The sequence below is a fragment of the Dreissena polymorpha genome, chromosome 3, assembly GCF_020536995.1.
Source record: "Dreissena polymorpha isolate Duluth1 chromosome 3, UMN_Dpol_1.0, whole genome shotgun sequence".
Classification (NCBI taxonomy): domain Eukaryota; kingdom Metazoa; phylum Mollusca; class Bivalvia; order Myida; family Dreissenidae; genus Dreissena; species Dreissena polymorpha.
The window spans coordinates 118,847,022-119,090,814 of NC_068357.1; the positions used below are offsets into that span (position 1 = coordinate 118,847,022).

At 35.3% G+C, this 243,793-nt stretch overlaps 1 protein-coding gene and 3 long non-coding RNA genes across 10 annotated transcripts; all 4 read left to right on the plus strand.

Moving 5' to 3' along the window:
- Nucleotides 1-23,716: 23,716 nt before the first annotated feature.
- On the plus strand, nucleotides 23,717-197,180 carry LOC127871198 (uncharacterized). The gene is made up of 4 exons (XM_052413941.1): nucleotides 23,717-24,286; nucleotides 48,137-49,125; nucleotides 51,068-51,228; nucleotides 196,986-197,180. The coding sequence occupies exons 1-4, from the start codon at nucleotides 23,949-23,951 to the stop codon at nucleotides 197,175-197,177; spliced, it is 1,680 nt and encodes a 559-aa protein (XP_052269901.1). The 5' UTR covers nucleotides 23,717-23,948; the 3' UTR covers nucleotides 197,178-197,180.
- LOC127871201 (uncharacterized) lies at nucleotides 51,336-68,399 on the plus strand. Of its 5 annotated transcripts, none has more exons than XR_008045212.1 (9): nucleotides 51,336-51,426; nucleotides 52,291-53,126; nucleotides 53,340-53,601; nucleotides 55,432-55,563; nucleotides 58,017-58,083; nucleotides 58,291-58,512; nucleotides 60,445-60,632; nucleotides 61,170-61,318; nucleotides 63,403-68,399. It is a non-coding gene; the product is annotated as an uncharacterized LOC127871201 (long non-coding RNA). The 5 variants fall into 5 exon arrangements; XR_008045211.1 differs by lacking the exon at nucleotides 51,336-51,426 and adding an exon at nucleotides 53,908-54,002 and having other exon boundaries at nucleotides 51,887-53,126; XR_008045213.1 differs by lacking the exon at nucleotides 51,336-51,426 and having other exon boundaries at nucleotides 51,887-53,126; nucleotides 63,403-64,091; nucleotides 64,228-68,399.
- Nucleotides 186,532-192,808, plus strand: LOC127871202 (uncharacterized). Its single transcript, XR_008045214.1, has 2 exons — nucleotides 186,532-186,881; nucleotides 190,134-192,808. It is a non-coding gene; the product is annotated as an uncharacterized LOC127871202 (long non-coding RNA).
- Nucleotides 197,181-197,800: 620 nt separating the features above from the next.
- On the plus strand, nucleotides 197,801-220,326 carry LOC127871199 (uncharacterized). Of its 3 annotated transcripts, XR_008045203.1 has the most exons (14): nucleotides 197,801-197,859; nucleotides 202,499-203,340; nucleotides 204,597-205,135; nucleotides 206,909-207,108; nucleotides 207,915-208,027; nucleotides 209,280-209,343; nucleotides 210,520-210,665; nucleotides 211,741-211,852; nucleotides 215,060-215,205; nucleotides 218,001-218,562; nucleotides 218,651-218,782; nucleotides 218,827-218,914; nucleotides 218,959-219,002; nucleotides 219,047-220,326. It is a non-coding gene; the product is annotated as an uncharacterized LOC127871199 (long non-coding RNA). The 3 variants fall into 3 exon arrangements; XR_008045204.1 differs by lacking the exons at nucleotides 197,801-197,859; nucleotides 202,499-203,340; nucleotides 204,597-205,135; nucleotides 206,909-207,108; nucleotides 207,915-208,027 and adding an exon at nucleotides 208,048-208,941; XR_008045205.1 differs by lacking the exons at nucleotides 197,801-197,859; nucleotides 202,499-203,340; nucleotides 204,597-205,135; ... (2 more) ...; nucleotides 210,520-210,665; nucleotides 211,741-211,852 and adding an exon at nucleotides 208,051-208,941.
- The last annotated feature ends 23,467 nt before the right edge of the window (nucleotides 220,327-243,793 follow it).

The window sequence follows — 243,793 nt, forward strand, 5'->3', positions numbered from 1 at the left end:
TTATTATTTTCACTTTTTAATAAGCGAAATGGCACGTAATGCGCTTTAACAAATTATCGTTGAATTAATTACGCACAACTGTTAATGTTTCGTTCGATTATCAGATTATCATTATTAAATTTGTAATCCGAAACGCACTTCAGAATTTAATGCTTACTTGACCTTTGGCAAATTATAGCGTCAAATAAACAGTGCTAAAATATCCTTTGTTTCATAAAAAGCGCGCGAAAATTATGCAGACACTGTAGAACCTCGTTTGGAAAGTGTGGGTGTATTTTGTGTTGGTTAAATACATGAACATCATGGCGTAAATCGTGTGTTCAGCTGAAAAAAAAACGCCCTGATTAGACGTTATTTCATCATCTCTTTAAAAAGTAACAAATGCCAAAATGTATTTGATACTTAAGGAAATATGGAGAATGTTTATGTATCGTAAATATTTACCAGCATTTGCTTTAAAACTGGAATATACGGGATTTTCGGGTAATTAAGAGCGATATTAACTGTATAATATGAACAAAATAAAACGTGTTTATATACGCATATTCAAACAATAGTTCAAATTAACTGATAAATAACAAAACAACAAATACGTCTTCACCGTCTTGATTATTGATGTGGCTACAAACTGCTAATTTTCTCAGCTTAAATATAATAGCAAAATCAACATTCAATTAATTTATAAATCCACCATATGCTGGAGCCTTGACCACTTGTATGTGCGAAAACATAATTACGTTACCTTGTTTATGTGTGAAATACATTCACTACGGGCGGGAAACAAACTTAATTTGGCCAGACACATTAACTATGTTAACATGTATATGCTAATACAATCCACGCCCAATAAATTTATTATGATTTTAATTATTATTATAATTGTTCTTTCTAAATTTGTTAACTACATGTAACTAATAATTTTAAAAATATTTGTTAATTCATGATGCGCATCGACTAGGCATCATGTCGCTGATCGCGGCATGCCTCCGCGGACAGATGCGAAGCTTCACGGCGAAATGCGACTTGCCACCGCATACTGAGGCGGCTTCAACGACTGAAGCGGCATCGCCTCGTTTCGCCTTGCCGCCGCGGATCGCGAAATACGTTTGTTCCGCGTTGGCAGTACTGTACTTATAACTTGTTATTCTCTGAACCGGCTTGTCACTTAGGTTTCGCAAATTTATTTATAATGTTGTAAATGCATAGTGTCTCTCTACAACAGCGGTTTAAATTTGAATGCAGTTGTATAAGCTGGTCACAAAAAGAGGTTGACAAATTTATATAACAAAATGACTGTTAAATATTCTTTGCTTTAATATATTAATTTCATCTTGTATTTTGGTCCTCTAAAAATAGTTTTAGCAAATGTGGTTATTGGCCTGTCAGCTAACTAACTGACGGGATCGACTTATTTTTCGTGGGAATGTTACGAGTTAGCTATGTCGTGGGAACGGCTTACTTAGTACAGGGAAAAATCAATATAGAAAACAGAGGAGTGCAAAACTAAATAAAAGAGGAGTGCAGTATATGCAATTCTCCTTTTATTAATGAACTGCTCTTTTTTCATTGCATCACTCATGTATTTAGTTTTGCATCCCTCTTTTTTCTCGCGTTCTCTTGACTTAGTTAGACATTTCCACGACATAGCTAACTCGTTCCATCGAGTTATTATGTCGTGGGAACGATATAGAAAAAGAGGATTGCATTTAAAACAGAAGAGGAGTAAATGTCACATCTATGGAAACATACATCAGAGATCTAGATAATATATTTTTTATATGCCCGTTTTTAAAAACGGGACATATAATAGTTTCACCCTTGGCGGGCGGCGGGCTCTTCAGGTTGTATGCTGTTTGCTGATCATCAGTGGCTCATGGTTGGAATGAAGCCTTTAAAACTTAAAACTGGTAAGAAAGATAATGTATTAAATTAAACTTTCAAAGGGACTTCAAATGAGTCAAAATGTGCATCAAAGTGGTAAAGGGTTACTACATTCGGAAGCAATCATCTATACACAACATGTAGTACTTTTTAACGCAATATATTATTTGATTAAATTCTAAATTACTGACTGACATGGAAATTACATTTAATATAAATATATTTTAATATATTCATCAATAGGAACTAAGCATAAAACAGGGATGAAGTTAACATTGACTTATCAACGCCAATTTGAAGTTTAAAACACTGAACTTGTCAAATATAAAGAAGCTTTTAGTTGAATTTGCTATGATAACATTACCATTGTAAGGATTTAACCCTTTAATTTTGAAGGCCTGTGCAAACAGTTTGGATCCAGATGAGACGCCACATAACGTGGCGTCTCATCTGGATCCAAACTGTTTGCTATTCTGATAGTATTCTTTGAAAAACAATCGAAGAAAGTGCTAATTTTAGAAATTCAGCAGACGACATTTTAGCAGACGAAAAATTTCCCAGCATGCAAAGGGTTAATATTCACTCTCTACATTCACACCATCTACATACTGCAAAAGGAAGATTTTAATACTTAGTCATACCAGCACACTTAAACCGCTGCTTGAAAACCAATAGTGTTCTTCGTAACAAGGAAGATTATTGACAGCTGGCCTGTTGATTGTGAGAAGTGTTCAATCCTAACTAAGTGATGTAGGAAGCATATACAGACTAGAACAATACCCTCATTGTGAGTATGCACTAGAAAAAGTATTTTGCTTTTATCAAATGAAAACCCCAGTCCTGTCAACAACTTTGTTTTCAGAAGATTCAATGTGTACATTATTGTCTTATTATGGTAAAACACTTTTATAGTCAAGTTTATAGTTAATGTAAGCAGAAAAAATAAATTCCATTAACCAGTTTCAGTCGAACGCCTTGCAACACAAAGGACCCCAGCCTATTTACAAACTTGTTGAATAAAAACCCTGTTCACAGTGCTCTGTCAATTCTAATACAGATGTACCTAGCTTGTTTTCTTCTTAGCTAACATTAGCACAATGTGCTTACGTAGTGATTTTGTGATGACATTTATTCCCATTGTTAAACATGCATAGCCCGTTATCAAAAATTACACTGTTAAAACACTAGAGATTATATTTATTTCAAATATTCACGAAACTTTGTCAGAACATTGGTCTAAATAAAAAATATGTCTATTACAAAACTAGGTCCAAAAACTTGATCCCTACGTCAAATGAAAAAAAAAGTGCATTCTAGAAGTAACATGTTTACCCAATTTACCCCTTGATGGTCTTGTCTTCAACCATGGCATACCAATATTGTCATGGTTTTCCATTGTGGCTCTTTCCTGCTTACTACTCAGTACTGATTCCCGGCTCTTTCATGCTTACTACTCAGTACTGATTCCCGGCTCTTTCATGCTTACTACTCAGTACTGCTTCCCGATATTCTCATGGCTTTCCATTGTGGTTATTTCATGCTCACTACTCAGTACTGATTCCCTGCTTACTACTCAGTACTGATTCCCTGCTAACTACTCAGTACTGATTCCGGGCTCTTTTCTGCTTATTACTCAGTACTGATTCCCGGCTCTTTCATGCTTACTACTCAGTACTGATTCCCGGCTCTTTAAAGTTTACTACTCAGTACTGATTCCCTGCTTACTACTCAGTACTATTTCACGGCTCTTCCATGTTTACTACTCAGGTCTGATTCCCGGCTCTTTCAAGCTTACTACTCAGTACTGATTTTCGATATTCTCATGGTTTTCCATAGTGGCTCTTTCATACTTACTACTCAGTACTGATTCCCGATATTCTCATGGTTTTCCAGTGTGGTTCGTTCATGCTTACAACTCAGTACTGATTCTCTGCTCTTTCATGCTTACTACTCAGTACTGATTCCCGAAATTCTCATGGTTTTCCAATGTGTCTCTTTCATGCTTACTACTCATTACTGCTTCCCAGCTTACATCTCAGTACTGATTTCCGACTCTTTTATGCTTGCTACTCAGTACTGCTTCCCAAATGAAAAGTTATGCTGGTCAGAAAGTTCAAGTTTTTAAAATTGTACATGTTGAATATACATATATATTAATAATAAATAAAATGAACAAATATAATTGCTTAAAACACCAGCCAATAATACAGACACTCAATTAATCTGATAGATTATTAAAATATTATTTATATGATTTAATATATTATATCACATATCGTTACTATAAATAGTAACAAAATGACGTCGCGAGCGGGCCGTTATTCATATCCGGTGGGCCGATATAAATCATATCAGCCCGCTTAGCCGGGCCGATTTTTCATATCAGAAAAGAATGGGATGGCGCGGCTAATACTGAACAATATGGCGTCCACATTCAGTCTTAGCCATAAAGAAGTTAAACATCATCTACTGGTTATTGTTCTACTCACCGAAGTTGTGTTATAACCATGTTTATTTTCGTGAAATTTAATTTGCTTCCATGACGAATTAAAATCTGGACACATTTCTTCATCGCCATCCATCTTTTCCATTTAAAAGGACTGGATGTAAGCAGGCAATTCTTTGAGGATAGACATTCTTTGATCGACTGACAAAGGAAGGACTTATTCATCAAAGAAATCACCCTTTTAATTCAACCTCGATTTCCTTCAAACAGTTAAAGAACCATTCACTGACGCTTATCTTAAATTTAGACATAATCCATCAATTGTTCAACAAAACATCGCGTTATTCGAGTCGACATTTTAACGAAATCGAAAATGCAGTCTCCCCAGTTTCATTCACGTTTTTGATCCCAACACTGTTATTCACATTCATAATATTATATTAATCCATCGTACACATGCACATTCACTAATCGTTCGATGCTTAACAAAATATTTATCTGTTAAATAATTAATAAAACACTCCAAGTCCGATTTGTTGTTGTCCTAAAATCCAGAGAGTCTAGGTAGTTTCGTCATTGAAATGACGTCACATGAGGTACGTCATAAACTGCGTAATCAATTGAATGAAAATAAAAGTACGGAAAGCTGTTTCTGTATAAATGTTCGTGGAGGACCATAATAGTATGATATGTGATATAAACGATAACACACGACAGAGCTGGGCCGGGCGTCTACAATCGGCCCTTGCCGAATAATGGCCCTCGGGCCGTTATGTCGGCAGCGGGCCGATTATAGACGCCCGGCCCAGCTCTGCCGTGTGTTATTGTCTAAATAGCATTGATTGAAAAATGCATTAAAATTGAAATACCTGATTTCTGTGCATGTCCCTTGTTAGATTGTTAATGTTTTTTAACTCGACTATTATATATGAAATATATATGAAATATATATAGTGGAGCTATCCTACTCACCCCAGCGTCGGCGTTTGCGTTGGCGTTTAATTGCGTGCAAATGTTTAAGTTTTCGTACTACCCCAAATATTTTCAATGTCCCTTGATATATTGCTTTCATATTTTGCATACTTATTTACCAACATGACCCCAACCTATAAACAAGAGCAGACGACTGTATCAAGCATTTTGACATAATTATTGCCCCTTTTATACTTAGAATATGCACATTTTTGATAAATCTATGTTAATGTTTGCGTACTACCCCAAATATTTCCTATGTCCCTTTGACATATTGCATTTTGCATACTTTTTAACAACATGACCCCAACCTATAAACAAGAGCAGACAACTGTTTCAAGCATTTTTACAGAATTATGGCCTCTTTTATACTTAGATAATTAAACATTTTGCTTAAATTAATTGCGATAAATTCTTTATTTATGATCAGATTCTATTAATACTTTGACAAAACAACACTTACCTGAATACCACAATGGATTCCACCCAAACAATACCCCACGCCCCAACCCAGAATATCTGCCTCCCTCCCCTCACCTTCCCCCGCCCCATTTTTTTTCCTTTTTATTTTTGAAAGATTTATAAATGACCATACCCCACATTATACCCCCTTCTCAACCCCCCTACCCCCCCCCCCCTGCCAATTTTTTTAATTTTTGAAAGATCGTCTTATAAATGACCACACCCCACATTATGCCCCCTTCTCACCCCCCCCTACCCCCCCAATTTTTTTTTCCTTTTTTATTTTTAAAAGATCTTCCATTATAAATTATTGAATATAAACAATTTCTCCATGATGGCTTATGTTATACTGTCAAGCACTCGAATAGTTAAGAGTGCCCTGTCATCTGACAGGTCTTGTTTATAATTCTGATATGTATAATTTGTGCATAATGTTTTCTTAAAAAAAAGTTAAATACTCTACACAAATATCTCAGAAACTTGATCATGATCCCTATATGGTGAAACTGATCACAGTGTCCTGTTAGGGTGGACTTGTGCATATTGTCAGGTTTTTCCTTTACAATTTTTCTCAATGCAGATAGAACTAATTGTTCTGGCACATTGATTTGCACATATATTGCCTTTTTCTGGAACTCATTCTTTAAATAAACCCATATATTAACTTAGGGCATTATTGGGGAGCATTGATAAGTTTTAATAGCTTAATTACGTTACCTGCTATCATATGCTACTCACCCCGAAGGATCGTAAATCATCCGGAATCTTTCTGTCCAAAGAATTCCACACTTTTCATAAACCCGTCGGTCAGGTCAGAACGGTCACATAGTGCCGTGTAGCCGTATGGTTTATGTCATAAGGTAAATATTTATATCTTGAAACGGCAGGGTTCGATAATCAGAAAGATTTGTTTATTAGAAAATTTCTACCAGAACGGACGTGTCTGGATAAACGCAGGGTCACTGTACTACATTATTAATTGTGTGATGTTTTCTCAGACTTAACAACACCATTTCGAAGTTTAGAGCACAGATGATGCAAATGCTATTAAAAGTTTTAATTGAACAATTTGTATGGTCATATTACATTCTTGTAATTTAATATTTGCCCTCTAAATACTGCAGAAGGAAGTTTTTAATACCAAGTCATAACCACACACTTCAACCACTGCTTGAGAACAGTGAATGTTCTTCTTAACACGGAAGATTATAGACAGATGGTCTATTGATGGTGAAAAGTGTTTGTTGTTTTGGGATATAACTTTTCAGGGCTATATCTCAGATATGCTACAAGATTTAAACATGAAACTTCATGGCTGTGTAGAAATTAATGGGAAGATGTGCAATGCACAAGAACCATAACCCTGCACTTTTTTAAGAGTTATTGCCGTTTGTTGTTGTTATGTCCCTGGATCGAATGATCGGGGAATATTGTTAATGGCCTGTCTGTCTGTCATTCTGTTACTCTGTCATTATGTCACTCTGTCATCCCAAAACTTTAGTATTGGTCATAACTTTTGCAATATTGAAGATAGCAACTTGATATTGTTTGTCATACATATTTTCACATTAATCTGTGATAGTTTTATTTAATAATTCACTTTTAATTTTACTCAGAATAAAACTATTCACATTTACTTAAATGAGCCATGCTCTGTGAAAAGGGGTTTTAATGCGTGTGCGTAAAGTGTAACACAGATAAGCCTGTGCAGTCTGCACAGGCTAATCAAAGATGAAACTTGTCATGTTATGGTATGTTTCCTTTACAGAGAGTATCTTCTTTGCAAAAATCTAGTTTAGGCGGAAAGTGTCGTCCCTGATTAGCCTGTAGGGACTGCACAGGTTAATCTGGACCGACACTTTACGCACATGCATTAAACCCGCTTTTCACATAGCGGGGCTCATTTAAATTAATTAACAACAATCTGAGTAAAATATATCAAGCGGTTAATTCCATTAAAAGCAATACTTGTTTCTGCAAATGCATACCTATCTCACAGAATTGTCCCAGCCACCCATCCATAAAAATACTGATCTTTGCCACGGAACCAGTACACTCTCCTCTGTTCTGACATGTGCTATTGTAACATGGATCTTTAACTGAAAGACTCATATAGAAATAATCCCCTAAAACTTGGTGATCTGCGAACAAAAATGCCAATCAAAGAAACTGTTTATGCCCCGGATTGAATGATCGGGGATATATTGTTTTTGACCTGTCTGTCTGTCTGTCTGTCATTGTAAGTGTCTGTCTATAATAGTGTATGTCTGTCTGTCATTGTATGTGTGTGTCTGTCCCAAAACTTTAACCTTGGTCATAACTTTTGCGATTTTGATGATGGCAACTTGATGTTAGGTATGCATGTGTATCTCATGGAGCTGCACATTTTGTGTGGTGAAAGGACAAGGTCAACGTCATCCTTTAAGGCCAAATGTCAAATATATGGCTTCAAAGCAGCGCAGTAGGGGCATAGTGTTTCACAAACTCAGCTCTTGTTAAGGCTATATCTCATATAGGCTATAAGATTTTAATATGAAACGTTATGGGTGTGTAGATATCAATGAGGAGAATTGCAATTCATTAACACAAATTACCCTACACGTATTACTACCTTTTAATTATTACCCTACACTTATTTATTATACTGTATATCAAGGATCGATTTGCACCGATCCATAAACAAAGTTTATCAAATCAACAACTGTGGTTGTTTTCGAAAGATTCAATGTGTCAGTGTTTTTTTCATTCAAAATCGAGTCCTGTAATCTGACTTATTCAACATGGAAAAACGTATAATCGAAGGTTTCCAAAAAAGATTTTTTTTTTAGATTTCAATTAAACCAACTTGCAGGTAAATATAATACTGGAACACTTGTATCCTCAGTTTTGAAGCATTTTTTAGCAAAACAACATCAACACTATTTTCCCAATTTTAGTCTATATGCCGCTAGTTTTCCCAATCCAAAGGAACCGGGTCCATTCCCAAAACGGTGAAAAAGCACTGTGTGAATCAATCCCCACAAAATGCTATGCAAAGTAATTTAAGTTGACTAAAATGTATATTCAAGCCACATGCTTCATGGCTGTGCTGTGTTTCCTCCCCCACCTTCATGCCAAGAAGTACTTGTATATACCTGCGTACAAATTTGTGAGCATCATATGTCAAATATATGTAATATCTCGATATAAGAGTGCATTCCTCTTTTTCTTATTGAACTGGCTTAAACATTATGTTTGGTCCAAATTATAGCAGCATTTTAGCTGCTATAAAAGGTGCAGCATTCTCCTGCATATTGCTATATTATTCTAAGACATGCATTTAGCAGTTATAAGCATAGTAAATAATTTGCACATCTCTGGTTCAATCAAATAACAAGAGCTACTGATAAATGTTTTCACTATTCAGACCTACACCATTTGTATCATAAAGCAGCTGAAATGTGGGCATCAGGTTACAATATACCAAAAGTTTTCCTACACAAATTCAATGTAAAAGTTCTATTAAGTAACAGGGGCAGAAAGGCAGCTCAGATCAATGCAGGCTTCCTGAAAGAGGTTTCTAGTACATCTTCTGAGGACACAGCTTCCCGCAGAATTCTCAACACAACAAATATCATTGATCCATGTCACCTTTGTATGCAAAGACAAGCAAATAAGGTCAATACTTCCCTTAAATCACTGAATGAGAGAAGCATGTACCAAATAAAAAACTAAACTGGTTGCTACATTTTGGCAAAAAAGATCCCTCTAAGTTAAAAGATGAAGGGGACACTTGCTACAACAATCCTATGTTTAAGTCGGACGCCACATCCTTAAGCCGGGACCATGACTGTAAGCATATTGTGAGAAAACAATACCAAACACAAGCTAATTGTAGGGTTACAAGTAGCATATCAACTCAGATGCACTGCATACATGCTTAGGAACAAGGATAAACCTGTTAAGTGCCAACTTCTGCTGCCAACAAAGCACAAGCTTTACGTGTCAGGACGCGGAACTATCCATACAAACTGCACAGGGAATTGCATGACGGCAAGGGTTTGAGTGACCACAAACTTGATTATGACAGTATTTCACGCCTTTAGCATTATAAATATGCTTATTTGCTTGTGTACATGATAATAATTTAGTATTATTACCTGTTTTGCCATCAACAACCCTTATCCAGTGGCCCTCGGCTTAGTCGCAGACATTCCTCTACCTGAAAAAGTCAAAATTCCCAATAAAAATAGATAAAAAATGGCACAAAACATGCTTTTAAGTATTTTTAGTGTATTTCTATGAATAATACGAAGAAATAAACCTTGTTATGTTCATGATTGTACTAAATATGAAGGCTGCCTCAATTAAGTGTCTGCTGCACTGTCCAAACTGTAAAAATGTCCGCCATTCCATGTCGGTGAAATGGGGCTCTGTTTGAATGTTCATGCTTTATGCACAAGCTATTGTTGCGTTACTGGATCACGGAGTCCCTGGCGTTGAATTCTGACTTCATATAGCACACTAACGCTACACGGTCAACCAATATGCCTTTGAATCCAAGTCGGAAAGCAATTTAGCCCTTATTTGGGTATATCAGGGTGGGGGGTCAACTTGAAAAACAACTATTCCAGGTCAAATTATCTGAACTCATGCATTTAAGGCACTTATTTTCTTCTCTTTTGTTAAGAAATGACCAAAAATCAGCTTTCCCAGTCATATTTTGCACTTGCAGATGATATTTCATTTTTACCTAAAGCTAGTTTAGGTTACAATAAACCAAAAGATTTCCTACACAAATTCAATGTAAAAGCAATAACTTCAACAAAAAATAAAGTCAAACTTTTGCGCATAGAATCCCCCATAACCATACCTTTTCTTAAAGAGCAATTCCAAGCCGCAATGATTTAGACAATAAAAAAGGGGGGTCATGCGTTTTGCAAGAAAGAACTCGATGCGAATCAGCGGTCACTGTTTTACAGCCATCAATTTACCGGGTTCGTACCAGTGGATGAGGGTTTCCCGCCATCTGTCAAAGTCTCATGTAGTCTTTAACCTTCAAGCAAATGAGTGAATTTCTGTTAAACATCAATGTTTTCCCTACCACATGCACAAAGAAACATTCCAAAATAAAGTCATGGCAAGTGCCCACACAGAAAATTGTGTCTTCTTATAAATGATGTTCAGGTTTTTAAAGAGTATAGCATTGCACTCCCAAAAGATTTAGTATATTGTAACCATCAGTTAAGGATAAAGATTTGTATAGGGTGTTTGGAAACAGGGCATAGTATCAGGCTGCTCTTATGGAAGGGGATTTCCGCCAGTGCATGCATGATGTTAAATGACATTCTTATTTTAACAACTGTCATGTGCATTCTGTAACATGGTAGTTGCATTTCGCCTAGTTACATTAGCTGCACAAGCACTTCATATACTTGTGTCATATTGATAAATTGATATTTACTTCATATAAATCTTTACTGCGTGTGTGTTATTGACAACTGCAGTTAACCTTTTGGACTTTTTGTATGAATGCTAATTCTAACGGCGTTCTTTGTTTTACTATGTGCATTTGGCTATGTTGCTACTGAATTTAACAAGCTGTTAATGTCTTTGTGAATCTATATTTCTTCTTAAGTCGATTGCTAGTGCGTCTATGATTTAGGATTAGTTTTCGGTTTTGCATACACCGCCATTATAAATAGTTCACGTTACGAAAAGGAGAACCAGTATTCAAAAACATAATTCCAGCGCAAATTGCAGCGTAAATTACTATTCCCGGGAGATCACTCTAAACATAAAAATCAAAATCTTCGGTATCGATCGTGATATATCGACTATCTCTGGAATCCTCCGTAAATAAATGCCTCATTTAAATACAATGAATATTCATTATGTCGAAATACCGTCTTCCAATAGCCTCATTTACTAAAAAGCGGTGAGTGGGTAAAAACATAGCCGTCTGCAACATGCCTAATGCTGCATCACAAATTACTATTAGCAATTTAATGTTGATGTTTTTACTTTCATGACGCATATCAACTATTTTGTTGAGAATCTCGAACATGTTTTAAGAAATTGATAAGGAAACATTAGGCATTTTTCGTCGAAAAAAAATAAGACTATGCCTCACCCTTTGATATCATTTTTCTGACTGCGGAATGAGGACGGAAATAAAGGGTTGAAGGCGATTTCTTTGTGTAATAATGACACTTAATTGTTTCGTGTCATTGATCTTTAGTAATATTTGTTACGGATAAGTTTTGTTCTCGTTCACTAACTACCTCTAATTGTGTATTCATATTACATGTCTGCTATTTACACTATAGCTACCTACCCCCTAACTCACATATACCGATGTACTAATTTAGTAGTTTTAAAGACCTATTTGCTAATAAATAAGTAACACCGGAACCACGAGGCTCGACATGACTTTGTGAAACAAATGACTTGAGAGGTTTATTGTTTTGTATTACTTTGTTACTACGTTAGCCCTGTCACACCGGACTGGCGTCCTTACGGCGACCTAAGATTGTGTTTCTGGAAATTTCTGATTGTCGTAGTAAGGACGCCAATGACTTTTTCTGTAAAAATACTGTTTTTCGCCTTCCCGTCACACCAGCGTCCTGGTTTATGGCGTTCTGCCCATATCTTTCCCATCACACGCAACATTCATATTTGTATATGAGCTTCATTCTGGGAAAACGTGGCTTAATGCTTGTGCGTAGAGTGTCGTCCTAGATTAGCATGTGCAGAGCGCACTGGCTAATTAGGGACGACCTTTTCCGCCTAAACTATATTTTTGATTAGAAAAAAAACTAAATGAAATTCGATAGGTACTTTAAACGATACTTAATACACGCATTAATTACATTTGTAATGCACAATATTATCATATAAATTATTAAAGTAATAAACAAAAATTCCAATAATTACTTAAAAATTGAGAAGGCAACTTGTCATTCATATGACCCAGTGTATTAAAACTATTACCGAAAGTGGTTACAGCAGGCATTACAAGTATAGTCAATAATAAGCCTATACATGAGTGTCAAGCTGAATGAGTTATATGGCCAATAAATGGATACTAAATACACATGTTAATATAAACTATAACTGGGTTACCTTTGTTTCAACTCTATTTTGTTAGTTTAATATATATTAAACTAACAAAATAGAGTTGAAACAAAGGTAACCCAGTTATAGTTTCCCTTCCTTAATTGTATTGGCAGGTTTAACGCCTGGGAATTTATGTGCGAAAATATTTTTTTAGGATGCGGTTTCAAAAATATGCTACTTGACCGCATTTTAAATATTTACAGTTTTCCAGGAAAGATTTTCGAAACCGAAAAAAAAACGAAAGTCGTAATTTGATTGAAAATCTATCGACACGCCCTATTTCTCACAAGCGTAAAAGTGAGCCTTATTCTGGATTCACGTTCTTAAAGTGTCATCAGAGACTATGTTCTGAAGTGCGCATAGGCTAATCCGGCACAACACTTTCCGCCTTTATGGTATTTTTCCTTTAAAGAAAGTATTTTCTAAGCAAAATCCTGTAATGATTCAGCCCCTATTAGCCTGTGCGGAATGCGCCAACTAGTCTGGTTTGACACTCTAGGACTGCACAAGCTAGTCCCGCGCAACATTTTCCGCTTTTATAGCACTGTTCCTTTAAAGGAAGCAAACATCCAGTTTAGGCGTCCCAGATTAACCTGTGTTGCCTGAGTCGGCTAATCTTGAATAATACTCTAGGCATATGCGCTTTTGGAAAATGGGGTTTAATTAATGTGCGTAAAATGTCGTCCCATATTAGTCTGTGCAGTCCGCATATGCATATGTCCATCCGTACCTTCGGTCGTTCCTTCGTTTGTCCTTGCGCCATTTGTCCCTTATTTAGTCCGTCCGTCCGTCAATGCGTTCGTCCGTCCGTCAATTCGTTTGTCTTGAACACTATTTAAACTAAGCTTTTGGTTGTTCGTTCTGCAGTCGGATGTTTCCACTGACCGAGTTTCTTGACTGTTTTGTGCCGTGGAGTTCACAATGCCTTCGTTCATCCGTGTGTCCGTTCGTTTGTCTATTCTTTCGTCCGTCCGTTCGTTCGTCCCTTCTTCCGTTCGTCCGTCTGTTCGTTCGTTCATCCGTCTACAGTTTTCGCTAGCGGCTGACAGTTTGTTCATTTAATACAGGTTATTGTACCAAAGTTTAGTTTTTGGCAACTTTTTTGGCTACAGTTTCCACTCGCGGCTGAAAATTTGTCAAATTAAAGTAACATTACTATTCAAAATCAACGAAAATTTCGTACAATAAACTTAACCAATTAAAAATCAGTGTTCCTTATGGCAATTGCCGAAATTTCAACGTCAGATGTGGTCTGGTAAAATAGATGTATTTAGATACAAAATGCTCGTTTTTATTATTGTTTTGCATATCTATTCATACGACACATGGACACTAAAATGGTGTTAGTGTGTCGTATGAATTGATATATTCGTGGGAATTAATTGTGGCCACAAATAAATAAAAACGAGCATTTTGTATCTACAAAAATCTATGTAATCATACCACACATAGCGTTGAAATTTTGGCTATTGCTATAAGGAACACTGATTATTAAGGTGTTAACTTTATTTTACGCAATACTTCACAAATTTTTTGTAGATTTTGAGCGTTATAGAGACTGGAAATAGTCCACTGTGTTCTGTTTCTGGCTACCTTTTGGCTTGCGGCTTAGGTAGCCAGTACCGTCTATAGGTTTTGGCTATTCAGCCGCAACCTAGCCGCTACTGGCTGACTTTCGCTACCTCAAGGATACCCATTTCGGCTGCCTAGCAGCTAGTTAGCCCTACCTTTTCATTTCTGTAAGGGTGTCTTTAATGTTTCTTATTTATATGTGACAACATGCTTTTTTTTAATGTATCTAATGATTTTACCTGTATTATTTAGCATAGAACGCGTATATAAAATAATATATGGTAAATAAAACGGATTAAAAGGTTAAACAGTTCGTAATATTGTATTCAACGGGTTTTTAAAGCAGTAGCCAGGTGCCTGTGTATTGAGCTGATAAGATTGGGATCACCACAGCAGGTTGCTAATACACGGTGTAGACTTTAACTGTTTTGTGTAGATTTGGGAATATCATTATGTAAGTGGTGTGTAACCTATATGTATTAACGTAATTTTGTGAGAAAAATTACATATGGTCTCGAGTAAAGATGAAGCATAAAACAAAACAATAGTTGGGTAGATTTGGGTAGATTTGGGTAGATTTAGGTAATTCGTGTTGTCCCCGGAAAACACTACATCCAGATAATACTCGCTCAACACAACGTTTGTAACGTAAATGAAAACAAGTTTATAATCAGAGATCACGCCAATTTGCTCGAAAGCCAAATGAAAGCCTAGCGCTCGAAATGGAGAATAAAATATTATGCAATTTACGTAATAAACAATAATACTTGACCTTTTAGAATTGAAAGGTGTCCACACAATTAAAATGGCGCGATGAAGAAATTTGTCAGGGTATATATGTAACAACACCGTGCATAAAATTAACATTTTTACGTACACTACCGATAACTACCGAAAATTAATAGAAAACTCTGGTTCCCCGTCTCTTATATGAATTTAGTATTACTAATGCGTTCGTCTTAGTGCAGTTGGCGTTCGGCTTACTTCATGATAGCTGCTGCCTTGTGCTTTAAAGTCATTTTGCTTAGTAAAACTTACAATAAATATGCATTTTCACGCATAACTTAGTATTAAAATGATGATAGTTCAGCAACATGAAGATAGGCACATGAACTTTTTAACAGAAATGATTCATTTGTCATTTACTGGCAAGAATACATGATTTGCATACATCGAGTAAACATTAAAACGAAGTATGCAAGTAATGTAACACTAACTGATACAAAAAAGCATAAACACGCAAGGAAGACGCAGTTATTTTAAAACAAATAAAACAAAGCAAAATGCAATTGTCATTTAGCAACATGCATGTAATCGCGGGTATTGCCAATTGTAATATAATATATCAACATGGTGTTGTCATGAAGTAAACTACAATTGTCATTAAGCAAAATGAAATTGTAATTTAGCAGCATGCATGCACTGGCGGATATTCCCTTCCATAGCTCTGACTAGAATATTATGAATGGGCGCGTGGACTGTTGGATAAGTGTTCGTTATATTTTATCAAGCATGAATGTATCTAAAAATATCTGTGTGACTTGCAAATAACAGGTCCCTATGTCCCTATGTCCAAGACCAAAGTTCAAGGTCAAAGGTCATGTGCATTTAATCTACACATATCACTTTGTTTGCAGCAACAGTTTATGCAGCCTTATAATACATGTATATTCTCAAATTAGTTTGCATGGTTTTCCAGTGTTGTTAGACAGAGCGACTTGCACATAAAGAAATGCCCTTTGCAAGGTTGAAGTCAAGGTATTGTCTGGATTATAACCTTGTTATTGAAGCATGGATGGATTTAAAAATGACAGAAATAAGATTAATACAGAGTGTAAAACCAAACAACAATGTCCATCAATAAAAGTCAAGTTTTTTTTAATGAGAGGTCAATGAGTATTCAAAATTATTAAAAGCAATATGCTTCTCTGCATATGAAGGTCACTAAAGTGTAGTATTGAAATAAATAGCAAAAACATTAAATACATCTCCCTTTACAAATGCAAGGGTTAAGATTTAATATGTTTATGTTTCCTGATAAAAAGGAAGTTAAATAAATTAAGAATAAGACTAAACTACATATCTTTTCCAGAATTTTCAGAACACGAGCCAACATTGTTATCTTAACAAACCCAGTCACTATCAAACATCAATGTATGGGAATCTGAAGGGCTCCCCCCAGAATAAAATAATTAATAGCCAGCCACATAACGGGGGTTTAATAAGACACAGAGTTTATTCCTTGCTGTTCAGAACAAAAAAGTGTTTCAGCTTTATCACATTATAGACTACTTTGTTTTTTGTCTCAAAAGAACTGTAACTTCATGTTGACCTCATAAACTAATCTTTGGATGGAGGGGCATAGAGCCCTTTTTGGAGAGGTACATTTTGTTGATTTCGCTTGTGAAAAGCTCTGTACATAGCTGTTACAACGGTGGCTTTCATTTTTCTGCACGTGTTACGACCAAGTCGTTTAAATTGTATGAAGATAAGATTGGGTACCACTTCAAACCACTTCTATTATCGCTATAACTACATATCAAAACAAAAGCATATCAAACACACGGAAGTGAGTATATAGTAACCTAACATATCAAACACACGGCAGTGTGCATATAGTAACCTAACATATCAAACGTACAGCAGTGTGTATATAGTAACCTAACTTATCAAACGCACGGCAGTGTGTATATAGTAACCTAACATATCAAACACACGGCAGTGTGTATATAGTAACCTTACATATCAAACGAACAGCAGTGTGTATATAGTAACCTAACATATCAAACGAACGACAGTGTGTATATAGTAACATAACATATCAAACACACTGCAGTGTGTATATAGTAACCTAACATATCAAACGTACGGCAGTGTGTATATAGTAACCTAACATATCAAACACGGGGCAGTGTGTATATAGTAACCTAACATATCAAACGCACGGCAGTGTGTATATAGTAACCTAACATATCAAACGCACGGAAGTGTGTATATAGTAATCAAACATATCAAACTCGCGGCAGTGTGTATATAGTAACCTAACATATCAAACGCGCGGCAGTGTGTATACCTAAGTTTTGGTCAAAATCTGGTTTACACCAAAGTGAGATCTTAGGGTTACAACACACCGAAATGTTAATCATTATAGCCATCTGTATGGCTTATTAATTAATGAGTTCAATATTTCCCTGCTATTTATGCCCCCCTTCGATGAACGGGGGTTATATTGTTTTGCACATGTTGGTCGTTCACTTGGCCTGTCCGTCCGTCCACCAAATGATTTCCGGATGATAACTCAAGAACGCTTAGGCCTAGGATCATGAAACTTCATAGGTACATTGATCATCACTGGCAGATGACCCCTTTTGATTTTCAGGTGACTAGGTCAAATGTCAAACTCACAGTGACTCGAAACAGTAAAATGGTTTCCGGATGATAATTCAAGAATGCTTAGGCCTAGGATCATGAAACTTTATAGGTACATTGATCATGACTCAGGGTTTTTTTTACTAAGAAAGTGACGCCAATATTCGGCGTCTTCCCCTACCAGAATTTTTCCCCTAAAAATACCATTTCCCCTTCAAAAATATAATTTTTCACCAAAATATAATATTTTACCCTCAAAGAAATGTTTTTTTTCTTTTGGGAAGTCGACACTTATCCAATTTGTACCATGTGCAACGATCTCGCTCTCTCTCTTTCTCTCTCCCGACGAACACTCAAATCTGTGAATCCCAGTGATTCTATATATAGCTCTTAAATTACTCATGTAAACCGGGCAACTAATCGTATTAATCATGTGACTATTTTGCTGGATTCCGGTCTTGCGCGAGAAGGGTGTTTCGTCAATTAATTACTGGAAACCAGTCGAATTTTCATCCGGGTTATGTGAAAGCCAAGATATAAACGTTAAAACAGAAAAAAGTCTCACAATTGGCGTTCATACACAAACAAAATAATACGTTCGGACTCGGAAAATATTAATTGCGTTGACGCATTTTTTAAGAATGAATCATCAAAAACCGTTTAAACCCAGCAGGATTCGGAGGTATGTGTAATCAACATCGATTAATACTGACGGATTATTGTGAAAGTGAAAGTAGACAATCGGCAGCTGCCGCACCTTTCCCTTCCAATACTGTAGCAGATCTAGATCGTCAACCCATTCATCATGAAATTGAAATCGCAATATTGACATCGTTCCCTGGCCCCAGTTGAAAACATGTCCCATTATAAGATCTACCCCTGCAACTTTATTTAGGACTTTGACTTTAATATCATACTTGTTCATGTGTTTAAGAACAAAAAGGTCAGAGACATGCCTCTTTTTCAAAAAAAAAACCTGAAGTCTGTAGACGAGTTATAGACATTAAAATGAACAGTTTTTATTTTTTCCCCAAATATGTCTCTTTCGCACTCGATTTTCCCCTTTTACCCAGCGTCCAGCGTCTTCCCCTTTTTCTAAAAAAAACCTGTGACTGGCAGATGACCCCTTTTGATTTTCAGGTGACTAGGTCAAAGGTCAAGGTCACTGATCTGAAGCATTTAATTGTTTCTAACGTATTCACACAATGGCTGCCACTACAACTGACAGCCCATTTGGGGGGCATGCGTGTTTTACAAACAGCCCTTGTTATTTTTTTAGATCTATTAATCAATTATCAAACTGTGTATTTTAGAATGTTTATATGATATTAATATTTAATTGTTTTGTAAATTAAATTTGTATCAGGATATTGTATTCCTTGCCTAATAAGAATTCAATAGTCTGACGGCATATTCATGTGTTGATGATTGCATATAATTTTAATTTATTTTTAATGGTTCAAATAAAGCAATTGTCATCATACTTGCTATACTTTCAACAAGTCTAAAAAGAGAGCAGACCTGTTTACTTCTACAGATTCGCCGTAGTTACTACGGATTATTTGGCTAAACTAAGCACTACGGATTTGTACTGAAAAACTACGGACCCATCGATCAAAATGGTCAAATTTCAGTTTTTATGTCCCCCCCTATAGTAGTGGGGGACATAGTAGTGGGGGACATATTGTTTTTGCCCTGTCTGTTGGTCTGTACGTTGGTCTGTTGGTCTGTACGTTGGTCTGTTTGCGCCAACTTTAACATTTTGCAATAACTTTTGCTATATTGAAGATAGCAACTTCATATTTGGCAAGCATGTGTATCCCATGAAGCTGCACATTTTGAGTGGTGAAAGGTCAAGGTCATCCTTCAAGGTCAGAGGTCAAATATATGTGGCCAAAATCGCTCATGTTATGAATACTTTTGCCAAATTGAAGATAGCAACTTGATATTTGGCATGCATGTGTATCTGATGGAGCTGCACATTTTGAGTGGTGAAAGGTCAAGGTCAAGGTCATCCTTCAAGGTTAGAGGTCAAATATATGTGGCCCAAATCGCTTATTTTATGAATACTTTTGCAATATTGAAGATAGCAACTTGATATTTGGCATGCATGTGTATCTCATGGAGCTGCACATTTTGAGTGGTGAAAGGTCAAGGTCAAGGTCATCCTTCACAAGGTCAAGGTCATCCTTCAAGGTCAAACATCATATAGGGGGACATTGTGTTTCACAAACACATCTTGTTAATCGTACTTTCGCTTATTTTCGGTCTTAAAGGGTAATTTATCAATCATAATCATTTTGGCCCTTGCGTAGTAAAAAACGTTGGAATTCAAGCCTCCCGGGGAAGAGTGCTGAAAGAGCTTGTCGAGTCGTCACCGGACGACAACTGACTTGCGTATTGGTTCGCAAATTTAGCCGAATATATACGATTTTACGTTGCTATCCAGTATACACATCTCTCTCTCTATTGCGGAGAATACCGACGATAGTCGATGTATCCGGATTGAGCACGCCTGTTTTTACACACGTCCAAGATGGCGGCAAGCAGACGAGAAATTGCGATTAACGGCGAAAATAATAAATACCATTCAAATTAACAACGGATATCATATGGTCATTATGGAATAATGTAATGCGTGTGTCAATTAACGCAACATACTACGTTTGAGATTTAACAAAACATAAACAAATATTTATCGGAAATCTGCACAGTGAATGTGCGTCACGGAAACGAGTGTTGGAAAATTGGAGTTTAGTCTACTCACAAAGTTAAAGAATTTATTATAATAAAATGAGTATCGTTTGAAAATGGAAAGAGACAAATATGATTTGATTTATATGTTAGTGGATCTGTGAATAATCAGATGCATATGCATTTTCTGCTTTATTATGTTTGTTACGCTGTACAGTTTAATGAAATAGCATTGAACTGAGATCAAGTGCAAGATATTGAAAGGTAAACAAATAAAATATATTATTTTAACTCCATTTGATACATCATTAACACAACAAGAACACTAAAGGATGTTTGTCAATATTTGTTTATGTTTTCCCCTTATGGTATTTAATTTTTTTAAATACTGAATTAAATTAATAGCTACTCTTTAAGAGCTTATGATCAAATGGTGTATTTAAGAATCTATAGATTATTGCAAGTTTAATATGCATGTGGATGGATATTAACTAAATATTGTCTTCATTTAAAGAAGACATTGAAACAGCACTTTATAATATAAAATTCTGTCAAACATGCACTTAAAAACACTTTTCTTTTGTTACTTATAATCATATGTATAATGCTTAATGTCTCCCAATTTATTGGTTTATCGCGCTATTTTTTCCAATTTCATGGTTTATTTTCCCAATCCAAATGGCACAGGCTGTAACAAATCAAAGCAAAAAAAATCACTTTACAGATTTTATTATTAGCAAGTAAATTCATCTAATGCTTTATGTGCCGATAAACTGATATGTGACCCAGTCATGGTGTTTTAATGCTCAAAATGATTGAAAAGTTAAAAACTACTGACAACAGCCCAAAACTACTGAGAGATGCCCTCCATACTACTGAGAAGCAATCGGTAGGGTAAACAGGTCTGAGAGAGATGTTGATGTTATTTGTACTAACTTTTTAAGCCCACGGTAGGGTGGCATAAGCAGTTAATTGCCCGTCAGTCGGTATGTCTGTCTGTCAGTCTGTCCGAAAACTTTAACATTGCCGACAACTTTTGCAATATTGAAGATAGCAACTTGATATTTGGTATGTATGTGTATCTCATAGAGCTGCACATTTTGATTGGTGAAAGTCAAGGTCAAGGTCATCTTAAAGGCCAAATTAAATATATTGCTATAAAGTGGTGCCGTAGGGGGCATTGTGTTTCTGACAAACACATCTTTTGTTATCTCTAAAACATTCATAGACAGTGCTCAGACATCTCGACATTTGCTTGGGATCCCCATTTTTGCAGACAACATCCCTGAAAATCGTTGACCCCAGTCATGGGTACACCAACATTTCATATGAACTCTGCCCTAGGTCAAAAGTCAAGGTCATTGTACTAGACAAAATGAAACTACTTTCTCCACAGCAATTAGATTTTCTTATTATTGGGTAGAATAAACAAGCATGGTTTGAAAGAGTATTAAGTGCAAGAACCAGGCCCCTAGGTCCGAGGTTAAGGTCACTGTTCAAGGTCATATGTAAAATATGTGAAACCAGTCCATAAAACGCTGTTCTTTAAAGAGACCTTCTCAAAGATGTGTGCATGTATTGAAATTTGTCATTAAACGCTTTATATTGATAAATGTAACCATTGGATCTAAAAAGCTCTAGTAAAAAAACTAGAAAAAAATTAAAGAAATAAAAAAATTACGCTCAACTCCAGGGCTCGAATCACTGACCCCTGGAGTAAAAGTTTATCGCTTAGCCCACTCTGCCATCCATGCTCATTCTATGGTTGTTATATTTTAAACTGTATGTAAGCAATCCTTGTAGTTTCACAAAATATAACGACAGCAGCAGAACTCTGCAAATTATTCAATTGTTTTGCGTTGCAACGCTTGATAATGTTCACATTTTTAAATTGTCAAAAGTTGCATATAATGGATATTTTAGAGCACGGTAAATGTTCAGTATTACTGTTTCCTCATACATATCATAACTACAACGAAAATTTGCAAAACTGAAACATTTTTGTTTAATTTTGTCTATTTACCGAACGTGAAAATGTCCCTTTAAGTAAGTTTGGCTAGCATATGAGGCAGAATTTTACATTCTGTATAAGTAGTGACTATATTGTATTGTTTAACAAGTATTCTTTACAAAGACCCATGTCAAAGTCACAATTCAAGTTCAAATGTCATAACATAGCCAATCTGGAACTAGTTTTAAATAAAATGTACCATTCTTCATACATGCCATAATTTTTCAGACCAATTCCGGGACATTGAGTTAAATTGTCCGGGACTTTTGCCGATTTTCCGGGACATGTATAAAATGTAGCGATATTTATAGACATATGCATTTTTGGTACGTTTTTTTTTTGTTTCGCATCGTTAATTGCAAAAGTTCGAAAGCCTATCCAAAATACACTTGATCTATTAATGTCAAATTAAACATTAGTACTTCCGTTACTAGATACAAGCCACGTGTTTTCAGTGTAAGCGTTCTAAACATAGATGGTGACGTCACTGCGTTATTGTTATTAAGACCGGTGTGTAACGCGTAGTTGTTGATAAGCCTTTATTCATTTATATAATTAATTTAGGTTGACGTTTTTATATGCTTACTTGTTTACTCAACTTCTTTGTCGGTTAAACGTGCAAACATAAACTGCTTTAAATTTTTTACTCAGCGATGTTGGACTTCAGATGTGTGAACAACTATCCTTTGCCCTTACGCAGCGGGATAACAACCACATTAAACAATGCCGCCTTTTCGGTTTGACCGCGAAGGTGAGACAATCGATATGATAACAGGACCCCTGTTAATTGATCGATTTTGACACGTAGGGTAGTCTGCCTATTCGGGTAGGCATTGTCATGGTGACGCTGCAGAAATACACAGATTCGAGGTGCAGTTAAGCCTAAGATAAGGTACATGTATCTATGGATTTTGTAAATTTCCGGGACATTTGACAGATTTCCGGGACAGCGGGACAAGTTCTTCATTTCCGGGACTGTCCCGGACAATCCGGGACGTATGGCATGTATGCATTCTTATTAACCTGGCAGTAATTTGTACTTTATGTTTCGAAACTATCTTCATTGTAGACTTCTATGCTTTAAGGCAGTTTAAATTAGCAGTTTATGTATTCAATGCACTTCTTACAATTTCATTCCAGTAGGTTAAAAGTAAAGTGACACTCACTGTACATGTTCTCACGTGACAGTTTACATCATGACGTAGTGAGGCTGGTCACTAGTCCCACACAACTGTGTCGCAAAGAGCTTTTAGGGTTATACGTGGGACAATGTTTTACAAGTTCACATGCAATTTTCTGAGTCATGTTAAAAGTGTTAAATGTTGATCAAATGTAAATAGTATAAAATATATATGTATGTATATTATGTTTCTATACTGATGCAGGTTTGTTTGTAATTATAGTGTCAGAAAGTGACTTTGTTAAAACCAGTGAATTTATAAAATGGCAACAAGTTCTCAGTCTTCAGTTGAGCTGGGTTTGCATGAAGTGAAGGACTATATTTGTAATGCCTGTGAAGACCAGAATAATGTTGCGACAAGTGCTGATTTCTATTGTAAACAGTGTGAACGGTTTTATTGTGGAACCTGTATTGATCCACATGGTAAAGCCTTGGCTAAACATACTACATTTGGAAGGGTCGAAATAGATAAATGGCAAGTTTCAAAAAAGGTGGTGGATTTTCTACAAACTTGTGATGTTCATAAGGACCATAAAATTGACCAATTCTGCAACCTGCACAAACAGCTGTGCTGCCCTCAGTGTATATCTGATCAACACAGGTATGTAACTCTTCAGTTGTTCAGTTATTATTACAATATGATTAAACAAATATTATTTACAAAAAGTTAGGCTTTTAAACCCATACTCATCACGATGTAAATCCAAAGAAAGAGTCGTTAATTCAAAGTTCATGTTCATTTTCAAACCCACTAACGGGTCTTTAAATTAAGAATTATTATATATGATTATATTGGGAGATATATTTTAATGTTGAAACTCATCATTTCAAACAGAGAAAAAAATGCGGGAAGTATTGATGACTGAACTATTTTTCTGTGAAATGATGTTTTTATGCGCTCCTTCGAAGAAGAGGGGGGTATATTGCTTTGCACATGTAGGTCTGTCGATCAGTCTGTCGGTCGGTCCGTCCACCAGGTGGTTTCCGGATGATAACTCAAGAACGCTTGGGCCTAGGATCATGAAACTTCATAGGTACATTGATCATGACTCGCAGATGATCCCTATTGATTTAGAGGTCACTAGGTCAAAGGTCAACGTCACGGTGACCTGAAATAGTAAAATAGTTTTTGGATGATAACTTAAGAACGCATACGCGGCCAACAGGGCAAACTCTGAACAATATAACTGAAGCAACTGGTCTGTAATCCAAAATCTAAAATTATCAATCCAATGAAACATCATCATTTGAGAAAAATAAAGTGGATCAGTAAAAATATTATCAGAATATGAGATTTTTTTTGTATATTTTGTATAATAAATATTGTGTAAATGTTTAATTTTGTTGATTAATATAAATATAAGCTGGACAGGGGAGGTAATACACTATTATATCTTTCTCATATACAGGGGAAACATTTGCAATAAGTTTAAATTTCATGTTTAATAAATAGAGGATATGTGTTCATGTCAGTGTGAGGTCATTTTTTTTTCATTGTCCCTTGACATATTGCTTTTATATTTTGCATACTTGTTTCCCAACATCACCCCAACCTATATTTCTCCCCCCCCCCCAATCTCAACCCCCCCACATTTTTTTAAACATCATCTAATAAATTACCACACCCCACAGTATACATCCCTCTCACCCCCCATCCCCCCCCCATTTTTTTAAACATTAATAAATTACCCCACCCCACATTATACCCCCACTCACCCCCTAAACCCCCTGCCACCCACCCCCCCCCCCTCAATTTTTTTAAACATCTTATAAATTACCACACCCAACATTATACCCCCTCTCACTCCCCCCTACCACCCTACCCCACAATTTTTTTTAAACATCTTATAAATTACCACAACCCCACATTATACTCCCCTCTCACCCCTACCCCCCCCGTACCCCCTTAATTTTTTTTTTAAACATCTAAAAAATTACCAAACCCCACATTATACCCCCCTCTCACCCCCACTTACCCCCCCTCCCCCAAAAAAATTTTTTTTTTTTTAAACATCTAATAAATTACCACACCCAACATTATACCCCCTATCATCCCCACCCCTCCTACACCCCCACCCCCCTGAATTTTTTTTAAAACATCTAATTATTACCACACCCCACATTATACCCCCCCTCTCACCCCCACCCCCCTTACCCCCCCCCACCCCCCCAAAAAAAAAAATATTTTTTTTTAAACATCTAATAAATTACCACACCCCACATTATACACCCCTCTCAACCCCCACCCCCCTACCTCCATCCTCCTCCAAATTTTTATTTTTTTTATTTTTTTAAACATCTAATAAATAACCGCACCCCACATTATACCCCCCTCTCACTCCCCCTACCCCCAACCCCCCTCCCCCCCATTTTTTTTTAAACATCTAATAAATAACCACAACCCCACATTATGCCCTTCTCACTCCCCCCTACCCCCCCCCCTACCCCACACCCCCACCCCCCCCCTAAAAAAAATATTTTGTTTAAACATCTTATAAATTACCACACCCCCACATTATACTCCCCTCTCACCCCCACCCCCCCTACCCCCCGTACCCCCCTTAAAAAACAATATTTTTTAAACATCTGATAAATTTCCACACCCAACATTATACCCCCCTCTCACCCCCCACCCCTCCTACACCCTCCCCCCCGAATTTTTTTTTAAACATCTAATTAATTTCCACACCCCACATTATACCCCCCTCTCACCCCACCCCCCTTACCCCCCACCCCCCCAAAAAAAACAACATTTTTTAAAACATCTAATAAATTACCACACACCGCACATTATACACCCCTCTCAACCACCACCCCCCCTACCACCCCCCCCCCCCCCATCCCCCCTCCAAATTTTTATTTTTTTTATTTTTTTTTAACATCTAATTAATAACCGAACCCCACATTATACCCCCTCTCACTCCCCCTACCCCCCAACCCCCCTCCCCCCCCCAATTTTTTTTTAAACATTAATAAATTACCACACCCCACATTATGCCCTTCTCACTCCCCCCTACCCCCCTACCCCCCCCCTACCCCACACCCCCACCCCCCCCTAAAAAAAATATTTTGTTTAAACATCTTATAAATTACCACACCCCACATTATACTCCCCTCTCACCCCCACCCCCCCTACCCCCCCCGTACCCCCCTTAAAAAACAATATTTTTTTAAACATCTAATAAATTTCCACACCCAACATTATACCCCCCTCTCACCCCCACCCCTCCTACACCTCCCCCCCAGATTTTTTAAAACATCTAATTAATTTCCACACCCCACATTATACCCCCCTCTCACCCCCACCCCCCTTACCCCCCACCCCCCAAAAAAAAAACAACATTTTTTAAAACATCTAATAAATTACCACACCCCACATTATACACCCCTCTCAACCACCACCCCCCTACCCCCCCCCCCATCCCCCCTCCAAATTTTTTTATTTTTATTTTTTTTTAAACATCTTATTAATAACCGAACCCCACATTATACCCCCCTCTCACTCCCCCTCCCCCCCAACCCCCCTCCCCCCCCCCAATTTTTTTTTAAACATCTAATAAATTACCACACCCCACATTATGCCCTTCTCACTCCCCCCTACCCCCCTACCCCCCCCCCCTACCCCACACCCCCACCCCCCCCAAAAAATATTATTTTTTTTTAACATCTAATAAATTACCACACCCCACATTATACCCCCTCATTCCCCCCTACTCCCCTTTTGACTTTCAAAATGTCATGAAAAAGTAAATGGAATTTATTTCTTAATTATTTGATCAGTTTTGTAAATCAGAAATACATTTTAATGTCTTTTTCAAAAATGAGTTATTATTAAGCCGAAATATGATGTTCTATCAACTGTACATAATGTTTTCATACTGCAGGATTGGTACTGCAAGGAATGCAAGTAAATTTATTACACCTCAGGCTTTGTTAATAAATGTGCTCAATTGGCTCTATGTATTTGTTCCAAGGGTTATTATTATCTTCACATTTATATAGCTCTCTCTGTTATTATATAACCAAGAAAATTGCATTGCTGTTTCTCCTTAAAATAATACAGACAACACATTCCATAGAAATTTTCATTTGAACTTAAACTGTAAATAAGAGGGAAACAAAATAATGTGCAAAAGTTTACACCATTTTGTTTTGACAATACTTTGAGTCTTTTACGAAATTATAAAAATAAAATACTATTTTAAAAATATACAATTACATAGTTCAAAAGTTGTTTTCTATATATAATTAATCTTGCGAGTAAGTTATATACAGTCAGCAGAGTAATTCTACTAGAACAATTTAAATCCTTGTTACATGTACTATTTAATTCTTTATACGGCTTTCACTTAAGAAAATGTTCAATGAAATAAATCTAGGTTTCTAGGTATTTTGTGTCTTTTACCTCAATATTTTGTTGGGGCTAATGTGAAGCCAATGGACATGATACAAAACCTATGAAGATTACCGCCATACAATGTCACATACAAAATAATTATCACATAACCCATGCGTTTTGAGAGAATAAGATTGTTTAAGCTCTTTATTATATAAGTAAAAATTTATCATGTGAAACAAGGACAGGTTAATTTTTACTCCAAATGTATGATTTGATCACACCTAAAAGAAGAAAACACTAACATGTTTTACACCAAATATTGAACCCCTGACCCTTGCGGTTTCTGTGTTGATAGGGATTATCAAATAGTACATTTATCTATATAAATCAGTTGACCACTGAAGCGCAAACAGTTTTGACCACGGAGACATGCTTTGAGGAAACTTAGCAAAAGAACCACTATATGGTTGGCATGCAACGTAACAAACCAATGGGCCTTGAGGTTTCAGATAATGATTATATTATTTATATTTATAAGCAAAACTGTTGTGAGTAACCCCTAGTGAGGGCAAATTTTCTGCATGATTTGAACAAACTTCAAAGAGAGCCTCATAACGATGTTACACACCAAATATTGAGTCATGTCCCGTGTGTTCACTTTACAAATATAAACACTAACTCTCTCTGAATAAAAAATGAAATGATTTTATAAGTCTATAACTCTCGGTTTCTTAAATGAAATATTCACGTTTTATGTACTAGAACTTTCACTACACAAAGTTTGGACCAAGATCAATTCAAGCGCAGTCTGATCAGGATCCTACGTGTTCGCTTAACATCTTTAGAAGCACTGACTGAATGACAATTATGTTGAACATGTTGGATCAGCTGATCATACTGCTCTTTTGGAGCCAAAATGGTCTCAATCCCTAAAGTCCAATTTTCTGTTACGTGGCTCATTTTTTCTCATGATTGATACAAATTATCATGATATAAAGTCTGTTGTATATTAAAGAGTATTTTTAGTGTGCATATTCCACCCATGGATGAAAGTTACAAAGTTGGTTGTTATTTAAAGCTATTAAACAATGTAAACAGTTTTCAAGTCTTTGTTATTTAAGTCAAATGCATGCTATATTTGTTATAAACATACATATGATATACACTCAACAAAAGTTTTACGACCACTATAATACACTACACACCTGGGGACCGTTTCTTAAAACTACGTACGTTCAAAAATCATGCGTAAGTGCAAAACTTTCAGTTAGTAGCGTTTCTATAAACTTTGTAAAGTTACGTTTACCATATTTTTGCACGTAAAGTTACGTGTGCTCAAAGGCTCACGTAACTCAGTAATTAAGCGTAAATATGGCGGCGTATGCACCATATTTCGGAGAACCGAATGTCGACTACGAAATCTACGAGCGCAACATCATTTTAGTTAATTTAAACCTTTATCTATATTAAGATCGTGGTAGGGCATGGAAAGATACTGAAACGGAAATCCTTCGTTGATTGTGCAGGATATATTGTGTACGATGGTGGATTGGAGTTTTGCTAAAAGAGGAAATTTTACATGTTCGAATCGATTGTTGTTATGATTTGTTCGATTTTCCTTTTGACATTTCATTCAACTTTCGTTTTGAACAAGGCTTTACCCATCACAAGACGCCAAGTTGAACTCAACGAATGTGATGTTTGATGAGTGATAGAATTGATTCATTGTAAACAGGGGTAAAAGTATACTTTTTCTGTAAGAATTATGTATTAGCATTGTATAATCTATGTTTTTGTAAATAGTTGCATTTATATTATACTGCTGTGTCAATGAATGACAATTATACAGTAGTCTGTGCTAATATTAATTCAATTAATTTTAGCACAGATAACTGTATAATTGTCATTCATTGACACAGCAACATAATATAAATGCAACTATTTACAAAAATGTAGATTACTGTATACAATTTTAATTGATATGTCAACAGCGCTTCTTATAAATGTGTATACGATTGTCACTTTATTGTTGAATTTTGCACATTTGCAGTTTAAGCAGCAGTTCTGCATCAAGATCCATTTCTTTGGAAATAATATCATGCATATATCATTTTGTCAAAACTGCGTAAAATAAATTATACTGTAGAGACTGTGATATACAACCTGTCGACATGTTAGCTCAGTTGAGTTAGATTGGTCTTTGTCAGCTGTGGTACTACTTGAAAGTTACCTGGGTACTCTTATGAATGCTACAATATACCCTGGGTACAGAAAATATACTTAAACATACCCAGGAATACTTAGGCTAAATCTGCTGTTGTTGGCTCTATTTTCAAATTCACTACAGGGGAAACAAATTCAATAAGTTTAAATTTATTGTTACAGATTTGCCTCCCTTGTAATATATTTAAATTTTACCAAATGTAAGGCTAACTGCATTTTTGTAATGCATACTACTACTACTACTACTACTACTACTACTACTACTACTACTTCTACTACTACTACTACTGCTACTACTGCTGCTACTGCTGCTGCTGCTGCTGCTGCTACTACTACTATTACTACTACTACTTCTTCTACTACTACTACTACTACTACTACTACTACTACTACTACTACTACTACTACTACTATACTACTACTACTACTACTACTACTACTACTCTACTACTACTTCTACTGCTACTACTATACTACTACTACTACTACTACTACTACTACTCTACTACTACTACTACTACTACTACTACACTAACTCTACTACTACTACTATACTACTACTACTTCTACTACTGCTCTACTACTATACTACTACTACTACTACTACTACTACTACTACTACTACACTACTACTACTACTACTATACTACTACTACTACTACTACTTCTACTACAACTACTACTACTACTACTACTACTACTACTATACTACTACTACTACTACTACTACTACTACTATTCTTTTGCTACCACCACCACCACCTACTTCTACTACTACTCTATTACTACTACTACTACTACTGCTACTACTACTACTTCTACTACTACTACTACTACTTCGACTACTACTACTACTACTACTACTACTACTACTATTACTACTACTACTACTACTACTACTACTACTACTACTTCTACTACTACTACTACAACTACTACTTCTTCTACTACTACTCTACTACTACTACTACTACTACTACTACTACTACTACTACTACTACTACTACTACTACTACTACTACTACTACTACTACCACTACTACTTCTACTACTACTACTACTACTACTACTACTACTTCTACTACTACTACTACTACTACTACTACTACTATTTCTTCTGCTACCACCACCACCACCATCACCACCACCACCACCACCACCACCATTCACAGTGACAAAAAACGTATTCAGTGACAAAAAATGGACACATTAAATGCAGTTTGATTGATATGTTCAAATAAAATTGTTATGTCATAAGAAGTTATTTGGAACCTTTTTTCTTTATAGGTGGTCACACAGATTGACAGAAAACTATCAACAATCAATTTTTTTCCAATATCTTTGAACACATTTCTTTAAACTCTATACTGTGTTTTTGTACATACTGTAATGTCCATTTATACCATTCAAAGTTCTACACTAATGCAGTAAACCCACTTTATTTTATCTTATATTGTGAAAAGCAATGCTGCGAATTTTCTCATTTTTTGTACATTCAGTTATTTTATACCATTTTTTGTTGGGAAATATTAGAATAAGGTATACTGTCTTTATTATTATAAGTAAATGTATTTTTTAATGTTTTAAATCAATTAACTTGTACAAATAAATAAGAAACATAAAATAGACAATGTTTGTGTTGTGTAGAGCATTTACTTCCATTGCAATCAAATAATTTAAATACTATTAAATACCATTTTTGTTTCTTTACTTTTAACACCATAGTTATGCATAATATTCACATTAAGTTATTTGTCAAAAAGATAACTTATAAGACAATATAAATTCAAAAGAAGTTGTTTGTTTTGCACTAAATAAAGCTTTTTGCGGACATGTATGGTATAAGTGTATGTGTTAAAAAATCAATTGAAAAAAAAATATTGAAGATTTGAACTGAAAAAAAACAACAGATTTAACATATTCTCATAATAATGTATCTTTCCCAAACACATGAAAAAACATTTGAATAGCACAATTTTTACTGATTTTTAAAAAAATGTAATAGAAATTTAATATCAAGTATATGGGCACATATTTTTTAATAGCATAATTATTAGGAACTTGCAAGAATAAATTGTGTCATCCTGACATGATTCAACCAGTAAAATTTAACTTCATAAAAATAGGAACATTTAAAAATGGTTTGCTTTCTCCCTGTGTTCTATCTTATCTATCTTTGTATACTGCCAATCGCTCTTTCGAGCATTATAGGCAGAGGGACATAATCGAGTCCGTTTCCTGGGAAGAACCAGTACTAGGTGTCTATGGAGGATTTAATGAGAACGCACCCCGATTGGGGTTCGAACCCATGAACTCCCGATCGCTAGGCGGACACCTCATCCACTACACCACCGCGATCTTATATATGTTTTGTTCATATGTACATTAAGCCAGATGTGTAAAACTTTTCCATGAATTTGAATTGATGCATAAGTTTCCATTAGTGAATGGCATTATGTTTAAGTATATTATGAGTGACTGAACTTTTTCACAAATATTTCAGTCATTGTGTTGGTAAAGCATGTTAACTGATTCAGGTTTACACAAGTGCACGCTTTTCATACCAATTACTCCATACCAATGACCCAGGATGGATCCTAATTTCTCAAATTTTGTATTTATAACTAATCACAACTGGTACATACCCTGACATATATTTTACCAATCCATGCATTTTTTTTAAATATTGAACATAAAATAAAATATAATTATATATGTGAAGAAGCATACTTTATGATAATTGCAAATGCGTATTGTCTCAAATTAATAGAAGCATACATGAACAATGTTAATTTATCACAGAAAAAAGATTATCATTTTAAATGAATTTGTGAGTGAAAATCAGTTGTTGTTTTTTTTAATATTTTGCACACAAGTATAAATATAAACATGGTAAAAACATGATGTTGATTGTTATAAAATTATCTAGAAGTGCAACAAGTGAATACAAGCTACATAGTTTGTTAATTCTTCTAAAACCATACTGTACTTAACTGTACATTATCATTGATCAGTAAATATGGAATGAGTGATGTATTGGACGTCATCATTGATGACGTTCATTCGAACGAATGATAAAGGGGGCTAAGTTTCGTTAAGTTGAGGCATATAGCCGCGATTTGAGTTTCTTGAAAACTGGCCGAACACGTTTGCTGAAATTTGACATGTATATGGACCAGAATGCGATCTACCTGTTGGCGTAGGGGTTATACCTGGCAAAAATCAAGTTTTCGAGTATTTTGTGTTTAAACTTTTTTTGTGGGAACGGGCACGCGCTCAAATAAACATTGTGACGTCACTTCACAAACAGCGTTAGACATCCGCCATCTTGTAACGCGACAAAGAAACTCAGTGTCATTAATTCAATAAACACAGAAAAATATGATTGTGTTTAATAATCATTAATACAATATCTATATTTTGTGCAGCGGATGTTTATTCAGACAGATACGGCAGAATTATGTAAGTATCTTTGTGTACTTTACAGTAGATTTGATAGTGGTAAACAACTGCGTACCGGTAAAGTTCAATCTAGCCGATTTTACTACGCAAGAAATTTAAGTATCTCACTGGCAAAATGAGCTTGACACATAAACAACAACCGGATCCGATTTACATCCACATAATATTGTGGGAATCCGATGCAATGCAAATTACTCATGTTTGATAACGTTTGATGAATTCGTTATATCAATATGCATTAACATTCAAGGGAAATAATTTTTAATTGAAATGTGCGATTCAATGACAGTGTTATATTGGGATAATAAGTCGTTTAGCCGTTATCATGATAAGTATATTGTTTGTTGTGTTTCATTTTCATAAAAAACATACTTTTACTGTTTTTTCCTTAAAGTAAAACAGTTCAGTAGTCATTATATCTTGAATTTTAAATATTGAAATAGATGTCGGATATTTCATATTTTCGGACGTTGCTACGTAAGCTAGTTGTCAACATAATTATTAATATACTGATTTACCTTTTACGCATACAGTTGTGCAACTGTTGTCTACGTAATGATACGCTATTTAATGTCTATAATGTCTTCCTGCCCCTGATGATAATAAGTCTTTAACTCAACAAACCCCAGCAATGTCAATGGTCTGTCAACATTAGAAAAATATTAGCTAAAGAAACTTCAGCGTACAATTTATATAGTATTGACATACCTGTACGCTCAAGCCAACCCTGTATCGAAAGTCAACCAGAGTGGTAACATATTTATGTCACGCTATAAATCAAAGAATACTCATTTTCTTGGATACATTTCTACATATATTGATGAATGAATATAAATTACTGCACCGAGGAATATTTTAAGGTTCAAATGTTTCAAATGCATCTTACAATAGATGAAAATAACTCTCATCAGTCTGAAATTCACAATTTTGACACCATTGTCGCTTTGTCCAAGACTAGTTTTAATTTGGATACTTTCGAACGACCTTGACATTTTTTTGCTGAAATTGTAAACATCACTTTCGTTTTGTGAAATCTATTATTTGTGATTAACAACATAAGTCTGGTGGATTATAAAACTGATTTCAGTGTGAATCGGGTAGTTTTAAATATTTACTTTTAGTTTGTATTTACACTACAATTTGTTCACAAAACAAGCCAGAATATTCTAAAATACCGGGAAATGTCATTCTGAATTTGAAAACACTTGAGCACATGGTATGTTACTAAAAGTAGAAATACCATCATATGACCGTGAAATCTCGGGAGATTCGCATTTCAAAAAAGTCTGTCGCATCGCTGTTTTTCTCCATATGTAAGAGCATAATAGATAAATTTATAATGTTTAAGATAGTAGTTTGTGAAAGAATGTATCAGTTAAATGTGAAAAATGTCAATCTTTCCAATCAAGTGATTGATATGGGCCAATAACTGCATTTAAAAGCTGTTTTGGACCGGTCTTTGTTAACTGTCCACTTTTGGGCATTTTCTGGTTGACTTTCCTAATGGGGTTGGTCCATAACTATAAAGTCGCGCCAGTCAAAAGTCATAAAAAGCGACATTTAAAGTTATGGTAGCCAGAATTAGAAAAATATGTACAACTGAGCAATCAATCATGACAGACTGATGTCTCAGGTTAGTGCAGTGATTTTTCCACCAGATTCTCACCAAGGTGATCCCGGTTGATTTCACCACAATTGAATATATGTCAGTACACAAATAAATAATACAGCAGGTAATGACAATCGATAAATGTCTTAGTTTTAATTTAATTGTTCGCACAAATTTGGACACTCTTTGTGTCTGAGATATGTTGGGTTAAATGACCTTTACAACAAAACATACATCTCTGAATCTGCGATACATTACAGTTAAAGTTTAACACATGTAAAATACCAGTATTCAGATCTGAAAATATCCTTAAAAACTCGTATGGTATGAAATACATATATCTTGTGATGTATTTTCATTTTAAATCTTGAATTTGATGACTACTTCAATTTAAAGGGATCTTTTCACGCTTTGGTAAATTGACAAAATTGAAAAAAGTTGTTTCAGATTCGCAAATTTTCGTTTTAGTTATGATATTTGTGAGGAAACAGTAATACTGAACATTTACCATGGTCTAATATAGCCATTATATGCATCTTTTGACGATTTTAAAACCTAAAAATTATAAAGCGTTGCAACGCGAAACGATTGAATAATTTGGAGAGTTCTGTTTTTGTCGTTAAATTTTGTGAAACTACGAAGATTGCTTATATAACGTATAAAATACGTCTAGTATGTGTACTCGGCGGAATAGCTCAGTAGGCTAAAGCGTTTTTACTTCAGGACTCTGGCAGGACTCAAGGGGTCACTGGTTCGAAACCTGCTCCGGGCAATGTTCTTTTCCTTTTTTAAATTTTATTCTTGATTTTTTACTGGAGCTTTTACGATCCAATGTTTACAATTATCAATATAAAGCATTTAATGAATAAGTTAAAAAATGCCAAAATCTGTGAAAAGGCCCCTTTAATGACGACAAGTCGGACATGCAGTTAAATATTTTAATACGTCTATCGTGTGACATAATTTCATTTAAACTCTAGATTGTAACGACATTAGTCTGACGCGTGCGGCGTTATTTTGTTTAACAGTAAAACAAAAATTAAGTAGACTATCAAAAAAATACAAAAAGTGTACTTGTAAATAAAAACTCCTTCATTCCGTATAAAGATTGTACGTTACAGCAGAGCTCCAGATAACTTTTCTGAGTAATTTGGTTAATACCCACTACTTTTGAGTTCAATTGGGTATTTTCATATTCAATTGGGTACAAAAAAGTCGGTACCCACTACCGGGTACTTTAATTGACAATTGGGTACCTTTGTTTTAAAATTGGGTATGTTCATTGTCTTAAATTCTCACCTGCTTACCTGAATAAGCTGGTTGTAGTTCCACTCTTAATTGATTAGTTTCAGAGATTTTGTGTAATTATGTAGATGTATCCATAATATACAGTCTTGATTTTAAAAAAAAGTTCAACGATTTTTTCCACCAGTTTTCTTACAATGTTAGCACTGACAGCGATTGCCTCCGACATAATATCGTCAAGAATTAGTTTCACTATATTTTCCGCTTCTGATTTTGTGTTGCCTGCGGTTAAATATCTTAAAATTGAGTTTCTTTGTTCCTAGGATACGATGTTTCCATTTTTAAGGCCTCACGGTTTCGACATTTTCACAACAATAACACGTAGTCACAAAGACACTTTTTTCCGTACATATTATTGTGCGGAAGGTTATACTGAAAGCACTTGGACAAAGCGGAAAGAATCCGGGTATTTCTGACCAGGGTATTTCCGGGACAAATTTACTCGTTATGCAAAGGAAAAATATGATATGCGTAATCGGCAATTTCAATTGGGTTTCGGAACGCATGGTTTTATTTTTCTATGCGTAATCGGCAATTTTACATTGGGTATTTACACAAATGCGCACCTTATCTGTAGCTCTGTTACAGTATTCTGTGAAACAAAGTCATTAATAAAACAAAAAAATATGTTTGACCACAACGGTGGCTAATAATGTTTACGAAAAATACAAACAATATAGATTTATCTATTACATAACATGTTAGAATATTATCATGCATTTATAATCACTCATAAAGAGATTTCAATAAACAGTTACATGCATAGACAGTTTTTTTAAGCCAGTGTCTTTTGAATTCAGAAAATAATCAAGATAAACCATAAAATTGGGAAAAATAGATAGTAAACCATAAAATTGAGAAAAATGAGGCATTATTAATATGATTATAAATAACAGAATTACAATAATATTGTTTAAAAGTGCATGATTGAGTGCATTTTAAAATTTATATTATAAAATGCTGCTTGAATTTATTTTTACCTTTCATATGTAAAAAAAGAAATATTATCTGCTAATGCAAAATATGCGTAAGCTGGTTTATGGTCATTTCGTAGCAAAAGAGAAGAAAATAAGTGCATTAAATAAATGAATTCATATTTTTGTATCTGGAATAGTTGTACTTTAAATAGATCCTCCACCCTTTTATGGCCGAATAAGGGCTAAATTGCTTTCCGACTTGAAATGAAAAGGCATATTGGTTGATCGTGTAGCGTTTATGTGCAAAATTTGAGAGCCAATCGATAAAGCTTGTTGATGCCAAAACAGGTAATAATAATAATTTATTATCAGGTACATGTACACAAGCAAATAAGTATATTTAACCCTTTCAGTGCGGGAACCGAATTTTAAAGGCCTTTGAAAACAGTTTGGATCCAGATGAGACGCCACAGAACGTGGCGTCTCATCAGGATCCAAACTGTTTGCTATTCTGATAGTATTCTTTGAAAAAAAAATGAAGAAAATGCTGATTTTAGAAATTCAGCAGACGACATTTGAGCAGACGACAAATTTCCCAGCATGCAAAGGGTTATTAAGATGCTTAAGGTGTGGAAGACTCATAATCAGGTTTGGTGTCCCTCAAACCCTAAGCGTCTTGTAATTCCTTATGCAGTTTGTATAGATAGTGCCGCATCCTGACACGTAAAGCTTGTGCTTTGTTGGCAGCGTTAGTTGGCTGTTAACAGGTTCATTGTGGTTATCTCCAACATCAGTCTGTCCGTCTGTCCTAGCCACTATCTCCTACACCATAAGCACTAGAACCTTGAAACTTAAACACATGGTAGCTATGAGCATTATGTGCGACCCTGCACTATTTGGAATTTTGATCTGACCCCTGGGTCAAAAGTTAAAGGGGATGGGGTGAAGACGGGTCAGAGATTTTCACTTATTTTTAGCTCGACTAATATATATGAAATATATATAATGGAGCTATCCTGATCACGTCGGCGTTATTGTTAGCGTGCACATGTTAAAGTTTGTGTACTACCCCAAATATTTTCTTTGTCCTTTAACAAATTACTTTTATATTTTGCATACATGTACTTCTTTACCAACATGACCCTTATCTATAAACAAGAGCAGACAACTGTATCAAGCATTTTGACAGGATTATTGCCCCTTTTATACTAAGAATATGCATACACTGTCACTCCAATATAACGCGGATGACGGGGTCCAAGCCACTCAACAGCGTTATAAACGGAAAGCGTTATAAGTTTTGAGCTAATTTATTTAAGGGGCTATAAAAACAGGTAAAGTATAGCCTATAATATAGGTCTTGTGTATCTTCATGCTGTGTTGTCAACCGCAAATACATGCATGTAAACCGAATCAAGCGATAACAGCATAACAACCGCTTTTCTAATGTGCACATTTATCCGATAATCCAATATAATTACATCACTTACGAAAAAATAATGTTTAACATTTATGACAAGAAATATGTTTACGAACTTCGTAAACAAATTCATATGCCTACGCCATTTTTCAGAAAAATTAGTACAGTGCATTATGGGACACAGCTTTCATTGGACGAGCGAATTTAAATTTAGATTGAATGCAATACGAGGCAATACGATACATGTACAAAGAAATGTTTTATTGCGTCATACGCAGCATGTAAAAAACGTGCTTTCCGTGGACTTTCTGATAACTGGCAAAAATTTAAGTGCATCTCTGTTAACTATTACACTGCGTTAGCATGTAAATAAATCGTCAGGATTTTTAACCAGGTTTTCCAAAGGAAAAAAATGGTTATTAGATTGGCGAATGCGGGCGGGCTGGTGGAACAAGCTTGTCCGGGCCATAACTATGTCGTTCATTGTCAGATTTTATAATCATTTGGCACATTTGTTCACCATCATTGGACGGTATGTAGCGCGAAATAATTACGTCGATATCTCCAAGGTCAAGGTCACACTTTGAGTTCAAAGGTCAAAAATGGCCATAAATGAGCTTGTCCTGGCCATAACTATGTCATTCATTGTGAGATTTTAAAATCATTTGGCACATTTGTTCACCATCATGGGACGGTGTGTCGCACGAAAGAATCACGTCAATATCTCCAATGTCAAGGTCGCCACGACTAAAAATAGATTTAAAAAAAAAAAAAACTTATAAAGGGGGTTAATTTTGTTTGTTCATTTCAAAAGTTCAGTTTGACTTTTCTCCCTTTATCAGATTTTTTTTTCACAATGAAAACCTGGTTTTGTGACAATTTTGTCCCTTGTTAAATGTATTTTTCGTATACGTACTGAAACATTAAACACACACAAAGATAACTTTATTTATCAAGCATGTGTAGCATATAATAAACAATAACAAACTTACACAGCCATATTTTATACCAACGAAATACAGTACACGATAAATACGGAACATAAACAGGTAATAGTTTTAAATAACTTTAATTTGATAATTATTCCGCTTGCACTTGCCTTATTGAAATTAGCGCATCGAACCGCTCTGATAGGGAATACATGTAATAAACACCGACTCGCTTGTTTTCACACCTTTATTGACATTACACAACAGATTAACACCAATTAGCTGTCGAGTGTCGTTTAACCTCTAATCGATTAAAATCAGTTAAACGGGCGGATAAAGCAATCAAGCTGTGATCGCCAGCTTCTTTGAATTTATGAAAATACATGAAGTTGCATAACATGGATTTGAATCAGAAATGGAAGGTTGGAGAAAAAAAGGGATCCAAGGATCCCCCGCGTTATATTGGACACAGCGTTATAACGGACCGCACTATATTGGAGTTAAAGTGTATTATTGATAAATCTATGTTAAAGTTTGCATACCACCTCAAATATTTTCTATGTCCTTTGACATATTGCTTTCATATTTAGCATACTTCATAACCAACATGATCCCAATCTATAAACAAGAGCAGACAACTGTATCAAGCATTTTGACAGAATTATTGCTCTTTTATACTTAGAATATGCATATTTTTGATAAATCTATGTTAAAGTTTGCATACCACCTCCAATATTTTCTATGTCCTTTGACATATTGCTTTCATATTTTGCATTCTTCTTTACCAACATGATCCCAATCTATAAACAAGAGCAGAAAACTGTATCAAGCATTTGACAGAATTATTGCCCCTTTTATACTTAGATAATTGAACATTTTGCTTAAATTGCCATAACTTCTTTATATATGATCACATTTGATTCATACTTTGACAAAACAACACCTACCTGACATACCACAATGCACTGCACACCCAAACTATCCCCCATGCCCCACCCAAGAATTCCCCCCCCCCCAAATTTTATTTTTATAATTATTTTTGAAACTTCATCTTTTAAATTACCACCAACCCACATAAACCACCCCTCTCCATGATGGCTTACATTAACCTGTCAAGCACTCGAAATCTCATAAGACAATAGTTACGGTCAATCTCAACCATGCATGGCCGCATTACCAAACCTGGGGCGCCCCCTGGGTCAAACATGCGGCGTGGGAATACGCGTCGGCCTCTGCCGCACCATTCTTCACCAATTGACTTCAAATTAATACTAAAGATTTCTTATGACAACACAGTGTCTCGACCATCCATGTTCACATTACCCACCCCAGGGCCCCGCCCACTTTGGTGGTAAAGATCCCAAGCTATTTCAGCATAATTAAAATCCAAGCCATTTTTGTGGTCAAGACCCGAGCTTTCTCAACATAATTAAAATCCAAGCCAGTTTGGTGGCAGAGACCCCGAGCTATTTCAGCATAATTAAAATCCAAGTCAGGTTAGTGGTCAAAATCCTGAACTATTTCGGTATAATTAAAATCCAAGCCAGTTTGGTGGTCAATTTTTGTGGTAAAGACCCCGAGCTTTCTAACCATAATTAAAATCCAAGCCAGTTTGGTGGCGGATACCCCGAGCTATTTCAGCATAATAAAAATCCAAGTCAGTTTGGTGGTCAAGATCCTTAACTATTTCGGTATAATTAAAATCCAGGCCAGTTTGGTGGTCAAGACCCCAAGCTCTTTCAGCATAATTAAAATCCTAGCCAGTTTCGTGGGGGAGACCTTGAGCTATTTCAGCATATTTAAAATCCAAGTCAGTTTAGTGGTCAAGATCCGGAACTATTTCGGTATAATTAAAATCAAGGCCAGTTTGGTGGTCAAGAACCCGAGCTTTTTCACCATAATTAAAATCCTAGCCAGTTTCATGGCCGAGACCTCGAGCTATTTCCGCATATTTAAAATCCAAGCCAGTTTGGTGGTGAAGATCCTGAACTATTTTGGCATAATTAAAATCCAAGCCAGTTTGATGGTCAAGATCCTTAGCTATTTCAGCATAATTAAAATGCAAGCCAGTTTGGTGGTCAAGAACCCGAACTATGAGCATAATTCAAATCCAAGCCAGTTTGGTGGTAAAGATCCCGAGCTTTTTCAGCATAATAAAAATCCCAGCCAGTTTGGTGGTCAAGATCCTGAGCTTTTTCAGCATAATTGAATTCTAAGCCAGTTTGGTGGTCATGACCCCGAGTTATTTCAGCATAATTAAAATCCAAGCCGTTTTGGTGGTCAAGACCCCAAGCTATTTTAGCATATATTTTTTCGGCATAATTTTTTCTTACCCAATTGTTTTCGTACACACATTTTTTTGTACCCATTTTTTTCTGTTTTTTTACTGAATAATGCCCCCTTTTATAGTTAGAAAATTGAAAATTTGGTTAAGTTTTGTGTTCAGGTCTACTCTTATCCTATTTGTGTTAAGGTCTACTCTTATCCTAAAGTATCAAAGCTATATCGTCTACTTAATGTTATAAGTCATGTAACTGACATTTTTAAACATTTTATTTCTTTCCCATTTTTGTTTCTTTAGGCGACATACATCAACTGTTTAATAATAATTATTAAGTCTACCTTTTTGGTAAAAATAATGTTTTTTTAACCAAATTTTCAAAATGGACATTACGGACACATGTCATTTGCTGAATGTAAAAAGTAGCATAACTGATATTTAGTTAAATTTTCAGAAGAAGGAAAAAACTGCTTATTGAAATAAAATAGGGATACTAACAGAGTAAAACAAACACATGGGATATTTTCAGATTTGAATACTGGTATTTTACGCATCTTTAGGCAGTTCTGTGTACCAAGGATAAATACAATACTTAAACATTCATGTACAATGCACAATACTAAAAACCTGAATTGTAACTGTAATGTATTTCAGATTCGGAGATGTCTGTGTTGTTTCTAAGGTCATGTGAAAAATTAAGTTTATATGTTTATAGGTTTAAAATTGCAAATTGTCCTCTTACTTGCCCTTGTATTTCAAGATAGAATACTTTCCTTCCCAGAGGAAAGAGATCTGGGTTTGAATCCCAGTGGGGGCTTCAGAGGAAAATTCATTTTAAGAAAAATAAATATATTTGCTTTACTTTGTCTCTAACTTAACCAAATAACTCTGACAATGCCTTTACAAGTATGCAGTTTTTGATAATTCAATTATGCAAGAAACATGTATATATTTAGGGTAGACTAAGACAGCAAACTAAGAATGGGCATCCATTTTAGTTTTTTAAGTCAAAACAACAATAAATGCATATAGGAACACATATTTAAATTAAAAATGCAACAATCAGAGGACATAATCAATTAAATAGTAAATGACTACTTTAAATATTTTTGAGCACCGTTTGTTTTTCAGAGATTTGTGAATATGCTGTTTAATGTTCTTCCCATTGAACTAATGCAATATGTGATATGGAACTGGAATCATATAGTGTTGGAAAGCTGATGTTTCACGTCCAGAGGGTCCTTGCTTCCTGAAAGCTGAAAATTGTATATGATCTCCCCACTCATTCCATGCCGCGAAACCCTTAAGGTGTCGCAAGTCTAGTACAATTAAAAAAAATACTACCTTCTCTACAGAGGCCATTGCTGATGTTCTTCTCATTATAGGACATTACATTTGTAATTCAGTGATGCACTAAACATTATCAAAGATACCCTTCCAGTAAATTGAATTCCTGTCAGGAAACTCCTTGATTATGTTTCTGTCAATTCAGATGTGTAAGCTACAATACACATTCCTGTCTTCTCAGTATTATCCATCCATTTTAATCCAGTTTGCTCCAGCAATTCCAGTTTGAAATATATCTGACTAACCTTCGTGAAAGATTTGCTTCAGTAAGAATCATCTCTTATGTTTTAACAAAGAGCATATCCAGCACAACAAAGAATGGCCACACTTAATTTTTAAAGAATCAAAAGATTGAACTTTTTTTACAGTTGACCCCTTTTTTCATCGCTTTTTTGCTCTTTATAAGGTACTTTAGTCTACCGAAAGTTTGTTAGAGAAAGCAAATTAAATCTACTTTATGAATTTCTTCAAATGTTCTCTATAAGGTCCGCGCAATCACCATACTTCTGTTTAGAGATTATTCAAACATAGCAACTAAGTTTTACGCTACGTTCGGTTTATAGAAACGCACTTACGCATTCAGAAAAGCCTACGTAACTTTATACGTACGTACATTTTCGTCCGTAAAGTTACGCATTGTACCAGAAACGGCCCCCTGGTGTGTTTAATAGTCTCTATTGAAGCAATATAGTTAATTAATACATGCGAAAGGTGCCTTTACCTATAAATATATATAAAAATATGTTTACTTTTATTAGAAAAAGCTTCTACAACAGTGTAATGAGATATATAAAACACATTTAAAAAAATAATCGGTTTAGACAGTTTTATTTTTATTTTTTTGGTAGACTGCTCACTTTTCATGCTTTTCTTTTTATTTTTATTTATCCCCCCCCCCTACTCATTTTTTTTTTAAATTTCCCATAAAACAAATAATAAAAAAATGCTGGCCTAAATATCATAAGGGGACTGTGCAGGCAAAGTTATGTAACTCTGACTGGCATTTTGACATAATTATGTGCCCTTTTTATACTTACAAGTTTCTATGATGTTTTAAAACTTATCAATATTACGCACAAAATTTTAAATAGCTCAGCAAATGAGATACTCCTTAAAGAAAATTCCTTTGCGTGAAATAGACATGCTCAAATATCCACAACCATTAATTTGTATTATGTATCCTTTAAGCTGAATAATTTTCAATATGATATTTAAGCAAATTAGCCAATGCATGGTTTATTTAACCCATTCCAATAAGCATTGGAAATTTATAAATGTAAAAAAACATACAAAATGAGTGAAAATCTCTGACCCGCCCGCCCAAACCCCCATAACTTTTGACCCAGGGGTCAGATCAAAATTCCAAATAGTGCACGGTCGCACATATGCTCATAGCTACCATGTGTGTAAGTTTCAAGGTTCTAGTGCTTAAAGTGTAGGAGGAGATATTGGCCAGGACGGACAGACAGACGGACGGACAGGTGGACGGTGGAGATAAGCACAACATCCCCATGCTTTTCAAAAAGCGTGGGGATAATGAAAAAAAAAAAAACGAAAATATAGAGGTGCGCAAGCTCCCATGCCTTGTTACTGTACTCGTAAAATTCAGGAATACGTGTTGAGTTATATACGACAGAAAAGTCACGCGGATGGTTGGAAGAGTGCAAATCTATATACCCCTGTATTAAGCCAATAAAAAGCGTTCTTATATTTTCCATGATTGTTTTTAGCTCGACTATAATATATAAAATATATATAGTGGAGCTATCCTACTAACCCCGGCGTTAGCGTTAGCGTCTGCGTTAGCGTAAGCGTGCAAATGTTAAAGTTTTTGTACTACCCCAAATATTTTCATTGTGCCTTGACATATTGTTTTCATATTTGGCATACTTGTTAACCATCATGACCCTAACCTATAAACAAGAGCAGACAACTCTATCAAGCATTTTGTCATAATTATGGCCCCTTTTCCACTAAGAATATGCAGCAAATGTTAAAGTTTGCGATTACCTCGAATATTTTCAATGTCCCTTGACATATCGCTTTCATATTTTGCATACTTGTTTACCATCATGACCCCAATCTATAAACAAGAGCAGACAACTCTATCAAGCATTTTGTAATAATGATGGCATCTTTTCCACTTAGCATATGCAGCAAATGTTTAAGTTTTCGTACAACCCCATTTATTTTCATTGTCCCTTGACATATTGCTTTCATATTTTGCATACTTCTTTAGTAACATCACCCCAACTTATAAACAAGAGCAGACCACTGTATCAAGCATTTTACATAATTATTGCCCCTTTTATACTTAGTATATGCATATTATTGATAAATCCATGTTAAAGTTTGCGTACTACCCAAAATTTTTCCTATATCCTTTGACATATTGATTTTATATGTTGCATTCTTGTTTACCAACATGACCCCAACCTATAAACAAAAGCAGACCACTGTATCAAGCATTTTTACATTATTATGGCCTCTTTTACACTTAGATAATTGAACATTTTGCTTAATTTGCCATAACTTCTTTATTTATGATCACATTTTATTATTACTTTGACAAACAAACACTTACCTGAATACCACAATGGATTCCACCCAAACAATTCCCCACGCCCCTACCCAGAATCCCTTCCCCCCCCCAACCTCCCCCCCAATTTTTTTTAACATCATCTAATAAATTACCCCACACCTCATTATACCCCCCTCTCACCCCCACCCCCTACCCCCCCCCATTTTTTTTAAACATCATCTAATAAATTACCACACCCCACTTTTTACCCCCCTCTGGGTATAATTCATTTGAATATGAATATTATTTTCCAACTTTTTTTCCTTTAGACATTGGTCTGTGTATATTTGTGAAAAATGTGCAATCCACTCTGTTCAATATTAAGTACACGTTACTGTAAAAAATATGTGTTATATAATCATGAACGTGTTTTGTGAGTTGGAATTCATTAACATTGGGAAATTAACATTTAAATGTGAAAATAGCTCATGAACAGCGATTGGCTCTTGCTTTGCTGCCATTTAACTATTTATTTTTCAAATAATGAGAAAAAATATTATTTTTTTTAAATTGTTGTTTTTCTAATTTTGTGTAGGATAAAGTAAAGTGAAAATATTACACATACAGCCCAATATTTTAAAAAATCATTGACTCTAGGCTTGCTACTTTATGACATTTTAATATCACATATAAATAAACAATAGACCTTTCTCTTGGAGCCTCCTTATAAATATTTTACAATGGCGTCTTTACTTTTCCACGAATAGATAGTGTGACAACAACAAATGCAAAATAATCACAATAGGTTAAATAACATTAAAACATATTGTGAGATAGTAGACCAGGTTGCAATTGCCATAAGCCGCTCATTACAGGCTATAGTCTTAGATTGTTTATACTAAGACTTAATTAATAAATAGAGGACTTCCTGTAAGAATGAGTTGCGGGGTTATTTTGCTTTGCATCTGTCCTTTATCAGTTGGTCCGTAGACCAATTGTTTCCACATGATATCTAGGGTCGAATGCTTTGACTTACATCCATGCAACATGTTTTATGTTTACATCGAGGAAGATTCAGATGTAAATCCATGTGAAGGTCCATGGGTCAAAGGTCACGTAAGCTTATATCATGAAATTATAAAGGTGTAGTAGTCAGTTTCAGTACCTGTATTACCCATTATAACAATTGTTGAAGCAGATTATGATAAAACACTACAGGAATATTGGACATGTTACATTTACCCTATTATCAGATGAAAATCGATAGTATAACAACGATCGTAAACTTGATCTTTATCCAAAACTCACATAATATTCTCTATATATATTACAGTACTGCCATTATTAAATCTTTCAGTCATTGAATTTGAATCCACTTATGACAGGTGTTTGTGAACTATATATTGATTTTCATTGCTGGCTTATTTAAAAATGTTTGAGCATAGATATTAATTATAAGTCATGCCTGCTTTGTGTGGGGTGGCATCAATGATCTTTTCTTGCATGAGTTATTATTTATAGTGTGGTCAAGGTTTGCAATATTAAAAGTGAAAACAATGTAAACAACTAGAAATGTGTTCTTAGTACATGGATAGCTCTACAATCTAATTTGTTCCACAACTGCACAAATGTAACAAAAAAATGTGAACAAAAATATGGAGTTGCAAGAGTGTACCTGACGATTAATATGTTACTGTAGACGTATACCTCTAGCAACAATCCTTTTTGAGGTATGGTTCTCACTATTGAAAGAAATATGATTGTTTGGTTAAAGGGACATGACTCTTCTTATGTGAGAAGAAATTTCACATGGTGGGTAATACTTTTAGAATATTTCATCCCACTATCAGCTGTACTCTTTGAGTAACTCACAACACAATTTTATATGTGATTTATTTACTAAACAGTTGCCATAACTCTGGGTATGTTGAAAAAAGACAGGGAAAAGGGCAAATCTGTATACCCCCATATTAAGCCTAAGAAAAGAGTTCTTTTTGTCATGTTTGTTTTATTTTAAACTTTATACTTGTTTGAAGTATTACATAATATCGCTTACTATTCTAATCTTAGGTATGTTCATGACATTGTATTATTTCAGCCAGTGCAGTAAATTGACTCCAATTAATGAGCTGACCAACACTCAGCCCACAGACCTACAGGGACTGTCAGTGGAGCTCAAAACTGTTCTGGGAGAAATCAAAAGCCTTCATATCAGTCAGGAGGCCAGCGTTGAGTCATTGCAGAAAACATACAAGGAACATAGGGAAGTTATGATAGAGCAAATGTGTGGCAATTTAAATACTTATATAGATGAATGTGATAATAATTCTGTGGGTACATCAGGCGGAAATGAGCAATATTTAAAAGAAGAGATGTGTAGGAGTGTTCTCTCTATCGTGAATGAATTTGATAATATTACTGCGAAGGAACTTAACGAGATGAAAGATGAAGTTATCAGCATAAAAGAGTCAGTTACAAGTTCTATTAATAAATGCACCAGTATTCACAATGACTTGTCACATTTCCATGAATTTGTTCAGAAAATTGGAGATAATAAGGAGCTCTGCCTTATAGCCAGCATAAAATGTAAGCATATAATACAGCAGGCATTAACTCTGCTAGGAAAGTCAAGCAAGGTGTTTAATGTCCAGAGTATTACTAAGCACAATGTGAGAAAACCAAGTGATAAAGTTGTATGTTATATCGGTGGCATATGTGTTCTTCCCGATGGGCAGGTACTGGTTGTAGACAGGATATATCAGAATGTCAAGCTGCTGAACCAGCAATACCAGGTGGTGAGTCACTGGGATGTGAATGCTCGGCCAGTTGACATTTGTTTGATCATACCCAGTGAGGTTGCAGTGGCTGTGAATGACCATGATAGCAAGATACATGAGGTCCAGTTTATCACTGTCAACCAGGGAAAGCTTGTTTCTGGCAGGAAGTTTCAGTTACAACATGAATGTACATGTATTACCCATCACCAAGGAGACCTTTTTGTCACCTCTGGTCAAGAACTGTACAAATACTCATTGAATGGCAAACTGATCTGCAGACTCTACCAAGATAGATCAGCTGATTGGACAGGTAAGAATCATGGTGAATCCATCCTGATAACATTTGTAATATGTACAGGGATTTTTCTAGCCATTATGGAAAAAGGAGTCTAGTCGAATTTTGTTATTAGCTCGGCTGTTTTCAGAGAATACCCGAGGTATTGTCATAGCCAGCTCGTCGTCTGTTGTAGGCGTTGGCTAAAACCTTAACATTGGCTCTAAAATCAAAGTGCTTCCACCTACAACTTTGAAACTTCATATGTAGATGCACCTTGATGAGTTCTACACACCACACCCATTTTGGGGTCACTAGGTCAAAGGTCAAGGTCACTATGACCTCTTATATAAAACTTTAACATAGGCACTAAAATCAAAGTGCTTCCACCTACAACTTTGAAACTTCATATGTAGATGCACCTTGATGAGTTCTACACGCCACTCCCATTTTTGGGTCACTAGGTCAAAGGTCAAGGTCACTGTGACCTATAATATAAAACTTTAACATAAACCTTAACATTCTTTGTAGGCGTCGTGCTTAAACCTTAACATTGGCTCTAAAATTAAAGTGCTTCCACCTACAACTTTGACACTTCAAATGTACATGCACCTTGATGTATTCTACGCGCCACACCCATTTTTGGGTCACTAAGTCAAAGCTCACTGTGACCTTTAATATAAACTTTAATATAGGCTCTTAAATCAAAGTGCTGTTACCTACAACTTTGAAACTTCATATGTAGATGAACCTTGATGAGTTCTACACGCCACACCAAATGTTGGGTCACTAGGTCAAAGGTCAAGGTCACTGTGACCTCTAAAAAAAATCTGACAAGCTTTCGCAGCCGAGCGTTGGCACCTGTTATGCTGTGCTCTTGTTTTAAATCCATACAATGACAAATTTGGAAAGTTTTATCGACTTAATGAACCGAATTGGGATTTATTTTTTTAATCAACAAATATTGACCCATAAGGTTTGATCTTGTTTGTTTGTTTTTAAATCATATAAATTATAGTTATATACTTTGTGAGATGAAATTAAAATAAAATTCAGATGTCATAGCAGAAAACCCGCTGATGTATTATAAAAAAATTGTTCTATAATTCATATGTGCCCTTTGAATACTACAGTGCATTGTAGCCAAAACAAGATTCAGAAATTAATATTGATTTATTAATATGAGTAATGAAGTATTTTGACTGTCACTACATGACATGTCTATAAATAGAAACTGAGTTCCTGGGAAAGAGACACTTTCTGACCCTGTCTTAATTTTGTGGTTTTTAAATGATTGTACATGTACAATATGTTTGTTAAATTGAATAATTTCATAACGCCTTATAGCATAGGTACTCTTGTGGTTGTATTCTTTATGAAGTGTTCAAATGTATGTATTAATTTCATTGTAATTATAGTAGTATGTTCATTTAAACATTTTGCTGTTCAAATTGGTTTTGTATCTAACTAGCTAGAAAAGTGTCAATAACTGTTGTCTTGAATATTATTTTTCCTGTTATAAACACTTGAAAAACACAAATAACGTTGTAACACAGCACATGAATTATAACTGCTTTGGTCGATTTCACTTATTTCAGTACATAGTTATCACATGTATACATGTGTGGAAAATCTATTCATGCTGCACATAGTAACATGGTATAAACATGTTGATTGAACTGAGCAATTGTTTCTGTATGTGTAATTTTTTCAATCGAATAGACTGTGTAATTTTGCTTCAATTCATATCTTACTCACCAGTCGCATTTCAACATGTCAAACGTTTACACAATAGCTCTGCTACTGAAGTTTATTGTCACGCTTAACTATTGAATCATTGAAATGTATGCATATATTTTAGATGTGTAAAGGCCCCTTTATAGCAACATATGCGTAATACAATATCACTGCAGTACGTTTAATAAGATTATTTAACATTGACAGTAATTCAATATCTTGATGTTACTCTGTTTTGCAGTATGGAAGTGTGCTGTGAGTCCCACAGGAGACAGGCTGTACATCATCAGCTTCAGGAAGGACAAGCTTCTCACCCTGGCCAGGGATGGCACACTCCTGGCTACATTCACAGACCCAGCACTACGTCACCCATCTGGTCTACATGTGACCCCTGCAGGCCAGGTGCTGGTCTGTGGATGGGGGCCCCCCACTGTACTACAGGTGGGCTGGGAGGGGAAGAGTAAGCTGACTACGCTGCCTACTTGGGGAGGTGGAGTGAGGGGCCCAGAGTCAGTCTGCTACAGCAGCACTACATCATCCATCATTGTGGGACAGTGGAGGGACAACATCCTGGTGTTCAGAGTGGAATAGTGTGTACATGTATGTATTAGTTGTTGTAATTAGTGATTAGTATTTCAATGACAATGTGTTGGTTAGCATACAAACATTGAAGTGTTTTATATTTTAAAAAAATATATGTGTTTAGTTGCAGATGCAACATATATGTGTACACATATTGTGTTTTACTTATACAATTTTGAGTTTGTCTTTGAACATTAGAACTTAAATGTACTATTGGTGTTATATTGTTAAAATATTTGTTTCATTATTGCCCTTTAATTAACCATTTGTCATAAGCTGTGTATGAAATGAGAGGAGCATTTAAATAATTGTTTGTACATACATATACAGTCACATGATACTTGTGCTATTTTTAGACTACCATTTCTAGATGAATGTAAAAAAATGAATAATGAATAATAACTTCAAAACATAGCAAATGTATTTAACATTTTATAAAAACATTTTTTAAATATGAACAAGTTTAAGTAATCTTAAGATGAAAACACATGGATCTTTTCAGTAAATTATATTATAGATTTAGAACACATAGTGGGGCATTGGTTATTTTTTGTGCTGATGATACTGTATGATTGTAAATAATTACATTGTTAATTGTGTATGAATCTTAAATTGACAAACAGGATGGACAAAATCTGGCTATTCTGCTTTTAATATTAAGTGTATTTTGGTTGAGAAGTTACATAATGATTCCATCCAGAGACAATCTAATTGTCTATAAATAGTTTCCATAAAAGGCTGACATGGGAATTATTTCTGTATACTCTATGACACTCCTGTTGTACATGCTAAATCTGAAGACCTGCACATATGACTGGAGTATTGTTAAATGTTATTCCCTTTTATGTTGTGTAAGCCAACTAGAATCTTGTATTATTTCAGGTTATGTATGTGCAAGAAATTATGTTATGTGCAGTAACTATTGTACAAATATTTGTGTGCGGACTAAATATTTGCTTGTGTGTCACTCAAGTACCTCTTTATATGAATTCTTTTTGAAATTGGCCAGTCTATCAACCAGTGGGAATGCAAGAGAATACACATTCAATCTGCAATATGTCAGCAAGTCCTCATCCAGCTGTTCACTGAACAGGCTACAACTGATATTATAAGATTGTGGCAATTATTTCAACAGTAATGAATGTCATCATTGAATAAAAAACACCTTTGTTGTGAACATAATTGAAATGCCCCGTGCTTTAATATGATAATCTTGTATACGAGAAGGAAACTGCTGATTATGTGCCCTGAACGTTGATATAGACTGCTCGCATATTGATGCTCGTGCTGCATTGACATACAGGATAGATAAATAATCAGTTTTCTTACATGAAGAAAGGCCAGGTACTTTACAATCCATCTGAATAACAGACACCGCAAGGACAATATGCAATTCAGGTAGATACATCTCCAAGCTGTGGAGGTAATTTCCTTTCACTGCCAAGAACCATACATGAATTAAAACACAATACTGTTAATACGAACTATCAATGTGGATCCACGGTTACCAGTCCAGCCCTCATGGATTCATAGACAGCAAAGCCATCGGCCAAGTTGACCAGCTAAGCCACACTCAAGCCCCTGACCGGCTGTTACAGACTCATGTGACTCACGAAATGGCAGTGGACACCAAACCAGACTAAAAGACCAAACATGCACCGTCAGCTCCTGTCCCAACCCATGTCCCCAAAGTGAAATCTGATCAGGAAACGCATAAGGTTAGTAGGCTTATTTTAAGATTTGTGGACGGTGTAAGTGTGTTGTGTATTGCAGTCATGTATTTCCAATGTGTAATGTTTTGTTGTGTTAATCTTGATCACAGTTCTTAAATACAACATACATTAGGAGAATAAAAGTAAACTTCTCAGGTTGACGTAGGAAACACATCCGACATTAGATACACTCTATGATTTTTTTCCGGTATTAAACAGGTTTTAATCCTAGATGAACATAGTAAATCTGACAATCATCGGGGATACTTGGCGATGCTCTATTTCCGGACAGCACTAGTCCTCACATCCAGGACCCTGATAGAGCAAGCGCGACAAACCGCAGAGCACTTCAACAACAACAATCACCTCAGCAGGGTTTGCAACATGACAATGGAGGAAACTGAGTGCAACAATCTCCTGAAATTGCTATTGAGTCAATGATGATGCTTAGGGTGACATCCACAGAGGCGATGTTAATACGGTAAAATACAGTAGCTTCTCTTGTCTTGTGTATATACTTTGTTTGTTACAGCGTGAGAGCTAAGTAGTCTCAGTGTGCTTAAATAATTAGCTCCACTATTTACAAAATAGTCTGAGCTGTCTAACTCACGGAACTGTTTTATGAACGATCTAAACGGCACATTTCTATCACATGTATTTGATTGCAATTTTACACATTTAAGAGGTGTCATTGTCTAGTTCACTATCCAAGTTTTCAAAATTTGACTTGCACCGTAGCAGAATTATGCTTATGTTGCTGCTTAGTTAAACAATCTATTTATTTTAGTTTGATTGAATCGAAAGCCAAAGGCTGATTGAAACGCTCCCGAGCCCGTTTCCAGGATATAATCCAGATTTACAGGATATAATCCAGATTGACAAGTAAACAAATCAATCATAAGAGCTTAGTGAACATTGTGTTGCTGTGAATAAAAATTAGAAAATGCATGTATATTATGTAACATCTTTGTAAAATGAAAATACTACTCATATAAGGGTATGTTACCTATATGCTTAAAATAAAAAATAAATTGTATTAAGGATAAATATATCTTAAAAATGGTAACTCCTACTTATTGTTGGATCCATTGTTCACTTTGTAGGGATTTATCAGACACTCGGGTAAATTACTTCCACTTCAAAATGCAATGCCCTCCTAACATGAGTTTTATAATTGTCCCAGTTTAGATGGTTTCAAACTTTCCATTGTATATGGTTTGACAAACCATTAAAAGTCTACCGGGTATCATTGACAGTTCAATTGTAGATTGTGAAACGGATGTATCTACTGTACAAGTTGTTATCAGATAAGACAGTTTAAAGATCAGCCGTAGTTTGTATGTAAGATATTTGTATGCCCCCACAGTTGGGCATGTAGTGATCGCACTGTCCATCTGTCTGTCTGTCTGTCTGTCCGTCACACTTTTTTTTTAAATGCTCATAACGTCTATGTCAATTAAGATGTAACCTTCATAGTTGTTATGCATGTGTATATGGACAAGGCCTTTCCATACGCACACAAATTTTGACCCCTTTGACCTTAAACTTAGGGTCCGCGGTTAGGTTTTGAAATCTGCGTTTAGGTTTCGAAAAATGCTCATAACTTCTATGTCGCTTTAGATGTAGCTTTTATATTAAGTATGCATGTGTATATGGACAAAGTATTTCCATACACACACACGTTTTGACCCATTGACCTTGACCTTGAACTTAGGGTCCGCATTTATGATTTGAAATATGCTTTTCGAAAAATGCTCTTAACTTCGATGTCCCTTTAGATTTTACCTTCATATTTGGTACGCATGTGTATAAGGACAAGGCCTTTCCATACGCACTCAAATCTTGACCCCAGTGGCCATGACCTTGAAGTTAGGGTCGTCATTTAGGTTTTGAAAATTCGTTCTGTTATTTAGCTGTCTTACATAACTATCAACGCGTTTTTCTGGGGCATATGTCATCCTATGGAGACAGCTCTTGTGGTAAGCTGAGTTTGTTGAGCATTAGAAATTACGTTAAAATCTAAATGTGACCACATAATTTGTGTAGATATCGGTCATGAAATAATGTCTACGAGCATTCATGCCCAAGTTAGGCATTTTTCAGTTATTAGCACAAGTATGTATATTTTGTTTTCTTATAAACCAGTTTACCCAATACAAGGAAGAGAATGTAAACTTACTGACTGAATAACCATGACTGAAATACTGCTCTATTTGGTCCAAAAAACAACAACACATTAACAAATAAACAAATTGTAATGTGTGGAGTGTTCTATAAACAAAGAAATAAAAGTCTTGGATTTTCTTCTCAGAGTTATACAATCGAAGATCGGTTTCCCAGAACAGCAGACTCTCTTAACAGCTGAACGACTGGAAACTCTGTCAAGCACTGGACAGACATAAGCTGCAGTGGACTCTTGAGTGTGGACTTCAGGACAAACGAGGTTACCTTATCCACATGATTAATTTGTGATTTTTAAACCCCAGAAGGAGGGCATATAGTGATCGGACTGTCCGTTCTTCAGTCTGTCTGTCTGTCCATCACACTTTGCCTTTAGGTTTCGAAAAATGCTCATAACTTCTATGTTGTTTCAGATAGCAATTTGATATTTAGCATGCATGTGTATCTATTGGAGCTGCACATTTTGAGTGGTGAAAGGTCAAGGTCAACCTTCAAGGTCAAAAGTCACAAAAACAAATCCAAGGGAAGTTATGAGCTTCAAAGGGAGATAATTATCTGTACTTTCAAAATGAAAAAAAAATCAAAGCGGCGCAAAAGGGGGCATTGTGTTTCTGAAAAATAACATCTCTTGTTTTGTGTACTAGTATTTCAATCATAATAAACTTGTTACAAACAATATTATCTAAATTTCCGGGTCATTCATGTTCATTTTGGAAGCTAGGATTTTTATGCCCCCCTTCGAAGAAGAGGGGGTATATTGCTTTGCTCATATCGGTCGGTAGGTCGGTCGGTCGGTAGGTTGGTCGGTCTGACCACCAGGTGGTTGTCGTATGATAACTCAAGAACGCATACGCCTAGGATCATGAAACTTCATAGGTAGATTGATCATGACTCGCAGATGACCCCTATTGATTTTGAGGTCACTAGGTCAAAGGTCAAGGTCACAGTGACCCGAAATAGTAAAATGGTTTTTGGATGATAACTCAAGAACGCATACGCTTAGGATCATGAAACTTCATGGGTAGATTGATCATGACTCGCAGATGACCCCTATTGATTTTGAGGTCACTAGGTCAAAGGTCAAGGTCACGGTGACCCGAAATAGTAAAATGTTTTCCGGATGATGATTCAAGAACGCATACGCCTAGGATCATGAAACTTCATGGGTAGATTGATCATGACTCGCAGATGACCCCTATCAATTTTGAGGTCACTAGGTCAAAGGTAAAGGTCACGGTGACCTGAAATAGTAAAATGGTTTTCGGATGATAACTCAAGAACGCTTTTGCCTAGGATCATGAAACTTCATAGGTAGATTGATCATGACTCGCAGATGACCCCTATTGATTTTGAGGTCACAAGGTCAAAGGTCAAGGTCACGGTGACCCGAAATAGTAAAATGATTTTCGGATGATATCTCAAGAACGCTTTTGCCTAGGATCATGACACTTCATAGGTACATTGATCGTGACGCGCAGATGACCCCTATTGATTTTCAGGTCACTAGGTCAAAGGTCAAGGTCACAGTGACAAAAATCGTGCTCACACAATGGCTGCCACTACAATGGAAAGCCCATATGGGGGGCATGCATGTTTTACAAACAGCCCTTGTTAACCAGGTTTTCCGAAGGAAAAAACTGGTTATTAGATTGGCGAATGCGGGCGGGCTGGCTGGCGGGCGGGCGGAACAAGCTTGTCCGGGCCATAACTATGTCGTTCATTGTCAGATTTTAAAATCATTTGGCACATTTATTCACCATCATTGGACGGTGTGTCGCGCGAAATAATTACGTTGATATCTCCTAGGTCAAGGTCACACTTTGAGTTCAAAGGTCAAAAATGGCCATAAATGAGCTTGTCCTGGCCATAACTATGTCATTTATTGTGAGATTTTAAAATCATTTGGCACATTTGTTCACCATCATGGGAAGGTGTGCCGCACGAAAGAATCACGTCAATATCTCCAATGTCAAGGTCGCCACGACTAAAAATAGATTTAAAAAAAAAAACTTACAAAGGGGGTTAATTTTGTTTGTTCATTTCAAAGTTCAGTTTGAGTTTTCTCCCTTTATAAGATTTTTTTTCACAATGAAAACCTGGTTTTGTGACAATTTTGTCCCTTGTTTTCTATTAAAGTGGTCAACTTGTACCATCTGAAAGTGAATGTATGACATTAGTTGTATAATATATATACATGTTGTATTGCCTCAGGAGTAAATTAAGCAAGGTAGACTGTATTTGTACAAAATGTACTGTACATATTCATTTAACAAATCAATCAACACAATTAAAACATAATAAAAATGATTTTTGTGAAACAAATGTCACTGTCTTCCTGATGCCATTTTATTATTTTTATCTCCAGTCATAGGCGGAGGGATATTGTTTTGGATTTGTCCGTCCTTCCGTCTTTCCGTCCGTCCAGAGCCATATCTTGGACGTGCTTTGGCCGATTTCATTGAAACTTGGTATGAGTATATATATGAATAAGAGAATGATGCACGCAAAATGGCATTGTAAACCATCTGTAAATAACGGAGTAATGGCCATTTGTATCTTGAAAAAATGCTTTTTTTAGTGTCAAATATAACACTTTTGTGTCCAGAAGCATATTGGCGGGGGATATCAATTCAACAAATTTGCTTGTTGGTTATATTTTACTGGTGCTTGATTACATTTCTGAGATTTATGCAGATGTTTCTCATCTTTTCCCAGGCGCCTTACACTCACCAGTGGGGTCACCAGGTTCCCTCACTCTAAAACGGTCCCAACATCTCAACAGGTAAGCTCCCTTGGTAATTCAATAAAGGTTATAATCGATGCATTGTTCACGTAGTACTCAGGGGGTCAAGAAGAACAATCCACCCAGTGGGATTGTTATATTGGCATGGTTTATAAGCGCATGCATCAATAATTTCCCATACTGCCATCGCATCAACATAGACTGGGTGGTGCGAGGTTATTCAAATTCACATATATCTTTTTTTAGATCACTTGCATTCCCATAAAACAACGCTGGGCTAATGAACATTGCAACAACGCCAAAATAAAGGGTACTCCAGGCCCAATGTCACCGCGGTACCAATCCGGGCTCCTACAGCCGCCATCCAGGTTGAGCATTGTGGGTCCCAGCAGAAGGATAATTATGCCCATGGGCTCGCAACTATCCACGGACTTCTCACAGCAGCAGTGGAACAACATGGTGGCCAAGGTTAGCTATTGTTGTTTTTGTCTTTTTCGTGGCTGGTAATTGGTCCTAAATAAAATGTCAAAAATGTTTTTCACTTTTGACAGCCTAAAATTCACTACATAAGGTTTTCAAATTGGTTTCAAAATATGTTTGTTTTTTTGTAACTAAAAGGGAACATTTAGCTAATTTCCTATCCAGCTCTACAAGTTGATCCTTAATCAATATAATATTGAAAAGACGTATTCAAAATTTTAAAGTTACATAGATACTAAAATAAAGAATATCTCGCAAAATATTTGTATTTAAAAATTAAACCGCTGAAGGCATTGCACATTTAATACAACATTAGCTTATCAAAAGGAATGAAGATGTTTCAATTGAAAAAAATTTATAAAGACAGAAAAAGATTGTATGTCAGTCAATAGTGTTTTGGCTAAGAATTGGGATGTCCGTAAAACTGCGATTGTTTGCTCTTTGAAAGTATTTAATATTATTGACATGAGAAATGTATTTTTACTTGGTTAAGCATCTAATCAAACGGCCACGAAAAATTATTACTCTCTGCGAGAATAATGGTAACCTCATCAAATGCTTATAAATAATCGGTTTTCAATATGATTTGGTCTCCCAACTCATTCCATGCCGCGAAACTCTTACGGTGTCACAATTCTTGTTAATTATTAATATGGTCATGAGTGACACAGCTTTATCATTGTTTTGCATTTCTTTAAGTGTATAACTTAAGTAATTATTATTTCCAACAGTGACAAATCTTTATGCTTTTTTCTTTTGTTTTATAAATTGTAATTATTACTTTTGGTGAAATTGTGGGAAATGAAAAATCAATTTTTCATATCGCACACTCCAATAAATATTTTTTGAGTTGATAGGTGATCAATGAGCAAGTTATGTTATTAGTCGTTAATGCTTTTTAGGTGAGATGATTTTAGAAACATCTTTATGATTGTATATATCTAAAACAATTGGTTCAGTTCGTTATAAAACCTTGTAAGCATTTTTCAATTGCTTATAAACCGTCCATCTTTATGTTCTGTCTGCATCTAGTCACTGGTGAGTCATTTTATTATTGTAAGTGTATTTACGTGTATTATTGTTATACTAGTAATCATTATATTATTTGAATTATATTGTTTTATTCAGTTATCTGATTTATAATTTATCTTAAAATACTTTATGTAATTATATTTCAGACCATCAGACCATTATCATTTATATGATTAATTAAAATAAAAGTTGAAAATTATACCCACTTTTGTTTACTACACAAACCCCAGCTACACAACTTACAATTGTGAAATGCTTAATAACAATTTTCAGACTTATTTTGTTAATTTGTATGCCCCCGAAGGAGAGCATATAGTGATCGCACTGTCCGTCTGTCTGCCACTCTCTCTTTTCGTCACACTTTTGTGTTTAGGTTTCGAAAAATGCTCATAACTTCTATGTCGCTTCAGATGTAACCTTCTTATTTGGTATGCATGTGTATATGGACAAGGCATTTCCAAACGCACACAAATTTTGACCCTTTTGGCTTGGACCTTGAACTTAGGGTCAGCGTTTGGGTTTCAAAATATGCGTTTAGGTTTCGAAAAAAGCGTTTTTGGGGGTTCATATGTCTTTCGATGGAGACAGCTATTGTTTTTCCGGAAATCTGTTTTTAGGGCATCCAAAAGGTAATTTTGATAAGTTATCTAAATTTGATGAGATACATTGTAGAGTATTGGTGGAAAAGAAAATCTTATCAACTAAAAATACACGGAACTAAAAATAGACGCTTTGTAATGAATGTGAATAATGTTTTTAGTTGAAAGAGCTTCATTTCTGAAAGAGGAATCATTCCTGACATTGTAATCTGCGAGAAAAATGAAGTGGGATTAATGTGTATGACATTGTGCAATCTTTAATTTATATCTTTTCTATTTCCTTTCAAAGCAAGAGGCACCCCAATAAAACAATCGCCACAGATCATTGTCTGGTGACAATCAGCAACCCACGGTATCCTAGCAACCAGGCCATGTTCGCACAGCAACAATAACATCAGCAGCAGCAAGACTCGGTTCAGCCATCTTCAATGCTTGGACAGCAACCTAATTGCAGCAGTTTATAAAGACGCCAGCTCAGTATGGATGATTATAATATTTGTCTCGTCCTGGGAAAATGGGTCTTAATGCATGTGCGTAGATTGTCGTCCCTGACTTAGGCTAAGAAGAGACTTTCTTTGACGAAAATTACGATTTGAGCAGAAAATGTTCTCCATTTCCGTAGCCTTTGCTGACTCAAAACCAGGATCCTATTTATACTTCATGTTCACAATTTACACTTACATTAATTGTTCCTTTTGATATCATCTTGTACATATTAAATATTAATTATCCTATGTCTTAATGTTTAATCTAGAAACTATTCATATGGCAGTACAATTCATATATTTAATTTTAACATATTAATATAAGCTGATTGCATTGAAATCCTCATGCTTATCGAGATACTCCCATGTTCATTTTCTAGTAATGTAAGTAGGAAATGCAGAGATCAATACCTGAAAGGGCATTGAACCCAGGTCTCATGATCACTAAGCAGACTTAATATCCACTCTGCCAATGCACCTTATTAGACTTCCCTTTTGCTCATGTTGTGGGTCGCACTTCCCTTTCCAGAGCCCATTTGGTTCCCAGGGCCTTTGATGTGACCCTCTTCACATCTATCCCAGCGCCATGTGTTGCCCTGGTCTACAGCACCTTATCTATGGCAACACTATTCGCTACAGAATCCGTGATGTCAACCCAGTACCCATTTTGGGGTATAGGTAAGTTTCAGGGTCGCGTGGGTCTGAAAGGTCATGGCGATATGGACATGTTTGACAAGGAAGTGGGGCCTGTGGGCTTTGTTCCTTTAAAATTGATTGTTATTGCAAGATTTGCTTGAAATGGAAACAACGGAAAAAAATTAATGACCAGTAGAAGTAATTATCTACTATATAAACTGACCATACATGCCATATTTTTTCAGACCAATTCCGGGACATTGAGTTAAATTGTCCGGGACTTTTGCCGATTTTCCGGGACATGTATAAAATGTAGCGATATTTACAGACATATGCATTTTTGGTACTTTTTTTTGTTTCGCATCGTTAATTGCAAAAGTTCGAAAGCCGATTCGAAATACACTTGATCTATTAACGTCAAATTAAACATTACTACTTCCGATACAAGCCACGTGTTTTCAGTTTAAGCGTTCTAAATATAGATGGTGACGTCATTGCGTTATTGTTATTTAGACCGGTGTGTAACGCGTAGTTGTTGATACGCCTTTATTCATCTATAACATTTATATAATAAAAAGGATGACGTTTGTATATGCTTATTTTTTTACTCAACTTCTTTGTCGGTTAAACGTGCGAACATAAACTGCTTTTAATTTTTTACTCAGCTATGTTGGACTTCAGATGTGTGAACAACTATCCTTTGCCCTTACGCAGCGGGAAATAATGACGTAGTAGATTAAAGTCAATTAACAACCACATTAAACAATGCCGCCTTTTCGGTTTGACCGCGAACGTGAGACAATCGATATGATAACAATACCCCTGTTAATTGATCGATTTTGACACGTAGCGTAGTCTGCCTATTCGGGTAGGCATTGTCATGGAGACGCTGCAGATATGCACAGATTCAAGGTGCAGTTAAGCCTAAGATAAGGTACATGTATACATGTATATGGATTTTGTAAATTCCGGGACATTTGACAGATTTCCGGGACAGCGGGACAAGTTCTTCATTTCCGGGACTGTCCCGGACAATCCGGGACGTATGGCATGTATGAAACTGACTATGTATACATGTTAACAATAATTAAGCATTACTTAATGGTTACCTTTCGTTAAAATAAGCAGTCAACAATTTGTGGGGTTTCATGCTGTTCGGTCATTACTTTGACCCCATCTTAACTCAGTATTCCCTCTGTTACCAGCAAGACCCAGCGTAACAGTTGTCACAGTATTGATAGTTCAAAGTATTTTCTTTTGAGAACAATTTGACTGAACTCAAAATCTATTAAATATCTGTAGTTTGTTTCATAAGTTTGACATTGATTAACTAAGTCCTCATGTTAAAGTATTGCATTGAAGGAATACAATTGAGAATCGTTGGACTAATGATATCCAATGGCTTGCCCAATATGAAGTTTCAAAATGTGTAATTTTCTAAATATGTATATACCCCTATTGTACAGTGAAATATTGAATAACCCATCGGTAATTATCATCAACATAAAAAATACCACATACGGATAACTTGCACGATATCTATTTTTTAGGAATTAAACAATAAAATAAACATGTTTTATAAAATGATTGCTGTAGATAATTGTTAGTTCTACATTTAAATGTGAATATTCCGGGGTCTTCACAGTTTCAGTTTAACAAATGTCGGGTTGTGTGATTTTTTTTTTTAATGGAAAGAATGAATCTGCGCTAGCCATAGACATGTTTTACTTCTCAATGAATTCTGAAATAAAATTCAGTATTACTATAAAATCAACAACTATCTTTCCTTGAAAAATTATAAGTTTTTCATCGGCAAAGCTCACATGATAAGCATTCAATTTTCTTTATTAGGTCAGTAGCTTTTTCATTACCTGCAAGCAACGTTAAATGGCTTTGAAATAAACATGACCATGTCATGAAGTGTAGCAAATTATGTTACCGGTTATACTGTGGAAATAATGATACAAAGTAACATCAATTTATTTTATGGCTTCTTACTGATCCGGAACGATGTGGGTATACAATACAGGGCAGTGAATGCATATGTTGTTTCAGCAACACTATCTGCCTGTACATGGTAAGTAAGAAGTTACATGTATGTAACTGCAGATTATGTTCTTTCACAGCAATGTGCCCCTAGATACAAACATCGTCACAGATCTCTCTCCAATCGCTTGAAGCTTTACACATCACCAAACTGCTTCATATTTAGCTACCAGCAGTATCCATGCAACAGTATCCATGCAACAAACCCATTATTGCCCAGCAACAGCTTCATCAGCAGCAGTGGTCAGGTCAGCCGTCAACCATGTTTGGGCAGCCTAGGCGCAGTAGTTTGCTGAAACGTCAGCTCAGCATGGATATTTTTTTAACTAATATTTTGTTATGGAGTTAAGGATGAACATTGTAATTTTAAATGTTGTTTCTTCTTAATAATTGTTATTTTAGAAAGATATTTTTCATTTTGGGTGAAAGGTGATATTGGCGGTATTTCATCTAAATATAGACTCATATTTATGGCCCTCTTCGAAGAAGAGGGGGTATATTGCTTTGCACATGTCAGTCGGTCGGTTTGACGGTCCGTCCTCCAGTTGGTTTCCGGATGATAACTCAAGAACGCCTAGGATCATGAAACTTCATAGGAACATTGATCATGACTGGCAGATGACCCCTATTGATTTTTAGGTCAAGGTCACGGTGACCTGAAATAGTAAAATGGTTTCTGGATGATAACTCAAGAGCGCTTATGCCTAGGATCATGAAACTTGATAGGTAAATTGATCAGGACTCGCAGATGATCCCTATTGATTTTCAGGTCAAAGGTCAAGGTCACGGTGAACCGAAATAGTAAAATTATTTCCGGATGATAACTCAAGAACGCTTATGCCTAGAATCATGAAACTTCATAGGTAGATTGATAATGACTGGCAGATGACTTTATAGATTTTCAGGTCACTAGGTCAAAGGTCACGGTGACCCGAAATAGTAAAATGGTTTCCGGAAGATAACTCAAGAACGCTTATGCTGAGGATCATGAAACTTCATAGGTACATTGATCATGACTCGCAGATGACCCCTATTGATTTTCATGTCACTAGTTCAAAGGTCAAGGTCATGGTGACCCGAAATAGTTACATGGCTTCCGGATGATTTCTGAAGAACGCTTATGCCTAGGATCATGAAACTTGATAGGTAGATTGATCATGACTCGCAGATGACCCCTATTGATATTCAGGTCACTAGGTCAAAGGTCAAGATCACAGTGACAAAAAACATATGCACACAATGGCTGTCACTACAATGGAGAGCCCATATGGGGGGCATGCATGTTTTACAAACAGCCCTTGTTAACCAATAAATCACTCTCTTTATTCATTTAAGAAACAACAATATATTGATACAGGTACTTTGAAAGCAATACATAAAGGCAAGAATTATAAAGCATTATAACTAATGAAATAAGTAATGCAACATTAAAAATAAGAATTTTGTAAAAAAAATAAACTTATTATGAAAAAAGTGCATTGTGAAACAAAACTTACTAGTCTAATTAATGTATTTAAATTTGCTAGTATGTATTTGTGAACACTTTAACAAATATGTTATGTTGTGCAATATATTAACACATAAATATTTCACCTTGCCTCTCTTCTACCAAGGTTGACTCACACCGCTCAGAGCAGATCAGCGGGCTTTCATGTGGCAGCACAACAAATCAAAGAGATCCATGCGAGGTCAGCCCTCTCAACAGTGCCATACCCATGACGATGAAGTCCTCCAACTCGCCCCAGTACTCACCTTGGTGTCAGGGAAAGGTTCAAGGTCACATGGGCTTTGGTGACCTTTGCAAGATTGCATGTTGGACTGGAGTGATGAGACATTTTCCATTTCAATTAAGATTGTATTGCAATTATTTTCTCTTTAATCGATACTAAAAATGATTGTTATTACGAAAGGAATACTTATGCGTTCTATTGATAAACGTCTCCAAACATATTAACCTGAGATTGATGTTGGACCCTTGGATATTTCGTGTTTATTTAGTGTTGACATTAATGGAGTTTTTAGACAAAACTGGAATGTTAGCGCATTTCATATCCCATCCTATATCGCCAAATTGATGGTTTGACTTTTAGATATTTGGAAATGAGGAGGTGAAAAAGAAACAAACACTGTTACATGTCAGTTTTAATTCACCCAAAGTATTTTTTATTTAACCAACAGCCCCATGAACATCATGACCTTGCTTGTTCATTGCCCTCAGACCCTTTGTTAAAAAAAACAAACAAAATGACTAAGTGGAGTTAACAACAATGCATCTTCCTTTTTTTCAGACACTAATCAACAAAATTAAACCGGCCAATTAGAAAAACATCCTGTTGCATCAGTTAGTTATACCTCGGAAGATCAGTTATGAATAAAATTTAAACACATGCTACTTTCTAAGATCCTGTATTGGTCGTGTTATAGCCTTGCCTTCTGTTGTGAACAATAACTATAATTGAAGATCTCATCTTGGAATTGTGGGATGGGTCGGAAACGAGTGGCATAGTTTAAAATAAAATTGCAGAATGACAAAGTATACCAAGTCACGTGGCCAGCCATAAAGTCGTGTGGCATGTCACATTGTGGAATGTGACCAGCGAATACATTTCATGTAGTATGGGCATTATAATGCTGTCAATTATTTGATATATATGTTTTTGTGTAATGAAGTCAAAATTGGTAATACAAATTAAGTGAATGTTACTTGTTAAAAGCAGTTATATAAAGAATTATTTTAAGCCAAAATGAAGTAAGTCTTAGTTACATGTATTACTTAATATTCTGAATTATTACTCGAGATTTTGGAAAAACTTAGCATTAAGAGTTTGCATACGCTGACTTTATGCTTAAGCAAAGCTGTTTAATTAATACTAGTAACTTGTACAAAATGTCATATTTATTGTCTTCTTTTCATTAAATAAAACATATCTCAGTATTGTTTTATCAGTAATATAGCTAGACATGCTAGTTTTTTTAAAGAAAGATTAAACATTTTGACACTTCTATTTTGATCTTTCTGTATTTCCGTCTGTATACAATACTTGTTACTTTGCTCAGAGGAGTCAGTATTTTATCAAGAATCGTGTGTAGTCTCGTAAAATTAAAAAAGCAAAATATTAATTTATTACCACAAACTTGTTTTATCTTCGGTAAATTGTAAATTCTGTATTGACAATTGGTTTTATTATTAAATATTAGCACAAATGTATCATATTTTAAAAGCTGTATACATGTTCAAAACGCTGATAATAGGCCCGAAAAGCCTAAGTTGTCATCATTTAAAGAAAGATTGTTTGAAATGAATAAAATTTGAAAGGTTATCTTAACTAAAATTGCTATGGTTTGTTTAAGGATATGAAAAGACTATAATTCTATGAAATGCTTTCAATGAATTAATTTATAATGATGAGATTATTCGTGAATACTAACCAACGTTATAAGTGTTAATAGCTAATGGTGGATCCCAAACTTATTACTACCATGCTCATATCTAGTGTTGACGTATGTATTCGGACATAATAGTTCATGATACTTTGTAAACAATGTGCAGGCTCTAATAGACTAATAAAAACCAGATATTAATGTGCGTAAATGAGTATAATAACTTGACCAAGATATATATATATATATATATTTATTTATTTATGCTTTTGTTGATATATTACAAAATACATACATAGACGGTGTAAATAATTTATGATTTATGTTTTGTTTCAATTTGTGGAACCCCCTGTTTGGTGTTTAACGTGAATCCTTCAGGTGCAAGACAATAAAAATAACACTGTTTTTGCAAATGCTCATATGTAACTTGTAAGATTGTATAGCTATATCAAGACAAAAGATATATTATGTTATAGAAACACATTGTTTTATACGATACGTTTAACCTATCCAATTTAAATGTAAAAATATACTGACAATATTTTTGATATGAAGGAGGAAATCAAGTCGAAAAATATTAATATGTAGGAATTTGAAAAACAATAACATATCAAGGGAGAGCAATGTGATATGCTTGAAATTGTCAATAACTGCAATTTTAATTCATGCGTATTTATAAGTTTAGGTTCAATTGAATTCTCATTTCTCCAAAAACTTGTGTGTATTTGTTATAACAAAATTCATATTTAATGAAATTTGTAAGAAATCAATTTGATAGAATGACAATAGAGTCTTGAATTATTTTTGTAATTCTGACTAATATTAATGCATGGACTGCACAATATTTTATTTTATACTTGACATATAACTGACGCTTTAAAAGTTTTACACAAATCTTAAAGCCAGATTTCCCCATGAAATCTGATTGTTTGTATTCAAACTTGATTTCAAATCAAATGTTTTGTTTCTGTTGTTCAACAATTAAATAACCTTTGTGTATGTACATCTTGTTTGAATAACATATTGAATTGATATTTACAGTGAGAAGAACACTCTTATTTTATTTTATTTTTATCATTGTTTAGCTGAAATAAAATGGTAACCATACAAGTGTACACATTATGAGTATTGGGCTATATTGGTATGATTAATTCGTTTGTTCGACCAACACCAACGTGACAATTTGCTTTGGTAAGGCTCTGTTATATAAATAAAATTCTATGACGACGTCTCCAAGGTCTTTATGAAGAGCTTGTGTAACACATCATGATCAATTGCTTATCAATTGATTGCATCATTTTGTCTGACGTGCCTCAATATCTTCTAAATCGAAACATTACTGTTAATTTAATTTTAATTATTCATGTTTCGATATTTCTCTAAACTGTACAAATATACTTGCTAAAATAACTATATCATTATTTTACTGTCAGTGTAATTAAATTGAATATTTTTTTATAGTTTTTCAATAACTGTATTGCTTTTTTAAGACGCAAATTATACTAATCAATACCACTACTATATTCAGTGGTTTATTTGTAGAGGGATGTTCTAATAATGTGTATGTATATATGTACATTTGTTGAACCAAGTTTGTTGTTCCCCTGTCCTTGATGTACATAGCTATCCCTGCAGTGGAAATAATGTTGTATGTTGACAATGTGTTGATACCAAAATTAAAAAAATCATATTCGTTTTCTGACTTCTATATCACTTTTCATTATGTGAAAAAAGACCCCTCAACTGGGACACTCATGAATTTTGTTCGTAAGTCAGATAGTTCGCCGTCGCACTTGATTTCTGTTTAAAATCATGAGAATCATTCATTACAGAGCTTTCATATTTCATATAGTGGTTGGTCTGTATGGGTACAAACCATTGCTGATTTTGTTATCAGTAGGTCAATGTCACACGGGTCACCTTTATAAGACTTGATGCAACTTATATACGAACTATTAGATGATATTAACGCATCAATTTGACATTTTGATATAACTTCATACGATTGGTCAGCACCATCCAACAATGTCTTGCGTGCAATATTCACATGCTTAGTCATTCGTAGAGACATAGTATGCTGTTTCTCAGAAAGCAAACATCTAATCTGATTATATAATTTTTTTCACTCTTACGGTGACTTCAGTTTTTTCCACAAAAGTTTCAATCCTACAATTTCAGGAGGACGCATATAAAATTGCCCTATTGCCCTTGTATATTATGCCGTCCGAGCGTCAGATTATTGTGTATCATGTAACATAAAACGTACACATGTATTTGCTTTACTGATATACATTCATTTTTATCAGCATGTCAGCATTTTAATGGTTTTGGGACATACAATTAGTTAAGGCCCTCAGTCAACAAAAGTGGACATAATTAAGCAAATAAAATCACTTTTGAACTTTTCGTGTATACGTCAAATATACTTGCTGCTAAAGTGATGGAAGTTAATAAACATGTTGACCAGCATTTGAACTTATTGCGTTCAAATGTATTGTCTTCGGTATTATCGGAGTGAAAACCCAATTAAGCAAAGAAAGCGCTTTGAACTTGACTCGAAAAGTATAATTTCTTGCGTGAATAAACACAATATTCGTTTTAAAGACTTATTATTAAACAGTGAAACAAAACAAGGAGGTTATGTGCGTGAACATTAACAGATCGAACTCACGTACTTTGTTTCCATGTACTTCCCTCGGTCATTTCCAAAAATTACTACAGTTAAGTTGTCCGTTCGCGACATGTTCTCGCTTTCGATTAACGTGTTAATTAGGCTGTCTATTCTTTAAACTTTATAAATTAAATGTATAAATGGGTACGTAGCTAATTATCGCCTCAAATATCGAACAAATTATCTTCACACTGCATTTTCCATCATAATGCGACACTGTGTTTGAGTAATCCGTTTATTGATATAAATCATATATTGAATCGAGGAAATAATAACTTACTCGTTTTTATACGCCCGTCTATGACGGGACGTATTATGGTATACCCCGCGTCTGTCCGTCCGTCCGTCCGTCTGTCCGTCCGTCCGTCCGTCTGTTAATGTCGTACGCTACGTCAAATATCCTTTGACAGATTTTCTTCAAATTTTAACACAATCTTAATATTGATAAACCCTGATCCCCTTTCGTTTTTGACGGAATTCTGAATTGTCGTTCCAGAGTTATGGGACTTTGTTCGTCAAAATTTCGTGATTTCATTGAATGTCCTACTGTAGCTCAAATATCCTTCGATGGATTTTTTTCAAATTTCAACACAATCTTAATATTGATAAACCCTGATCCCCTTTCGTTTTTGACGGAATTCTGAATTGTCGTTCCAGAGTTATGGGACTTTGTTCGTCAAAATTTCGTGATTTCATTGAATGTCCTACCGTAGCCGTCCGTCCGTCCGTCTGTTAATGTCGTACGCTACGTCAAATATCCTTTGACAGATTTTCTTCAAATTTTAACACAATCTTAATATTGATAAACCCTGATCCCCTTTCGTTTTTGACGGAATTCTGAATTGTCGTTCCAGAGTTATGGGACTTTTTTCGTCAAAATTTCGTGATTTCATTGAATGTCCTACTGTAGCTCAAATATCCTTCGATGGATTTTTTTTTTTTTTTTAGTATCCCTGAAAAATTGAACAAGGTGAGCTTTTTTCTATTCCGATTGTACACTACCACTTACCCATCTACATTTATCTTTTATTATTGGTCAAAATATCTATAACAGGTTTACTTCAACTCCATATCCTCTAAAGAAATGCATACATATACTCAAAAAAAGATATGGTATGAATGTCAAGGAGACGGCGCTCCATGCTCATGTACTTATAAAATAAACCATGTATTCAAATACAAATAAACTGAAGTAAAAAAATGATTCAAAGGGTTATTTATTACCTTACTACTTCATTGGCGAACGACGAGCGTATCATGCGCTCATGGCGCAGCTCCTCAGTTAAGAATACGGAAAGTTTCAATTCGGCGCCGCTAAAATATGCCTCGAATTGTAAGACAATATTCAGTCGTTAGACATACCCAATAACAAACCATTTTCCTACTAAGACAAACACAATGCTGTGAAAAAAGAACTGTGCGGAACATCATCATCTTCTCAAAACACAGCATTGTGTCGATGCTCCGTGATTGCAGGGTATCAGGATCTGGCCATCTGTTAAGTGGTCGTATCAAATCAACACGACGTAATCCTTTAATCCATGCCGCTATTATTTCACTCATCGACCATCGTAAACACGACCTCCGGGAACCTTCTTATCTTCTCACAACACATTTTAAGTTATGACTGACATTTTGCTTATAAAAAGATACATTTTAAATCAATTTGATCATAAAAAGGGCAAAAGGAAGATGTGGATTAAAGCGAACGATAAAGCAAGAGTATTTGTGACGTTTGCCTTGTCGCTCCTTGAGAGTCGTGCGCGTCAACTCGTGCAGATCCACCCCAATTCACGCTGTACATGCGTAAATAGAACTCCGCAGTGCAGACATATACGTTATATATCATATTGTAGTCGTGGTCTAGGTTTTTGTCAAGTCTCATTGTAAGTATAAGTTTCGACTCTCGTGCTTCACGATCCGAATATGCATCGCCGCTTTTTACGATGTATTTGTGTGAAGACGAGTTTTACCCGTAGTGTATCTTGTTATGTTGTTTTCTTTCGCCTCATATGACGCATGCGCCTCTTTTGATGGTACATTTCCGGTAACAAATATATAGTCATTGCTGTGGTATATGATTGGTGTTTGGTTGTAGTGCTTTCTGACATACATAAGGAGCTATTTTTCGGCGTAAGCTGAATAAGCCAGCTTTTCACCCTGACTTGACCTTTGTAAGTGTCCAATAATACTCAAATAAAATTTCCCGCGGCTAGGTACGAATGAATACACTTCATTTATTCCATTGGCTGATTTGAGTATAACACCAGAACATTGGAAACATATCCGCGTCTTTGTAACACTGTTTTACTGCATGAAACAATTTTATCTCTAATGAAAAGGCCCAATAGATAGAACAGTTTTACAATCAATTTTCGACATAAATACAGTTTGTGCGTTCACCTTTTATTTTCAGAGAATTACCAGCGCAAAAGCGTTTAACTAAAGGCTATGTTGTCATATTTAGTACTTACTTGCATTGCATTTCAACCCGCGAGGTTTCGGGTCAATACGCGGTCATTTTGTGAAAGTCAGAGTTTATATACAGTTCATCACCGGAGTTCGCAAAAGGGGTTGCGATCATTGTGTCTTACTGACAATAACGTAGTGACTGTAATGCATTGCATTCCAATCCGCAAGGTATCAAGGTCAGTTTGCGGTCAGTTGCAGAAATCTTTATATAAACGCCGTCTCGTAAACTTTGTGCACTTGAAGTCTGTTTTGATCAGAAAGATACTAAATAAAGATATTCGGCGATATAATTGTGGTATGTCAATCATCGATTTTTAATATGGTTTAAAAATTTGCATGATAAGGACCAATTTTGATAAAATAAATTAGAAATATTTATCCATTTAGACCAGTTTATTTAGCATGACCACAATAATTCGCTATACTATAATTATGCAATTAAATAAGATTCGAGTATTGCCGGCTGACCTATATGCACTCGTTTATTTTCATGTTTCTTGTGTTTTTCTATTCTGTAAATATAGATATCTGAGTAATAATATCACATAAAGCAAAATAAGCCACGAAATCTGGCGCAACACCCCGTAATTGATTTGCTTATGATGTAGCTAACAACTGCGCAGAAAAAGGCATCCGCTACTTTTTATCTCATAGAGATAACTTTTGATCGTTCATAAACATCGACCACAATCAACGCCGTATATCTTTTTTAAAGATATTTCTTGTTCAACTTATGTGTGCCATCAATTTCCGAGTTATTAAATTGGTTCTTGGAAAGGTATACCGCAAATAATAGTTTGCATTTTTTTTTCATTTATAAATTGAACGTGATTTTTGCGATTATGGATGTAATCGTTTATTTTATGTAATGTTCCCAAGTTGACCGCTATTACGAACAGTTCGACTTGTTGTGTTCAAAACAGCGATATTGAGTAATAGAAACTAAGAAGAGACTTCATTCCAACGAAAATTACAATATAGCCGAAAGTGTTTTCTCTGATAAGCATGTGCGGACTGCACATATAATATTGGACGACAATTAATACATGTACTTTAAGCCCCATTTTCCAATAGTGCGGCTCCTTGTTGTTTTAAATAATATGCTCGGCTTCTCTGCTGGCGTTATTGCGACGAGAGGAAACTGTTTGTCGATCACTTTTGGCGTCTGGGCGGAATGCCAATCTTAGCCGGCCAATACACTTCCGCTTCTAGTGATGTTCCGAAAATAATAGAGAAGCGCTCGCTGGATTATTCACATCTCTGTGACAATTGCCTTATAAAAAGTTAACAGGCAAATAACCAGTTGTGATATTACTAAATCGTTTATCTTGTTTATTAATATCGTGACATGTATTGACAGCACACGAATATATCAGAAATTTTCTTTTGAGTCAATTTATTTATGGTTTTTTTCGGAAATGTATATATGCTTACACTGGAAAACAACCGACAATTATAACTAGTACGCTAGTAAATGAATTTGATACTTTACAATGTTTCATAATATATTACATATTTACTATTTGTTAACAATTGTTTAACGTAATGAGAAGGCTTATTTGATTCATTACTAAACAGTTAAAGCTGCTCTACAAGGTTATGTGTCCGTTATTTTAACGCATTGAAGAGTTATGTACATGACATGTAACTGAATTTGTTATTCGTCGATTTGTAATGATTTAAGTCTGGTGATTTTAAATCTTAACATTTGTCTAGGTGTCAATCTCATAAACTCAAACTGTAATGTCAATCCAAATGTTAAATTATAACTGTTACTTTGCGATTCAATTTGTTAATAATGCTGCATTTTGTAATATTAATGATGCCGTTCACAAATGTTATAAAGCTTAAAAAACAGTGCAAAATTTCTGGTAGATGTGAGCATGTTAATCGTCTAGCTGCTGTAGAAATGCATGTTAAAACGTACTCCTGCACTATATAATCTTGCATATTATATATTATTAATCAAGAGTTTCTTGATAGTTATATTTGTTCATCTAGATTCCCTGTATCAGTCATATATATTTTGAATGCACAATGCCGGATTGCCAATTAATCTTGAAACCTGAAACCGAAATATATCAAAGTAATACAATATGTTGGATGGCTTTAAATCTATGAGACGAAGGTTCTCAATATAATGCAACAGCCATAAGATATATATAAGAAATGAAACTCCAGTATCATAATGAGTATATAATTATGCGCAATTCATTTATTTAATGCAAATGACCTATTCATATGATCCTCACTATTGCAGAAAGGGGATTACAGGCTAATCAGGGACGTCACTCCTTTTCTATGGCATTGTTCGATATAAAGATAGTCTCTTCTAAACCGAAATCAAGGCTCATCGGTAAGTGCCGTCCTACATTTGCCTGCGCGGACTGCTAATCAAGTATCAGCGGTAAGTGCCGTCCTACATTAGCATGTGCGGACTGCTAATCAAGTCTCAGCGGTAAGTGCCGTTCTACACTAGCCTGTGCGGACTGCTAATCAAGCCTCAGCGGTAAGTGCCGTCCTACATTAGCCTATGCGGACTGCTAATCAAGTCTCAGCGGTTAGTGCCGTCCTACATTAGCCTGTGCGGACTGCTAATCAAGTCTCAGCGGTAAGTGCCGTCCTACATTAGCCTGTGCGGACTGCTAATCAAGTCTCAGAGGTTAGTGCCGTCCTACATTAGCCTGTGCGGACTTCTAATCAAGTATCAGCGGTACGTGCCGTCCTACAGTAGCCTGTGCGGACTGCTAATCAAGTCTCAGCGGTAAGTGCCGTCCTACATTAGCCTGTGCGGACTGCTAATCAAGTCTCAGAGGTTAGTGCCGTCCTACATTAGCCTGTGCGGACTGCTAATGAAGTATCATCGGTAAGTGCCGTCCTACATTAGCCGATGCGGACTGCTAAAGGAGCCTAATCTGGACACCACTTTACACACGTGCATTAAGCCCTGTTTTTTCAGAAGGGTTGCTTATTTACACATCCAGGAAATGCATACAATACATAAAACATAAACGAATTAATACAGCGGATGTGACTGCTTTTGAACAATCACTACATACATTAGTTGTGTTTAAACCGATTGATGACTTCACGCCATACTTGGCCCATAATTATCACAAAACGCAAACGCGTAAACAAAAATCAACCTGATTATATATCAATTTGCTTTATTCCGCATGAAATGTTGCAAGTTCAGTCTGGAAATGTCTCAATAGATTAAATTGGAACTTAAAATATGCTATGGCCATGAAGTGTAGATATGCAAAACGCACACATGTTTACTGATATGGCTGGAAAGTGAGTGTCATTTAAAAATTAAACATACGAAATAAAGGGTATAAAACGGTATGAACGTTGCCATTTTGACTATCGCGTGATATAACGCATCCGCTTCACATTTCATGACAGTCAACTTAATTGAACACGGCAATCATACATTAAATGTGCAATGATTCAGTTATATAAAATTGATGTATTAATTATATTAATGTCCTTTAAATAAATAAAAAACATCAAAAACATCTATTTAAGTTTTCACTAAATAATGGGTGCTTTTGTTGAAGAATTTCCTGATTAATTAACGTAAACAATCATTAAACGCCTGCACAAAAGACTTGTAGAGTTATTAAACACATAAATTTACGTATAATATAAGAACAAAATGTGAATGATAAATTTTACAATGCAATTCGCTTATGTATTGCATAATAAAAACAGCTGCCTTCGGATACAGAATACTCGGTAGTCGTCAGCGTCGACTCTTTGTTCAATTCCGATGACTGGATGCAGACGATTCGGGTCACCAAAACATACGATAAAGTATTGTAGCGCTACATCACCAAAAATAGCAATCTTATAATTACAGATACATGGGCTTTATAACTAAGCGCTTAACTAAATGGTTATTATTTAACTTTCCCTTATAAGAGTCATTATGTAAATGCCTTTTGATAAAACTACGTCCGTATACGTGTTACTATTATCACTCTCACGCATACATATATTGTTTAAAGAGACTGGATACATAGTCGAACCCTACCCGGCGAACGACATCGCGATACTGCGACTGGAAAATTCGGCCTTCCTCTCCAACTACAACCGCCCCGTGTGTCTTCCATCGCCGCTACTTCCGGTTAGCGGCGTGTCACATGTGACGTCATTGTCGACCGTGTATGATGCTAACGTTGATGCCGAATGTTAGGTTACTGGGCACGAAGCGACCGAAGACAAACTTCATCATCATCATCATCATCATCATCATCATCATCATCATCATCATCATCATCATCATCATCATCATCATCATCATCATCATCACCATCATCATAACGTTCTAAGTTTGAAACGGATACACTTGTTTGAAATGTGCGCGTTATTTTCTTCTGCGAAACGGCTTGATAACTGTTCACGTTTGGGTGATTCACAATACATGTACTATGCCATTTGGAATGAACTAATTTAAGTCATTCAAACTTAACAGCTGAAACCATAAAAATCTATATATAAAGGTGCGACAGGTCATGTACACTTGCCATATTTACATTTCCATTAAAGTAACACTTACTTGTATGATTATGATGAATGTATGTGAGCCTCGCCCTGTGAAAACGAGGATTAATGTATTTGCGTACACTGTCCGCACAGGCTAATCAGGAACGACACTTTTCACTTTATTGGATTTTTTTAAAAATAATTTTCTTCTCAACGAAAATCTAGTCTAGATGGATTAATATGCGGACTGCCCAGGCTAATCTGGGACGACACTTTTCATTTATCCCTGTTTTCCCAGAGCGAGGCTCATTTTTATTAAGGCAACTTCATCAATCTACATTAATGTACATTTAGGGGTGTTAAGAAAATGTTCGCATGTGACATAAGAGGCGCGCCGGTGGTGTTAACCATTCCATCTTGTTAAACATTATTCTATAACTTCATTCTAAAATTATTTTCCAATTTCCTCGAAACCGTGTTAAAATTGTGCGAGATATTAAAATAACACATATCTTTTTCAGACCCGTTTTCGTCCATGGCGCCTGCGTGGCAACTTCAAATGAAACGCGTGCATCTCGTGCTAACCAAAATCTGCCGAACCACGTGGCTTCAAGAAAACGGCTATTACAACTTCCGCAGTGAAGTCGTCTGCGTCGCCAGTGAGGGACCGGAAACGCCCACGTGCTTCGAAAGTACGACTGAGAACTGGAGCTAGTGGTTTATCAATCTCTTAAGGCTTTTCCGTGTAAGGTCTGTAAGTGAAACTGAGGCCAGAAATAGCTTCAAATGTAAAAAGGGGCTAGTGTTTATTTGACGCATTTTTGCGAAGCTTTTTCGTGTAAGCTTCGCAAGTGAAAATTTGGGAAAGTATTTGCTTCATGATAGAGACTGCCGATCTCGTACATTTCTATTTGTTTAACATGGTTGTAACAACGTTCGATATCCTGGCGCGTTTTAAATGCGGTTGGTAGGTGTTGGGGGGGGGGGGGATATTCGTCATTATTAGTGAGACTGCTCATTTCCAACTTACAATGTCTATAACACGAATGTAAAACCGTTCTACAGTGCAACGACATCCGGGTGTGATTACACACTCTCGTAAAGAATCAGATGAGAATGGCCCACATTTTAAGTTTATCAAGAATAAGATCATGAAAAACTAATTGTATGCATGCGGACCAATGAAAACAGGCTATTTAATAATTATCAGAGTCTGAACGCAAATGTCACCAAAAATTGTAAAATACGCTTTTGCTTTCGACATAGCAGCTCGCTTGTAGGCTATTAGTTTGTTATTTTTACAGAATAAAATATTGTTGTTGTTTCTATTTTTGTTGTTTAAATGAATACATGCTAAACCAAACTGTCTGACTTAACCGGGATGATTCTGGCGGTTCCCTGGTGTGTCGGCGGAGGACTGGAAGTTGGGAGCTGCAGAAAGAATCCGTTTCGGGTTCGTAAGCTGCCTGCACAATGTTGTCCCTAAGGTCACTGCTTCCGTGCAAGCTTATTACGGCTGGATAGCCGACGTCACCGGTGGGCTCAATATTTACGCCTCACTAGTTTATTAGCCGCCATTTAACGAATGAAAAGCAAAGTGATTTAGATTCGCGGAATATAATGATGCCATTTTGCCATTAGCTGATGATGTCTGTTGTTTTTTGTTTACTTTTCAGATGTGGTTTAAAACGTGTAAACTTATTATATTTTAACATACGGAATCCTTAAACCCCCTTGTTTCCAGTACACTTAACAAACGTGCGTTAAATCCCGTGTTACCAGAACACTTTACGAACATGCAGTAAACCCCGTGTTGCCAGAACACTTTACAAACATGCATTACATCCCGTGTTGTCAGAACACTTAACGAAGATGCATTAAACCCCGTGTTCCCAGAACACTTTACGAACATGCATTAAACCCCGTGTTTCCAGAACACTTTACGGACATGCATTAAACCCCGTGTTCCCAGAACACTTTACAAACATGCATTAAACCCCTTTGTTTCCAGAACACTTTACAAACATGCATTAAACCCCGTGTTACCAGAACATTTGTTGCTACAACATTTTACGAACATGCATTATATCCCGTGTTCCCAGAACACTTTACGCACATGCATTAAACCCCGTGTTCCAATACCACTTTACGAACTTGCAGTTAACTCCGTGTTCCAAGACCACTTTACGAACATGCATTAAACCCCGTGTTCCCAGACCACTTTAAGGACCTGCATAAAACTCCGTATTCCTAGACCACTTTACGAACCTGCATTAAACCCCGTTTTCTCAGACAACGTTACGAACCTGCATTTAATACCGTGTTCCCAGACCACTATATGACCATGCATTAAACCCCTTGCTCATATACCACTTTACGAACCTGCATTAAACCACGTGTTCTTAGACCACTTTACGAACATGCATCAAACCCCGTGTTCCCAGACCACTTTACGAACCTGCATTAAACTCCGTATTCCTAGACCACTTTACGAACCTGCATTAAACCCCGTATTCCCAGACCACTTTACGAACATGCATTAAACCACGTGTTCCCAGACCACTTTAAGAACCTGCATTAAACACCGTGTTCCCAGAACACTTTACAAACATGCATTAAACCCCGTGTTCCCAGACCACTTTACGATCCTGCAGTAAACCCAGTATTACCAGACCACTTTACGAACCTGCAGTAAACCCCGTATTCCCAGACCACTTTACGAACATGAATTAAACCCCGTGTTCCCAGACCACTTTAAGAACTGCATTAAACACCGTGTTCCCAGAACACTTTACAAACATGCATTAAACCACGTGATCTTAGACCACTTTACGAACATGCATCAAACCCCGTGTTCCCAGACCACTTTACGAACCTGCATTAAACTCCGTATTCCTAGACCACTTTACGAACCTGCATTAAACCCCGTATTCCCAGACCACTTTACGAACATGCATTAAACCACGTGTTCCCAGACCACTTTAAGAACCTGCATTAAACACCGTGTTCCCAGAACACTTTACAAACATGCATTAAACCCCGTGTTCCCAGACCACTTTACGATCCTGCATTAAACCCAGTATTACCAGACCACTTTACGAACCTGCAGTAAACCCCGTATTCCCAGACCACTTTACGAACATGAATTAAACCCCGTGTTCCCAGACCACTTTAAGAACTGGCATTAAACACCGTGTTCCCAGAACACTTTACAAACATGCATTAAACCCCGTGTTCCCAGACCACTTTACGAATCTGCATTAAACCCCGTATTCCCATACCACTTTACGAACTTGCATTAAACCCCGTATTCCCAGACCACTTTAAGAACTTGCATTAAACCCCGTGTTCCCAGACCACTTTACGAATCTGCATTAAACCCCGTATTCCCAGACCACTTTACTAACCTGCATCAAACCCCTTGTCCCCAGACCACTGTACGAACATGCATTAAATCCCGTGTTTCCAGAACATTGTACGAACATGAATTAAACCCCGTGTTCCCAGACTCTTCGAACATGCAGTAAACCCCGTATTCCAAGACTCTACGAACATGAATTAAACCCCGTGTTTCCAGACTATACGAACATGCATTAAATCCTGTGTTCCCAGAACACTTTACGAACATGCATTAAATCCTGTGTTCCCAGACCAATTTACGAACATGTATTAAACCCCGTGTTCCCAGAACACTTTACGAATATGTATTAAACCCCGTATTCCCAGACCACTTTACGAACATGTATTAAACCCCCTGTTCCCAGACCACTTTACGAACATGTATTAAACCCCGTGTTCCCAGAACACTTTACGAATATGTATTAAACCTCGTGTTCCCAGAACACTTTACGAACATGTATTAAACCCCGTGTTCCCAGAACACTTTACGAACACGTATTAAATCCTGTGTTCCCAGACCACTTTACGAACCTGCATTAAACCCCGTGTTCCCAGAACACTTTACGAACATGTATTAAACCCCGTGTTCCCAGAACACTTTAAGAACATGCATTAAATCCTGTGTTCCCAGAGCGAGGCTTACTTTTTACAGAATCAGCATCATCAATAATAGTCGTGATTTCATTTAGGTATCAGCATCATCAATAATAGTCGTGATATCATTTAGATATCAGCATCATCAATAATAGTCGTGATTTCATTTAGGTATCAGCATCATCAATAATAGTCGTGATATCATTTAGATATCAGCATCATCAATAATAGTCGTGATTTCATTTAGATATCAGCATCATCAATAATAGTCGTGATTTCATGTAGATATCAGCATCATCAATAATAGTCGTGATTTCATTTAGATATCGTGTAAAAACTTATTTTTTTCGATACAGTATTTTTTTAACTAGATGGACACTCAACGAACATGACTTAAAAGTGTAAACATTGGAGTTAGATATGACGTACGGCACACATGGGAAAAATAAACATGACTTCATATAAAATACACCTTAAAAATGACTGTAAGCGTAGTTAAAAGTACTTTTGCATATGAAATGTGCTTTTAATCGGCTGTTTGTTTTTTCTTCACTTTTGTTAAATGAGATGTTTCTAAATCGTGCAGATCGTTAAAGCAAATTAAATAAAAAATCAAATCTTTACGGATATATTTAAACGAGAGTTTCAAAAACTGAAACTGATCAAATGAGCGTCGCTTTGGGAAAACGGGGTTTAATGCATGTTTGAACAGTGTCGTCCCAAATAAGCCTGCATAGTTTTCTCATGCTAATTAGGGGCTACAATTTCGCCTTAACTGGATTTTCGCTAAGAAGAGACTTCCTTTAACCAAACAATATCATAAAAGCGGACAGTATCCACCCTGATTAGTGCACTTTTCACAGGCTAATCTAGGACGATATTTGTCGAGCATGCATTAAGCACCGTTTTCCCAGAGCGAGGCTCTGATGTGTACGTTCTTACCTCAGAAGGACAGCATTTTAAAACTTCAATTTAGCACGACTTAAGGAATATCCTCAGAACACTCGTACATTTCACCAACGAGCAAATACTATAGAATCATTTATATAAAACTCCTGGATGAAAAACTAACACCTTTGGGGACTCGAAAATTCATTGAACTGTGACCCCCCCCCCCTCCCCCCCATTTAAAACAAACAATAAAACCTAACAAGAACTAATTGGTCTTCAATTTGAGAATCGGTTTAGCCACGAAATTAATGAAAATTCATGCCACAGAATAATCACGATGTCACAAGAGTAATCACGATGTAGAACGAGAAATCACGATTTCACACGAGTAATCACGATGTCGCATAAGTAATCACGGTGCCACACGAGTAATCACGGTGTCACACGAGTAATCAAGATGTCACCGAATAATGACGATTGTACTGAATCTATGCATCCTGCGTATGTGTAGTAAGATAAATACCAAGGCACTCATTTATTAATAATAGTTTAAACAACAAAATCATAATGAACATTCTACATTAAATAGTAAGTGATCACAAATCATATACAGTATTCTTCTTGAAATATCCCCGAACAAACTAACGCACGCGAAGAACAACGTTTAAAGTGTTGTTAAACGAGCTTATAATAAAAACACAACAGACCGCGCTAGCAGGCGCCTACGTCTATAAATTGTGTCATGTCCGGTGCAACGGCCGCTTAACGCTGCCAAACTTTGTACATCATCTGCATCCTCTTCGCACGTGTAGGAGTCGTAGATCGGCACGCAGTTCCCGTAACTGTCACTTAGAAGGAAATTTCCGCCGCCGGAAAGCCCAATGCAGCACAGCGGTGCGTTTGAGCAGTATTTTGTATCGCGCGCGGAGCAGGAGTCTCGTTAGAAGACTGCACATGCTCATCAGGTACGACACATTTCCTACATGCATTTAAACCCTTTTTTCCTATAGCGCGGCTCGATTCGTTTTAACAGCTTTAACTTTTGCTTAAACACGGAGCAAACATTAAACAATTTCTTAAAATACAGACCACCAAGGTAACTGCAACAGACTTACGTGACACTGGTTCGACTACAAGCGCTTCACGCTGGTTTGAAATGTATTATGTACATGTATACGTAATGGCATAAAAATAACTTCACATAAGACTATATTAAAATTATTAAATAACTCACACCACCACAGACGTCCGTTGATTGATAAATATCAGCTACAATCCATGTTAAACTTGCGTCAAAGGTTGCAATTGTTATGTGAGAAAAGTAAGATTATCACTGAATAACGCGGACAAAACTAAAACGGATTGTAGTTATTGTTATTTGAACCTTCAATGAATCGTTCGTTTACCCAACGTTACCAAACTGGCCGGATGTGAATTCATAATCACCTCATGTCACCGTTTAAAAATAAAGATTAACATGCACTTCGTTGCAATGAGTATAACAAGTTCATATGTGATGCTCCGAAATCTTATATAAATTCTAATTTATATTTAAGTCACATATAGGCAACGTGTTTAAAGGGATGACTTAATCGGTTGAATGTTGTGTTTGAAATATCAGAGAGTTCCTGAGCTAAATGCACGTGCGTATATTACCTACACCGATTAACAGTCCGCTCAGGCTGTTCAGGACGACACCATCCGCTTTTATGGTATTTTTCGTTTTAAGGAAGTCTAAGCGAAAGTCTTGTTTAAGTCGAATGTATTTTTATGTCTGTGATATTCGATATTTGTTAAGACAAAATAAAAAATTTCAACAAACTATATATATATATATAGAAGACGTTCGTAAGTATGGCCTGCACCATTACTCTGTCACCCTCCCCCCCCCCCCTTGTTAGACCAGTATATTTTCACTTGTTTTTATGCCGGTTAGCTGTTTTGTTGAGACAATTGATTTCCGTGTTTACGGTTAACGCGGGTTTTCATATACATGTTAAGATATATATACTCCCGAAACGAAAGCGTGCTATTATTCAAACTGATAGCTACATATTAGATTAACGTTAATTGTATCAATAATGTGTAGGTTATGATATGTCATACAATGTTTCGTTTTGATAATACCATCTCCGACAATGTCCGTCAATATACCGAGATAAACCGATTGGTTACGAACGAAGTCGACATGAACCGATATTTGCCGATTCCATGATTCTGCTTCTACCTTAACGTAATACTGCTTTAAATAATTAAGAAAGCAAATTCTTTCACATGCGTTTTTAATGTTATATTGTATTCATACTCTTTCGTATACGTTGCACAGATACAACAATAACGTTCTTACAAGATTAGGTAAACGGTTCGAGGACTAAACTCGGAAAAAGTCTTTAGTTAATGATGTTTATCACGCATAATTATACCCATTGAAATGTACATAATTTTACGAAAATTACAACTTGTATTATTTCGACAAATATTATAGGGGAAATTGTGTTCTTTGGTAGGGATGTAAAACTAATACAGGTAATTCAGTGAAATCCTGTTGCAAAATGAACGTTTTTGTAAATGTGATTATTAGACTTACAAATGTATAACGACCATGGTTTCTCCAAATGATTTGTAATAAAAAAGTTTAGTTACAAGTCGACGCTAACTAGAATATCTCGTGTTTTATTATATTTCCGGGAGGTTTCGAATTGCCTGTGAATACCCACATAAGGACTTTTCGCATTCCGCTTGGCGATTCTTCAACATTGTGTGAATCAGCGAAGTCAGCGGCAGAGGACAAAAGACTAAAGAGATGACGGTACTCGCTTGATTTGCAGAGCCACTCGCAGAAGTTCCCTAACCGACCCTCATCAGACCCGCCCATCGACCACGAGCATTCGGCTCGGCTTCTTCCGAGAAGTCTCCAAGAAGATCCTCTGTGATTGTCACTTTCTCCGGTCGCGACGTGCACGCTTCAGCTTTTTGACCGAGAAACGACTTGTAAATCATTCTGCTGCGAAATTGATTTTGAAGTACAAGCACCGCAGGACCGCTGTGCTAAAACCTTCTAGGGAAAAAAACTGAGGCATGTAAACTACAAATCATTGGTGCCAAATTAAAATTTCACACGCATATTAAGTGACGTGTTTCCAGTTTGGCATAATACATATAAACAATAAAAATGTCATCAATTAAAAAAATAATATATGTAGATAACCAAGCAAAATAACACCCTCGACTAGAAAAACATTAAACAGATATTGATGAACATCATACAAAATAAAATAAAAATTTAACCGTTTGTAGCGCTTTTCATTGATAATTGAGCAAAAGCGTGTATTTCAAACGTAGGGTTTGAACAATGCTGTAAATGTTAAAAACGTGCTTGGTGTAATGGCTTCGTGTTAGCTCAAAGGTACCAGCTTCTATCCGCAGAACATGGTAATTTTTATTATATATGTTTCAAGCTGTTCCAAATAGTCCAGTTTTGTAAGTAAAATATGTTAATGCTATTTTTTAAACTAAAATATGTTAACAAGTCCCTTTCAAAGGGTTGTGTCTGTTGTGTTATGTCTGTTTTTTTTGCACCAAATTAACATCATAACATCATTCTTAAGCCGAAAATTCGTTCAGGTTAAATAATTAAAAAACGTGTCTACGGTCATCGCCTCTTTCAAACATGCGTGCCATGTTAACAAAATATATGTCACAAAACTAGACATTAACACTTTTATTACAAAACCAGATCAACAAAGCAATTCATTTATTTAATCGTGCTATGCCTAACCGCAGATAAACGAATTACGCAACACCTCTCTTTGATTTCCAATGAGAAGTTAAAGGGACCTTTGAACGTTTTGATAAATTGACAAAATGGAAAAGAAACTTAAAATTTGCAAATTGTCGTTGTTTTTATTTTCTTTCTTTGCTAGGAAACAGTAATACTAAACATGTACCAATAAAAACCATTATTTGCATCTTTTGACGATTTGAAAATATGAAAACTATCAAGCGTTACAACCGCAAAACGATTGGATAATTTGGAAAACTTGATTGTTATCGTTTTATGTTGTGAAAATACGAGTATTGGTTACCATGTATATAAAGAATAAAATACATGCACTGTTACGTTAGCAAGTGTGGCCGAGTGCTTTTAGTGCAATATTATTACTCCAAGAGATCGAGTCCATGTTTGAATTACTTTTTTTTTCTTTAATTTTATTTTCGTTTTATACTGGAACTATTTAGTTCCGATGTAAACACTTACCAATTTTAAGCATTAGATGAGAATTTTCAAAACATGCATACATTCTGTTAAGAAGACTCTTTAAACATGGTATTCTTTTGCAGATCAAGTAATAGAAAGTTTTGGTTTTGCCTGAACAGTGTAAACAACAATTAAAACAATTTGGCAGATTGTGCGATTCTGATTTATTGTACATATATTAATGATATAGTGTGAAGAGATCGCGCTGATACGTCACGAAAGTTTATTAACTGATTTATATTTTATAAAAAAAAAACATTGTTAAACATATCCATAAAACGTTCATTCAACCAACGTGCTCGCGGTTTTCTAATTCTCATCCCTAATCCGCGACAGGTCAACCTTTCAAGACTAACATTCACTCATTAATAATGGTACATTTATCCAAGATAAAGTGTAAATACAAATCTTATCCTCAGCGACATGTGTCCGGGGATTGTATATGCGTAGACCTGAAGTCCCGAGATGAAGGCTGTATGTTTGATAATAAAAGAACACGATTAAGTACATACTTCATAGACATTATAAAACAGAGTTTAAACGATGTGCATCGTAGTATCGATTTGAAGGTACACTTCAACACCGTTATTTCGAACACCGATAATCCGAAGTCACCGTTATTTCGAAGTATTATTCGGGTCCCGATTTTGGTTCTTCTTTGTTTTATGTAAAAATTCATTGTTAATCCGAACTTCGTTAAACCGAAGAAATCGTTATTTCGAAGGGATTCAGTCGGTCCCAACACTATAATTCGCACCTTATTATCAATCTTTAATCCGAAGTCAAAACTGCAAAATACTGAGCGTATTTTCACACCTTGTCGTGGCGCGTCAAAAGCCGATAATTACACCTTTGTCGTCTGTGCGAAAGCTGGTGTTCAGAGAGACATCGCGTATTAGTTAACAAAAGTTAATTCATTTCCGAAAATGTATTCATATGTTTGTATGTCTGATAATTTGTGCTAATCGTTATATTTTATATGTTCTGTAATTATACAAAAATAAAAACAAGAAAAAGAATCTTTTTATTCCTCCGTTTGTTACAAGTGGAAATCTATTGCTATATGACTAGTTTACGCTTTTAAGTAAGCGTGTCACCGAACCATGCGACTTCCACTTTTACAGAATCAAAGAAGTCTTCTGTCAAATGTTTATTTCGAATTATCGTTAATCCGAAGTTTTTTTTAACGGTCCCGACGACTTCGAAATAACGGTGTTGAAGTGTATTATATTATATATTAGTAAAAAAATATTCATTTTAGCTTGATTGCATAGAAAGCATAAAGCTTAATTGAAACGCTCTCAAGTCCGCTTCCTGGGACTAGAACCAACATTTGGTGTCTGTAGGGGAAATCTAAAGAAGGATCCCACAGTAGGGCTCGAACTCGTGACCTACCGATCACGAACACATAATTCATTTCGCCACTGCGACCTGTATGCATATATTTTTGTTTCGTGTTATAGCTTACACATATGTCTCATACATCGCGAATCCAAAACATCGCCTTAATGATATTTATTAAATTGCTAGGGCAAAAACGCACATTTTATGTTGAATAACTTTCCAAGGCAGTTTTACTTTTAATAAATGTTGATAATTAAAGACACGAGTGACAATGAATATTATATACTATACCTTGTCAGTGACTTCAGGACAGATTTCACTCTTTCTTCGGAGTCTTTATTCGCAGACACGTGATCTTAAATGGAATCAATAATTTAACCTCGTTGTGTAACAACTATTCTTAATGCATGTGCGAAATGTCTCATGCAAGATCAGCCTGTGTAGTCCGCACAGTCTCATCAGACACGACAAATAACATCATGACTGGATTTTCGTTTAGGAGAGACTTCCTTTAAACGAAAACTACGTACAAACAAAACGTGTCGTCCCTGATTAGCCTGCGCGGACAACACAAGCTTATTTTGGGCGACCCCCTTACGCAAATGCATTAAGCCCCGTTTTCCAAGAACGCAGTTCAATTTCATTACACGCATAGAAAATATCAGGCAAATACTGTTGACTTCAAAACTCTATGCAATCTAATAAAATCATCGCATGTAATAATGCATTTTTATTTTTATTTGTTTAATCTTAAATGTACTTTAGAGCAAAGACCTATAATATTATAGGTCTTTGTTTAGAGTAACAAGTTGCTTTTGAGTTTGAGAACAAAAGTGTTAGTTGTTTCATGTGTGTTTAAAGTTCTTTAACATGTTATTTAGCTATTCGAATGATGTCATACAGATTTGACAATAAATTTGGCAAACTGCAAAATGATTTTTAGTAATAAAAAAAATGGCAAAATTTTTCATGGATAAAGAAACAACTACAAACTAACAAGTACATTTCGCTTCAATGCAAATCTATCAATTAAATTATCAGCCTGTAAGAAGGTCCCTATGTACAGGCAAAACAGTTGTGTGTACTTTCTATATGTTTGATGATGGCATACTGCATAAATCATTTTTTATAATTGACAAAATTTTAATATTGTCAACTTAATTGTTTTAAAAATAAATGTCTATGTCAATAAAAATAAAAACTTGCTTAATAAGTCAATTAAAACTTTTCTTTTAATTTACAAAAAATAAATCTACATTCTCGACCCATCGGTATATTCGAAAGGTCTGCATACACTGTTTCAACTTGAAATGAACATCTTTTGAAATTACAATAAAACCTTACCTCCCAAATAACACTAACGTTATAATCAACACAGAACAAGTGCATATTGGAATTACTGATACTCAGACATTTATATTTAGATTGATAAAAAAAATCTCTTTACTCAACATCTCTTTTCAGCCTTTTGTTTTTATAGTATGAGCTAAATTTAAATCAAAATTCGCCCTAATATATATAACTTTATCGTGTGTGCTTGTTCACGCGCTAAAATGATAATAATTAAGTATATAACAGAAAGGCAAAATGTATAATAATTTGCAAATATTATCAATTGTAATATTTTCGTCACCGTTAAACAGACGAATATCATTTTGCGGAATGTAAGTATTCTGAGTCTGAAAACTGTTAAATTGTCTCATAAATTTGTTTTATTAAGTTTCTTAACTATACTAGCCCATGTGTGAGCGCCCCCCCCCAACCCCCCCCAAGTTCAAGCCCATGTGGGAGCGTTCCCCCAAAACACCCCATGTGAGAGCGTTCCCCCAAAACACCCCAAACACCCCGTGTGGGAGCGTTCCCCCCAAACATCCCGTATGGGAGCGTTCCCCACAAACACCCCGTGTGGGAGCGTTCCTCCCAAACATCCAGTGTGGGAGCGTTCCCCCGAAACACCCCATGTGGGAGCGTTCCCCCTAAACACCCCATGTGGGAGCGCTCCCCCCAAACACCCCGTGTGGGAGCATTCCCCCCAAACACCCCACGTGGGAGCGTTCCCCCCCAAACACCCCACGTGGGAGCGTCCCCCCCAAACACCCCGTGTGGGAGCGTTCCCCAAAAACACCCCGTGTGGGAGCGTTCCCCCCAAACACCCCGTGTTGGAGCCTTCCCCCCAAACACCCCACGTGGGAGCGTTCCCCCCAAACACCCAGTGTGGGAGCGTTCCCCCCAAACACCCCGTGTGGGAGCGTTCCCCCCAACACCAAGTACTAGCTCTTGGCCAAGGAAACGGACTCGAGAGCGTTTCAAACATGTAGAAAGCATTTTAAATGCAAGCGAGCTAAAATACATAGGTTTAAACTAAGTAATAATTTCTAAACAAGCACATTTTCTTGCATTTTTAAAGTAATGTTTTCTAAATGTGATAACTTTTTCTTTTTATTAACTTCAAACACTACAAACGGTGCTTCATTTAATACATGCATGTGCTATATATTATACACTGTTTCAGTATGAACTGCACCCCTACGTTTCTATCAATGCAACCAGTAAACTTTCATCAGATCCGACATGAACCAAAATTAAACGTTTACACTAAAATAGAACACCTCAGGCCAAGCAATATGATTAACCTTACTTAAGCTTGCAGAAAAGACGTCATACATAAAGATGTACCGTCTTGTCGACTGTTAGCAACTACACGATCGCGTCAGGCCGTAATTACATGTATTTCAGCGACCACTAACTATATATAATATCAACGTCGAAGGAATATAGTTTTCATTTGTGTGCTTTTTTAATTCAAAACATTGAAATATGCGTGATAGTAACTAAGTTGTTGACTTGTTTTAGGTTGAAATACAAGTCCGCACAGCCTTATCAGGCACGACACTTTCCGCTTTTATGATTTTTGTCGTTTAAAGGAAGTATCTTTTAAATGAAACTCCAGTTTTGGCCGAAATAGAAGAGCATGATAACCCAGTGAGGACTGCACATGCTCATCAGGTACGACACATTTCCTACATGCATTTAAACCCTTTTTTCCTATAGCGCGGCTCGATTCGTTTTAACAGCTTTAACTTTTGCTTAAACACGGAGCAAACATTAAACAATTTCTTAAAATACAGACCACCAAGGTAACTGCAACAGACTTACGTGACACTGGTTCGACTACAAGCGCTTCACGCTGGTTTGAAATGTATTATGTACATGTATACGTAATGGCATAAAAATAACTTCACATAAGACTATATTAAAATTATTAAATAACTCACACCACCACAGACGTCCGTTGATTGATAAATATCAGCTACAATCCATGTTAAACTTGCGTCAAAGGTTGCAATTGTTATGTGAGAAAAGTAAGATTATCACTGAATAACGCGGACAAAACTAAAACGGATTGTAGTTATTGTTATTTGAACCTTCAATGAATCGTTCGTTTACCCAACGTTACCAAACTGGCCGGATGTGAATTCATAATCACCTCATGTCACCGTTTAAAAATAAAGATTAACATGCACTTCGTTGCAATGAGTATAACAAGTTCATATGTGATGCTCCGAAATCTTATATAAATTCTAATTTATATTTAAGTCACATATAGGCAACGTGTTTAAAGGGATGACTTAATCGGTTGAATGTTGTGTTTGAAATATCAGAGAGTTCCTGAGCTAAATGCACGTGCGTATATTACCTACACCGATTAACAGTCCGCTCAGGCTGTTCAGGACGACACCATCCGCTTTTATGGTATTTTTCGTTTTAAGGAAGTCTAAGCGAAAGTCTTGTTTAAGTCGAATGTATTTTTATGTCTGTGATATTCGATATTTGTTAAGACAAAATAAAAAATTTCAACAAACTATATATATATATATAGAAGACGTTCGTAAGTATGGCCTGCACCATTACTCTGTCACCCTCCCCCCCCCCTTGTTAGACCAGTATATTTTCACTTGTTTTTATGCCGGTTAGCTGTTTTGTTGAGACAATTGATTTCCGTGTTTACGGTTAACGCGGGTTTTCATATACATGTTAAGATATATATACTCCCGAAACGAAAGCGTGCTATTATTCAAACTGATAGCTACATATTAGATTAACGTTAATTGTATCAATAATGTGTAGGTTATGATATGTCATACAATGTTTCGTTTTGATAATACCATCTCCGACAATGTCCGTCAATATACCGAGATAAACCGATTGGTTACGAACGAAGTCGACATGAACCGATATTTGCCGATTCCATGATTCTGCTTCTACCTTAACGTAATACTGCTTTAAATAATTAAGAAAGCAAATTCTTTCACATGCGTTTTTAATGTTATATTGTATTCATACTCTTTCGTATACGTTGCACAGATACAACAATAACGTTCTTACAAGATTAGGTAAACGGTTCGAGGACTAAACTCGGAAAAAGTCTTTAGTTAATGATGTTTATCACGCATAATTATACCCATTGAAATGTACATAATTTTACGAAAATTACAACTTGTATTATTTCGACAAATATTATAGGGGAAATTGTGTTCTTTGGTAGGGATGTAAAACTAATACAGGTAATTCAGTGAAATCCTGTTGCAAAATGAACGTTTTTGTAAATGTGATTATTAGACTTACAAATGTATAACGACCATGGTTTCTCCAAATGATTTGTAATAAAAAGTTTAGTTACAAGTCGACGCTAACTAGAATATCTCGTGTTTTATTATATTTCCGGGAGGTTTCGAATTGCCTGTGAATACCCACATAAGGACTTTTCGCATTCCGCTTGGCGATTCTTCAACATTGTGTGAATCAGCGAAGTCAGCGGCAGAGGACAAAAGACTAAAGAGATGACGGTACTCGCTTGATTTGCAGAGCCACTCGCAGAAGTTCCCTAACCGACCCTCATCAGACCCGCCCATCGACCACGAGCATTCGGCTCGGCTTCTTCCGAGAAGTCTCCAAGAAGATCCTCTGTGATTGTCACTTTCTCCGGTCGCGACGTGCACGCTTCAGCTTTTTGACCGAGAAACGACTTGTAAATCATTCTGCTGCGAAATTGATTTTGAAGTACAAGCACCGCAGGACCGCTGTGCTAAAACCTTCTAGGGAAAAAAACTGAGGCATGTAAACTACAAATCATTGGTGCCAAATTAAAATTTCACACGCATATTAAGTGACGTGTTTCCAGTTTGGCATAATACATATAAACAATAAAAATGTCATCAATTAAAAAAATAATATATGTAGATAACCAAGCAAAATAACACCCTCGACTAGAAAAACATTAAACAGATATTGATGAACATCATACAAAATAAAATAAAAATTTAACCGTTTGTAGCGCTTTTCATTGATAATTGAGCAAAAGCGTGTATTTCAAACGTAGGGTTTGAACAATGCTGTAAATGTTAAAAACGTGCTTGGTGTAATGGCTTCGTGTTAGCTCAAAGGTACCAGCTTCTATCCGCAGAACATGGTAATTTTTATTATATATGTTTCAAGCTGTTCCAAATAGTCCAGTTTTGTAAGTAAAATATGTTAATGCTATTTTTTAAACTAAAATATGTTAACAAGTCCCTTTCAAAGGGTTGTGTCTGTTGTGTTATGTCTGTTTTTTTTGCACCAAATTAACATCATAACATCATTCTTAAGCCGAAAATTCGTTCAGGTTAAATAATTAAAAAACGTGTCTACGGTCATCGCCTCTTTCAAACATGCGTGCCATGTTAACAAAATATATGTCACAAAACTAGACATTAACACTTTTATTACAAAACCAGATCAACAAAGCAATTCATTTATTTAATCGTGCTATGCCTAACCGCAGATAAACGAATTACGCAACACCTCTCTTTGATTTCCAATGAGAAGTTAAAGGGACCTTTGAACGTTTTGATAAATTGACAAAATGGAAAAGAAACTTAAAATTTGCAAATTGTCGTTGTTTTTATTTTCTTTCTTTGCTAGGAAACAGTAATACTAAACATGTACCAATAAAAACCATTATTTGCATCTTTTGACGATTTGAAAATATGAAAACTATCAAGCGTTACAACCGCAAAACGATTGGATAATTTGGAAAACTTGATTGTTATCGTTTTATGTTGTGAAAATACGAGTATTGGTTACCATGTATATAAAGAATAAAATACATGCACTGTTACGTTAGCAAGTGTGGCCGAGTGCTTTTAGTGCAATATTATTACTCCAAGAGATCGAGTCCATGTTTGAATTACTTTTTTTTTCTTTAATTTTATTTTCGTTTTATACTGGAACTATTTAGTTCCGATGTAAACACTTACCAATTTTAAGCATTAGATGAGAATTTTCAAAACATGCATACATTCTGTTAAGAAGACTCTTTAAACATGGTATTCTTTTGCAGATCAAGTAATAGAAAGTTTTGGTTTTGCCTGAACAGTGTAAACAACAATTAAAACAATTTGGCAGATTGTGCGATTCTGATTTATTGTACATATATTAATGATATAGTGTGAAGAGATCGCGCTGATACGTCACGAAAGTTTATTAACTGATTTATATTTTATAAAAAAAAAACATTGTTAAACATATCCATAAAACGTTCATTCAACCAACGTGCTCGCGGTTTTCTAATTCTCATCCCTAATCCGCGACAGGTCAACCTTTCAAGACTAACATTCACTCATTAATAATGGTACATTTATCCAAGATAAAGTGTAAATACAAATCTTATCCTCAGCGACATGTGTCCGGGGATTGTATATGCGTAGACCTGAAGTCCCGAGATGAAGGCTGTATGTTTGATAATAAAAGAACACGATTAAGTACATACTTCATAGACATTATAAAACAGAGTTTAAACGATGTGCATCGTAGTATCGATTTGAAGGTACATGTATATATATGTATGCAATTAGAGAACAACCTCTTTCTTTGCATTGACTTATTAAAATGAATTATAGTCTTATATCTGTGTGGTAATGTTTATGCTCTGTATGTCCCCATCCATGCCTTAATTAAACGACGTTGTGTAATATCTTAGTGCTTTTTTCAAGTAAAACGCTAACATTTTCAACTTATTTTTCAAAAGTGTATTTACTTGTATTTCAATTCATGTATGGTTGTATATGGGAGAGTTGCTTGGTCATGATTACAATTGACATCAAACATTCAAAACTTTATTAAGAACAGGCGAGGGAATTTATTTGCACACGAGTGACCATAAAATAATGCTCTCAGCCATCTGGTACTCTTCTACTTTATTGGCCCAGCCCCACTTAGTACTTTTTCATAATTAACCTAAATAAAGAACCATGTAATCATTTATTATAGAACGTGTGTGCAATTTGAGGTTTGACAGACACGTCATGGCGTTCACAATTCAATACCTCGGAAAGGTATGCCTGACATGCAACACTAGAAACATCATCATTGATAAACCACGCATATATACGGTATTTATATATATGCATTTTTTTTTATTCAGGTAAAAAGAAAATATGCCCATCATTCCACATATAACACAAGACATATACATATATAACCGGTTGATGGTGAGGCACGTTACGTCATGTGAGATATCTGCACACACACATAATAATGATAATTATGGTAAGTTGTTCACACAACAATAATTAGTTTTGGTGATAAAAATCGTTTGGGAGCAAAGGAAGAAAAAAAACAACATAATGTACATTTAGCATTGTCGGTAATTATACACGTGCTGTGTTTATTACATAGAAACGTTAACGCGGTAATGTTATCCTTTGTGAAATTGTGTACATATTCAACACAAATGAGACTCAATCTAGACAAACATGGCTTCATGGATGTGCTTAAAGTGTAGTCCCAGATCAGCCTGTTCATTACACACAGGCTTACCTGAGAAAACACTATCCGCTTTTATAAAATTTTGTTTTAATGAACTCTCTCTTTACGCGAAAATCTAATTGCGGTGGAACGTGTCGTCCGAAATAAGACTGTGTGGACTGCACAATAAAATCTTGGACGACACTGTACAAACAAACATGTATTAAGCCAGGTTTTCACAGAGCGCCGTTCAAAAACCTGACAAGGCATATTGCAATTTTGACCTTTATATTATTGCACATAATGTTGCTCTTAGTAAGCATGTAAACGATGGATTAAGACATGAAACATGTGATATGCAACTCAAGCTTTCATCTTCTGTGACATGTGTGGGTATAAAAAAGACAAAGCTAATGGACGACCTTGAGTTATACTCACTATATATAAAGTTGGTATGCAATGAATGCAATAAATCGTCGGCTGATACCGATTGCGATCGTCTTGGTTAAAGGTCTGATACGAACTACTTGTTACTGTAAGTTACACAGAGGGGGGAATCACGTGATAGTCGAGAAGGCGACGTCCACGCCGAGCCAGGTATGTTTCGCCCTTGTAAACCCTTTATTACTTGTATTGTTTTTAATGCCACTCACTTTCCAGCCATTGAGAACAAATTCTTTAAATAAAAAACCCAACATACTTGTTGTGTTTTTGTTCAAGAATGCGTTTCATTTTCGAGTTCCTGTACATAATATGCAAGTTATGACGTCATATGTAGACGAACTGTATTGAATTGACGTTAATTAAAGTAAAGTTTCTAAACAAAGTTGGTGCAAAAATAGAATTAAAAACTTTACGCAGCCGTTTACGCGTCAAATATTGCTTTATAAGATCCTCGTTCTGGGAAAACAGGGCTAAATGCATGTGCGTCAAGTTTCGCTCTACATTAGCATGTGCAGTAAACGCAGGCTAATCAGGAACGACACTTTCCGCCTCAATTGGATTTTTGTTTAGAAGGGTTATCCTTTAAACAAAACCTTCTATAAAGCTGAAAGTGTCGTCCCTGATTAGCCTGTTCGGACTGCATATGTGTACCGGTATTCGGAATGCCACTTGACGATAGTGCAGTAAAGGTTTCTCTTATAACGGGGCTCAAATCTTTCAACGCCTGGCATGATTCATGTTTGTTTTGCCATGGAATGCAAGAGCTTACAGCACCGATTCAAAACATAAAATGATCATAAACCTGTTTATCCCAAAATCAGATCGACTTTGTAATTTTTTGTTCACGCGTAGGCACAGATACAAACGAACAACGTACACAATCATCGTGACGGACAACTTGTAAAAATGTTTTAAATGTGACCTTCATGAAGTCCATGTAAAACGATGTATCAAATACAATTTAAAATCGATGCCTTTACCTTAAGGACGTGCATAAAATATTAATTATAATACGTATTTGTTTAAATGGCTTTACCCTAACGAAATACATTGTTCAATATAAAACATTATCTCTAGCCGCCGATGTTAAAACCCTTTAGGTGGTACTGAAGACATTTCAAACGGCAGTAAATGTGGCACCGGGTCAGTCAGTAAACGAAGCACCTTAATACAATATTATATTCCATACATGTACGTAAAACATAGCAAACATATGCGGTATGTTAATCGAATGATTATCATATTCGACCTGAACCAAGTTTTGTATTCAATAACAAAATAGCTCACTGACAAAACATGCCCATATTACACATAAACGGAAAACGTCCACTCCATAGCGTTAATTTTATCGAAATTAAATTCAGAGATGCATCAAACCTTTCTGTAGAGTGCACGACAAATTTACAGTATTAATTGTACCGCTTTAAGGATGTGCATAAAGTGTGCGTAAAGTGTCAATCTACTCCATCGAGAGTTTGCAAAGTGTTCACAGGCTAAGCAGGGACGTAACATTCCGTGACAGGAAAAGTCCAATGTTTCATGAATAAACTCCTGAAGCGTTTGGCAAAGAGGGGCCAGTTTCATGTTTAAATTCTTCTAATGGTGGGTGTATGCTCTCTTATATCCGTCATGAACTTTCTATGTAGTATCGTCAACGTGTTGCTGGTGGTTTTGAACTGTAAGAATTTTATTTCTTTAGTTAGTTAATTGTAACCTTTTCATTTGAGCTCGATTGCATCGAAAGGCAAAGGCTATTTGCATGCTTTCGAGTCCGTTTCCTCGGTAGAATCAGTAATAGATGTATATGGGGAGATATAAAGAACCAGTGGTTGGCGTATTTTGGGGGATCTAAAGAATGCTCCTACTTTGGGGATCGTACACGTGCCCTCCATGTCACTATGATACATTCGATGCAAATAAATATAATTATACATACAGTTATATATGCACTGTTATTTAAATGTAAAATAACCTCCATAATAATTAAATTTAAAACAATTGTTTGCATGTGTTAAAAAGTATCTTTTTTCAAACTAGATTTAGCAGTTTTAGAGTAGTGTACACACATTTGTTTGACGTATTATATTTCGATTCCTTCTTCTAAATTACTTTTAATTTTACATTGCCAATAATCCCCCATTTACATACGAAATCGAACATCTATTAAATCCGGTCGTCGACAATGCCAATTATTATAATAACATGACGCAATAAGTATTTGATATTACCGTATATAATGAAAATGTAACACTCGAAAACAACTTAGCGATATCAAAGATTAAACCAATTGAGAAGCAATCTATTAACATGACAAATCCGTTTGGGTAAATGTATGAATACCAAGTAATATCAGTATTTACTAAAGATTTGGTTATCTATAAATCTATCAGTTCTCTATTCACGTAAAGATTTTGGGAATCTGGGAACTATAGGTCCAATATTGAGGTAAATATTTGGAAAAATGGGAATAGCCGTTCCAAAAGTCAGGTAAATATTTGGGAATCTAGAAACTATAGGTTCAAATTACAGGTAAATATTAGGGACCTTGCAACTATCGATAGAATATTCATGATTATATTTGAGAAACTGGAAACTTTCGGTCGATTACACAGGTTTAGATTCGGAAACAATGAATTATCATCCGCTATTTATTAACTGACTTTGGAAAATGGGAACGATCAGTCCACTGTTCGAGAATATTTTTTTTTTGAAAAGTGGTTACTATACGTCCACTTTTCAGAAGTAGGTTTGAGAAACTGGGAACTGTCGGTCCACCAAGCAAGCTAAAAAGTACTTAACTATCGTTTGCGCATTTCTCTATTGATTATTCCACATTTCAGATGTGTCAGTCAATTAAATTCTGTAAAATAATCTATATTTGTTCGCATGGAATTTGTTTGTGTTTTGTGTTTACTTGTTCGTAGACACGTTCATTTATGGGTTTCGGATTTTGGAAAAAAAAAGTAATTTGCGTCGGTCACTTTCCTAGGTGTTTATGTTTTATTCACGAATTGGTCAACCGACAACATCATGGAACATTTATATCCCACCAATACGGTCAACCGACAACATCATGGAACACTTATATCCCACCAATACGGTCAACCGACAACATCATGGAACACTTATATCCACCAATACGGTCAACCGACAATATCATGGAGCACTTATATCCTACCAATACTAATGATGAACATAAGAATAACATCGTGCTTCCTACGCCGCCCGAGGCCAATCTTGCCTTTGCTCGTAAATTTTCGGATATCGCAGCGGCCGATTCACATGGAATATATTGTCACACTAAAAATAAAAACGAACATTTTGTATCTCGTTAAATGTATATTACCATACCCCATCTAGCGTTGAAAGTTTAGATATCGCTTTAAGGAACACTGATTTTTAACGGTTATCTTTATTTTACGAAATATTTGTTGCTTTTGAGTATTTATGTGGCTTTAAATATATCCCTTTCATTTGCAAGACTTCTTTGACTTATTAAACGTCACGTACCCATACGGACACTCTGGCGCATGTTTATATCAACATACACTCTAGTTAATTAATTGGTACACCCATTTTTTGTATATACAATTAAATCCGACACAGTATGTTGCAGTATGTTGCCGACATTAATACGATTTGTAAATCGTATTGTTTCACACGTAGCACATTTTGTTATTGACTAATACGCTCATTATTGGTTTGATCAAAATCAAATCAAGCAACACTTTTATCGAACAATAAAATCTCAAGTTAAAGTTACACATCAATAAAAATCTGTCAAATTGTAATGATCTCCTGCGTGTTCACATGTCTTGCAAATGGATATAATAATACACGCAACAAATAATGAAGGCAGTAAATTGATGAAAACAAAAACGGACGCTAGCGTGTGTCAGCTATGGAAATAATGTGACAAAGTCTAAATGGAAGTAGACAAAGTACATTAAAACAGTTACTTTCAAAATCCCAGTTCCTTCTTTGCTGTCACCATATTACAGTTTGGTTAATAATATCGCAACTGTAAATGACCGCCGTTTTTTAATTAAATTCAAATTAGTATTAAGCGATTTAGAAAGCTTAGCATAAACTGTTAAACGACGTGCTTCATAAACACCTTTAAATTTGAGCTGCGCCCCGGGAAAAGCGGGGCTATATGAATAAGAGTAATTGTTGTTCCAGATTACACTGTCCGCTTTTATGTTTTTGTGTTTTCGTTTAAAGGAAGATTGTTTTGAGCGAAAATTCCTGCTTACGCCCTTGATCAACCTTTGCGGACTGCACAGAGAAACCTGCGACACCACTTTACGCATATGCTTTAAACCCCGTTTTCCCAGAGCGTGGCTCATTAAATATTTATTAACTAGTTTTCTTGTAAAATATTATTATCGCACTTTGTAACGTTTACCACTTTCTTGAAACAAGCGGATAGCCTTATGTGCCGCTACCTAGTTTTGATTTGTTATATTACACTCATGAATATTCATACTGCGCAGACCGTTGCGAAAAGTCACACTTAATAGTGTCTTATTTTACAAGCAAATATGAAATACGATTGACATAATATTGACATTTAACTTTCTTGTCTCTTAAACACAGAACAATAAAGAAATGACGTTTTTGTAAAAGATTCCTCTCATTTTCATTAAATTATAAAAACATACCAAACCTATACTGATTCGATATCTGGAAAGATGTTTGCTATAATTGCATTGATAACTGCTGAGGGAGGTGCGGTTAAGATTTTTGTTTTATAAATAGGTTTAGTGGTATGATATTTGTATATTAGAACGTATATATATATATATGTATAGGTTTTTGCGCAGATCAATATTGAATTTCTTTAATGCATAATACTAGGTTGAAAACATACGTATAACAAACCAGTATCTCAACATTAACAAATACATCGCTAATTTCAATATTTCGTCGCACTTATTCTAATTGCAAGATAGTTCAAAAAAGTGATTTTGAAAAAATTGCTTCAAAAGTTTTGAAATAACAAACCATGTATTATAAAACAAGAAATGTTGAGAGGTAGTTGAGATGTATGCAATCTATCAATTTGCAAAATATAAAGACACTTGCTTTTAAAATAAAAAAAAGCTATATTAATTAATAAGTTGTGTTAATCTGTCGATTTGTGCATTTTTTGACATTCGCGACTTTATAATTGGCTGAATCATACACAAAGACATTCGCGATTTTAAAATTAAAATGAATAGAGAATTGCCACGTTTCGCCAATGTGAGGGATGAATAGTGCCTAATTTGAGAAAGGTACAAATATCCTTTGCACACCTGTAACATATTATAAGGTACACGTTTTTTTCTCTCCCCAAAACCGGTGCGATTTTTACAGTGAACGACTACAACGTTATAGAACGCATACAAATTTCGTTGTTTCAAAACCTGACCCCTATAAAGCGTAGGAACCCTGACACCTTTTTTTTCTTAAAAAAATACAAGTATCAATGTTTGTAAATGAACTGAAACTTAATCAAAGACAAAAAATTAAATAAGAGTGCGACGTTTGAATGTTCAATATTTTAATTTATTTCGATATTTTAAATGTAGCAAACGTGCCTCTTGTTAAGTGAATTTATGTGATTATGCAGCAACTGATATTAGTTGGCATTATTTTTATGGAAATTTAATACTTTTTCTATTATTCGGCATAGCAGCGACGCTATCACCGAGTTGGGATAAGAAATTTACTTACATTTTTGGTACGAAATTCGGAGGAACGAATTGATCTAACAGCAGCGATTTTCACGACCACATAAAATATCGACGCAGTAAACAACGCGGTAATAATTCGTGTATATCCAATAAAGGACTACAAATCTCCATTCTGCAACACCAACGATGCAAGTGTGGTAGGCCTTTTTATAATAAATTTATAGTGTTTGTATACCATATATTAAATCATAAAAAAATACATTAAACCACTAGTTCTTCTTGAATGCTCTGAGCTTTTATGAGTACATACGTACAGCTCATAGTTCTTCTTTGTAAAATTAAAATCAATGTAAAAAAATAATGCCACACATATGTTCATAAAATCGAGTTAAATCAACCTAATACATTGTTACAAACACAATACCTGTTACAATTGACATCAATTTGCGTCTACTTTGTTGAGAAATGCTCAAAACATAAAATTGATATCAAATTGTTTATGGCGGAAGTTGTTATTGTTGATTAGAGCAAAGGGAAAGAAAGGGTTACACTGCACAAATTGTTTTCACAGTGGTATCTGACAATCTGGTCTTATGGTAGCAGTTGAAATTGTATTGTGTATTACATTGTAGTTTGAATTAGGACACATTCTTATGACTGTAATTTCGCTGCGATCGGATAAGTGGCATGTTCCGTAAGTAAGTTGAATAATATCGGGCGTATGTTTGCATTGTAAACAAGTTGTTATTAAAATAAAGATACTATGTGGTGTTGGTGTAACTTTTACTATTGAGGGTTGAAATGCTATGAAACACTTTCTGCACCAATTAAAATATTTATTGAACATATTCCACATTTGTTTTCGGCTATTAGGCTAGATTATTTAATATACATGTATACATAGAAAATATTGCAGACATACACACACACACACACAAAGTATAAAGAAATGGAAAAAAGAAACACCATAAAAGAAACTAAAGAAACAAAACAAGAAAGAACAAAGAAATGAATATGCATTGTTATAATGAAATATAATTACATACAGCTAAAAGATTTACAGAAAGCGAAAACCTAAGCACAATCGAGGGACACCACACATAATCAATTTGTCACTGTCGGCTCAGGAACTACTTTAAAGTACCCCGTGTACCCTTAGGTAAACTAAATGTTCCCCGGGTACGAATAATACGTTTAAAGGCACCCGGCAATAAGACGGGGTTCTTTTAGTATATTTTCCGTACACCGGGAACAGTGTAGTAAACTTTAAAGTACCTGGGGTACCATATACATACACAGCTGACAAATTTACATATATTTCCCTGTGTGTGATCGTGCTTATTGAAAGCGAAAGCCTAACCACAATCGAGGGACACCACACATAATTTACGCTCAATTGGTCATTGTCGGCTCAGGTACTACTTAAAAGTACCCCGAGTACTCAGAAGTATTCTACAATGTACCCCGGATACGGAAAATACGCATCCGGTCATACTCCGGAATACTTTTTAAAACCGGTATATATTTTCTGTACCCCACATACTTTGCAGTATATTTTTTAATTACACCGGGTACTTGAAGTAGTATCTGAGCCGACAATAACCAATCGAGCATAATTTACTATTGTTTAATTAAATCATTTTATATTTTGAGTCCGCATTGAAGACGTACATAAAGTTGAAAGGCGGTAATGCATGTGTTAATTTGTTTACCATATGAGTGTTTTGGTAATTATGCATGTATTGAAATACAAATTGAAATAGATGTTCCATGCTTCGACCACTGACTTATCAAAGAATGGAATCCTGAACGAGTTTTCCGGGGATGGAAGTGTGAAGATCGTGGTGGCGACTGTGGCCTTTGGATTGGGGGTAAGTTACTGGACAATTAATAATGTGACCAACTACTCGAGCTTTCTGTAAATAGATTGACGAAACGTGTTTGTTTGATCTAGATATTACGGCATGGAGATGTGGTACATTGAATACATGAACCTTGTTGATAATCGAAGTCTCTTCATTTATCGAATTAATTATAAAGTTATTGATAAATTGATTGAGTACAGAGCGATTAATTCATGGCGTACAGGGCAATGCGTATGTAAACATTGGTGAACTTATTATGTGTCGATAACGTGGGCATTATGTTCCGTGTTGAAAATACAAATCTAACATCTGGTCATTTACAGATTGACATTGCGGATGTTCGTCTAGTCGTCCACTGGGGTGCACCAAGAAATCCTTTGTCATACTGGCAGGAGGTGGGGAGGGCAGGCCGGGATGGGAAACCGTCCCTTGCAGTTGTCTATCCCTACGGTCGTTCGTTAGTGGGAGACAGTGGACTGAGAGAGGCGTTTAAGAGTGTTGAGTGCTTGAGGCTGTCAGTATTAAAGACTTTGTTAACTAAAGAGATGGGTGAAAGTGAGTTATGCGTTAGGGAAGGTTGCGTTTTAAAGAATTGTTCTGTATGTGAGTGTGATCTTTGTCAGTGTTGTTCGAGGTGCTGTGCAAAATGCGGATGTGTTGGTGTGATAGGTGTTTCGGAGAGATTTTTTATTTGATAATTGTCACTGATGAGAATGTAATGATACACAGACAAGATTAACAAGCAAAAATATATATGTACTGGCATTTCCCTAGAAATTTGGTCAGGCACAATGGCAGGCGGTTGGTGTCGATTTCTTTATATACTTTCTAAATGTTATAAATCAAAATCCACACTACTTTGGAGCTACTAAAACACAAAATTTCATAATATTTATGTATTTGTCCTCAGTTCATTTCAGTCAAGTCATATATTATAAAATTAAATAACAACCAAAATAAACAGAAAGCAAAAAAATGATTGAAAAACATTCTGTGACCAATGGAAAATCTTGCTTCCAATTTCTTGTCGTTTATTAGATTGTATTCTGTCATGCACAGCGACTAAAGAAAAATGTGTTTTAGGTATATAGCGAATTCCGTAAATATGAAAGAAACTATATATATGTATATATTGTATCTGAATATATTAAATGTTGGTACTGTGAAGTTATAGTCGCCGTTAAGAAAATAGTGTGAACAAATTTTAAATGGTCGGGAGCAATCAAATAAAACGTTTGATTCCAATTAATTGTATTCATAACTTAAATTACGCACAACCGCAACACACATCAGTTACGGTTTATTTTTGAAGCAAGTTCTTTATACTTGTTTATTTTCTGCAATAGTCGTTAACAATTAAAATATTTAAAAGATCGCCGTGGCGTAGTGGATATGATGTCCGCCTAGCGATCGGGAAGTCACGGGTTAAAACCTCACTGTGAGCGTTCCTTCGATCTCCCCCAAAAGACACCAAGTACTGGTTCTAGTCCCAGGAAACAGATTCGAGAGCGTTTATAAAAGCATACGGCTTCCGATGCAATCGAGCTAAAATAAATAGGTTTAAACTAATTAAAATAAAACAAACAAACAATTTGAGCATATCTTTAATTGCTCTACCTCCACATGTACCGGTAATAATAGATCATTATCGACCATTATTATGATATTACGACCATAATCGATCCCCATTAACGACCCGTAAATCGTTCATACGTGTTACCTATGCCCCTTATGCACACACCGCTGATAAGAGCGCTGAAAAGAGCGTGCATGTTTTCATTGAACGTTGGCCGAATATAGACAGCATTTGGATTAAAGCTTGCAAGCTGTTGTGAAAATGTCAAGCGCACGCATTTTAGTCCGCTGGGGAAATCCCTGATTATATGTATCTATACATATGAATATATGGTGTTCGAATATATGTATGAATACAAGTTACACTTTGAATGGGTTGTTTTATATAAATCATTGTTCTTAAATCATGCTCCAGTGTTTTACTTATTGTTATAATGTATAATAATGTCTATCTCAGAAGTCAATGAATTACACTCAATATCAATATTAAAGTGATAAGTCTTATGTTACTAAGAAGTGAATTTTTAATTTATGTCTTACCTTATTAAAGTATCTGATGAATAAGTCATTAGCAATTGAAAGTCATACAACTTATGTTACTTATCAGTGATTACTTTTTGTAACTTCTATCAATTCCTAGTTTTCATAATTCTTATAATCCATGCACTACACTTTTGTTATTTTCTATTTTGTTTATGGCTAAAAGCAATTGTATGCTTTAGAGCTAATAAATGTTGCTGCTGTAGATGCTGTTGTGTTATAATTCCCTTACGGCAGATCTAAGGGTCATCGTTCCTTTTGTTTCTTTCTAATGTCTGTTGTCTGAGCGCTATTCATATACAATTAACATAAGTATTAATTAAAATTTGAACAAATTATATATAAAATTTCTGTCCATTTAAAACAAATATTTAATATTTGAAAATAACCTTTCTTAAAAACATAAATTGTATGTTCGGAGAAAAGCATAGGTAAACCGTTTATTAGTACATGTTGTTAACACACTGCATGCGTTCCTTTAATTTTTCTTTTGGTTAATAAAAACTGTTCGATATGCAAACAAGTTGACATTTACATTTACGCTTGACGTGTTTGAAACTTTGATTAAAATCTTTCTTCTGTGAGCACACCACATCATGTAAGTTATCTTAATTTGCTCATTATAGATATATTGACGATCTATTTGTGTTAATTCATGCCAGAAAATAGTTTATGTTGCTAATTTAACCAATAAATCTCCGCCTGAAATCCCGGCGGGGATTTTGCTATGGTAAATTGCGAAACCAGTTGCAACTCCCAGACCCGGAGGGTCAATAGCTGGGAGTTGGATTATTGCAACTACTTAAACCACATCATGACACTGATGATTGGCCCCACGAAGGTTCGATCCAGTTTGCATGGCCGAAGCTATAAAACTTCCGTTTGCATGTTTTAAAGTTCATTGATGCCGTGCTCTGAATTGCCAATACAGCACGTGGTTTCTGTTATGCAGGTTTAGTTTGATTAGTCAATATAAAGCAGTGATTGATCATTGTTTTGTTGAAAATTGCAGCCTCTTGCATCCTGTCAATGGAAAAAAGTATTTTTTGTTCCCGGAAGTCTGACCACAATTTGCCCCCAAAATGCCATGCTTTTCCAATAATCTCAATAAGATGGTTATACGGTGATTATGAATTCCTTAGTGCAGATTGAACATGTCAAGTTGTCGCTGAAAAACAATTATTGTACATTGCTTTGCTCATCTGTCGCGTATGTCATTATCATGAAAATGACAAAAACAATCAAATTTAATGATGGACATCATATAGTTATGCAGGATAAATGTAATGCGTATGTCAATTGATAATGGTGAAATAATTTTTATTTACAAACATCTCGTATTTATTGGAAATTTACACATTAAAGTATGTCAAGGAAATGAATGTTAGCTAATTGGAGTTCAGTCTTGTATAAAGTAAGAACAGTTCAGATCAGATTATCATTTGAAAAGACAAACATGAATTGACTTTTATATTAGCAGATCTTTGTATAATCAGATGCATACGCGTATTCTACTTTATTGTATTGTGCTTGTCACAATATACTGTTAACTTAAGTAAAAAAAAACATGGAACTTGAATGTGATATCATGTTGCAACATTTTTTTTTTCTGATTTGGGGGAAAGGGCCTGGCCTTTGTTGAGGGAAAAATCGCGCGAAATGCTGGATTTTGGGGAAAAATAAGGAATGTCCTAAATACTCAATTTAACATATTTTACTGTTTTTAAAAGAAATTCAAGGCAACTGATAATTTATTTATGCAATATTTTTGTATTTTCTACACTGAATCAAGTTAATTTATATAATTAAAGGTTCCCCAAAAAAGCTGAATATTTTTTTCTTTTTTTTTAGATACCATTGTTTTGGGGAAAATCTCTGTAAAAGGGGAAAAATAGGTCTTCTCAAAGATGGAGACAAAACCTGTTGCAAGATATTGAAAAGTACACATTAATTTAAGGTCAATATAAAATAAACTCAGTTTACTACATCAAAAACATAACAAGAACACTTAAGTGTATATATTTACATTTGTATATGTTTTCCAGGTAGTTTATTAAAAAAAATCATTTACTGTATTAAATTCATAACATTAAAAAGTAACATGTTAAAACTGTGTACTTAAAATTATATAGATTATTGCAAGTATAACGGGGTCTTTAACGTTTTGGTAAATTAACACAATTTAAAAGGCCGTTGTTTCAGATTCGCAAATTTTTGTTTTATTGAGGAAACAGTACTACTGAACATTTACAGTACAGCCAACGCGGCACAAACATAATCCGCGGCTACGCCACAGCCAGATTATTAGTACGCGGCGGCCGAATCATGTGTTCACGCGGTGTTTCGCCGTGGCACTCGGCATAGATCCGCGCAACGACGCTGAGTCTGTATTAACTTCGCGTACTTTCGCGGAGTAAATCCGCCGCATACGTATGCGGCAGATGGAGTGAAAAGATATCCACTTACATGTACTTACATGTATGTGTAGCGTAAAAACCAAGATTTACGCTGGTTTCATAATTATTATTTTCACGTTTTAATAAGCGATATGACGCGTAATGCGCTTTAACAAATTATGGTTGAATTAATTACGCGCAACTGTTAATGTTTCGTTCGATTATCAAATTATCATTATTACATTTGAAATGCGAAACACACTTCAGAATTTAAATGCTAACGCGACCTTTGGCAAATTATAGCGTCAAATAAACAGTGCTAAAATATCCTTTGTTTCATAAAAAGCGCGCGAAAATTATGCAGACATGTAGAACGTTGTTTGGAAAGTGTGGGTGTATTTTGTGTTGTATAAATACATGAACATCACGTCAGGCGTTTGACGATTTAAACACCTGAAAATTATAAAGTGTTGCAACGGCAAACGATTGAATAATTTGGAGAGTTCTATTGTCGTTATATTTTGTGATTCTACATGGATTTCTTACATAAAGTATAAAATACATCCCTAATTGTGTGAGCACGGATGGCCGGGTGGTCAAAAGCGGTTGACTTTTACTCTGGGTTTCCAGGGGTCAGTGATTCGAGCCCAGTTGTGGGTTACTTTTTTTCTTTTTTAATTGTATTCTTGTTTTTAACTTGATATTTTTAGATCCAATGTTTACATTTATAAATATAAAGTATTTAATGACAAACTTCAATACATACCAAAATCTGTGAAAATGCCCCTTTAACATGCATATGAAAAGCATATTATTAAGCAAAGATTGTCATAGTATTGATTGTAAGAAGAGATTTAAGCAGAACTTGTTTTATATGAATTAAAAAATGCTATCAAACATGCACATACAAACAATTGGGATACATGTTTACTGCTATTGATATTCATATAAATAACGTTAAAGTTTTCCCAAACTCATGGTTTATAGTGTTATTTTTTGCTAATCCAAAACGCACAGGCTGTAAAATATAAAGCAAATCAAAATCGAGCTATTAAAATAAACTTTTTTTCTTGTATTACTGACTAGACAATCACATGTTTGCATAAAATACCTCAGAGAATGAAATCAGTGTTTTTTAACCTTTGGGAGAAAGGTGGCAAGTTCTTCCAGCAGGCTTTTATGATAATAAGGGAAAGGTGGCAAGTATATAATTCAAGCGCGCTTAAATGATAATAAGGGAAAGGTGGCAAGTTATTCAAGCGCGCTTATATGATGATAATGGAAAGGTTGCAAGTTCTTCTGGCACCTGATTGTATAAACAGTTAAACCGGCGGTTAACCACATACCAGCGGTTAAAAGTCTGTAACATGTTGGTTACTGGTCGGTAAGCGTTGTATACAATTGGTTAGTTATACCGATCGGTTAAAACCCAGTTAAAACATACCTCGCTTCCCTAGGTGGGTAAGTACAAGTAACCGAGAGGTAACTTACACAAACTGGCCGCGGCGCGACACTATAAAAGCTAACCATCGACGACCTTCACAATGTCGACGAGTAAACAACAAATTGCAGCAACTGACACTTTATTTGACTTAATTTACAGAGCAATACGATTTCCGACTTCGGACGACGAATTTAAGGACGCACAGAACGTGTTTCTTATATTCTGTTATGGGTATGCCGTGTGTGATCCGATGCATCAATGGCGCCCATGTTAAAATCATTTCTCCAAAAACAGGGAACAACAAAAGTACAAACGAAACACGTTCGAACTAGTATCTTACCTTTAATAATCCCTTAAAATCCACAAATAATCCATTTAATTCAATAATTGACAAGTTTGCATCCAGGGTCTTTGATAATTATTTTAGCATAGTTAAATAAAGTCCCTTATGCCATCATATCATTATATTCAAATGAGAACTCAATAAACTTTCTTCTTCGTCACACGCTACATGTACGTCATGTACTCTATGTACATTACTGCTGTTTAAATGAACCGGAGCAGTTTATCAAATGTGTCCTGTTCTGAGAAAAATGGGCATAATGCATGTGCTTAAAGTGTCGTCCCATATTAGCCTGTGCAGTTTGCACAGGCCAATCAGGGACGACACTTTCCGCTTTTATGACATTTTTGTTAAAATGAAGTCCCTTCTTAGCAAAAATCAAATTTTGGCGGAAAGTGTCGTCCCTGATTAGCCTGTGCGAACTTAACAAGCTATAATTGGTGAACTCAGTTGCATTTGCAGATTTCTGCATACAAAGATATATTTCAACTTGAACAATGTTTTATTTGCCTATGGTAAATTCCTTGTACAAAAAAGTAAGTAAGTTTATTGTTAACATAAGCCAAATTAGAAGAATAGTCTAGCATGTTACGACGACCATGTATAATTTTTATGTTACATCTAGAACAACTAGAAGAATAGACGTCTTTGTAAGCACTCTCTTGCAGTTTGGAGGCACCAGGAATTCTGCTAAATGATGCAAATCCCGACATCAATATCAATTTGTCCCTGGTCATTTTGATGAACTCATAGTTAAAATTTACACTTTTTTATGTCCCCCACTATAGTAGTGGGGGACATATTGTTTTTGCCCTGTCTGTTGGTCTGTTGGTCTGTCTGTTGGTCTGTCTGTTTGCGCCAACTTTAACATTTTGCAATAACTTTTGCTATATTGAAGATAGCAACTTCATATTTTGCATGCATGTGTATCTCATGGAGCGGCACATTTTGAGTGGTGAAAGGTCAAGGTCAAGGTCATCCTTCAAGGTCAGAGGTCAAATATATGTGGCCCAAATAGCTTATTTTATAAATTCTTTTGCAATATTAAAGATAGCAACGTGATGTTTGGCATGCATGTGCATCTCATGGAGCTGCACATTTTGAGTGGTGAAAGGTCAAGGTCATCCTTCAAGGTCAGAGGTCAAATATATGTGGCCCAAATCGCTTATTTTATGAATACTTTTGCAATATTTAAGAAAGCAACTTGATATTTGGCATGCATGTGTATCTCATGGAACTGCACATTTTGAGTGGTGAAAGGTCAAGGTCATCCTTCACAATGTCAAGGTCATCCTACAAGGTCAAACATCATATAGGGGGACATTGTGTTTCACAAACACATTTTGTTTATTGTGAATTCATTTGTAAATGAATTTGAAAAAAAAATACATGTCACTGTTTATAAGCGTGACACTTCGCGCGAAAATTACGTCATAAGAAAATGCATTGTGGGAATGTTTTGGTTAAAGTTACCGGTGGTTAAATTCCACTATGGGCGGTTAGGTTACTTTGCGGTATATCGTGTTTATACAATCGAGTTACCTTGAAGGTTACTATACCTGAATAACCGCAAACTTACCAAGGTTTGAATGTTACCGAGCGGTAACTTTAACCAGCGTTTATACAATCGGGTGCGGAAGGCTTTTATAATAATAAGGGAAAGGTGGCAAGTTGTTCCAGCAGGCATTTAAGATAAAAAGGGAAAGGTGGCAAGTTGTTCCAGCAGGCTTTTATAATAATAAGGGAAAGGTGGCTGCAAGTTGTTCCAGCAGGCATTTATGATAATAAGGGAAAGGTGGTAAGTTCTTTCAGCAGGCTTTTCTGATAATAAGGGAAAGGTGGAAAGTTTTCATTATATTTTTGTTGATAAGCATGATTATACAGTGAAAAATCTTAATTATTTTATAACACTTTCATGCTTAAATTTTACTGGTCATTAGTTATTTATCAATGCTGTGCTAAGAGTGATGTAAATATTAAAAGTTGGTATTTCTTCAGCGATTTATTTGGCCCAATTGAATTGGGAAAAGTACCGGTACCATTCCAATTGGGAAAATCGTGCGCCAAAAACCCTGAAGTTTTGAAAATTCGCATCGTTAAGTTTTCATATTACTTTAAAATTGATAACTAAATGTTTTCAATATTATATTTACTAAGTTTCAAGACATAGAGCAGTGACATACATGCCAGACGACCCGATCTCGGCGGGACAGTCCCGCTTTTGGGCCCTTTGTCCCGGCGTCCCGATATGAGACGATTTGTCCCAACATTCGTAAAAAACGATGTTAGGTCTATAGGTTTCCAATAAAATTCGCTATTCAAGCTCTGTTTCGCTAACACTTACCACCGCTAATCCCTTTATTGCCCCCAATTAACAATCCGATTCTACTTCTCGTGTGTACCAGTGTTGTTTATGACACCTTATCAGCGATTTATCGGCTAATTATTGATTTTATCAGGCATTTACACCATGGTGGTCTTCAAGATAGTGGTCGCTTATTGCTATCGATAGTTGTATTATAATGAAATAAATGTTGAAAATGTGTTTGTTTTTGTCTTTGTTTGAAACGGTTTACAAAACAATTGTTTTGTAAAATTAACTCTACATCATTAATGAGTCTTTTACATTAAATTTTTAATTCCAAAATAGCAGGATAATCCAAATGTGCAATATACCAACATCGCAACAAACAGTCCAATAAGTGATACCCATCCTGTCTAGTGTAATTGGGGGTAATTGTAATAAAAACAACGAGGTGCTATGCATGACAGTTTGACCCTACTCCAATTAAGCTAAAAACAACGAGGTGCTATGCATGACAGTTTGACCCTACTCCAATTAAGCCGCGACAATTGACAAGTAAGTTTACTGTAACCCGTACTTTCAGTGTACTGGATAGCCTTCCCTGCGTTAATGTTTGCCATTGAAAGTAATATAATGAGTATTGCTGTCGTAATGTTCCAGATTTTGTACTCTAAAAAGATGAATATTATCTTCGTTGTTTGCTATTGTCTTATTTAATAAAACTGTTATTGTTATGTTTTAGATTTCATGCTTCATATCAGATGTTTTATGTCTTGAATAAAAGTATCAAGAGTTTTTGTTAGTACTATACTGACTACAGTAAAGGTGGAATGATAGATTGTTTTAGGTGTCCTGCTTTTTGGTCAAATGTCCCGACAATTTTTTATGGAATGTCCCGCTTTGGACCTAAAAAATTCTGGCATGTATGAGCAGTGATTCATTTTGCTGTGCATCCTGCGTGCCAGACGCATGTTTTTTTCTGGGGACGCATCATTCTCAAACATGTGCGTTTTCGGGACGCATTGTTTAAAAACTCTGATTTTCAACATCGCTTGCTATAAACATATTTCTGTTTTGAGCTGTAAAATTGCATAATTTAAAAGAGCCCCTAGCTAAGGTGTATCATGTAAAGTAGATTATTTGTAACGAATTTACAAAGACACAATCTGGGACCCATTGTTTTCAGTTTGGACCAATTGTTTAAAAATATGTGAGTCCCAGAGACTCATTTATGTAGATTTCAAAATGAATCACTGGTTACGTCCAAGACTGAGTTTATATCAAATAAAATTTGCAATCACCATTGTATTATATGAAAATTGTTGGAATATTGATGATACCTATCACACTAAGAATATAATTTCATGATGGATATGCCCTTTAGAAAACTTGTATCATTTTGACACCATAAACTATTTCAAATTATGCAAAGAGATAATTGATGAAAATAAATGAAAAATAAATCCGCGAGCAATACTTTTTACTCATGAATTAGGTAGTCATAAAGGCAGCGGCTGTTTACACGTACTTTGTTGTTGATGCATTATGTACACATGTTACCCTAGCAGTTCACAGGGTGTTAACCAGTCACTTACCTTTTAATAACATCGGTATAGAACACTTATGCGCTTTTTAGGCGTTGCTGATTTTTACCCTGCTTTTCATCTTTAATGACCATTAGATAAACATAACACCAGCAGACGTGATTGAATACATTCAAATATTTAATTGATTTATTTAATAGAGAAATCCCTTGAACTTTGGTCACATCATTTCCTCTGTGCACAGCGTAAAGCATGTTACACTGTTAAGTTTGAGGCATTTCGGACTACTCTCTGCATGTTGAAACGACATATACATACAAATTGTTGCCCAATTACAATTATGCGTTAAAATCCATCTTGCAGAATTTCAGGGTCTCTACTCGGTCACTAAATTGTCAGAAGAATACTTAATTGACTATCAATAAACGCAGTGTTGATAGACAAGATGATCTAAAAACACTACTGAAATAGTGTCTAGATAATAGGGAAATCGTTTAATTATCTAAACACAGATGTTTGCTGTACTTGGTCAGCACCTCTGGAAATCGTTCCGGAACTTCTGAATAGGCTACCCTATTTTTTAAGTTTGTTTTTTTGAATTCAATGTTATATTGAAAAGCATTATGCTAAAATGTGCCATTTACAATGCCCAATTAGATCGTTAAAGACTCGCATCATGCAAAATTTGGTTGTATTCCATATGTGCCCATCATAGCTATAGCCCTCCAGCCTACGCATCTTGCAGTCTGGTCAGGAGATACATAATGAGACCATAACAACTTTGAGTGATTTTAAAGCTTCGCCTCTGACCAGACTGTGCAAGTGCGCGGGATGGGCTTGACCTAGCCTGGCCAAAACGCCTTAAGCCCATGTTGCATGATGCGGCTATAAAAGTGTGATTTGAATGTATGACTATAATAACACACACTTCATGGGGTAAATATGCCAAATTGTCAAAGCACGCAATAGATGAATGTTTGTTTCCAATTTAATTTATTAGACACTTACATATTTAAATTTTATTTCAAAGTAAGCATTTTCGCCGAATATCTATTGTAAAGATATTTCTTGTTATATTTAGCTGTTTTTATACGCCCGTATAAAATACGGGACGTATTATGTGAAACCCCTTGGCGGGCGGGCGGGCGGCGGGCGGGCGGCGGGCGGAAGGCATCACTTTGTCCGGACTCTAATTCAAATTGTATTCATCCGATCTTCACCAAACTTGGTCAGCAGTTGCATCTAGTTGATATCTAGGCCAAGTTCGAATATGGGTCATGCCGGGTCAAAAACTAGGTCATAGGGTCAATAAGTGCATTTTCAAAGGGGCCACTTTGTCCGGACTCTATTTCAAATTGTATTCATCCGATCTTCACCAAACTTGGTCAGCAGTTGCATCTAGTTGATATATAGGCCAAGTTCGAATATGGGTCATGCCGGGTCAAAAACTAGGTCATAGGGTCAATTAGTGCATTTTCAACGGCGCCACTTTGTCCGGACTCTAATTCAAATTGTATTCATCCGATCTTCACCAAACTTGGTCAGTAGTTGCATCTAGTTGATATCTAGGTCAAGTCCGAATATGGGTCATGCTGGGTCAAAAACTAGGTCAAAGGGTCAATTAGTGCATTTTACTTTGTCCGGACTCTAATTCAAATTGTATAAATCTTATCTTCACCAAACTTGGTCAGTAGTTGCATCTAGTTGATATCTAGGCCAAGTTCGAATATGGGTCATGCCAGGTAAAAAACTAGGTCATAGGGTCAATTAGTCCATTTTCAACAGCGCCACTTTGTCCGGACTCTTATTCAAATTGTATTCATCCGATCTTTACCAAACTTGGTCAGTAGTTGCATCTAGTTGATATCTAGGTCAAGTTCGAATAAGTAATATCAGTACAGGAAATACTGCCATTCTATACCTATGTAGGTCTAAACAATTATGATTTAAATATTGTGTTTTAGAGAACAAATGAGACTAAGTGTACACTTATTGATATCAATGCATATATATGAATATATCAGTTATATAAGTTGTTGTTGTTTTTTTTGCTTATTTCCAAAACAAATACATCAATCATCAGTGTATCATCTCCAATGGCACACGAATCGGGCGTATATTGCTCCGTCATGCGGCGCTCTTGTTTTATATTTTGTTTTAGCGATTATAAAGCAGAATCTCCTGATGACATCACATTAATTTAACTGATGTATTTTGTTTTACGATCAATATAAGATCAATGAAAACAAAAACAAACGCAACAAAGCTAAAATAATCCAAATTTATTCATATTCCATACATTTTATGGCATTTGTAAGGTCCCTTCAAAACATGCTCTTAATCCATCAGCGTGCTAATAACGGTGATAATTGTTTATATTAAGAACTATAATCCCCCCAATTACTTCAACTCAATTAAATTGGTGTATTTTGTTTAACTGTGAATTGAACAATGAAACAAAAAAAAAAAAACATGAGAAAATAAAAAACATTATCAAATCGTACTTCAACTAAAATGATTCAAATGTGTTCATATTCCATACATGTTATCATTCGTTTGGTTTTCTTAAGAAATTCCCCCAAAAAGTGCATAGTGAAGCAGAAAACTGCACAAGTGTAAAAACAGCAGTGTTATTGTCAATCGCAATAGATTCATCTTCCTTTGTTGTGATAACACCTGAATAAGGTTGCCTATGCAAATTGTTTTCGCTCTTACAGTTTAAATGCTATTGCATGGCAAACAGTGTGTAATTAAACAAGTTTGACATGGATTTTAGGACAATTAAATAGTTCAATGAAGGTTTATCATTGAATGTTGCATTGTTTGGACTTAATGTTACAATTCCATTGATAAGAGATTTTAAAGTAGAAATAATATAGCACGTTATTGCATCTAGTAAATGTTCGACAACTCAATTCATTGATTTTTATTCAGCGAAATTTGTTTTCTTGCCAACTGTCTTTCTTTTTATTCAGCATTGTATTTATGTTTCTTCTTTAAAAAATAATAATAATGTTTTAATAAAACTTAATCAGATGTGCTGCGTGACATTGGATAGCTTATGAGAAGGGTGATTATGTTGCGAAGCATTCTGTGCACACTAACTTTTCATAATTATGCTCTGTCAAAATTCAAGCATGAAAATAAACAGAGTGAATTACCTCAAAAGCAATAGCGCCACTGATAAATGCAATATTTATATGGCTCTTTAATATCCAAGGACACACAAAACACAAGTATTTTTATAAGCTTCATTTTTTTCGTTCTAAAGCTTCGCAATTTTACACCTGTCTTTATTTCTATATCCTTTATCCTTGATGTCCATGTATTACAGACATAGCAACATATGTGATTGAGCTAAATGTTATTTGATTTCAGTTTTATACTTATATATAATAAACCTTTAATAAAACATTGAAATATATCAGTGGCTATGATAAAAACACTCCCCACACCCTCCCGAACAAAATCAGGTAGCAATATTGGTGACTTGATTTCAATAAGATGTTTTTATGCCCCAGGTAGGGTGGCATATAACATGTGTAACAGTTGAACTGTCCGTCAGACAGCATGTCAGTATGTCAGTCTGTCTGTCCATCCGAAAAAAACTTTAACATTGGCCATAACTTTGTAAATATTGAAGATAGCACCTTGATATTTGGCATGCATGTGTATCTCATGGAACTGCACATTTTGAGTGGTAAAATTTCAAGGTTTACATCATCCTTCAAGGTCTAGGGTCGAAAAAACAAAGTCAAGGGAAGTAATAAGCTTTAAATGGACATGGTTATCTGACCTGCCAACGTATATATTTTTGTTAAATAAATCAAGGTGGCGCAGTATGCGGCATTGTGTTGCTGACAAACACATTGTGGTAAAAGTGCAAGGTCATCCTTTATGGTCTACAGTAAAAAAACAGATTTAAGGGAAGTAATAAGCTTTAAAAAGGGAGAAAATTATTCAATATTGAACATAGCCACTTTATATATTTGGCATACATGTGTATCTCATGGAGCTGCACATTTTGAGTGGTGAATCTACAGTCAAGGTAGTGGCTTTTAATTATTTGCTACTAAAAATAGAGATTTGTTACAGACAATTATTTTCAAGGGAAGTAATTTATATAATTATAAATCTCATATTATGTATTTCCATACCAAGAATTGAAGTTCTTTTTACAGTTACTGTACAGATTTATTATTTTGATTATTTATAACCCAAATGATTGATTTTTTATAGTTGTTTTTTAAATGATATAATTATAATTTATGATGTTCATTACATACCTGTGGACTTATGTCCATAGATACATTATCAACTCTGACTATGATCTCTTTTAAACCACAGGCCTTGGTTGTCAGTGATGTTTGACATGGTCATACTTGACTGTGAGACCCTTGATGGCTGAACCGGTATTAAGGCATTAATAATATGTAATCACTGAGTTGTGTTCAACTTTTTGAGTAATAATTAATTAGCTTATTATGTTTCTCTTTTGAAAACACAGTTGATGTACAGAGGACACTTTGGCAAGCAAGGGGCTTAAGCTTTTTATGCAAGAGTAATATAACTTAAGCCAGACGCTGGACATTCATGGACCTCCCTCCTGTCTAGGTGGAAGTGACAAATGTTGGAACAGTTATATAGTGACCAGCAGAAATGTTACTCAAGCTAAACACTTGACACTATACTGGCCCCCTCCTGTGGAAGTGACAGTGGTTGTGATAGTTATTTAGTGAGTAGCAGAAACGGAATTCAAGCCAAACACTGGACCTGTACTGACCTTCCTCCTGTTAAGTTGGAAGTGAAAGTGGTTGTCTAATGAGCAGCAAAAATAAAATTCAAGCCATACACTGGACCTGAACTGACCTCCCTCCTGTTTAAGTGAAAGTGACTGTGCCTCGGATAGTTGTCAAGTCAAGAATCACCAGCCAAGTTGCGTCAGGTAAGATTACATTCATATCAATAACAGCCACAGCCTCAGTGGCATGCAGCCCAATCACAGTTTGCGTGTTCAAGTGAGGTTCAAATGCTATTTTGGTCAGTTATTGTCTGGTGTCAAATGTGCCTGTCATTTCAAGTAAAATTGTTTGACATCTTAATTGAAGCGCCAGGAAAGAAGTTAAAAAAACTGGAAAAGTGTCAGTCCTAACCCAATAAAGAAAAAAATCCAGATTTGATACTGTGTGTATGTGTAAGATGTTATCAATTTGTGTTTAAAATTGTAATTTTAGACAATTATTCATTGCAGTCAATCTTAAGTTGTCAAGTCATTATCAAGCTTTTATGTATAACTTGTATCCATTAAGTACAATTATTTTAAATCAGGTCTTTTTCATAAATTTCATTTATTAACTTCTAACATTCAAGCATCTCTATGGCATCATTCATGTCTTTAGTTCATGTCTAAAAGTATATGCAGTATGTACTTCAGTTTTATAAAGACATGAAAAACTTTAAAAATTCAATGAAGTGAATTTACTTATAATTCCTCCACAAACAGAGAAGTTTGGAACAATTTTTAATTTTGAGTTGTCTCTCTTGGACTTGCCGTACTGGTATTATATCTCACTTCCATTTCCAATGGTAAATGTTTGGTACAATTTTAAATTTTGAGTTGTCTTCCTTGGACTGTCATTACTCCAATATCTCACTTTCATTTACAATGGTAAAATAAAATAGTGTAGCCAATTCCTGAATAATGTGAATATGCCATAATGTTTGATTAATCTATATCCTGATCAGACTAGAATATTTTCATGTAATATAGACTGTAGCTGTATTCTCATGGTTTTCCATTGTGGTTCTTTCATAATTACTTTCCTGGTGTGTGTGTGAGATTAAAGATAGACACAAATAGTTAATATGTAACTCTTAAGAAGGATTGGCAAGAATGTTAAATACTGAGAACCAACTGATGATAATGCTTTGTTCAAACGTGATCTATGTAAGTTGAAGTGGGGTTGTTATAAAAAATGAATGATCATAATCATGCATTATGTGTGTGTATTTTGAACTTTATGAGGTCCTTTAGGGTTGCATTTTGTGAGTGTCCCAGCACTCCTACATAATCTGATTACTCACGAAAGTTGAAACTAATTTTAATTTAAAGCTTCAGTTTCGGCTATATGTGTATTTAGGTTTTACTGAAAGTTATTAGCTCATCTATTTTTTGAAAAAAAAAAATGAGCTATTGTCATCATCTTGGCGTCGGCGTCGGCGTTGGCGTCCGGTTAAGTTTTGCGTTTAGGTCCACTTTTCTCAGAAAGTATCAATGCTATTGCATTCAAACTTGGTACACTAACTTACTATCATGAGGGGACTGTGCAGGCAAAGTTAGATAACTCTGGCTACAATTTGACAGAATTATGTGCCCTTTTTATACTTAGAAAATTGAAAATTTTGGTTAAGTTTTGCGTTTAGGTCCAGTTTTCTCAGAAAGTATCAATGCTATTGCATTCAAACTTGGTACACTTACTGACTATCATGAGGGAACTAGGCAGGCAAAGTAAGATAACTCTGGCGTGCATTTTGACAGAATTATGTGCCCTTTTTATACTTAGAAAATTGAAAATTTTGGTTAAGTTTTGTGTTTAGGTCCATTTTATTCCTACAGTATCAAAGTTATTGCTTTCATACTTGCAACACTTACTAACTATCATAAGGGGACTGTGCAGGCAAAGTAATGTAACTCTGACTGGCATTTTGACAGAATTATGGGCCCTTTTTATACTTAGAAAATTGAAAATTTGGTTAAGTTTTGTGTTTAGGTCCACTTTATTCCTACAGTATCAAAGCTATTGCTTTCATACTTGCAACACTTATTAACTATCATAAGGGGACTGTGCAGGCAAAGTTATGTAACTCTGACTGGCATTTGGACGGAATTATGGGCCCTTTATACTTAGAAAATTGAAAATTTGGTTAAGTTTTGTGTTTTGGTCCACTTTACCCCTAAAGAATCATAGATATTGCTTTCATACTTGGAACACTTGCAAACTATCATAAGGGTACAGTAAAAGGACAAGTTGCATAACTCTGGTTGTCATTTTTACGGAATTATGGCTCTTTTTTGACTTAGTAACTTTGAATATATGGTTAAATTTTGTGTTTCGATCCACTTTACTTCTTAACTATCAAGGCTATTGCTTTCAAACTTCAAATACTTTCATGCTATCATGAGGTTACTGTACCTGGCAAGTTGAATTTTACCTTGACCTTTGAATGACCTTCACTCACAAGGTCAAATTATTAAATTTTGCTAAAATTGCCATAACTTCTTTATTTATGATTAGATTTGATTGATACTTTGACAAAAATTACCTTACCTGACTTACCACAATAGACTCCACCCAAACCATCCCCCGTGCCCTCCCCCCCCCCCCCCCCCCCCGAATCCCCCCGATATTTTTTTTTTTTAAAAGATCTTCTCACAAATGACCACCACACCCTCACACTATACCCCCCCCCCACCCCCACCCCCAACTATTTTTTTTTAGAAACGGTTAAAAAACACAAATATTTATTTTTATTATTTTATGTTTGAAATACCGTCCAACCATCGCACCCAAGAATCCCCCCCACTCACCCCCTCCCCCGATTTTTTTTCGCATTTTTTTTCGCATTTTTGGAAAATAATGTAATAAATGTCCACACTTCCACACTATACACCCCTCTTCACTCCACCCCTCCCTCCTTTGTGATTGAAAATGAGAGTCCCTTCACCTTTAAAAAGAAAATAGATGAGCGGTCTGCACACGCAAGGCGGTGCTCTTGTTTGTCTTAGTCACTATAAATTTTTTGTTAAATTTTGTTTTTGGATCCACTTTACTTCTAAAGAATCAAGGTTATTGCTTTGAAACTTCAAATACTTTCTCACTATCATGAGGGTACTGTACCTGGCAAGTTGAATTTGACCTTAACCGTTGAATGACCTTGAATCTCAAGGTCAAATTAATAAATTTTGCTTAAATTGCCAAAACTTCTTTATTTATAATCAGATTTGATTCATACTTTGATAAAACAACACTTAAACCTGACATACCACAATGGACTCCACTCAAACCATCCCCCACACCCCACCCCAGAATCCCCCCCCCCTTAAAAAATATTGTATTTTCCTATTTTTCTTTTGAAAGATCATATGATAAATGACCACACCCCCACATTATACCCCCATCTCGACCACCACCCCTACCCCATCCCCCACCAAAAAAAAAGATTTTTTTCAAACATGGTAAAACAGCACACAAATATTTATTTTATTTTTGAAGGACTGTCCAACTATCCCATCCAAGCTATTGCTATCAAACTTGAAATCAAATCTTTTAAGTTTATTTTAAGTCTTTACAAATGTTCAATATATTGTGGAAAATATACCTGAACTCAGAATCATCTATAACATTCAACTTCTTTAAAACATAAGCGATCAATATGTTAATTATGGTCCTCTTCTACTTAAAAAGATGACTATATTACCTTGATAGTGTTTTTCCCAGGCCATTTCAGCGTGGCGAAAAGCCACGTCGCCCTCCCGGATCGCCACGCTGCCCTTTTCAAAGGCAAAGTTTGCCACGCGCCCTTCTTTTCAAAGGCAAATTTCGCCACGCGCCCTTATCGATAACATCTTTACTACCTTACGATCAGGATCTCACTTGGTCCGCAGCGTCTTTGATTGTCTGTGACTGTGCTTGATTTACTCGAGAGACGTCAATGTCTAATCGACTATATTATTTGAGCAGATTTAATCTATTACAGTGCTCGATTTATAGGTAGACTGCTCCAAAGCTGTGAATTAGTCATGCGTGAATAACTCCGTGTCAGTATCAATCGATAATGCAAGAGGCTATGTTATACCAAGCGCACTTACTTCGGAGACTTTTGATGAAAAACTCGATGTTATGCTCGTGGCTATTGTGCATTGCATGCATTATTCAGTTATATCAAAACATATATTTTTACGCATAATTACATTTAAAAACACAAACAAATTTATTCTTTATCGCTTTTGTCTTTAAGATAATTAGATCTAATTATTGAAATAATTACTGAGACGTATAATAATTTAAAAAAATGCGAATCGCGTATACGATTTAACGTTGCCATGCGCACCTGTCGCTTATATCATTTGACATTTGAACAACATGGCGGACTATACAGAGTTAAATTGCGACTCGGCAAAAATGGCAAATAACGTCGAAAACGATCGAATTAACGATGGAGATTATACATTAAGAAGAAATTAATGAAATGTCTGTGATAATCAACGATGCATAAAAATGTTTTAGATAGCAACAAACATTATTTATTTATTTGTAATCTACTTGGTGGATGTATGTCACGGAAACGAGTGTTTGCATATTGTTAGCGATCAATTTACTCGCAATGTTATTTTAAACATCTGGCAATATTATTGTTATAAAATGGGATAAGACAAACATGGTTTCATTTATATGTTAGTGGATCTGTGTATAATCAGATTCATATGCATATATTGCTTTATTATGTTTGTCGTGCTGTACAGTTTATTGAAACAGCATGGAACTTAATTGTACATTGCAAGGTAAATATATTAATATAAATCATAGTAAGTTAAATGCATCAATTACCATTTAATGTGCTTGTTTATATGTTATATTTTCCACAATTGCTTCAGATGCGATTACATGTTTCCCCGTAATTCAGGTATTCAGGGAACGTTTTTGCCCTTTTTTGCCTAAACTGCGCGCTAAAATGCCTTTTTTGGAAGTAATGCGACATGCCCCTTTGCCCTCCTGGGAAAAACACTACTTGACCTTATTGAATGTGAACTATTCCCCCATGATGGCTTAGGTTATACTGTCAAGCACTGTCTTCTGCCAACTCTTGTTAAGTATAGCAGTTATATTTCCAAGACCCACTCACTGCTGGCATTAATGATTTTGATGGTAGTGATTTTGATCATGATGTTGTTGTCCTGATCAAGGCAAGTCTCAAACGTGCAAGACCAGCTCTCAAATACAAAGAATGATGGAAGTGGTGTCAATTGTTTTTTATGCCCCCCTTCGAAGAAGAGGGGGTATATTGCTTTGCACATGTCGGTCTGTCGGTCGGTCCGTCCACCAGGTGGTTTCCAGATGATAACTCAAGAACACTTGGGCCTAGGATCATGAAACTTTATAGGTACATTGATCATGACTCGCAGATGATCCCTATTGATTTTGAGGTCACTAGGTCAAAGGTCAAGGTCACGGTGACCCGAAATAGTAAAATGGTTTCCAGATGATAACTCAAGAACGCTTAGGCCTAGGATCATAAAACTTATAGGTAGATTGATCATGACTCGAAAATGACCGCTATAGATTTTCAGGTCACTAGGTCAAAGGTCAAGGTCACAGTGACCCAAAATAGTAAAATGGTTTCCGGATGAGCCTAGGATCATGAAACTTGATAGGTAGATTGATCATGACTCGCAGTTGACCCCTAATTATTTTCAGGTCACTAGGTCAAAGGTCAAGGTAACAGTGACCCGAAATAGTAAAATGGTTTCCGGATGATTACTCAAGAACGCTAATGGCTACGATCATGAAACTTCATAGGTACATTATTCATGACTGGCAGATGACCCCTATTGATTTTGAGGTCACTAGGTCAAAGGTCAAGGGCATGGTGACCCGAAATAGTAAAAATGGTTTCCGGATGATAACTTAAGAACGCTTATGCCTAGGATCATGAAACTTCATAGGTACATTGATCATGACTTGCAGATGACCCCTATCGATTTTGAGGTCACTAGGTCAAAGGTCAAGGTCACAGTGACCCGTAATAGTAAAATGGTATCCGGATGATAACTAAGGAACGCTTAGGCCTAGGATCATGAAACTTGATAGGTAGATTGATCATGACTCGCAGATGACCTCTATTGATTTTCAGGTCACTAGGTCAAAGGTCAAGGTCACAGTGACCTGAAATAGTAAAATGGTTTCCGGATGATAACTCAAGAACGCTTATGACTAGGATCATGAAACTTCATAGGTACATTGATCATGACTGGCAGATGACCCCTATTGATTTTCAGGTCACTAGGTCAAAGGTCAAGGTCACAGTGACAAAAACATACTCACACAATGGCTGTCACTACAGTACAGCCAAAGCGGCACAAACATAATCCGCGGTTACGCCACGGCCAGATTATTAGTCCGCGGCGGCCGAATCGTGTGTTCACGCGGCGTATCGCTGTGGCACTCGGCATCGATCCGCGCAACGACGCCGAGTCTGTATTAACCACGCGTACTTTCGCGGAGTAAATCCGCCGCATACGTACGCGGCGGATCGAGTGAAAAGATATCCACCTACATGTACATACATGTATGTGTAGCGTAGAATTAATTACGCGCAACTGTTTATGTTTCGTTCGATTATCATTATTAAATTTGTAATCCGAAACACACTTCCGAATTTTAATGCTAACGCGTCCTTTGTCAAATTCTAGCGTCAAATTAACAGTGCTAAAATATCCTTTGTTTCATAAAAGAGCGCGCGAAAATTATGCAGACATGTAGAACGTCGTTTGGAAAGTTTGGGTGTATTTTGTGTTGTATAAATACATGAACATCACGTCAGGCGTAAATCGCGTGTTCAGTGGAGAAAAAAAACGCCCCGATTAGACGTTATTTCATCATCTCTATAAATAGTAACAAATGCCAAAATGTATTTGATACTTAAGGAAATATCGAGAATGATTGTGTATCGTAAATATTTACCAGCATTTGCTTTAAAACTGGAATATACGGGTTTATCGGGTAATTAGTTGCGATATTAACTGTATAATATGAACAAAATAAAACGTGTTTATATACGCATATCTAAACAATAGTTATAATAAGCTGATAATTAACAAAACTACAAATACGTCGTCACCGTCTTGATTATTGATGTGGCTTCAAACTGCTAATTTTCTCAGCTAAAATATAATAGCGGAATCAACATGCAATTAATTTATAAATCCAACATATGCTGGAGCCTTGACCACTTTTATGTGCGAAAACATAATTACGTGACCTTGTTTATGTGTGAAATACATACGCTACGGGCGGGCAACAAACTTAATAATTGGCCAGACACATTAGCTATGCTTACATGTATATGCTAATACAATCCGCGCACAATAAATTTATTATGATTTTAATTATTATTATAATTGTTCTTTCAAAATTTGTTAACTAAATGAAACTAATAATTAAAAAAAATAATATTTCATGATCGCATCGACTCGGCATTATGTCGCGGACCGCGGCATGCCTCGGCGGACAGATGCGAAGTTTCGCGGCGAAATGCGACTTGCCGCCGCATACTGACGCGGCTTCAACGACTGACGCGGCATCGACTCGTTTCGCCTTGCCGCCGCGGATCGCGAAATACGTTTGTTCCGCTTTGGCTGTACTGTACAACGAAGAGCCCATATGGGGGGAATGCATGTTTTACAAACAGCCCTTGTTAAATTTGTGATCCCAAACACTCTTCCCTATTTAATTTTTACTCGACGTTATCACATTCTTTAAACAAACTGTAAATGTACAGTGTGTTTTAATCTTTTCTCTCGAGAAAAGCGCCCGCAAATTATTCCCTACATGAGCTACGTCACGTCAAACGCATGGAAAGCGTGCGTGCATTAAATTTCCGTTTAATGTTCCGTGGTAAAATTTTAACAGAATGATATAGCGAATGATTTGGAATTCGACATTTCCTCAAAATTAATCGCAAATCAAACACACACTGTATATTTATCGTTACGGACGTATACATAAGTCACTATATAAACAGTTATTGTACTATATACTGGTGCAACAGAAAATCCAGACAAAACTGGATTAAGTGTTGGGTGTTGTCAAAACGAATCCCGGAATAAACCCCCTTCGGAATAAACACCCTTCCCTAAAAATAGTAAAGCGGAAGAAACCCCCTTTCACAATTTGCATAAACGGAAGAAACACCCTTTCATAGCGAAACAAACCCTCTTCCATTTTTCAGACAGGCGGAATTACCCCCCTTCATGACTGTTATTCAAACTGTTCGAAAACATTGACACGTAATTCGATTCACAATTTTCCTGTTTGAAGCAATAATAAACATTTTGTATATTACATGCTCACATAAGTATCACTACATTATATATATCAGAGACAAAATATAAACTGTGCAGTGACAATCTTGTGTCAAGCTCGTATGTACCAATAGGGCTCGTCGTCAACCGGGTTTCATGTTTTAGTTGTATACGTATACCAGGCCACTTTTATCTACTGAAAAGCATTTAGAACAACAAAATTATGAAAAAAATAGTGGTTGATGTTTAACAACAAAAACACAAATAACACTATTAAAAAGTGTTATAAGCGGTACGTTGACCATATCTTGTGTCAATTTCATAGATCTGTATGTGGGCTTTTAATTGCTAATTATATATAAAAAAAACAGATTGACATAATTATACACCGAAGTTTGACAGGGAGTTATGTAGGAGTCACGCTGTTGGGCGGTCGGTCAATTGGTTGGTCGGTTGATTGGTTTGGTTGTTTGTCCGAAGCAAATGTTTAAAGTTTGTTGAGCGACTTCATTTGTCAAGCTATTGAATCGAAACTTGGAATATTTATTCCCCTATAAAGTGAAGATGTGCAAGACACGTTTTCATGAGCAGTGATCCACACGTTCTTGAGTTATTTAGCCTTGATAGTAAGCCTATTATGGCAAACGTATACAATTTTCTCCGTTTGTAATGTGATCTTTTTCCATATTTCTCAAGAAAGATAGAATTGAAACTTGAAATATGGCATTCACATGAAGTGTATGATGTTCAAGACACAATTTTGTTTGCTGTTTCAAAGTGGTGAGAGGGTATGTTAAGTCATGTTTGTGACAAAGCTGTAGTTTATGTACGTAAAATGCATCACGTATAACGATCATGAAGTTTAAACTTAATTAGTTTTAACCCAATTCCAAATCATGGAACAATTGTTAAGAGTTTAATGGGCAGATATATTGACTTTAATTTAACATAAATGAAATAATGCATATTGCCACTTTAAACCTGAACATGTTTTTAAATAAACCTTGTAAAATCTACTTGCAAATTATCTGATAACCTGTGTACTTCTAATATTATGCTTGCAAAAACTGTGCATATTTGTTTTAAATGAGACACTGCATAAATATATATCAGCACATGTAATTTAATCATGAATAAGGCACAATTCTAATATTGGGAGATTAATCTCCAAGTATAAACATGCTTGACATTGATGTCAATAGATGCTACAAAGTGGTTCACTTCTGCAAGATTCTACACATCCATGTTCTCAACAAGATATTGTTCCCAAACAGTCAATACTTACAGATAATTCTTACTCACTTTAAGATCAAAACCGTCCGTGGATACCTAATCCTGACAAGTAAACAAAGATGAGAAGCTATTTATCATACGTGATATGGAGAGTCCTCAGTTAATCTGCACTAATCGGAGCAAATTATCATCTACATTTGTTCGAGTGGACAGAAACCAACGCGTTTATCTTGTAATCTAAAAGTGCTCAGTTTAAAAATTATTATAGGGCGGTTAACTGCATTGCTTGTAAAACTTGGTTGACAAATTAAATTGTTGCAAAATTTTGTCCAGATCTTCAACTTCAATCTGAAAAAGCCATATATACATGAATATAATAATCTGCAATTCTGTCGTGTGTGTTTCTTTCCCTATAGTAATACTGTATTCGAATAGTAAAGCTTTATGCGAGTGAACTCGTTTATATTCAAGGGTGAAGATAGCTTACTTATAGCCCTCTACTGCTTGATAACCCAAGCTAAATAAGTCGTAGCTTGCTGATTCAAGCCGAAATAGGTAACAGTTTGCAACTTCGATGATACGCGTGTCACAGTACAGAATGCATGCTTAAATATACGTAGTACGTTTGAAAAAAGAGTTTTGCTAAATTATAATTAGTACTTATAAAACAAAGTGTATTTTATTTCATTGAAACGAATTTGGTTTGAAGAAAAAAAAATGTGTCTGTTCAAAAGCGCTTGGTTCGATATATATGTTTACTTATTTTTGCGTGTGTACTTAATCGATTAACTCTTAAGGCTTCTAGCGCAATCGCTTGTATAATTCTATCTGTGCAATTAATTATAGCAAATTGTTCGTTATTCTACCGATTACAATGCGTTTTTTTTTCAGTAAAGTGTTCATCTAAATCATTTTTTCCAAGTGTGTTTGGAATTGGATTAAAGGTAGATCCAAAAGTGTGCTTCTGCTTGTTGGCGCTGTTCGGCAAATGTTGCTGTAATTTCACCCGAATTATATTTTAAGTTGTGTCCAAATACATCCTTGCTTGAAATTAATTCCTGAGTCAGACAAAAAAATGTGATAAAAGTCATAAAACTTATCCTCGGCGGTAAAACAATTTGGCCGCCTGTGAGAAGTTTGTTTGAAAAGCTCTCCAAAAACAAGGGTATTATCATTAAGTGTGGGAAATCTTAACTCTTTACAAATGTAAAGACAATTATCCCCATCAAGTGATTTCTACTGATAGCATGTTCTGATTTCTTCGCCAAGCTGTTTGTTTTCACTGCTGATGTGTGCACAATCATTTTATCTTATCTGAGTACACATTGCTCACGAAGACCTTTTGTGACAATATTGTATGCGTTGTCTGTTCGTTATCATGTACCATATTAACACTTCAGAGCACACATGGATTGCTCAACTTTCATGAAACTTTTTCAGCACATTTGTCGCAATGATATTTCGGACAACGTCCCTAGGTCAGATTTAAAAAAAAAGGTCTTGTGAAAACTCTAGAAGAAACATGTGTTACACAATCTTAATGAAACGTACCCAGAACATGTGTTTTTATGATATATCAGCAGAGTGTTTGGAAACAATTTTTGTTCGTTAAAAACATGGCTGTCTGCGGGAGGGGGGTAGCAGCTGTTATAACATGGGTATAGTCAAACCTTGTGACACTCTTGAAGTCTGATGTTTTGCACATTCATTATGAGACTTGCATAGAACCTTTTTTTCAAATGATATATCAGCATTGTTTGAAAATGACCCTTGTCCTTTTAAAAACATGGCCGCCGTTGGGTAGGGCAGTTTTATGTGACTATAGTGAAACAAGGTGGTGAGGCTGTTGTTCGAGGCTATAGTGATATATTGTGCCAAATGACTTTCCACGAACCAGGAAAATGGCCACATAGCGTATGTAGTCTTGGTTACCATGATTACCAACACAATTTTAGGCATTTACTTTTGTTAAGAATAAAGCTTGTAAATGTGGCTATATAATAAAGAGGTTAGTTATCACAGCAAATGTAAAGCATTCGATTTAAAAAAAGAAAATGATATGTCAATACTCAAATTTTCGTTTATTTTTCCATTTTGACCATGAAATTACCTTGACCATGACCTTTGGTGACCTTGGTGATCTGTTTGGTAGACGCCCTATATCAATGGATTACTTTTAACATATATTAAAGTCAGTACATATAGGTGTTCAATAGACGAATTCAATTCATCTTTATTAGTAATTGAATCATAAAACGGCGGCCATCTTGGACGCCATCTCGGATTTCTAAGCCCTCCAGCACTTTCCAGAAAAACGACATCTTGTTCTGAAATCTACAGACCCTGACGAACATTTTATATTAAACCCTCTGTTTATGAGTTGTGGCCAGTTAGATGTTATAAAGCTTAACAAATTTGCTGCAATAATATCCTGAAACTCTATGCGCATAAATATCTCAAGTCTTCATGAAATCCGGACAACAAAAATGTTTTTAAGTCCTTAATTGACCTGGCTATAGTAATGAGATTATTATAAGCTCAATTACTCTATGTATGTCATATGCTTTGTGTTTTGTAAACATGCACACAATATTGCAGGTACATGATAGCAATAAATAATAACAAAGCCATCCATACTATTAAGGTCAATGGCAAAGCCTGTGAGAAAAATTTCAACGCATTGAGTGTAATGACACATTTACATGCTCATGGTGAGCTTTTGTGATCGCTTTATGGCTGTCGTGAGCCATCAACATTTGCCTTGTTAACTCTGTGGATGCCATGTTTATATTTCCAATCTTCATAAAATTTGGCCCGAATATAAGTCTCAATGATATCTTGGATCAGTTCGAAAATGGTTACAATTGGTTGAAAAACATGGCTGCCAGGGAGTGGGGCATTTTTCCTTATATTGCTATAATAAAACATTGTTAACACTCAAGAGGTCACATTTATTTTCCGATCTTCATGAATTTTGGTCACAATATTTGTCCCAATAATATCTTGTTATCTCAGGTGAATGACTTTGGGCCTTTCAGGCCCTCTTGTTTGTTCATCTTACCATTTGAAGAAAAGATATCATTGCACAGATGTCTTTTACTTTTAGAGTGAGTTATGTTGCATTTCTTATGTGGCTTGTTTGGGGTATATTGTTTAGCACATGTCGGTCAGTCCGTCAGTTTTTTACGGAAGATTTATACTCTGACACGATTTTTGCTGAAGATTTATACAATGCATATTATTTTTCTTGTGTACTATTTTATGTAAAGTTCCGCCCATAAAAATAACTTTTAGCTGTTCTGTCGATCAGATCCACGACTTTTATTTATTTATTGCCGAATTATTACGACAAAAATATGATCCCTGAAGTGGACCCCCTAAATATGAAATCAAAAGTATATAGCATTCAACTTGAAAATATATTTTATGTATAAATCCGTGTAAGTCTGTTAAGTCAATTAAACGTTAAAAAACGTATTGAATCTAGCAATTTTCTTAAACAAAAAGGAATAAATCAATGTTCCTTAGAAAGATAACGACAATAGCAATCTGTTTCGGCAGTCAAAGAGTCGGTTGGCTGATGACACAAGAATCACAGCTTCCCGAATGTTATGAAAAAGTTTTGTCATCCCTGACTATGACCTGTCTCACCGTAATTATCTAACAAATGCCAGTCCAAATACATTACAGCTTAGTTTCTTAACAAGATATTCAAAAATCCTATTATTAAATGATACACATATCTATTTGTGTGGCTGTTATTGCAATTGTAATTTCTATTTATTATCGTTGTCAATCGCACCGTCAAGACCTTTTTTACTGCAATGAAACCAGATTATTTTACAACTATTATCTGTAGCAGGTAGGTTATGTACAAAGTTTTCTGAACCTACTGTCCTGTACAAAGTTGAATAGTTTTGCGAAGACTGTAACGTTAGTCACATATCAATTCCTGTCAATGAAATTGCATTACTATTTTCACCACAAAATATGTTAAATGGTAAATGCAGTGTGTTTTATTCATCAAAACATAAAACAAACATAATAGTATGTTTACCAGTAAACATGAATGTGAGCAAAAAATATTGCGGTCATGTTTCAGGCAATATTTTGACGATATAATTGAATTTGTAAGAATTACTAAGTGTGTTCTGTTTTAGTATAGGAGTCAGTGTGCCTTAAGTGTGTCATACAAATCAACCCAAAGCTTGGATACAAAGGTACAACAATATTAATTGCTTTTTGTACAAAAATTGTGCAACCTTTATCTGTATATCATATGTAAGGGCAAAGTACAAATAGTTTAATCACCCCATGTTTTATTAATGGAAAACCAATTGATAAAGTCTGATACTATATTTAAATTATCTTACATTCACTTCACCTTTATAAATGATCTCGTTGTAAAACACCTGACATGATTAAACAGGTTAACTGTTCAAACATCGACAGGACATTTTGGATTATCGTCCTTATAATCATAGAAACATATTAGTTCAGATTGTTGACGTTAAATATTTATCTCAACCTAAGATAACTACAATATGGGATTGAATTTATCAGCTTAGTTAGGTATGAAAAGTCTTTGTACTGTGATTTTAAAAGCTCTGATTTGATTGTGGTGTATGCGGTCAGTACATGTAAAATTAAGGGCCCGTAAATGTTTTGATAACATGATTCATTTCATTCAAACCCAACAAACAAACAATTGTCAGCTCAATAGGAGCAGTTGATCATCTATTGCAGAATATAGTATATGATGCAAACTGATGATCGCTAAACTTTGGCTGACAAGAAATTCACCTTTTGGACCGACAGGCTCACATATTCCCAAAGACTGAGAAATCGCATCCTACATAGACATTTAAGGGGTCGAGAAAATAACATATAAATAAGCCATTTTCTGGGTTCCTATAACATTTGACATGACCTACACTGACATGATGCTACATTTATACTGAGTTTACCCTATAAAAGACAGAATATGACTAAAAGATAAATATTTTAAGTTAAAACACATACAGGATTTTAAATGGTGTTTTTACAAATGATTATGACCTCATCTTTCCAACCATACATACTTAAATATAAGAAAGTATGGTCATGCCGTTAATTGAAATAAAACTTTACACTCTCTTTATAGAAAGACATAATTTATTTGTTATTAATTGAAATAAAACTTTACACTCTCTTTATAGAAAGAAATAATTTATTTGAATATTTGTAACTTTTATGTTTTTATGCCCCCCTTCGAAGAAGAGGGGGTATATTGCTTTGCTCATGTCGGTCTGTCGGTCGGTCTGTCGGTTGGTCCGTCCACCAGGTGGTTGTCAGACGATAACTCAAGACCGCTTGTTTCAGGGAGTTTTCTCATATTGTGTCGTGTTTATAGAAATCAAGAGTGTATACATGCAATAATTATTGATATTGTATAAATACATCATTGAGTGTATTTCAAATATACACTTAATATATTTAAACGTACTTGATCATTAAACAAAAATGAGTATGTTTCGAGTAGTTTGTTGTCACATGGGTATCAGGTTGTTTAGCTCTCAACTAGTTTCACCCTAGGTTGTTTGCTTTTTAGCTCATCTATTTTTTTGATAAAAAATTATGAGCTATTGTCAACACCTTGGCGTCAGCGTTGGGTTAAGTTTTGCGTTTAGGTACACTTTTCTCATAAAGTATCAATGCTATTGCATTCAAACTTACTAACTATCATGAGGGGACTGGGCAGGCAAAGTTAGATAACTCTGGCTTGCATTTTGACAGAATTATGTGCCCTTTTTATACTTAGAAAATTTAAAATTTTGGTTAAGTTTTGTGTTTAGGTCCATTTTATTCCTTAAGTATCAAAGCTACTGCTTTCATACTTGTAACACTTACTTACTATCATAAGGGGACTGTGCAGGCAAAGTTATGTAACTCTGACTGGCATTTTGACAGAATTATGTGCCCTTTTTATGCTTAGAAAATTGAAAATGTTGTTAAGTTTTGTGTTAAGGTCCACTTTTTTCCTAAAGTAGCAAAGATATTGCTTTTATACTTGCAACACTTACTAACTATCGTAAGGGGACTGTGCAGGCAAAGTTATGAAACTCTGACTGGCATTTGGACCGAATTATGGGCCCTTTATACTTGAAAATGTGGTTAAGATGTGTGTTTTGGTCCACTTTATTTGAATTGCGTAGTAAGGCAAAACGCTTGTTATATATAGCCCTGGGACATGTTTAGGCCCCTGAAGTAGGGCACATATTAGTCACACTGTAAGTCCATGCCTGACTTCTTGTGTGTGTGTGAGTATTCTGTCTGAAATTAATATCATTTATGTAATTTTTGCACTCCTTAAAAGATTTTAATGCCACTTCATATTTTATATTTCCCTGACTACCAGACAATGTGTCAAACTAAATCCATGCTCTAGGTTAAAGTGTCTTATTTGTAACATAAACATGCCTGGGAGGATTTTCATATAACCTAGGAATATTATCTTCCTCAACCATACCGAGTCACTCATTAATACATAAGGCAAACAAAACACTGAACACATAAAAGAAAAGCATAGCATGAGTGCAACTGCAAGAAATCACCCTAAATAAATGTACATGTAGAATACAATTAACCCTTTACCAAATAGATACGTATTTTGACGCATGTGTAGTCCCTCAGAAAGTAAAATTTAATTTAAATCAGACCATTCTAATTAGATTCAAAATTTAAAGGCTTCATGTTCAATGGAGCACTTGGTAAAAAAAAATGACCATTCCCCAAGAATCACATGTATGGATTCATTTAGCATAATAACTTCTTCTGTTTAACCACAATGTCTACAACGTTGATATTTTGTATGTGAAATCCAAATGTGTTCCACTAAACAGACTGTTATAGATATGTTCCCCAGGTTTCTGAAGTGGAAATGCTTCATTGTCGCATAATTGATATAGATTTATACATGTAGTTGAATTATTTGTAAAATCCTCTCTATACAAGCCAAGTGAGAGGTGTAATAACATCATATAGTGTTCCTGTACCTACATACATGTAGTTGAATTATTTTTTAAATCCTCTCTACAAGCCAAGTGAGAGGTGCAATACTTGGCATGTTACATCATATAGTTGTCCTGTACTTAGTTGGATTAAATCATTATTTAGGATTCAAATTGACCATGTCTGTAGTTGTTTACACTGAAATATTTCATAGTGTACATGTATATCGTAGTATAACAACTTAACCCTTTGCATGCTGGGAAATTTGTCATCTGCTGAAATGTCGTCTGCAGAATTTCTAAAATTAGCATTTTCTTCGATTTTTTTCAAAGAATACTATCAGAATAGCAAACAGTGGCGTCTCATCTGGATCCAAACTTTTTGCAAAGTCCTTCAAAATTCGGTTCCAGCAGTGAAAGAGTTAACATACAAAAAACTGTTCAACACATGCCCCTGGGGTAAAATTTGGCCATGCCCCATTACACAGGTGAGCGATCAATGCCATTCTTTGCCCTCTTGTTTCAAAAAATAAATAAATATAACGATGTTCCTTTTTAAATGTCTGCTTGAAAAGAGAGAATATGTATTGCTTAAATAATTTTTATGGTAATTGGAAAATATTGTTGTTATACCCCTTTAAGCTACTGTAATCCTTTAGTTCTTAAACAATTTAAACAGCTTTATGGTAAACAAAATAATGTTCTTTGGCTGAACAAGTTGTTTCTATGATGTTTGAAAACTTATCAATATTCCGCACAAAATTTTTAGCTCAGCAAATGAGATACTCTTTAAAGAAAATTCCTTTGTGTGAAATAGACATGATCAAATATCCACAACCATTAATTTGTATTTTTTATCCTTTAAGCTGAATATTTAATATGATATTTAAGCAAATTAGCCAATGCATGGTTTATTTAACCCATTCCAATAAGCATTGGAAATTTATCAACATATAATGTTTATTACTTTTTGTGCACTTTGTATGTCAGATTTGTGTGAAATAGTAGTTTTGATATTGGCATTATTGAATTACTTAAATTTAAATTTAAAACTTACAAAACTTTTAAAATCAATGTTGTTAAGTTGCTATATATGTATTTAAGTTTCACTTGATTTGTCATTAATTTTCAGCTCGGGTACTTAAATCGCAATTTGCAACGCTGAACCTGTTATTTAAAAGCAATAGCATATCCAACGCGAATTCATTTATTTAGAAATTCTAATAAAACTTTGCGAATGTTGGTGTTGACACGAATTCAAAATGAGCAATGAGCTTGCAAAGTATGCGGTTGTGATAGATGAAACGGTTTCCTGTTTTGCTGTCATATGCATTCAGAAGAAGATGAGTGCATGTTTGCAACTGACAAATATGATATATTGTTACATGCAGTTATGCGCCTTCGATCGCCTTAGTTTCATTAATTGTGGAACAACTTGCTGTATTTTGGCATATGATTTGTATGGTGATTTCCGCGGAGTTTTTTCTGAAATACCTGTTAACTCTTGTTCTTCTTGAATGATTAAAGCTTTTTTGAGTACATTCGTTTACCGACCCTGGGTGTCATATAGCTGAGAGTTTGATTATTGCAAGTGTCCCGTATAATAATATTGTGAAAGTCAGTCATTGAGAATACGTGAAAGATTGATAACAATGCTCACAGGGATGGAAAACAAAATAATACACATCTAGGAATTCAACCAAATGAATACTGTTACATATGTAACCTTAATATGAGAAGTATAAGAAATAAAAAACGGTTTTTATACATATTTTGTGTTGAAAAGTCCCACTAGCAATACTAAGTGTGTGTATAAATTATGTCTGTTTTTTAAGATTTGTCACTAAGTTATGCACTAAGTTATGCATGTCTCTTTTCCAGAGTCAACGTACTTTGGCCCCCTGTGACTTCTTTGTGATCACACCTCTTCAATTTCTTTAAATTACAAGTATTTACAATAGGTTTACTGGTACCTCAGTACGTATACTTTTTCATTTGAAGTTATTATTTCCGTTTGTTTGTGAACAACTATGTAAACGGTATTGAAGATATTACAAAATCACAAACATATTATATTGATGTAGAGTATTTTTACGGAAGTTCAAGAATCATACCTCCTTTCAGTCTATTAAGACACAACTAAACGTTACAACACATGTTTATTTAAATGTATTGATATACACGAATCTACCATCATAGGTATGTTTTCTGTATATCAAGCTGATATTATCAGCAGCTAATTGCTACCTAGAATTATCCAGTGATGATTGAATCACGCGTGTCACCTATCACTCACAAGATGCGATTGACACATTTGAGGACATTAAATCCAAGGTCAATAAATTTAAATAAACTCTTGTTTACATCTATTGATTAAAATATGTTTAGTTTTGAAAAATATTGTTTTGTTTTCGCAAATAGCACGATACTAGACCTTGTCTGAAAAGTAAAGTAACAATCCTTATAACTGCGAGTTTATGAAAATTGAGTCGTAACGTTATTATGGAGTTCTTCACTAGGTTTTATATTTTGGGGTCAGCGTGTCATTTGTATACTGCAAATCAATGAAACAATTGAATATCAATGCACAACATTAAATGCTGACTTGGCTAATAGCTTGCAACCTTTATCTGAAAATCACATGTTATAGAAAAGGACACCTTGATTTTATCATCCCGCGTTTGATAAATTGAATATCTTAAACACAGATACTATTTGAATTATCTTATGTTTAGGTCACCTCGTCACATGAATGATCGCATGATGTAAAATCACCTGATATGCATATACAGGTTAAATGCTCGGACGTCAATAACACGTGTTTGGGGTTTTATCCGTCTTTATCTTGATAATGTCTATTGACGAGTGTTTACATCATTTATTTATCTCGAACTAAGATAGTTGCAATATAGATTGACATTTTATCAGCCAAGATGCATATTCAATATAAAGCAATCTTCTGACTATGAGTTTCATACTCTGCATTGATTGTAGGGCGTATGTAAACAGTACCAATTACAATAAAGTGCCAGTAAATGTCTTAATAAGATCATACGTTTAATCATACCATAGTAAAACACCTAACGATCCTTAAACAATATATGTGAACAAAGAAAGTTCATATACATTATAAGGAAAGAAGTTCTGAATAACCCTGCTAGTATTTCAAACTCAATTAAAAGTCAGTAAACAAGATTCATCGCACATAACTTAGAGTCAATATATATAAGTCTTCAAGTAATGATGTTGCACCTCTAGATATACAATTAACTATTATTAATAATCTTGAAGTTCAAGCTAGTCTTTATGACAAAGGTGATGATAGTGGTTTATATTGTGTTATTTTTATTTTTTGGAAGGTACTGTCCAACAATTGATACCAATAAATCCATAATAAGCGCAACCCTAGGTGTAAAATAGTTTTCTTTTTAAATGCTATATATATTTATTTATTCAACATGTTTAACACAGCTGTTTACGTGTGCCATACATGTGTGTGTATTGTCTTTATATTATAACTTAATTGTGATATATACATACATATGTGGTTCACAATTATTGTGCAAATTGCGACAATTTTGATACAAATGTACAATATTTCAAATCTAAATGTCAAAGAAGAATAAATTGTATCTTTTAAACATTCTTAACAACAAAGCAACCTGAAAATTTTTGTTTTCATTAGTCTCCGAGTGCAAATACCTTGATTTTCAATAAAAATTGTAAACACAATTATGCAGCCGCCATTTTGGAAAATGGCCGCCGTGTTATTTTTTTTGGTGGCTAACAGGTTTTTTGGAAAGAGCACATATTAAGGTACATTCATGGAGAATTTGGTGCTGGCTTACAAGTTTGTAAGATTTTGCTGATAAATGAACCTCAATCACCAAGCTATGATTTTGCGAGAAGAGAATTGATTATTGGTGACTTTGTATTCGATCAGCCTGACATCATTAGTTATTAAACGATAGTATTCTGAACCCATTTACTAAAACGATGATTAACATGCATAAAAAGTGCATAGTTCTGTGTCAACTTAAAACGTATTTAAGTGGCTAAGTCACACTAATCTGATAAGATTAACTCTGTTATGTATGTAACAAGTCAATTATGATTCTGAATATGCCACATTCTAGGGATCACATGCTTTGAAACATTTAAATAGCCAAACAACTACTTATAACTTGTTATATTCTGGAAAGACCTTTTACTTAGGTTTTATTAATTGATGCGTAATGATGTAAATTCATAGGGATTCTCTACAACAGTTGTTCAAATTTGAATACAGCGATAAAAACTGGTCATAAAACAAATGTCACATATTAAATTGTACCAAGTGACTGTTGAAGTCTTCTCTTATTTGGTACTCTCCTTGCATCTTGTATTTTGGTGTTCTATACCCTGGGGGTCACATTGTACATGGAATCTGTTTTCTGTATTATCTGTGGTTCTAAACTGGTCATTGGTAAACCTAATTCTGTGCTACAAATATAAGCTTCTTCATATGTATAAACAATTAATATTAATAAGAGCATATTTAATTATTGTAGTAATTAATTATTAATGTATAACCAAAAAACTGTTTCATTTGAACAAATATTCTAAGAATTATACATGTTCTGACGATGTGCATGCATTTTGTATATGACTGCATTTTATACTGTATAACATAAGGTTTGACGCAATTTTATTAAACTCTGATGTGTTAAATGTTTTGGCATCGCTTCTTTTATATGTTTTGATTACTTTCGTAAGCAAAAAAATGTGAAACAAAACAAAACACAAATGAACAACTACAAATAATTGTTTAAAAAAAGTGAAAGTAAATTTGTATGTGATTTTTTAAGCTCAGCCATTTTCGAAGAATACCCGCGGTATTGTCATACCCAGCTTGTCCGCCGTCCGCATCATGCTGAAAACCTTAACATGGGCTCTAAAATCAAAGTGCTTCCACTTTGAATCTTCATAATGACTAGTTTCATCTTGATAAGTTCTACACCCCACACCGATTTTTGGGTCACTACGTCAAAGCTTAAGGTCAATTTGACCTCTAATATAAAACTTTAAAATAGGCTCTAAAATCAAAGTGCTTCCACCTATGAAGATGCACCTTCATGAGTTCTACGCACCACACCCATTTTTGAGTCAATTTGTAAAATGTCACTGTGAACCACGGTAATTCATTTACTTTCATTTATTCAAAACTGCACCAACAGCCGAGCGTAACTTGGCACCCGCTATGCAGTGCTCTTGTTTTATCTCTTGTACATGTATTACAGGGACCGTTACCATTTTATCAACAGTACTATTACTTGCGTTTTTATTTACAGTTGAAAAGTTCATAATAATATGTCCAAACTGGAAAAAATAGTGCGTCTGCCATTTTATTTTTGACAGAGAGTAATGTATTTCCTGCAAAAAAAATTACTAGTTAATTAATTAAATAAATATTCCTAATGTTGATTATAAAATATATTTTTTAAATAAGTTTGCAACAAAAGTATGTTTTACAGTTTGGTTTGTTTTTGCTACCGTGGGCATATCAAGGCATGTTTGAATTTGGATCAAATGGTGTTAGAAATTTAGGATATGCCTTCAACTATGTATGTACCTTTATCTGTGAGGGCATCAGTAGTAAATGGCTCAGATTGGTGAAAACAAAACACACTTTTCAGCTCACCTGATTGCTCAGGTGAGGTTTAAGGATCGGTCTCAGGTGAGGTTTAAGTCTTTATCCGTTGCCGTCCGTCCACATTTGGTTTGTAGACACTCTAGTATTCAGATTTCTCAAGCATTCTTTTTCAAAGTTGCTGATAAGCTATATGGCCACAAGATCTCAGTCAAGTTTGATAACGGGCAAAATTGCAGAATTATCGCCCTTAGATTGTCATAATTTTCATTATATTATACAAAATCCTTGTAAACACTCTAGAGGTCACAATTTTGTTTCAGATTTTATGAATCTTGGTAATAATATTTATTTGTGTAATCAAAGTTTGATGTTTGGTCATGAAAGGTTAAAATATAGATCACCAGGTCAAATCTTACAAAAACCTCGTAAACACTCCATACGCCAGAGTTTTGGCTCAACAATGATAAAACTTGACTAGGATGTTTGTTTGGACAATATATAGGTCAAGTTTGACCTTTGGTTATGTAGGGACAAAATCAAGGTGATTGGGTTTAATCTTACAAAAACCTTGTAAACACACTAGAGGCCATAGTTTTAGTCCAATCATGAAGGTACTTGACCAAGATGTTTTTATGCCCCCGGTAGGGTGGCATATAGCAGTTGAACTGTCCATCAGTCAGTCTTTCCGTCCGTCCGAACACTTTGTTGGCCATAACTTTTGCAATATAATGAATATATCATATTGATATTTGGCATGCATGTGTATCTCATGGAGTTGCACATTTTGATTGGTGAAAGGTCACGGTCATCCTTCAAGGTCAAAGGTCAAATATATGGTGTCTGTACGTCCGTCCCAAAACTTAAACATTGGATATTTCTTTTGCAATATTGAAGATAGCAGCTTGATATTTGGAATGCATGTGTATATCATGGAGCTGCACAGTTTCAGTGGTAAAAGGTCAAGTTCAAGGCCATCGTTCAAGGTCAAAGGTAAAACAAAATCCAAGGGAAGTAACAAGCTTTAAAGGGATATAATCTCTATTTTTAATTTGCCAGGTACAGATCATTTTCACAAGGGAAGTATTATTTTTCAAGGGATATAATAAAAAAATCAATGCGTCACAGAAGGGGGCATTGTGTTTCTGACAAACAAATATCTTGTTCTTGATGATATGTAGGCAAAGTTTGACATTTGGCAATGGGGGGTCAAAATCTTGGTCACGAGGTCCATTTTTTATGCAAATCAAAGTAATAATCGTATCTGACTCATCTGGCTGAAACCTTGATCACTGGGTAATATTTTTGACAAAGATTGAATTAACCGACTCCTCTCAGGTGAGCAAACTAGGCTCAGGGCCATCTTAGCCCTCTTGTTTAGTGAGTTGTTGACTATGAATCATGGACAGACAGAGACAAGATGTCTTCTAACTATAAATGTCAGTAAGGGACAATACATTTGTAACATGATTCACAACAACAAAAACCTGATGAGAAACATTTATTTTTTAAATGTTTAATAATATATGCTAGCATCTTGTTTTTACATCAAATATGTAAAATGTTTATCAAATGGCCAGTGATTTATTATATAGAAATTGCTGTTGACCTCCAATCAAGGTAAAACAAAGACTAAAAACCATGAATGATTTTCATCATGGACAATCTTTAAACTGTAACAATTCCAGTGTTAATCATTTTATATAATTACAATATTACATTATTGCTTACACAATAAAAACCAGACACTTAAATTATACAATTCAATGCTTATAAACTTGATTTTGACAATTTTTTAAACTAACCATATTTCATGGTTCTTAAAACATGGTTTTTAATACACAGTCAGACCAATATTCAGTCATTGCTGATGATTGTTATGCTTGACCAGAGTCAAAGCCACAGTGAGTGAGTCAAGGGCACAGTCAACCATGTTTTGACCATGTTTAACATGCTTCAAGGTTTGAATTTTAACAGGGTCAATTTGCTTATTTTAAAACTAATTTATTCTATTATGGTTTTAAGTTTGATTTGTACTGCATACTTCATATTTGCATATACTACAAGAAGAACTGTTTATGAAATGGAATACTCTTATCAGATAATAATATCCGTTCATAAGCTATAGCTTCAATGGATTTTGATGTCTATTTAAAATCAAGTTCAAATAATAATGATTAATTATTATTACTGTGATATATGATTTCATAAGGAGGCTGAATGTGTAACTGTCTTTTCCTTTGCTAATGCAAATTTTGGAGAATACGAGTTACCCATTAACTTAATATCGATAATTGAACAAAACAAAGATATACAATAGCTGTATAATACTATACATAAGTGTACCTTAGTAAAATAATTATCAAAAGTATCAAATCGATTTTGACAGGAATAAGATGTTGAGAGCGGGATTTAAATCATTTTGGTCAATACAATAGACACTATGTAGACGGGGAAGTTTTTAACTGGCTTACCGCATTCCGGAGGATTTCGGATATAGCCGCTCTATCACGGTTGATATCAGAGGTCCGATTTTGATGTTTAGAGGGATCACCCGTCAATAGTAATCTACGCTAGAATTTGGGGGTTTTAATACTGGTTCCCTTTTTTGAAACGTGAAATATTTATAATAGCGGTGTATGCAGAAACAAAGACTAATTCTGAATCAGAGACACAATTACATGTATAGCAATCGACTTAAGAAGTACTACAGATCCACAAAGATGTTAACAGCATGCTAGATTCAGGAGCAACATAGCCAAACGCACATAGTAAAACAAAGAACCAACAATATCTTTAGAAATAGCATTAATGAAAATTTTGAAAGTTTAACTGCAGTTGTCAATAACACACACAAAGTAAAGATATAGAGAATAATAGGTTGGTGACGTGGATGGATAATCATGTGATCTGGCAAGTCAGAGGAATTTATCGGGTGAGTTGCAGGCGAACCCGTTAACATCCTCCGACGAGCCAGATAATAACCATTCTCCATCCACGTCACCAACCTATTATTCTATTTATCATGCCACATATATTTCTTTTTATGCCCCCGGTAGGGTGGCATATAGCAGTCGAACTGTCCGTCAGTCTGTCTGTCAGCCTGTGCGTCCGTACGAAAACTTTAACATTGGCTGTCACTTTTGCAATATTGAAGATAGGAACTTGATATTTTACATGCATGTGTATCTCATGAAGCTGCACAATTTGAGTGCTGAAGTGTCAAGGTCAAGGTCATCCTTCAAGGTCAAAAGTGAAAAAATTCAATCCAAGGGAAGTAATAAGCATTTAAAAGGGAGATTTCTAAACCTTCCAAATGATATATTGAAATTTATTTTATTTCAAAGCAGCACGATAGGGGGCATTGTGTTTTTGACAAACACATCTATTGTTATTTAATGCTTTTTTGTATCGTTTATTTACACTGTAAAAGAGTTTTAAGTGGAGAGTTTCGGTGGGATAATGACGTCATTTCGTAAAACAATGACTTGATTTCACAGTAAAACAGAACGACTGACAGATATTCAAGGTCACGTGGTCAACTAGCCTACTATCTTTTGGGATATTAGTTTACCTGGTCATCAGGCTGATTTAAAGACGCGTGACAGGATAAATATTAACTATGAAGTGATTATAAACTTATCAATATGTGGCAAAGAAGATTGAATGTTTGAACATTAAATGTAACTAGGACAAATGCAACTGCCATGTATCAGAAAGCATATGCCAGTAGTTAAAATAAGAGTATCATTTAACAGCAATTTGCATGTACTGGCGAATATTCCCTTCTATTTAGATCATTACATCATTGTATTTACTGTCAATTTTTAGCTCCACTGGCCTCTGGCTTATGTCATGGTCCTGTGTCCCTCGTGCGTGCGTGTGTCCGTGTGTGCGTGTGTTAACTTTTTCTGTAAACATCTTCTCCTAAACAACAAGTCCAATTCTGTTAAAACTCCTCACAAATGTTCCTGGGGTGAACCTCTTTCAAATTTGTTAAAAAAAAATTCCCTGGGGTCAAATTTTACCCCGCTTCGGGGGTCAATAAATTGAACATATGCTTATAAAAAGCCTATTTTGTGCAAACTTTAAAAATCCTCTTGTCCTTAGGGCCTAGAGCTACCAAATTCAGTATGTAAAATAAGAGACATCTAATAGTTTTCTACTTAATTTGTTCAAATTATGCCCCTGTGGTCACATTTGACCCTGCCCCAGGGGTCACAAAAATGAACATACGCTTAAATAAGGCCTATTTTGTGCAAACTTTAAAAATCTCTTTTCCATAACCGTATGGCATAGGGCTACCAAATTTGGTATGTAGTGACATCTAATAGTCTTCAACCAAGTTTGTTCAAATTAAGCCCCTTGGATCAAATTTAACCGTTCCCCAGGGGTCACAAAATTGAACATATGCTTATATTCGGCCTATTTTGTGCAAACTTTACAGGGCCCTCTCTTGCCACCAGGGGAAGCCACCCACAGCCTTCATGAGGGGAAAATTTAGCGCCAATTACCTTTTATGGGGGAATTTTTTACTTTGTATCTTATAAAATGAATTTTTGTGTACATGTTTGCACTATATCCATTGCTTTTTATAATTAAGTATATTTGACACTCATATTCGACTATACATGTAGTGTAATGATGTATTATAAAGTGAATGTCAATATAATAAAAGGTGAAATTTCTGTTGATCCAGCAGTATTTCTCTCCTATTGTACACACATACATGGTCCTTTAGTAATGGCAATATACCATTATCAGTGCACACATATATATTTTAAAGACACATTTTCTTCTCTCATCTCTTAACTTAAGTCAGCAAATATGTTTGTTTTTAATTTAAAATACAATCTGTTAGATAAAAACAATATTACAATACTTAATAAGGTATTGTGAATAAAATAAATTCTGGTGAAAAATACAGATATTCATTACTTTATTAATTTATTAATAAAACAAACAAAAATTATTTTCAACAATCACATGTTAACAATGAAGACGCCGCTGTCGCCGATGCAAGTGTTTGACAGTCTGTTTGTGTTTCATGATTTTGCACAGAATCATCATCTATCTCCATAGACTGATCATTTGATGACGTGGACGCGGTTTGGGTTATATTAATTCGATCAAGTTCAGTTTGTTTAAAGAGAATATCTATTTTTTTGCATGATGAAATCGTTTTGTTTTTTTGTAAGCTTTCTGCAGTAAGATAAAGAATTATGTATGACAATTTTTCCCGAAATAGATGATGACGTATAAATCATGCAGGTGTGCGAAACTTAATATTTCCCGTCTACGATACGATTAGGCTAGAAAACACTAACAGTATCTGTTCAGTGTTACGGGTTTTGTTTAAATTTTTTTGTTTTTACTTTTTTTCTAGGGAGATTTGTCCACAAAATAGGGAAAAAAAGTATACTTTTTTCATGGGGGAAGCCGCCGATATTCAGGGTTAAAAAGTGCCAAACGAGGGCCCTGTTTTAAAATAAAATCTTGTCCATAACCATTGGCCTATTTCTATCAAATTTGGTATGTATTAAAATCTTAAAGTTCACTTCCAAGTTGTACAAATTATGCCCTTGGGTCAAATTTGACCCTGCCCCGGTGGTCACAAAAATGAACATATGCTTAAATATGGCCTATTTTGTGCAAACTTTAAAAATCTTCTTGTTCATAATGATAGAGAATAGGGCTACTAAATTTGGTATGTAGTGACATCTAATAGTCCTCTACCAAATTTGTTCAAATTATTCCCCTGGGCTCAAATTTGACCCTGCCCCGGGGGTCAAAAAACTGAACATATGCTTATGTTCCATAACCGTAGGGCCTAGGTCTACCAAATTTGGTATGTAGTGACATCTTATAGTTCTCTACCAAGTTTGTTCAAATTATGCCCCTGGGGCCAAATTTATCCCTTTAAGGCTCCCATTAAAAAGTTTTAAGAAAATTTGATTCGTCAAAAAACATGGCCACAGGAAGTTTAACTTTGCATGTTTATGCGTTTTTGCTATTTATTCAATATGGGATGAATAAACTATTTTCGTCTCGAACTAAAAGTTTATCGAAATACACTTGGAATAACTTTTTAATTATAAGAGATCAATGCACACATGTCGAGCGTGAAAGGTAGACCAACATGTTAACTATCCATAAATGTTAACCCTTTACCAAACGACACATTTTGGACTGCCCCAAATTGAAAGAGATTGCAGACGAGAAATAATATTGTAAAGGACTATTTATAAAGTGGCTGGGTGGGATAAAAATCATTGTGATAAAAGGAGAAATTGCTCATAATGAGCAATTTCTCCTTTTTGAAACCGGAAGTCCTGTTTTCAAAACGAAAACAAACTCTTCAGAAGGAGTTATGGTCTATTGGAACGTCAGATGGAAAAAGAAAAGGAAAGTTAGGTCAAGCTAATTGTTTGTCATGATATCTCTTTAAACCTCACGCCATAATTATACAAGTAGTGTTGCCATGATCGCAACATCTTGATGAATTATAATTCAAGTTTTGTCTCATAAACATTTACTTTGTTTAACAAACAACCTCTACAAAGTTATCATTCCTACTGCCTTTCTGCACCTCATGAACCTGAACCAAAAAAACTTGTTACTTTATGTTTCCTCAGGCAAATATCTTCTTTGTACAATTAACAATTTTTTCACCACATTAACAATCCTGCTACACTCACTAATGCCTCAAGAATGAAGTAATCAGGTGATCTACGTCATTAGATATTTTGCATATGTCATGAACTATATAAGTAACAGAAACTTAGAAACCTACATATACTTTTTGGAATTTTGGAAAAAGATTCATGATTGAATAAAGGAACTTTCATTAATCTTGTAGAACATGCATAGATTTGATCTTCAGCATCTAAAAATATGTGAAATATAAAAAACAACAATATCTTTTTGGAGAGATAAATGTACCTACGCGATAAGCAAAGGACCTGTGCGACAATTCCAGGGCTTTTTAGTCTGTTTAGTTAACACCATAGTAACCTTTTCCATAAATAAAAATGCTCACCCTTCCAACTTTAAGAACCCAGTGGGACGAGGGATAGAAAGAGATAGTCACATGCTTGAGTACATTTCAACCCATGGGCATAGCACGCTTTTTTCTCATAAATAACAGTGGAGCGATTCAGGGCCATCATGGCCCTCTTGTTAATACTGTATGAGGAAAAGGATCTGATATTGTAATAAACTTGGTTTATGTAAGAACCTGCTTAATATTATCATTATAATTCCATGTTCATAACATGTCATTTATTAGAGCAATTAAAAATGTGGTGTGTTAAATAATTTGGTTTAAAGGTTTTATCTATGCAGCTTCGTTGGTACAGTTTAAACTCAAGCAATCAAAACACACATTACCGAATAGGCATGTGACAGTATGCACAGTTACACTGTTAACCTCTATCATACAAGCGCCATTTGACGGTTAACTTGGTTGCTGTTCAGTTAGAAATTTCATAGCACTTGTCTATGTTTAATAACATTGTGTGTGTGCGTGTGTATTGTAAACATATGCTTGGACATAACTATTTCAAGTTATTTCAGATTTTAAAATCTTGTTTGTTGAAAGTGAATTATCAAAATGGCGACATCTGGAATTTCTAGAAATTCTTATGTGGTTAAATATTATTGTTGTACAATCTGCAAAACAGAGCGGTCTGTAGAAATACATGCAGATTTTTACTGTAAGAAATGTCTTAAATATTTCTGCAGAACATGTATAAACTCCCACAGACAGCATGGTAGGTGGTTTTTAAAAAAATCTCCTTATGGAAAGGATAAAATAAGGAAGTGGCCACTTTCTAAGAAGATGGAGACTTCTCTTTTAATATGCATCATACACAAGGGTGAAAAGTTAAGAATGTACTGCACGGACCACAGTCATCTGTGCTGCTCTAAATGTGTTGAGCTTAATCACAGGTAGCTTAAATTATTGTTTATTTTATATCAGTATAAAATATTGCATTGTATAATTAAATTACCATCATCCATTTTAATTTGTTTGGATTATTGTAATATTAGTTATATAAGTATTTCCAAATCAGTGCATGTGTACAATTTGTTGTGCAGCTTTAATTTGTTAATTTGTGTTTGTTAATAAATAACTCTTCAATGGTTTGAGTATATCAAGATATTGGCCATATTTCAGCAAAAAACATAGTGTAAAAAGTCCTTCTCTGAAATGACTAAATTATAAACTCTTTCTTTGTTGTTTCAAGTCAAAATGGTAAATGCAATAATCATGATGGACCTAAAGCTGTGACAATCAACAGTTAATAAACAGTACATTTCTCATTAATAATGTAATGACTCCCATGCGGCAATGCGAGCTTTGTTTCAGAAAAACCTTAAATCAACCTGCCTGTATAAAGTCTGATGTATGTATTCCTTTACCCAATTTACATATATGAAGGATATAGGTCACACTTAATGGCTGAATGTTTGAGCCTGCATTTTTTAACTCACTTGAGCTTTAAACCTGCTCATGGTGAGCTTTTCTTAGCCTGATCTCTTTATGTTAATTGTTAGTTGTCTGTCATCAACAATTAGCATATAAACACTATAGCGGCGCCACATTTATTGCCCAATATTCATGGAACTTTGTAAAAACATTAATTTATTCTGTCCCAATGATATTTTTGCCAAATTTGAAACTGGGAATGTGAATGTGAGATAAAAATCAAAGCGCTGTAGGCGCTGACGGCCTGGGGCTAGGTTTAGTGTGACGTAAAATGCATTTAGGATGTTTTGTCCGAATTTTTATCTTTGTCCGAATTTATACGGATTGACCCTAGCGGTTGAATGCAGAAGCTCAGAGACTGCAAGAAAAGACAATAGTTGTGTATATACTACAGTGTATATAGACGGTGGAGGACAACACGATAATGGTTGTGGGAACGATAACCTTTTGTTCAACTCTACAGATCTGGTAGAGGTTCGTCTACATAGGCGGTGAAGATATACAACAACAACAACATGGCCACAAACAACAGTTATTGTTGGGCATCAAATAAATCACTTTCAATAGCCAAAAATAGCTTTCTATTACATAATTAACAGATCATGAAAACACTGGTATATTCGTGATTCGTATAAAAATTTTAACACGGTCACACTATTTCCCGGTGCTGCCCTGGTTGAAGCCGATCTACAGCCCAGAAGAGTCTCGGTCAATCCGGACTGGCTACGATTTATCCTGTTGAAGCCCTGGTTGTCGCCGGTAGTGCCTTGTTGAGCCCCGTTGAAAACCGGCACAGTCCCGGTATACCGTAACACCGCCGGCACTCTCCGGGGATATACCGGCATCATATCCTGGCAGAGCTATGGCAACGCCCCAGTTTCACTCTGGTTGTCGGCTTGTGGCCGGTAATGCCCCGTCATAGCCCCGATAAATGACGGTGGCATCCTGGCAGAAGGCCTGTTTAATTATGTACCATAGCTATACCGGGACTCTAACAGCATTCTCCTGGACTACACCGGGGCGTTGCAGTAGTTCTGCCTGGGTCTGTATGGGCCTCTGGTGGAGCTACAGGGCTATCCCGGTTTTTCCTAGTGCCATTCCGGTTGTTCCCGGTGCCGCGCCGGTCGTTGCCGGTCCTTCCTGATGACTCCCGGTTCATCCTGGAGATATTATACATTTTAATACTTTCCCGGTGGAGCCCCGATCGTCCCCGGATCAGCCCTGGTTCATCCCGGTAGAGCTCCAGTTCAACCCAGATAGATCACGCACCATGGCTCTGCCGGCATCATAGTGAGACTGGGCCTTTACCCTGAGAACAGTGTATAGATTGTGTAGGTTGTCTCATGTAGTACTTTTCATGCTCGATTTGCGTGCTTGATTTGCGCAGTGAAATATCATATCCGGTAACTTCGTATATTTCCCAGGCTTCCTGAAAAGGCCGGACCTCCGGTCTTGTCCGGAAAAATTTTTTACGGTCCGGCGAAGTTTCTAATATTGCCGGTCCTTATGACAGGCCAAACAAAATATGACTAAATACCGAAAAGTCTAATAGTCTTGCCAAAAGAACGATTACATCCAATTGGAATCATTCTTTTCATGAATTTCAAGCCTTTTTGTCATTAAGAACACTAACGCGTTACTTGTTCCTAAGAGTACTCTCCCTTTGTTGTTGTTTTTCGAAAACGTCAATTTCATTGTTCCGAAATATTACCATCTATCCAATTACAAAGGTTGTAACAAAAAAACTACACATGAAAAAATGCTTATACAAATGATCGAAATCATCAAATTTGAAGTTGTCATCATCATATATAATATAAGCAATGTTTTGCTTTATGTTTCGTCGGAACGCATGAAATAACACGGAAATGTGCTTATAATTATATCAGTGTAATATCGCATTATTATTTTATTTTTGATAATATAAAACAGATAGTTTTGTAAAAGATTGATATTGTACGGAGAATATATAAGAGTATATTTTGTACAAGTTGACTTCATAATTACATATTATATTGAATGAATCACATATTTTGAAATTACAGTGATTTACATTTGCATAAGAACACATAATGATTTGATGTTATATGTTCCAAAATCAATTACTTATAGTTGTCCAATACTTATACGCAGGCTGCACATTGCAATAAATATGAGTTAAACTTTACTAAATTCTTCAGTTATAAACTCACGCTGTTCGGTCAGGTGAATTTTTGTCCGGACAGGCTTACTTTTCCATCAGCCTGTCCGGTTGACAGGCACTGTTTGGGACTTTTCAGGAAGCCTGTATTTCCGAGAATGATCATGAATATTTGTTGTTGTTTTTTTCATTTTCTTTTTTCTTGAATGTCTCGTGAATGCAAAATAAAATAACAATATTTTAAAATTTAGGTTTATAAATACCAAATATAATGTCTTCAAAAATCTATCAGACACAAATTCTTCTAACTGTCTCCGTAGACACTCATATCTTTTCAGCCTAAACTGTCAAGTGAGGAACTTATTCTCGCATGAATATGCAAACAGTAAAAACTCGTAGCCAATGCTTAGCAACTTTGCTTCAATAATATTAATTTTTATTACAACTTTAATGACATGGTCATGTCATATAGTGAGGTTCTGTATTGACAAGGCAGGTTATTGAGAACTACTTTTATTGCGCATGAATTAAGGGGTATATCGGAACTTTGGGGATTAAGATTTTGGCAGCCAGCCAATTCAGATAGGCTCAGAAATTTGTATCATTAGTATGGCCTTGGGGCTTCGCCCCAGGCCAAAAACTACAAATGTAGGTCGCATAGTCAAATTTAAGAAAATGTGTTTCAACTCTATAGAAAAACACATTGTTCGCAGACATTTCCAAATGTGCCTGACCGCCGGGCCTGGCCGATGCTTTTAAGACAGTACAGTTTGAAAAAGCTATCTTGTTGGTGCAAATGTCCATTAAATAATTAAATAGCAAAAGTTCTTTTTTCATAGATCTGAATTTATTTTTGTAATATATCTATACTACAAGCTTAATATGCAATTTTCCATGACTTTTTCATTAACAGTGATTGTATATTCATCATTTTTACTTTTATTTTTTAACTGTGTCCATGCGCCGCATGGACACAGTTTCATTTTATGAGGATTTAAAAAAAATCAATAAACAATCCAGTTGTGCAGTAAAATTAATTTAAATGGTGCTATTACATATGCATTAGTATGTGTTTAAATTATTATTTGTCAAACTTAATATATACAACATATAAAACTGCATATTATGCACTTTTGAAAAAACACAATTTATTCCCAAATTGATATCTTATTCCAACTTCACATTATACTGTGTTTTTAGGTACTTCTTTGATTCCTAACTGGAATAAATGCGATTTATTTTTACATTCTTCAGTCATTGTCACGCTTAACTACCGGTATCAGCATTGTAATTTGTTTTTACAGCAATTGGATGCCAGTATACACTAAACAGTATTACACTTTCTGAATTTTCAATTGAGAAATTGCATTGTTTTTAACTTCTTTTCGGTTTAAATATTTTTCTTTTGAATACTGTAAAATTGTTGTGATTTCGAAGAGTTATTTTTCAGTGTTGTGTTTCAACGGCATTTATTGGCAAATCTCATAAAACTTTGTTAGAACATTTTGTCCTAATGATATCTCGGCAACGTTTCAAGTCTAGTGGTCATGTGAGGTAAAAACTAGGTGACATGAAATAACAATCTTGTGAATGTTTTAGAGGACACAATGTCATTAAATGCCCAATTTTGTTATCAACTCTTTGTCAGAACATGTGTCCAAATGATACCTGATGCATTTAAAACTAGGTTTATGTATATTATTGGTAACCAGCAAATCATTTGTTTGTATGAATCACATTACTCACATGTATTTTTAAATCTGCATGAAACTTGGTAATAACATGTGTTCCAATTATATCAGTGGAGTGCGAAAACTATTCCTGTTGGATGTAAAACTAGATCAGTAGGTAAAATTTAAGAATAGGTTTGTGAACATACATTTATTGCACAATGTTTTCATAACACTTGGTAAGCTTTTTCCCAATTATATCTTACACTAAATCAAAACGGGGTCATCTAGGGTTAAAATTAAGTCACAAGGTTTGACTGAACAAATTCTGATAAAACTCTAGAGGTCACACTGATTTATAATCCTGTTGAGAGTATTTTGTTTCAATGAGATCTCAGCCGATTTTACAACTTTTGAAGTTATAACATTTGTTCAAATGGTGTCAGGGCTGAGTTCAAAACTAGGTCAATAAATCATATGAAAAAAAAATATTATGAACACTGTAGAAGTAATATATGTTCCCTCATTATTAATAAAACGTGGTTTGATTTGAGTAATTTCTTTGCAAAATAAGATATTATTAAAGTCAATTTATAATCATGTATTCAATGCGGCAGAAAGTTTTGCTTATGGCGCTTTAGTAAAATCATTTTTACAGTCAAAAAGTCACATTTGTGGCCAACTTTTAATGAAACTTGAAATTTTAAAGAGTTTGATATCAAGATATATGTTTTTAATTAAAAAATGATTGTATTTTGTTAAAAAAAAGACCACCAGATGTTAGGGCAGTTTTTATTACCCGACCAGGAAGTGCTATTGTAATCACCCTTTGTCAGGCATCCGGTGTAGTTGATGTGCAGCATGCAGTGTTAGGTGTCCGATTTGCACCGTTTTGATACCACTCTAGATGCAACATGTGTAATGTATTATCAATGAAACTTGGTCAGAACGTTTATCTAGACAATATTAAGGCCAAGTATGAATCTGGTTCATGTGCATACAAAACTTCATCATCGAATACGCCTTAAATCAGTGCCAAAACTTCACGTTTCATGCAGCACAACCATGTATATGAATCCATTACAAATCAAATGGTTGGCTAAGAACGCAGGCTTATTAAATGAAGTAATTCTGATGTTTTTCACATATCCATTAACCACATAAACTTGTCTTTTATGCACTAGTTGAAATTCTTCTGAAAAATGATTTTAAAAAGTTATATGGAAAAAAGCACCACTTACCGGTGTGTTTACATCCATTAACATCAATTTGTGAACCCCATAAAGTCCTGTAATCCTGCATCCTGAATATGTGTCAAGGCTGAGTTCAAATGTTTGTGTCATGTGCGTGTAGAAAGTAGATTAGCAGATGAACAATAACAAATAATTTGTGCCACTACAGATACCAGATTTTATGACTCAATCTGGACAAAACACAGAATGTGTATGTTCACAATATCTAGGCCAAGTCTGAAAGTGGATCACATGCGTCTAGAATCAATGTCACCGGTTAAAATCTTTCACTAAATTCTTACCACTCTAGTGGCAACATTTATGACTCATCCTTAATGAAACTTGATCATAGTGTTTTTGTTGACAATACAATTTTAATGTTTGAATTTGGGTCAAGTGGAGGCAAATAATAGACCCAACAATTGAAGTATTCCACAATGCATGTTCAGGAACTCAGATGAGCCCTTAAGGGCAATGATGACCCTCTTTGTTCATATGTAATATGTTTGACATTAATTTCAATATAACATGAGGCTTACATTTGTCATACACAAAAGAAAGGCAAGTGTGGGCTATTATGATAGGAACTTACCAAGCATTTTTGCAAAGCTCACATTTTATGGAGTCGTTTGCAGTCGTCATATGTTGAAGTACAAAGCCACGGAAACAGTGCTTTTTATTCGCATGACGTTTTGTCCTTCACTTTCTGGCTGTCATGTTTCTTTTTAGCTCACCTGAGCACAACATGCTCATAATGAGCTTTTGGGATCGCTTTTTGTCCGTTGTGCGTTGTGTGTCGTCAACATTTTGCCTTGTGAACACTCTAGAGGCCTTTATTGTTCAATCTTCATGAAACTTGGTCAGAACACTTGTCCCATTGATAGCTTGACTGAGTTCGAAACTGGTACAAAAACTAGGTCACTAGGTCAAAAAAAAGAAAAACTTTGTAAACACTGTAGAAGTCACATTTGATGCCAAATCTTCATGTAACTTTGTCAAAATGTTTGTCTAAATCATATGTTAGTTTTGTTCAAAAATGGTTTCAGTCCGTTGAAAAACATGGCCGCCAGTGGGCGGGGCAGTATTCTTTATATGGCTTTAGAGAAACCTTGTGAACACTCTAGAAGTCACAATTTTGCCCAATCATCATGAAACTTGGTTGAAACATTGGTTTCATTGATATCTCGGACTAGTTTGAAAATGGTCCAGATCGATGAAAAAACATGGCCACCAGGGGGCGGGGCATTTTCTCTAAATGTATGTAGTGAAAACATGTGAACATTCTAAAAGTCACATTTTTTTGTCCAATCTTCAGGAAATTAGGCCAAAACATGTGTTTTCTGGATATGACGGTTGAGTTTGAAATGCTTATGTTTACTTGAAAAACATGGTCACAATGGTGCAGGGCATTTTTCCTTATATTGCTATATATGGCTATAGTAAAATCTTGTTAACACTCTAGAGACCACATTAATTGTCTGATCTTCATGAAACATGCATGGTCAGAAGATTCATCCCAAAAATATCTTGGACGATTTCAAAAATGATGCCGGTTGGTTGAAAAACATGGCTGCCACAGTCTCAGTCAAACATTGCCGGACCGACGGTCATGTCCTGTAAAATTTTGTAAGGTCCGGCCTGTCAGTCAAATATACAGGGCCGATTACCTGGTAAAATAAAGAGAACCAATTATTTGGTTTGTAGATCTATAGGTTTAATTGTTAACGGCTCTGAAAGTTTTCTGAGGTGCAAAAATAGCGATAGCGTCTTTATACAAGTGCTTTTCCATACTAACGCTTTTTTTGCTGACAGAATTTTCCGAGGGCATTTAATTGGTCCATTTTAAGCTCACCTGTCACAAAGTGACATGGTGACCTTATATGACCGTGTGATGTCCGGCGTGCGTTGTGTGTGCTTGTGTGCCTGCGTCTGTCAACAATTTGTTTGTGTAGCCACTCAGTAGAGGTGACAGTTTTCATCCAATCTTTATGCAATTTGGTCAGAATGTTTATCTTGATGAAATCTGGGTTGGGATTGTATTTGGGTCATCTTGGGTCAAAAACTAGGTCACTAGGTTAAAAACTAGGTCACAATAGGTCAAATAATAGAAAAACCTTGAGTAGACAATAGAGGTTGCAGTTTTCATCCAATCTTTATGAAATTTGGTCAGAATGTTTATCTTGATGAAATCTGGGTCGGGAATGTATTTGGGTCATCTGGGGTTAAAAACTAGGTCACTAGGTCAAATAATTGAAAAATCATCAACAATGTGTTTGTGTAGACAGTAGAGGTCACAGTTTTCATCCAATGTTTATGAAATTTAGTCAGAATGTTTATCTTGATAAAATCTGGGTTGGGACTATATTTGGGACATCTGGGGTCAAAAACTAGGTCACTAGGTCAAAAACTAGGTCAAATAATAGAAAAACCTTGTGTAGACAATAGAGGTGGCATATTTCATCCAATCTTTATGAAATTTGGTCAGAATGTTTATCTTGATGAAATCTGGCTTGGGAATGTATTTGGATCATCTGGGGTCAAAAACTAGGTCATATAATAGAAAAACCTTGTGTAGACAATAGAGGTCGCAGTTTTCATCCAATCTTTATGAAATTTAGTCAGAATGTTTATCTTGATGAAATCTGGGTTGGCATTTAATTTCCGTCATCTGAGGTCAAAAACTAGGTCACTAGGTCAAATCATAGAAAAACCATCAACAATTTGTTTGTGTAGACAGTAGAGGTCACAGTTTTCATCCAATGTTTATGAAATTTGGTCAGAATGTTTATCTTGATGAAATCTGGGTTGGGATTGTATTTGGGTCATCTGGGGTCTAAAACTAAAGTCATGAAACTTCATAGGTACATTGATCATGACTGGCTGATGACACCTTTTCATTTTCAGGTCACTAGGTGAAAGGTCAAGGTCACAGTTACTCGAAATAATAAAATGGTTACTTTTTCTTGTTTATCAGATAAAGCCCACAGTTTTCATCCGATTCTTTTCAAACTTGTTCAGTGTCTTTATATAAATGAGGACTCGAATCCTATTGATTTTTGGGTAACTGGGTCAAAGGTTAAGGTAACAGTGACTCGAAATAAGTAAAATGGTTTCTAGATGTAATCTCGAGAATGCTTAGGCCTAGAATCATGAAACTTCATAAGTGCCTTGATCATGACTGGCTGATGACCCCTATTGATTGTTTGGTCAATAGGTCAAAGGTCAAGGTCACAGTGACTCGAAATAGTAAAATGGTTACTTTTTCTTGTTTGTCTGATAAAGTCCGCAGTTTTCATCTGATTCTTTTCAAACTGGGGTCTAAAACTAAAGTCATGAAACTTCATTATAAGGTACATTGATCATGACTGGCTGATGACACCTTTTCATTTTCAGGTCACTAGGTCAAAGGTCAAGGTCACAGTGACTCGAAATAATAAAATGGTTACTTTTTCTTGTTAATCAGATAAAGCCCACAGTTTTCATCCGATTCTTTTCAAACTTGTTCAGTGTCTTTGTATTAATGAGGACTCGAACCCTATTGATTTTCAGGTCTCTGGGTCAAAGGTTAAGGTCACAGTGACTCGAAATAAGTAAAATGGTTTCTAGATGTTAACTCAAGAATGCTTAGGCCTAGGATCATGAAACTTCATAAGTGCCTTGATCATGACTGGCTGATGACCCCTATTGATTTTCTGGTCAATAGGTCAAAGGTCAAAGTCACAGTGACTCGAAATAGTAAAATGGTTACTTTTTCTTGTTTGTCCGATAAAGTCCACAGTTTTCATCTGATTCTTTTTAAACTTGTTCAGTGTCTTCATATCAATGATGACTTGAACCCTATTGATTTTCAGGTCACTGGGTCAAAGGTCAAGGTCACAGTGACTCGAAATTGTAAAATGGTTTCCGGATGATATCTCAAGAATGATAAGGCCTAGGATCATGAAACTTCATAGTTACATTGATCATGACTGGCAGATGACCCCTAGTAATTTTCAGGTCAAAGGCCAAGGTCACAGTGACTCAAAACAGTAAAATGGTTTCCGGATGATAACTCAAGAATAATAAGGCCTAGGATCATGAAACTTAATAGGTACATTGATCATGACTGGCATATGACCCCTGTTGATTTGCAGGTCACTACGTCAAAGGTCAAGGTCATGGTGACAAAAAAAGTATTCACACAATGCTGCAACTACAACTGACAGCCCATATGGGGCATGTTTTACAAATAGCCCTTGTTTAAAAAGAGCAATATCGAAGCAATAAGTCCAGAATGACTTCCCCTTCAATATGAGAAAATTTTGAAATCCCGCTTGTTTACGTAATTAATTCCACAGTTTTCATCCAATTATTTCCAAATTTGCACAGTATCTTTATATCAATGAGGACTTGAACCCTATTGAATACGAGCAGTATCGGAGAAATAAGTACACAATAATCTCCCCTTGAATTTGAGAAAATTCTCCTTGTTTGCACGATTAAGTACAAAGTTTCCATCTTATTCTTTCTAAACTTGCACAGTGTTTTAGCAGTAGAGCAATTCAGGCCCTCATGGGCCTCTTGTTTATTTAAGTCCATATCCAGCGACATAAAATTATACAAATATTTTATACAAATAAATACAAACTGACAATAATTATGCATGTTATTGGTAAAAAACAAATCATTCATTTGTACGAAGCACATTACTCACATGTATAGTCCATCTTCATAAAACTTGGTAATAACATTAAATTTTGTTCAAATGATATCAGTGGAGATCAAAACTGGTCATGTTGGATGTAAAACTAGATCACTAGGTAAAATTGAAGAAAAGGTTTGTTGACATACTTGAAGATAACATTTATTGCATATTTTTTTCATGACATTTGGTAAGAACATTTGTCCCAATCATATCTCAGACTAGATCATAAATGATAATTGGGTGCTGTAGGGTGAAAAACTAACTTAAAGTCACTATGTAAAACTTTATTGTAATAATTATAATATGACATGATGCCTATATTCTTTATACTCAGAAGAAAGTCAAGTGTGGGCTATTATGCAACCAATTATGATGGGAGCTAAACATTTTGAAACTATTATATTCAAAGAAATGGTTTCATAAATGATAACATGTTTAAATGCAAGATCAATTTGCCATGTTGGTGCAAAAATTGCTATGTGCCTTCTCATTTCAATGTCGTATGATACCTTTTTGCACCAAGGGGGTAAATTATACTTTTGAAAAGTATCATGAATCAGGATCATGAAACTTCATAGGTACATTGATCATGACTCGCAGATGACCCCTATTGATTTTGAGGTCACTAGGTCAAAGGTCAAGGCCACGGTGACCCGAAATAGTAAAATGGTTTTCGGATGATAACTCAAGAACGCATACGCCTAAGATCATGAAACTTCATAGGTAGATTGATCATGACTTGCAGATGACCCCTATTGATTTTGAGGTCACAAGGTCAAAGGTCAAGGTCACGGTGACCCTAAATAGTAAAATGATTTTTGGGTGATAACTCAAGAACGCTTTTGCCTAGGATCATGACACTTCATAGGTACATTGATCGTGACCCGCAGATGACCCCTATTGATTTTCAGGTCACTAGGTCAAAGGTCAAGGTCACAGTGACAAAAATCGTATTCACACAATGGCTGCCACTACAACGGACAGCCCATATGGGGGGCATGCATGTTTTACAAACAGCCCTTGTTTCAATTTGAAACACTGAAAACACTGAATATGTCTTAATAAAAACACATTTTGTCTTGTGGCACTTCAATGAGTATAATAATGATGAGTTAAATATACATAACTTTATGTTATACACATGTATTCTAGTGCATTACTTAAGAGTGGTAATATCATTATAATGAATAAATGCACAATTTGTTGTTCAATGTGGTTTGCATTATTTCCCAAACACACAGTAGATAGATACATATTTATTTATATATTTTTATTTTAATAATAATCAATATAGTATTGCCTCTAGAAAAGTAACATGTGAATTGATGTAACATATGCATTGTTATTGTATGTGCCTAAATATATTTTTTTGTTAAAATGCCCCTTTTAATTTGTATTCTAATTAATATCCTTTCGGGGTACACAGTTGGTTATTGGTCAGTTGATTACTATTCAATCACTTACTGTCTCCCATGTGGTTGTATTTCAGACTATGTGTACAAGTAACTCCATTACCTCAGGCTGCCGGAGGGAAGTCAACCAACTTCAAGAACCTGTCTGTCAGCACGGAAAATACTCTTTCACAACTGAAACAATGTCAGACGTATCAGGAGGACAGAATCAAGTCTCTTAAGGTTTCATACAAAGAACATGAGAGGCTTATTGTGGATGGTTTGCGTGTGAATATAGTATCATATTTACGTGAATGTGAAACCAGCACAGTTAATACAACACATAAACATATGCAATACCCAATCAGTGAAATGCGTGAGGAAATCAAATATTTATTAGCAGATTTTGAGAAAAGCACTATTAAGGAGAAGAAAGAAGAGCTAAACCTGAAACAAGCTCCTCTCAAGGTTGTGAGAAACAGCTGCATTAGACTTCACTATGAATTGTTCCATCTCCATGTAGCCATACCGAAAGTACTGGGTAAAGAACTCTCTTTTATTGCCAGTAAAAAATGTCTGGAAAATATACAACAATCTGATATATTTATAAAAGAGAACTTTTCAAACAAGGTTTTCACTGTGAATGGGAAGTCTGTGCACAATATAAAAATGCCAAGTGAATCACACACATCCTCGATCACAGCAGTATGTGCTCTCCCAAATGGACAGGTACTGGTTGCAGACGGCAATAATTACAAAGTCAAGCTTCTGAACCAGCAGTACCGTGTGGTGAGCCACTTGGATTTCAGGGATAATCCACAGGACATGTGTCTTATCACACCCACTGAGGTTGCAGTGGCTATGTCGAATAAAGAGGTCCAGTTTATCACAGTAAGCCAGAGCCAGCTTGCCAAAGGCAGGAAGCTTAAGTTACAACAGTATTGTAAAGGTATTGCCCACAACCAGGGTGACCTATATATCTGCTCTGGTACTGCTCTGTACAAGTTCACATTGAGTGGCGAACTGGTCTGCAGACTTTATGAAGATTCATCAGCTGGTTTAACAGGTAAGAATCATGGTGGATTCATTCTAATAACATGTGTGATATGTACAGAGATTTTCTAGCCATTTTAAGAAAAAGAGTCTCGTCAAATTGATATTTTTAAAATCGATAAAATGGCTCATTGGGGAATTTCGTTATCGACTAAATGGACCGATTTTTTCTTAACAACAAATATTCGGTCTTTTCGAAACTAAGGGCAAACAAGAGTTGTCTCGCATTCAGGTAGGTATCGGGTAACAAGTAAACGAACCAAACGAAAACAAGTTATCATATGCTTCTCAGATCTCTGAAATCGTAATATTTACTGTTCATTTCAATTTACGTATACAGTTATTTCTTTATTGATTGATATACTTATATACTAGTTTGTGTACATTAGTATTTTAATGCTGTATTGCCATATAACTTTGCAACCAAAAGCTCTTCATCAGTAAAAGTTAAGCACCACTGATAATTAAGCTTTCTGCTTTTAAAACTGTGCCTGTTGCATTATTCAATTGATTCCAAACATTTATTACGTTCCTGTCAAGTATTTCATTGATTCATTCACCTCAGTAATGTGGGTTTATTTTAAATATTGATTGATATTCTTCTGTCACTGTCACACTTGACTATCAGTTTCTGAAAGAAAAAATGTTTTAACAGCAATTTCATACCAGTTAACTTAGTACATTATTTTCTTGATTTTACGATAAATACTTTATGATGTTTTTTAACTGATTTTTTGGTTTAAATATCTTCTTGATAATACTGTGTGAGAGTGTTGTGATTGGTCATAGTTCAGTGTTGTGTTGTTTATTTTGAATGTCCACTGACAAAATTAATTGACCGGGTTCTTTTTCGAATACAGCACTCCTTCTAGCACTCTCTTATGCTACGGTTCATTACATTCACCTCTGTCGTGGGCTCACGGACTACTTTTTACCGCACGTGACTTTAGTCACATGATCATAGTTGCATATTCAAAATGGCCCCGCCCATCGGCTTTGCTTTATCTGATAGTATTTGAAGTTTATAACTGGGCGCATGCTATTCAATTTTATTCCATGCACATATTTAACTAAATGAACATATTGCAATATTAACAATGAGTCAAAGCTGTATATCTGTATTGGAAAATAATATAAAATTTTACAGAAGCATCAATAAGTAGTTGCTGCTTTGACAAGATTTTGAGTGAATGAGAAATATTGAATATAAATATTGACCAAAGTAAACAGTCTGTTAATGTTTTACCAATGCAATGCCAGTTTGGTACACATAGACCCTGAAGATGTTTACTCAAACTAATTCTATGGTAAAATACACATCTTAAAATAAATTGCAGGCCAACATCAGTACAGTTGTTTTGTTATTGTTGTTTTAACAATATACATTTCATTGTCCCATGCTTATCCTGAAAGGGGACAACTGGAAGCATCTATCATACACTTACAAGTTCATTCAGGAATATGTTTACAAATACAAAATTATATAAGAGAAATATGACAATCTGTCAAAGAAGAATAGTATCAAAACTTCACAGAATCAAATTATGCTGCTATAACATAAATTCAATTCTTTACATGATCTTTTAACTAAATAATAAATTGCAATACTAGTAATACTCATGCCTTTTCCCCGGCTCTTTAAGCACCTTAGTGCCTGAATCTTTAATTTATTACTTTATCTCACCAATTTGTGTTGCTGTAATTCTTCAATATCATGAAAGACATTAAAGATTCATCAGGTTTTTAAAGGCTGATTAGTTTACTTATATTTGTTCAATTATTGCACTTTCTTAAGTACAGTGCCTAACATTAAATTAATTCAAAGGAGTAACCCAGTACACTGTAAATCACATATTTTCTCCTGTGAAAATTTCTGGAAAAAGATCTGCATTGCTGATTCAGCAGTGCATGTCCTTGTTTTGTTCAATGTCAATATCATTATTCTGGATATTCAGAAGGTTCAGAAATGCATCAAAGTACACACATTTAAACAAACATGATTACACATAACAGGATTTTTTAGGTATTCTTCTCAAGTGTAGAGGATGAGTTTAATAATAGAAAGCAATACGAGAAAAAGGGACGGTGGGTTGTAAATTTGAATGTCCTTAATTAATACTTTTTATGCCCCTGGATCGAAGGATGGGGGGTATATTGTTGTTGGCCTGTCTGTCTGTCTGTCTTTCTGTCTTTCTGTCTATCATTCTGTCCCAAAACTTTAATCTTACAGTAAAGTTTTGCAATAACTTTTGAAATATTGAACATAGCAACTTGATATTTGGCATGTATGTGTATCTCATGGAGCTGCGCACTTTGAGTGGTAAAGGTCAAGGTCATCCTTCAAGGTCAAAGGTAAAAAATTTCAAACTTTTACATAGTAAAGTTTTTCAATAACTTTTGAAATATTGAACATAGCAACTTGATATTTGACATGCATGTGTATCTCATTGAGCTGCACATTTTGAGTGGTGAAAGGTCAAGGTCATCCTTCAAGGTCAAAGGTCAAAAATTTAAAACTTGACATACTAAAGTTTTGCACTAACTTTTGAAATATTGAACATAGCAACTTCATATTTGGCATGCATGTGTATCTCATGGAGCTGCACATTTTGAGTGGTGAAAGGTCAAGGACAAGGTTATCCTTCAAGGTCAAATGACAAAAATTGAAAAATTTAATATAGTAAAGTCAAGGTCATCCTTCAAGGTCAAATGTCGAATTTAAAGGGTCTGTCCATCCGAAAAACTTTACCATTGGTCATAACTTTTTCAATATTAAAGATAGCAACTTGATATTTGGCATGCATGTGTATCTCATAGAGCTGAACATTTTGAGTGGTGAAAGGTGAAGGTGAAGGTCATCCTTCAAGGTCAAATGTCAAATATATGGCGTCTGTCCGTCCGAAAACTTTAACATTGGCCATAACTTCTTTAATATTTAAGATAGCAACTTGATATTTGGCATGCATGTGTATCTCACGAAGCTGCACATTTTGAGAAGTGGAAGTTTAAGGTCAAGGTCATCCTTAAAGGTCAAGGTCATCCTTTAAGGTCAAAAATAAATTCAAAGCGGCGTTATCATGAAGCTGCACATTTTGAGGAGTGGAAGTTCAAGACCAAGGTCATCCTTCAAAGTCAAGTTCATCTTTCAAGGTCAAATGTCATTTTTTTATTGAAAGCAGCGTTATCATGAAGCTGCACATTTTGAGTGGTGGTAGTTTAAGGTCAAGGTCATCCTTCAAGGTCATCCTTCAAGGTCATCCTTCAAGGTCAAAGGTAAAAAAATATATTCCAAAACGGCGTTCTCATGAAGCTGCACATTTTGAGTGGTGGAAGTTCAAGGTCAAGGTCATCTTCCAAGGTCAAAAGTAAAAAAAAATAATGAAAAATTTCAAAGCGGCGCACTAGGGGGCATTGTGTTTCTGACGAACACATCTCTTGTTTCTTTCATACACTTGCATACTTTTCCATTTATAATAAATGATTTAAAAAAAAGGAAAACACAACTTGTCTTTTAATGTTTAATCTCTCATGTTCAGCTTTATTTATTTTTCAACATACAGTACCATACCAATAGCATATTTTTGAGTCTTTTTTCAATCTAAACAATAATAAATATACATGCACATGCAAGCACTTCAAGAAAAAAATATTCTAGCATTAAAATTTGATCTAACCCTTTTATCTATATGAATGCTATTCATAATCATGAATTCTATTATTATGAATGGGTACATAATATTGCACTGATAAATGTAAACATTGATTGAAGTGAAGTTTATTTATTAAACAATAACTGTGATAATTTACTAATTACTATTATATTGTAATAATTATAATTAACTAATTAAGATAATACATGTTTATGGTATTTTTGTTTAAAAAATATAATTTATATTGTGAATAATTTGTATATGAGGCCTATTGTACCACAAGCTGTTTCAGAATATCAACTTGGTTTGGAAATATAAAAGTTTAAACAAATTTCATGATTCATGTACATTACATTAAGAATGGTTCTAAATGTAATCTTAGTTATTTATCCAAATTAAAGATAGCACATATATCCTAGTAAACCTGTTTAAAGGAAAGTGTAAGAAAATTTGACCTCTTTCCAAATGGGTTGACTGGAAAGTATTCTATCTTGAAATACAAGGGCAGGAATTAAGAATTCAGCAACGTTAAGCATTTCATTTATCATAATTTATTATATCTGTAAGTGGCAATAAGACCTAGAACTGCAGTTTATACATTGATAGTTTTAAGCATTGTGAACAGAAACAATCATCTACTATTCTACATGTACATGAAGGTTAGTCAATTTACTCAGAACTTGATATAAATGACCAATAGTATGATCCCACAATGGTGGCAGTTCCAAATTAGCAGGTTACCGGTAACCATTAATAGTGATCAAGAAATTAACTACATGTTTATTAATTGTACACATGTAAACAGCATAATCCTAGACACTGGCCCTGATAGCCAGGGGTAAAAGATTCGAGTGCCGGATTGGCTGTACAATTGTCCCATCCTGCAACATTTGGTGCCCAATGTGGGACCATGGCACAATCCATTCTCAACAAAACCTGTTCATGGTTTGAATGGATCAGGTTTACAATGATCCCCGTGACTTGAATTCTCGAAAAAAATCCAGCTTGGCAGAGGAGAATGTTAGTGCACAAACTTAGTGATTGTCACTAAATAGGAGATGTTTTTTGGCATATCATTAGCTCAATCAGAAAAGCAAGGGGTCCCTGGTTAAAATCCAGGACTGGCTGCACAATTTTCTCATCCTGTGTCATCTAAACATAAAATACCATAGAATATTTACAATGCCCAGTATGATTTATGCTTGAGCATTAATTATGTGTATAATTTTTACCACAGGAGTTTGAAATTCTAAACATGAAGCCTGCATGGCTTAACACTAACTTTTTTTCAACTAGCCCATTCGGGCTAGTAAATGCAGAACCTACTAGCCCTGACCAATCTTTCATGTGCCCCGACCAAAGTATTATCAAAACCTTTATATTTATCATTTAACTTGTATTTTCTTGTGCGTGGAGATGCTCAATTATGATTCAATCATTCTTATTAGCTTGCCTTACTAATGCTAATGAATTCAATATTCATCTACTTAAGACATCTATTTGTAATCTTCACGCAATTTCGGGAGAAATTTCCTTTTTTTTTCCTCATACTTTCTCTTACTTTCCTCCTTCCCTTTTCTTTTTTTATCCCAGGAACCCCCATCCCCACTATAGGTGGTTAGCGTGTGGCTATGATATTAATTAGTGAAAACAATTTTGAATGATAAATAATCATATTTTAACGAAAAATTAACTTTTCTGAAAAAAAAATATTTCACTATCAAATATATATATAACAAGGTATGCAACTCAAAATCAGCCCAAAACGGGGTGCATCGCTTTGAACAGCCATATCTTCATCAATTGTGCAGCTATTTTTACGATCTCGGTCTTATTCAAAGCAGAAATGAATTTTCTTTCTGGAAATGTATATGTCTTGCAATATTTTTACAAATGCTGGGTCAACTTTTAAGAAATAGTACGATACACAACTCGCATGACCCAGTTGACAGTGATCATGCTGTCTTTAAGACTGAAATCTTCACGGAGTAAAGGGCAACTTCCCTACAAAGTTTATGTAGTTCGATACCATAATTCAATAAAACATATGAAAAAACATTATTACCGTTCTTGTCGTTACATTCTGCATCAAGACTAACTGTCCAGCGCCGTTTGAAACCTTTGTTTACATACATTTCAACTAACTGACATTTTAAACATACGAGTGATTTCATTGGTCCAATCCGGAGGTGTGTCTTTACAACTGGAGATTTCATTCATAAAGAATGCATGATCACTGTCAACTGGGTCATGCGTGTTGTGTATCGTGTTATTTCTTGAAAGTTAACCCAGCATTTGTAAAAATATTGCAAGACATATACATTTCCAGAAAGGAAATTCATTTCTGCGTTGAATAAGACCGAGATCGTGAAAATCGCTGCACAATTGATGAAGATATGGCTGTTCAAAGCGATGCACCCCGTTTTGGGCTGATTTTGAGTTGCATACCTTGTTATATATATATATTTGATAGTGAAATATTTTTTTTCAGAAAAGTTCATTTTTCGTTATAATATGATTATTTATCATTCAAAATGATGTTTTCACTAATTAATATCATAGCCACACGCTACCCACCTGTGATCCCCACCCATAAAGCCAAACTAAAACAACGACATGAACGTTTAAACCTTTTTACATAGATTGCCGCAGTTGCCGTCTGACAACAAACGGTAAGTGAATCTTAGGTGTCGCAAAATAACGTGTTACAGTAGTCGTAACAATTGTACAAGGTTTACTCTCTACTAAAAGCCGGGATCGACCATTAATATAAGTTTTGCTAATTGAATTGCGTAAAAAAGATTGTCAAAACACTTCTAATCGATCAATCAAATTAAAATAATTTAAAATTGATCAATAAATAATAATTTTATATTAACTTTGTGTTAATGTCGAGTTTTATACCTTCATCGATCCCGGACAATCCTGGGCGATCCCAGCTTTCAGTTTAAAACGTATTTTTAGCGAGAAAATACGTCACTTCGAGGAAACCAATCAAAAACGTATCTATCGGAATTCCGTTTAAAAATAGGTACTGACGTGTTTTACCAGGAAAACCGCCGGGTACTTTATGAATTGTTAGCCTCTTTTTGATTGCCATCAGGGGGTTCCAAATCTATTTCGAGTTACGATCTGTTTGTAGTCTCTGACTTCACTCTGGGATTTAATTGTCATCTGATCATACTGTATTTAGATGTTTGCATCTTTCAAAAGCTTATTTAAAATGCAGTTTATTGATATAGAACACATAATCCAGCCCAAAATACACACGACCGGTCGGGCATGTTACTGGGAAATTGGCTAGCCTGGACCTAGGTACAGGCAGTGAATGTTGTTCCGTCGTGCCTTAGTGTTAAGCTCTGGAAGCTAATCTTGTGGCAAAATAATAAAAATAGACCCCTATATAGTAAGTCTATATACTATATTAGTATATAGGGGTCTAGTTTTTATTATTTAGCCATTTGATTATTAGCTTCATGGAGAGAATTTCAAACTCCTGTGATTTTTACTGAAAAGCATTAAAAGCAAAATATTGAACAAGCACAGAAGTAACATTTCTAAAGTAATTAATAGTGCTTGGTAAGTATTAAAGGGGCCTTTTCACAGATTTTGGCATGTTTTGAAGTTTGTCATTTAAAGCTTTATATTGATAAATATAAACATATTGGATCTAAAAAGCTCCAGTAAAAAATCAAGAATAAAATTTAAAAAAAGGAAAAAAAGTAGCCTGCAGCAGGGCTCGAACCAGTGACCCCGCAGTCCTGAAGTAAAAACCAATTAGACCGCTCGGCCATCCTGCCAAGTATACAGGGTAGACATATTTTATACTTTATATAAGCAATCTTCGTAGGCTCACAAAATTAAACTACAACAACAGAACTCTCCAAATTATTCAATTGTTTCGCGTTGTAATGCTTTATAATTTTCAGGTTGTTAAATTGTCAAAAGATGCCTATAATGGCTATATTAGACCATGGTAAATGTTCAGTATTACTGTTTCCTCTCAGAATTCGAGGGCTGAACGGAAAACTGTCGTATCTCCTTCTTTATTTAATATGAGTTACAACAGTCTTCCGTTCACCCCTCGAAATATCGTAACTAAAACCAAAATTTGTGAATCTGAAACAACTTTTTTCAATTTTGTCAATTTACTTAAACGTGAAAAGATCCCTTTAAGACACATAAAATGAATATATATATATATATATGGAATAAAACATAAAACTAAATATTTGTGCTAATCTAGACCTTAGGTCTACAAATAAATGAAGACAATTTAAAATAATAAATAAGCATGGCAGAGGCTTAGGCCAGCATTTTTTTACGGGAAATTTTTCAAAAAAAATTGAGTCGGCTGGGGGATAAATAAAAATAGAAGCATGAAAAGTGAGCAGTCTACCAAAAAAATAAAATAAAACTGTCTAAACCAATTTATATTTTTTGAAAATTTAAAATTCAGCCAATTTAACCTTATGTATACATGCATTAACCTTTAAGTGTTTTATATATCTTATTACACTGTTGTAGAAGCTTTTTATAATAATAGTAAACATATTTTTATATATATTTATAGATAAAAGCACCTTTTGCAGGTATTATACTATATTGCTTCAATAGAGACTATTAAACACGCAAGTTGTGTAGTGTATTATAGTGATCGTTAAACTTTTGTTGAGTGTATATCATATGTAGGTTTATATTAAATATAGCATGCATTTGACTTAAATAAAAAAGACTTGAAAACTTTTTACATTGTTCAATAGCTTTAGATAACAACCAACTTTGTAACTTTCATCCATTGGTGGAATATGCACACTAAAAATACTTTTTAATATACAACAGACGTGCTTTATATCATGATAATTTGTATCAATCATGAGAAAAAAATGAGCCAAGTAACAGGAACTGGAACCTTAGGGCGATTGCGACCATTTTTGCTCCAAAAAGAGCAGTCTGATCAGGATTCAAACTGTTCAACATTTAGTCAGTACTTCTAAAGAGTTTAAGCGAACACTTTGGATCCTGATCAGACTGTGCTTGAATTGATCTTGATACAAACTTTGTGTAGTGAAAGTTCTAGTACATAAAATGTGAATATTTTATTTAAGAAACCAAGAGTTATAGACTTATAAAAACATGTGCTGCATTTTATTTTATATTCAGAGAGAGTTATAGTGTTTATATATAAAAAGTGAACACAGGGGGCATCAGACTACAATATTTGGTGTGTAACATCGTTATGAGGTTCCTTTTGAAGTTTGTTCAAATAATGCAGAAAATTTGCACTCCTTAGGGGTTACTGTTTTGCATATAAATATAAATAATATAATTATTCTCTGAAACCATAAGGCCCATTGGTTTATTACGTTGCATGCCAACCATATAGTGGTTCTTTGCTAAGTTTCCTCAAAACATGTCTCCGTGGTCAAAACTGTTTGCGCTTCTGGGGTCAACTGATTTATATGGATTAATGTATTTTATTATCCCTAACAACACAGTAACCGCAAGGGTCAGGGGTTCAATATTTCGTGTAACATGTTAGTGTTTTCTTCTTCTAGGCGTGATCAAATCATACATTTGGAGTAAAAAATAACTCTTCCTTGTTTCACATGATTAATATTTACTTACATAATAAAGATCTTAAACAATCTTATTCTCTCAAAAAGCATGGGTTAGGTGATAATTATTTTGTACTATAGTTACGACACCTTTAGGGTTTCGCGGGATGGAATGAGTGAGGACTAAAAAAATACGAAATTTTTGGGTAAGAAAAATGCGGGAACGAAAATTTTGGTTACGAAAACAAATGTTGATACGAAAAAATTTTGGCAGAAAAAATTATGCCAAAAAAAATTAGGCACAAATAAAAATTTTGGTGCAAAAAAAAACATGTTGGTAAGAAAAATATTAGTACGAAAACAAAATGTGGGTACGAAAATTTTGGGTACGAAAAAATTTATGCCAAAAATAATTTGGGTACGAAAAAAAATGAGCTTGGGATCTTGATAACCAAACTGGCATGTATTTTGAAAATGCTGAAATCATCTAAGCCCGGGTCTGACATTAAAGTCTTTAACAGACTCATCCGGTCTGTGATCCCTTTATTGAAAGCGTTCCTTTGTCACTAATGGTCTAGGGTTGAAGTATTTCTGCAACAGTTCACATAGAACTTAATAGGTCTTTGTACCTGGTTTGTCTGGGGAAGTCAAATCTCTTAAAATCTGGTAAGTTCTTCCACCGACTAATGACAGAAGAGATAGCTTTTCGTTGACTATCTCATTAGCAGTAAAATATTCCTCCAACCTTTCACTGTAACAGTTCCGCGACTCCGTACTGTCATAAAAAATATCAAATTTTCCAATGAATTTCGCCATTTTTCAGTGAATGTTTTAACCAAGACACCAGTTGAAGACAAACAAATCAAATTTTTATACTTGAAAATGCCGAGTTGACGTTCAAAACTGTCAGCCAACACTCGCCTATCACAAATCATTGTCGCCAATGTTAATTTAAGGGTTCGCAAGACGATTAAACTATTATTTTAAGGCTGGAATTGCCAAAACAAACTGCAACAATTTATTTCGTGTGCGTACCAACCCAGGCTAACAAACACACTTATGCACTGTTTTGTTCTGTGGTATCTTTTGTAACACCCATCCGCTTCACAAAATGCAGTCATTTGTATTGATGCTATTTAAGCAGAACAATTTCATCTTTGTATATTGAATTTATAACGTGTAACGTCAGTTTCTTTGTTTGGTAGCAAGATGGAAGCTAGCCTAAGCGCTTTTCATGACGTGACGTCACAATGTTTATCCGCGCGCGTGCCCTTTTTCAGAAAAAAAAATTTAACATAAAATACTCAAAACTTGATTTTTCCCAGGTTTAACGCCTACGCCAACAGGTAGATCGCATTCTTGTCCATATAAATGTCAAATTTCAGCAAACGTGCTGGGCCAGTTTTCAAGACTCTCGAATCGCAGTGATTTGCCCCAGCCTAACGAAACTTAGCCCCCATTTTCATTCGTTCAATGATGACGTCCAATACATCACTCATTCCATACTAGAGTTGCGACACCTTAAGGGTTTCGCGGGATGGAATGAGTGGGGAGATCAAATCAAATTGAAAACCGATTATTTTGAGAAAAAAAATTGGTACGAAAAAATTTAGTTAAGAAAATATTTGTGTACGAACAAATGGGAACGAAACAAATTTTGGTACGAAAAAAAATTGGCTATGAAAAAAAATGTGGGTAGGAAAAAAAAACAAATTTGGGTACGAAAACAAATTACAGTACGAAAAAAAAAATTGCGAAAAAAAAATACGAAAAAATATTTGGGTACGAAAAAAATGGGTACGTATAAAAATGTGGGTACGAAAAAATTTGGGTACGATAAAAATTTGGGTACGAAAAAAATGGGTACGAAAAAAAAATTTGGGTACGAAAAAAAATTTGGGTACGAAAAAATTTGGGTACGAAAAACATTTTGGTACGAAAAAAATTGGTACGAAAAAAGATGGGTATGAAAAAAATGTGTACGAAAAAAAAATTGGGTACGAAAAGAATGGGTACGAACAAAATTGGGTACGAACAAAATTGGGTACGAAAATCATTTGGGTACGAAAAAAATGGGTACGAAAAAAATGGGTACGAAAAAATGGGGTACGAACAAATTTGGGCACCGACGGACAGACGAAGCGGCCACTATATGCTCCCCCTAAAAAATTTGGGGGGGGGGAGCATAATAAACAAGTTATGGCAATTTAAAGGTGGTACACAAACTTTAAAATAGATTTATCAATTATATGCTTATTCTAAGTGACAAAAAGGCCATAACTGTTACAAAATGCTTGATACAGTTATCTGCTCTTGTTTATACATTGGGGTCATGTTGGTTAATAAGCAAAATACATGGTGTATGAACGCAATATGTCAAGGGACATGAAAAATATTTGAGGTCATATGCAAACTTTAACATAGATTTATCAATAATATGCATATTCTAAGTGAAAAAGGGCCTAATTCTGTTAAAATGCTTGATACAGTAAATGAGTTGTCTGCTCTTGTTTATAGATTGGGGTTATGTCGGTAATGAAGTATGCAAAATATAAAAGCAATATGTCAATGGACATAGGAAATATATTTGAGGTGGTACGCAAACATTCCAATGCGCACGCCGACGCCCGGTTGTTTAGGATAGCTCGACTATATATATTTCACATATAACAGTCAAGCTAAAATGTAAATATACTATAAACAACAAGCTAACCTCAATCACAACTTTAATGCAATGCTTATAACAATAGAGATACAATGATATGCCAGGGATTGAAACTAACTGTTTACTATTGTGGGCAACCATCTTTAGTATTTTGGTTGCCCAGATAAAGAATAACGAGCCCAGAAATATGAACATGTGAATATAATACATTCTTTTAATAAAATAATAGATAATTAAATACATTTGCTGACAACACATGTTCAATGCATGATGTTTTATTATGAGCCTGAATTGAATCATGTCCTATTCCTAAATAATGAATGTTATTTAACTAGTATTGATCCATGGTGATCAAGTGTTTTACAATTTTTATTGCAGTGCATTGTTTTAAGCTTTAAAAAAAAGAAGTTTACCAACTTTTGAAATTGAGTTGCCCAGGCCAAAATCTACTTGCCCCGGGCTCACGGGAAACCACTTATTTCCATCCCTGTATGCTCTTCATTTTCTGTTCTTCCATCCCATTCTCAAAATTAATTTTAAAGCACAATATTTTTTAATTACATTTGTATGAATTACTAACCATTATCACCCAAAAAACAATTTTACAAAGCTGTAATCCTGTCGTAGAGATTTAGTTAACTATTATCAGTGTTCTCTTTAAATACCGGCAGCCAGCGATTTTGCCGTATACATTTACTCTTACATTGCCGGCTACTTTTCCCTAATATATCAAGTAAATGTCATAAATGCTTTTGTTTTACTGCATAGTTGCCGGCCATATAACTGACTACTCAATTTTTTCTGGAAAACACTGAATTATGCATGACAAACACACAATACTTAAAATCTTAGATTTGTTTTTAAAATAAATTGACACTTCCAGCTTGTTGTCATTAAAATCCAAAGATTCAAATAATTTTCCACGAGATACGTCAACAATTGCGTAATCAAATGAATGAAAAATAAAAGTAAAGAAAGCCGGATTTTACATAAATTCCAGGTTGATAAACACAACAAGGTAAAAGTACCTTGTAGTCGGTGAGATATAATAATAATACAGTTAGTAAGGCTCGTACCCTGGGTACGGTAAATATACTAAAACATACCCGGGAATTTTAACACTAAATCGGTTGATGTTGGCTATTTTGTAAAAATTAATTATGGTCACATTTATGTCAATTTTCTGTTAAATGGCATTTATATTATCAAAACTCTTTGTTAAATCATTAATGTGATTTAATTTTAAATCTTAAATTGTTTAAAGTCGCATCATTGTATGACGTCGTCAAGTATAATATTTTCCGCGACGTTGCACGTTCACTTTTTACCGCCATAGATTTTTTTAAAGAAACATTATTTGGTTTGCGAGGTCCGTTAAATGGGGAACACCATGTTCGGTATTTATATTATGTTTTAACAATTAATTCATGCTGTGTAATAAATATTGTATAAGATATTTCGATATTGATTGAAAATGTTTCAAATTGTTATTTATGAAACCTCTTATTCTAATGAGTGTATGCTTTTATATTATACTTTAAAAAGCTTATCTGTTGTACTATAATCTTATTATTCATTTTTTATTGTTAATTTCATTTATTGTAGAGAATCGTCAATGTTACATCTAGTCGCCAATGCTTGTTGTCAGTGTTAGTCGTAAATGCTTGTGATCATTGTCGTCAATGTTAGTCGTCAATCGTTATCGTCATTATACATGAAGGAAATTAAAGCAGAAACAGAGACGTATTCTTGATTACTTGCTTATTCCTACAGCGTCCTCTCAACACTCATACTAAAAAGCATGTTGATGCAGATTTTTTAAAGGAGAAGTTTGTTTAAGGTAAACAATATTGTTTTACTTTAAGGTAGTGCACCTCTAATGGGCACATATCCAAATATAATCTAATTAATTATTTTCTTAATCAGCATCATTTCACTGAACTACATGCAAATTTGTAGGTAGGCTTTCCATGCTTTTTAAAAAAATATACCGATTTTTTCAAAACCACCCCCACGCTCGGCTTTTTGTCCAGTTTGTTTTCACCCCTGGGGTATATAAAAGTTCCATAATTCATTCAAATTTCCGAATATGGGCATGCAGTTGGTGTGTACAGATGCTGTAAAGGTGTTTAAAGTTTAAACAAGATGAAATAAGTATTCTTTTACAGACATTTATTTTGTACAAATTTTTATCTATGGAAGAGCACCATGAAATGTAAGTGATTTCAGCCAAGTAAAAATCGGGTCGGTTAAAAACAAAGTGTCATAAAATTCAAAATAGTATCATTTAAGTCATATTTTAAACTTAGTTTTTATAGAAACACTATATACAGCAAAAATACCAAGAACTAGACAGATTTACCGTTTACTTTTGGAAATAAAAATAAAAATGCAACATGCATGGTTCGTATTTTCAACAGTAAATCACCCAATTTCGCCATAACGTTGTTTTAATTTTAATAATTGAAAAATGTGCATAAAAATTGCAACATATTTAACAATAAATATAGCTTATATGCCATATTAAATCAAATTACGTTAGAAAATAAATAAAACGCGTCGCACAAAAGTATACGTCGTCGGCAGGATTCGAACCTGCGCGGGAATATCCCAAAAGATTTCTAGTCTATCGCCTTAACCACTAGGCTACGGCACCTAATAGTAGGCTCTTCAACCTTCGAAGAAATCGCGGGAAATCATTAGAGGTGCACTACCTTAATCGGCAGCATGTTTAACAACATCGGATTTTTGGCAGATATACAACTCGGATACAATCTAATATTTGCGGGTATGTTTAAGTTTATTTACCGTACCCGGGGTACATGTAAGTTAAGTTAAGAGTACCCGGGGTACATGTACGGGTAAGTAGTACCAGAGCCAAGAATGATCAATCGAGCCTTAGTAAGTGAGTGATGGTGTATGGGATAACATGCACTGAGGGTGTATATTTTTCATGAACTCAACAAGTCAATTGAAGGTGTTAGAGATGCATTGATCCATAAGATTAAAAAGGGTCATTAACCACGGGCTTATTAAAATTAAAACGATGACATTACATTGTACCAGCTGTTTATTGTTGTATACTGTAAGCTTGCAATATTTTAAATAATGCAAACAACTTACCATGTATTAAGTAAGCACATTGTTGTCAGGTGTAGAAACTTTTTATACTTATTTCTGATAAGTGGCACTGGCTGAACCAAAAGAATTATGTAGTCGTTTCTAAATAATCCAAAAACAACCTACTAATGCATATATGCTTGCCAGTTACTGAGTTTGTGCATTTCCATTCATTATACTATCGGCCTTGGCAAACAGCGTAGACTCAGTCAGATGAGACGCCGTGTGATGTCTGCTATTTCGTTACGCAGAAGATTTCCATATCCCCGGGTGTTTTTATGTCAAATGTTGGTTTTTCAATAGATCGTATACTTATCTACAAAACAGCGAATTAGCGTTCACTTTACATCATTTTGAATTATGTTATTTTGTTAAAACTTTCTCGCGTTCTTTTCGAACCTGTATTGGCAGCCATTGGTCGACGCCGTCTGCTATTTCGAACGCTGAAGATTTCCATATCCACTGGCGTTTTTTTATGTCAAATGTTAGTGTTTTCCAATGGATCGTATACTTATCTACAAAACGGATGAGTAGCGTTCACTTTACATCGTTTGTGATGATGTTATTTTGTAAATACTTTTTAAGCGTTCTTTCGAGATGACGAAGTCGGCCATTTTGACGGGTGTGAAAAAATTCCCACATTCCCGCAATTACCAAAATCCCCAGGAATCCCCGAGATCCCACGAAATCCCCATTAATATTGATTATTTATCGAAAAACTGCGTATTTTAGTATAGATTGTTGCGAAATACACTGAAATAACTAATGAAACATTGTTTTTATCAAAGTTTGATTTCGGAGTTTTCGGTAGGGATTTTGGTATATCCACATACCGCATTTTGTAAGTCCGGTTTTGTAAAACTTGCGAAACTTTTTCGTGATTTAATCAAAAACTAGATTTTTCCCAGGTATAACGCCTACGCCAACAGGTAGATCGCATTCTTGTCCATATACATGTCAGATTTCAGCAAACGTTACCGACCAGTTTTCAAGGCGCTCAAATCGCAGTAATTCTCGCCAGCTTAACGAAAGTTTGCCCCCTTTATCATTCGTTCGATTGAACGTCATCAATGATGACGTCCAATACATCACTCATTCCATATGTGACATTGTATGGTGGTAATCTTCGTAGTTTTTGTATCATGTCCATTGGCTTCACATTAGCCCCAACAAAATATTGAGGTAAAAGACACAATATACCTAGAAACCTAGATTTATTTGATTGAACATTTTCTTACGTGAAAGCCGTATAGAGAATTAATTTATTAATGTAGCAAGTATTTTAATTGTTCTAGTAGAATTGCTCTGCTGACTGTATATAATTTACTCGCAATATTAATTATATATAGAAAACAACTGTTGAACTATGTAATTGTATATTTTGTAAATAGTATTTTATTTTAATAATTTCATAAAAGACTGACAATTTTGTCAAAATAAAATGGTGTAAACTTTTGCACATATTATTTTGTTCCTCTCTTATTCACAGTTTAAGTTCAAATGAAAATTTCTATGGAATGTGTTGTCTGTATATTTTAAGGAGAAACAGCAATAACATGTGTTGGATATATAATAAACAGAGAGAGCTCTATAAAAGTGAAGATAATAATAACCCTTGGAACAAATACATAGAGCCAATTGAGCACATTTTATCAACAGAGCCTGAGGTGTGATAAATTTACTTGCATTCCTTGCAGAACAAATCCTGCAGTATGAAAACATTATGTACAGTTGATAGAACATCATATTTCGGCTAAATAAATACTCATTTTTGAAAAATACATTAAGATTTACAAAACTGATCAAATAATTAAGAAATAAATTCCATTTGCTTTTTCATGACATTTTGAAAGTCAAAACTTTGGTTTCATCTGTAGAAATTCAATTAAATGAACTGATCCAAACTGCGTAACTTGGTCAAAAGGTACAGGGAAAATGGTTAAAACGTTGATATAAAAATAGTTATACAGTTTAATATATGGAAAAAATGTTTTGTTTTAAGTTAATGAAGAATAATAAGCATGTTAAATTGCTAAGAAAAATAATTATAAAACTATCTTGTGACTTTGACAGACATACGGACATCCGGACCCAATCTAATTTTTTTCAGAAGCTGTGTTGAACACTTTTTTCTAAATAAAGAATATATATGGGTGGGTGGAGAATGGGATTATTGATGCAAGTACCTATTGTTCAGTCCTCATGTTCATTATAAAGAAACGTGAAGTAGTACTTCTTGGACATTTTCGGGATGTTGATTTTTATCTATAAAAATATTACAGGATCTACATTTTAATAAATACGCTTATTTATTAAACCTACCCAAATCGTTTAAACACACTGAAAGGAATCAATGGTGACACCTCTGCAAAAACTCTAATTATTCTTAATTTTGTATCACATAATATAGACATGATATCAACAATGGTGTTCTGAAGATTAACTTTTCTAATTGAAATTATTTCTGCTCCGTTTTTAATTAATTTGATTTAAAAATATGCTACATTTGTCTCGTTGTTGTTAATGTCCGTCATTTCGGAAATGCAATATGAAAATCATTTGTTAAATACTCACCGATTGGCTAATAGCTTGTGGTATTGGCTGCAATAGCCAATGAAAATCGCTGACGCTTTACAGGTCGACTTGGCACAAAGAAACAACCTGTATTATAAACAAATTTTGAACAACACTTTCGGCAATCTCCGCAATTTTTTTTTCTAGTTTTGAATAAAATACCAGGTCGGCTGTAATACAAATAATTAAAAAAATGCTGGCCTTAGAAGCACATAGTATATATATATATATATATATATATATATATATATATATATATATATATATATATATATATATATATATATATATATATATATATATATATTTATATATATATATATATATATATATATATTAGTATATATATGAGGTTGAGCAATAACCAAGACCAGCCTTGCCAAATAAGCAACACAAAGCAAAAGATAAAGCAACATGATTAGCAACTAATAGTAATAAATAATAAATAATAACTGAGAGATTTGCGCTAATCTTAACCGTAAGCTTACAAATTGACATGACGCCTTATTAGTGATCGCTCCGCCCACTTAATCACGTGGCTCAGCGGGAAGAAAACCTAGACAAGCTAACACCAAAATGGCTTCTTTGCCTATAGACTGCATATAGATTTACGCGATATTCTGAATGATTTTATGGACTTGTTTAACACCATATTACACTTGTAAAGGGGTTGATGCCATTTAGTTATTCTGCAAATGCAAAAAATATACGATTAAAGAGAACATCAGCTATTTATAACAGGTAAGTCGGTACATTAAACACGCTCTCAAACGCTTGCGCGCTTACCGAAATCGAACCCGTTATTACGTGTAATGGTGGTATTTGCAATAAATTAACACTTCACCGGTATTTACCCGTGTTATGAACAAAATTATTACCGAAACATTCCCCCCTACCCGTGTATTTGACACGAAATAGCGCTTTATCAATGGAAATTCGGTGAAGTTTTACGCGCTTTCTGACGCCGGGTGGGTACCTCAATCCAACATGTTATTGCGTATAAATGTGATATTAATCATATGAAACATTGCTTATGGGACATTTATCAATCACTATAATTTAAAGCGCAAAAACAACACAGTAAGTTTGGACATTGTCTGATATAAAATTAGCGTTGTACGAAATGGAATATGGTCAGGCTATTATAAATTAATAAGGCTACCAATATCAGACGCTCGCGCAGGTACCGACTTCCCCGAAGTTACCGCATTTATTGGTTAACTTATATCAGTAATAATAACTCTTTTATAATAGCATTTATCGATACATCTTTATTAAAATAATAACAAAATGGTTTTCACTTGTTTGTGACACACATACAGAAACGCGATTTTTAACGGGGATTTCGTAAAGTTACACGAATTGGGTACCAAAATTCTGAATTATTTTACATGCACACATTACATAATACATACTTAATAATGCTTAGTTATTGCTTATACGACATTTTAAGTTTGTGAAATAAATTAATGTTCTATAAAGGGGATCTCGGTAATTCTTGAAGCTTCCACTCGCTCTTGTCAAGACCGCATTGCCGCGTTGGAATGGTATAAATTTAATTCATCTAACTCATCTTTCTGGATAACAAATGTCAGAGTTGCATTAACCCTTTTTACACCGTTTTTGCCATATTTCATTTCCGTTTTTTAATCCGAACAAAATAAACGAAACTCGTTTAAAAATGAGATCTAGGCATTCGAGCTCCTAGTGTGGATTAAAAGCGTTTATTGGTGACACCACATGAGTGCAAATGTGTAGATACCGTTAATAAGATTATATATCACATGTCACCTTCAAATAACATGTATGATGTCAATTAAGTGCATTACTATCAGAGTATTAAAACACAGCATGAATTAGGTTTCATGCTGGGTTTCAGTTCTCATAAAGTAATGCAGATGAACATGTCTATGATACGGTTAAGCGATATACCCGATGATTTTGGTGAACATTTTTTGCCGTATAGATGCTCTCTACGTCAACGAATCCAAGGAAGAAAATTTGCTAATGAGCCGTACATTGACTCTGTCCGAATTTTTAGGGGAAATAACGATGAAATGGACGTCAAATCCCTTATTTTCAGCATGACTTTATCCATCTCTTACACTTCTCAAGATCTTTTTTCGGCTTTGGAAACGAAATAAATTCAATGTCACCAACTAATCAGTCCGGATATCGATTGTCCGAGTTACAAAATCCCCATTGACACCGTTTAACCATTTTTAATCGTTTTTTTAAAGAGGAAAACAAAAGAAACTCGTTGGAATAAAAGTGAACCTAAACATGTAGCTTGTCTAGAAAATGGCGGACAGGTCGTTGCTAACGAGTGCGCCCGATTAATCGATCGCTGATTGGTGGATCAATTCTAGTGGGCGGAGCGATCATAGATAAGGCGTCATGTCAATTAATGAAGACAATTAAAGACATAAAATAAGCATGGCAAAGAGGCTATTAAGCACATGGTAGTATACAAATATATGACAGAGCAATAACCAAGACCAGCCTAGCCAAATAAGCAGAACAAAACAAAACAAAAACATTGATCATTATCTTCATACAATGACACACTATTAATTATCAAAAATAATTATTATCTATCAGTCCAAATTGCAAACTTACGATATGTTCCCATAATTAGCTATTTCATTTGATTACACATTTAACATAAACATACACAAAACTTTCAATGTGTTTGTAGATTAACACTTGCTTTTCATCACCATTTCGGCCTTTGTTTACATTTTAGCGGAGTGATGTCATCTGCGTAAATGGGCACGAAAATTGTTCTTTTAATTGTTATTAAATATCTCAATAAATTAACAATATATGCAGTTTTTAAAGGTAATTATAAAATATTATGCTTGGTGTCCTAGATATTTCCATGAAAGAGCGTAAAATTACATTGATGTGTTTCGCCAAGATTTCTGGAATTGAGCCCGCTATAGAGATGTTGTACGTTGAGGCGCGAACGACAACTCTGCTAGGAGAATGTCTTTCTAGATCAAATGTTTTGTGCCTCCCAAAAAGAGTTAATTTATTAAGTAAGTGCCTTATTCGTCTGCTTGCTTTAAGATTCTGATTTAATTTCCAGTCGGTTAATGTTAATGCTTTTTACTGATAATGATTTAATCACGTGAAATTAAATTGCTTGGATTATGAATATTTTTCTTCATTGTTCTTCATATATATAGTAAAACCATCAATAGAGATACAATTAAAATTAGGAATAATTGTGGTAAAAGTGGATAATTCTAAAAATGAGCAATATCTCTGTATCCCATAATTTTTAGAAATGTCTGCAAAATTATGTAATTAGATATATGCTCATTTATAATGAACCAAGAAAGTTTCCAACAGTATTTTTTACAGATACCTGAAGAGTTTCATTTTGACATCAAAGAAATACACTTATAAATTCATATGGGCACAGTAACAATAAAAACTATTTTCATATTATTCTTCAAGTCTTTGTTGGTTCATTATATAAACACATGGCCAATTGTTTAGTTTTAATCAATTGGGAAATAAATATGGACTGTTGTGATAAATATATCAATCTATACTTATATGGCCTGTGATATATGTGATATGAAAGTATATGTTACTGTCACATGTGACTGTACATAGCACTCAAAGAACAACAATACAATGAAAAGATACAACTCATTAAAAATTAACAAATGTTTTATTTATCAATACAGTACTTGCAATGAAGAGGTTTTTTTTCATTTTGTTGAATCACAATTCAAATAACTTGTTTATTTATTTTATGTCATTGAAACTCATCAACAGGTCAACTTTTTTTACGCCCTTCTCAATCTTAACAGTTTTCAGTTTTTCAGAACATAACTCGTAGGCACCAAATTCAATCGATGTCAAAAACAAAGAATTAAAAAAAACGAAAGTTGGCAAGCCAGTATAAAACATGATTTTATCGTCTGAGGCATTAACATATTTGATGGTTATTTCTGATTTTTGCCTCCATTGGTCAAAGGCCAGCGGGGCTTATATCATGGTCCTGTGTCCGTCGTGCGTCCATCCGTGCGCTAACTTTTCCTTTAAGCATCTTATTCTCCTAAACAACTGGTCCAATTCTGATGAAATTTCTCAGGAATGTTCCTGAGGTAAACTTTTTTCAAATTTGTTCAAATTATGCCCCTGGGGTAAAATTTGACCCTGCCCCGGGGTCACAAAATAAAAAAAAATCTTATATAAAGCCTATTTTGTAAAAACTTTCAAAATCTTCTCGTCCATAACTATTGGGCATAGGGCTATCAAATTCAGTATGTAGAGACATCTTATAGTCCTCTACCAAATTTGTTCAAATTATGCCCCTGGGGACATATTTGACCCTTCCCCAGGGGTCACAACATTGAACATCTGCTTATATAAAGTACAGCCAACGCGGCACAAACTTAATCGGCGGCTACGCCACGGCCAGATTATAAGTACGCGGCGGCCGAATCGTGTGTTGACGTGGCGTATCACCATGGCACTCGGCATCGATCCGCGCAACGACGCCGAGTCTGTATTAACCTCGCGTACTTTCGCGGAGTAAATCCGCCCCATACGTACGCGGTGGATCGAGTGAAAAGATATCCACCAACATGTACATACATGACTGTATGTGTAGCGTAGAATTAATTACACGCAACTGTTAATGTTTAGTTCGATTATCATTATCAAATTTGTAATCCGAAACACCCTTCCGAATTTTAATGCTAACGCGACATTTGGCAAATTCTAGCGTCAAATAAACAGTGCGTAAATATCCTTAGTTTCATAAAAGCGCACGAAAATTATGCAGACATGTAGAACGTCGTTTGGAAACTTTGGGTGTATTTTGTGTTGTATAAATACATGAACATCACGTCAGGCGTAAATTGCGTGTTCAGTGGAAAAAAAACGCCCCAATTAGACGTTATTTCATCATCTCTATAAATAGTAACAAATGCCAAAATGTATTTGATACTTAAGGAAATATCGAGAATGTTTGTGTATCGTAAATATTTACCAGCATTTGCTTTAAAACTGGAATATACATGATTATCGGGTAATTAGTAGCCATATTAACTATATAATATGAACAAAATAAAACGTGTTTATATACGCATATTTAAACAATAGTTATAATAAGCTGATAATTAATAAAACAACAAATACGTCGTCACCGTCTTGATTATTGATGTGGCTTTAAACTGCTAATTTTCTCAGCTTAAATATAATAACAAAATCAACATGCAATTAATTTATAAATCCACCATTTGCTGGAGCCTTGACCACTTGTATGTGCGAAAACATAATAACGTGACCTTGTTTATGTGCGAAATACATACACTACGGGCGGGAAACAAACTTAATTGGTCAGACACATTAACTATGCTTACATGTATATGCTAATAAAATCCGCGCACAATAAATTTATTATGATTTTAATTATTATTATAATTGTTATTTCAAAATTTGTTAATTACATGCAACTAATAATTTTTAAAAGATATTTTATTTCATGATGCGCATCGACTCAGCATCATGTCGCGGATCGCGGCATGCCTCGGCGGACAGATGCAAAGTTTCGCGGCGAAATGCGACTTGACGCCGCATACTGACGCGGCTTCAACAACTGATGCGGCATCGACTCGTTTCACCTTGCCGCCGCGGATCGCGAAATACGTTTGTTCCGCTTTGGCTGTACTGTAGGGTCTATTTTGTGAAAACTTAACAAATCTCCTCGTCCATAACCATTGGGCCTATAGGGCTACCAAATTCGGTATGTAGTAGCATCTTATAGTACTCTACCATGTTTGTTCAAATTATGCCCCTGGGGTCAAGTTTGAACCTGCTCCGAGGGTCACAAAATTGAACATATGCTTATAAAAGGCCTATTGTGGGATTTTTTTTAAATCTTCTTGTCCATAACCATATGGCAAAGGGCTACCAAATTTGGCATGTAGTGACATATAATAGTTCTCTTCTTAGTTTGTTCAATATGCCCCTGGGGTCAAATTTAAAACTGCCCGGGGGTCACAAAATTGAATATAAGCTTATAAAGGGCTTGTCCATAACCATTGGGCCTAGGGCTACCAAATTTGGTATGTAGTGACATCTTATAGTCCTCCACTAAGTGTGTTTATATTATGCCCCTGGGGTCAAATTTGACCCTGCCGTGGGGGTCACAAAATTGAACATACGCTTATATGGAGCCTATTTTGTGAAAACTTTAAAAATCTTCTTGTCCATAAACATCGGGCCTAGGGCTATCAAATTTGGTATGTAGTGACATCTTATAGTTGTCTACCAAGTTTGTTCAAATTTTATCCCTTGGGTCAAATTTTACCCTGCCCCGGGGTCACAAAGTTGAACACATGCTTATATAAGGTCTATTTTGTGAAAACTTAAAAAATCTTCTTGTCCATAACCATCCAGTCTAGGGCTGTCAAATTTGGTATGTAGTGACATCTAATAGTCCTCTTCCAAATCTGTTCAAATTTTATCCATGGGGTCAAATTTGATCCTGCCCCGGGGGTCACAAAATTGAACATATGCTTATATAATGCCTATTTTGTGAAAACTTAAAAAAAAATTATTGTCCATAACCATTATGCCTAGGGCTACACAATTTGGTATGTAGTGATATTGTATAGTCCTTTATTTAGTTTGTTGAAGTTATGCCCCAGGGGTCAAATTTGACCCTGCCCTGGGAGCCACAAAATCGATTATATGCTTATATAGTGCCTATTTTGTGAACACTTAAAAAATCTTCCTGTCTTTTAACCATAAGGCTGTGGCACTTCTACCCTTATTTGAATATATTAGTGTTCAAAGGTTCGTTTAAGTCGCGTTGTGTAATTTTTTGTTTTGACTTAAATGTTCCAGGTTTGTTTAACTACTCATCATTTTGCGAAAGAATGCAACAAGTCTTTTTATAGCATGATAGGGCTACCAAATTCGGTATGTAGTGACATCTTATAGTTCTCTACCAAGTTTGTTCAAATTATGCCCCTTGGGTCAAATTTGACCCTGCGCGGGGGGTCACAATACTGACCATACACTAATGGGGCCTATTTTGCGAAAACTTTAAAAATCTTCTTGTCCATAACCATTGGGCCTAGGGCTACCAAATTTGGTATGTATAGACATCTAATAAACTTCTACCACATTTGTTCAAATAATGCCTCTGGGTCAACTTTAACCCTGCCCCGGGGATTCACAAAATTGAATAAACGCTTATAAAGCGCCTATTTTGTGAAATCTTAAAAAAAATCTTCTTGTCAAAAACCATTCGGAGCATTGCTACCAAATTTGGTATGCAGTAACATCATTCTTATAGTCCTCTTATACCAAGTTTGTTCAAATTATGCCCTTTGGGTCAAATTTGACCCACGGTTCACAAAATTGAACATCATATACGCTCATATCTTGCTTATTTTGTGAAAACTTTTAGAATATTATTGTCTTTAACTCTAGGACCTAGGGCTACCACATTTTTATGTAGTGAGATATAGTGGTCCTCTACAAAGTTTGCTCAAATTATGCCCCTGAGGTTAAATTTGACCCAGCCCAGGGGGTCACAAAAGTGTACAAGTGCTTAAATAGGGCCAATATTTAAGTATTTGCACATGCCAAGAATATTTGTTTCAGCCTTTTCTTCAGCAGTGGAGTGATAAAGGGCTTTCATGGCCCTCTTGTTTGTTATTTGTGGAGATTTCATTCTCGTCAGGACATGCCTGCCCACCGACACTTCCAGAGCTGCCATCACCGACACTGGTGTCATCAGCATGTGACCTGGCATACATGAAATACATAAATCTTATATACACAGTATTTATTTATTTATTTATATATTGTATCGTTTAATAATCTTGTTGTGGCATTGTAGATATGGTGCCTGTCTAGCCATTGGGAGGCCACAGGTTTGATCCCTACTTGGGGAGGGTTCTCATGATCTTTACAAAAACACTATGTACTGGTTCTTCCCAGAAAACAGACTTGAGAGTATCTCAATAAGCCTAAGGCTTTGGATGCAGTCTAGCTAAAATGAAGAAGTTTATTTTTATACATACATTAATCTTAATGTTTATTTGAATGGTTTTCAATAAAGTAAATATTAATTTCCTAGTCCTACCACATAAAGCATTTTATGTTTTGTTCTCACAAAAACCATTCACGTCCATATTCAAAAAGTGGTTGTTAATCTTAAAAATCTTTGAACTAGAGGCATGTTACTGTTGAGTTAAAATTATATCTACATAAATATATACTTAAATGCCAAACCCTATAAAGAACAAATAGCCAATTTTGGAGACGATATATATTGATATCATAACCCATGAAATCATTCAATCTGATCCCTGGAATTACTCTAACTTGGTGGACTTGAAGAGTCATCATGACTGATAAGCAGTTTCAAACACCTATATAAAAGTAATAGCAAGATATAAATGCATGTTTCTTTTATATAAATACAACAACACACAAATATACTGATTAAATGCAAATAACAATACAATTTATATTCAAAGGAGGTACTTCATACTCAAATTCTAATAACCAAGTGCCTAAGTGATAAGCTAGAAATAAAGGTCTGATGTTTTGAAATGTAATTGAATAATATTGCTACATACATATGAAATTATTCTCGGTTTGATAAATACGGTATAGTATGGTTTAATACGTGCTATTTAGAAGAGAGATTATGGTAATGGTTTAGCGCGTATAATGCACGGGTTTTGTGTGCATGTTTTAGCGCGAAAGCGCACGAGTTTTTCGTTTTGGGGTATATATGATTTGCACATCTAGTGAGACGCCATTCGAGGGTTGTTTTTGACAGGCAAAGTTATGGAGCAAGAAAACGAAAGGGTGATAAAGTAGTTTAGGCGTTCATTTGCGAAATACATAGTATTCGGAAGGAGATTTTCGATGCGAGGACTGATTCTCTGCTAGAAGCGGAATGGTGAGCTGGAACTTCGGACAAAGGTCAGACTTGTTGGTTCTGTTAATTGTAATAACACTGGCAACAACATTCCGATTGAAATAACACAGGTTGTGTTCCTTGTTAACTTTTATGATAAGTATATTCAATAACATGCTCCATATCTTTATTTGTGCTGTTGTTTTTGTTTAGTTCCAATTATTCAGATACATCAATTGATTTGATTTTTGGGTAAAAATGAAACTATTTAAGTTTAAAAAGAGGTCGCAAATGTAATGGTCTTGTAGGATTATATATAGGTAAGGCCACATAGTGTGTCACTCCAGGTTGTTTTGATAGCAGAGTTAGATCACTCTCCCTCTTGTTTTTACGAACACCTTGCTTTATTTTTATTGTTTATAAGATATAACACCTTATATGGTAATACATGTGTTACAAGTTTGTGTTTTAGTTCCAAGCGTATAATTCAACAAACGATTAATAACAATTAAATGCCGTTTTCCTTATAATTCAGCGAGATGGTTGTGTGCGATATATGACGTGGTATGATAATGAGTGGATAAAAATTTATGCGAACATATCTCTAAACTATTCAGGTATTCCAATTGTGAATTAAGAATGAAACATCAAAAATCGATACATTACGGAAATATATATTCTATTCATCTATGAAACAGCTATAGAGACTTGTCTTGTAAACTTTTTTCGAAACATGTTTGTGTTTTGCATATATTACATCTCGTTCGCTGGATATCGAATAAACAGTTTATATGTTATTGTTGTATACAATTAAAAAAAAAAATCTCTAAATTGAATTAAAACATTTTGAGTTATTATATTTTTCATAATAATTTAAGACGTTAAGTTTTCCCTGCAAGGTTGGTGTCAATAATGGTGCATGCATATGTGCTAATTAATTTACGATATTTTGGATAAACTGTGGTATAAATTTGGTTTGAAAAAAGCGTTGACCATAAGACTGTTGTTTTAAACTTAGATGAAAGGCATTTATCGGTTTTGTTAAATTTAGTTTCGTCATAGTTAAATGCATTTTTAGCTCATCTATTTTTTGAAAAAAAATTATGAGCTATTGTCATCACCTTGGCGTCGGCGTCGGCGTCTGCGTCGGCGTCTGCGTCGGCGTCCGGTTAAGTTTTGCGTTTAGGTCCACTTTTCTCAGAAAGTATCAATGCTATTGCATTCAAACTTGGTACACTTACTTACTATCATGAGGGGACTGGGCAGGCAAAGTTAGATAACTCTGGCGTGCATTTTGACTGAATTATGTGCCCTTTTTATACTTAGAAAATTGAAAATTTTGGTTAAGTTTTGCGTTTAGGTCCACTTTTTTCAGAAAGTATCAATGCTATTGCATTCAAACTTGGTACACTTACTTACTATCATGAGGGGACTGGGCAGGCAAAGTTAGATAACTCTGGCGTGCATTTTGACAGAATTATGTGCCCTTTTTATACTTAGAAAATTGAAAATTTTGGTTAAGTTTTGTGTTAAGGTCCATTTTATTCCTTAAGTATCAAAGCTATTGCTTTCATACTTGCAACACTTACTAACTACCGTAAGGGGACTGTGCAGGCAAAGTTATGTAACTCTGACTGGCATTTGGACGGAATTATGGGCCCTTTATACTTAGAAAATTGAAAGTTTGGTTAAGTTTTGTGTTTTGGTCCACTTTACCCCTAAAGTATCATAGATATTGCTTTCATACTTGGAACACTCGCAAACTATCATAAGGGTACAGTTAAAGGACAAGTTGCATAACTCTGGATGTCATTTTTACGGAATTATGGCCCTTTTTTGACTTAGTAACTTTGAATATATGGTTAAATTTTGTGTTTCGATCCACTTTACTTCTTAAGTATCAAGGCTATTGCTTTCAAACTTCAAATACTTTCATGCTATCATGAGGTTACTGTACCTGGCAAGTTGAATTTTACCTTGACCTTTGAATGACCTTGACTCTCAAGGTCAAATTATTAAATTTCTCTAAAATTGCCATAACTTCTTTATTTATGATTAGATTTGATTGATACTTTGACAAAACTACTCTTACCTGACATACCACAATAGACTCCACCCAAACCATCGCCCGTGCCCCCCCCCCCCAACCCCCCCCCCACAATTTTTTTTTTTTTTTTTTTTTTTTTTTAAGATCATCTCACAAATGACCACCACACCCTCACACTATACCCCCCCACCCCACCCCCTCCCCAATTTTTTTTTTAAATGGTTAAAAAACAAAACTATTTATTTTGATTATTTTATGTTTGAAATACCGTCCAACCATCGCACCCAAGAATCCCCCCCCCACCCCCCCCTCCCCCCACCCGAATCCCCCCCCCTATTTTCTTTTTTTTTTAAGATCATCTCACAAATTACCACCACACCCTCACACTATACCCCCCCCACCTCACCCCCCCCCCAATTTTTTTTTATGAAACGGTTAAAAAACACAAATATTTATTTTTTATTATTTTATGTTTGAAATACCGTCCAACCATCGCACCCAAGAATCCACCCCCCACCCCCCCACCCCCCCACCCCCCCCCCCCCTCCGATTTTTTTTTCCTTTTTTTCGCATTTTTGGAAGAAAATGTAATAAATGTCCACACCCCCACACAATGCACCGCTCTTCACTCCACCCCTCCCTCCTTTGTGATTGAAAATGAGAGTCCCTTCACCTTTAAAAAGAAAATAGATGAGCGGTCTGCACCCGCAAGGCGGTGCTCTTGTTAAAGATTTGGTACTGTAATGATAACAAAAGTAGACCGGATTTATTTGCAATATAAGTCATTTTGTTTTCGTGATAGTTTTTGTTCTTGTTTGGTGGCCTGTTGGCTTGATGTGTAAAGACATTTTGCTTTTATGGTGTTTGGCCGTTTTTTGAATGCCAGTTAACATGTGTAATTTGCTTATCGTTTTGGTGAAAGTCAGTTGACCAGATGTGGATAAACCCAGTTAGCGCGTGTAGTTTGTTCACCAAATTTGTTAAAACGTGCGTTTACATTTACATTTTTGTTTTTATTTAATGTTAAGATTGTACTGTTCGAAGGATATTATATAGCTCTATATTGGAGAACATTAAATGTATGTTATTAAGGGCCAGATTGGCTTACGTAAATTAACCGGTTGTCTCGGGTTGTCCGTTGACAGTTTGTTGAAAGCAAATTTTTTCAGATGCGTATAAGCCAGTTTGCTTGCGTGTCAGTTCACAAAAATGTCTCAAAACACATGTTGAAATTGCTTTTACACATGTTTGCGAAGTTTATTTTTTTCAGAAGCTGCACAGTTCGAAGAATAAATAATGAATAGTGTAACATTATAGTTAGAGGGCAGCTCGAAAGGTATAATTTGTTTGTTTTTTTGTGTAATTATGTGTTAGAAAATAACTTGTTAAGATTAATAATGATGATTTTATTGATGATGATGTTATAAATGTTGATGATGATGCTAACGTTATTGATGAGGAGGAGGAATAGTTGACAGCATTTTGTGAATGGATAATACTACATTAACGAATTTTTAGTGAATGAAATTATTTTAGGTTTGATAAATACCGAATGATGTTGGTCTATACATATTATTTAGAAGAGAAAGTGAGTATGGTTATGGTTTAGCACGTAAAAATGAATGAGTTTCTAGGTTTTGCGTTTAATTGAACAAAAACAAGTAACGGTTCAGCAACAGGGATTATTCTCAGATGGTACATGTATTCCTTTTAGAGTCACAGAAATTCAACTTTGCATCAATACCGGTTCTCTTTGAGATTTGTTTGATGGGTTAAAATTCCAAAAATTGACGAGTTTTGCAGCCGACCAAGTACCTATAGCTTTGTATTTGAGTGTGTTAAGCATTTTGTTGTTTTCAAATTAGTAAATCAAAATTAATACGGTGTTCTAGTATATCAATTGAGCTTATGCTATTGCCATGGAAATTTGAGCCAGGGTTCGATCAGTAGCTTAAAGTTTGTCTGTGTTGGTGAATTGAACCTTAAAACAAATGTCAAGTCGGTAGTTTTAATTTTAAGAGCAGAACATACGTATTGATTTTGAGAACATTAGTAAAATGTGTTTGGTATTTGTGCATGTCTCTTGTGGTCATTGGACAAAGTTGTTTAAGGCCAATTGGCCTGATTTTGAAAGCCAGTTGGCTTGTATGGTCAGTTGACCGTTTTTAAAGCCAGTCTATATGGTGTGTGAAAGCCTGTTGGCTTGTGTTGTCAGGTTACCGAACTTTCTTGGAACGAAAGTCTCATAGAATTTACAATATTTGCAAAATTATTGTTTGCAATGCAGTAACTGGACTGTTGGAATAGTATATTAAGTATTGAAGAACATAAAGGTATGGTTTATGTAGTATGTTATTATTATTACTATGATTATTATGATGTATTTTATTTGTGTGCATTCGGAAAATTGCAAAGCCTGTAGTTAAAAAGGAGCCTATTACATCAGATATATTAAAGAAATTTTATCACACTTTTGTTTCTGAGAGCGATTGTTCTTTGGGGTATTTAAGAGGCGTTACAATCTTTTTCTTATTTTATGCTGGTTTTTTAGGTTAAGTGAAATTTTGTCTGTTAAAAGATCAAATGTTGTATTTTTAGATACGCATTGTGATATTAAAGTTGAAAAGTCAAAAACGGACATTTTAAGAGAGTGTAATACTGTTCTGATTGCAAAAACTAATACAGACACTTGTCCTGTGAAATTGTTTGAAAAGTATTTGTGTGTTGCAGATATTGCATGTTCATCTACTGATAATGTGTTTAGACCAGTTTATTTGTGTAATGTTAAACACTGTTTCAAATTGATTTCTAATAATAAGCATATAAGTTATTCTACTATAAATGATAGTTTAAAGAAGAAGTTAAGTCTATTGGGTTATGTTTCTTCTAAATATGGACTTCATTCTTTTCGTGCTGGTGGAGCATCTATAAGTGCCAATAATAAGACTGTGGATAGACTTTGGCAAAGACATGGTAGATAAAAAAGTGTTTCCACTTAGGACGGATATGTTAAAGATTCTTTGAAAGACAGATTATCGGTGTCGCTAAATTTAGATTTGTGAAAAGTCATTATTAATGTATGTGTGATTTGAAATGTATGATGTGTTGTTCGTAGCACATTTAAAGACACTATAATATATTATTATATAAATGGTTTGGAAATGCTTTTGAGTATTATTAAGTTCTGTGTTTGTGTTGTGTGTATGTTTCCTTGTGGTCATTGGACCAATTTGTTTACGGCCATTTGGCCTGATTTGGTAAGCCAGTTGGCTTGTATGGTCAGTTGACCGTTTTTTAAAGCAAGTTGATCTGATGTGTGAAAGCCGGTTGGCTTTTGTGAGTTGAACTTATTTTCTTAAAAAGCATGTTCACATGGAATAAACAATCTTTGCAAGTTTATTTTTTGCAGTGCAGTAACTGGACAGTACGAATGGTATATTAAGTATTGGAGAACATAAAGGTATGGTTTATGTAGTATGTTATTATTATTATAAGGATTATGATTATGATATTTTTTATTTCCGTTTTAATGTTTATCATTAATTTTGTAAATATTGTTTTATTATATCTGTTTAATTCTCTTTTGCATTATTCGATTGGTCATTTGACCGTTTGTGAAGGCCAGAGTGTGCCTGATGTTGATTAGCCGTTTGGCTTGTGTGGTCATTTGACCGTTTGTGAAGGCCAGAGTGTGCCTGATGTTGATAAGCCAGTTGGCTTGTGTGGTCAGTTGACCGTTGTTGAAGGCCATAGTGTGCCTATTTTGATTGAATTAATTTTATTGCTTTTACAAATGTTTATAATTGTATCTTTTCAGTTAAAACACAGTTCGAGAGGTATATAACGTGGTTGAGAATATTTAGGTATTCATTTTATGTTTTATATTATTTGTATTCTCTCTTTGTTTTATTCGAAAGTCCTGTCAAATACAAGCACTCACTCCTATTTTGTCTTTGGTTTATTATTTGTTTGATAATGATAATGATGATGATATGGGTTATAAAGATGATGAGATTTTAATAGTATTTTGAGAATAGAGAATAATAAATTTACTCATAACTATGAGTAAATGAAATTATTCTCGGTTTGATAAATACGGTATAGTATGGTTTAATACGTGTTATTTAGAAGAGAGATTATGGTAATGGTTTAGCGCGTATAATGCACGGGTTTTGTGTGCATGTTTTAGCGCGAAAGCGCACGAGTTTTTCGTTTTGGGGTATATATGATTTGCACATCTAGTGAGACGCCATTCGAGGGTTGTTTTTGACAGGCAAAGTTATGGAGCAAGAAAACGAAAGGGTGATAACCCCGCCCGCCCGCCCTTAATGAACATATGTATGGTTAAATAATTGGTTACATTGCTTTTATGTTTATAATTTTGCAATTATAAAGTCTATATTTAGTATATTTTCAGTTCGGTTTTTAGTCCATGTGAGATGGGATCTTAACACAAACCGATTCCTTTACTGGGAAAGACGATGGGTGTATTTTCATTTAAGGCTGAAGCAGCTAAGTTTTCTTGATTATTTTGACTCATTTTTTACTTAATATTGTGTTTGAATGAGGTTTTTTAAGTTATGGGTGTCATGTTTTTCGAGACTCTCACTTCCTGGAGATAGTACCTCCAGCATATTTATTGAAATATTGGTATGTTTAAATTTCAGTGTTATTATTTTTTGTTGTCTTTCGTAATGAACGTTTAATTTTAAAGACATTCTTATTGTACGATTACTCAATATTTTCATTTTGGTGTGACTGGTTAGATGTTGAAGTCGGTTTAATATAGCTGTTCGTCATATGCATTTATATATTTCTCGGAATACTTATGATTTATCAACATTCTTTTTAGGTGCTTTATGGATTTTATGGTTTGAGTTATTTGTTTGTTTTTATGTTGATGTCCGGGGTGTGTGCGGGATGCTTTTGATGTTTGTTTGTTATGTTAAATTGCGCAATGAAATTGATAATGTTTTAATTACATTTTTTACTAAATAATACTTAATGTTTACAGTATAATAATAGCTGCTTATTTGTAGATTTCTCAAAAATTAGAGGTTTCGGGAGGTGATGAAGGCACCTAGACACCGGTCTCGAGCAATGGGTCCTCATACGTCCCCCTGCCATTAAAAGAAAAAATAAGAAAACAAAAATGGCAGTAGGGTTGCGTATCCCGCTCGCGGTTTTACCTGAATCGTTTATTACTACTGATCATTGTATGGGGTGTACGTGAAGTCATGTACACTTCTCTTGATTGGTGGTGATGGATGAATCTTGCAGATATTAGCAGCTTCTTTGAACAAATGAATGTTTCACAATTGTTAATTTATAATATTTAAGCAAGTTAGCGTGATTGATGGGCATTGTGGGCGTCCTGTGTGCACTTTGGGCATCGGCCGGGATCAGTTTATTAAAACAGTAACTCTTTATTTGAGATATATACATGACGTCTAATTGTTATGAATAAATTTGCATTTTTTCACATGACACACATGTGCATGTGAAGAATTCATAATTACATGCCCTACAGCATTTAAATAGTATCGTTTCAGTTCTTTATACACCTGAACAAAGATGTTACACTGTTTCCAGTCGTCTCGAGGCTCATCAATTGAGCGGTGCCGTTGAAGTCTATATCCATTGCACATACAACACATACGGGCGTCAGAAGAATTGTTTTTTGCATTTATATGTTGAAAGTCCTGTCAAATACAAGCACTCACTCCTATTTTGTCTTTGGTTTATTATTTGTTTGATAATGATAATGATGATGATATGGGTTATAAAGATGATGAGATTTTAATAGTATTTTGAGAATAGAGAATAATAAATTTACTCATAACTATGAGTAAGTATAAATATGCATGCTCTGAGTGTCATAGAACATACATTTTTTAACTGTTGTTGTTTTTTGCACTATTTTGTAATGAAAAGTTTTAGTAAAAATGCATGGTCTATAATTAATTAACTTTGATTGCATATATGATTATGCCCCCCTTCGAAGAAGAGGGGGTATATTGTTTTGCACATGTTGGTCTGTCGGTCCGTCCACCAGATGGTTTCCAGATGATAACTCAAAAATGCTTAGGCCTAGGATCATGAAACTTCATAGGTACATTGATCATGACTGGCACATGACCCCTATTGATTTCAGGTCACTAGGTCAAAGATCATGGTCACAGTGACTTGAAATAGTAAAATGGTTTCCGGATGATAACTCAAGAATGCTTATGCCAAGGATCATGAAACTTCATAGGTACATCGATCATGACTGGCAAATGACCACTATTGATTTTCAGGTCACTAGGTCAAAGGAGCTGCACATTTTGAGTGGTGAAAGGTCAAGGTCAAGGTCATCCTTCAAGGTCAGAGGTCAAATATATGTGACCCAAATGGCTTGATATTTGGCATGCATGTGCATCTCATGGAGCTGCACATTTTGAGTGGTGAAAGGTCAAGGTCAAGGTCATCCTTCAAGGTCAGAGGTCAAATATATGTGGCCCAAATCGCTTATTAGATTGGCGAATGCGGGCGGGCTGGCTGGCGGGCTGGCTGGCGGGCTGGCGGAATAAGCTTGTCCGGGCCATAACTATGTCGTTCATAATCAGATTTTAAAATCATTTGGCACATTTGTTCACCATCATTGGACGGTGTGTCGCGCGAAATAATTACGTCGATATCTCCAAGGTCAAGGTCACACTTTGAGTTCAAAGGTCAAAAATGGCCATAAATGAGCTTGTCCGAGCCATAACTATGTCGTTCATCGTCAGATTTTAAAATCATTTGGCACATTTGTTCACCATCATTGGACGGTGTGTCGCGCGAAATAATTACGTCGATATCTCCAAGGTCAAGGTCACACTTTGAGTTCAAAGGTCAAAAATGGCCATAAATGAGCTTGTCCTGGCCATAACTATGTCATTCATTGTGAGATTTTAAAATCATTTGGCACATTTGTTCACCATCATGGGACGGTGTGTCCCACGAAAGAATCACGTCAATATCTCCAATGTCAAGGTCGCCACGACTAAAAATAGATTTACAAAAAAAAAAAAACTTACAAAGGGGGTTAATTTTTTTTGGTCATTTCAAAAGTTCATTTTGAGTTTTCTCCCTTTATCAGATTTTTTTTTCACAATGAAAACCTGGTTTTGTGACAATTTTGTCCCTTGTTTTATTAATACTTTTGCAATATTGAAGATAGCAACTTGATATTTGGCATGCATGTGTATCTCATGGAGCTGCACATTTTGAGCGGTGAAAGGTCACGGTCAAGGTCATCCTTCATCTTGTTTTAATCAACAAATATTGACCCATTAGGCCATTATCTTATTATTTAAAAAAAAAATCTTATAAATTATAGTTATATACTTTGTGAGATGATAATAAAATAAAATTCAGATGTAATAGCAGAAAACCCGCTGATGTATTATAAAATATTTGTTATATAATTCATATGTGCCCTTTGAATGCTACAGTACATTGTAGCCAAAACAAGATTCACTATTATTGATTTATAAATATGAGTAATGAAGTATTTTGACTGTCACTACATGGCATGTCTATAAATAGAAACTGTGTTCCTGGGAAAGAGACACTTTCTGACCTGGTCTTAATTTTGTGGTTGTTAAATGATTGTACATGTACAATATGTTTACCTGTTGATTGAACTGAGCAATTGTTTTAGTATGTGTAATTCTTTCCATCTCTGTAATTTTGCTCTAATTCATATCTTACTCACCAGTCGCATTTCAACATGTCAAACGTTAACTAAATAGCTCTGCTACTGAAGTTTAATGTCACGCTTAACTATTGAATCATTGAAATGTATGCATATATTTTAGATGTGTAAAGGCCTCTTTATAACAACATATGTGTAATACAATATCACTGCAGTATGTTTAATAAGATTATTTAACATTAACAGTAATTCAATATCTTGATGTTACTCTGTTTTGCAGTAGAGACGTGTGCTGTGAGTCCCACAGGGGACAGGCTGTACATCACCAGCTACATGGAGGACAAGCTTCTCACCCTGGCCAGGGATGGCACACTCCTGGCTACATACACAGACCCAGCACTAGGGTGGCCACGTGGTCTACATGTGACCCCTGCAGGCCAGGTGCTGGTCTGTGGATACATGTCCGACACTGTACTACAGGTGGGCTGGGAGGGAGAGAGTAAGCTGGCTACGCTGGCTACTCACAAGGATGGAGTGTTGTACCCAGCGTCAGTCTGCTACAGCAGCACCACATCATCCATCATTGTGGGACAGTACAGGAACAACAACATCCTGGTGTTCAGAGTGGAATAGTGTGTACATGTATGTATTAGTTGTTGTTATTAGTGATTAGTATTTCAATGACAATGTGTTGTTTAGCATACGAACATAGTAGTGTGTGATGTTACAATACAACATTGTTTGTGTAGTTAAAGATACAAATAATTTATGTGCACATATTGTTATCTGATTATACAATGTGAGGGTTTTTGTTGGAACATAAGATGTAATGCATATTATGTTATGTTGTCAAAACGTTTGTGTCATTATGGTCCTAACATTTAGTTCTTGTAAACTTTGCATGAAAAAACAAAGCATTTCAACTGAAAATTTAATATTTCTACATATATGCACATGTACATAGCAACTGAGGCTATTTTTAGACTTTCATTTCTATAAACACCATGCCATGTAAGAAATGTATATGGATGAATACTTTTTTAATAAAATATGAAATTGTTTAAGTTATCTTTGGAGGAGTATATACTGATATTTTACGCAACGTTTACAGAAAGGTTACACTTGATGTGAGATTTATTAATTTGCCATATTTTATGATGTTGAACATGTCTTATTGATTGTTATTAAATTTATATCAGTGTGTGTGAGTCCTAAATATACATACAAGAAATACATCAAGCTATTCTGCTGCTTTAGTTGCTGCTGGGTTGGGACAATGATGCTGAGGATGTGGGGGACAAGCATGACGCAGAAGGTAAAAGAGACGCTTTGTCAGGCCTTTTCTTGGCCACTTTGGGAAAAAATGCAATTTTGGGATTTTGAATTTGTTTTGTGCTAAAAGTCCATTGATTTGGGAAAAACACATTTAATATAAGTTTTAATTATAATTCAAATTATAGGAATAAAATCCTATTATAATAGTTATAAACTTTGTTAGATCTAATTGAAACATAATTGAGATATAATTTTCATAAGGAACAGCATATAACACGCTTTGAGTATGGCTCCGTTTAACAGACCCATGAATACTCAAGGAAGAGCCCTGCTTGTGTATTTCCTGTTTATTAAGATGAGGTGGCAAAGAATGGTATGAATTTACATAAGGTAAAATATCCTTTTAAATTGTTTGTTTATTGTAAAATCATATATATTCGTCCGCATGTTATTTCGTGGTTAAAAAAAGACTTTCATGGACGTGGTAGTTAATGCATGACTTTCTCAGTTTGGAAACAATAAATATGGAATTTGTGTAAGTTATTTTCCAGTGTGTTTGTATTTAATTTGTGGATCGTTTAACCCTTAAAATCAATAAAAAATAATGTCCCGCGAATAATAGTGTTTTTGCAGTGTATAAATAAGTGAAGTGTACGAGAATGATATGATATGATTTCACAGGAGGTAAAATGGCGTCTATTCTTGTGTATATCGTGTTTTCAATACAACTTATTTTACTTGATGATCAATAACTCAAACCCTTTTCCAGCTCGATGCTTTATAACTTACCGATACAGACACCTCAGAAACACAACACCGCAATAATTTCTGTCATCCCCATGCAGGCCTTGAGTTTTTGTAAAGCTGTAAGATATTTAATTAAGCCTATTTAATTGGAATCTATTCCCTCTAATGCCGTATAGAGTCTTATTGTGAGGAGGTGTTAAGTTTTCATTGAGTATACAGTGTTTTTTTTTTAGTCAAAACAGGCCCCGTCACAAAGGAGCATGATTTACATAAAACCACCATTTTTTCACAGGATATTATGCGTTCTTGTTAGTTTCATGGAATAAATGCGTTTTGTTTCATGGAATTAACGAGTATTGAAAAGTGTAAAGAAAAATAATTAAATTGGAAAATTTGTATGGGAAAATAATTAAAACAAGCAAATTCGTTGAATTGATAGCACACGCCAATATGCTTCTGGACACAAAAGTATTATATTTGACACTCAAAACAACAATGTTTCAAGATACAAAGGGCCAAAACTCCGTTATGAACAGATGGTGTACATTGCCATTTGGCGTGCATCATCCTCTTATCCATATATATTCTCATTTCATATTTCAATAAAATCGGCCAAAGCACTTCAAAAATATGGCTCCGGACACACAAAAAGCATTTTCAAGATGCAAAGGGCCATAACTATTATTAACTGATGGTGTACAATGCCATTTGGCGTGGATCATCCTCTTATCCATATGCATACTCATACCAAGTTTCAATGAAATCCGCCAAAGCACTTACAAGATATGGCTCCGGACAGACGGGCGGACGGACGGACGGAAGGACTGACAGACAACGCAAAACAGTATCCCTCCGCCTATGGCAGGGGATAATAAAAAGTACAGAATCTCGTATTGAGCACATCTAAACTCACAAATTCTCACTGAAAGAAGCCCAAACACGTTTTAATAATATTATATTTATTCTTCGATATAGCATAAAAGAAGTTTACAGTATATTTACTGTATTCTGTTATATAAGTTAATATTATTTGCTCTTGAAAGCCCTTTATAAATTTAAGCACCGACAATGGAAGCCATATGTCTTATCAGGCATTATTATAATAATTTTCATTGTTCAAACATTTTTACGTAAAGGATCAATCTGAAGTTTGGCATGCACATTGAGGATAGATGAAAAATGATAAGGAAGTGCATATTTTTTGCGTTTAAAACAGTTCAGGTTGTCTTATAGGTTACATTATACTAAATAATCGTTTCATGTAGGGCTGTACTGACTAAAAAAATCATATTTTACTCGAAGCCATGTTTTACACTTTAGACTGGTGTTCTGACTTTATCTCTTGGATATATTGGAAGGGAAAGAAAAGGTGCTCAGTATTTAATCCCTGACATATGATCAAGTTAGAGACTAAAGTACAAGTTTGACCTGAAAACAGTTACATTGCACTAGAAAATGGCCGCAAAATTTAAGGCGCAAAAGAAGTAGAGTTTGATTTGAGTAAAGTAAATGTTTGGTTTAACATGACATACCTTTTTTATTGCTTAAATCGATTCAGCTTAGAATGAACTTTCAGAAAAAGTATCGTTATGGTGGTCTCTATGTTCAAAATGTTGCATTTATTTTCTCTTTAAGTTGTAGCGTTTACATTGAATTATATAGGGAAATCATTAAGTATATTGTGGCCTTTAATAAATTTAGCTTACACTAACAAGGGAGAGAACTGTCAATATGTACCAGCAGTGAGTTGTTGCCATTAAATTGTTTCATATTTATTAACTTGTAATATGTCTTACAACTTTTATGACATGATGGTTTACTTTGGAATTGTTGTCTAGTGTGAATTTAAACAGAGTTTAACACCAAAGACCTGTAAAGGCATGGTAAAAATGGTGTGTGTGCAGAGCTACAGATAAGCTGCGTATTTGCGTAAATACGCAATAAAAAATAGGTGGATACGCAATTTTTTCAAAATCTGTGCGTACCGGTACGCAAAACAAATCGCCGATACCCAATTCGAGCTGCCTTCTATGCGTAATGAAAAATTCCGTTTTGTTTTGGCCGTCTTGAATCGAGTCTTAATCGACAAGCGCTTGTTTTTATCTGGTAACGTATTTACCAATCGTTTAGATGATAACAAATGGGAGTCAAACAAAATGGCGTCTCGAGGCAGACGAAAAGTTTCGCAAAAAAATACAAAAAACATTTAGATTCCTTTGTCGTGGTAAACCAATCTAAATATAAAACAATTGCAAAGGGTATAGTTGATAACTATAATGAATTTTGTTTGGGGCATTTTAGGTCAAAATACACTATATTATACTACCACAATACCGTTCCAAACCCCTATGATGGGACACAGGTACTTGAAACAATTTTTTGGTCCTTATATATATAATAAGAGTAAAGGTACCCAACGATGATTTCACAGATGTATTGAATAACACAATGCAACAGCATAAAAGATCAAACAATGCACACATATGTCGTTGTGGTTGCCAGCAAACTTAGTAAATGAAAAACATTTGTGGAGTTTATAGCAAAGTTCTTGTTTAATTGTGAACAATCGACCGAAAATCGCCTTCATTCATTACTGACAGCTGGACGTCAGGAATTACACACTTTGATTTTGGGGTGCTATTTGTGAAACTTTTGGCTGTTTTGGACATACTTGGACGATTTTCATCAAATAAAAGGTGTTTTATCATATATAGACGCTTCCTCCTGGCAACCACAACGACATATGTGTGCATTGTTTGATCTATTATGCTGTTGCATTGTGGGGTGTGTTGGGTTTCTAAAACAAAAGTACTGGCCCATATTATTGGAACAAAAACAAGTAGAAACACATTCGATGAGTGGGTTGAGAAATTCCCTTGTCTTCAGATTGTTGAATCTGATATCAGAAAGATGGAACAACCTATACTGCGATTGAATACATAACAGTGACTTTATGTAGGTACGGTTTTGAGAAGCTAAATTCACGTTTATTGCAAATACCCAATTCACTTGTTTGTTTTGGTACAAATACCCAATTATTTTTTTATATGAGCGGGCATCATACTTTTGGATACCCAATCATTCATCTATTACCCTATTCATTCTTATTTTGAAGGGTATTACCCAATTACCCCAAAAAGCTTATCTGTAGCTCTGTGTGTGTGTTTTTGTTACTTTGGGAATACATAAATATGAAGTTGTTGCCTCCCATTTATTATTATCCCCCGCCATAGGTGGAGGGATATTGTTTTGGCGTTGTCCGTCCGTCCGTCTTTTCGTCCATCCATTCGTACGGAGCCAAATCTTGGAAGTTCTTTAGCGGATTGCATCAAGATGATTTTCCTTTTGTTTTTGTTGTTATGCAGGAAAAACTGGCTAAAAACATCAATGAGCCACGCTGTGAAAAAAAGGGCTTAATGCATGTGCTTAGATTGTAGTCCCAGATTAGCCTGTGCAGTCCGCACAGGCTACTTAGGGACAACAATTACCTCTTTAAAGGTATGTTTTGTTGAAAATAAGTACCTTCTTTTGTGAAAATTCAGTATCGTCAGAAAGTGTCCTCCCTGATTTGCTTATGTGGATTTCACATGCTAATCTGGAACGAAAGCTTCTAATATTGATGAGCGGCAAATTGGCTTATAAAATTACACTGAAAGTAAAGTAAGAATAATAATTATGAATTTACAGGTTATTAAAGCATTAGCCAACACTTTTAATGTTTTAATATGAAATGGTTTAATTGCATTAATTTTCATTAATTGCTATTTAGGACAATGCACCAATTAAATTCCAAATTAGTAATTCAGATAATTATGTTTTGCTGTTGAAAACCTTCACATCCAATCAAGAGGCATATATGTAGTGTATTATACATTGTAATGTAAAAATGTATTACAAGTTCATATCCCCCACTCTAGTGTTGTTGTTTTCAGGAGAGCACCAGCATTGATATCGAGTTGGCCAAGCAACAGCACAAGTCCGGCCTGCAGGAGCCCAAATACAGAACCATCCTTTCCCTCCCCTGATCCCTAGCTCCTCCCACTGGACGACCGGCCTCAAAATCCCTAGCTCCTCCCACTGGACCTCCGGCCTCAAAGGGTCAGCATCGTTACACAAGTCTGTTCTGCAATAAATCCTCAGCATGTCAAGTTTTCGCGCGCTGTTATGAACAAACAAAATGTCCGTGTCTAGATTTCCCCAAGCATGCCCGAGTAGTTTTGTTTAGCTCTAGTGCCCGAGTGGGATGAGTGTTACAGAAGCGAGACTTGATAGCAGTACTTATGGTAACGCTAACAGTTAACTCTAACAGTTAGTTCTTGCTGTGGACATCACGAAGAATTAAACGTTGAATAATTTGTTTCATTCTTTATAAGACAGCTATATATTCAGCGAGGAACGAGAGCAAATCAAGGAACAATCGAAACAATTCATTCAGAAGTGTATCTGCTGTAGATAGTTAGGACAGTAGAAGCATTATGGACTGTCCTCAGCGCACAATATATTCATGTGGTGCGCCTCAGATGTGAATTCCGCCCATTATTGAAAACAAGTTGCTTAAAGTAAACACGTCCGGTTTTGTTACATGCACTTTGCACTCCGAGCCCAAAGGGCATCGCATTGAATTGAGACTAAAGAAGGCTTAAAAAGAGGACACCAGTTTTGTTGTATGGTCCAGTACGCCCTTCGACTCTCAACCCGAAGTTAATCAGAACTCAAACTTGGCCCTTAACAATATCTGCGAGGCCAGCATATCAGCTCAGCTTCTGAGCTTCAGGTGAGACCTTACAGTGTTATTAATTGTGTCAAAGATTGGGCCTAAATTCAGCCCCAGTCCTCAAAAACTCTGTTTTTTTATAAATATTTACTGGTTAAAATTTACAATGCAATATTTGCCATAAAAAGTGTTTGATAGGTTGCAACAATGAGTTACTTGCCTTATTAAGCTGCATAAGTTGAAACTTAGTACAATTAAAATACAAATAAAAAATTCCCCATAGACTTTCATCTGTTTTTGCATTTCTGTCTAATCCATAGTCAAAACGTGTGTGATCAAGTACTCATATACTTACAGTATTGTGTCTTATGACTTGTTGTATTGTCTAACATTTAAAGTTGTTTAGTCTTGCGTAATAAGTTGTGCACATTTAAATGTGTACAGTCTCATATTTTAAGTTGTTTAGTGTCATGTTAAAAGTTGTATTGTTTTTCAGTTAAAGTTGCAGAGAATCACATTTAAAATTATATAGTCATACATTTTAAGTTGTTAATTTTTACATTTAAAGTTGTAAAGTTGTTTTAGTCAAAACTATTAAGGGGGACAGTCTCGCACTTAAAATTACTAAAGTCATGTCTGTTTTTTTAAATTTATTTTAATGCCCCCGGTAGGGTGGCAAAATTGCAGTTGAACTGTCTGTCAGTTCGTCCGTCTGAAAACTTAAACATAGGCCATAACTTTTGCAATATTAAAAATCGCAATTTGATATTTGGCATGCATATGTATCTCATGGAGTTGCAAAATTTAAGCGGTGAAAGGTCAAAGTCATCCTTCAAGATTAAAGGTAAAAACAAACCAATCCAATGGAAGTAACACACTTTAAAGGGAGATAATTCATATTTATCATTGGGCAGGTACAGATCATTTTTACAAGGGAAGTAATATTTGTAAAGGGTTATAATCAAATACAAAAATATACAATCAAAGCGGCGTAGTAGGGGCATTGTGTTTCTGACAAACACATCTCTTGTTAAAAAAAGTATTACACATTGCTATGAACTGTACTTTACTATGTATTTTTTGCGGTTTAAAACCCAAAAATTTAAATATTAAGTTTTTTGGGCATAACAAATTGAAACAACGCTATTCTGAGTTCTTATTGGTGAAACATTAATTGCGATGTTCTAAATATCAATTATAGACGCAACGTTTGGCATTAAAAAGCAGGTGTGTAAAGTATTTTGTTGCAGGGCAAATTCATTTGTCACTAAGTCTAAACCATTCGGGTTTTAGTTTACTTTCTATTTTCTTTTCAGCAAACACTATAAGCCGCCAAGATAAAAACATCGTTGAAGTTAAAGTTGATGACAATCCTGACCCCTTCGCTTAAATAATTCAGCACAAAAACGTCTTGCGTCAGAGTAGCAAGCCTCAAAACATCTTCTCCCATGTTGGCTACTTCAACACTTCTTACAGCGGAGCCTTGGGGAGTTTGACTTCCATCCCAGCATCGATGTTGCTTAGCAACAATCTAATGCTGTAAATCGACAAATTGTTCCAGACGAGTCGCTTACACAGAAACTACTTGATCCAACAGATAGAGCAGGTGTTGCGTGACTTGTTCCTTATTGCGACTGACCTCGATAAGTTGCTCTCGAATAATTTGAACTTTATGCCAGTATGGAATTGACACCATTTAACAGCAGTTGTTGTTGAGAATTCCCGGGTTTGAGGTGGCAACTTTGGCGTCGGGACTCGCTCCATCTCTGTCTATGGCCCGGTCAAAGCAGCAGCAGCAGCAGCAATAAGAACAACAAGTAGTATCTGAGCGGTGCTCTGGGATACGGGGCTTCATGTATGTGCTTAAAGTGTCATCTCAGAATATCCTGTGCAGATTGCACATACATCAAGTCCTATTAAAGTGTCATCCCAGAATATCCTGTGCAGACTGCACATACATTAAGTCCTATTAAAGTGTCATCCCAGACTAGCCTGTGCAGACTGCACATACATTAAGCCCTATATAAGTGTCATCCCAGATTAGCCTGTGCAGATTGCACATACATTAAGTCCTATTAAAGTGTCATCTCAGATTAGCCTGTGCAGACTGCACATACATTCAGTCCTATTAAAGTGTCATCCCAGATTAGCCTGTGCAGACTGCACATACATTAAGTCCTATTAAAGTGTCATCCCAGATTAGCCTGTGCAGACTGCACATACATTAACCCCTATTAAAGTGTCATCCCAGATTAGCCTGTGCAGACTGCACGTACATCAAGTCCTATTAAAGTGTCATCTTAGATTAGCCTGTGCAGACTGCACATACATTAAGCCCTATTAAAGTGTCATCCCAGAATATTCTGTGCAGACTGCACATACATTAAGTCCTATTTAAGTGTTATCCCAGATTAGCCTGTGCAGACTGCACATACATTAAGCCCTATTAAAGTGTCATTCCAGATTAGCCTGTGCAGACTGCACATACATTAAGTCCTATTTAAGTGTCATCCCAGATTAGCCTGTGCAGACTGCACATACATTAAGCCCTATTAAAGTGTCATCCCAGAATATCCTGTGCAGACTGCACATACATTAAGTCCTATTTAAGTGTCATCCCAGATTAGCCTGTGCAGACTGCACATACATTAAGTCCTATTAAAGTGTCATTCCAGATTAGCCTGTGCAGACTGCACATACATTAAGCCCTATTTAAGTGTCATCCCAGATTAGCCTGTGCAGACTGCACATACATTAAGTCCTATTTAAGTGTCATCCCAGATTAGCCTGTGCAGACTGCACATACATTAAGCCCTATTAAAGTGTCATTCCAGATTAGCCTGTGCAGACTGCACATACATTAAGTCCTATTAAAGTGTCATCTCAGATTAGCCTGTGCAGACTGCACATACATTAAGTCATATTAAAGTGTCATCCCAGATTAGCCTGTGCATACTGCACATACATTAAGTCATATTAAAGTGTCATCCCAGATTAGCCTGTGCAGACTGCACATACATTAAGTCATATTAAAGTGTCATCCCAGATTAGCCTGTGCAGACTGCACATACATTAACACCTATTAAAGTTTTATCCCAGATTAGCCTGTGCAGACTGTACATACATTAAGCCCTATTAAAGTGTCATCTCAGAATAGCCTGTGCAGACTGCACATACATTAAGTCCTATTTAAGTGTCATCCCAGATTAGCCTGTGCAGACTGCACATACATTAAGTCCCATTAAATTGTCATTAAGTCCTATTTATCTGAGAATGAGGCTCATATAGTTCACTTAACGTCAGTCCTTTTTCTGCCTGATTGAGGAAAAGTTCCTAGCATAAAATGTGAATTATTCGTTTTTAAGTTGATCAAACTTGGTAAATAAAAAGCAAATAAAAGTTAATCTGATATCAGTTTTAATCATAGGTCAGGGCATAGTTGTGTCTATTTTACTGCTGAAAATTAGCCCTTGAACAACAGTTTCTCCTTCCAATAAAAAAATCCACTTTAATTATTAAATTCTTTTAAATTTAAGTAAAACAATTATTTAATGCCTTCAGCACATAATAATAATATTATCTTCATTTATTTTCAATATTTATTTAAATTGCCGATTTTTGTTTTAAGAGCTAGTTCCTAGCAATCATAGATCGGTACCCTGCTGAAAAACAGGATCTCTGGTCAGCTGGGCCCAGATGCCCAGCAACACTTCCTGGCCCAGGACCTTGGGGCAAATGCTCAACATGTCCTAGCTGCATGGTGAAGCCAGTCTAATTCTTGGGCTCCAAACTCTCCTGATGTGGCGCCAAGTTTACCTCATCCATAAGGTACATTGGTACTGTCATTTACCATGTATAATGTTCAGTTTTTATGCCCCCGGTAGGGTGGCATATAGCAGTTGAACTGTCCGTCAGTCAGTCTGTCCGTCCGTCCGAAAACTTTAACATTAGCCATAAATTTTGCAATATTGAAGCTAGCAACTTGATATTTGACATGCACGTGTATCTCATGAAGCTGCACATTTTGAGTGATGAAAGGTCAAGGTCATCCTTCAAGGTCAAAAGTCAAAATATACAATCCAAGGGAAGAAATAAGCTTTAACAGGGAGATAATTTCTAAACCTGCCAAATGATATATTGACATTTTATTTCAAAGCAGCACAATAGGGGGGATTGTGTTTCTGACGAACACATCTCTTGTTTACTTCAAATTTCAATTTAAATAGTTATTGCGTTTTATACATTAATAAAACTCTTTCATGGCTGCTAACTTAATAAAATCATTATGTTATCGTTAATATTCATAATTGCCTTGAAATGGCAAAGGGGGGTGCGTACCGATTTGCCCTTGTCTGTTGTAATTCTCTCCGTCCTTCCTTCCATTCTTCCTTATGTCCGTCCCACCTTTTTGCTGTTGAACTGCACTTAATAAATATTGGTTTCAGATGGATGAAAAATGTTTGCTTCTAGTGTACAGTATATAGTAGTCTATGTTTGTATGTTTGTATGAAGTGTTTAGTGTATATCTCATTTGTATCAAGAGTTTTCAAAAATAATGTATTTCTTTTTTACTCAAACAAACTTGATTTACATCCAATGTAATTGATGACATTTTTGAATTATTTGATTTACAGGGACACAGTTCTGGAATGCGCTAAGGTCCTTTTATCTGTTCACAGAGGCCTTATACTCACAAGTTCAGGCCCAGAGAACGGTGTTCCCCAACTACAACACAACGTCTCAATAGGTAAGCCCTCTTCCCATCGCAAAAGGGGTCACTGCGGCATTGCCTTAATACTTTAGATGGAATCAAGTTTTAACAAATAAGGTTAAACCCTATGCAAACTGAGGTTTCTCCTCTTCAATTAATTGACCAGTTTATCTTATCTAAGTTTAAGGGTTCAGCCACAAACTATTGTATTGTATATAGACATGTGAAGAAAATGCATAAGGTTCAAGCTTGACCCTCAAATTTGTATTTTAAATTGAACATCTATAGCTATGGCCTTACTTATTTCTGAACATCTCAATAAAACAGCAATTGATGTGAATTAATGATAATAAGACTCCACAAACCACGTTTTGGAGATTGTATATTGGAGTCAATTTTCTGTAAGTTGTTTAGTCAATGCAGCATTTTTTGCATATATTATAAAAAGATTTGTGTCAAATCTAAATTTCTCAAAGGATTAAATTGCAACTTAAATTGTGTGAAACCGTTGAACAGTAAGTGATAAGTGATGATTTTGTTGCATGCCAAGCCCCATCGTTTCATTGGCCAAGTCACTCTTTTACCCAGTATTATTTTACTTTCAGTATCTCACCATACATGGGAAATCAGAAGATATGAAACTTATATTCTAATCAGGGTTTTAACTAACATTTTGCCCACAGTTGCGCTGTAACCTATATGCAATTCTGGGTTATAACTAACATTGTGTCCACAGTTGTGCAAAGTTGTTTGAATAGTAGTGTCTAAAAACAAATAAAGCATAGTCACTTGCATCCCTTGTAATCAATCATGTTCATGAAGGAGCCATTGTGAAATATTATGTTGCATTTCGACAAATTGCCAAGCATATGTCTTTTAGCTTATCTTGTTAAGTGTTTGGCAGTACCAAGCCTAGTCGACACAGCAGCAAAAACAACAGTAGCAGTCTAGTAAGCTGTCTTACACGTTTGAGCTACCTAGTTGTAGCAGTTTTCAGCAAGGTTGTCAAAATATGGATTGTTTTAATAAAACCTAAAAGAGTTATAAAGCATAATTACTGATTCTCGTGTAAGATCGTACTTTTATAACGCACTTTCATCAACAACACTGATGCATATGCATGACAGCTGATACAAGTATTAATGCACAAACTAAAGTATGAATTTCTTGATAATTTAATTTATTCGCAAACATTAGTTTCAAAACATAATTAAGCATATCAATATTTTTTACTTTGCTTTAATTTATTGTTTGATTTTTATCACTTTGCCTCTCTTTTCCTAACAAGGTCAAGGGTCACCCCGCAATGTTTAGTGCCTAGCGATGAAATCATCCACCGTTACATGTAGTTGGTCAGTAAAATGAGTGTTTTGTCTGCATATAATGTAAAAAGATTTTATCAAACAACATCTACATTTCTCACAGGATTAAATTGATACTTTAGTTGTTTGATCCCCATGAAGTCTTGCTTTGATTGGTAGATGGTCATCTTGTGACAAAGCCCTAAATTATCATTGGCCAAGTCACTTTTGCACAAGATCAAATTAATAACACTGTATCTCACCACACATGGGAATTCAGAGGCTGTGTAACTTATATTCTATTCAGGGTTAATAACTAACATTGTGCCCACAGTTGTGTAAAGTTGTGTGAATACGGTCTGTTGCAAAGTCCACTCAACATGGATTGTTTTAATAAAAACAAATGGAGTTAAAGAACATATTTGCTGATTCCTGTGTATGATCTTAATTGTATATGAAACAATACATGAACAACACTGACGCATATGAAAGGTAGCTAATACAAGTATTCATGCACAAATTAAAGAATGAATTTCTTTATAATTTTTAGTTATTATCAAAAATTCGTTTCCAAACATATTTAAGCATATTGATATTGTTATGCCGTATAACAAAATAAAACAAAGGGTTCATTCAAAATTTCTTATTTTACTTTCAATTTCAGTTTCATTATTATTTTCATTACAACAAAAGCATATATCCAAAAAATATCATATACAATCAATAATAAAATATTCGTACCTGCATCTTATTCTGTATCATAATCTTTTTCTTGTTTAAATAATCTATCTTAACCGGATGTTTTTCGTTTAAATCTGTATTCCAAACTGATACTTGTTTACTTTCGAATCCGCTATTTATACTTTTTTGGGCATGACATCACTGACACTAGTGACGACCTTTAAAGTAAAATATATACCAATAAACGTAATGTGAAATGGTGGATTTATTTAATGAATGAGAATCAAGTTTGAACAATAATATTATACAAATACAATGACAAAAACGTAAGTTAAGCAATATACATCAATGGAAATCAATAAATATGATGTTAATGAATATAAATTTATTTAGATAATTAGCATTTTAATTTAATAAGGAGTGTTTGTTTACATTACACCATGTATTACGGAATGGCCAATGGGAGGAGTAACGGCCTAGCAATATATTGACTATGCTTTGATTTATTGTTTGATTTAATCACTCTGCCATTCTTTTACTTACCAGGTTCAGGGTCTCCCAAAACCACCCAGTGCCTTGCGATGAAAACCTCCAACGGGACTGTGACCTTGCCTTGTACATACCTAATGGTCAGGTTGATGATCACTTGGGCTTAGATAGTCACTGCAGTAAGAACGTGTAAGATTTTAAAGGTACTTGTTCACAGATTTTATGAGTACTTTGACTGACCCGAATGACATAACTAAAGCACATTTAACTACACAGTGTATACCAATATTTTGCAGTATGTTATTGTAAATTGCTTTTACTGCTTTTGATACATAATAATATCAATAATCTCAGTTTAGAACCTAAAAGAAGGCAGCTTTTATGATTTTTTTTTATATTTTGTATTTTTATTACTTTAGGTTATTCCATAAACTGTGTTGATGTGGTTTTAATAATGTTTGAAAAATGATATTTAAAACTCGATGATCAAGCTATTTTATATTGTTCCATCTGTATTTGTAAACAAAATGACTGCAGAACAGGGCATCACTAAGTAAATCTATTAACATTTACCTTTAAATTTGTATTTTTTACATGTTTGTAATTTGTCAAAATGACTATAAAACAGGGCATCAACCAAACCATCTATCTGTATTAACATTTTCATTTAAATATTGCTCAATCACTCACAGTAAACGGAATTTCTACAGAAAGAAAAAGAAACAACAGGACTATATCTTTAAACATTTCCCTTAAAGCGGGTATATACGATTTTTATATGTGCTGAATTGTAAAATATTGATACAAATATGTTATAATAACACACAATATGCAAGAAAAATGATACATTTAAGACGAATTTCATAAAATACAGCAAATACAAATTAGCGCCCCGAGCCGGTTGTGACGAAGATAATTCGTAATTATTTTCCTACAATAACCGATGCATTCGTCTTTTTAGTAAGTGTTCGTGTGTCGTATGAATCGATATCGCTGCAGGAATTTCAAATGAACCGTTAAACTAAATTTAGATTCACATTGTACATGCATGATATACATGCTGGCGAATTCGGCTGTACAGCCTTTTTCGATTTCAGAATTAAATATCTGGCTTATTTAGAATTTTTCGACACATGTTCTTCTTTACTTTTATTTTAGTTTATATTGAAATATATGTATAACAAGTTTTTTACACATTTTAAATTTATTAACAAATATTTGACAAGATCGTATATACCCGCTTTAAAATAGTGTATACATGTATCATTTTCAATAAAGAAGATGACTTCACAATAGGACATCCGAGACTGCAATGACGAAATGAGTGTCCTCACTTCAGCAGTGGAAGCCAATACACAATACGAGAGTTTCCAGCGGCTTACCTTATCTGGTATGTGTGGGTTTATTTTAAACCTAATTATTATATGATTTAGTTAGGTAAGAATATATATGTACGTAGTTTAAATATAGATTAAATATTATTCACTGAAGTAAAAATATAAGAACAATTATAACAATATTTGTGTTCAACATCTGTCAGCCAGTAAATTATTTTTTTATTCCCGCCGAAAAAAAAATCGGATGGGATATAGTATTAGTCTCCGTCCGTCCGTCCGTCTGTGTGTCTGTGCGTCTTTCCGTCTGAAACTTTGTCCAGAGCATAACTCCAAATCTATTCAATGGATTTACTTTAAACTTATAATATAAACCGATGGCAACTAGGAGAATTGCAGTGATTAAGAACCATAACTCTGTCTACCTAGGTTTTTGAATGATCTCCCCTTTTATATAATTTTAAATTTAATTTTTTACCGGAGCATAACTCTAAATATACTGAACGGATTTACTTGAAACTTGAAATATAAACAGATGGCAAGTAGGGAAAGTGCAGTGACTAAGAACCAGAACTATATCTATCTTAGATTTTGAATTATCTTCCTTTATTTAATTTCAAAGTAAATTGTTGTCCGGATCATAACTCTTAATTTACTGAAGGGATTAACGTGAAACTTGAAATATAAACAGATGGCAAGTAGCAGAAGTGCAGTGACTAAGAACCATAACTCAATCTACCTTACGTATGGAACTATCCCCCTGTATTTAATTTCAAAGTAAATTTTTGTCCGGAGCATAACTCTGAATCTGCTGAAGGGATTAACTTGAAACTTAAAAAAGTAAACAGATGGCAAGTAGGAGAAGTGCACTTACTAAGAACCATAACTCTATCTACCTTAGTTTTTGAATTACCTCCCTTTATTTTATTTAAAAGTAAATTTTGGTCCGGAGCATAACTCTAAATCTACTGAAGGGATTTACTTGAAATTATAAATATAAACAGGTGGCAAGTAGGAGAAGTGCAGTGAACATGAACCATAACTCTTTCGGCCGTAGTTTTTTAATTATCTCCCTTTATTTTTTAAATTTATTTTTTTAAATTATTTTTTTATATTATATTTTATTTATTTATATTTTTTAATTATATTTAATTAAATTTTATAGTATATATTTTAGCTTTTCAATTTTTAATATCTCCCTTTATCTTATTTTACAGTAATATTTTAATTTGAACAACGAAGAATTCACTGTAAAATAAATAGATGAGTTTAAGGAAAAATACAGTGACAAAGAACAGTAACTGTTTATAGTCCTCTTCTTTAATTACCTCACTTTCTTTTATTTCCTTATATTTTATTCTCTACTGCATATCTCAAAAACTAATTGATCCTTGAAATATAAATGGATGGCAACGTTGCCATGTTTTACAAATATTATTCTACTCTCTAAAACAAATGTTGTCATACACGCAAACACATGTCGGCAGGGATTTGGCACTATTGTGACAAGCTCTTGTTTTTCTAAAAAATGCAAATGTGTGTCGAATATCAATAGGACACTGTGTTTGTCATAAATCAATTTAAAATATTAAATTAATATACAACAGTGCACTCATTCTGACATGTTTTTTTCCACCACACTTTTTGTCGGTTTGTAAGGGTGCAATTAAACAAAGTGTGTATCCGACTTTGCATCAGACCCCTATTAGAAGTAGAGCCCTGCCTATAAAGAGACTAATCCAGTACCGACCTGTGCACATGTCTTTTGCAATAAACAAGCTGTCATACTTGCACTTGTCTTTGGCGTATTCTCAGATGAGTCACTATATCAATGTAGTCAAGGTTAATTTTTACTTTAAAAAATAACAGTGCGTAAATGTAAACCCTGTAAATTCAAGTTATTTCAAAATAAAACACAAGTAAATTACTTTTAAACTGTTCTCACATTAGTTTTTGTTATTGTACTGAAACATAAAAAAGTGTTGCATTTGGTAAATCTTCATATATGTATAACACTTTTTCTAGAACAAGTATATTTAAACCATTTCTTGTTTACCCGCCACGTGTATTTTATGCCCCACTTCAAAGAAAAGGGGGTATATTATTTTGCAGGATGTTTGCCAGTCTGTCGTTGGGTGTGTTGGTAGACCAGTTGATTTCCTATAACTAACTCATCAACAAATTGATCTATTGGCTTCATACTCCACATGTGCATTGGTCTTGGACAGTAGATGACCTCTATTGAAATTGGGGTCACTAGTTCAAAGGTAAAGGTCACTGTCACAATAATTGTGAAAATCATCTGATCAATAACTCGTCAGCAAATTTACCAATAGGCTTGATACTTCACATATGCATTTGCCTTGGACAGTAGATGACCTCTATTTAAATTGGGGTCACTACTTCACAGGTAAAGGTCACTGTCACAATAATTATGAAAATCATGTCAGATCAATAACTTGTCAACAAATTGACCGATTGGCTTGTTACTTCATATATGCATTTGCCTTGGACAGTAGATGGCCTCTATTGAGAATGGGGTCGCTAGGTCAAAGGTCACAGTCACAATACGTGTGAAAATCCTTTCTGATCAATAACTCGTCAACAAATTGACCTATTGGCTTGATACTTCACATGTGCATTGGCCATGGACGGTAGATGACCCCTATTGAAATTGGGGTCACTAGGTTAATGGTCAAGGTCACTGTCGCAATTATAAGTGCAAAAATCGTGTCCGATTAATAACTTGTCAAAAAAATGACCAATTGGCTTGATACTGAACATGTGCATCGGTCTTGGACAGTAGAGGATGTCTATTGAAATTTGGGTCACTAGTTCAAAGGTCAAGGTCACTGAGACATTAGGTGTTAAATTGGTATTCATTTGATATGTCATGAAAGGATTGAGTGATGGGAATCAAAGATCTGTTTTGGGAGGCATCTGTCTCGAACTGCGGAGCTCTTGTTTTTATTGAAACATTCTTAAAAAAAAAGTTTGGTGATAAATCAAAATGAACTTATGTTTCCTCTCTAATTATTTTAGCTTCATTGCATTGAATGCGTTTACATTTTCAAGTCGCTTTACAACTCTAGAACATCGTGGGCACAATGTAGGCTCTAGTTAAATCTTTTGACATTGCATTGTCGATATGAAAGGTCGAAACACTGACAAGTGTTTTGTTGGGTTTAAATTAGTTTTGTTTGTCCTTGAAAACGCTAGTATTGTCTTTAATTTGCTTGACGCACGATTTACTTTTATTCCAGAAAACCTGGGTAGCAGAGCAATGAGTATATCTCAGGAGCATTTGCAGTCACAGCAAGTGAACCAGCGGCAGTCATCGTCTCTAGATTCCGAGATCCCCATGCTTCACAACCCTCAGTCTATGAACATCATGCATAGCAAACCTTGGGTGAGTTTTCGTGTCATATGCATGCTTTTTCGTGGCCTCACTTTCAGAGATTGGTGGGTGCATGTAGATTTACCCTTTTGTGTCCATACATCTTTCAATCCAGCTGTGTTTTTTTATGTCCCCCACTATAGTAATGGGGGACATATTGTTTTTGCCCTGTCTGTTGGTTGGTCTGTTGGTCTGTTGGTTGGTTGGTTGGTTTGCGCCAACTTTAACATTTGCAATAACTTTTGCAATATTGAAGATAGCAACTTGATATTTGGCATGCATATGTATTTCATGGAGCTGCACATTTTGAGTGGTAAAAGGTCAAGGTCATCCTTCAAGGTCAAAGGTCAAATATATGGGTCAAAATCGCTCATTTAATGTACACTTTTGCAGTATTTCAATATTTAAGATAGCAACTTGATATTTGGCATGCATGTGTATCTCATGGAGCTGCACATTTTGAGTGGTGAAAGGTCAAGGTCAAGGTCATCCTTTAAGGTCAAATATATGGGTCAAAATTGCTCATGAAATGTCAATTCTGCAATATTGAAGCTAGCAATTTTATATTTGAAATGCATGTGTATCTCATGGAGCTGCACATTTTGAGTGGTGAAAGGTCAAGGTCATCCTTCAAGGATAAACATCATATAGGGGTCAAGGTCATCCTTCAAGGTCAAACATCATATAGGGGGACATTGTGTTTCACAAACACATCTTGTTTTGTCATGTGTGACCTAGAAAAGTATTGCTTCTTGTGTGATAAAATCAGACATATTTACAATCATGTGAACTTTTCTTCTTGTTTATTATACCCTACAAACGAAGTTTAGGGGTGTATATAGGAGTGAGCTTGTCAGTCGGTCGGTTTGTATTAAGTGTCCACTCTCTAATTCAAATTGTTTTCATCCGATTTTCTAGATCAAGTTCGAATATGGATCATGCCGGGTCAAAATCTAGGTCACTGGATCACTAAGTGCGTTTTAAACATTAAGGATGGTGTCTGCTGTTTTTTTGTGAAGGCAACATGCAAAATATTCAGTGTCAATGCAGCAGGTACAGGAGTATTAGTCACGTCTGTGACGAAGCTCTAGTTTTGGTTAATTTTTAGCTCGGCTGTTTTCTGAGAAAACCCGAGCTATTTTCATAGACAGCTCGTCGTCCGGCGTAAGCGTCGTGCTAAAACCTTAACATTGGCCTTAACTTTTTAAATATTGAAGATAGAAACTTGATATTTGGCATGCATGTGTATGTCATGAAGCTGCACATTTGAGTGGTAAAATTTCAAGGTGAACATCATCCTTCAAGGTCTAGGGTCGAAAAAACAAATCCAAGGGAAGTTATAAGCTTTATATGGACATAGTTATCTGACCTGCCAACGTATATATTTTTGTTAAATAAATCAAAGTGGCGCAGTAGGCGGCATTGTGTTTCTGACAAACACATTGTGGTAAACAGTCATGGTCAAGGTCATCCTTTACAGTCTACGGTAAAAAATACAAATCCAAGGGAAGTAATAAGCTTTAAAGGGCGATACCTAATCAATATTGAACATAGCAACTTGATATATTTGGCATGCATGTGTATCTCATGGATCTGCACATTTTGAGTAGTGAATCTACAGTCACGGTAGTGGCTTTTAATTATTTGCTACTAAAAATAGAGATTTGTTAGAGACAATTATTTTCAAGGGAAGTAATTTATTTAATTATAAATGTCATATTATATATTTCCTTACCAATAATTGAAGTTCTTTTCACAGTTACTGGACAGATTTATTATTTTGGTTGTCAGTGATGTCTAACATGGTCATAATTGACTATGAGACCCCCCCCCCCCCCCCCCCCCCGGTTGGATTGGACAAAATTCAAGGGAAGTAATAAGCTTGAAAGGGAGATGATTTCTATACCTGCCAAATGATAAATAGCAATTTTATTTCAAAGCGGCGCAATAGGGGGCATTGTGTTTCTGACGAACACTTCTCTCATTTTAAATGATATAATAATCATTTCTTACCTGTTTTAATTTTTAAATGCTAGTTTTCATTAAATACCAGTGGACTTATGTCCATAGATACATGATGAACTCTGGCTATGATTTCTTTGATAAACCACAGGCCTAGGTTGTCAGTGTTGTCTGACTTGGTCATTTTTGACTGTCTACAGACCCCCCCCCCCCCCCCCCCCCCCCGGTTGGATTGGACAAAATCCAAGGGAAGTAATAAGCTTTAAAGGGAGATGATTTCTATTCCTGCCAAATGATAAATAGAAATTTAATTTCAATGCGGCGCAGTAGAGGGCATTGTTTCTGACGAACACATCTCTTGTTGGGTCACTAGGTCAAAGGTCAAGGTCACTGTGATCTCTAAACAAAAAATAATATTTTCTGACAAGCTTTCGCAGCCGAGCGTGGCACCCGTGATGCCACGCTCTTGTTCTTTCATAGTAGTAAAGTTTTCAGTCAAAAGTAAAATGTGGTTGCATCGGTGACTTTTTGCCTACTTCACAGCAGACATCTCAGAAAAACTCTTTTTCAACATGTTTTATTTTCTATTGGCTAGTTGGCCCTTTCTAAATTGTTGTCAATGATAAGGAAATATTTTTCCAAAGGAAAAATGTATGTTTATGGAATATCATCCCATATTTCCTGATTGATAGAGAAACTTAAAGTTAGTTGATAGTAAAGTGGTTATAATTAATTTTTAATGTAACTCAATGTATAAAAGTGCTATTATTGTTCTTGTTTATCATGGGTAACACACATAAAATGAAAAACTGACATTTACTGTTATGAATCTTTCTTTATTTCAGACGTCCATTGACGAAATCAAACCGGCAAATCAGAAGGACAGCCTGTTGCTACAGTTGTCATCATATTAACCCCAGTCATACCGAAGAAGCTCAGAGATATAAATGCTGTTTAAGATGTGCTAGTTTCTGCATACTCCATGTCTGGTGTGAACATGTACAAATGAAAGTCTCTACATACCCCATGTCTGATGTGAACATGTACAAATGAAAGTCTCTACATACCCAATGTCTGATGTGAACATGTACAATTGAAGGTCTCTACATACCCCATGTCTGATGTGAACATGTACAATTGAAGGTCTCTGCATACTCCATGTCTGGTGTGAACATGTACAATTGAAAGTCTCTACATACTCCATGTTTGATGTGAACATGTACAATTGAAGGTCTCTACATACCCCATGTCTGGTGTGAACATGTACAATTGAAGGTCTCTACATACCCCATGTCTGATGTGAACATGTACAATTGAAGGTCTCTACATACCCCATGTCTGATGTGAACATGTACAATTGAAGGTATCTACATACCCGATGTCTGATGTGAACATGTACAATTGAAGGTCTCTGCATACTCCATGTCTGGTGTGAACATGTACAATTGAAAGTCTCTAATTACTCCATGTTTGATGTGAACATGTACAATTGAAGGTCTCTACATACCCCATGTCTGGTGTGAACATGTACAATTGAAGGTCTCTACATACCCCATGTCTGATGTGAACATGTACAATTGAAGGTCTCTACATACCCCATGTCTGGTGTGAACATGTACAATTGAAGGTCTCTACATACCCCATGTCTGGTGTGAATATGTACAATTGAAGGTCTCTACATACCCCATGTCTGATGTGAACATGTACAATTGAAGGTCTCTACATACCCCATGTCTGATGTGAACATGTACAATTGAAGGTATCTACATACCCGATGTCTGATGTGAACATGTACAATTGAAGGTCTCTACATACCCCATGTCTGGTGTGAACATGTACAATTGAAGGTCTCTACATATCCCTTGTCTGGTGTGAACATGAACAAATTAAGGTCTCTACATACCCCACGTCTTGTGTGAACATGTACAATTGAAGGTCTCATCTTTGAATTTGGGACAGGTGGAAAATTAGTGACTTGATTCAGACAAAAATCGCATAATGACAAATCCCAACAAAAAGTGGAAAGCCAGAAAGTCTTGTGGCCAGCCATGTATTTATGTGACCATCCCAGTTGTGTTCAAGGAAAAACAAAGGTCATGTTTTATTGGAACTATTATGTTGTCAGTCATTTTATGTTGAAGGCTTTTATTAACTATATTTAAATTTAATAAGATTAAGATTACTTGATAAAAGCAATAATGTAAGATATTATTTTTAAGCGCAAAATTAGCTTTGTACTTTGTCTGTTTTGTGAAATTTTATTTTGGAAATGTTAAGGAAAATATAATGCTAGTAAATATATGTCTATGCATGTTGAATTTAACATTTGTCAAACTGTTTTAATGATGCTGGTAACTTTGACAAAATTGAAAAAAATGTATTGTTTTCATGTAATGACACATGTTTTTTTTTGCTAAACCTGTACTATAGAGGTCATAGTTACAAGAATTGTTCAGACAGGTGGAGAATGTTTATGCTATGGCTTTGATACTCTTCAGTGTGCCCATTGGTGTTAGTGTTTTTATCAATAATGTTGTTTATTGTCTTACTATTTCTTGAAAATATTGATTAATTTCAGACAAAAACATTTAATCTTCCTTAAATTGTCTATTCTGTATTTACTACCAGTTATTTAATTATTTGCTTGAACATGATTTAAAAATGACTTTTTTTTTACTTAAAATGCTTTACATGTTTTGAAACTGAGTGTTTAAAAACGAAAATATGAGATGTGGGGATAATGGCAAAGTTATGATCTGATTATTTTTTGTTTTTGTAAGGTTTATTATGCTTTATATGTTTGTGTATAGACGAGATTAACTTGGCCAAGAAATCTTCATCACTGTATATATTGGTCAGTACATTTGTCATTTGTATTTGTATATAGAGCGATAGCGAAATGGTTGTATTTACAATGTAAATCATGCGTTTATTGTTGCCATTTTGACTTTCGCTGTAAACATTCATTTGTACAAACAATTTTCATCATATACATCTTTTAGATGCCAGATAATATAAACAAACATTGCTTGTGGCGATGCTCATTTGACACTTTCTAAATGATACAGAACAACACATTCTGAAGAGGCAAATATCCTTTAGACAATAGGAACATCTTGTTACTAGTATATGTAATGCTTTTCACTAAATAAAGTCAAGCAACTATTGAAAGATTGGTTTAACTTTGTTTTGCATTATCTTAAGAGAAATTAATTTATTCAACTTGGAAATCAGTCAATTGCAAATCAAGCGAGAGTGATGTAATATGCTAACACTTGTCAATAATTGAATTGTCTCTCTTTGTACGCAAGATAGAGGGACGTTATTGCTTGAAAAATAAAGTTGTCTCCCTTGTTAGATAATACTTTTGTTCATCTTTCAACATAACAAGTACATTCAGACAGTTATTAAAAATATGACGCACTTTATACTCGGCCATCAGTTTTTATTAGGATTTTGTGGAATATTTACTAAACTAATATACGTCTATTTAATAAATTAATAGTTATGTGTGGAATTCTGTCTTAAATATGGCATGACCTATCTTTTGTTTCCTTAATTCGGATCGGAATAATTTTAGGAAATGGTATGGTTATGAGGGTCTCTACGTGCAAAATGTTGCTTTTTGTGTTAAAGATATGGCTTGTACATTGAATTTGTTATGTGACTTAAAGAGATATACATGTTTATGTTAGTGATGTGTTTTTGCTGATCCAAGTCTGTTCCTGCACACTATTTAAAGTAGATAACTACAAGTGATCTCATTTAAATGGAAATAGTATTGTACTGTGGAAAAGTGTTGTGAGTTCAAATAAAAATATTATGAACCGTTGTATTAGTACTATATTGGTTCCCCTATTGAAACTAGGAGACACATATTGATTTTGGCCTATCCGTCCATTAGTTCGCGGTCATTCTTTGGTCGACATTGGTTTCCAGTCAATATCTTAAGAACTATTCCGTTAAGAGCTTTCAAATTTCACATTGTGATTGGCGTTCTTGGAGGTTTAGTATCGTTTGATTTTGGATTCCTCAGGTAAAGTATTAAGGTTGCAGGGGTCTCTTGGGTGAAATGGTAACAATGTCGGGATTAAGACTTGAGCACACCATCGTCTTTGCATTCAGTCAATACTTGATGTAACGTTTATAAGGAAATCGTTCAATGAGACATCACTCGGACGTATGCACACGTTTCCTCATGGTGAAAGAGACGTTATTGAGACGTCGTCACACATTATAATTTTACAAAATCATGCTGGTAAAGCCTTAAATTTGATAACTGCTGCGATGCGATTTGATGCTGACGAAGTCATGTCGTCAGAATATCTACATGCTTTTGGTCAAGGCAAAATTAGCAAATGCAGACTACTCTCTGTTGATAACACAGTATTGTTTTCAATATATCAAATAACACGAATTTTAGGGAAAAAAATTGATGAAAACCTATCGGTAAATGCCATTTGTCTTGTATTGTGAGACAGAACTACCTAATAGTAGAGTGCCCATGATACATGTAGAAGGAAAATCGTTTAATTATCTAACCACACTTTTCTATCGGCAAGTATTGTGCTTAGATGTTCTATTTATAAGACGCAATGAGATTTGTACACGGGTCATGCAAAAATTGATCTTATGCAATATGATCCCAACGTAGCTTCAGCCAGGCCTGTGCAATCGCACAGTCTTGTAAGAATATGAATACTGAATAAAAACACTGTATTATTTATTAGATGATGTTAAAACACTGTATTATGTGAATTGGGAATAAGACATCAAACTGGGAATGGACATCATTTTGGTGATTTTCTCAAACAAAACTATTCATTTCATGATCTACATATATTTGTGTAATATATTATCTATAATTTAAGCTTAAAGAAATTTTCCATGACTTTTTCATTAACAGTGATTGAATTTTTATCATTTAAAGTGTATTTTTAAACTGTGTCCATGCGCAGCATGGACACAGTTTCATTTCATGAGGATTTTTTTTTAATTAATAAAAAATCCAGTTTTGAAGAAAAATCAATTTAAATGATGCTATTATATATGCAAGTATATGTTTTAATTATCATTTGTAAAACTAGATAAATACAACATATAAAACTGCATATTATGCACTTTAAATAAAACACAATTTATTCCCAAATTGATGTCTTATTCCCAATTCACATAATAAAGTGTTATAAACTACTCTGGAGTTATTACCAAACCTTGCGTGCCTTTTTTAAAGCGAAAAGCCTAGCCATTGATGGGAAAGTGCGCAGGCTTGGCTTGAGCTACTCTGGCCGCATATGCCATAAGACCGATTTTCGCATGACGCGGATGATATAGTTTTATTTGAATATGGGGAAAAACTGCGTCTCAAAGCCAAACAACTTATTTGGCATAGTAAATATAAATAGTAAGTATAAATAAGAAACATGCAGTTCTCTGTTTTGGAACAGCTTGATGCGCAGAGGAGATTTGACAGGACCTTCGCGGAAACGTCGATTGCAGTGCCAATGTGAACATATCCTTGGAAAACCGAATAACGTGTGCCTGAAGACGAGAACATGTCAAAACGTGAACGAGCATTTGTAATAGGATTTGTTTCTACATTTTGGATATGTTTTGACTGCGGCATCATCGCTTTCTACTGTCTTCTAGGCACTAGTCAGTTAATACATGTATCCTAAAATATAAATGTACGTGTTTTTTTCACGTAATGTGCCTGTTCCAACGCCGACCAGTTGCATATACATTCTGTATTTTTCAATATGAAACCGAGAAATAATAGTTTTATAAATATCTTAAAAATTTACTTATTACGCAACCTACCATTGGCTGCAGAGTACGGAGCACCTTCCACCTTAACCTCGCACAGAGTGAGTACATCGTTAGGGGTGCTACGCGTAATCCGTACCCACTGACCGTACACCGGTGTAGCTAGCTCAAACGTGTATGAAACGCCGACCTCTCCAGGGTGAAACCCTTCAAGAGATTGAAAGCCGGCCTCCGATAACCCGACATAAAGCTCGACGTCTCTAAGTCTAATACCTTAAATACGTGTATAACAACTGAAGACTTAGCGGCCATAGACTTAGAGGTCTCAGTGGTTTAGTGGATATGGTGTCCGCCTAGCGATCGGAAGGTCACGGGTTCGATCCCCACTATAGGAGCGTTCTTTAGATTACCCCTATAAACACCAAGTACTGGTTATAGTCCCAGGAAACGAACTCGAGAGCGTTAATTACTTTGATATCAACTCGTCCAATAAACAGCTAATACTCAAACTATGGATATGCCCGATACACTGCCCTTTGATGCTTTAACGTGAGTATATTGTCCATATATGGACAATGTTTGATTCAATGCATATTATTTAGTATTATTTTGATATTTTATTGACACGCGCAATGATGGACAAGTCCTGAGTATAGGAATTATCACTATATGCAGATGCTTACTCGTGACAGAAATTATTGTAACCATCCGCTTTTGTTTTATTTTAGACAAGTGACGAATGTCCTACACGACGCATATAAGAACCGCGTTCTGAGAAAACTGGGCTTAATGCATGTCTATCTATCTTTCAATACTGCCGGAACCCCCTTGCGGGTACTTTTGGCAGGTGCGCGTGTCAGTGCAAGAATAAAAGGTTTAAAAGCATCGAAAGGGAGACTTCGAAGCATGAAAGTGAGGTGAAGATAAAAGTGTGATAGTGTTAAACAAGAAGAAACATATTTATAGGTTAAAAGTTGTTTAAAAATCCCTGTTTTGTGCATTCAGGGACGACTGGGGAGTAGAGTGGGGCTAAGGCAACGCTTGAACCCCTCTAGGTCTGCCTGCTGTACAACTGAGGCCGGTAGGCTGCTTGTACCCCTCTAGGTCTGCCTGCTGTACAACTGAGGCCGGTAGGCTGCCTGTACCCCTCTAGGTCTGCCTGCTGTACAACTGAGGCCGGTAGGCTGCTTGTACCCCTCTAGGTCTGCCTGCTGTACAACTGAGGCCGGTAGGCTGCTTGTACCCCTCTAGGTCTGCCTGCTGTACAACTGAGGCCGGTAGGCTGCCTGTACCCCTCTAGGTCTGCCTGCTGTACAACTGAGGCCGGTAGGCTGCTTGTACCCCTCTAGGTCTGCCTGCTGTACAACTGAGGCCGGTAGGCTGCCTGTACCCCTCTAGGTCTGCCTGCTGTACAACTGAGGCCGGTAGCTGCTTGTACCCCTCTAGGTCTGCCTGCTGTACAACTGAGGCCGGTAGGCCGTTCCAAAGAACTATGGTGTAAGGAAAGAAGGAATATTTAAAGTAGTTGGCTGATGTATGGACTTGTCTGAATGAGAGTGGGTGCATATGACGAGTCATCCTCATAGGCCTCTCAAGATATGATGGCGGCGAAATGGCTACCAAGCCATACACAATTTTGTAAAAAAGGGTCAGTCAGAAGAGGTCACGTCGGTCCTTCAAAGTCTGCCAGCCAAGTTCAGTCTGCATACCGGTTACACTGCTGTAGAATGAGAAGTCGTTTTTCACCAAGCGGACTGCTCTACGTTGTACTTTTTCTATTTTGTCACTATTTTCTTTTGTATGTGGACTCCAGACAGAGGACGCATATTCTAACTGGGGTCTAACTATGGTCTTATAGGCTACTTCTCTGATGTTTTCATTTTTAGTCTGTATATTCCTGCGGATGAAACCAAGAGATTTATTAGCATTCGTTGTAATGTTGGTAATATGTTTGTTCCAAGAAAGATCATCTGAAATGGAAACACCTAACTATTTAGCACTGTCTACGACTTCAAGGATTTGTCCATGTAGCCTGTAATTGAAGATGAATTTATGTTTTTTTCTTAGATGTGCGTTAAGTGTCGTTCCAGATTAGCCTGTGCAGCCCGCACAGGCTAATAAGGGACGACACTTTACGCCTTAATTGTATTTTGCTAAGAAAAGACTTCATTTAAACGAAAAATGACATAAAAGCGGAAAGTGTCGTCACTGATTAGCTGTGCGGACGCACATGTATTATGCCCGGTTTTCTCAGAACGCGACTCATATGGTTAGGGTTCTTGTTAGTTGTCTATTACTAGACATGTCTGAATTCCATACGCCGAAGAGAGTTGTGTAAATATGCATTACCAAACACGGCATTGTTTGACCAAACATATTGACTTACAACACATAAAAAGATTCTGATACGAAACATTATATTTTGACAATCTTTTTATATAAACGATTGAACGGTTTTACATTTTACAATATATTTTCATAACGATTTTCCACACGAGAAATGACAACGCACGACAAACCCATTCATTATGAGTTTCATCAAATTAAAGGTTCACACTTACGTCATACATTCCTCTTGTAAATCTTGACGCTTCGGATGAGGAATATCTGCTCGAGATTCACCCATCATGAGACGTTGTGAGACGCTGTGTGGGTGCATGACTGGTCTTCAATCAAACGCGATTTCGTATTTTCGTCAACGATACGGTCCGCCGTATATGGACGGTTGGTGTCTGTTTGGTAGGCAGGTTTACCAAAGGCAACGTTAACGGCGTCTGTCTAAGAAACAAGGTTGGGTGAATGTAAATGTAGACATTACTACATTGGCTTTGAAATATCGCTTTAATCGGTAAATCCTCCGTGAAAAGGTAAACGGTGAAAAAACACGCCAATGAAATATATATGTATATATATATATATATATATATATATATATATATATATATATATATATATATATATATATATATATATATAAATATATTTATTTATTTATACAGTCATCCCAAAAACACACATCGCTTTGAACATCCATAACTTCATCTATAGTGCATCGATTTCCATGAACTCGGTCTTATTCAACGCAGAAATGAATTTCCTTTCTGAAAATGTACATATCTAATGTCCATGTAAATGAACGTAGGTCACGCGAATTGTGTATCGTGTTATTCTTAAAATTTGACCCATCATCTGTCAAAATATTACAATACATGTACATTTCCAGAAAGGGTAGTTATTTCTGCATTGAATAAGTCGTGAATCCTCAAATTTGGATTTTCTCAGGCAACCGTGTAGGTCAAGTTCACGGGCGGGTTCACACATTAGAGAATTGTTATGTTGAATCTGAAATTGCAAACAAACCGTATTATCCATAATCATGAACAACTCTTGTTGGGATAATTTGACGCTTATCAATGGCCTTAGGACTTTTTAAACACGAAATGTGATCATTGAGCATGTTGATATAACGAGTTAAGATGGCAGGTTTCTATTGCAGAGTGATGTATGCCCGTGCGATCTATAACATTTAATAAGTCTATGGAAAAAACTGTACTTTGGGATTCTGGAAAAAATTTTAAAAAACGGGATTTATTTAAAGAAAAACGCCCAATGGTATCACGTGTCAAGTACTCGAAACGTATTTAGACGGCACCTACTCATGCCAGCGTGGTGGTACTCTTAAACCCTCGATGAATTAAGAATCTCTACCGTGAATACTGGAATCGGCGGACTGCGCGGAGGAACCACCAGACGATCAACGGGCAAGAAGGTGATTCTCAGCAAGGCGTTGTGGCACGCTACGGGCACGACAAGACACAAAGGAAATCGTGGACGTCCACTACATCCGTCTCTGTCTCAAGCCGTCTCGACCCTGTTCGTCGACGAACTGCGAAAATCTTCCTCACTCAAATCTAAGTCATCACACAAGTCATTCTGCCATCATCAACCTCGCCCCATCGATCAGAACAACAAGTGCTGTGGCGACGGGCGAACGACGAACCGGCAGATGCGGGCACACTGGAAGCCGTAGGCGTAATCCTGCACGCAGGCGGTCTAGGTTATTGGTTCCCCCTTAAGTTACAAGGAGCAGCAGTGGAGTCCGGCAGATCCATAAACGACTGAGCAGCCCTCTTTAAGAATGCACTGCTCACTTACAGGTATGAGGAAAGGGCTAGAAAAGGTGTCATAAAAATTGCTCGCTCAAACCTTCCCAAGACTGCTTATCGCGGCTGGAAGGGGGCCCTACACCAGCAGTCGGAACAAAAAGAAAACAAATAGAACGAGAACAGTTCTTCTCACGTTAGACGTATTTTACGTGCGCAAACCTGTGCGCAGGTACCATACAGACATACCACACTAGAATAGCTCTGATATAGAACGAACTCGTCAGATACGGAAATGACATCGTAGACTTCCCAGTTAGCTCCCATTTATGAAAGGAAGGAAGCATCGTACTATGCTCAGCTCCTAAGCCTTTACCCAGAATAAGTGAAAACAAAGTTCTACGCAGACCTTCATACCGTCATTACAGAGTCCTTGGGCACAATGAAGTGGGCCAAAGCAACATGAATGGTCTTCTTTTGCCCCAAACATGCGCGAAACAAGAACCGCTGATCACAAACACGATCTTCCGCCAACCAACCCGTAACTGAACGTCATGGATGCACCCTCGCTCAATACACTGGCTCTTATTTACTATGTTTCCGTGAGATAGAGGGATTTATACTAAAGCCACAGACCCATACATATGAGCCGTGCTCTGTGAAAAGAGGTTTTAATGCATGTGCGTAAAGTGTCGTCCCAGATTGACCTGTGCAGTCCGCACAGGCTTATCAGGGAAGACACTTTCAGCCTTTATTACAATATTAGTTTGAAGAAAGTATATTCTTAGAAAAGTCCAATTTAGGCGGAAAGTGTCGTCCCTATTAGCCTGTTAGGACTGCACAGGCTAATCTGGGATGACACTTTACGCCCATGCATCAACCCCCTTTTTCCAGAGCACAGCCGATATGATACATACGAAACGAAAACATACTTAAGAAATGCTTTCACAGGATTAATGGTTAAATCCCGGCAATAAGGTTTTTAAAAAACCACAAAAGTTCTCATTTTGCAACAAATATTTTGTGTCAGTCGTTCCGATTATGTGCTTTAAAAATCTTATGTAAGTTTAAAGTGTTTGCATGTAATTTGTTACTGTTTAACCAGTTTGTTCTGTTTTGCTGACTGCCTCGTGAAGTTCGCGTTTTGCATCGCGTATTTTGTAATTTTGATAAATCTTTTTTTTCAGTTTTCATGACCCACATACCATTTAAATAGCGAATGCTTATAAAATAAACAACTAAGGCTTTATTTACTGAAAACAGCAAATAGCGTACTATGTAACTGGCAATTTAAACGTTAATTAATAATAAGCTTGAATACAAGTTCAGAAGAAACAGTCCCTGAACATCGCGACACTGAAAGCTTTATACCCTTGCATATATTGTTTGTACAGTCAAAACTTGCTGAGGACTTACGCGTATATACGATCGTATTACTATTTTTAAAACGATAAAACGATATTGTATTAACGACTTTAATACATTTCAAACGAAGTCGAGAATAATAACGTAACGTTTTTTTTCAATGGCAAATAATGTTTTGCTTTCTTGTACTCAAAACAGGTACTCAGTTGTGTAATCCCAATTTGTGCAAATTCGTTCATAGAAAACATGGACAAATTGTGATCAATTATATATCAAACACGAGTCAATTTGTCGGTATTGGCGTTAATTTGCTCGTGAATTTTCCATGAAGTAAGAACATATGAAGTATTTGATGTTTTATAACATTTATCAGTCATGTTCATAAATTAATTTGATATTGCAATAATAATATAATTCGTGTACTGAGAAAACTGGGCTTAATGTATGTGCCTACAGTCCGCACATACTTATCAGGGACGACAATTTCCGCTTAAGCTAGATTTTTGGTAAAAAGGGACTTCCTTTAAGCAAAAAATTCTGTTAAAGCTGAAAATGTCGTCCCTGATCAGCCTGTGCGGCTACAAAGCTAATCTGGGACGACCATTAACGCACATGCATTATGCCCAGTTTTCTCAGAACACGACTTATATATTCACATTGCAATCGTGTAGGCTCTCGTTACGCGAGCTTGATTATTTAAACTATTTGTAAAGAGGCAAATCAACTGTTTTTTTTTATAAGAAGAGACTATCTGCAAACCAAAAATACCGTAAAAGCGGAAAGTGTCGTCCCTAATTAGCCTGTACGGACTTTACAGGCTAATCTGGGACGACACTTTACGCACATGCATCAAACCCTCTTTTCACAGAGTACGGCCCGTATTTAATCTTTGTTAGAATGCCTTTTAAAATGTGGTCTCATGGGATCTTTCGAATGAATCGCAGCACTTATTAGTATTGGTGTGCGCAAAATTAAAATAATCTTGTACATTTAATGTTCAATTAAGTTATAAATTAACAGATCTTATCATTCAGAGCTTCTGTTATCGAGATACAATTCTTATTCGGAACATCACTTACAATAAACTGCAATAATGTAGCGGTAGAAAATAGCGTTTCATTAGTAAACGAATAATTGAGCATAACCTGAAAGAAAACGTATTTCGTGAAACGTATTTTGTGCCCATAATATTGAACAGGAGGAGTGCAAGCTGGTACTTTTTTTTAATTCGGCGGTCGAAAATGAAAATGCGAGGAAATGAATGTGTCAACCAGATACTTCAATAACAACAAAAGTTTTGTTTTAGTAACGTGATGATGTCATGAGGGAAAGCTGTCGATTTTAATAATTTAAGAAGAATCGGAAATCAAAGTTATGCTATTGAAGCATGTGGGAAGGAGAAATGCGGATACAATATCAAAGGAAGAACATTTTGTCATATGAAAATAGTGTTTACAATAGGGAGTTTAAAGCCATAGCGCAACTAAGACCAATGGGACTTTTAACCCATGTATGCCCAGTGGATTCTCCCATCATTTTCAATTGGATCAATTTCATTCCAAAATTAGGGATGTCTAGTATTTTTATTTATATATTTAGAATATTTCTTACAGAAATTCCTGTAAGCAAACAGCGCGGACACAGATGAGACGCCTCAAGCGGCGTCTCATCTGGGTCTGCGCTGTTTGCCAATGCCTTTTTTTTCTAGACGCTAGGCATAAATGGGTTAATGCATGACATATTTTAAATACACATACAATAATTTTTTGAACGAAAACACTTAAGTTTCAAGTCATAAACAAACTGTTGTTTGTTTTTAAGAAGCTTATAGGAATTTCAATATACCGAATTAATATACGCGCCAACGTTAAAATAATGTTGTTGTTTTTTTTTGTTATAAAGCTGCATTTACTTTTTGTATAGATGATAACTATCTTTTTTTGGAAATGAGTAATGAAACTTAAAAATAAATAAGCAATTATATTAAGAGTCTTATTTCATATTTCTCTTTCTGACGTTTAACAACATACCGGTATAATTAACGGCTATGTTTTATTTATGTTTGTTTTATGAGAACAACAAAAAAGAAAATTATTTGGTTTTCAGTAGTTGTAAGTTGAGGTTCTTTCAAAATCGGTAAACGAATTAAATATGTGTTTATTTTCGTATTAAGGTTGTCAAATTTAAGACGAAAAACGAAAATACGGTATATGGACGGACTCTGTATCCACTGACCATTGCCCATGAGTTTGCAACGACTGCATTTAATTTTACTCAGTGTTCTTTCATGAATATTATGCACATTACACGGACTTTGTTTGAATCTAAATATTTTTTCTTTTTTCAATGTTGTATTTGCTCTTATAATCAGAGTGCATTGTCGTCTATTTGCTTAGCGACAGCTTAGGTAGTTTGTTAAATGTACTAATTACTTCAAGTTCTAATTGACCTACAATTTCGCTGCGTACTCGTTCTATCATTTGGAATTCCGCTGAAAATTTATGGAAACAAAACAGGAGAAAACAAGTAGTCCATAACAGAAGTTGGTACTTTGAAATTCTAAATTATGTCTGAAAACACTTTAAAAAAACAAACAATTCTCTTTCTTCTTCTCATCCATATCACATAAAACCACACCGGGTCTCTGCGCAAAGGTAGGATTCCAAAACTTCAGAACTAATCTGTAATCTTCCGTTTTGAAATTCATTACTTATTCAATGTGCAGGTAATGTAGACAGAAGATTTTATCGCGAAAAAATGGACGATAAAACTCTCTTTTTAGAGACCTCTTGTGAACTGTGAAAATTATCTGTAATTTCCATAAGCGGAGCGTATCAACTTTTAGTCTCCTCTAATATTCCCCTGATGATCTAACAACTACGTGATGGGTATATATATTAAATATTCCCTTACTTATAGACTTAAATCATCCGTCCCAGTGTCAGCCTTTGAATCTTGCAAGTCATAGTTAAAAACAAAACTTGGCATGGGTCAACGCCAAGGTTTCAAATAACACTCGTGGATGGCAGACCAAGAGCAGATTATAAAGGGGTCATGCTCCGTAAAAAAAACCTTTTTCACAGATCACAGTCAATATAGTTATTTTAACAGTTCTGATAATCTGTTAACTTTAGTAACCTAACGCCCATCATCAGCAATCTTATGCCCTTACTTAGCCGACCAATCATAGGCAGTATTTTCAGCTGAAAAGTCAAAGTAGCATTAAAGGATCAGTCTTTTATCAATTTCATTCGCGTGCGCTTCATTGCTTATTTCGACCAATGGTGCAAAAAGGTACCTTGTGTACTTTAAATTTAACGGTATGTGGTACCATTTTGCACCAATGGAGCGATTTGATATATACCAACAATACAATTTTACATTGAAACCATTCAACCGATATTTCATAGTCCTGAGTAACTGGACTAAATGAGTCTGAGAAAACTGGACATAATGCATGTGCGCAAAGTGTCGTCCCAGATTAGCCTGTGCAGTCTGCACAGGCTAATCAGGGACGACACTTTCCGCCTTAATTGGATTTTTGCTAAGAAGAGACTTCATTTTAACGAAAATGGACTGCACAGGCTGATCTGGGACGACACTTTACGCACAAGCATTATGCCTGGTTTTCTCAGAAATAAATCTGTTAACAGGCTGATTCAGATTATAAATAAAAGTGGGATGCAATCACGTGACAGACAATTTGGCGACGTCCATTCCGAGATTCGTATTTTTCGCCATTGTATGACCTTGAATACCTTTTTTAATGCCGCTCACATTCCAGCCATATAAGCGAGAAAGTGATAAGAACAATAGTAGATTGCAACACTATCTGATTTGAAAAAAGCAATGTATCTAACTCGGCCGAACTACAATTTGATTATTGCCAATGCGCGTGCGTGAGCATTAGGATAAGATGTTTTTAAATACTTTTTATTAAGTTAGTTTTTTTACTTGTAAAAAGCTTTTGTATTTGCTGAATTAATCCCGTATATATCAACCACGCAGTATAATATTAAACCCTCTCCGATTCAGAAGCAAAGTGAAAATGACTATGTGCAAACAACATAAAACCAGAACAGCCTTGGAGTAACTCGCAATTTGTTCAGGTTTTTATGCTGTTTGCTACTCACCAATATCTAAGTGTTGGAAAGGAAGCCTTACAAACTTGAAGAAGGGCCTTTAATTTAAAAGTACTTTCTAAGGGACTACACATGCTTGAAAATACGTATCTAAGTGGTAAAGGGTCAAAACACTCATAAACGCATTTCAGGCCATGGTATGTTAAGCCTAGCCGATTCGATAAATTATGCAATAATAGAATAGTAACATATTCTCTGTATGAAGTGGGCATTACAACATAAAACAAGCAATAGACGAGTTTTACATTCCCAAGTTGGGGGATGATCACAACGAGGAAATCAGGTTTAGTGAGATATGCCATCGAGATCTTTCCGCCAAACCGTGCTTTATTATTTAGGAAATCGTTAAATTGTTTGATCATAGAACCACTTTATGAACATATAGTGTATACGTGTAACAAAAATTGTAAGAGTTCACGTGACAATTACGTACTCCACATGGCACCAGACACACTTCGGCGTCGTTTTATTATAAAAAATATGATAACGTGATATTATTTCAGTATTTTTCTTTCTCTGCAGCTTGGAACTATAGCGAGAAGAGAGAGAAAAGAAGAGTATACCACTTTTATAAAGATCACATGATGAAACTATTTGAGCCTTGTTTGGGGATAACTGGGCTTAATGCATAAGCTTAAAGTGTTATCCCAGTTTAGCCTGTGCAATCCGCACAGGCTAATCAGGGACGACACTTTCCGCCAAAACTTGATTTTCGATACGAAGGGACTTTCTTGAAACTAAAAATACCAAAAAATCGTAAAGTGTCGTCCCTGATTAGCCTGTCCAGACTGCACATGCTAATCTCGGACGACACTTTACGTATATGCATTAAGCCCAGTTTTCTCAGAACAAGACCCATATAGTGTATACGTGTAACAAAATTGTAACAGTACATGTTACAATTAAGTATTCCACATGGTACCATGGTAATCAGTGCAGTAACTCAGGTGTCATTGTTTCGACATTGACTTCATGAAATGTGGATAAAATAATAAAATAGACATTTAAGTTTAAGGTAAATAAAACTTCACATAATATAACATAAGATTGATATTAATAAGATCAACATTACATATTTATAAAAATAGTTTCTAGAGAGCATAAAAGGCGCATGACTGTATAGAATGACAATTAACACTTTCTTGTTGAGTTGTTTGGTATAAATTGTTAAACTTATGTGTTTATCTATGCTTTCTTATTTTATTGTTCTTACTAGTGATCTTTTAATATATTTTGACCGTGCTCTGTGAAAAAGGGGTTTAATGCATGTGCGTAAAGTGTCGTCCCAGATTAGCCTGTGCCGTCCGCATAGGCTAATCAGGGACGACACTTTCCGCTTTTATGATATTTTTCGTTTAAAGAACGTCTCTCCGTGCTCAAAGTGAGCTTCTGTAATCATTCTATGTCAAGCGTCCAGCATCATTTGGTGTGCGGTATGTGTGTATCGAAATATTTCAGATCGTTACAAATCTAGAGGCCACGTTTTCCATCTCATCTTAATGGAACTTAGTCAGAAAATATTGGACTGTTTGAACATTATATAAAGATAGAATTTTAGTCACGTGTTTAAAACTAGGTCACTATGTCAAATCATAGCAAAATCGTGTAACCATTCTTGAGTCCACAATAGTGGTCTAAAACAGTGTATTCCTAAGGGCATAAGGAATATACTGGACTGGACATTCCCAGGGTATGACACGCAGAGCGTACGTAAGTGTTAATATAGTATTGTATTGACTGTTACTATCATTAAATACGTATTTATAATATGAAATTTGACTATACTATTATACAAAGTTTGTATTAATATTTAATTATAATTAGCATTGCACCTATCACTCCAATAATTATAAGAATGCGGTACCATATTACTAGAATCAGCCCGGGTATGTTTCCGCGCAAGATGTATGATACGTTGGTGGGATTTACTGCCTCTTTCCCAAAGAAACAAAAAAGTAACCCTCCACTGGGCTCAAACCACTGACCTCTGACGTTAAAGTCTAATGCTTAGACCACTCGGCCATCCGTTCTCATACAATGAATGATGTATTTTATACTTTATATAAGCAATCCTCGTAGTGTCACAAAATAAATATAACGACAACAACAGAACTCCCCAGATTATTCAGTCGTTTCGCGTTGCAACAATTTAAAATTTTCAGGTTTTTAAATCGTCAAAAGATGCATAAAATGTATATTTCAGAGCATGGTAAATGCTCAGTATTACTGTTTCCTCACAAAAATCATAACTTAAACGAAAATTTACGAATCTGAAACATTTCTTTTTAATTTTGTCAATTAACTAAAACGTGAAAAAGTCCCTTTAAAATGCATTCCTTAATTACGTTAGTATAAAATAAAATATTGTAGAAATCGCTCCTACAGGACATTGTTTTTCAAATCAAAACAACATACGGACGCATCGCTTTTGAGAAACAATATACATGTATCATAACCCATTTATGCCTAGTGGACTCTCGCATCCATCTAAATTGAATCAATTTATTTCCAAAATTAGGCATGTCTAGTATATTTATTTCTATATTTAGAATACTTCTTACGGAAATTCCATTAAGCAAACAGCGCAGACCCAGATGAGACGCCGCATGATGCGGCGTCTCATATGGTTCTACGCTGTTTGCAAAGGCCTTTTTTCTAGACGTGAGGCATAAATGGGTTAAAGTCATGCGACAGCTTAGGGATGCCTTGTACTTTGATTGTTGTTAAACTTATGATAAAGTATTTCCTCGTAAACTAATGATGATCGTGTCGAAACACAAAAAGACATTGACTTTTGCAGTCGTTTCTGTCAAATATCGTTTTATGTTATATATCTGCTTTGCTTCTACTACCGGTATAGCATGTTTCTTAATTTCGAACTTTTAAAGACATTGAAATGATAAAGTTGGTAAGGACATTCAATGTAATGTGAATAGGACTTATCTAACTTTATAGGTCATGTATGGTTTTAGAAGTTGGTTTAATAAACCCAAATCAGTCTGTTAAAACCCAAATGAAGACCGATGCGGAATATCATGTCCTTACTTTTGGTCTTATCAGGTGTTTTTCAGATACACCGGACTCAGCATGTATTCTTCTACGAGATAAACGAAACTTTTATGAACGTATCTGTTTCAATAATCTACTAGTTTTAAATGAACCGAACAAACTCTTGTCACGTGGTTGAATTAGGTGAGTGGTTATGACATACGACCCATTGTTGCATGACGCGGCTCATAGACCAGCGCTATTATGACAATATTGCATCATTCAAACCAATAGCGCTACTCGAAGGAGCCTGGATGTACATGTGATTGGCATCAATATTTTTGTGTTGCTTACCGGTATATTTCGTGATGTTCCATTCACAATTCTTTGGTATCCTAAATCTGTAAAATCATTTAAGCCTCGCTCTGGAAAAATCGGGCTTAATGCATATGCGTTAAGTGTCGTCTCAGATTAGCCTGTGCAGTCCACACCGACTAATCAGGGGCGACACTATCCGCTTTCAGACCTAGTTAAGTCATATGGTTCAGATTTAGCTTTGATTTCAAACGATTCCTATTTCGGATTCAACGTTGAATGAAAGCCATGTTGTTGTTGTTGTTTTCAAACCTTTATGTTACATTTAATCGTAACTGTTTTACAACTGTATTTAGTATTTATTCAGATGAGACCATCTCAAGGTGAATAAAGAATGCTTAACTGCCTCTTGTTAATTGCTTTTGCTCAATAAACATTTGAAAAAAAATGCGTTGTTGCAGATATCAATCTTGAGAGTAGCGACTGCTTGATTACTTCTTGACATTCGCTTTTTGATCTTTATGCAATTCGTATTTGTGCTCAAAAAGTGAATGTTGCTGACAACCGCTTTGAACTATTTACATTTATACCGTTTGAAATACAGACATGTCGAGAACATCTTTTTATGAATTAATATAAATTTAAATAACCAGTTATGAATTTAAATGACATGTTCATGATGCAATATTCTGAACGACATTTAACCATGTGCATCGGGAGTTAGAAAAGGATATGGGTATAAACAATATATACATAGATTTATACCATAGATTTATACATGTACTCACATTTGTGTTAATAAGACCTTGTTAAACATTGATCTGCCAATACCAAAGAAATCGAAATTAAAAACATCGACCGGTAATTTAAGTTCTTTCAATCGGGAAACTAACAAAGCTAACAATGGGAAAACAATCCTTAATGCATGCTTTTAAAGTATACTCCCAGATAACCATGTGCAGTTACCGCTTTTATGGAATGTTTCGTTTAAAGGAATTCTCCTATAAACGAAAATCTATTCTATGAGGAAAGTGTCGTCCCTGATAAATCTGTGTGGGCTGCACAGGCTAATACGGGACGACATTTTAAGCACATGCATTATGCCCCGTATTCACAAAACGCGGCATATATATTAAGTTATAAAGGCAATCAACTAAGCGACAACGGTGCTTACATGTGTTCACATAAAATAAATATTTGTTTGAATAGAACTGAATTTCTTCAACAGATTAACATGACGAAAGAGACTCATTGGTAAACAACATCCGTTCAAACTTAAAAGTCGATTGGTCGATAACACTTTCGTAGTCTTATAACATATGGAGCGAACACCATAAACTGATCTTGAAAACAACATTCCCAAAGTTCGCTTTATTGATAGTATATGTTATGCTAGTATGCAATGCGTACATAGAAAAAGAAACGCCGTTAACATTAAAATATATTGTACGATATATGCCGCGAAATTCCAACGTATTTTTAATTCTGAGAGGTAAAGATACTTTCGCATCTCCTGAACGTACTGTTTTAGATCTCATACATGCGAGAGTGAGTGACAAAGTCCATCAACACTACAGGTCCAAAAACTACCGTCACTGCAGCGAGCGTTCCCGGATCGTTCACCTGTAAAACAACGATATGAGCCTTGCTCTGGGAAAGCAGAGACGACACGTTCCGCCTTGACTTGATTTTCGCTAAGAATAGACCTTTTTTAGCGAAAAATTCCGTAAAAGCGAAAAGTGTCGTCCCTGATAAGTCTGTGCGGACTGCACAGGCCAATCTGAAATAACTCTTTACGCACATGCATTAAGCCCATTTTTCGCAGAACGGGGTTTATTTACATTGATCACCGTTTTCAACAGTAAACAAGTCATATTGTGGCGGCCAGTTAACATAACTTTTAATTGGCTAGCTGATTTCCAATTACTTAGTACTAGTGGTGAGTTGATTAATCAGATCGTCGACGCGTCATCGACGAATCGCTGCTGACGTGACGATGACCATGAAAATTTAGAGTCGACGAAATTTTGACGATTTTTTTACCGCACGGATCATTCGATATATATGTTTTTGTGTGCAAAAGTTTAAATCTTTAAAAATATACTTTAAGCACTCAGCCCCTAGCATATTCAGCTCATTTTTTTATAATAACAATAGTGCAGTAAGGTTCAATATTTCAGCTAATCAATAACATTATAAAACAACCCCTTTAAACCTATCAGCGATCTTAATACGGATGTGTATAGCAGCTATAGCCAATTCATTCAAGATGTCGGTCAGAGAAGAATTTGTTACCTTTCCATGTCAAGAAACTATTATCATAACGTCCATATTTAAGTAGATATTTTCATATTCTTCTGATAATGATCATACAAGTTTTTCTTTTGAAATAAAATTACTTTTTAAAGGTCTGTTTTTATTTAATAATCTGTATTACTCTTCACTCTGTACAAGATTTGTTGTAGTCATTGGGGTTTAAGCCATTTTCACACAGTACGTAACATTGCAGCCACAATATTTCAAACACAAAGCAAGATTTTTAAGCATGTATTCATTATTAAATCACAAAACACATAAGGAATAGTCATGATAAAGTTCTTTTTGATAAAATATAGTAATATAATGTTAATATCAACAAAAACATTGGTTCTTGCCAAAACGTGACGTCACGAGGAGTTCTACAATGGAAGAATGACGTCATAGACAGAGATAAAGTGGGCGGAACGGTTTCTTACGCGTTCTGACCCAAATCGTTCAGTTAGCAAAATCTTTAAATCATGAATTTGATTTCTTAGTGACGCGGAATAGTAATGACACACCATCACCGGAATATTTAATAACTATGTTGTGAATACTGCCACCTCCACACATGAATTGTACACTCGCGTATCGACTACTCGACCCGGAAACACGATGCCGACGTCCATCTTTTCAAGGTCAAACAAGTAAATCTTATCGTAAATTTCCATGATCACTGATCTGTTGTCTCCTTCGTAAAACCTCATGTTTGCATTGCAGGCCACCTTCTGATGAGTATAACGTTTGCAAGTATGACGCACGATGTTTTGTTATTTTTGAAAAGTTTACTTAATTGGACTGTTTTGTAATCAAATTAATTATGAACGTATCTTAAGTATCGAATAATTTTCAGGGGGAATGGAACATTTTACAAAAATATGGACGTTTTAAGTGTAGAAAGAATAATTACATAACAGAAACTCAATAAAAATATTTGAAAACAATTAATTAATGGGTTATTTATATGAGCCGCGTTCTGGTAAAGACTGGGCTTAACGCATTGCGTACAGTGTGCAGTCCGCAGAGGCTAATCAGGGACGACAGTTTTCACACTGAAATTTCGTAAAAAAGAGACTTTATTTTAACGAAAAAAATCAACAAACGTGGAAAGTGCGTTCCTGATTAGCTTGTGCGGACTGCACAGGCTAATCTGAGACGACAATTTACGCACGTGCATGAACCCTTCTTTTCCCAGACAGCGCCGTAGCCACGCTGAGGCACACCGAGGCAGTTGCCTCGGCTAAAATTTGCAGAGCAATGTTGAAATTATAAGAAAAAAAAACACAATTTGTGTCAAAGAATAAAATCTATATAAGAAATTGAGGAAATTTAATGGATTTAAGGCACTATGATATTCACAAACACATAGTATCATTGAGTACAATTGGTTCATGTTCAGGCAGATAATTATTTTATTTTAATAACTTCAATTGATGCCAAATTGCTCAGCAAAATGATTCGGAAAATCCGTATATTAAACAAAGCGTCGCAATGTACACTTCGATGTTACAATCATTGTGGACATCGGAACGTACCGAGCGAGGATCGGGTGTTGTTCGGACAGGTCTGGGTCTGTTTTTGACCTAGACACACTTCGGGTGGTTGGCGTTTTCGCCTTTATTGGAATTCTCCTCTTTATGGCCGGCGACGAGTTTAAGGTGGTAAGAATCTTTGTTTACATTAGAAATTTTAAATTATGATATTCCGCATATTAAAGGGATCTTTTCACGCTTTGGTAAATTGACAAAATTGAAAAAAGTTGCTTCAGATTCGCAAATTTTCGTTTTAGTTATGATATTTGTGAGGAAACAGTAATACTGAACATTTACCATGGTCTAATATAGCCATTATATGCATCTTTTGACGATTTTAAAACCTAAAAATTATAAAGCGTTGCAACGCGAAACGATTGAATAATTTGGAAAGTTCTGTTTTTGTCGTTAAATTTTGTGAAACTACGAAGATTGCTTATATAAGGTATAAAATACGTCATTATGTGTACTCGGCGGAATAGCTCAGTAGGCTAAAGCGTTTTTACTTCAGGACTCTGGCAGGACTCCAGGGGTCACTGGTTCGAAACCTGCTCCGGGCAATGTTCTTTTCCTTTTTTTAATTTTATTCTTGATTTTTTACTGGAGCTTTTACGATCCAATGTTTACATTTATCAATATAAAGCATTTAATGAATAAGTTAAAAAATGCCCAAATCTGTGAAAAGGCCCCTTTAAACTTTTTTTGATATAAAGAAGTTCAAGTCTTTTCTTTTTATGGTTGTTACTGGTAGAGTCGTGGGTTCTGTTTGATTCGTGGGTATAGCGCGTGAAATCTCGCGATAGAACGTTCGCACATGATGCAGTTCGTTACGGAAAAATGTTTTGACACGGTCACCATTTTTTCCGATCAAAAATGCGTCAAAAACAAGTAAATAGTGTAATTCATCATAACTTGATAGGTCCTTATGAAGTATTTCCTCATTTATGTAGTGTTCATATAGTGTTTCAAAGTAACACAAAATTGTTAACTTATGAGTATTTATCATGCTACATCGTCTGTTGACATTTTTTCACAAGAAATTAACCTGTCCTGCAAGGTCAGTTTAAAGGCTATTTATAGCATGCAAATCTTGAAATTCTGGCAGCCAATCAGAACCCACGAATCAACCGGAAGCTTATTTTAATGATGGTAGTTTGACACTATCAACACAGTCGATTATTTTGATGTTTAAAGACGATAAACATTTGGAAAAAAGCAACACATCTTAAAGAAGAAAGGTTAATAATTATTTTCATTATGATTCATGGTCATATATTTATAACATATTTGTGATGTAACAACTTTATGAAAATTACCCACGACTCAACCAGACTATAGCATAATAGTCAATGAAGTTGATGATAGAACGTTGATGATAGAACTGTCAACTGACAGAAAATGATGACGAAATGCTAAAACAAGATATTGCACACGAAAATTGAAACAATGGCCAAAAACTTTACTGATTTATGTTAAATATTTGTACTCCTCATGATAAGCAATATGCCCCTGTGACGCAATCGGTAAGGCGTCTTACTCTGGATCCATTGCTCACTATTATATTGTCACTGCGTTGGTTCGAATCCCAGTAGGTCCGTGTTTAAGTAAATTCCATTAATGATCCTTTTTATATGTGTTTATGATTGAAAACGCTTTTGATTTATTGCATTTAAATATTTCTTTAAAGAGCCATATTGTGCTTTCAAGCTCTAAATGGAAAAACAAATCGTCCACGAATTTTTTCACGGTGAACTTGTCTGAACTACAACAGCAAGTTTGCGGAAGCTGATTTGATGTTAACTGAAGAAATAATATTTTTTATTGGTTCTTGTACATGTGAGCGGAGTTTTAGCGCATTGCGAAGGCTTAACACGTGGACATGTTCTACTGTGAAAGAGGAACGGCTTAATGGCATCGCTTTAATGTTTGTGCATAAACACATTCCAGTTGATCGAAAACAAATTCTTCAAATGTGGGATTTGACTGGAGACAGTAGAGCTGAATTAGCGTTCAATAAGATTGACATTTAAAAGTTGAAGAATAATAATACATGTACATGCTAATGAAACATTATTCGCTTAAATGTTTGATAGATCTGTTTCTTCATATTATAAGGAAGATCTATTTTATTTTAGTAAATCAATAATAAATATGTCAAGCACATTATATTATCCATATACATGCTATGGCTTGTATGAGAGAGCTGCGTCTCAATTTTTTATTTTTTCTATCTGACTTCAAATGAAGTATATGACTATTTTTCTGTAGTTAAGTTCGTTACATCATTTTCACTTCAAACACCGTTTATGGTACCAGAATATAAAATTGACAATGAACTTGCAGCAATTTTTTTAAAACTTTATTGATACCAAACGGTAATATGTAGCGTCCACGATTCCGCTAATTTAGGTATAAAATGTAGTTTAAATGGCCTTTAAAACGCACGTGAGACGTTCTAGGTACAAACAAATTTCAGGGGGGGGGGCATGCCCCCGGAGCCCCCTAAAAGGACCTAAGATACTGCCTCGGCTTAAATTTGGGTCTGGCTACGGCACTGACAGAACGGGGCTCATATAGACGTCATCATTATATTCATTGAAGCAAATGGGAGCAATACACATACAATTAGCAAAGAGCGAAATAAAACCCGTCGTCTAACAAGTTCTCGGATGGCGCGGTATTCCAGTCTGCCGACATCATACACGCCGACTATGTTGGGCGAGTCCTCTCCCGCACTGCCGGTCACGAACAACGCATCCTGGTGGCCCAGTGGAACACGTCCTGTGGAGACAGACGTTATTGAGGCTACCGGTAATTAAAGAATAGTTGTTAGTGTTCCGAATGATATTGCGGTGTATTTTACTTGATAGCGAAACCATTAATATTTCCTAAAAACAATAATGTGTAACATTAAACATTTAACTAATATAATTGTTATGGTGGTCCGCCGGAAAACACTTTCTGTGTAAACAGACTTTATTGAGGCTAATTAAAGAATAATTGTTAGTTTTCTTAATGCTATTGCGGTGTATTTTTACTTTATAGCGAGGCCATTGAAATGTTTTTTTTTTCTCTGCGCACACCGTCCCCGTTGTTGTTTTATTGAATAATATGTGTAACCTTTAACTAATATAATTTTTAAGTTATATAATAAGCAAATACGTTTCTCTGAAATATTTCTTTACAACAAAAATAAATATAAATATGCTGTATGTTATTAAAGTCGCGAATCAAGAGGACTAAAAACATGCGCTAAAAATAACAACTTGAACTTAATAAAATATAATAAATTACGTTAAAATTGAAACGAAACCGGAAACGAAACAGCCCTAAAATAAGTAAAATATAATTATATATGAGCCGCACTCTGCGAAAAAAGAGTTTAATGCATGTGCGAAAAGTGTTGTCCAAGATCGGTTTGTGAATCTGCACAGGCTAATTACGGACGACACTTTTCGCTTGAATAGAAATTTTCGTTTAAAGGAAGTCTCTTCTAACGTAAAACCCAGTTTAAGCGACAACTGTCGTTCCTGGTTCGCCTGTGCGGACTGCATGATCTAATCTGGGTTGACACGTAACGCAAATGCATTTATCCCCGTTTTACCAGAATATTTTTTATATTTTATATATTTTTTTAATTATCGCTAGTTACTCGATTTGGCCTGCCGATCTGTGGCCCTCTTTTTGTCCCGGGATCGATCCCACACCCTGAATTTGTTGTCTTTTGCAATCGTTATCACCGTTACCATGTCAACAGTGCGCGCGCCTTTCAGATCATTTGTGTGTTCCAGACGATCTTTCTCCTGTCGCGAAGAGCGGTGCACGATGCCGTGAAAATATGCCACATCTTGCAATCGTAATCGTTGATACAGGCCGAACCATGAGTAGTTGAATAAATATCATTTTTGTTCTTAACCAAAGTCATAGTATTTATTTATGTTATATATGTTATATGTATATATTTTTTATGTATGTATGTATGTATTTTTGTATTATTTTGTATTATTTATTTAATAAATGTTATAAGTTTATTTTTAAACGAAGAACTGAAATTATTTACGTTACTTGTGTTTGTAAGCCTTCTGAATCGTTACTGCATGTAAAGATTTTACATGGATAAAGATTTGTG

What these genes read in the sequence shown, in the direction of transcription:
- LOC127871198 (XM_052413941.1), top strand. Translation starts at nt 23,949, where the DNA reads ATGGCAACAAGTTCTCAGTCTTCAGTTGAGCTGGGTTTGCATGAAGTG. An exon ending in TGTATATCTGATCAACACAG is followed by an intron (nt 24,287 to 48,136) that starts GTATGTAACTCT and finishes GTATTATTTCAG; the next exon opens with CCAGTGCAGTAAATTGACTC. An exon ending in TAGATCAGCTGATTGGACAG is followed by an intron (nt 49,126 to 51,067) that starts GTAAGAATCATG and finishes TCTGTTTTGCAG; the next exon opens with TATGGAAGTGTGCTGTGAGT.